This window comes from Labeo rohita, chromosome 5 (genome assembly GCF_022985175.1).
Source record: "Labeo rohita strain BAU-BD-2019 chromosome 5, IGBB_LRoh.1.0, whole genome shotgun sequence".
Taxonomy (NCBI): Eukaryota; Metazoa; Chordata; class Actinopteri; order Cypriniformes; family Cyprinidae; genus Labeo; species Labeo rohita.
The window spans coordinates 12,852,779-13,074,618 of NC_066873.1; the positions used below are offsets into that span (position 1 = coordinate 12,852,779).

General features: G+C 36.9%; 8 protein-coding genes across 12 annotated transcripts; 2 read left to right on the forward strand and 6 right to left on the reverse strand.

The window, feature by feature from the left end:
* Positions 1-1,471: 1,471 nt before the first annotated feature.
* Positions 1,472-25,120, reverse strand: tecta (tectorin alpha). 2 transcript variants are annotated; one of them, XM_051109768.1, is made up of 26 exons: positions 25,004-25,120; positions 22,889-22,961; positions 22,457-22,596; positions 22,072-22,359; positions 21,835-21,972; positions 21,510-21,675; positions 21,182-21,414; positions 20,505-20,684; positions 19,764-20,334; positions 18,985-19,598; positions 18,182-18,752; positions 17,450-18,099; positions 16,661-16,765; positions 16,012-16,552; positions 14,857-15,056; positions 12,930-13,310; positions 11,958-12,244; positions 11,583-11,863; positions 11,109-11,219; positions 9,888-10,090; positions 7,643-7,806; positions 7,148-7,396; positions 6,867-7,029; positions 6,544-6,628; positions 6,242-6,361; positions 1,472-1,995 (listed from the first exon to the last, which is right to left on the reverse strand). In XM_051109768.1, exons 2-26 carry the CDS (start codon positions 22,950-22,952, stop codon positions 1,892-1,894), a joined length of 6,609 nt encoding a protein of 2,202 aa, XP_050965725.1. In that variant the 5' UTR covers positions 22,953-22,961; positions 25,004-25,120; the 3' UTR covers positions 1,472-1,891. The 2 variants fall into 2 exon arrangements, with proteins under 2 accessions (XP_050965725.1, XP_050965726.1); XM_051109769.1 differs by lacking the exon at positions 25,004-25,120 and having other exon boundaries at positions 22,889-22,972.
* A 4,098-nt stretch (positions 25,121-29,218) lies between these two features.
* On the reverse strand, positions 29,219-56,177 carry tbcelb (tubulin folding cofactor E-like b). 2 transcript variants are annotated; one of them, XM_051109772.1, is made up of 9 exons: positions 56,054-56,177; positions 51,884-52,040; positions 51,295-51,464; positions 49,385-49,524; positions 47,690-47,871; positions 46,785-47,041; positions 44,813-44,939; positions 44,538-44,654; positions 29,219-32,115 (listed from the first exon to the last, which is right to left on the reverse strand). In XM_051109772.1, exons 3-9 carry the CDS (start codon positions 51,431-51,433, stop codon positions 31,791-31,793), a joined length of 1,287 nt encoding a protein of 428 aa, XP_050965729.1. In that variant the 5' UTR covers positions 51,434-51,464; positions 51,884-52,040; positions 56,054-56,177; the 3' UTR covers positions 29,219-31,790. The 2 variants fall into 2 exon arrangements, with proteins under 2 accessions (XP_050965729.1, XP_050965728.1); XM_051109771.1 differs by having other exon boundaries at positions 51,884-52,036; positions 56,054-56,165.
* Positions 56,178-57,889: 1,712 nt separating this feature from the next.
* On the forward strand, positions 57,890-65,334 carry LOC127164941 (transcription termination factor 1). Its single transcript, XM_051109126.1, has 10 exons — positions 57,890-58,013; positions 58,239-58,879; positions 59,022-59,207; positions 61,106-61,184; positions 61,287-61,417; positions 61,515-61,722; positions 61,818-61,901; positions 61,995-62,060; positions 64,382-64,467; positions 65,037-65,334. Exons 2-10 carry the CDS (start codon positions 58,240-58,242, stop codon positions 65,228-65,230), a joined length of 1,674 nt encoding a protein of 557 aa, XP_050965083.1. The 5' UTR covers positions 57,890-58,013; position 58,239; the 3' UTR covers positions 65,231-65,334.
* A 262-nt stretch (positions 65,335-65,596) lies between these two features.
* Positions 65,597-72,360, reverse strand: gsnb (gelsolin b). Of its 2 annotated transcripts, XM_051109125.1 has the most exons (16): positions 72,236-72,360; positions 71,297-71,493; positions 71,055-71,209; positions 70,785-70,946; positions 70,542-70,691; positions 69,156-69,245; positions 68,941-69,073; positions 68,543-68,847; positions 68,327-68,460; positions 68,016-68,106; positions 67,575-67,745; positions 67,261-67,435; positions 66,177-66,298; positions 65,998-66,075; positions 65,844-65,904; positions 65,597-65,766 (listed from the first exon to the last, which is right to left on the reverse strand). In XM_051109125.1, exons 2-16 carry the CDS (start codon positions 71,487-71,489, stop codon positions 65,597-65,599), a joined length of 2,190 nt encoding a protein of 729 aa, XP_050965082.1. In that variant the 5' UTR covers positions 71,490-71,493; positions 72,236-72,360. The 2 variants fall into 2 exon arrangements, with proteins under 2 accessions (XP_050965082.1, XP_050965081.1); XM_051109124.1 differs by having other exon boundaries at positions 65,844-66,075.
* A 2,104-nt stretch (positions 72,361-74,464) lies between these two features.
* Positions 74,465-82,450, forward strand: rab14 (RAB14, member RAS oncogene family). The gene is made up of 8 exons (XM_051109127.1): positions 74,465-74,601; positions 75,309-75,367; positions 75,485-75,538; positions 78,039-78,216; positions 78,340-78,406; positions 78,571-78,658; positions 80,440-80,470; positions 80,574-82,450. The coding sequence occupies exons 2-8, from the start codon at positions 75,316-75,318 to the stop codon at positions 80,749-80,751; spliced, it is 648 nt and encodes a 215-aa protein (XP_050965084.1). The 5' UTR covers positions 74,465-74,601; positions 75,309-75,315; the 3' UTR covers positions 80,752-82,450.
* cntrl (centriolin) lies at positions 82,339-118,864 on the reverse strand. 2 transcript variants are annotated; one of them, XM_051109122.1, is made up of 41 exons: positions 118,267-118,864; positions 117,002-117,132; positions 116,311-116,441; positions 116,060-116,201; positions 113,004-113,190; positions 112,733-112,926; positions 110,164-110,283; positions 109,473-109,662; positions 109,144-109,253; positions 107,763-107,957; positions 103,146-103,299; positions 102,802-103,022; positions 101,769-101,945; positions 100,686-100,820; positions 100,303-100,448; positions 100,013-100,196; positions 99,730-99,885; positions 98,248-98,427; positions 98,061-98,168; positions 97,710-97,851; positions 97,460-97,602; positions 97,184-97,355; positions 96,806-97,104; positions 96,379-96,536; positions 96,121-96,280; positions 95,596-95,726; positions 94,412-94,552; positions 94,207-94,333; positions 93,685-93,849; positions 93,438-93,597; positions 92,675-92,790; positions 92,355-92,572; positions 89,691-89,848; positions 89,541-89,605; positions 89,270-89,458; positions 87,168-87,372; positions 86,903-87,066; positions 84,863-84,991; positions 84,481-84,684; positions 83,525-83,587; positions 82,339-83,433 (listed from the first exon to the last, which is right to left on the reverse strand). In XM_051109122.1, exons 1-41 carry the CDS (start codon positions 118,412-118,414, stop codon positions 83,206-83,208), a joined length of 6,546 nt encoding a protein of 2,181 aa, XP_050965079.1. In that variant the 5' UTR covers positions 118,415-118,864; the 3' UTR covers positions 82,339-83,205. The 2 variants fall into 2 exon arrangements, with proteins under 2 accessions (XP_050965079.1, XP_050965080.1); XM_051109123.1 differs by lacking the exons at positions 113,004-113,190; positions 116,060-116,201; positions 116,311-116,441; positions 117,002-117,132; positions 118,267-118,864 and adding an exon at positions 110,521-110,548 and having other exon boundaries at positions 112,733-112,806.
* A 1,151-nt stretch (positions 118,865-120,015) lies between these two features.
* Positions 120,016-157,516, reverse strand: c5 (complement component 5). Its single transcript, XM_051109573.1, has 42 exons — positions 157,261-157,516; positions 156,799-156,994; positions 156,527-156,680; positions 156,363-156,433; positions 156,180-156,274; positions 154,840-154,922; positions 154,662-154,752; positions 153,158-153,263; positions 152,931-153,069; positions 152,349-152,464; positions 149,367-149,567; positions 149,027-149,218; positions 146,786-146,992; positions 146,534-146,695; positions 146,305-146,431; positions 146,147-146,218; positions 143,805-143,907; positions 143,108-143,220; positions 142,907-142,991; positions 142,618-142,700; positions 138,504-138,640; positions 137,678-137,899; positions 137,315-137,375; positions 137,144-137,233; positions 135,177-135,389; positions 126,771-126,855; positions 126,479-126,638; positions 126,303-126,401; positions 126,040-126,211; positions 125,737-125,942; positions 125,497-125,649; positions 125,349-125,411; positions 123,467-123,560; positions 123,353-123,392; positions 123,146-123,248; positions 122,987-123,061; positions 122,794-122,899; positions 122,622-122,705; positions 122,371-122,460; positions 122,191-122,274; positions 121,929-122,070; positions 120,016-120,292 (listed from the first exon to the last, which is right to left on the reverse strand). Exons 1-42 carry the CDS (start codon positions 157,326-157,328, stop codon positions 120,154-120,156), a joined length of 5,082 nt encoding a protein of 1,693 aa, XP_050965530.1. The 5' UTR covers positions 157,329-157,516; the 3' UTR covers positions 120,016-120,153.
* Positions 157,517-158,047: 531 nt separating this feature from the next.
* prdm12b (PR domain containing 12b) lies at positions 158,048-162,676 on the reverse strand. The gene is made up of 5 exons (XM_051110590.1): positions 162,304-162,676; positions 160,499-160,689; positions 160,244-160,399; positions 159,312-159,426; positions 158,048-159,175 (listed from the first exon to the last, which is right to left on the reverse strand). Exons 1-5 carry the CDS (start codon positions 162,521-162,523, stop codon positions 158,751-158,753), a joined length of 1,107 nt encoding a protein of 368 aa, XP_050966547.1. The 5' UTR covers positions 162,524-162,676; the 3' UTR covers positions 158,048-158,750.
* Between the last annotated feature and the right edge of the window lie 59,164 nt (positions 162,677-221,840).

A 221,840-nucleotide genomic window follows, 5' to 3' on the forward strand; every position in this document is an offset into this window, starting at 1 on the left:
GGAATATGATGATGATGATGATGACAACGATGACGATGATGCACAGAGAGAGTGTTTGTAGTGATGTAAATTTCACGAGAGAGCTGACTGAATCAAAAGGAATGGAGGAATGCGCATTGGCTAAAGCCTGAGTAATTAAGTAATGCACTGCTACCTATTAAAGCAGTGGAGGCAATCTGAGCATGAGTCAAACAGAGACTGTTACTGTAGGATACAGCAGTTACTATAAACACTGCATTTGCTGCCCACTCATTAACGCTGACTGTGGAAAACTGCCATTGAAAACGGCTGGTGGTCTCATTAAATTGCATGAACGCTATAATAGACAAGATTGGCAATAGTAAGCTTAGCTGATGTGGGTAAGTTATGTCACATGTTTAATCCTGCGCAAGAGCCTCCCCCATATAACCCTTAAGATGCTTACCAGCGGAATTCCAGTTCATCCTCCCGAGTCACCAGCGAAATATTCCCGTATTTCCCTAAATACCACACGCCACTTTAAGATTCAGCAGAAGATCGTACAACAGTGGCTCGGCATTACGCACTTGATCAGTCGGTTGGAGTGACAGCAGCATACCAGCACAGAGTCCTGCTCGGATATTTGCGCTTTTCTCAAGTCGGGATTTAAGGAACCGCCTCCCAAGCGGTCGCCATAGCAACGCGGATCGTTCTCTCTCTCTCTCTCTCTCTCTCTCTGCGCGCGTGCGCGCGCGCTCTCTATCTTTGGCTTGCTGCAGAAGCCATGACTAATGCACTATGAATAGAAGCAGAATCAATGTGAATTGCTCACTTTATTCTCAAATAAATCATATCGGATTAAAAACAAAACAAAAAAACAACCCCTAGAATAAGAAAACATTGTTGCAGTATGGACATCAAGGGTTTGGTCACCAATCAGCTGACTACATACCTTACCATGGTGTTGTGGCAGTCCCAAACCTACAGGAAATGCAGTATAGTTCAGTTCCGTGCTGTCAAGTGATTAGAAACAGTCCTTGAATCTTTCCTTAATATCATCTTAATCATCAAGTATGGGTGATGTTGCCAGACTAAATTGCAAATGGAGTTGATGACTCTAAAAATTCACTTTACGTCAGTGATTCATACAGTACATTGAGTATTTATAGTACAGGGAAAAATGTTCACATCCATCAAACATGGCCTACTATATACAGCTTAAATAAGTGATGCATTAAAAGTTGGCTAGTCAAGAACATTTGTGTTGTGTACTGAACACTATTCACTCATTTGTATCCACGGGAATACAAAGAATACAAATGTTGATTGGCATTTTGATCTCAGCAATACTTCAGTATGGCAATAAAAGGGGTTTAAATACGAAACAAAATGGCATATTGAGAATTAGAGCAGGAGAGGGTATGCATTTCATCAAATCAACTAAATAAAACACATTACAACAACATAACTGGTGTTGAGAATTATCATCCATTCTTGCAACACGTGCTCTCACGTTTCAGGAAAACTCATTATCTAATAAGTAACGCTTGCTAATCTGTCATTAGTGGCTGTGAAATATTCAGCAGTTGTCTTTCTATTACTACGTTTCAAAGTTTGCTTTTTTGGTGTTTTGCCGTTTAGATGTTGTGCCAAAGAAAAGATTTGCAATTTTTTTTTTTTAGGATCAGGTTATGATATTGGACCGAGGCACGTTGTTTAGGTCTGAGATGTCCAGCTGGTGAAGGATCACTTGGTTGCATTTGATCACAGTTTTCAGTTCGATGAAGGGAACTGCTCAGAGGTGGTCCTCACTGCAGGACTGCTGATGCATCACATGCATATTCCCTCACTGGCTCCGTTTTGCTTTTCTTTTCTCCTCTCCTCCCTTTTGTCTGTATACGCCTCTCTCTCCTTTGACCTTGCTTGGTGGGTGTTAAGAGAAGAAAACTGAGGTGTGTGTTTGCAGTAAGATGTTGACGCTTGCAACGACAGCTGCCAGAAGAAGCAGGGGTTGAAGGTCAGTACTCATACTGGTGACTGTTAAGAGAGAGAAAAAGAGAAGAGGTTCATGAGAAAGGAGGGTCAGCGAGTTTACAGTTTGAGTCGTGTGTAACGGGACATCGTAGTGAAGTCATGAAGAATGCACAAGACTCACTTTGGTTTAGAGTTACCGAGAAACCGGACGTCAATGGATAATGCTGCTGACATTTAATATGCAGAGCATATATTTATGTGAGTGTAGTGTACAAGAGTGTGTGATGACGGCATTGACATTTATTATAAATGGAAAATGTGAAAACAAATTAATAAATGGACATGCAGCAGTGTAATGACAAAAACATGGTACAAAAACATGAAAAAGTTTTAATTCTACAAGTTACATCTAGAACTTAAAGTTATATAAAGTATTTAGTTTTTAATATATGAAATGTTTCTATGGCAAAATTATTATTGCTTTCAATTCTTATAATATATAGAATAAAACCAATGAAAGTTAAAAAAGAGCAGTAGAGTACAACGGGGCTAAAGGCACACTCTAAGTAAAAATTTGCTTTTCACTGCAGCCAAAGTGTATACGTTTGTATCGAGCATTTATGCAGCAACAGATTTTGCATGAAAATAAATTATACAAGTCATTTTTTAAAAAATCTTCTAAATGAATGAGGTGGCAAGGGGGGTAAAAGGCTCACAGTATTGATACAAATACTTTAGCTAAAATATTTTTTTCTTTTTAGAATGTCTAAGTTAATATTTGTTCAAAACAACCACTTTAGCAAAGTTAGTGCTATTTTCTGCTTATTTTGATACATACAAGAACTAATTTTTGTTCAATAAATATACTGTGATTGAAATATGTTAATATAAAACATATTTTAAAATACAGAAACAAAAACATTTTAAAATGTAAAGATTCTGAAAGCATTAAAGGAAATCCCATAGTCATTGAATATATATTTACAGTAGTAACAACAAATTATATTTTATTTTATTATATGATATAATTAATAGCATGTTCATTTTAAACATGGTGATTATATCTAAGATGGACACCCAACATAATGTATAATATTTACCATCTGAATCTAACAATGTCATGTCAACAAATGGAAAAGTCAGCCTTCTATTAATTATCATGTTAACTGCTGTTTTAATTGTCTTAAAGAAAGTCATTAAGGGGACCTTTGTATAAAGATATATTCAAGAATTTTAGCGATTCTCATTCTACAACATTTTAAAAAACATCAAATATTAGATCAAGTAAGCACAGAATCAACTTTGCACTGCTGCCCATGATTGCATCAAGGATCAGCCAAATTTGCACGTTCATCTTGAAAAGTGAAGTGCTACGCTATGTTTTTCTGCCATCTAGTGGTTTAGAGGAAAATAATATCTAAGGCGCCTTTTACACCGTTACGCCTTTAGCCCCGTTGTACCCTACTATTGACTACATCAGTGGCTGTGTCTAAAATCACCCTCTTGTACCCTTACACAGTACACTATCTGTTTGAACAGCCATTTGCAGTAGTGCCTGAAACCATAGTGCACATAATCAAATGCAAAGGCAAGACCGAGTTTGGGCACCTCTGGTATAGCCAAAGAACAATGAATGCGCTAGAGAATACACATGTACAGCGAGCGTCACATTGAATGAATTCCTGTGTCTCACCAGTAGATGGCATTCGCAGAATTTAGGGTGCATTCAGTGTCCAAATTTGCTCACTTGTTTTTATTAACTTATTTACAGGGCTACATTAGTGTAGAAATGTAGGTAACAGTGTATTTTAGATATAGCCAGTGATTCCCAGGGGAGGGGCTCTGATAACATTCCAAGTTCCCTGTTTTTTGTATTGTGTGTAACTTATTGTAGTAGGTGTAACTCTTAATACTGCGGCCAAAGTCGGATATACTTGGGCCCGCAGTGGGTGCTGAATTAAGCTCTTTTGCATGTTTTTGTGCTTGCATTTTTAAAGGGATCATATGATGCGATTTCATGTTTTCCTTTGTCTTTGGAGTGTTACAAGCTGTTTGTGCATATGTAAGATCAGCAAAGAGATTAAAGTCTCAAACCTAAAGAGATATTCTTTCTAAAAGTTAAGACTCATCCACGCCTTCCTAAAACGGCTCATTCAAACACGCCCCCACAAATCTACATCACTGTGTGGGAAGATTTGCATAACACCACCCAAATGTATATGCAAAGAAACAAGGCGTAACTTTTATTCTCACTGTAGTCTTGTTGTAGCTGTCGCCATGTAGTGGAGACACTGTGTGTCTTGTTGCGGAAACAAAACTCTTTAGTTTAGCCTTCCAAATGAGTACACAACTAGAAATCAGTGGTTAAGTTGTATTTACAACACTGTTCCAGAACAGTACAACGCAAATATTCGAGTGTGCGCCATTTTTCGGAGGACTGTTTCCTGAACCTAGGAGAGCAGCCTACAATGCTGGCTGTGCACCAAAGCTGTTTCTATAAAGTGGGGCAATTCCAAATTTGCATGGACAGTCTGACGCTTCTGACTCACAGCCTGTAAATACGTTTTATATATATTTTAAAGAATTGTTACTGACTATTCAAATGCGAGTTTTGAGCAGCGTAGAGTAGCTCTTGTTGTTTCTATGAACACAAATGCAGACATGGTGTTATGATAACGTGGCGCAACGCAAGGCAATGCGTAAAAAGATAGTATAAGTCACTATAATCAGTAATTATGTCCACACCGCATGCAACAAATGCCTCATTTATAATAGATTTCTTGTCTCATCGTGACACGGCATCAAAATATGGTAAGGGGCGTAACATTTCCGTCACACGCTTGAGGTATTCGGCCAATCACAACGCACTGGATAGCTAGCCAATTAGAGCGCACTGATGAGCTTTGTAAAAATCGATGCGTTTCAAAAAGGCGAGGCAGGTAGGAGCAACAATAATGTACAGTATGTGAAAAATAATGCGTTTTTTGAACCTTAAAATGCGTAAACACATTGCATTACACCAAAAACACAAAGTAATGTTCTTTTTAGCAACATCATATGACCCCTTTAAACTGCCGACTGTCTAGTTTTGTCTGCCACCCGGCTTTCTATGTGCGCACCAAACACAGTCCACGAAAAAACTCAGTTGAGTTCTTTAGTGTCTTGTGCTTGAATGCTTTAAAATCTCAAATTTAAATTCGTAAGTCTTGAAAACATGTGCAAATGATAAGCTTAGCGTAGCAATGACCCGTCAACTGTCTTGAGCGTCTTTTATGCTGGCCTCGGGCAATCGGTTGAAAATGCTGGGTCACCCGCAGCCGTGTAATCTTCACCCCACTTTCACCCTAAACCCTTGCGTTTTTTTTGCGAGTCCATTTTTTCGTGACGTAGTCCCGTAATGTCTGCTTTGTGCATCGAGGGCACATAGTGGCCGCAAGGGGGGTGCTCAAGAGGACCGTTCTGAAAGCTAAAATGACAAATGGGACACGATATGGTCTCATGGACTTAACATATATATGCACATGGTGGTCATTGTAAGTCTGCAAGAATGCAAGTGCACATGAAGTTTGCCATTTAGGACAGGGCCTTGGTTATAGAGTGTTTTTTTTTTAACTTCTATCTTATAAAATACAGCAGTAATATCCACTTGTGATTTTTAAAAGCTTTTTCTTGTTTTGAAAAGGGCAGTTGCTGACAAGTTGCTAAACGGGACTACAGAGGTTATTAGAGACCTTAAATGTCATCACGCAGAACAGGTGAACTCATCTACTCACTAGTTCGCTTTCACAGCCTTGTTGTGTTTTTAGTCATGATCTTACAAGCTATTCTAACCCAGACTGTCAGCGAAAAATGTTTTTTAGATAAAGACTGAATAAGTTGTTGGAAGAACAGTGATGGTGACAGTGAAATGTAACCGTGACGTAACCGTGTGGTTTGTTTATAGCCTCTTGAGGTTTTTACTTATGGAGGTGGTATTTAGGTTTTGTGAAGATTATCATAATGAACAAGAAGTGTCAGAGAGCTGCTTTTCTGCAATAATCCAAAAGCCAATGAATAATACATAGAATAAGCACTGCACTATTCTGGTATGATTTATTTGGAACTATTTTGTTTAGCAGAGCAAAATACATAAAGTAACTGCCAATATTGTGTCTAAAATGTAAGTTTAGTTTAACTGTTGCATAAGTGTTGCATGCTATGTTCCAAGAGTGTTAATAATTAGTATTACAGCACTAGGAGGTTTTACTGCATGTAGCAATGTCCACCTATTAAAAGTTTAAAACAGCACATGTGTGTATTTGCATTTTACCTCGGCAGCTCTTCCCATCTCTTTGCAGCATTCCTGTCACACAGCTGCACACAGCGCCTGTTACTTGACTAGTGCAGATCTGCTCACAGCCACCATTGTCCTCTTCACACCAGTCTGAATCTAAAACACACAGACACAAACACATACACTGTTATAGTTGTAATCACCTTGCTAATATGCACATACACAAAACACCCAATTATACACCCACATCCTATTGTCTCCACTATTAAACTACACACATATTCCTCACACACACTCAGAACATGCATTCATGCACAAATCTGAAATATACTCCGTACCTCTTTTTCTGATTGGCCCCACTGACAGGATCTGTTCTTTATGCTGACTGTAATCGGTATAACTTCGTTTGTTATGAGGGCAATTCTGTAAAAGCAAAAAAGCCATTCTAAATCCAAAAGAATCAGTTTTTCAAGATGACTGATGGAGAGAGAAACAAAATCATCAAAACATCACCATATCTACACTAAAACATGTTTGCATTTGTCAGTCCTAACCATGTTTTAGTGGCACATCATATACCAACCCCCTATTTCTATTGTTCTAAATGGCAAAAAATAAAACAAAAAGGTGTTTGTCAATGTGTGTGTGTAGAAGCTCTCACCACTTTGCAGGCGTTGGTCTCTGAGTCACACAGAGAGACGTCACAGTGCAAATGTACCTCATCGTAATCACCAATGAACTTAAAGACAGTGACGTGGAAGCGGCAGGTGAGGGACACGCCATTCTCAGCCATGCCTATAGTGTTATCCTTGATGTTAGGACACCTGGAATTATAGTTATGCTATGTGAAAGCTGTAAACTCATTGGTATGTATTAGGGTGTGTTTTCTGAACTTCGTGCAGTATATGTTAAATATGCATTGCAATATGTCTATTTGCTTACCCTCTTTCTATGATAATATAACGAAGGCGATCGCTGCTGTAACGAGATGGTGTAGCCCAGCACATGTTAACAATGAGAATAAGCTGTTTATCATCTGCTCCTTCCACAAACACCCCCACAAACAGAACGTCCCTGGTGCTCAGCACCACTTCTCCCTCGCGGTATGGATGCCGGTACGAGGCGTTCTTATAAAGGGCCATTTTTGTGATGAAGTTGCCCTCTTGGGTCGGCAGTGTAAGGTTTATTACACTGTGGACAGCAGAAAAGAGAGAGGGAATTATTACGTTTATCATTCGCCAAACAGCTGGTGCATCCAACAATACATTGTGCATGTAATAGGATATTATGTTATTTGCTGTGTGTATTTACTATAATAAAAGTGATGCATGAAACCGATATGAAAATACCATGGTAATGTATATATAACCATGGTATATTATGATTATTTATATATATAGTAGTTTTTTTGTAAGGGGTGAATGTCTGACAGCTGACCTGAGCATTGGCTTCAATACGGTCTCCAGGGAGATCTTGATGTCCAGTTCATACGCACAAGAAAACTCTACGTTGATGGTCTTATCACGTGTGACTACATTCCCTGTGTTGTTCACGCTCTCGATCCACACCGTGTTCTTGTACATAATGTGTGTTCCATTCGACTGGACTCACAAATACACACACAAAAACACACATAAAGTTACTGTGAATTTAATTACCTTTCCACAGAACATAACATATTCAGCCAAGCAGACAGCACATTAAGTACGCACACGATGTAAATTAGATTATGAAAAGCAAAAACATTGAGAAGAATATCTTCTGCTGTAAATAAGTCAAGTCATGAATAGATGCAAAAGATCTGGAAAGCAGTTTCAACATTAAGTAATTTAGAGTCATTTAAAACTAAATCAGCAAACATTTAATAATCTTATACAGTGGACCACTGAGCACCAATGAGACTATTTTGTCCTCAAAATCAAAGCATAAGACTAACTCAGTCGCATTAGTATTTGAATTATGGATTATGGGAAAAAAACATTTTATTTTGAGTGTTTAACTAAAAAAAAAAGTACTTAAAGGAGAAGTCCACTTCCAAAACAAACATTCACATATAATGTACTCACCCCTTTGTCATCCAAGATGTTCATGTCTTTCTTTCTTCAGTCGTAAAGAAATTATGTTTTTTAATCAAAACATTTCAGGATTTTTCTCAGTATAATGGACTGATATGGTGCCCCAAGTTTGAACTTCCAAAATGCAGTATAAATGCAGCTTCAAACGATCCCAAATGCGGTTGTAAACAATTCCACCCAAGGAAGAAAGGTCTTATCTAGCGAAATGATCGGTTATTTTCATAAAAATAATACAATTTGTATACTTTTTAATGTCAAATGCTAGTCTTGTCTTGCTCTCCCTGAACTCTGTGTATTCTGGTTCATGACAGTTAGGGTATGTTGAAAAACTCCCATCTCATGTTCTCCCTCAAATTCAAAAACGTCCTATACCTTTTTTGTTAAGGGTGTTTGATCTTCTTTGCATGTTTACTTTGCAAAGACTGGGTCGGTACTTCTGCAGCGATGTAGGATGATTTAGAAATGATTTTTGAAGTTGAGGGAGAAAATACGATCGTTTTTTGACATACCCTAACTGTCTTGAGCCAGAATACACAGAGTTCAGGGAGAGCAAGACAAGACGAGACAAGATGTTTTGCTAGATAAGACCCTTCTTCCTCAGCTGGGATCGTTTACAACTGCATTTGGAATCGTTTCGGAAGTTCAAACCTGGGGCACCATATCAGTCTATTATATGGAGAAAAATGCAGAAATGTTTTCCTCAAAAACATAATTTCTTTACTACTGAAGAAAGAAAGACATGAACATCTTGGATGACAAGGGGGTGAGTACATTATCTGTGAATTGTTATTCTATGTGGAAGTAACCCTATGGTTGAGATTTCCGGTTCATAACGAGAAGAACAACGTGCAGTAAATGGTAAAACTGTTTGCACTAGTGTTAATAATTAAGATAATACATTAAAATGACATGGTGAAAAAACACCAATTTCAAAATAAATAGCTGGACGCATACCCATAAAATAAGCGTAATAAGGTAATAAGGTGGGGATGTAATGTTGTTTAAACTGTTTAAACTGACGATTTAATGATCGAATAAACATACAGCAAACTGATAAACAATGCACTAAAAATAACACGTAACTATTTCCATTACACTCAAAAAATAAAATTCTTAATGTTATTTTCATTGGTTCCGTCCGCCATATTGGGCGGAAGCTCTTTGAACTCATCGCAAGACAGCGAAAGGATCTTCATGAAAATGCCTCAGTTTTCAGTGGAAAAGATGTTTCTTGGAAGGTAAAATTACTCCCTAAGTAGAATGTGCATTATGAATGTGTATATGATGCCAAAAAAACATCTTAGGATGGCAGCTGACTAGATTTTGAGGAACAGAAAATACTGAAAAAAATACATATCTGCTTAAGCTGGTTTGCCGATCCTAGCTGGTCTAAGCTATTGCTCAAGTGTCAAGTGTGTTATACTTGCACCAAACCTGAACTGTGCTTGTATCTGCGTATGAACATGGATGTGAATGGAACTGTACATTTTATTTAGCAGGACTAGTACTTTACACTCTCTCTCTCAAGAGGCAGAGCTCATACTGTCTAAACTAAAACAGTCTGATCTTAAACAATTGTTAATGAGGGAAAAGAGAGATTTGTTCACCTGTACAATAGAGCCACAATGTCCCTTGGTATTGTTGATATGGAATGAGATGAAATCTTCTCCCTCGATACCAGCACAGTGCTGATCGTTAATTCGTACGTCCTCCCTCTCAAAGCCCAACTGGAACAGGCGGCACTTAGAGATTGAAACCTCCATCTGAGCGTGTTTACAGGTCACCTCTGCCTGGATGATGTCATCCTCACCTACACCACAAGAACAAGATGTTCTGTATTGTCTTTTCTCAGTATTTCATACTAATTCTTAATGTGAATTTTTAATAACAATTAACCTGCTACTATAACTTAAAGGGAATCCTGGGTATTAAGACTTGTATGGCTTAATATAACGTAAATGATGTCTCTAAATGAAATATGTAGTAGAAAACCAAAGAAAGATTTACGTTATGTAAAAAATCCACATTGTTTCATACATATTTTTGACTATGATGGGCTATTTTCACTGCAACACAGCTCATTAAATCAAATACTGATATGATGGCTCATTGTGCGGCTTTTGTTCGTAATTTTCAGTCGAAGGGCAACAAGAGAAGCAATCTAAGTCTTCATTGCTTTCCTAGCGATAAGAAGAGGAGCAAAGAATGGGAAGATGCCTGTTAACAAATAAAACTTTCTAAAGACCTGCGTCTTTGTTCTCTCCATGTTAGCCTTGATGCCTTTGAGGTTTTAGAAGACCACAGATGCTAAAAGAGCTTACAAACAGCAGAGACAAGAAACGCTAGATGCCATCCTGGCAGGATGTAAAAATGCAGATGCTTGTTATGACGCCGCAGCCACTGAAGGAGTTTCTCAGCGTGGATTTCACTCAAAATCCATAGGCGTTTAGTCTCCTTGTGGGGAAAAGAGATGCTATGGCATTTGGTTTAAGCCTACGCTTATGTACATGGTCATCTCTAAACACTTTTAGTAGCTGTGGTCATCGTATCAGTATTTTATTTTCCGAATTGTGTATTCAGAGTTGTGTTGTGGTAAAAATAGCAACAGGTAGTGCCAGTAGCTTACCGAGTGCAACCATTTCATGTCATAATGGTGCCCTCCGTAGTCTAAAATGTGTATAAAACGATGTGGATGTTTAAATAACGTAAGTTATTTGGTTGAATACTTAGGGTAAGGGGTTTAAGTACGAGCAATAATGATAACTTCAAAGAGACCCTAAAAAGGATAAACATTTATTTCTGCCACAGTATAGACTTGTTTTACTCACTAATGTCAGTGCTGGGTAGCTCAGGGCAGCCACACAGATCTCCTCCATTCTCCTGCTCACATGTGTTGTTAGAGCAGATCTCTCCTGCACAGGGGTCATAGATCCATTCTGCTAAAGACAGGTCCAGTTACAAAGTTAGCACAGAAAGTTTCTAATAAAATGTCTTTTTTGTCAAAATTGTGAGAAATTACTTGTGAAGCATAAACAAATAAATAAATAAACCATGCATCTACTGCATCACAGCTTTCATAGTGTCTTTGATAGTGTTTCACAATAGTTGTACAGCTGTTAGTCAAGTAAATAATAATAAAAAAAATGCTCATATATATAACTTGTAATATAACTTTTTTTTTTTTTTTGAGCGAAAATGATGCATTTATTTTCTAGATGCATATAAAATGTACTATTAAACTGCACTGCCTTTCACTTTCTACACTTCTCTATCTTATCCTGTAGGTGGCAGCGTCCCCTTACAGCAGTTCTCCTGGGTGATCCACTTGGTGGTAAGTGTGCCGAAAGAGCGGCAGGCCTCAGCGTAGGCTGCCATGGAGCCGCACACCTGGGCCTTACGGTGGTTGTAGCAGCCGTCCATGTAGCAGGACTGGTAGAAGGGGTGAGGGTCCAGCAGGCCGTGGCAGGGCTGGAAGAAACCTTTCAAATCTGTGAGCTTCAGACAGTTGTCTTCTCCCTGGAGCTCTGATACTGCTGTATTATCACAGGATTGAGCCAGGGCCACATACTGTGTCTCATCGCAACTACAGGCGAGAGTCAGGCAAAGGAGAATAGAAAATGAGTGGCAACGAAATTAGGGTGAAACTAATGAGATAAGGCACACTTTTACTTGCTAACCTGTTCTGCATGCCATTGGTTTTCCAGCTTTGAGCGAGCTCAAGTGCACTGACGGCAGGTTTTCCACGAGAGGTGATATAATCATCAGTGGGGTCCCCGTTGAAGTTCCCACACAGTCCACACACCTTATTCTGCAGCCGTGGGCCCATTGTAATGCTGAGGGTGTTGAATCTGTTATAACGCACCTGGATGTCCTGGGGAGTGTCAATCACCAGGAATCCCTCGGATGTGGATACTCGTGTCATTAGACCTGTGACAAAAGGTACGGACACGGGCGTACCATTTACCTGAGGTAAAAGAGGAAAACACTTAGCATTTAGCTAGGAGACATTTAATGTCTTTATCATTATATAATTTCATAGTCACATGCATTCTCAAAATCCATCTAAGGGCTCCAAGCTTCACTTTCCTGTCGAGTGTGGCTCCAACCCTGATCAAACTCAACCGCTTATCACATTTTAGTTAGATAGTTCACCCAAAAAGGAACATTCTGTCATCAATTACTCACCCTCATGATGTTCCAAACCCCTAAGACCATCATTTATCTTTGCAACAAAAATTAAGGTATTTTTAATGAAATCTGAGAGCTTTTAGACCCTTTGTATGTTGACAAATTTGGTATTTTTGTTTTATTTGCACACAAAAAGTATTCTTGTAGCTTCAAACTATTACGGTTGAACCACTGACATGGACTATTTTAATAATTTCCTTACTACCTTTCTGGGTCTTGAACATGTCAGTTGCCTTGCTATGCAGAAAGTCTTGTATTTCATCAAAAATACTTAATTTTTGTTCTGAAGATGAACGAATGACAGAATCTTCATTTTTGGGTGAACTATCCCTTAAAGGCTAGAACTCAACACTGCAGAACAGTGGACCTAAAGGGGCTTGAGAAGTTGAGAAATACCAGTTTCTCCTTTAAATTCTCCTAGGAAATTCAAGACGATGTCCAGTCCCATACGGTGTTCCTACCTTGACTGTGTTTCCAGAGATGAGAATGTTCTCCTCGTTGATGTAGAGGTAAGCATGGGAGATTGTGGTTAGGTTCGGTGTACTCCACTTGTCAAAATTGGCAATGAGTTGAAAAGATAACTCGGGCAGCTTGTGACAGATCGTTGAAAGAACGAAGGAGCATGAGGCAGGTAAACGAAGAGAGGCACCATCAAATGTACGGAAGACGCCACCGCCTGATGCCACACAGTGCTGATTACGTCGGGCAAAGCATCCCCGTACACCATGACGTAGAACACACTCCTCCTCTGCTTTACATCGCCGTGGGTCACACTGAATTAGATTCCGTCCAATACACTGACAGCGTTTAGTGCAGTCACTGTTCCAGAACAGCTGCTTAGGCTGAGAGACAGAGAAAATAGAGTGAAAACAACAACAAAATTGCATTTCAAGGAAATTCACTTCTAGTGTGTTCAGGGTGGTTGGTAATTGACCATACTAAATTCAGTGTCTTTAACTTTTTAGGGGTTCAAAACCCAATCGTAATTGTTAGAATGGCCAAGGATCAGCAATCTACACGTTACAGTAAGTGGTAGAGACTTGAAACTTGGAGGGATGGTAGTACTCACACCGCCTACAACATGACCAAGGCTTGTCCCAATTGGTCTGACAGGGCGCTAAAGTGATCAAAAGTATGAAATCGCTCGTAACTCCTAAACAAACTCAAGTGTTTTATGTAGTTGGAATCCTTAGATTACGCCGGACAAAAACACCTCAGATTCAACCATGCACCTGGCAAAATTTTCAGGTATTTTGGATTTTTTGAAAAACCTACCTTTGCAAACCTGATCGGAACCAAACCAGTGCAGAAAGATTCTCTGAAGAGTGAATATCACTAATTATCAAAAAAAGTCAAACTGTCGCAAAGGGACACCAAAACGTTCTAAAGGCGCAGGGCCACTTATAGTAAAATGCCTATAACTCCTAAGCAGAATGAGATATCTCAGCCAAATTTAGAACACTTAAGCAAGAGCTCAATCTGATGTAACAGGACAAAAATTCCAGAGCTCAGCCACTTGGTGGCGCAATAAGAGGGAAAAAACATAAAAATGGCTATACCTACAAAAACATTTGTCCTATCAACATGAAAATCGCTGTGCACGGTCTTGGTCCAAAGTGTCACAAGTGTCTATAAGGACATTTGTGTAACTAAAAAAAAAACATGGCCGCCATTGCCTGATGAAGTTTGATCACCCGTTAGACAAGATTAACAGAGGTCAATCGGAATGAAACTCAGTGGGCCTCGCTCAATCTGGAAAAAAACACTGCAGTACAATTCTCTGGACTCCCTAGGTCAATAATTATCAAAAAAAAAAAAAAAAAGTTGAAATTTACCCTTTGGGAATCTATAACAGGTTGTTTAGAAAAGGGGCCTGGAAATTTACCCAAATCCTACAAAGCCCAAAGGGTAACTCAAAACTTCACAAAACCTGGTGAGCACATGTGACAGGTGGTGTAAAGTTTTAAGGAGACTGGACCACAATTGGTCATAAATGTTAAAAACATCTAGTTTGCCAAAAATGCTTTTTTAAATCATTGATTTGGTGGTTACAGGCTTGCTAAAAATGTCTTTTTTCATATGTGCTGAAATGCCTTAAAGCCTTGAACCCTGGAAATCACTGCTTGTAGCTATATTATTACTCTTACAACTTTTGTAAAAACAATTAACATTTAATTATATTTTATTATTTCTTAATATATTCACAAGAACATGTCTTTTAAAATGTTTTATAGGTAAACAGATTAGATACAGAGACTTATTAAGAAAAGTGTGGCAATGAAATATATTTTTTTTAATGCCAGTAATCATATTATATACTGCATACTTTTAAGAGGTGTTTATTGTATTGGCATTGACTTTGTCTAGATTTGTGACATGCTGTCTTACCTCATAGTATTTACCATCCGTGTAACATCCACAGTTCTGACTGAGGATGCAGCTCTTGCCGTTGAGCACATAGCCTTGGTCACACTGGCACCCTTCAACGCAGTACTGGTTACAGTCTCTCTGTCCACGTGCAGGGGCACATTGCGGCTGGCACACCATCATACAGCTGGAATAGTGGCTGTTCACGGGGCACGACAGGACTGGGCACACACAGAGTGCATTGGACGGGTGAGTTTCTCCAGAAGGAAAGGGGAGGATGTATTGTATTTCACTGTAAAGGGCTTATATAAATGTGTGGCATTCACAGGGCTTTGACTGTGATAAAGTGTCTTGTAGTTTTTATGTTGGCAAAACAAAACATTTGTAAATTGAGCTATGGTTTGTGGTTAGCCAGCGGAACTCCAAGCATTAAGAGGTTTTGGAAAAACATTTTCATGTTAGCCCTTAGAAGTACAAACAATATCTGCATCTAAATGCATAAAAATGACAATACTTTTCATAGCAGCCTCATAAATCTTACTATAATTCTTACTAAAGAAAATTTGAAAAAAGAAAATATGCATAGTGCTTGCCTAAAATTGCTAGGGCATTTTACTGCTCCAAGTTAAAAGATCCCACCCTTAAGTCTCTGTGACATTCTAGTTTTTAGAAATGAGTCCATTTCCTCCTTCATTGTTCCTCCTTTGAGGGGTTAATAAAGGGTTTCTGAAGCAAATCGATGTGCTTGTGTAAGAAAAATATCCATATTTAAAACTTTATAAACCATTATCTGTAGGTTTTACAAACTGTTGTACTCATGTTTAAAAGAGAGTGGCACAGCACAAGTATTGCTTCATATTGATTTGCTTCAGAAGGCCTTTATTAACTCCCTTTTTATGATGGATGCACTTTGTTTTGCTTCAAAACCTTGACAGTCATTCACTGCAGTTATAAAGCTTGGAAGAGCCAGGGCATGTTTAATATAACTCTGAATGTATTTGTTTTTGGGTGAACTATCCCTTTGATAAGCCATGCGATTTACTTTAGAACAAACCCTTAACCTCAAGTTTGAGAAATAATAATTATGATGCTTGCCTTAGAAAGCACCATTAATTTTTATGCATAACAAGATTATGACATACGACTAAATAAACATTAATGAACATGTTATCTCACCACAGGGTGTGGAACTTCTCCAGCCAATGACAGACACTCCTTGTGTCTGACAGGTACTGGCATAAATCTGTAGCCAATTACAGATGGTCTCTCTCGCACCTTGATCCACACATGTATCCTGCAGACAGCTCTGGTAGAAGTATGCTGGTGCCACTTTGCTGTGACAGCGTGCAAACACACCTCCGCGGTCTATTATAAGTCCACATAATCTCACCGCCTCTGGTTCGACATACACATACAACCCTTCAGCAAGGTGGAAACGGTTCCCTGGGTTACCGTTATCTATGTCAATGTTACCAACAGCATCTGTTACTTGGGCGGGGACCTCAGCAGCTAGGCCCCTCTCAGCCAATCCACATCGGGGGCAAGAGTCCCCACAACCCACTTGGCAGAAAGTGTCACGTTCTGCCCATGCCATGCCCCATTCTGTGACACTTAGAGTGGGACCAGTAATTGGCATTCCTTGGCAGAGCCCACAGGTGGCGTTAAAGAGACTGCGAGGAAGAGTCAGAAGCAGTAGAGTATTCCAGTCAAAAGCTACCTGTAGAAGTAATAACTGTGCGTTAGTTTACACAGTGGGTAGTGTTGTACAGTATGTGTTTTACAAGCAAAAAGTGGTTTGCAATATGTTATTTGAGTCATACTCCACCTTCAAACCAAAGTCTGTTTCCATAAGTAACTGCAGACCAAGGGTGTAGATGTTAACTTTCCCTGGACCAAGTTTTATAGGCAGATACAAGCGCTCTTTATTCACCTAAAAAAAAGATAAAACATTAACAGTCGTTACATGTCTCATCTCCTGGCTTTGCTTCTTATATTTTATCCATTTGTTGTTCATCGTCTGTCTATATCTAACAGAGTTTAAAAGCCAGTTTCATGATGATTTGCTGTCTCTCATTTTCTAACTTAGTTTTCTTTTCGCCTCAATCTTTATTTGATCTAAAGTTCCTCAGATCTTCCAGTGGCGTTGTGAACTCATTCCAGACGTCACTCAGTTATAAGCTTCCCTCTGTATCTGCTCCAGTATGTTAACAGATGCTGGCTGAAATATTATACCCCTCACCTGAAAAAATTTACTTCTTTGTTTAGCTCTTCTGTCTGACTGATTAAAATAACTTTGTGTCATAAAAATGAGGAGTTTGACCTTCAAAAGGTGGTGTTCTAGAATTACAGACGAATTCTTGTGATTATAAAATGTCTGCCACTCATGCAAATGGCCAAAAAGTGTATCAGTAGCTGTCTGTTTCAGGTGCAGGTGTAGAATTTTGTACTGATCCAAATCAGCTTTGGCTGCAGGATCACATCGGTATACACAAATATGAACATGCTATTTGTGTCACTCAAATTGAAAACTTTATGCAAATTACTACACTTGGATGTGGTAAAAGCATTAGATTCATTATTTGTTATCTCAACATACAGCTCAGGACAATCTTACCGTAACTGTGTGTTTGAAACTTCGTGACACCTCAATTTCATATCCATAGACCTCCAGAACAAATCCCCGCACCCATATAGCCTGGCCTGTGTCTCTTTCTTCATTCCGAACAGAAAACTGGAACCTGGGAAGTCCTCCCAGATCTGTCTCTGCACTGTCTAGTCCCCCAAGACCATTCTCGTCCCCTTCTCCACACTCAGTAGTAGCCAGACGAAGAGTACAGCTGCTCTGGAGGTCAAATGGTACACCTCCAAATGGCAAAAAGTGGCCATAACCAGCAACAACACACATGGCCTCAGTCCTTGGCTGACAGAAAAACAGGCCTTCACTTTCCTGGCAGTACTCCTCTGGGTGACAAGGTGAGAAGGTGCAGTAGACACTGTTGTCTGTGCCGTTACAGTAGCAGCGCTCCTGGCACTCCCAGTCAGTCCAGAAGGTCTCATTCGTGGCTAGCTGGCGGCCCAGATAGAAGCAGCCGCAGTCGCTTCGTGCCACACAAATGCCATCGCGTAGGGCAAAGCCCTCTTCACACTGGCAGCCCTCTGAACAGGGTACAGGGCATGGCTCCTCAAGCTCATCTAGGTTAGAGCAAGTGAGAGGGCATGCAGATGTACACTCATCGAAATGACTGTTTTCCGGGCAAGGTAGAGCTAAAGAAAAAAAAAAAGCAAATTATCTGACAGGGATACAAGCTACTGGAAATGGTAAAAGAGAATCAATCAAGACTCTTACGACAATTGGTAGCACTCCTCCAGGCTCCCAGGTTGATCTGAGCATCCTGGCAAGCTGAAGCGTATGCCTGGAGGGAGTTACAAAGGGCAGAACGGTTTCCCTCTCGCACACACATGTTGTAGAGGCAGTTCCTGAAGAAAGGAGAGGGATTAACAGCCACGTGGCATGCCAGGAACGAGCTGTTTCCCGGGTCATTGATGTTTCCGCACAGCCAAGGGCTCTGGTATAGCCTTAAATCTGTACACATACGATACAAGTCCTCACAGTCGCCATTGCATGTCAGATCATCCGCAATGGCTCTCCAGCCTTCAATAAACTGGTCGGTTGTATCGGCCTGTCTTCCGCTAGGTAGACGGAGGTCATCAATTGGATCCCCGTTGAAGAAACCACAAAGACCACAGGTGGTGTTGTAAAAGAGAGTGGAGAGAGTGATGTTTAGCAGGCCCTGGCGTGAATATCGGGTGCGGACTAAACCGCTCCACTCAATCACCGTCGCATTACCAGAAGACCGGTATACCATTAAAGGCTCCACTGGATGGACATAAGGAAGAAGCGCTGGTTCACCGTTGACCTGGGTTAGAGAGGAGAGTTACGACATCAGCAGCATGTCATACAGTCTTGGTCTGAACAATATGTGAGAATATACGGAGGAACAATTAAAGCTACTGTAAGTAATGATATTGCTAGAATGAGGTGTCCCAAGTAGGCATCTTTCTAAAAGCATCTTTTAGTTTCACATACTTGGGAACTGACACTTTTTTTTTTTTTTTTGGAAATTAGAGGATGTGAAAGTCACCACAAACCTTGATCAAGTCAAAATCCGAGCCACCTATCTGTGCTTCCAAATGTCCCACTCTAACAACCACTGGGCGTAGCCATGTAGGACCCTTATTCACCAGCTTCCTGCCAATCTTTACCTCCACTGATGTAACATTTGCAGGTAAGCGTCCCAAAGTCTTCACGAGGTAGAATGAGCTCTCATCAGGGAACGGTATTGTGGACCCATCAAATGTAGCCAGTATATGAGTCTGAGACAGTGAACAGACTGCTTCGCGACGAGGGTAACATCCCAACAAGCCAACTTCTGCTACACACACTTCGCCTTCACCACAAGAGTCATTGAAGCATGTTACTTCACCCGCCGGGCCACACACACAACGCTGGGAGCATTCTTCACCCACCTCACCCCCTTCCCCTGCCCAGAAGGTCTCATTTAGGGCATAGTACAGGCCGTCACGTTCACATCCACACTCAGAGCGCCGGACGCAATGGCTACCACTCAGCACATAGCCCTGGTCACACTGGCATCCCTCGGTGCATGGATGGGTACAGTAGAGGTGAGATGTCAGGTCGGAGCAGGAGGCAGGACAAGCACTCGTGCAGACTTGGTAGTTGCTGTTCTCAGGGCATGTCAATGCTAAGAGCCAATGGCAAATAGAAAAATGCAAAGTCAGTGGAACATAGAACAAGGAACATTTAATGATGTACTGCATACTTGATTTAACCTCTAAAAGAACTCTCTACAATCTCTGGACATTATTGACATAGAATTAACCTTAAGGTCACACCTGGTATCACTCACCACAGAATGAGCGTGATCTCCAGGGTCGTATAGTGACTCCTAAGGCCTGGCATGCAAGTGCATATGCCTGTATAGCTTGGCACAGGGTGGTAATGTTATCACGATTGCTGCACATATCATAAACACAGCTGTACACAAATGCTGTGGGGTCTACCACAGCTCTGCAGTCTCTGAAAGGCCCATCAGTCTTATTGATCAGCCCGCAGTAGTCTGGGCGAAAGTAGAATGCTTCGAGTGCCGGTTCACACATGCTACAGTTCTGGGCACAGCCATCTGTACAACGAAAATCTGTGTCCTCAGCTCGCCAGCTACCACCCAGTTCCACTACACTCTCTGCCAAAGAGCCATCTGGCAACACAGGGTCATCGGCGGGGTCATCGTTGTAGTTACCACATAGACCGCAAGTGTTGTTGAAATAAGAGCTGGGGAGGGAGATGGAGGCGTAGTGCAATCCGTCATAGGTCACCAGAAGACCAAAGTCTGTTTCCAAAGCGACACCAACGCCAGATTGGTATACCTTGACTGCGCCTAGCTGAAGTTGAACAGGGAGAGTCTTTATCAGGCCATCCACCTGTAACAACAGAAACACAAAATGAAAGACATTGAGAAAGGTTATATTGTCTGTGTCCCGCAAGAACAATTTAATCTACTAAACTGCTATTCATACTGATTGCACAGTTGGTCAATTTAGTAGGAGTAACCGTTTCAAATTTAAAGGAGTGAAACATGAAGAAAGCTGACCCGCACAGTTCCCAGAGTCCCTTTGGGTAGTGTGACACGGTGGTTGTACACCTCTACGGTCACATCCCGTAGCCAGGACACAGTGGTCACACCACGGTTCTCATTCTTGGCCTCCACACTGAAGAAGGGCAAACCAGGCATTTCCCAGCATGGACGAGCCAACAGGTATGAGCAAGTACCCTGGATGAGAGATCAAGAAAATCACATAGTTTTAGCAAGTGATCAACATGATATTTAGCTTTGTAACAGGATAAACTTCTAAAGATCTTTTGCTTCCAGCGTAAACTATGATAATTGATATCTTATAAACTATACTCAGGATTTGCATCCAGGTCCCTTTGTGTGCATTCATAAAATTTCCTAGGGCAGGGATCTCCAAACTCGGTCCTGGAAGGCCGGTGTCCTGTAGAGTTTAGCTCCAATCCTAATTAAACACACCTGAACCAGCTAATCATGGTCTTACTAGGCATGCTAGAAACTTCCAGGCAGGTATGTTGAGGCAAGTAGTAGCTAAACTCTGCAGGACATCGGCCCTTCAGTATGGAGTTCGGAGACCCCTGTCCTAGGGCATAAAGTGAGCCTGGACTGTCCTAGGGCATAAAGTGAGACCAGTAGTGCTCCCTTAAAAGTGTTCTATAACCATTTTATGGAAATGGGATTTTAACCCTATACTGCACCTGGAAGTGATATAGAAATCCATCGAAAGTGTGGTAATGGGGGTCCCCAAACACCACACAGGTGCTGGTACGGGTAGGCTGGCAGTAGTAGGCCCCCTCCACCTGTTCACAAGTCTCTAACTGACCACATGGGGTTTCTTGGCAGATGACCTCATTATTCAGATCTAGACACCTACATCGCTGAGTGCATTGGTCTGATAACCAGAAAACCTCCCCACGCCGGTAAAACCGCCCTGAAAAAAAGAGACACAGCAGAGGAAGTAAGATAGGACATGAGTGGAACATGTTAAATGAAAAGTTTAAATGGCAAATAAGGTTTTTGTTGTACCAGTGTGGCTGCAGCCGTTTGCTGGGTCTATCTGATCGGCATCGATGCGGAAGAACCACCGTCCAGGCACGTTAACATTAGTGGTCTGTTCAATGTTGACTACTTCATTCGAACGTGATCCGGGAAGGTTGAAGAAATGGCTGACATCTCCACCATTGAAACCTGCCTAAGAGAGCAATCATAGCAGAGAATGATAAAGAGATCGAAGAGATTGTGAAAACATTTCCCAGGGAACTACCTGATGCAAAGAACCAAAAGAATATGATCTGTAATACACAACCTCTGTATCAGGTGTTATATCACAGATGAGATTTTTTGAGATTACCTGTGCTGTGGTTCCTCCCAGGCCAGTAAGAGGGTCTCCTCCACTAGCCGTCCCTGTGCTCCAGCTGATCTCTCCATAGTTAAACATAGCAAAATAAGCTTGGCCATCTGAGATCAAAACTGCCTGAAATGTATTTACCTTAATAGAAAAAAAGGTGGTGGTGATTATTATGGTGACCACAGAGTACATGCTGCTCATTATCACAGTTTTATGCAAATAAAACTCTTTTTGCCTCACCGGTGTTGTCTGGCTGCCTCCATAAAACGTGACCTGACTCCAGGTAGCAATGAAGACCCAGGTGGCACTGAAGGACACCATATTCTTGAAATACTTTCTGACATCCTGAGTGGCCCTCTCCAGGATCTCGGGATCTGATGTCTCACGGTAGTACACATCCCCACGGATCCCATTATGCACGTCAGCCCATAAAGGGGCAATGAAGGAACGGCTGTCACTTAGGGGAAAAGCCTCTGGAGTGAATTGACTCACCTGAATGTTGAAGGAGATCACTCCATTGTTGTTGACCTATTGGGAAATATAAGATGGTGTGCTGTTACACAGTTCATGGCTGAAATTTTGGGTGATTTTTCTTACAGTTCTCGTCCATATTTTGAACACTTACATAAAGGGACCTATAAGGCACACTGAAGAATATGAATGGAATTAGTAGTGGAATCTCTGGAGAACTGCCATCATCCATCTTAGGGGTTTCCAAATCCCTGTGAGCTGTTCCAAAGGGGTAAAGGGTATCCTGAGAAAAAGCTAAGCAGAGGAAAAGGAAATGTTGACCAAATAATTGTCTATAAAGAACAAAATACATTGAAGAGTTAGCCCTGTGAGGGTGTTTGGATGAAAAGTGAAGAATATGTAAATTCAGTGATGATTCTTTCAGTGAGGTTTTGTGTTCTTACATCAAAATACTTTACACCTTGATTGACTATTCATTCAATGCCTTGGCTCTTTTTGTCCATCAATCACTGTTACATCTAATACTTATGAGTGGCTGTGGAGTCAGGAGAGGGTTTATAGGCAGTGCTGAGAGGACATCACTTACCTCCTCTGGAAGCAAGGGTGCTGAAGAGCTGGAGAAGAGAGACTAAAGTGCCTGTTCTGACCATCCTAAACACCTGAGAAACATTGAAATGTATGTCATGAAACATAAGCAGTGTTCTTGTGCCACCAGCTTTCCAAACATCCGTTATTTTAAGATGTAAAAAGAATAGTTTGATAATAAACCTATTTAGAGAAATAAACAACTAGGCCAAGACACATTTGTCTCCAATCTTCCCTGGTTTAAAGAGCAGTCTCCCAGGTCTCCCATGGGGGCATCCTGCCCCTTTCTCCCTCTCCATGGTGGGCCTGTTCGCCCTGAGCTGAAAAGGTTCTATTATGTGATGGGGAACAATGTGTTGGGATCACATTCTCCAGCTCTACCGTGTGAGTGGGCTATGGTCGTGCAGTTCCAGGCATCCACAGTGCCAATGAGCCTGCGGCTGGGAGAGCTTGCCTTGCTCCTCTCCATCGTCTGAAGAGTCCATTACCAAGTGTTTATGTGCTATGACTTGTTGGCATCAGAGAAAGGGCTGTGAACAGTGAGGCTAATGGGTTTAATTTAGCAGGCTTGAGTTGCCGGGGTCTTTACGGCAACCCTGAGGGGCTGAAGTTTGGGTTTCACTCCCTTTGGATTCACCCAGCCTTAGCGTGCCAAAATAAATGGACAACCTCTCAAATATCAGGTGATGGAAATGATAAGAATATAAAATTATTCTGGTAAAACTGTCAATTGGGGAATGTTTTAGGTAGACTTATATTTTAATAAGAAGGACCAAATGCCTTTTAGAAAGTGCAGTAACTCTTATTTAAATGGAAGCATCCAGTTTAAATCAGATATAAGGGTGATTCCATAAAAAACTACCTAATACTCAAATGCAAACCCAAAAGAAAAATACTGCTGAAAGTCTAGCTTGTAAATAATTAGTATTTAACTCATATGTAATGTGAATGGCATGAAAATATATAATGTTATATAATTAAGTTGCATTACACAGTTATGTTGCCCGGCCTTGTGTGAATTATGTAAGCTCTTCATAGTATCGATATCCAGAATTATGTTGTCAGATGTCACTCATCACACCAAACCAAAGCTCACAATGTCTATATAGCTCAATTAATCAAGACATTGGATCAAATGTAAGTCTAATTAAATTTCTTGTATTTCGTACAGTGTTGGAATCTTAGAACAGGAATCGGATGATCTGTGCCTTTACCTTTAGTAAGATAATTATCCAGCGGAAGCAAATTAAATTTAGCAGTGAGCTATCGCATAAAACCATCATACAGTAAAGTTTCATAACTTATATAAAAAAACAGTCTTAAAATAAAAGAAATAAATCTAAAGATGCAGGAAATTAACAAGAAAAAAAGTTACTACTAGATTGTTTCTAGAAATAAGAGGAAATATGTAATAAAAAAAAACATTTCAATATTTCAGTGCAAACAATATCAGGATGTCATTAATTAAAGCATTCCAAAATTGGCATGGAAACAACTGTAAATTTAAATTCAAGATGTTTGAATTAGGAATGGATTCTTAAGTCATAGTCTTAAGTGTACCGTTTCTTCTTATTGCCAAATGAGAAAGAACATCCACCTTCCAACATAAGTGAAATCCAGTCTCCCGAAGAGAGCCTATGTGTTCGGACAATGTCCTGTATAACATCTTCCATCATGAAACCACTGCACAGACAAAACTGGCATTTGATGGGATTCCCAAGTGAACCATGAGATACTGTGTAAGATGCCAACAGGCAAATCCATTGCTCTCCACATCACATTACATAGACTGGCAAAGTTCATTTGGCTAACCTCTCAGAAACCGATCTCAAACAAGCTGCTTGTCTGACGACTGGCATTAATACAAATGATAGATGTTATCAAAATTACTTAGTTACCGATTGGAAGTTAAAACCTATCATTTACATTTTCACGCACAAAGTGTGTTTCCAAAACAAAGAAAGAGAGAAGGGAGGTGTAAAAGAGGTAGAGAGCACCTGAACATCACTTGTGAGAAACTGACGAGGAGTGAAAGAAAGTGAATTTGTCATAAGAAAACAAGAACAAAACACAAGAGCTCTGGTTCCGAGACCACAACTAAGAATTCGGCACTCACCTGCCTTCACAGGACGGAAGTTCAGCACGTCACCTGTGCATCAGCCTCTAAGTCACATCCAAGTGGGTACCATCAACGCAGTCTCAAGAGCGGAGGGGCTCTGCTCTTGGATGCAGAAAAGGGAGGGGGAGACTGCCCAGAAAAACCCTCCTAAATCCTTCGCTCACACAGAGCGCTGTGCTGGTCCAATTCCACCGGACAACCGCCAAGGACAAGAATGGCAAACACGGCCCAATCCGTGCCTCAGGGTACGCTTGATTTCAAAGAGCAAAAGTTTGGAGAAAGTGATCCCGGAATGAGAGGACAGAGGAGGAGTGAGTGTGTGGGTTCCCTGTACAGCTCTACTGGAGGGAGACGCATCAGAGGCAGGCGCTACCTTTTGCACCAGGGATAGTGTTAAAGTTAATCTGAGATCAGTTTTTGGGGAAGGGGGAGGATAGGAGAGGGAAAGAGAGAGGGGTGGGGATGGAGAGAGGGGTTGAGACTTTCGAAAGAGGGAAAGACAGAGAGAGTGGATGAGAGAAGGGGGGTAGAGCTGTGGACCAGTGAAGGGTGGCGTTTGGTAAGTAACTGAAGGGAAATATTGAAACTAGAGACGTAAGCACAAAGAGGATTTCTGAAGAAAATGTCAGGCCTTTGGACTGAACCCCAATTCCCTAGATAGCAGCCCTCTCCGTAGCTAGCGCACAGTCCACTGCATCTCTTAAGGGGCTCTTCGGCCCACCCTAGGGGCATTTATTTACAAAAGGAAACACAGCAGAAAAACATTGCTTTATTTGACTGAAAAAAGGGAGACGAGCTTGGGTTACCGCATTAACATGAATCAACTTGGTCACTCTATGTGTGTGCGTGTGTGGAGTGAATCAGTGCTCCCCCTCCTGTCTTACTGGGCTCCCTGCACCAATTAAGGACAGCCTCATTTGCAACAGCTCACTCAACCCTGGGTTGGTCTCCAAATAGGGCTCATTTCCATAGATGCGGTGGCGAGATAACGGCAGAATGGGGGGAAATCATTGGTGCATCCACGGCGATAGGGTCTGGGAAGGAGATGGGAGTGAGATCTGAGTCAGACTCAGCATTGTTTATCGGAGGACAGTGGACGTAACTAGATACCAGAGGGGGGCAGGATGTGTGAAAGCCGACTGGACGGACGCAGACCCCAGATTCCCTGTGACCAATGTGGGGGTCCCAACGGAGGGTTCCTTTACACCTTGTTGCTTTGTTGTGCAAATGCAGCCCATACTCTTAACTAAACTAGTGCACAACAAGGACGGAGAATTTGACAAAGAGCGCAATGTGGTCCCAGGCTGACTGTTGGACAGTTGAATCATCTTGTGCTGGAATGACCAGATACAGAAAAAAAAAAGAGTGAGTAAGGACAAGAAGGAGACAGTAATCCCTATCTTCTCACCATCGTCTCTGCCGTTGTAATGAGCTCACTAATAGGGTTTATCAATCTGTGTCTTGTCTTTATCCCTCATTCTTTTTCATGTTGACCCACAAACAGAAATGCTGCGGCTGTGGAATAGGTCAACTAAGCTGAGATAATCCTGCGTCTTTACAACTAGTTTCAGTCCCACCAAGAACAAGAGATGGCTATGAGTTTGGCGATAAGCGTTAACTCCACTGTCTGGGCACTGGAGTCAAGTGTCTGATAAAATGTAATCGCAAACTGTCAGCCCAGTCAACCACCTGCCAACCAAACCTGGCAGATCCGAATCAGGGCGACCGAATTACCATAATGTCATCGGGTACAACGAAGACCTTTGGAGTCATCGAACCATTTCCGTGGGAAAGGACTCAACGGTAGTTGAACGCACTAACGCTGTAGTTGCTTGCTGGTGGGTCCACCAGGCCTAACCCTGGAAGCTGGAAAAGGTCCTGGACAAGAACCTGGCTGGGTCATCCAATATCTTAATTTTCATCCAAACCCCTTTGATGCATCCAACGCCAAGCAGTTGCTTAGCCCTCATTTTCTTTCCTTTCCTCGACAATGTCAAGCCCCCTTAAGGTAACTCAAACCTTCTCAGAAAACATCTCCCCCTCCTGGCCACACAATGAGCCTCCTTCAGCCTTCCTTGCTCATGATGCACAGGGTAGATCAGGCTACCAGCTGCCCAGCCAGTTCTTTTTGCTCTAGCTACAGAGTGAGGCGATACAAAAAAAACTTTCTTAAAACCCCCACCTATCCAAAACGCACCAAATCCCTCAGCAGCTCCCGGTGTGACCTTGTCTTTGTAGCCCACCCCTGCTTTCATGCCTTGGTAACCCCTTGTCCCTCTTCCCTCAGATTGGCACAACTCTCTGTGTTGCCGATCCACCAGTGAACTCTGGCTACTGCTGCACTCTGGGAGGTTAGGCTGCCCAATAGTAAGGCCGCTAAGGAGATGGAAGATGGAAGTGAGTCTGCGAGTGTGACAGCGGTGCCAGATTTGGCACGTGTAGCTTTCACCTGTAGGCGTGACAGGGATAGGCCAGCACTTCCCAAAGTGGTGAAACCAATAAGGCATGATGCTTTTTATCAGCCAAACTGTTGCAGTGATCCAGGTGGCAGTCTAGCATGTGGCCGTCTGGCTGGATAGGCTCCAGTTGGATGCTAGCATTTGCCTAAGCTTTCGGTGAGGTCTCCGCAGTGGCTTGTCCCTAGTGTGAGTTGGGTAAAATACACAACTACAACTACGACAACAAAAGAGCAACAGTTACAAGAAAGCACAGCAAAGGCAACAGGCAAAGATAAACCTGGTGAAACAAATGGTTAGCTTTATCAGACAGATCGTGCTGGTTGTCATGCTGTACCACTCAAGTTTTGCAGGTTCAACAGCTGGGCCAGTTAAGACAGCATGGAAATTAATGCAGGTGTATGATGGACTTTGGATTAAAACAAAATGACGACATACAGTTGAGGTCAAAAGTTTATTTACACCTTGCAGAATCTGCAAAATATTAATTATTTGACCAAAATAAGAGGGATCATACAGAATGCATGTTATTTTTTTATTTAGTACTGACCTGAATAAGATATTTAACATAAAAGAGGTTTACATATAGTCCACAAAAATAATAGTTGAATTTATAAAAATGATCTCATTCAAAAGTTTACACACACTGTGTTTTTTGTTTTTTTTTCTTTTTCTTTAGTGAACATCTCATGAGTCCCTTGTTTGTCCTGAACAGTTAAACTGCCCACTGTTTTTCAGAAAAGTCTTTCAGGTCCCACAAATTTTTGTTTTTTAGTATTTTTGTGTATTTGACCCTTTCCAACAATGACTGTAGGATTGTAGGACTAAGTACTAACTGGACTAACTGAGGGACTCATGTGCAACTATTACAGAAGGTTCAAATGCTCAACGATGCTTCATAAGGAAACACAATGCATTAAGAGCCAAGGGGTGAAAACTTTTTGAATTTCAAGGTTAGTGTAAATTAAACTTTTGTCTTATGTGAAACGTGTATCTTCTGTAGCTTCTGAAGGGCAGTACTAAATGTGGGAAAAAAAAAAAAAAAAAGATATTTAGGCAAAATAAGAAATATGTACATATCTTCATTCTGTTCAAAAGTTTTCACCCCCGGCTCTTAATGCATTGTGTTTACTTCTGGAGAATCAGTGAACTATTGAACCTTCTGTAATAGTTGCTCACAGTCCCTCAGTGTGAAAAGATGATCTCAAAATCATACAGTCATTGTTGAAAAGGGTTCAAATACACAAAAATGCTAAAAAAAAATTTTCTGAAGAACAGCAGGCAGTTTAGCTGTTCAGGACAAACAAGGGACTCATAAACAACTACCATTAAACAAACAAACAAAAAAAAAAAAACACAGTTGTGGATCATTCAGGTAACAACACAGTATTAGAAATCAAGTGTATGGAAACCTTTGAACAGGGTCATTTTTATAAATTCAACTATTTTCTCTTATGGACTATATGTAAACTTCTTTTATGTGAAATATCTTATTCAGGTCAGTACTAAATGAAAAATAACATGCATTTTGTATGATCCCTCTTATTTTGGTAAAATAATTAACATTTTGCAGATTCTGCAAGGTGTATGTCAACTATTGACCTCAGCTGTAATACAAGTGACTCCCTGCTGTTAACATCAATATACCTCTGATCATGTAAGATGAACCATGTAAAGTTACGTCCACTAAAAATAAAACAAATGTCATTAAAATAGAAACTTCATTACTGCTTGGGGGACATCAAAACTCAGTCAATTTCATGCAAAGCCTTGGATGCTATTTATTCTCAACATTTTTCAGTATGGCATTCAACAAAACTTCACATAATATATAAAACACCATTATTCATACTAACAGAAATCACACACCTTTACAACAACATTCCATGCCAGTGTTCATATAATCATTAACACTGAAATGGTATCCATGGCGCAAGCCAATGGCCCTCTTTGCACTCTGAAAAATACCATTATACAGACCCAGCAAGAAGTAAATATGTCAGCACCCGCTCTGTTAACAACTTTTTGGCGTTAGAGGCCAGATGTCCTTTGGGAGCAGAACAGAGAAGATCAAGTGTCATCACCACAACCAGAACACAATAAGAACAAAATATGAGCAATGAGAAACTTGTAGAGACACAGGCACCGCTGAAAGACGGCAGGAGAGAGAGAGGGTGGGGGGTGCTGGAAGCGGACACACTATGGTTCGCAGATGAGAATGAAAGCAAACATGCAGTTCTAGAGAGTTGTTGGCATAGTGCAGGGTTATAATCCAAAAGTGGACATTAGTAAGCATTATGGGGATTTACAATTATCAGTAAAGAGTAAAATTACACAGGGAGTGAGTAAATAAATGTGGCAACAATATAGTATAATTATAGGATTTGGGCAAAAATATGACAATCAAGCTCAATTTCCAGTGATAGGACACAATTGAAACAGTGATGGGACTTTTAAGTGTAACAGAGTGATTAGAGAGCAAACAGAAGCTGGACAGATCATCAATGTGACATATGCGTTATACTGAAACGAAGCTGTCTAAATATCTGACAACAACATCCATTGCAGGGTGTTCTCCCATCAATAGCACTAATATATATAACCCCTTTAGCTAGTCTGAACCCCTAATGGATTCTGAGCTCCCTGTTAACACCCTCCGCTGGGATAGGGTTGCATAGGGACAGCTTGGTAACTAGAGAGGGAGTCTATACTATATAAGTCACTCCAACATTAGAGCCATTCTGCTCTGGTATGGGAAATGGTATGGGAATGAACAGAACAAGTTCTGGTAATCCAATTCCTGAATGTATAGACTGGTATGTGCTGACTGTGGTTAAACAACAAGCCCACAAAGACTGAATAATAAAATTAGTCAACATTTGCAACATTTGTAACTGTAATTTAGTTCGATATTGAGAAAAGGTATGGTTTAAGCTGAACAACAATTCTCTTTGGTAAGGGAACAGGTACTTACACTGACAGTCATTTACAAGATATAAAACAGAAACAATGAGGTTATTTGTGTATAGCTTCCCTTAATGTTTCATGCTCAACAAATGTCAACAGAAGTAGCTTAAACTTCTTTTAAACCTATAATATGTTACGATTTAAGACAAAACAGTTCAAAATAAAAGTCCAAGTCAAAATTAAATATATCAGTGTTCCACATTTAAAATAAGCCCACAAAAAACTACTCAACATAAATTAAATATGACTTAATTCTCATTATTATTGGTCCCCTTGGCTTTTCTTTCTCTGTAACATGGGTAAATGTAACATGATAATAATCAAATGTTTAGGTTTAATTATAACCCAACAGCACATGATCTGTCTTAAACATTAATGAGAGTATGGCACCTATTTAATCCAAGGACTCTACACCTGTGAGAGAGCTGACTAAGGGATTGCAGTCAGTCTGTGGTCATAATAGGGGGAGATCCGATTGTGAATGTAAAGTGTGTAAACTTTAGAGGGCTTCAGGGTTGTAGGTGACCCTGTTGTAATTCATGCAGAAAAGAAGTGGCTGGTGTTACAGCTGAAGGATAGGGTTCACTTTCTATATACCACCCCCACCCGAACACCCGCCAGACCACCAACCCATTTCATGGCCTTAACTCTATGTAAAGGGCACAGACAGCCATATACTGAGTATAAGTATCTTGGTATTGTTATAGCAAGATTCTTAAAGCTGAAGTACATTTTTTGGTTAAAAATCACCTTAATCAATTCACAATGTTAAGTTTATAATAATTTATCATGATATGAGCTTTCCAATTTTGCCGGAAATGTCACTTTCACATAATTAGTTTTTGCATGACTATGTCTATTTTATAGACTACTTTAACAATTTCCTTACTACCTTCCTGGCCTTGAACATGGTAGTTGCGTTGTTGTCCATGCAGGGTCAGAAAGCTCTTGGATTTCATCAAAAATATCTTCATTTGCGTTCTGAAGATGAACAAAGGTCTTATGGGTTTTGGGCATTTCGACTGCTAGGGGACCAAATATTCCATACAGCACCTTTAATAAATGGTAAAATGCTCTTTAGAGTAGAGGCATGTATGCGATTGTGGGTAATTCCTGAGAAGCAGTCTCACAAACACACAACAACAAAAATGATTACGTCCACACATTTTTTTCTTGTATACATACATCCACAGAACAGTGGAAGTTAAAAAGCGTTTTTAATCAAATGTCTCTTTTTAGAGACTATTTTTAAATAGAATTTACATTGCCCGTATTGGACGATGGTATTCCAAAAATTCTGGAAACATCTCAACCAGTCATTTTTTCCCCCAAAGAGTGCTCAGTTGTTGCTCTCTTTTCTGTCACTGTGTCTTGGGCACCACCAAGATTTCATCTCCATCTCGTATACTGTAGGAATGAAGTGCTCGTGCTCCATATTTCATCTCCTGAGGCTCTAGTGCGTAGCCAAGCTGCCGGTCGATATAGTACACACGTATCTTGTTTGGCGGTAGCTGGACCATGGCTCTCAACTGCTTCTTTAGGTCTGCCACTGTCTGATCCAGTCTGAGGTCTAGGGTCTCTGTCTGGTCTCCAAAACGCAGCTCTACCTGGACATGGGAGGGAGGGCGCAAATCCACCTCTGCAAGTGGGGCTAGGCGGCCATAGCGTGCTACCAAAGTGTGGTACCTGAAAAGAGTGGACAGCAGTGAGTAAAGGAGAACCATGTAAATTTAGCCCGTGTATATGCTTTTTTCACTACTATACCCAGTGTACAAGTTATGATAAAACATGGAGAGAATATACAATAGCTCTGTTCCTTTCTAGGTGAATTATCTAGTAAGCATTTTAAATCAAAGGCATACCGACACAAAGGCTATTATTCCAGATAGTATACAGCAACATTTTGCTTCCAAGATAACTTGTAACTGTACCTAATACTGATAAAAACTGTACTGATTAAAAATGATTATGCTCTTGAACTTGGGGCTAGTTTACTAACAGTTTGTGCCAGCACAAACCGTCTTTTGCCGTCAAAATAGTACTGTCAGGATTTACTAAAGATGCACAGTGATGAATTAACACTGAAAAGCTGTGGACATAGTTATTTTTGTGCCTGACCTTATTGAATATGCATTTATAGAGTTTCCCTTTTAGACACAAAATTTATTACAAAACAAAAAAAGCACGTCTTCAAGCAGGCGCTAATGCGTCTGTGTTCTTTGATGTGCGCATTATCAGTAAATCGCATGCAGATTTTCCCCTCCCATCTACACTTTTACGCCCTGTTTAGTAAATCTGGCCCTTAAAGGAATAATTCACCCAAAAATGAAAATTTGATGTTTATCTGCTTACCCCCCAGGGCATCCAAGATGTAGGTGAGTTAACTTAACTCAAACCGCTGCAGTCATATAATTGCAGTCAATGGGACCCATGGCTTTGAGAGTCAAAAAAACGTACACAGACAATATCAAATTAAACCCTGCGGCTTGTGACAATACATTAAGGTGTTAAGACATGAAACAGTCAGTCTGTGCAAGAAACTGAACAGTATTTATATAAATTTTTACCTCTGATCCACCGCAATGTCCAACTGTCCTGAGAGCATTCACAACAGCCGGTGCATATAGTAGACGCATGCGCGGAAGCAACCTATCGCTCATATACATCACTCATTGTTTACATTTTGAGTAGCTGTTGTACCCACAGTCTCTGCACTGTGTAAACAATGAGTGATGTATACACGTGACAGAGTGCTTCCACGCATGCATCTATTATGCCAGAGTATAGTAGAGTATGTTGACGCGTCACACGCCGGCTGTTGTGAATGCGCTCAGGACAGTTGGACATTGTGGTGGATCAGAGGTAAAAATTGATATAAATACTGTTCAGTTTCTTGCACAGACTGTTTCGTGTCTTAACACCTTCATGTATTGTCACGAGCCGCAGGGTTTAATTTGGTTTTGTCTGTGTATGTTTTTTACTCTCAAAGCCGTAGGTCCCATTGACTTCAATTATATGACTGACAGACTGCAGCAGTTTGAGTTAAAAATCTTTGTTTGTGTTCTATTGAAGAAACAAAGTCACCTACATTTTTGGATGCCCTGGGGGTAAGCAGATAAACATCAAATTTTCATTTTAGGTTGAACTATCCCTTTAATTTTTTAAGCGACGATGGAAGTGTAAGTTATAGGGCTGCCCTCTAATAGTTGACTAACCATTAGTCGACGAGAAGAGGCTTGGTTGACAAAAATTGTATTAGTCACTTAGTCGCAGAAAAAAAAAAAATTAACAGGAAGTAGCTAAGCCATGCAGTCCAAGACAGACAGATCATAAACGGCTGGTCAATGTGGTAATATAGTACATTGGGCAGGACATCCAAACGCTCACCTATCATTCATCGACCTCAAATATGGCTTTTCATCTGAAATATGTAAGTAGTAGCAACTTTACATGGCCGCTCAATCTAATGTTAATCTAGAAAAATGTGTGCTATTCAAGTGTCTATGCGGAGTGTGGAAGCTGCATGACAGATGTAAATGCCAGTGCAATCATTAGCTCTTAAAATACTCCATCATTTTTGGTCATACAGATAAAAGTATTACACCTTTCAACTCTGTTTATTTGTGCACACTCACAATAACAACAGAATGTTGCACTTTTGTAAAATAAAGAAAACAGGATGCTCTGTGAACTTGAGCACGAAACTTCAAAACTCTGTGTATACTTGCCATACAGATATGAAAAATATATCTAACGTTATAGAGAGTGAAACCAATTCAAATAGAAAGCAAAACATTCTCAGATTACGTAATCCGTATGACATGCATACAGGCACATCACTACCGCGGAGATGACGAGTGAGTGTCACCAACATCTCTTAAGCCAAAAACAAAGAAAGCACTAGTTTATCAATTAATTATTAAAACGTTTTGGAGTCTTCTTGCTGTTTTTCCCTGACACATTCATAATTATTATATCTGCCGGTGCACTATGGCAAGCTTTTTTTGCATGCGCTTGACCGCTTATTAGGCTATGTAGGTGATTAAAGGGTCATTATTACGATTTACATGGTTTATTAATAAACGTGCGATTAATGTTCGACTAATGCTTAAAATGAACAACTACTACTCAACCAGAAAAATCTTCAGTCGAAGGCAGCCCTAGTAAGTTAAAAAATGCTAACTTGTTCCTGGGTTTTAGGAGTCATTTCTGCAGCACTCTACAGTTAGCTTAGCAATATGCTAAACCCACTGGAATCTATTCTGGATCATACTTTACATCTGGCAAACTTTGTGCAGATTTCCTGCTTATGTGGATTGCTCCAATCATTCCAGTTCTGTCAAAAGTGAGGTTTCATGTCTTAGAAGTCAACTGCTTATGTAGGCACTGGACTAGCAAGTCAATTAGGATTGAGAACAGAGCTTATGATCTACAAAAGCACAGGTAAAGCACACTTCCACTTGATATATGCTTGCAAAACATGGTATGTAGATATATGCAGACGTCTCAAGTCTCCCAGAGAGGTACGGGAGTCTCCCGCATATTGATAGCGGCTCCCTGATGTCCACAAATTAGTATATATACAACAGCTTGTTTACTCCTGGTATTAAAATTTGTTTTGGTGAAAGGGTCAGTCACGTAGTCAGGGGGTATTGTGCCCAGAAATTAGTTTTTGCAGAGTGGGACGTCTGCATATGTCTGTTTTCATCAAAAATGTCAATCACCCTCAAATGTTTAAAAGAAGACAACTCCTCTAAACAATATAAATATCAATCCACCATGGAAGTGACCATAGAGCTGTGTGTGTTTGTGAGAAAACGCAGTTGTGTATTTGTGTACCTTTTTGTGAAGCACACCGAGTTTTTAAACCGTGAGAAAGTTCTCACCAGCACCCCGTTTACCCTCCCTTCTTTCCCGTCCTGCTGAAGGATTGTGGGAAAGATAAGAGGAGATCGGCAGGAACAATTAAATAAAATCTCCACAAAAAAGTCTTTTAGCTTTAGAGGGCTACAGTAACCGACACAGCCAATCAAAGTAATTTCCCCAGCCTGTCCAGAAAAGTCTCCCCACAAAGCAGAGCCTGAGCCTGGGTAGGTGCCTGTGGCTCCCTGCCTTCGCCCTGGGAATACTGCCCCCTCTATACAAAGTGCCACTCTGTCTGAGAGAAAGAACAGTCTCACTCAAGGGTCTCATTTAGTGTGGCTAAGCTCCTTAAATGAAGGCGAATGGGTGTTCGCTGTGATAACATAGCTGCCTTGGATTCCTTGAACAGTGCTTAGATCAGTCTCGGAGATGGGACCGGACAGTCGTCGCCGTGCAGTGCACCAGGTTCATAGAAGAGCCATACAGTGAGTCTACTGTAGATACTGCAGTTGTTGATGGCCTCAAAAACAACACGATCCGTTTTCAGGTAGATAACATGCGCACAATCACAGTTAGCTCAAAATTTGGATATCTACAACTTAACATGATAAACAATCCCCTTGAGATGCATATAAACTCACTTGTGATTCACCAGTCAGCAATTTGGCTTTTTACCCAAAGCAGCTTTAGTACACATATTACAGTCACCCTGGATGAACTTGGGGTGGGGAATCTGTCTGTTTGAAAGGTACAGCGTAGATACAGAATCTTAGGCTTTGTTCACAATCCACACAACTGTCATTTGCGCTTTCCAAACTTGAACTGACAGTCATTTTGCATCAGTTGAAATCGGATCTGTTTCTTGACACAGTGTAGGCAATAACTAGTATATCTACAAGGGTTGCTATAGTAATAATGTAGGCGGTTACCTGAAACCAAGAGCATTGTTTTCTTTTCCAACAGCTGAGAGTCACACAAGACAAAATAACAAACAACAAAAGTGATAATTCTGCATTTTATGCATACGTTAGGGTCTAAAATATTAACTGTATATTTTATAGATGGGACCCAATGAGTTAGCCTTATTCTTGAGGACATTAGTAGGCCCAAGACAATGTTGCTGGTTGTTCCCCTTGACAACAGCCCTAATGTACTATGGAAAAATGTAATTAAAATGAATGCAGGGGTGTTTCCTCCGAGGAGGAAAGGGAGGCAGAGTCTCCTTAAAATATTGGATGAGAAAAAAATCATAGTACAACGCGAATATTGCAAAATATGTATGTATAAATCACTTGTTTTTCTAAAGAAACATTGTCCAACACCAGCAGGTAAAGTTACAGTGAAAGTCGTGTAGTGCGTTTCTCTCGCATCCCCTGAACCCATTGAGATTTAACAAACCCCCTAAAGCAGTGGTCGGCAACAGGCCAAAACTGGCCTGCCAGCAATAATATCTAGCCGCCTGCAGCCAGATTATTTTGATAGCAGCTGGTTCTTAAATAGATGTGTCATGACAGCAACAGTTACTCACAATTTTTTTAAATCACCTTTGAATATCGTTTGCTGTTCACTTTCGATTTCACGATCACGCTCACTCTGTGTAAAGGGAGCACATCTTACGATACAACACCGCGTCCTACTACGCAACGCCGCGACATGCAATAAAAGGAGTTTTTGTCCTAACTAGCTGCGACGGCGACACAGAAAATTTCTACTTTAGAAATGGTTTCTATTTCTGCGACATTGCGGCTGGAACAACAACACAAACTATGACACTTATAATCTCAGGTTCTGAGTATGTGCTTTATTCAATGTTAAAGGAAGAGTAAACTTCCAAAACAAAGATTCACATATAATGTACCCACCCCCTTGTCATGTCTTTCTTTCTTCAGTCGTAAAGAAATTATGTTTTTTGAGGAAAACGTTCCTGCATTTTTCTCCATATAATGGACTGATATGGTGCCCCGATTTTGAACTTTCAAAATGCAGTTTAAATGCGGCTTCAAATGATCCCAAATGCGGTTGTAAACGATCCCAGCTGAGAAAGAAGGGTCTTATCTAGCGAAACGATCGGTTATTATAATTTCAAAATCATCCTACATCGCTGCAGACGTACTGACCCAGTCTTTGCAACGTGAACATGCAAAGAAGATCAAACACCCTTAACAAAAAAGGTTAAACAGTGATATAGGACGATTTCAAAGTTGAGGGAGAACATGAGATGGGAGTTTTTCGACATACCCTAACTGTCATGAACCAGAAAAAAAAGAGTCCAAGCAGAGTAAGACAAGACAAGCGTTTGCCATTAAAAAGTATATAAATTGTATTCTTTTTGTTAAAATAACCAATTGTTACGCTACATAAGACCCTTCTTTCTTGGCTGGAATCATTTACAACTGCATTTGGGATCGTTTGAAGCCGCATTTAAACTGCATTTTGGAAGTTCAAAATCGGGCACCATATCAGTCCATTATACTGAGAAAAATCCTGAAATGTTTTCCTCAGAAAACATAACTTCTTTACGACTGAATAAAGAAAGACATAAACATCTTGGATGACAAGGGGGTGAGTAAATTATTTGTAAATTGTTGTTCTGGAAGTGGAGTTCTTCTTAAAAAGTGTCTAATGTGAGTTTTAATATCATTTTGCGTGACATTTATAGCCAAACATATGTTAAAACTGCAAACCAACAAGTGTTTTCAATGACAAAGATGGTATTAGTCAATCAATTATTAATTCTCTTGTGCTTTGTTCCCACCCTTCTGACCTTCTGTTATGTTGCAAAAAGTTTTTGGCCCGATGTAAAACTTACTTGCGACCACTGCCCTAAAGCGTGCAGTGAGTTTGGTGGGGGGTAATTGAGAATGAATGGGAGAAAGTCACGTGAGAGGAGGTAATGCCTCCATTGCGATATGATTGGATATGACTGGTTATCTTTGGCTGTGATTGGTTCATGCGATAAATCCTGGCTCTTGTCTTGTCAAAATCAGTCTGATTGAACAATATAATGGCATTAATGGGAAGACCCATTTAAATAAGTAAACAACTCACACAATTAAATATAAACACTTTGTTATGTCAAAATGAGACTTAAAATGGCATGAAAACATGATCATTGGGAGTTTTTAGTGAGTAAGCAGCTTGGTAAAATTGAAAAGTAAGTCTTTGTGTCTGTGACCAATATTTTCAGAGCTTTGATGAGTGATGTTTAAAAAAATGTAAAAATAGTTAAAAGTTATCTATTAAAAAGAATAGCTGAACACAAGTTCACAAATAAACTACATTGTTTAAATTGCTACTGCCTTGAGTTATTATTTTAGAAAAATGTAAACTGCTTAAAAACACTAACTTGATGAGATTCATACATAAAAAAAAAAAAATTATTTTCTGAAAGTGTAAGTAATGTTTAATCACGAAAATGTGACTGGGATGCGAGTTTACATTTTGATTTAAAAACAAACAAACAAAAAAAAAAACTGGAGGACTTTGCCTTCTTATTTCAGAGCACCACCACAGACCATGTCCAATATTTCATACATTTTTAGTCTTGTTTAGACTACAAAAAAATATCTGAATTAAATCAATTTGCTGCCTGTTTGAAGAAAATATTATTAACCCAGGTCCTGCACCTCAAGCTATTACAACCTCAACATGGTCACCGCTACACCCTTCAATTAATTAAAACTGCAGTAAATTCAGTAAATTCTTTAATGGGAACTTGTCTACATATTGTCTATCAATGCTTTTATCTTGACATCTTTAGCATCGACATCCACTATGATGGATGCTAAAGAGCCTGGTTACACAACCCACTTATCTTCTTAAATTTCTCATTGTCCGTAAAGAGTGACGCACTTAGATTTTCCCTATACGTTGGCCTTCTTACATCCTCGTTCTCCTGTAGACTCTCATGTTGTCTTTCAATGTCAAAATGTCAACAAGGTCCCAGGCTATGGTTACTCAAAGACAGTAAGACCAATAGTCCCTTTCATTTATTTCACACTCTCCTTCTGTCATCCCTGTCTTTGCATCCCTCCCCTCTGCTATCATTCCTGTGTTTTCCATTTCTCCAAGGGAGGATCATCGTGCCCATGGCCACAGCTCAGGTTTTAGTTACTCAAAGGCTGTTAAATACATAAGGCTCTTTTACCTATTTAACGGTCTCCCTCGTACCTACATACACTGTGTAACAGCTGAATGGTGACTAGGACCAATTTGTACTGCAATATTTCACACTGTTTGTTAACAGGACAGTACAAAAGCTATTTTACTGCACATGAAGCAGTTTTAGAAGGATATACGCTAAACAATGTATATAGGCCTGACTTAAGAAATTGTGAGCAGTCAAGCAGTGAAAGGTTTGAGTTACACTAGCCAGCGCTCAAATCTCTACATCTTCTCAGCGTTATAAAGATAACATCCCATGCCTACTTATACCTAAAGTTTATGCCTAAGCAACCGTAAATGCGACTAAGGTTACTGTGGAGTCACTTTGAAAGTCTCTCAAATGGTTCTAACCATTACTTCATGCCACCGAAGTTTGAGTCTCATAAATTAGCCTGAATGGGTCTCTGCACCATTTACGTCTCATGCATTCAAAGAGGGCCCAATCCAAAGGTGTGTTGGAGGTCAGGGAGGCATAATTTCTTTCTGTCCATCTCTTTCTCGGTTTCTCAGATCTTTCTCAGTCAGTAACATAGCCTAAGCTCTGATCTGCACCCAAAGGGTGGGGGAAAGAGCAGGCTGGGTTCAAAAAGGGGGCAACCTTAACCCATATCTAGAGTTTACCATCTACTTCTACACCTGCCCTTTCACCCTCCAGTGCCAACTCTCATCTCAACCTCATCCCTCTGGGAAAATGGTGTTCCCTCGAGAGAAACAGACAGAATGGGACAGAGAGAAAGAAACAGGGGATGTGGATGGAGTGAGGAGGTCAGAAATGAGGGTCAGACTCAGTGTACGCTGGTTTTAGTTTACACAGGTGTTGAAAAGAAAGTCTGTGAAGAAGTGGTCTCGGTGGAAACAAGAAGAAATAAATGAAAAAGCGACTTGTTAAGAAATGGTTTACCCAATCATGAAAATCTCATGACTTTTTAAACCTTTTTTTTCTTTCTTCTTTCAAACAATGAAAGTGAATAGTATCCACAGCTGCTGATCAATATTTTATTCAGATTTTGATGTGTTCCTTACCATTGCATGGCTTTAAAAGACTTGGAATATGGACAACTTTTATAACTTTTATGAAGTTTGTACATTGTTTGACACCCCTTGGCCACCATCCACTTTCATTTCTTTTTTTAGGTTTTTTGGAAAGAGAGCAGCTCAGACATTCTGCTAAACTTCTTATTGATGTTCCACAGAAAAAAATTCATATGGGTTTGGAAAAATGAGACGGTGAATAAATAATGACAGAACTTTTTTAGGTAAACTATTCCTTTAGTATGGAGCCTTGCACATCATGTGGCAAGACTGCATACTAAAGAGAAAAGAAGAGGAAAAATGAAAACTTGACCAGCAACACGACCAGCAAAAACCAGCAAAGGACCAGCTTAAACCAGCATCAAAACCTACCTAACCAGCATCCCAGCATCAAAACATACCTACCAGCATATGCTGTTTTTTTCACCAGGGCAGTTATATTTTTATTTTTATTTTTTAAATAACCGATCATTTCACTAGATAAGACCTTATTCCTCAGCTGGGATTGTGTAGAGCCCTTTGAAGCTGTGTTGAAACTGCAGTTTGGACCTTCAACACATTGAAGCCCACTATATTGAGAAAAATCCTGGAATGTTTTCCTCAAAAAAGCATATGCTGTTTTTTTCACCAGGGTGATAGCTTGTCTTGCTCGTTTCACTAGAAAAGACCCTTATTCCTTGGCTGGGATTGTGTAGAGTCCTTTAAAGCTACACTAAAACTGCAGTTTGGACCTTCAACCTGTTGGCCACCATTGAAGTACATATGGATAAAAATCCTGGAATGTTTTCCTTGAAAACCTTAATTTCTTTGCGAATAATGACAGAAAGATATGAACATCTTGGATGACATGGGGGTGAGTAAATTATCAGAAAATTTTCATTCTGTAAGTGAACTAATCCTTTAACTTGTGTTTTTTTCTGTATTTATGCTGTGGTGTTTAGTTTTTGGTTTTCCTCATGTCATGTGTGGGGCTCTGTATTTTAGTTGTATAAAATTTCAAGTGAAATGAATGTCAATGCTATCATGAGCACATCTATTTGAGAGGGTTATTTTTAAAGGTTGTAAAAAACTCACTTTAGTATCTGATACTTTAGACAAATGATAAAAGGCCACTATTTCTGAGAAAGGCCCATTTCCACCTCATCTCTAGTTTCCGACCTTCTATAGCTAGAGCGGGAACTGTGTCATAACTGTTTAGACGACTTAATCAATTCACTAGCTCTGAGAGCCATTCCAGAACAAAGGCAACAGCATCTCCATCGCTCAACGGAAAAAACAGGAGAGACTGAGTCAGGGACGTCATTCCATCCCCTTTTGAAAAAATCCTCCAGCTAACTCAATCCCCCCCAAAAGCAAATGAAAAGGGGCAGGAGAGAAGAACAGGGAGGGAGCGAGGGGGATGTAAGGAGGGGAAGAACGAATAAAGCTGCCACCTTGTGTATCGATTTTCTGATTGGAGTATTCCCGTACAAAGGCGTCTTTGAGGAGGGAGAGAGTGAACACATTGTCTCCCAAAGGTTAGAATCCCCTGCTGGAAGCTGGGGCTTGCCGCAGCCACTGAAAAAGTCCTCCGTACACTCTCCCAGGTTAAGTGGAATGGGGTGTGCTAAGAATGCGGGTGATCCGTTTTCCGTGTCTTTGACCTGCAAAGACCCTACAAAATATCCCCTGAAAGTCACCCAAAAAACAGAAGCAAAAGGAAAGGCTGGAAGACATGAGGGATGGGAGAGTTAAACATCACCTGAATAACTGGAGACGCCAAACTAAAGACAAAGACGTGAAAGGAAAATAGGTTGGAATGTAGTGGATGGCCACCAAGATACTTAAAACATGGCCAACGAGAGAGAGAGAGGCTTTTTGTGCTAAACCGGAAAGAGGTGGCTGGGTTTACCCAATGTTAAGATTTTATTACATGAGCAAATGTTTTTACAACTAAAGTGACAATGTTCTATAGAAAGCTACTGAGAAACAAGCAATTTTGACAAATAAAAACTGTAAGGACTAAACATTTAAAGGGTTAGTTCACCCAAAAATGAAAATTAGCCCATTATTTACTTACCCTCCATGGCATCCTATGTGTATATGGCTTCCTTCTTCCATACAAATCCAATCGGATTTATATTAAAAATTATTCTGGCACTTCAAAGCTTTAGAATGGCATAGATGGGTGTTTATCTTCATCAGTCCAAAACAAATCCAATAAAGTGCATCCATCCATAACAAAAAGTGCCTCACATGGCTTTAGGGGGTGAATAAAGGCCTCCTGTAGCAATTCAGTGCATTTTTGTAAGAAAAATATCCATATTTAAAATGTAAAAATCACTTTAATTTAGCTTGCACCAACTGGTTGTACACAGAAGGCTTTCCGGGTAGATGACATAATACGTAGGCATTGCACATTGCACGCTCGGAAAGCGGACGTGCCGTGAAGAAACCAAACCAAAACAACGGTCATGAATTAGAAGTTCAAAACGAGGATTTGCAAATAAAAATGTTGGAGGATTTTGATATAAACCAAGAGGAGACTGGTTTTCCTTTGCTAAAGTAAGGAAACCTTACTTAATTTGCTCCTGTAAACAAATGTTGGTTTTCACAATACTCATATTACGTCATCCGCCTGGAAAGGCTTCCATGTACGAGCAGTTGGTGCAAGCTAGATTGAAGTGATTCTGACATTTTAGATATGAATATTTTTCTTACAAAAATGCATCGATTCGCTACAGGAGGCCTTTATTTATTTCCCGGAGCCGTGTGAAGCACTTTTTAGTATGGATGGATGCACTTTAATGGACTTGTTTTAGACTGATGAAGAGAAACACCCACCTATGCCATTCTAAAGCTTGGAAGTGGCAGAATAATTTTTAATATATCTCAGATTGGATCCATCTAAAAAGAAGGAAGTCATATACACCTAGGATGCCTGGAGGTTGAGTAAATAATGGGCTAATTTTCATTTTTGGGTGAACTAACCCTTTAATGTCTGTGGAACAACAGTAGCTGTGTTTCTATTACCCTTCAAGTTGCGCAAATTGAAATTGTGAATTGAAAATACTCCTAATGGACAATTTTGCAAAAACTCTCATATAGTGCAAAAACGTTTTTATGCTCACATGAGGTGGTCGCATTTACAAGTCACCTTGCGTACGTAAAAGTCACGTGATCATTCTTTAATGTACTATAACTTCAAAAAAATACTTTGTGCAGCCGCTTACACAAGCATTGACTACACAAAGCTTGAATAAGGGGCTTTCCTTGCCATTAAAGCTTGGATAACCCCTTATTTTCACTGCACAAGTCTGCAGAGCTAATCAAGGCCACTCTAGTAAATGCTTGTGTTTAAACCAGGCACGCCGCAGCTCGTTTCAGTTTCAGAATCATCCCAGAAGCGGCTCTCCACACTGCTTCTGTAAAAATAGATGCGTACGTCTTCTACGATTAAAATTAATGGCTAGTGCGGTGGCTGCGACATGCATAAACCTATGCGTAAATGCCAACATTTATAAAATATCACAAAAGTTTTGCCCAAAAATGTCATGTAAACGCACCAAGTAGGAAAATGTAATACTTATTTAGTGCATTATTTAGAATTTAATAGACTGTGTTTAATTGTATATGAACAAGAAACTAGTGCTCATTAAAGCCGCAATGAAATTAAAATTCATCTCTGTTTTCTGAATGCATATTATTGATCTTATTTCTTAAACCTTATTCTAATTTGTGCATGTTAATGTTTTTTTAAACAACAGAATTCTGTCTGCTGACATATAATTAACTCTAATATAAATTATTCAGTCCGTTTACATTTTTGATAGTATGTTGTCCTCAATGTATTTCACAACACAGAAGAAAAGATTTGCCTCTACTGCTTTACTGGGAATTTCAAACCCTTGGTCAAAGGTCCTTCTGGATGTTTCCATTTAGATTTTTATATTATGGATATCAAAACTGGTTTGCATCTGTTTGAGGGTACTACTTGAGAATGACTAGAACTGCAGAGAGAAGATTCAGAGAGTTGGAGTGTGGTGGTGGAAAGGGTGCAGGTGGGTCACCTCTGGGGTAGCTCATCCTCAGGGCAGTCCAGGTGGTAGCGGATGAAAAAGCGTTCTGCATCCTCTCTTTCTCCATCGGTGACAACACTGCCGTTTAACACAGTCACATGAGGCAACCTTACAAATCACAGGAGAAGGACAAGTGTGTATGAGGCAGGAAAAACAGAAGAGACAAGGAATGCATACATGTGTACAATTCCATATTGGTGGCTACAGTAATTTGTGTTATCATTTTTCACAATTCTTAATAATTGGAAATTATTAAGTTTACTCACTGTGCTACCATAAGACAGCGTCTCTCCTGATCGGTGTAGGGCTGAAGTAAAGGAATACCCATCACTCTGACCTCTTGAAGCTTTGGAAAGAAATTCAGTTTCTCAATATCCTCCCACCGACTTAGACCTAAATAACACAACACCTACAGGTCAGCAAATAATCCATTAAAGGGATAGTTCATCTAAAAATAAAAATTCGGATTAATTTTTAATTACTCACACACATATAGGGATATGCGATATATATCGTCCATGATAATATTGTAATTGTTGTGTAAACTACAGGGGTTGGACAGTGAAACTGAAACACCTGGGTTTAGACCACAATTAGTATGCCGTTTGGCCTCCTTTTGCAGCCAATACAGCATTATTTCATCTTGGGAATGACAAATACAAGTCCTGCACAGTAGCCAGAAGGATTTTGAGCCATTCCTTTCGCAGAACAGTGGCCAGGTCACTATGTGATGTTGGTGTATGACAACATTTCCTGACTCGCTCCTCCAAAACACCCCCAAGTGGCTCAATAATATTCAGATCTGGTGACTGTGCAGGCCATGGGAGATGTTTAACTTTACTTTCATGTTCATCAAATCACTCTTGTCACCAGTCTTGCTGTGTGTATTGGTGCATTATCATCCTAATACACGGCACCACCTTCAGGGTACAATGTTTGAGCTATTGGGTGCACAAAGTCAACCTTCACACTCTGCTCTTATTGGTGGAATGTGCGATCAGTAAAGACTGGCCACCAGGCTGCATAAATATAGCCATGAAACCTCCAACACTATATTGGCCAGTGTTTCAGTTTCATTGTCCAACCCCTGTATATAGGATTTAAAGGAGAAGTCCATCTCCACAACAAAAATGTATAGATAATGTACTCACCCCCTAGTCATCTAAGATGTTCATGTCTTTCTTTCTTCAGTCATAAAGAAATTATGTTTTTTGAGGAAAATAACGATCGGTTATTTTCATTTAAGAAAATACAATTTAAATACTTTTTAATCTCAAACGCTCGTCTTGTCTTGCTCTCCCTGAACTCTGTGTATTCTGGCTCAAGACAGTTAGGGTATGTCGTATTTTCTCCCTCAACTTAAAAAATCATTTCAAAATCATCCTACATCGCTGCAGAAGTACCGACCCAGTCTGTGCAAAGTGAACATGCAGAAAGAGATCAAACACCCTTAACAAAAAAGGTAAAACAGCGATTTAAAGAGATTTTGAAGTTGAGGGAGAACATGAGATTCAGACCGAGCATTTGACATTAAAAAGTATATAAATTGTATTATTTTTAAGAAAATAATCGGTCGTTACGCTAGATAAGACCCCTCTTTCTTGGCTGGGATCGTTTGAAGCTGCATTTAAACTGCATTTTGAAAGTTCAAACTCGGGGCACCATAGAAGTCCATTATATGGAGAAAAATGCTGAAATGTTTTCCTCAAAAAACATAATTTCTTTACGACTAAAGAAAGAAAGACATGAACATCTTGGATGACAAGGAGGTTATCTGTAAATCTTTGTTCTGGAAATGGATTTCTCCTTTAACATCATTGAGTATATTGCAACAACCAAACACTGTTTTGCATCTCTGAGCAACACGACAGTATTTCGTTACAGAATCAATCAGCTGTTTGAAAGAATCGGTTGAATGAATGACTTAATGATTCACTCAAACAGTGATTTGCTGCTACCTGCTGGCGATTTTAGGTTTATATTAAAGTATATTTTCTCTTTTTTCCCCCCAAATCATTCCAAATATCAGTACTCAGCGTTTACCCATTTGCAATTTTTTGTCCAGCTTTACTGTCTACGCAGGGTCCGAAAGCTCTCAGATTTCATTAAAATATCTTAATTTGTGTTCTGAAGATGAATGAAGGTCTTACGGGTCTCAAGGGTGAGTAATTAATGACAAAATTTTCATTTTTGGGCTGATATTCTGTCTACAGAGATGATGTTCATGCAGCCCAGCACCTGAGTTGTGTAGGTTGATGCTGCGCAGGTTGGAGAAGAGTCTCTGTAGTGAGTCCTCAGGCTCGTGGATAGACGAGAGGGAGTTGTTTGCCAGGATAAGAGACACCAGGCCTGGATACATGAGGCCCAGCTTACGCACCTCCGCCCAATCCTGCAGCTGGTTATCTGTGATATGAAGCAGGCGCAGGGACGGGCACGACGTAGATGACACACTCACGCTCTCATACTCGTTCAGACACAAAAACAATTCCTCCAGCCTACATATGCAACCACAAGAAAATAAAGAGAAGTTTTAGTGCATGACAGAATTAGCCATTTTGGCAGCTAGTGCGATGCTACAGTCACACAATGCTAAAATAATATCTCTATTTTTTTTTTTTAAGTGCATCTAAAATACACTAAAAATGTTAGTTTGGCATAATCTTTGATGTCTTTATATGAAAAATATTTTAACAATAACAATAAAATAATCGTAACTTGCTTGGTACGACTTAAAAAGTTTTTGTTTAAAATCACTGATGTTTTGTTTAAAATCAATGATGCATTTTAGAGAGCCCCTTAAAACAAATCAGTCATTGGCAAAACATCAACTCTATTTATATTTTCATTGCAAAAATGTCATTAAATATAGCTACTTTTTCTTGCCTCAAGGCTTGTATAGTGACATAATCTACAAGCTAAACTCATTTGGTCCAACATAGTGACTTGAGGCTGAACGATGGTGTAAATTTAGGGTGGTACAACCTGTTTGTCCGAACAGTGAATGCTTGGAAACAATTATAACTTTTGCAATGCAGAGAATCTGCACACTTAAATCATAAATAATATATAAAAACACATTCACAAACACAGAAGACAGTTCAGAGCAGTGCTAGTTAAATGTTATAAAACACACACACACTTACTCTGGGATCTCTCGTGTAAGTGCGTGCACCATGTCCCAGGTGACTTGCGTGTTATTGAGCACAAGACGGCGGAGGCCTGAGAACGCTTCAGCAGCTCCAGGCTCTAGACTCGACCCTCTCAGTGGATTCATACTCAGATTGAGAAAGTCTAGGTTAGGGATGTTAGACAGGATCTTGCTTATCTACAAAGAGGAGAAGAAGGGAGAGAAAATAATAAAAAGCTGACCAAACCCAACCAGTTTGTTAAGCAATGTCTTGTTCATTCATCTTGATCATGTCTTGTATATGTTACAGTCTAACATATGCGTAAAAATACACAAAAGTATGGTCACGTTAACCAAAATAGCCTATGTATATACACTTCCAAATTAAACAGCATTCTGTTTGTCAACAGTAATTTGTGTGAAAAACAGATTCCTATGGAAGTGACTGGATTTCGCCTTGTGAAATTTTGTCAGAAAACAGTATATGTGACTCCACATATGTGACTGGAAGTGGACTTCTCCTTTAACCTTGGTTAATTTCAATTTCCAAACAAACTAACATTTTTCAAATTTTAAGTTGCATAAATTAACATTAAAAGTGTTGTTCATTGTTAGTTTATAATACCTACCTAGTGCATTAATCACTGTTATACTATGGAGCTGTTAAATGCTTGAATCTGACTGGACGATGAATGTTCTAAGGTGTGCAGTTTTTTTTCAGGGAAATGCACGGCTAAAGTAGTTCCAGGCAGGTCTTGACCCCATTAACATAATTTCACCATATCACTTCACCAAACGATTTCAGTTATTTCAAAGGTCTTTACAGCTAACAACAGCAAAAGAACCAAAACCCACAACTACACTGACCAAGCAAATAAATATAGTAAACAACAAGATAAAAATGGCAAATTATTTCTCTGTTTTTGCCACAAAACTACATTTTATTATGTACAGAAAGCACATACTCTCTTTCTCCTGCTCTCTTTCGCTTCCACACTCACACTTGCACACACAGAAACATACACATGCACAGACACATGTTGTCAGTACCACTCAGATGATTTTATCTGTAATATAGTTTAGGAACTTAAAAGCTACATGACATTTCTTACAAGCAAGGTAATAAGGGCACTGTTCTTGAAGAAGATGATCACTACTTGCAGAGACACTGCTGCCAACCTCTGCTGAAAGACGCACAGACTTACAGAGGTAATTCATACACATACATATTCTCTCTGTCGCTCTCTCTCTCTCTTTCTTTCTCTAATAACTGCATTAGTCTGCTATCTGTTAATATGTCTAAAATGACATTTTGGAATCAGCAATGAAGGCGTGGGATGAGATGCCTAAGACATTTGTCCAAAACACGGAGCATTTTAAGCAGAAAAACCTTGTCTTGAAATATCATTTTAACAAAATTTGAGGTGTGGTAACTATAGTATAAGGCGATTAATTGACTTCGGTGCATTAAATTATTAGAAAATAATGCACACCCGAGGTATAACCGCCACTCCACTTTGTGTCATGGCCACATCACCACCTCGGTGTGCATCGTTTTCTAACCATTCAACGGACCGGAGTCAATTATTTCTTACTTAATAAACTGAATATTATTCAATCCTATAGTAAGTGTTACCTAAATCTTACTGACATTCTTTGTGCTATATACACAAATGTAAATACACCTGTAACTCAAATACATTTTTCTTACCTCTCCCCATTCTTTTAACTGGTTGTGAGAGAGGTCTAGCTCAACTACGTGAGCACAAAAAGTGGCCACCTCCTCCTCATCTCCAGCCTCGGTGATTCCACAACCATCCAGAACCAGAATGCTGGGCAGATTCAGACGATCTAATACACACACAGTGAGACATAAACTGCCTTTAAAAAACCAAAGAATGTAATTAACTGATGAAAATCCATTACAATTTGAAGTTACAAATGCCAGTAGTTTTTTTTTTTTTATTTTGAAAGTTCATTTTCAGAATAAAAATTTCCTGATGATTTACTCACCACCATGTCATCCAAGATGTTCATGTATTTCAGTTGAAAAAAACATTTCAGGATTTTTCTCCATATGGTGCACTTCAATGGTGGCCAAGGTCCAAACTGCATTTTCAATGCAGCTTCAAAGGACTCTATACATATACTATACTCTATATCTGAATAAATTCTTCAGTCATGAAAAAATTATTATTTTTGAGGAAAACATTTAAGCATTTTTCTCCATATAATGGACTGATATGGTGCCCCGAGTTTCAACTTCCAAAATGTTTAAATTGTTCCTTTTTAAAGACGAGCGGTTGACATTAAAAAGTATACACATTTCATTATTTTTATGAAAATAACTGATCGTTCCGCTAGATAAGACCCTTCTTACTCAGCTGGGATCGTTTACAGCTGCATTTGGGATCATTTGAAGCTGCTTTTAAACTGCATTTTGGAAGTTCAAAATCGGGGAACCATAGAAGTCCACTATATGAAGAAAAGTGCTGAAATGTTTTCCTCAAAAAACATAATTCTTAATGACTGAAGAAAGAAAGACATGAACATCTTGGATGACAAGGGGGTGAGTACATTATCTGTAAAATTTTGTTCTGGAAGTGAATTTCTCCTTTAATCCCGTGCGGGGCTTAAGTGATATATAATGCTATGTTGTATAATAAATGATAAGACACTTGTTCTTGGCTTTGTTTTATTTTAAATAAGAAGGTGTAACAATAAAATATAATAAAATGCACATAAACACACAAAAAACTCAAGTACATACAGAGGGAGGGGTTCTAGCAGACCAATCACAGCGCTTGCGGTCCGCATAGAATTGTCGCGCTGTAAGAATTTTGATGAGGTGCACGTCAGGCTATGCAGTAGGCTACGTGGACTATGCGCAGCCTATGGTGTAGCTACGGCATAGGTTCGATGGAAAAGTATAAATTGGGCTTAAGTCGTGGATGCGCATTGCAGAGCTAGTGGGAGATGAGCATTTGTGGTTAAAAGTATATACTTTTTTTTTTTTTTTGGAAAATAATCAATTGTTTCACTAGATAAGACCCTTATTCCTCAGCTGGGATCATGTAGAGCCCTTCGAAACATTGAAACTGCAATTTGGACCGTCAACCCATTGGCACCCATAGAAGTCCACTATACAGAGAAAAATCCTGAAATGTTTTCCTTAAGAACCTTAATTTCTTTGCGACTGAAGACAGAAAGACATAAACGTCTTGGATGACAAGGGGGTGAGTAAATTATCTGTACATTTTTGTTCTGGAAGTGAACTTCTCCTTTAATCCCGTGCGAATAGGGATTAAGTGATATATAATGCTATGATAAAACACTTACAAAAATGTAAAAATAATTATTTTATTTTAAATGCAGAGAAAAATCCTCAAATGTTTTCCTCAAGAACCTTAATTTCTTTGCGACTGAGGACAGAAAGTTATGAACATCTTGGATGACATGGGGCTGAGTAAATTATCAGGAAATTTTTATGTAACATATTTAACGTGTTCATCATCACACATAGCAAAACAATGTTAAATGGCAACAACCAATGTGTCAGGATCTACACCCTCTTTAACTAGCAGGATCAGCATTTCACCTAAGGCCAAAAATAAAACTGACCTTTGACAGGTGAACCCTGGGGACTCGTCCGGATCACCACTCCAACTCCTGGCCCACGGCAGTATGGAAAGTTTTCCGGGTTGTACTTCTCACTGATCACCTGCACCAAAGTGCGTCCTTCTGTCTCATCTGACTCCATCTCACCTCTCCTCCCACTCTCACACCTTCAGCTGAGCAAACACATAGAGCAGTGTGAGTTAAGATAAATGTAGCATCAGTTGCAGTGAAACAAACAGGTTTATCAGTTATGTGGACTGAGTGGACAGGCATGTGCTTGAAAGAAATGATTCGCTAACATTAGAAGAGGGCTGTCTGGAATGTTTGGCCAGGGCAAAGGTTAGTACAACAAGTTTCAAAGAGCTGACATTTGGGTCAATAACATTTAAGAGTATCCGAGATAAAAGAACAAATCGTTAAAAAAATCTAGTCTAAAGATTACGCAAAGCTACTTGCATTTTAATATTTTTAAATAATTTTAAAGGACCAAAAAATGAGTGTCCGAACACAGACCCTTTATACTCTATCTTTTTCTATATTAAAAAACAATGTTACATGGTTAAAGCCAAAAGAGTGAAATCTGTTGACTCACAATTGATCTGGAGGTCAAATCGGAGCACATTGATGGTGGGCCTCCTGTCGGGTTTTGATCCTAGTCCCCCGACGGCTATGGACGTACAGCATCCAGGAATGGATCTCTTAACCTGCGGCCTTGTGGGTCAGGGCCGGGGATGTCCCACAGCCCCTGACTCAAAAATAGCAAGAGTGGAAGAATAGACAGAAATGGACAAATGAGAGGATGCACATGTGTCACGTGGAAAGCTTGTGATCACAGAACAATCATCCTTCTATCTCTTTATGATGCTTAGACAAATGAGGTAACATTAGCACTGGTATGGAAAGGTCCGTCCTTGAAATCGGATCTAGTGACGCTTTGTCCGACTCCCATATGCTGCTGTTTTACACTGAAGCACAATGGGAATACTCCAGTGGTGCAAATGGATGTAGCGCTCTGAGCAAATGTATGAGTCTCTTTTGTCCAGACAGATGAATCTGTAAGCGTAAAGAGATCTTTATTGCTAAAAGATTGGCCTGCTGATATTTTCTGTCTGTGGGTTTCTGTCCATGAGCAGAAGAGTGATCTAAATCTAATCCTCAGAACGAAACCAGCACAGACAGATATCTGTCGCAACCTTCTGTGAAGTCCACTCAAAGTACATCTCACAAACTACACTTCAAAGCAAGATTCATCTTGCTCCAAAACCTTGTCTGTCCAGACCAGACAAAGTTTTTTTTTTTTCTTTTGAGAGAGAGAGAGAGAAAAAAAAACATAGTGGGTGGATAGGACTGCATTAGTATTAGTAACCTCTGAACTTTAACTTTTTTTAACAACAAAAAAGTGTAACATTATACACTGGAGTCTCTTATGCTCATCAAGGCTGTATTTATTTAATCAAAAATCCAGAAAAAATAGTAATATTGTGAAATATTACTGGAATTTCTAATATTGGTTTCCTATTTTAATATATGTCAAAATATAATTTATTTCTGTGACACACCACTGAATTTTCATCAGCCATTACTCCAGTTTTCAGTGTCACATGACCCCTCAGAAATCACTCTAATATGCTGATTTATAATCAATGTTGAAACGGTTGTGCTGATTTTTTTTTTTGGAACCTGTGATACGTTTTTCTTTGATTCTTTGATGCATAAAAATGTTTAAAAAACTGCATTTATTCAAAATGGAAATCTTTTCTAACAATATAAGTCTTTATTATAACGTTTTTTCCATTTAACACATCCTTGCTGAATAAAAGTATTGTTTTATTAAACAAAAAAAAAGTAACTGTATATTGTAACACAAAATTTCTATTTTGAATAAACACTGTTCTTTTTAACTTTGTATTTATCGAAGAATCCTGAAAATAGTATCACAGGGCCCAAAAAATATTAAGCAGCACAACTGTTTCCAACACTGATTATAAATCAGCATATTAGAATGATTTCTGAAGGATCACGTGACACTAAAGACTGGAGCAATAATGCTAAAAAATTCAGCTTTGCATAACAGGAATAAATTATATTTTAAAGTATATTAAAATAGAAAAGTGTTATTTTAAATTGCAATAATATTTCAGAAAATTGCATTTTTTTTCTGTATTTTTGATCACAAATAGATGCAGCCTTGATGAGCATTAGAAACTACTTTAAAAAACATTAAAATTCATACTGATCCCAAACTTTTAAACGGCAGTGTACATTATGTGTACAAAAATGCATTAAATAACATAAATACTGAGAAATAATTTGTATTTCTTGTTTTTGTTTTTGTTAAAAAAATTAAACTATTCATTGCTGATTAACATTAGGTCCATTTATTAATATCACAAGATATGACTTTTGATTTAATTCATGATAACTAAAGTCGTTGACTAATGTTAACAAATGGAACATTACTGTAAAGTAAGTTGACACTTCTGGACTCCACAAAATATTCAAGCCGGTGTTGTGCCCATTTTCGACCCCCTGCCAAATTATTACCCCCTCTCATTGAAATTGCTACCTGATTGCCTAATCCTAACCCCACCCCTAATCCTAACCCCTCCCCCACACCTAATCCTAAACCTACCAATACAGTAATCTGGCAGGGGTTGGAATTCGGCACAACACCGGCATGAAATGGAATGAATTTGCAATGGCTTTACTTTCCTATTGTGACAAATAACCGAGTGAAACCACTTCTCGAATTAGAAAAAGCGTAGGCTATTGAACTTGATTATGTCTTTCAGGAACTGATTGGATCGTTGTTGTTTGCTAACTGTTGTAAAATATTTCTTTGCAACATTTGAAATCAGAAATAAAATCAAATCTGACAAAGAAATAGATGTTTGGCTCTTTAAAATGAAAGGCGGGGCCTCCATTTCTACAGGCGATTGGCTCTTTTAACTATAAAGCTCCTTGCACATACTAAATCCATCATTTTTGTATCTGTCAAATTTCATATTCGGCAAAATTTGTCATGTACAGAATATCATGGTGGCTCAAAATTGTCAAACACCTCTCAAAATGCTTGCTATGGATGCAAAAAACTCAGAAAATTGAATCCGATCCTAATTTTTTTTATGACGGACGAAAGCTTCGGAGACAGTGTATAAATGTGACTGACTCAACATGAGGTCGTGTTTATTTTTTAATGTGCAAAAATTTCAGACGAGAATTTCGGACTCAAGGTCACTGCACACTGAGTCCAAAAATTTTGTATGCGTTTTTTCGTATTCGTCATCCTTTCCTATCAAAATGCTTGCTATGGATGTGACAATGCAGAAAAGCTCATTTTTTTATGACAGACTAAAGTTTTGGAGGCAGTGTGTAAACGTGTTTGACACAACGTGAGGTCGTATTAATTGTTTTACGTCCAAAAAATTTTCCAAAACTCAGTGTGCAAAGACCTTTAGTGTGCAAGGAAATGTATGTTTGTTGCATTAAAGTCTGCGTGAACTCGAAACTGCGACTGAATTAACTTCACTATTGTTACACATTTCAGAGTAAAACAATATATTTCATTCATTGTCCAACCTGCTTGTCCTCTGTAGAGCCAAACGGTATTTTAAATGTCAAAAAAGAGGGTGGGGCTTGATTTTAACACACCTCCTCGCCATCTCTAGCTCACAGCTGATTGGCGGTTGGAGGGGCGGGGCTAAAGGATGTCCTGCCCAAGTCATCAAGCTGATGTCATCAGAATACCTTTAACAAATTTGTCAGTTTTGAGTAAAGACAAACTATTTCCCCCTGTGGATTAACTGGATAGCTCACAATTAAACTTGATCAAGATTAATTGTTCTTTAAGACCCTTAAGACTGTCAGTGTTTGCTAACAAAGTAAATTAGGCAAATTTTGATATAAAATAAGCAAAAAGCTACTTTTCCATAATTGCTAAACCTAATATTTGAGAAACCAGCTGACAGAAAAGTGTGAATATCAAAATGAATACCTCTAATGAAATCGAAGACTGCATCTCCCAAAACAACAGATGTTTCACATAAAATGTTTCAAGATAAAATTGTCGATTTGCTGCCACGAAAGCAGTTAACGTGACTCGACTTGTCCCAAAATAAGCCTCGGGTCAGGAGTCAACTGTTCAGTGAACGCAGTCAACAGCTGCGCGTTGCACATTGACAAGTTGTTGAATTTCAAACGCACGGCTGCCATAACAACGCGTTTGTTTTGGATTTGCGCTGCTCGACCAGATTGTGCAGCTCCGCAATAGAAACTTTTCCAGTATTTACACTCTCAACGTTTTTGTTTCAGAGTTTCACGAGTTTTAGTGTTTTTGAACAATAACGGATAATACCGTACGTGTTTTTTTAAACTCGCTGTGTGACTTCCGATCTGCTAAATATAGAGTCAAACAGGCGTAATGTAGTGAAGTACAGGCGTACACAAAGGTGACGACAGCAGCCAATAAACGCGTGGATTTTATTTATTCATTTATCCATCACAAAAACAAAACACTAGCCTGCAGCGAAACGTAGTTCAGCGTTTTAAATGAAACAAAACATGTTTGTAAATGCAACCTGCAAAAAAAGGCAAATGTCACACGATGACAAAAGGAGAGAATGTTTACGAAAAAAATAAAAGTAAACACTGTAATCGAATGACTTCGTTTATAATGCATCGCCCGCCTTGTCATCTACAGGCACGATAAATAAAAGGCGAAATACATGCGTGGCATTTTGCTTGAGTAGTTTGGTATGCTTACCAATGACAAGGTTCAGCAAATCGCTCTGCTTGTTTTTGTTGTTGATCCGTTGACAGTATTTTGAACACGAAGCTCTACCGTAGTTACTTCCTATTGGCGAAACAGGGTTGTTTTGCTGCCTGCTGCTCCAGTACAGAGGGTGGCAGCATTTCATAACAGACACCAATCACGTCTTGTAAAATGACATGAAAACATTTAGTATTCACGAAATTAGTCTTGTTTTTAAACACATGACACTCACAGGGGATATATACAACAGAGATATTGTTTAAAAGAACAATATGTGTGAAATATGTGACTTGGGTTGACACAAAGTAATAAAATATATACACAACCAGAATACAAACAACAAATAAATAAATAAACAACTAAATAAATAAATATAAGCATTGGTATAGCGTTGTTTTAGTTGATATGTGATGTGTTTGTTTGCAAAAGCAAAACCTCTTATCAATGTACTGAGAAAAACATTGTAGTGTATAAAGAACACATACACTGTTCTGTTCATTATATATATTATCATTATATATATGAAAAGTTCAGATGCAAAAGCCTCTGTCAAAAATTTTCTTCTAAAATTAGCATTTTTATCAGGCTATATATATATATATATATATATATATATATATACTTTTTTGATCCACTCCAAATGTTGACTAATATATATATAAATGTTCCCCCCATTGTGCAATATAATGTGCAATAACTTTTTATTTATTAGTTACCACCCCATCCTAGCACATCCCTGCATCTCTACCTCTTTCTATTCTATTCTACTCTATTCTATTCTATTCTATTCTATTCTATTCTATTCTATTCTGTCATCTATAGCACAACTGTACATACCACTTATTTATTTATTTAACAATTTATATTCCTAATATTTGTCTATTTATATTTACATATGTGTATTTTATTCTCATCTTATGTTTGATGTCTGTATGTTGTTGCTGTCTCTGTGTACTGGAAGCTATTGACACTAAAACAAATTCCTAGTATGCGCAAGCATACTTGGGAATAAAAGCTCTTTCTTTCTTTCTTTTTCTATACACAAACACACACACACACACACACACACACACACTAACCCTAGCCCTAAACCTAACCCTTACAGAAAACTTTCTGCATTTTTACTTTCTCAAAAAAACTCATTCTGTATGATTTATAATCTTTTGTACCCATGGGGACCTCAAGCCAGTCCCCACAATGTCAAAAATTTCAGGTTTTACTATCCTTGTGGGGACAACTACTCTGTAAAATTAACTGCTGTCTAAAATACTAAACCCAAAGTGTTGCTAAAGTTACAGCAGTCAGTAGTTATAGGTTAATTGCATTTTTTAGTTAGTTTAAAATAAAGTAACTACGAATAAATTAGCTAAAATTACATCACAACTCTGACAACTAATAAAATCTAGAAGAACTTATTAGCCTATGGCAAGTTAATTTATCTTACTGGACAATAATAGGTTGTACTACAATTATAAAAACAAAGTTTGCGTGTATGTTTTAATATAATGTCAGAACTATTTTGTAGTGAATGGGGGAAACATGTTGAAAACGAAATGTTTATAACAATTGTTTTATTAGCATCCAGTGCTTGTTTTTAATTTTGTTTTTGTATCTGTACATATGTGTTATAAATTACTGATTACATTTTTATAGTGGTATCATCTTAAAACCTAAAGCTAAAAGCAGGTACTGACTGAAGTTTGAATAACATTGTATCATGATCTTAATTTGCTCTCGTATTTTTAAATGACAGAGACAGTAAGAATAGTATTAAATTGTGCAATTTCGAATTCAGCGTATGTGTGGTATTATATTTGTAATGTGTAATGACCCTCCTGTCTGACAGGTGGCAGTATGGTTGTTGTGTAACAGAAAGTGCAGTTTGTTATGGGTGATGAAGAAGTCGAACAGCACTAGCCCGCGTGGAAAACATTGCGGAAAGGTTTGCCAGGTATAGAAAACTTATATGTGTGTATATATATTTCGAAACATAATTTTAATTTCTTCCCGTCTTAATGCTTTTAATGTGATTCAGAAATCGCAGTATGTGCGGATGACGTGATATTCTAACGCCACACGCGCAAGACTGTAAAGAGTCAAGTTGGATTTTGTGTTTGTTGGTGAAAAACACATTGTGCTATGTTTTCTGAGCCGTTATGATTTTTGCCTTTTAAAGGATGTCGGAGGAAATACAGTCAGACTCGCATAATAAACACGTTAATGAAGAAAAGGTAAAGAAGAAGAAAAAGAAAAGTAAAACTCCAGACCAGCATGAACCCACTGAAAGTCCAGAGGTACAGACTAAAAAGCACCATAAAAAAAAGAAGCATAAGAAGAACAAAGAACTGGAGAATGTAAGTCTGCAAACACCTAAAGACAAACATAAGAAAAGAAAGCTGAATGAAGAAGTGGAGGATGTCACAAGCGTGCAGAAAGTAAAAGACAAAAAAGCACCTTCAGCTGAGTCAGAAGAGCTGCAGGATTCAGGGGCACAGGAGTCTGCTAAGAAAAAGAAAAAGAGAGCAAATGTGACCCAGGAAGACTGTGAAGATACGGCACAAGGAGAACAGCCTGTCACGACTACAGAACATGAAGAAGTCCAACACATGGATGATCAGGAAAGTGATTCACCTGCTGTACAAATTGGTACTAGAAAGCGCAAAAGAAAGGGAACACAGTTGGATGAACCAGAAGTTGATCCCAAGCTCTTGAATGAACTGAAAGAATTTCGTCCTAAAATAGAGTCCAGGAGCTCACATGAAATCAATAAAATGATCATGTATGATCTACCAAGGTTCAAGGAATTCAGAAAGCAGGGTAGGCTGTTTATAACCAGTATATAAAATATTTGACTAATGTTTTTGCAGATCAGCATATGCAGTTTATTTATACTCAAAGATTAAGTGTATAGTGTCCATCAACAAGTATTTTTTGTCTTTTAACTTTTACACTTTTATAGGCATCACATTGAGACATGGAAGATACTCTGATGCAGAAAATGAGAGGTTAAGACAGAACGTTTCAGATTTTATTGCTCTCACGGGAGTGAAAGATGCTACCATGCTCTTTCACCCAAAACGTTTCCCAGATGAGAGACAGGAATTGACAAAGCTGAAAAAGGTCCACAAGTTTTTTGAAAGGATAGGTGAGTCTCAACAGTCACATTGGTTTTACTCACTTCTCTGTCGTCTTGATGTTGATTTTGTTTTTGAAAGGTCTATCCTTCTGCATTTTTTTTTTTGGTAGAAAGAGACTATACAAGACATGCTAGTCTTGCATCCTAGATATGCTGTTACACATGCAAATTGTAGGCATAGTCCACACAAAAATGAAAATTCTGATCATTTACTCACCCTCATGTTGTTTTCTTATATGGGCCATTCTACAGAATTGGTGCAAACTGCCACAACCAAAAAACACAATTAAAAAGCAGTTAAATATTCCATCTTAGATGTTTAAGATTCTAAGATCCTAAGACCCTTCTATTATCTATTGAAAGCCACAATAATATTTAAAATATCTGTAAGCTTAATATATAAAAACATCATTTAGTGGGTACTTTCAATGGGGAGGTCCTGAACCCTAACCCCTAAATTTCAGCTTATAAAATTATTGAAATAATTTTTGCATTTTATTCCATTGTTGTTTTTAAAAATATATTTTCGTTTTTTTAAATGCTCCGCATTTAACCCATCCAAGTGCGCAAACACAGTAGTAAGTAGTGAACAAACACACGCACACACACCGTGAACTATCGCTACGGCGCCCGGGAAGCAGTTGGGGGATCGATTGGTGCCTTGCTCAAGGGACTCACCTCAGTCGTGTTATTGAGGGTGGAGAGAGCGCTGGTTATTCACTCCCTCCACCTTCAATCCCTGCCGGACCTGGGACTCGAACCCACAACCTTTTGATTACAAGCCCTACTCCCTAACCATTAGGCCACGGCTGCCCCCGTTTGTGAACATGTCACAAAACTGAGATTGATTTTAACTACACTGTTTTGGTTCATGTTATCATTGTTTCAGAAGTGACAAAAGGGAACACACAGGCCTCTTATTAGGGGAAAATAAACAAAATTTTAGTACAGTTATGCAAATGTTTAATATTTTGGTATGTTTTAGTAGTGTTTTACAATGTGGGTTAAAATTCTGTAATGTGTCAGCGCCAATAGCCTTATGGTTAGTGTGCCGACATATAGCGCAACTGTGCTCACAGATCTGCAGATGCTGCTCTCCTCTTTGCCCAGTACTTTCCTGTCATCCCTCTACCCTCCTGTCCATTAAAGGTATGAAAAAAATTCTGTAATGTGATGTGGTCGCTACCAAAACCAAAACAACTGTCACTACTAAAAATGTGTTGTGACAACCGAAATGGGATGTTTTGTCAAAAATAAAGTATACTGAATTATCAGCTAAGATGTTATGATAGTGTTTGGTTCAGTGTATATTCAAACTAATGAATCCTTAACTTGGAAATCAGTGTGATCAACTTTTTTGCCTTTTACAAAGAAAAATTAGATTCAAAATACAATTTACAAACTACAACACACACAAAAACAAAATATATATATATATATATATATATATATATATATAATATATATATATATATATATGTTATATATTTTTTTAAAATCTTAATAGGTCAGTATAATTCTTAAATTATATATTACTGTGTTTCGCTAGTGACAAATTTGGGGCGAAGACAACTATTCCAAAACTTTCTGAAAGTACAATATGAGAATTAACTGCAAAAATTACTAGAAATGTGTACCTTGGATATTATGGAATTTGCATACATACAAAAGATTTTTTCCAACTCTGACTTTGAACCAGTTCTGTACAGTGGCCCATATACATCTGGGATTGCATGACAGTGAGTAAACGATGAGAGAATTTTCATTTTTGGTATTTCTTTGAGTATGAAGACTTGTCATGTTTAAAAACATATTAAACATTGTAATAGGTTGTACTGAAAATGTACAGTTTTTGTTGTTTAATCTGTTTGTCATCTTTTTTTTTTTTTCAAATCAAACTTAAACAGCTGAAGGAATTCCCAGGCCTTGCCATGATGTTTTTAACCGTGGAAGGAAAGTTTTTGATGGTAGAAACTATAAGGGAAGGTAAATTAAATTGCAGTTTTATAAGGTATTTGATCTTAGAAAATTGATCTGCTCTTTGGTTGTTGTTGTGTAATAAACCTCAGTGCTTCCTTTTCTTAAAAGGTTTACAGAAGACGAAGTCAAGTTATTGCGCAAGTATCATTCTCTACATGGCAGTAACTGGCAAAAGATTTCTGAGCTGACTGGTCGAAGTGCTTACTCTCTCGAGAAACGCTTTACCCAGCTTAATAGTGGTAAGTCTAATTCAACAAGCTGCTTTTCAAAATTTCCATCATTGTAAATTCCATGTTTAGTAATGGTTGGTTATTCCCGTCAATTTGCATCGCACAGCCAGAAAAACTGGGCCGTGGTCTGCAAAAGAGGAGCAGAGACTTTTGAGGGCTGTGCGAGACCATGTTGTAACGGTGCTGAAATCAAAGTCCCCTAATAAAAAACCCCCCAAAAAAGTCAGTAGAGAAATACTGTACCAAAAATTGCCTTGGTTCAACATCTCCCTGAAAGTTAAAACTCGATGTTGGAGCAAATGCAGAGAGAAATGGTGAGTCATTAGAAAATCTTTATCTTTAATAAATGTTAAGTGGTTCTCTATTTGTATAATCAACGTTGTCACTGAATTTTCTCCTTCACCCCAAGGATGTCCATCCTCACGGTACGGATGTCTTCAGGGACTTGTAGTGGAAGGCAGACTCAGGAGGGCAAAATCAGACTCATCAAAGCGTAAGAGATCTTGTTTTTGCATGCTAACTTAGCTTTTGTTTTCCTGTTATCATGTTTTTCTTTATCAGCCTTCTATGTCATGTATTCACACAGAATGTATCAATTGCAAGTGGAAGATGTTTCGGATGTCAACTGGGATGATCTCACAGCTGTTTTCGGGTGAGGATTATATGCAGTTTCGATTGGGTTATGTGGCAAATAATATACATCTATTTATGACAAGATCCCAATCTTATCATGGTTCTTTTGTTTATAATGCTTCTTTTGATTATTTTGTTTTTTAAGACTTTTTTTTTTTAATAAGTTACTGAGCAGTACAGCCAAACTTATTTCTCCATTTGGGAAAAAAAGCCATACAAGCTTTATAGTTTGAATAGTTGACTCCAAAATGAAACTTCTGTCATCATTTACTTACCCTCAAGTTGGTCCAGACCTGTATGAGTTTCTTTTTTCTCTTGAGCACAAAACAATATATTTTGAAAAATGTTAGTAATCGAACAGTTGACGGTAACCACTGACTTCCATAACATGGAAAAAAGTAACATGAAAGTCCATGGCTACCATTAGCTGTCTCTTTAAAGGGTTAGTTCACTCAAAATGAACATTCTGGCGTAAATTACCCACCCTCATGTTGTTCCAAACCGTAAGACTTTCGTTCATCTTCGGAACACAAATTAAGATATTTTTGATGAAAACCGAGAAGTCTCTGACCCTCCCATAGACTTCAAGGGTACTACCACGTTCAAGGCTCAGAATAGTATCAAGATGGTCGGCAAAGTATTCCATGTGACATCAATGGTTTAACTGTAATTTCATGAAGCTACAAGAATACTTTTTGTGCACAAAGAAAACAATAATAATGGCTTTATTCCACATTTTCGTCTCTACTGCGTCACTACCCTATCATTTTGCACTATGTGCTGCTTCCCTCAAAATCTCTCTTCTGCTCAATTTAATGCACAAAATATCTCTTTTGCACAATTTCATGTACAGATGTCTCTTCTGTAAAACGTCATGTACAGTACTTGTGTATATGTATGTTTTGTATGTGTAGTCAACTATTTATTATAGTTATAGTATTTATAGTATATGTATAGTCAGATGGTTAACTGTTGTATAAGTCTATAATTGCTTTTCTTATTCATGTACTGTTGTATGTTTATATTATGCTTAACTAGTATGTATCACCATCATCCTGTGAGACACGACATCTCGTTCCACTATATGTCCACACATGTAGCGGAATGACAATAAAGCTCGGCTTGACTTGACTTGTGGATGCACATTCAAGAGAGTATTCCGAAGCATGCGTGTGGCGGCACTGCGTCTTTCTTTGCATGTAAACAAGGCATGGTGCATGTGTTCAACGTCATAACGCCAGATCTGGGTCAGTGCCGCCATATACATGCGTCGTGGTAACATACTCTTGTGAACGCGTGTCCACAAGGGAAGCGGTACAGATAAAAAATGTGGAATAAAGTCATTAATTTTGTTCTCTTTGTGCACAAAAAGTATTCTCGTAGCTTCATAAAATTACAATTGAACCACTGATGTCACATGAACTACTTTGCCGATCATCTTGATACTTTTCTGAGCCTTGAATGTGGTAGTACCCTTGGAGTCTATGGGAGGGTCAGAGACCTCTTGGATTTCATCAAAAATATCTTAAATTGTGTTCCAAAGATGAACGAAGGACTTAGGGGTTTGGAACAGCATGAGGGTTAATGTAGGGAGTAATTAATGACAGAATTTTTTCATTTTTGAGTGAACTAACCCTTTAAAGGAGTACCATCAGCTGTCTCTTTAAGGAAGTTCACTTCCAGAACAAAAACTTACAGATAATTTACTCACCCCCTTGTCATCCAAGACGTTCATGTCTTTCTTTCTTCAGTCATAAAGAGATAATGTTTTTTTGGGGCAAATATTTCAGGATTTTTTTCTGTTTATAGTGGACTTCTATGGCGCCCGCTAGTTTGAACTTCAAAATGCATTTTAAATGCATCTTCAAAGGGCTCCAGCCAAGGAAAAATGGTCTTATCTAGCAAAACAATTGGCTAATTTCTAAAAAAAAAAAAAAAAAAAAAATTTACAATTATTTCTGTAGTTTACTGGTAAATAATGTATTGGTAAATAATGTCTTAGCAACATTCAGCTTGTCTTATTGTATATGTAAGTAACTACAATATGATCCATGGTGTTGTTGAAAGTGTATGGTTGAACGTTGGAATCTTTTCCAATGATATGAGAATTTCATCATCTCTGGAGATTACCCATGGTGATATTACTAGATCCGGAATAAAGAATATCCTCTAAGGAGCTAATTAAGTAGTGTGAATGGCATCTGAGTGCAATTACACGGGTTGCATTATTCAGTTTCCCAGCAAGTAACTAGACTAATGCACATGCTTATTCAGGCATGATAATGCTGCTGCTGATGTAAACAAGCTTGGTGTCACGTGTTTTTCGTCTTTGCCTCACAGGGATGTTCCTCCAGCATATGTGCAAGCCAAGTGGCACAAGCTTAAAATTTGCCATGTGCCTGATTGGAAGAGCAAGTGTTTTGGAGGTTAGTGTGTTCATTAATTTCACATTATCATTGAATTTGGCTTTATACCTTACAGATTGTCGTTGTAGATCCAGCATTGTGTTTTTCGTTTTCCATAGTGTATTCCAGAGATGGAAACTTAAGTTGCAAAAAATGGTTTCTTGAGCTTTGTAAACAATTGACTTGAAGTCTAAAAGGACTTCAGGGACTTGACATGTTTGGTGTACATTAAAATAATTGGTCCCACTTAACTACTATGTACTTACTTTTTAATTAATCATTTGATACAATGCACTTGCACCCATTTGTACATACATGTTTTTGTGCTTTTTACATTATTGTTGACCCATCCCTTACGCCTTAACCCACCCTTAAACCTAACCATACCACCAAACCTATGCCTAACCTCACCCCCATATCCCACCTCAATAGCTGCAGTGCTTTGCAATGCCATATGAACACAATAAGTAGTTTTTGATGCCACCTAATGTAAAGTGGGACCAAATAAATATTTGATGTAGAAACCTAACACATCTAGTAGTGCATTTAATGACTAATGTGTTGTATGGTTATTTTGTTGTTTCTTCTAGACATTGTTGACTTCCTCTATGAGAGAGTCTTGCCAGACATGATGAAAGACTGTGAAGACTTTGATGACGATGAGCTGAAGGTTGACCAGAAGCAGAGCTTTCTTCTATCTGACATTTTTAGGGACATTAATGAGGATCACTGCAGTGACAGTGATGAGGAGAGTGGCCCAAAAGAGAACGACAACTCCTCTTGAACTATGATCGCTTGTGCAGGTCAATCAGACTATAACAATGACTTATGTAAAAATATTACACTGAATACTAAAGAGAAAAATACATGTAAAAGATATATGACACTTTCCTTTTATTCTTGTTATTCCATTAATTTTTTATTCAGAATTGAATAAACAGGATTTGTTTTATGATTTTTAAAGGTCTTGTAAACAAGGACAATTTTCTCCTTCCCATATGAAGGTAAAACATGAATGAGAGAGGTAAACAATGGTTGGTAAGTCAGGTGAGAAATGTTAGGCAATATTGTAAGTGTTTGAGGTCATTTTGAAACATTCAATCAAACAAACACAAACAACTGTTTCACCTCAGCCCTACGAGTCATCAGATTACACTTTCAAACCAGCCATGGCCCGTTCCAGTGGATTAGAGCTCCAGAAGTCATGGTCCCAACCCAGGAACCACCCTGAGAAGGTGGGGGGTTCAAAGCCCTGCTTCACTGTAACAATGGGAGTTCTCTTGTCCCTGTTGGCAGGATCTGACTCGATATATTTGGCAGCTAAATTAGGAAAGAGAAATGGTTAGCTAATGAAGACATTAGCAAAATACTGCAGTTGAAAATGGGAAACTTCTCACCTGAAGTCACAGCTTCTCCTTTTTCCTCTTCATTAGCTTCATTCCCGATCCAAACAAAGACCTTGGAGACGATGATTTCAAGCATGTACAGTGTTAGATTTTCTTTTCTTGAGTGCATTCTTTTGCAAGTGTCACAAATACACCATAAGTTTACCTGATCCCAAGTGTCCAAGACCATGACATCATCTGGAGCTAAGTCTTCTTGGGTCATCTCGCCTGGCACCTCTTCAATCTATATTGGCACAAAGCAAACATTGTTAGATTCTTTTCTGATTTCAATGTTTATGTTTGGTGGACTGTAATTAAGTTTAATCATTCATCATGGAAACTCACAAGGAATTGTCCTGTCTTGTTGGAGCATGCAAAAAGCCTAGGAGGATGGGAGTCCATTTTGGTCTTGAGCCTTTCGGAGGTGCGATACTGTGCTTTTCCTCCAAGAGCACTCCAGAAGTCAGCTACATAGACATTTGAGTAAGAAGAGTTATTGAATAACACTTACAGTTGAGACCAAAAGTTTACATAGAACTTGCAGAATCCGTAAAATGTTAATTGTTTTACCAAAATAGGCCAGATTATAACAAATGCATATTGTTTTTTATTTAGTACTGACCTGAATAAGAAATTTCACATAATAAATGTTTACATATAGTACACAAGAGGAAATAATGGTTTAATTTATAAAAATGACCATGTTCATAAGTTTACATACACTTGATTCATCATACTGTGTTGTTACCTGAATGATCCACAGCTCTTTTTTTGTTTAGTGATAGTTGTTGATAAGTCCCTTGTTTGTCCTAAACAGTTAAACTGCCCACGGTTCCCACAAATTATTTGTTTTTTCAACATTTTTGTGTATTTGAACCCTTTTTAACAATGACTATGATTTTGAGATCCATCTTTTCACAATGAGGACAACTGAGTGACTCATATGCAAATATTACAGAAGGTTTAAACATTAACTGATGCTTTAGAAGGAAAACCGATGCATTAAGAGCCAAGGGTGTAAACTTTTGAACAGAACGAAGATGTGTACATATAAGTATAATATTTTTTTTTATTTAGTACTGCCCTTCAGAAGATGTTCCCCAGCAGACAAAATCAGTTAAATTTACCCTGATCTATTAAAAATCAATCTTATTTAAACTTTTGAACAGGGTTATTTTTATAAATTCAACTATTATTTTCTCTTGTGGACTATATGTAAGTGTCTTTTATGTGAAATATCTTATTCAGGTCAGTACTAAATAAACAATAACATGCATTTTGTATGATCCCTATTATTTTGTTAAAATAGTTAACATTTTGCAGATTCTGCAAGGTGTATGTAAACTTTTGACCTCAACTGTATATTCTGAATGCAACTTTTAAAAAAGGGCAGTAAAACACTCCTCTACAGTGACAGAAGTATACCTACCTCCCTCTGCTCCTTCTGATATCTCTGAAAGATTTACTCCTAAAATGCTTCCAAGCTTTTTGGCTCCATTCTTTTCTGCAGTACTTGTACCATGACCCAGCCACAGCTTAGAGCCTGAAGCGGTCACCAAAACAAAGGCATCATTGGAGTTGAGGTTGGAGGCCACAGGATCGACCTGTTCCCGGCAAAGTGAACAACAACTGTCAGAGGAGAACCAATTTTGCATATATTTTCAAATGAAGAACAGTTGATAAAAATGAAACCGCATCATACAATGGTACATTGAAAGCATACTTCCATTTATTTCGACTCACCTCAACAGCTCGTGTGTGCCCGGCCGGATTGGCACGCACTTGGAAAAGCCGGGTTGCAGAAGCCTTCGATTGGCCACCCTCTCGTGAAGTCCCACCCTTGTGCACCACCATTGGTTGCCCGCCAAAGATACTCATGAGATGAGGAGGTTCTTTGCCTTCCATTACTCGCACCTTAATAAACATTCACATTTAAGATGGCGTTACCAATTTGCTTTGTTGGTATTTGTCAAAGGTGTTCAGTTGGGTGTACAGCAGAGCTCCAATACTGATAAACACCCAAACCTGCTAATCAAGGTCTTCAGGATGACTAGAAACCTTAAAACAAGTGTGTTGGGGCAGGTTGGGGTTAAACTCCGCAGAACATTTGCCCTCAAGGAGCAGGATTGGACACCCCTGGTCTGTATTTTAGTAGTAGGTGTATGTGCACCAAGCAAATGTCACCTGCACAGGACTCCCGCCGAGCTCTGTATCAAGCTGGGCAGCCAGAATGGCAGAAGCTCCTTTCTCATCTTGACTGGACTCTTCTCCTTGCCTGTGGACATAACAAGCAACTCCATTTAATAGACCTTTGCAGTGATGACTCATCTCATTGACTAAGAGAACCCTAGCCTGGTGGGGCTAAGAGATAATAAAAGACTGTTCTGTTACCCAAGTGTTTTTGCGTAACATGAGAAGACAAAGCCTTTGGCTTACGACCAGGTTCAGTCATTCATAAAGAATTGAAAGGATTCCAGTAATTCTGTAGCTTTTACCATATATATATAATCTGCCCCTGACGTCCTCCATGCTTGTAGCTGTACAGGATGATGTAACTGTCTCCTCCAAAGAACTGCCCATGAATGGATGGGTCAACTGGAACCTTGTCTGATCCCTCAATGCGCCAGATCTTTTCAAAGCAACAAAATTGCCCTTTATTTTGGCTACTTAAAACCACTTGATAGTTGTACAACAATACAGAACAAATGTACCTTTTTCTCCCCCTTTCCGTCATCTACCATGCCATGCTGGGCAGCCATTGCTTCTGATTTGTGCAAAGATGATGCATCAAAGGGCACCTTCTTGATTTTCGCAATTTTGTTGGGCACATAGGCTTGTCCCATACCCTTGGTCTGGTCTGTATCACGCCAGAACTTGAAGAACTGTTTGAAGAGAGGAGTCTCTCCATTCTCAGGGATGATCTGGACCTCAGTGTGTTTGGGATAGCCCATCTTACTGATGAAGTCCTCGGCGGCTTTCATACCTGCACTCCGCTCTTCTTTATTAGCATCTTTACCTGTGATATCAAAGAAATGAAAAGTCAAGATTTACATTCAGGCGTGTCCCAAATGCAAATATTGAACTCATTTGAATGGGGTGCTGAGCTGACCTTTCCAGACAAATATCTTGCCGTTGGAACCGTGATCCAAGATAAAGCAGTCGGTGGACTCCAGTGCACTCTGAGAGAAGGGGTTTTCATCAGCCACCAAAGTGACAGACATACTCCCACTGGCATCTGAGACCTAGGCAATAATGACCACCATATTAACCCATTTTGTTAAGTTTTCAATATAAAAAAAAGGGAAAACCTACAGCTTGCTGTACCTTGTACAGTCTTGCAGACTTCCTGTTGGATGCATCAGTCTTGGTGTCTTCAGCCTGAGCATCAGGAAGATCAGGCTTTGGTCCAAGAATCTGACAAAATATAGGAAAGCATTCGCCTTAAGAAAATAATACTGAATACTAATAGCTAGAATACACTAAACAACGTTTGCCCAGATTTTTGATTAATTGCAGTCTGGAAAAGCAACACTTGTTGAGGTTGTCACAGCCAGTTCAGTTCAGTCAAACATTAAACATGTTAGATATTTTACAAACATTTACTCCTAGCAATGAGACACATGTCTCTACGTGAGTATATTGTGTCCGTAATGACTTGATGGTCTGGTAGTATGTGATCTTCAGTTGTAAAATATTTAATGTGCAGGTCTTCTCTGTAACATTTACAAAAGTCAGAAGTTTACACACACCTTGCAGAATCTGCAAAATGTTAATTTACCAAAATAAGCAAACCTCATAATACAAAATGCATTTTTTTAAATTTAGTACTGACCAAAAAATATATATTCACATAAAAGTTTACATACGCTTGATTCTTAATACTGTGTTGTTACCTGAAGGATCCACAGCTGTTTTTTTGTTTAGTGATAGTTGTCCATTGTTTGTCCTGAACAGGACTGCCCAGAAAAATCCTTCAAGTCCCACAAATTCTTTGTTTTTTTTTTGTTTTTTAGCATTTTTTTGTATTTGAACCCTTTCCAAAATGTCTGCATGATTTTGAGCTCCATCTTTTCACACTGAGGACAACTGAGGGACTAATATGCAACTATTACACAAGGTTCAAATGCTCACTGATGCTCCAGAAGGAAAATCAATGCATTAAGAGCCAAGGGTGAAAACTTCTGAACATAATGAAGATGTATACATTGTTCTTATTTTGCCTAAATATCATATTTTGTTATATTTAGTACTGCCCTTCAGAAGCTACAGAAGATACTTACATGTTTCCTAGAAAACAAGATAATTTACATTTACCCTGAACTTTAAATTCAAAAAGTTTTCACCCCCCGGCTATTAATGCATCATGTTTCCTTCTGACGAATTTGTGGGACTTTTTTCTGAAGAACAGCAGGCAGTTTAACTGTTCAGAACAATCAAGAGACTCATAAACAACTATCACTAAACAAACAAACAAAAAACAGCTGTGGATCATTCAGGTAACAACACAGCATTTAAAATCAAGTGTATGTCAACTTTCGAATGGGGTAATTTTTATAAATTCAACTATCTTACAATATCTTATTGAAGTCAGTACTAAATAAAAAATAACATGCATTTTGTATGATCCCTCTTATTTTGTATTTGTAACTTTTGACTTCAACTGTATATCAAACAGGAATCAATGAAACGTCTTTCTTTTATTATACTCACCGCTAGTATCTTCTCATTCTCTGATCCTTCTTCGCATACAGTAAGTTTAGCTCTCCCGCAACGTTCGTTATCACGAATGTCTTTGGAAACGCTGGTGGCCTTCAGTCTCTCAAACTGGTTACACTTGGAGCCACACCACTGGTATACCTCCTAATGCAAGAATAAGAGAAACAGCATGAATACATGGTATCCCTTATGATAAAATGCAAAAAAGCAAAAGATTCATTCATCATCATCTTTTACCTCTCCAAGGTCTAGGATGAAGCAATCACCCGTGTTGAAGCTGTCCCAACTCACAGGTACCTCAATGGCCCGGACTACACGTCTGCCGCTCACATGGAGAACTCGCTTCACATTCACTTTACCGGTAGCTACGTGTTTGAATCCAGAGGCTACTCCACCTTGCTAAAGAAAAGAAAAGCAGTTTAATACGAAAAATTATTTATTGTTCTGCTATTATGAACTGACCAATATGCATTTTATATGCATGGTACATGTATTAACTCTACCCACCATGTATTTAAGACCTGATTTGAAGTAGCCTACAAAGGTTTTTGACTCATGTCCCTGGACTTCTCTGTACTGGATGGGTTTTCCTCCAAGGAAATCATCCATTTGGACAGTGAAGATAGCAGCTGCCCCACTCTCATCCATTGAGCATGCATCACCTAAAGATGGCAATGTTGATAAACAGGTTTTCAGTGAACACGCAAATCATTTACTTAATGCGGAGGACTTTACATGTACAATCTCACCTATCCAGAAGTGAAGGTCATATTGTAGATTGCCAGAGTTTTGCTTTATGGTATTGAGGATTAGGTAGGTGTCGCCTGTGTAGAAGCCACCGTAAAGATTCTTCGGGACAGGCACCAAATCCATGTTTTCAATCCTCCACACCTGCAGGCCTGCCTGCTTCCCTGCCTTCTCAAATTCAGGGTGGTTCACCATGGTGCTGTTTGAAAACAACAACTATTGTAACAGCCATACACAATAGCCATATTCTGCATGCTCTTGTGCTCCACATAGTCTATTGTTGAGAATAAGATTAAATAGAGGAAGGGTGTTGTACTTTGGTCCTCATTTCCTATTAAGTGCATTCATCAAACAAAGGCAGTTTCTGTCTCTCGGGTTTAGAAGATTTGTTCTACATCTTTAAAATTGTTCTAATGCTTCCGCATTAAACTGCTCTCCTGGTATGAAGTGGGTGATGAGGTGGATAAGTCTGGTCATGCCCTAGGGCAAAGATCTCCACCCCCAGTGAATGGAAAATGGAGGAGTCACAAAGGGCGGGTCTGCCTTACTTACTGCAGAGGTGCAACAGCACAACAATACACCTACTTTAACACTTACCTGTTCTCAAGCACTGCCTGTCATTCAAGATTAGACAACACAAAAGGTAAAAGTTAACCTGCTTATATAATGTTTCATAAAATGCAGTTTATTGGTGACTATAGTTATAATATAATTTGCAGTGTTTATGGAAAAAAGTAGTATTTTTTTAAATACCACTGGTCTGTAGCAGATCAGACAGAATAATGCATTAATAAATACAATAAGTAATAATACTTTACCTACCCTAAATGAGTGATGCATGAGAAAAGTAAATAATTAACAACAACATCACCTGGTGAATATGCAACAGGAAACAAACGAATGCTTCTCTATACTAAAGAATGCTTTTGAAATAGACCTACCTGCTGGGTAGAGCTTTCTTTTAAGGTATTGTCAGCAGATGAATCTTGTACGACAGCTGTAGTTTGAGCACTGAGCTTCCGAATGTACTGGGAGTAAGATTTTCAACAGGTTTGTCTCATTTGCATATGAAACCCCTCCTCTTATTAGTCGGCTGTACGAGGATGCATTTTCTTCCGGAAAACACACAAACGCTTATGTTTACTTAGCTTATCTAAATAGGGACATTACATAGACTATTATTGTTTTTATATACAGATAGTTATACATTTTCAAACCTAAACCTACCCCTCACAAAAAACCTTATGCATTTTTACAATTTAAACTTTGTTTACTTTATTTTTATACCAGTTTTACAAATGAGAACGTCCCCAAAGGGAGGTTTTTGGCGATTTTGTTAGGTTTTACACACACAAACAAAGAGTTTGCGGTGTAATATTATATTTTATATTATTAGGTTTAAATGTACAGTAAATGTTAACACTGATTCTTTTTAGTCATAGTAAAGGAGACACCGTGCTGTGTGCAATATTATGTATATAAAAGTTTTGCTTTAAAAGAATGTGCAGAATACGACGTGTGTATATTATTCTGTCCATTCATATAACAATAAATGTAAAAAACCGGGGCAAAACATTGAATGAAACGGATAAATTGCTTTATGTACGAAAATGTAAAACCATTGCCTTGGCCAACAAATATTGCAAGTAAAATTATAAATATTTGTTTATTTAAAACGTGTGGCAGCTTGCCTTGACCTGACATTTATGAAAAATACACTTTGTGGCTTTTTTAAGCTTTTCCCTTGGTTTCGGTGTTGAACTGCCACTTTAGAAAAAAGCAGGTGGTTATTTATCATTTGATCTCATATTTTCTATTTGGTTTGCTTTTTGTCTGACGTGACGATTATTTTCTCATCCATTTTTTGATGAAGCACTGTTGGTCTGTCTGGTAGAGGTGTGTGTATGGCAGGGTTGCCAGGTTTTCACAACAAAACCCGCCCAATTGATACTTAAAGCTAGCCTAAAACTTTATCGGGGTCTCCCGGTAAAAATCCCATTTGGAGGGTAAAATATACATTTTTTGGCGGGGTTCCCCTGGTAGAATTTGCATTCCAGGGACTAAATATCATGTTATATGAGGTTGCGTTAACCCAAGGACATAGGCGGAGGTTTGGCCATGCGGACTTGGGGCAAAAAATACCAATAAAATTGGACAAAAATGCTTCTGCGCAAACAAATGAAATCTATTATGTCTGTTGCCAACAACGTAAAAATGATTAGAAAGTGTCAATTGCAGCTTTAAATTAGGATCTGCTCATGTTGTAATTCTTTTATGCTTTTTTACAGTGTTGCGCATTATAACCAATCCCAAACGATTCTGTTGAGCTTAGGAATGCAATGGCCAATCAGAGACGTTCAGATGAGTCATGGCTGAAAGTCATCAGTTATGTATTCTCTCATCACAAACAGTGTTGCCAAGTCTACGGTTTTCCCACAGAATTGGGCTACTTTAACACTGTTGTTTTTGATGTCCGTAGATTGACTCGACCCCAATAACATCATATTTAGCCCCTGAAATGCTAATTTACCAGGGTAAAATGTGTATTTTATCTCCCAGAATGTGAACAGGGGACCCCCCTCAAAATGCAATTGGGCTAGTTTTGGGCTAGTTTTTGTAGCAACTAGGCGGGTTTTGTTGTGAAAACCTCGTAACCCTGATCATAAACAACAAAGCGCAGATGTACCTACAGTTAAAAGGTTCATTTCACAGACAGCTTTAGTGATCATAACGATAAATTAGTTTTTTTATATATAGAGTGCTTAAACTCGCGATTGATTAAAGTTAGTGATAATGTTGCTTTATGTATAGAATTGGTTCTATAAAGTATGAATAACTGTGGAAACTAAAATTTAGAATTAGCAATTTCTAATACTTTTAATAAACTGTAATCACGTTAAATACAAATTCAGTCCCATTAAAAATATTTTATTAGCCTATATGGCACCCATGTCTGGTTCTGTCCTAAAAAGACGAGTTTTTTTATGATTTGTCTGCTTTTAGCTTTACCCTGCAGTTGGTTCACCCTCGCCTTATGCCCATGGACATTAAAAAGCTCCCGCAGAGAGTAGCCCAATTCAGCGGGAAAAGCGCGGACTTGGCAACACTGGTGTATGGTGCAGTATGCTTTGTCTCCAGTAGAGGTGGGTGTAGTGAGGTGTAGTGCAGTGTGCTGTTGCTCCAGTAGAGGTCGCTGCTCTCACTGTTTTCATCACAGCAGCACTTTTAGAGGAAGAAAGCGGCCGGACGGCTTACACACGCCGAGACCAACCCAAACCTCCAAAAACCACTTGAATTTATATTTTAGGTAAAGGATACACACATGACAAGATGCATTATACAATGTTGCGTTTCAAAATGGTTGGATAATAACGGGCGACGTTGTTTTCAACGCTTTACGAGTCTCATTTTGGGAGTAGCTGTTAGCTTTAGCATCTCTGGGTTTGGTTCAGCTCGAGGTCAGCTAACGCTAACTAGCCCTTTAATTCTCAACATTTAGACATTTACCGTCTGAAATGCGATACGGAAATGCAGGTGCCGCTGGGTTTCGCGTTAATGTATTACTTGGAAGATATTTTTATTAGGTGTGGTCTCTAGCATATAGCTGTGAAACCTTTGACAGGAGTGTGTGATTAGCTGATTAGTCAGTCATGGCGCTGGCCGATTGTAGTGCTGCAGTCAGTGTTTATGCTGCTTTAGCTCAGTGTCACGTTACTCTGTTCCTGTATACATTTCAATTAACATAACTATCGTATTTGCTTGTAATTTGTACGTCGTTATTATCTTGAATTTGTCTTGAACGCTCACTGCCGAGGTTAGGCGAACTTAGGGAGGAAAAGGGAAATGTGTCTTTACAGACAATAGTAGGACAGCTGGTCAGCTGAGCGCTGCTGGATTGCTGTCACTGTGGTTTCATTTTGTTGCTGGAAATGCCGTTTATTAGGTTAGGTTTTGACTGTTTATTGGTTTATTGTGTAATGTAAGCTTGTAATCGTTTTTCTTTCTGCCTTCCAGAGCAAAAATGACGACTGCACCATATAACTATTCCTATATTTTCAAATATATCATTATTGGTAAGTGAGCTGTCTGTTTTCCACTACGTGTACACTGTTGTATATAAAACATACATTGTGTTTTATGAATGTTTCTCAATGTGTAATGTTATATTTTGTCATGTGTATGATTTATAGGTGACATGGGGGTTGGAAAGTCATGTTTACTCCACCAGTTCACAGAAAAGAAATGTAAGTGCTAAGAATGGTATTGCACTAAAACAAATCAACAGTGCTTTTTGAGGTACAGGCTCACCTACTAGTTGTATCACAATACTGGAATTAATCATTTTGATTCACTAACTTGAAAAACACAAATTTTCGATCCAATACCATTCCACAGGGAAAAATTGCCACAACATTAAGGGCATAAATCAGTATGTAATTTAATTTACTTCTGACTGTAATCATAAAAAATGTATTTTCCTTGTAACTTATTTTCTTATGAACTGTTGTCTGAGGCTTTTCAGGCCCAATTGCAATTTATTTAATAGCAATACTGATATATTATTAATAATTCATTAGTATTATTGTTTCCATGATAGAGGTGTATTGTAATATTACTGCACTGTAAAACAAATCACAATTTTATTAGAAATTATTACTTCACAATAATTATTGTACTTTATACTTTAGTGGTAAACATATAACACCTTTTTATGTCTTGAAAGAGTTAAAACCCTAAGCTTTTATTTTTGTGGGAAACTGCAGAGAAAACTTTTGATTTTCATTGACAGCACAAAACTGTCAAATATTTACATATTGTAAGTCTTGTATGAAGCTGTTATGATCTTTCCACAGATATGGAGATTATGGAATGTAAAAACAAATCGTTGATACTGTGAATCGAGCTAAAATGACCAGATCATGAGGGTCATTCCAGCTGGAATCATCAAATGGTCCCCACCTGACCCCCTCAGATTTGTCTGAAAAAAAAATCTATGTGATGGGTAATATGCCCAATAGATCATATACAAAATTTCAGATCTCTACTGTGCATACTTTTTTTTTTTACAAAAAATCTGTAAAAAAAAGTTTGTTTTTCACCCCATTCTAATTTTTTAATAAAAAAAAAACCATCCTATTTTTTTTTATATTTTATCAATAACAATATGCTCTTTCAAAAAAACAAGTTTTATGTTCACACCTAGTGTCATTCATGGGAAATATTGCTCTGAACATTGGTGTAAATGAGTTTTTTTCCATTTTTGGACCTTAATATCTCAACATCCATCAGACTCTATTGTCTGATGTCAAAGGATGTGAAAGACATGGTACATATCAGACCATTTACCAAGTTTGATGCTTATACATTGAAAATTGAGGTTTCTATGGACATCTGAAAACCCTTAAACTAATAGTTTCAAAAAAAGTAGAGGGCCAGCATTCAGGTGTAAATTCAGTAACAATGCTGTGAGTTGTAATTCATGCAGTTCTGGACTAGGACTCTTAGCCCAGAAAATTTCATGGACCTGGCACAACTAGTTCTGGAGATATTTCAGTCTGAATATGGTCACTCAGACTGTGATACCAAAACGGGGTAAAAAACAAACTTTTTTTACAGATTTTTTGTGAAAAAAGTACGCACAGTAGAGATCTGAAATTTTGTGTATGATCTATTGGGCATATTACCCATCACACAGATTTTTTTTCAGACAAATCTGAGGAGGTCAGGTGGGGAACTTTTCCAAAATTTGATGATTCCAGCTTGAATGACCCATGAGTTACTGTGGAAGAAGAGTACTGAAACATTTTCAAGTACATTACCAGTCAAAAATTTTTGAACAGTAAGATTTTTCATGTTTTTTTTTTTTAAAGAATTCTCTTCTGCCCACCAAGCCTGCATTTATTTGATCCAAAATAAATCCAGCATAAGCAGTAATATTGTAAAATATATTTACTATTTTAAATAACTGCTTTCTATCTGAATATATTTTAAAATGTAATTTATTGCTGTGATCAAAGCTACATTTTCAGCATCATTCCTCCAGTCACATGATCCTTCAGAAATCATTCTAATATTCTGATTTGCTGTTTAAGAAAAATGTATTATTATTATTATTATTATTATAATTCTCAATATTTAAAACGGTTGAGTCAATTACTTTTCAGGATTCTCTTATGAATTGAAAGATCCAAAGATCCGAAATAAAAAGCTTTTGTAACATTATACAGTATGGCTTTCAAAAGCTCAGTAAGTGATGATAAAGACATTTATAATGTTACAAAAGATTTCTGTTTCAGATAAATGCTGTTCTTCTGAACTTTCTATTCATCAAAGAAATCTGAAAAAAATCTACTCAACATTATTATAATAAATGTTTTTAGAGCAGCAAATCAGAATATTACAATGATTTCTGAAGGATCATGTGACTGGAGTAATGATGCTAAAAATTCAGCTTTGAAATCACAGGAATAAATGACATTTTAAAATATATTCAAATAGGTAAGTTATGTTATTAACTGTAAAAATATTTCAAAATTTTACTGTTTATACTTTTGATTAAGTGAATACAGGCTTGGTGAGCAGAAGAGACGTCTTTAAAAAACATCACAACTGACTGGTAGTGTATATAAATATCTGTGTATCATATTTTTGCCAACACTACCATATATATGCTAACCTTATTATCCTTATTGTAAATAAAATCTCTTTATTTAGTCTAATATGCATAACTTTGTCTCTTTGTAGTTATGGCTGACTGTCCTCACACAATCGGCGTGGAGTTTGGCACACGGATAATTGAAGTGAGCGGGCAGAAGGTGAAGCTTCAGATTTGGGACACTGCAGGGCAGGAGAGGTTCCGCGCCGTCACACGTAGCTACTACAGAGGAGCCGCCGGGGCCCTCATGGTGTATGACATCACCAGGTAGACCAATATTGTGCTCAGATTGCATTGAGGTTACATGTTTGCTGCTACCTTTTGATTTGCACTTGTTATATTATTTAAAAAAATGTGGCAAGGAACATATGTGATTCATGTTGTTTCCAGGCGAAGCACGTACAACCACCTCAGCAGCTGGTTGACTGATGCTAGGAATCTCACCAACCCCAATACTGTAAGTTCATTATTAGCTTCAGCAGCAGTCCAAACTTTGTAAATGATGCCTTTACATGTCCATTCTAGTAAATGGTGTTGGAGCTTCATACATATTTTAACTGCAGATGTAGTTTGCACAGACCAAACTTGAGCCTGTGTAAGACAATCTGAATCTTTCCTCAGGTGATCATCCTAATTGGTAACAAAGCAGACCTGGAAGCTCAACGTGATGTCACGTATGAAGAGGCCAAGCAGTTTGCTGAAGAAAACGGTAAGGTTGTTGGTTAAAACGAAAATGCAAGTTTGTAAGTCATAATTACAGCAGAAAATATTGGTAATAGTGTTTATGGAAGGGAAGCCCTTAATTTAAAAAGGTTGAGAACCACTGATCTAGTCCAAATGTTTTTGTTAAAGGTATAGTTCACCCAAAACTGAAAATTGTCGTTAATTACTTACCCTCATGTTGTTCCAATCCCGTAAGACCTTCGTTCATCTTCGGAACACAAATGAAGATGTTTTTGATGAAATCTGAGAGGTCTCTGATTCTCCCATAGACAGCAAGGGTACTACCATGTTCAAGGCTCAGAAAAGTACCAAGATGATCGACAAAGTAGTACATGTGACATCAGTGGTTCTACTGTAATTTTACGAAGCTACGAGAATGCTTTTTGTGCGCAAAGTAAACAAAAATAACGACTTCATTTCACATTTTCGCCTCTACCGTCAGTTGAGGACGTGCTTTCACGAGAGTACCCTGACAATAGCTTTCATACAGCGTGTGTCTTTCTCCGAATGTAAACAAGCCACAACGCATGTGTTCAACATCATTATGCCGGATCTGGGTCATTATGCCAGATCTGCGCTGCCACACGAATGTGTGTCACGGTAACATACTCTCATGAACGCGCATCCACAACTGACACAGTAGAGATGAAAATGTGGAGTAAAATCATTATTTTTAATCTTTATTTATTCTCGTAACTTTGTAAAATTACAGTTGAACCACTGATGGCGCATGTACTACTTTGTCGATCATCTTGGTACTTTTCTGAGCCTTAAATGTGGTAGTACCCCTCTGTTTATGGGAAACCTCTCGGATTTTATCAAAAATATCTTAATTTGTGTTCTGAAGATGAACAAAGGTCTTATGGCTTTGGAACAACACAAGGGTGAGTAATTAATGACAGAATTTTCATGTTCGGGTGATCTAATCCTTTAAAGAAATAGTTTACTCAGAAATAAAAATATACTCACCCTTAGGCTATCTAAGATGTGAATGAGGTAGTGTCATCAGAACAGATTTGGAGAATTTTAGCATTATACCACTTGCTCACCATTGGATCCTCTGTAGTGAATGGGTGCCGTCAGAATGAGAGTACAAACAGCTGATTAAAAACATCACAATAATACACAAGTAATCCACACCACTCCAGTCCATCAGTTAACATTTTGTGAAGTTAAAAGCTGTGTGTTTGTGAGAAAAATCCTTCTTTAAAGCGTTTTAACTTTAAAGTGCTACTTCTGACCAAAATACTTGTATTACGTATTCCATAATAATGCTTTCTCCAGTGTTACTCCTCTCACATCAAAATCCACCTATATATAGATGCTAATTATAGATGGAGGACTCAGATTTAAACAGGAAGCAACAGTTTAAAGTTAAAATGCCTTTTGGTGGGTTATATTTATTACAAACACTTAGCTTTTCGCTTCACAAGACATTATTTGATGGGCTAGAGTCATTACTTGTGGATTATTGTGATGTTTTTACCAGCTTTCATTCTGACGGCACCCATTCACTGCACAGGATCCAATGGTAAGCAAGTGATGTAATGCTAAATCTGTTCCAACAAAGAAACAAACTCATTTACATCTTGAATGGCCTGGGTGCATATGTTTCCATCAAATTTTCATTTTTGGGTGAAATACTTCTTTTGACCAAACTGCTTTTAGATCAAAATGATAAAACGATTAACTGTGGACTTGACTGCAGGGCTGATACATTGTAGAACACTCCACACTCACTTTCACATCTTCAATCTTTTGAAACAGGTTTGTTATTCCTTGAGGCAAGCGCAAAAACGTAAGTGGCCTTCAGACCGTCTGCTGGCACAGCATACACTCTTTGTCTGTAAAACTTCATATTTCAGTCCTCTTTAGCATCTCTGCATATGTCCATCCAACAGAGGCGAGAACGTGGAGGATGCATTCCTTGAAGCCGCAAAGAAGATCTACCAGAACATTCAGGACGGCAGCCTGGACCTGAACGCGGCCGAGTCGGGGGTCCAGCACAAGCCTACGGCTCCCCAGGGTGGGCGGCTCAACAGCGACGCACAGCCCCAGAAGGAGGGCTGCAGCTGTTAATGACCATGAAGACTTCACGTTCTCTCTTTCTCTGTTCCTTCCTGTCCCACATCCCACCTCTGCCTCCCTCTGTATCTAAAAGCCTCTCCCCTCTTCCGGTATGATTGCTCATGGAGTCTGGGGCCAGATGGCTCTGCGTGATGATGGAGGTGTAACATAATTCATTCCCTCCTTACTGCTCTCTTCTTCTCCTCCTCCCCTTCTCCTCTGTCTTCCCTCACTTGTTTTGCTTGTTTCTCATACGCACACATCCCAGTGCTCCCAGCAAGCACTCGAGGGAGGACGGCTCCTCCGCTGAACACTAATCCCGAAGAGAGAAGATGATTGTCGATAAACTGAAGACATGCTGGGTTTATCCTTTACAGACGTGATGTGCATAACTATAAACTAAACATCTCATGTACAGGAGCTGTCCGAATACTAGCGTAATGTAAATGAAACGGAAATATTGGCAAACGTTATTCGTGTTGACATGATGTCAAGTGATCAGGAGGATATGCATCGACATTGTATGTAACATTGTTTTGTTAAAAAAAAAAAACTCAAATATTGTATTCTGTTTTAAATTAGAGTTTTTGCAGTTTTCACATTCGATCACCAAATATTTATCCCTGTTTGTACCTATTCAGGAAATAATATACATGTACTATACAAGATTAGTATTGTTTTGAGAACGGAAGGTCCATTGTAAAAAAAAAAAAAAAAAAAATCAGTTGATTCAGACAGTTATTTTAACTTAGTAACTGTTATAGTAATATATTGAAGAGGACGGGACGCATTTTAGGTCCTAAAGAATGTTTTCCGCACTTTGCAGTTTTGATTTGGTTTTCCGAGGGCCTGGAGCTTGTGTTACTGAAGTCTAAAATCTGGCATACTGTGAGGTTTCAGATCCCCTTCGGTCTGTTCTTGAGCATTCGTAATTATTTCAACAAAACAGACTGACAGGAGAATCACGTACTGAACGTTCAGGCCCTGCAAACCCTCGTCATATCAAGATATTCATATTGTTTTTACATTGATAATTTCAGTTGCCTTATGATATGCTTTTGTTCACTCTGATGTGCTGCCCGTTTTATTCATAATCCTCGTATAGCTTTTATCGAAAGAATTCCAGCGGTTCACTTGTAATAGAGATTTGCCTTTTCAAAAGCATTCCATTAAATTGATTTCCAAACACTGATCGTGTTTTTGCGCTGAGCTGAGTTTCTTAAAGGTTTCTTAAGCATGATGCATGATACAGCTGCTTTTAAAGATGTCATGGTTTCCCCCAATTCTAATGGAGAAAATAATTTCTTGAAAATGATGAATATGTAACAAATAGCCCACCACAGCATGAGAAACATCATTGTGGGGAAACTCAGCCCAGATCTGATTCGGAAAAAACAACTTAAAATGGGCTGATGCGACAACCAGCAGTTGTTTCTTATTCCATAGATGCACATTTGCAACAAATGGCTAAAAAGGCAAAAACAAGCACTCCAAATATGATTTTGTTTTTTTTATTAAATTTGTGTATTATGGTAGATTTTAGATGTGTTGTTTTGTAAACTGAAAATCCATTTTTAATTTGCTCCTACTCTGTCTTGCTTTTTCTCATCTTAATGACATCTGCAAAAATTAATCTTCTGCTCAATCTTCTGTCTTCTGTAAGTGACTTTTGTTTGTAATTATGTTAATAAAAACAATACTGTAGACTGTGTTTTTGTCCACATACACGATTGATCGCACTGTATATGAGCAATAACGATGAGACGAGATGATCTGGAGGCGTGAAAATTAAAGAAAGAGACTATTAATTGTATTGCACACTTAATTTAAGTTGTATTTGATTTGAGACAAACTGTATATAAAGACAAGTGCTGTAATAAATCCTCTGCATATCTTGGCTTTGAATACAAGGTCATTTTTGACAACAGTCATGTAAAATGAACTCATTCATTCCAGACTGTTTTTCTTTTTTTTTTGCAACACATGAGACATCAGTGATGTCACATGATGAAACATGAGACCTTCCTTCCTGCATCTGTTTCACATGTAAACACTAAACACAAAGCATTGTCTACTTTAACATGAGCAAACATTTAGAAGGCACGTATCAGTTAAAAATGGTAAAAATACTTCATATTTCAGAGGTAGAGAATAAACTTTCACCATCTTTTTACCTCAAGTTTCAGTTTCCTTATTTGCTTATGGAAAGTGCTGATGCCAGGCTATTTTTTTTGCCATAACGAAGGCTGAACTGAAGCAGGAAGTAACCAAAACAATCTTGTGGGTTTGGCTCAATGGTCTCTGTGTGCTCTTTTCTGGTAGACGCGGGTTTAATCAAACTGCTCCTCTGATAACATCTGTGCTTCTCTGTATCCACCTGCTTTCATAAGCTGACAGAAATCATGGAAATTAGTTCCTTCTTTCTTTATGCTTCTCGGACACTTTTCTGCATATGCAAATGTCTGCTCACGTCAAAACAAAAGGCTCAGTGGAACGTTGTTTCTGATCAATTACATTGGCATGTTTTGGAAGCGCTTCTTGGTCGCTTAAATAATAGGAGTCTTTGGAAGAGTTGCCGAGGAGCTGGTCCAGTTTGTCGACGTGTCTGCGCAGACCCTGGATGCTGCCTTCAGTCTGCAGTCTGCGCTGACTCAGAGCTTCCTGCTGGGAGAACATCCGTCTGCGCAGTTGAACCTGAACATTGTGAACAGACAAATCTTAGACAAAATCTAAATCAATTTCTTTAAGTTTGTTACCTTATCAAATGATGAAGATTTGACTTTACCTTCAAATGGTCCTCCTGCTGCCTCAGTCTCTCCCTCAGGGCTTCGCCTCGCCACTGTTCATCCTGTTTGTAGCAAATGCTCAACATTAGCGGTGTTGAGTGAATCTTAACTTCTTGTATGGCTTAATATAACATAAATGATGACTCTTACTAAAATACGTAGTAGAAAACCCATGAAAGATTTACGTTTTATACACATTTTGGACTTTGGGGAGTGCCATTATAGTGAAGCTACTTAAGGTGTTTCACAGTGAGGATTTTATTTGATATCTGGGGGCGTTTAGACTCCTTGTAGGGTAAAATCGATGGTACGGCATTTGGTTTATACCTACGCTCATTCATCGCTACGCGTAAGCTTCTTCAGCAGCAGTGGTCATCGTATTTTCTTTTCTGAATTGTGTATTCTAAGTGCTGCAGTAAGGAACGGTCAGGAATTAGAAGTACAAAACAAAGATTTGTAAAAAAAAAAAAAAAAAAAAAAAAAAAAAAATGTCAGAGGATTTTGATATAAACCAAGAGAAGGCTGGTTCTCCATTGCTAAAGAAAGGTAACTTTGCTTCCTTTGCTCCTGTAAACAAAGTTGGTTTTCACAAGACTCACAGGTGCATGCGCAACGCAGACGTCCAACGTCATCCGCCCAGAGCTAGATTAAAGTGATTATTACATGGTAAATATGGATATTTTTTTCATAAAAACGCATCGATTCGCTACAGAAAGCCTTTATTCAGCCCCCAGAGCCATGTGAGTTTTATTGTGGATGGATGCACTTTACTGGACTTGTTTTGGACTGATTCTAAAGCAGTGAAAACTCCAGTGTAGACGAGGACCGTTTTCATTTTAAAATGCCGTTCCGAAACTAAAACGCACTAATGTAAACAGGGCCTTAGAGTATTCTGTGTATTTTTACCCACATCTCCTATACTAAAACATTTAAAGGTGCATATGAAAATGCTCACCTTAGTGTTGTATGCTGGGTTCCCTACGGATAGTGTAACCCCGGGATAGTTCTCTTTCAGGCTGTCTGTGTCTGAGGAGACACTAGAGGGCGACTCCAGGTCCCTTACCCCACTGTCAAGCTCCGCTTTCACCTGTGACCTCACAGAACGCACGCCGTCCTTGAATTCACATAGCCGACGGTTGCCCTCTTCTTGGCTCTGCAGCTGAGAGAGCCATGTGAAAGTTATTCATCTTCCTCATATTCACTGATAAACACCATATGTGCTTCAGAAATGATTTTAGCCCAAACAAGTAGAACTAGTAGAACAAATATGTTCATCTGCCAGGGATCTATTACAGCAAACAGATGTGGTGTGTTACAGTGCTATTTCCTGTTTGTACCTTGTCTTTGAGGCAGAGCAGCTCTTGGGAAATGGTTCTGAGCTGTTCCTGCAGGATTCTGGCTTGTTTATGGCTTTCTTCAGCAGCTTTTTCCACAGTCAGCAAGTCCCTTTGGAGCCGCACACGTTCCTGAAACAAGCTCAAGTTAGGCTGCTGGCTATGAACAATCAAACGACCAAAGACTTTGACTGTGTAAATAAAGGAAGGTTGAAATAATAAAGTCAGCACATTATACAGATCCATGACGGTATCACACTTGCAATCTAATTCTGTTGGATTACTGCTTTATAAAAGTCTTATTTCTCCTGGTCTTTCAAACACTTGTTTTAATTGACAAAACAAGCCAATGCTGATAATCTCAAAATTGCCAAATATCAGATGAATAAATTTGACAATGTTATTATAAAGTAAAACTATATAGTTAAAATAGCTAAAATAAAATAAAATAAAATATGAGAAATCTGAAATAAAATCATGTTGAAGTATTAAAATTAAATTAAAATGTAAAAAAGGTTAATCATTTAAATATATTAAAACTGAAATAAAAATAGAAATGAATTATAAAATAAAAATATTATATGAAAAGAAACAATTAAAACTAAGGTTTGTGATTAAAACTAATACAAATAAAAAAAGCACATAACAGAATTACTATAATATTTACAATGATGTACTAAAATTACATTCAAAATCAAAATGTAATTACACTTATTAAAATTAAATAAATAAAAGCTAAACAGAAATATAAAAAAATGTATTTAATTTACTAAAATTTGATTTGAAAAGAAAACCAAAAATAAGGCTAATTCAAAATATTAATATTATAATAGTGTACAAATAATACCAAAGTAACACTGAAATTAAATATAAGTATTTAAATATTGTTTTAATATTTAAATATTGAAATAAATTAAAACTGAAATAAAATAATTTTGCTGAAATAAAGCTAAATAGAAATGAAATATAAAATGAAAATATATAAACAATTAAATGTTACGATTAAAACTATTACAAATGAGTACATAACAGAATTACTCAAATATTTACAATGAAGTACTAAAACTCCATTAAATTCAAAATGTGTTTAAATTTATTTTAAAATTAAACAAATAAAAACTAAACAGAAATATAAAAAAATATACATATTGTAAAAAAGAACAACATTATCACAAAACAATTTTACTAAAACTTAAATTGAAAGGAAAACTGAAAATATTAATATTAATAAACATAAATAAAAATATTAATAAACATTATAATAGTGTATACATAATACTAAAGAAACACTGAAATAAAGCTAAACAGAAATTAAATTATGTAAATATTAAAATACATTAAAACTTAAAGAAAATAACTTATCTGAAATAAAGCTAAATAGAAATAAAATATAAAATGAAAATATACTAAATGAAACAATTAAATATATAACTAATATAAACTAATACAAATGACAAAAGCACGTAACAGAATTACTAAAATATTTACAATTAGGTACAATAACATAAAAAAATCTAAATTGAATTAAAATTAAATAAATAAAAGCGAATCAAAAAAGCTACACAAATTATAAAAAAAGAACATAAAATTATCACATAAATTCACTAAAACCTGAATTTTCAAATATTCAAAATATTAATAAATACTATAATAGTATATGAATAACAATAAAGTAACACTGAATTAAACAGTATGAACATATATCAGAAGATATTCTGCGGAATGTTTTTGTGCATATCATAAAATTCTTTAATATTTCTTTTTATGTTGCAAAGAAGAAAATAAGTTGGAACAACATTTAATTTCAGCATTAACTATCCTTTTAATACCGTTAATCCCTCTAATGCTGTAGCACCTATGCAACAGCTCCACGATCCGTTAAATATAGTGCCGTTGCACTTTGGGTGTGGACCTTACCTGATCGCTTCCCACTTTTCTCTCTCTCTCCCACTTCAATTCCTGTCTATATACTCTTCTAAAATTCCCCAAAAAATCTTTTAAAAAAATGCCAGTGTACTACTCATGTATCAGCGTGCCAATCACCTTTTCCATTCCCTGCAGTTTTTGCCTGTTTGTATGGCTGTGGTTCCTCTGGGCCTCCTGACGTCCCTCAGCGCTGGTCCTGTCAGACAGCAGAGCCTCCTGCAGGCGATGGGTCTCCTCAACAGCATGCTGTAGTCTGGAGTCCCGCTCGCTCACCTCATGCTCTGAACACACACTCACACTTCAGTACGACAAAGGCAAGCCAATCGGGATTTATCAGGCTAAATGTAAGGAAACACGTGGTAATGTTGCTCATGCAGCTCACCTAGTTTATCCACCTGCTCTTGTAGCGCAATGCACTGTTTGCGCTCCCTCTGCAGGTCCATTTTTGTGGCTGCGACCTGCTCTATCTGGTCCAGCCTGAGGGCCAGCGCGCTCTCTACTGCCTGCAGCTGGGACTGCAGCTTCTGCTGCTTCAGCCTGTGCTGCTGCTCCAGATCAGTGCTCTGCTGCTGCTGCACCCTGATCAGCTACACAAAAAAAACACAAATATGATGATCTTATTACTCTAAGACACCCAAAAAATGACTTGAGTTTGAGTCACTCACATCATACCTGAAACCTAATGATTTTGAAAAGGTTTTTAGGTTTTAAAGGTTATAGTTCACCCAAAAATAAAAAAAAATTGTCATCATTTGTGACCATGGACCACAAAACCAGTCATAACACAGGTATATTTGTAGCAATAGCTAACAAAAAATAGTATGGGTCAAAAATAGTGTTTTTTTTTTAAAAAAAATCATTTTAAATCATTAGGATATAAAGTAAAGATCATGTTCCATGAAGATATTTTGTAAATTTCCTATTGTAAATATATCAAAACTTTACTTTTGATAAGTAATATGCATTACTAAGAACTTCATTTGAACAACTTTAAAGGTGATTTTCTCAATGTTTTTTTTTTTTTTGCATCCTCAGATATCAGATTTCAAATAGTTTTATCTCGGCCAAATATCGTCCTATCCTAACAAACCATACATCGATGGAAAGCTTATTTATAGTATTTCTTGTATAAATCCCAACTGAAAAAAAACTTACCCTCATGACTGGTTTTGTTGTGCAGGTTTATCATTTGTCATTCAAAATCCATAAAACTGACTACCATTTACCATGACAATTTTTCATTGGCAAAACATATTTTATATTTATTTTGGTCACACTTTAGTTTAGGGAACAATTCACACTACTAACTAACTATTAACTACTACTTTTGCCTCCTAATTTGCTGCATATTAATGGTTAGTAAGGTAGTTGTTAAGTTTATGTATGGGGTGGATTATAGGAACTAAAATATGGTCATGCAGACTGAAACATTTATTTGTGCTTTATAAATATGAATAAACAGCCAATATGTTAGTAATTTGCATGCTAATAAGCTACTAGTTAATATTGAGAATTGGTCCCTAAAGTGTGACCTTCATGTATTATTTTTTTTACTTCTTATTTATTGCTTAGCAACTTTAATAATGTTCTCCATTTTTATTTGTTATTATATTTAAAAGTACATAAATATATGTATTGTTATATCATGTATACAGTTGAGCTCAGAAGTTTACATACACCTTGTAGAATCTGCAAAATGTTAATTATTTTACCAAAATAAAAGGGATTATATAACCTGACCTGAATAAGATATTTCACATGAAATATGTTTCCATATAGTCCACAAGAAAAAAATAATAGTCGAATTTATAAAAATTACCCTGTTCAAAAGTTTACATACACTTGATTTTTAATAGTTTTGTTACCTGAATAATTCACAGCTGTTTTTTGTAGGTGTATGTAAAGTTTTGACCAACTGTATTTCTTTTTTTTTGTCATTACTTGTTTTGTGTATAATGTAGCAATATTGTATGTAAACACAATCATTCCAATACCTTAAAGGAGAAGTCCACTTCCAGAACAAAAATTTACAAATAATGTACTCACCCCCTTGTCATCTAAGATGTTCATGTCTTTCTGTCTTCAGTTGTGAAGACATTATGGTTTTTGAGGAAAGCATTTCAGGATTTTTCGCTAGATAAGACCCTTCTTCCTCAGCTGGGATCGTTTAGAGCCCTTTGAAGCTGCATTTAAACTGTACTTTGGAAGCTCAAATTTGGGTTACCAATGAAGTCCATTATATGGAGTAAAATCCTGAAATGTTTTCCTCAAAAAACATAACTTCTTCATGACTAAAGACAGAAAGACATGAACATCTTGAATGACAAGAGGGTGAGTAAATTATTTGCAAATTTTTGTTCTGGAAGTGAACTTCTCCTTTAAGAATGAAGTGTGAGTAAATTATGACTGTTGCTTTAAGATCACTCAACATCTATAACAGTAGAAGATATGAAAAACGTGTGTCAGATGACAGTGTCACTTCACCTTTTCATGTTCTTCAAGCTGTGTCTGTTTCATAACTACTTCTGCCTTCAGCTCCTGCACTTGTTGATCCAGTCTGTCCAGCCTCTGTTGTCTCCTCCTGATCTTCTCCTCTTTCTCCTGCAGTTCGGCCTTTTGCTCTTTCTGTTGCTTCACAAGCTCTTCACGCTGCCTTCTGGCAGCCTTCACCTCCTAAACCCGAACAAGAGAAACACTTTTCATGCTATGGGACAGTAACTCCCACTAGATATGCAGTGTTTTGCTGTAAACTCACCTCTCTAATCTCGTCTAACTGAGTTTGAGATTCCACCAGCTGCTTCTTCAATCTGCTTAACTCCTCTGTGGGTAAAAACAAGCATGTCAGTGTGTTTATTAAAATAAACAAATTAGAGCTGATGTTACAGTAAGGCTGTTGAGTGGATACCCTCATGCTGTTGCTGCAAGGCTGCTGTGTCTCTGCTGATCTCCTGATGTCTGTCGTGTGTATGTTTCTGCTCCTGTTGTAGTTTGTCCAGCTCAGTCTGTAGTCTAAGCAGTTCTGTTTCTGCAGCCCTCGCCCTTTTCTCTGTTGCTTCCAAACACCTGAAACAACAGCATTACGATCCAGTAAAGCTTTACTATAAACATAAAACCCATCAAGTCTAGATCATTTAACAAGTGCATTTTTTTAACTAAAGTACAGTTGGACTGAAGTAGTGCTATGAAGAGGTTGTATAAGAAATCATTCCATATAGTGCATCCGGAAAGTATTCACAACACTTCACTTTTTCCACATTTTATGATACAGCCTTATTCCAAAATGGATAAAATTCATTATTTTCCTCAAAATTCTACAAACAATGCCACCAATGTGAAAGAAGTTTGTAACTAATACCAGAAACCAATACCATCCCTACAGTGAAGCATGGTGGTGGCAGCATCACGCTGTGGGGATTTGAGAGACTAGTCAAAATCGAGGGAAAGATGAATGCAGCAATGTACAGAGACACCCTTGATGAAAACCTGCTCCAGAGCGCTCTGGACCTCAGACTGGGACAACGGTTCATTTTTCAACAGGACAAGGATCCTACACACATAGCCAAGATAACAAAGGAGTGGCTACAGGACAACTCTGTAAATGTCCTTGAGTGGCCCAGCCAGAGCCCAGACTCACATCTCTGGAGAGATCTGGAAATGGCTATGCCCTGACCCTCCCATCCAACCTGATGGAGCCTGAGAGGTACTCCAAAGAAGAATGGGATAAACTGCCCAAAAATAGGTGTGATAAGCTTGTAGCACCAAAGGTGTGTCAACAAAGCATTAAACAAAGGCTGAGAATACTTATGTATATGTGTTTTTTTTTTTTTTTTTTAAATAAATTTGCAAAGATTTCAAACTAACTTCTTTCACATTGTCATTATGGGGTATTGGTTGTAGAATTTTGAGGAAAATAATGAATGTAATCCATTTTGGCATAAAGCTCTAACATAACAAATGCAGAAAAAGTGAAGTGCTATGAATACTTTCCGGATGCACTGTATACCCTCTTCACTACTCCCTACATCAGTCCACTATTATAGTGCACTTAAAGCACTGAATGAAAATGAGTGAGCAAATTCAGATACACAGCACACCAGAAAGGCTGCCCCTTTTGCGTATATTGTGTTTGCTAGCTACACTAGTAACATAACCATCTATGATGAAATCTAATCTAATAAACCTTAATTATACAATTTAATAACTATGACCCAGGAATTAATTTTGCATGACCCTCGCAGTGTATTATGGGTATTCTCTAACAATTTAGGCCCTGTTTACTCTAGTGCATTTTAATTTTGAAACGGCATTTTAAAATGAAAATGATCCTTGTTTACACTGCTGTTTTCACTGCGTTTCAGAAACAATCTCTGTCTACACTACACAACCGAAAATGCATGTCACATGGCCATTCAGGCTGCATACGTCATCAAGGATGTTTTAATTTAAGAGAAGTAATTATAATAAAACTGACTGTTATTCCCTGAGGTGTAAAAATACTGTAATTTCTTTTTTTTACGTTGCAAATTAATGGTTACTTTTCTTAAATGAGCCTAAATAAGCATGAGGTTATTGTTTACACGGTCGCCAATAATATGCAAAGCAAATGTAGGCAGTCATGCCATTGTTTTCAAAAGTCTCTGTTTTGGTCCGTTTACACTGAAATGCAACCCCAGAGTTTTCAAACTAAAACAGATCTGCAGCATTTTCGAAAGTCTCTAGGGTCAAAAATGCCGGAGTAGTGTAAACGACAGGCGTAACCGTAGCAAAAGTTAGGTGTTTTAAAACGAAAACGCACTAGTGTACATGTAGCCTAAGTGTACATTGGTCATACACTCAATGGCTACTTTGGTTTTGGACACTGCTACAGAATAGTTGACAAAATGTGCACTATATAAGAGTATTTTACATGATGTCTAATCAAGATTAACCAGATTTCCATCTGTATTTTTATGCATATTTATTTAAAAAAAAAAAAAAAAAAAAAAAAACTTTCGTCAGAAGTGTCAATTTTGTTCTTTTGATGCCAAATTTTGCTCATCCAGTATGTTCCTCTCTCCTAGGCCAAGACTTGGACAAGAAGGACTTGTAAAGTACTGATATACATTTAAATCATTTAAATACATTTATTTTACGGGTCATATCCACCTTATTCTTCAATGCAGAAGCAAGCCTATGGGCAAGACATCCGGTTTTTTTAAGTCGCTATAGGGAAATAACAGGGAGAATCACAATGTGCAGTAAACGGTAAAACTGATTGCACAACAAATCAGTGTGTGTTCACAATTAAGATAATACATTAAAATACTATGGTAAAGCATATCATTTTGCAAAATCAAGCAGCAAATCCAGCTGTTTTGTACAGCTAAAAATAGCTGGACGTGGGTGAGACTGGAAGCCAGACCCATAAAATGTACAAAGGAAAAATAAGGTGGATAGGAGCAGATAAAACTGTTGTAATAATAATAACAGAACCACCATCAAAAAAGTGGCAGCTCTATTAAATACTGATGCAGCAGTCTTTCCAATATGACTCAAAAGTCTTGAAAGATTGAAACTTTCCACACGTTACCTCTGAGCATGTGTCCGTCTGGCCTCCAGGTTTCTGCACTGTTCCTGCAGGCTGCTCCTCTCTTGGACTGCTGTGTCTGTTTGCTGCTGCAGCTCGAGGCTGTTCTGTTGGAGGGTGTGTAGCTCTGCTCTCTCTTTCTCCAGCAGGTTCATCTGTCTCTCAGCCTCCCCACGCTGCTCCTGCAGCTCCTGCTGCACACGCTGCAGTTCTACACGCACCTGAGTAGCGAACACTCGAACGTTAACTCCACATCTTAGTCCAGTCTTACATTAATCATCAGCACAGACATTACAGGTGAAGGTAAAATGTTTAGAACTGACCTGTAACAAAGTTTCCTGGCTCTTCTCTAGCTGGTCCAGTTTCTGGTTATGTTGAAGCTTCACGCCCTCTAATTCCCCAGTCTCCATCTGGATCATTTCCAACACATGCTTCAGCTCTAAACACAAATACCACACATCTGAATATTAATTAGGTGAGCCACAATATTTCCCAAACTGATGCTATTTGCAGATTTTTCCACTCTGACAATTTACAAAAATATGTTTAAACAGTCTTCTCCACCACAAGCAGCACCTGTTTTGCAATCTTCTCTGCAGTAGCTTTTCATTTTTACCTTCTCTTTTTACTTTTAAATTACATTTTCACTAGACCCACCAAGACATACAAACACTTTTGCTGGCGGTAAACAATGGCTTATGATGCAAAAAATTACTTGATTTAGTTTTTAACACATATGATCCTTTAAAACCATAAAAAAATCTGGATTTCTGTTATACACCTAGATAACTAGGTTTCTTTATTACTGTCTTTATTGTGTCTGCTTACATTGTCACTAATGTAGAATATACCACAGAAAACCACACCAAAATAAGCAACTAATGGATGTACAAGATCAAAAAAATAGTGGTTCTGTCAACCAGTCAGAAACCTTCTCAATGCTAAATGCTAAGTACTGGAATGGAAGTAAAACAGTAACGAGGATTCCAAAACACCCCTTCTTTCTTTACACCTTCCATCTTCCACTCACACCACTGGTTGGGCCAGATGTTGATATGTCAAACTGACCATTCTATTGTAACAGACCTGCTTTATGTTTTTTGATGGCTGATTGGAGGTTCTGCAGGGTTTCCTCCACTTTCTGCTGCTCTTTCTTATACTGTGCCAGTCTGGTTTTCCTCTCGGACAACTGAGAGTCTAGCTCCCCCTTCTGCACGGCCAGAGACTGCACATCCACACGGAGTTCCTACACATATCCAAACAGTTCATAAATGTTAATCAAAAGTACTTCCTACATATTTAAATGTTGCACTGTTTTGTGCATATAAAAAACCTGAATGCGCTGGTGTAAGAGTTGGGCATCCTCCTCTCCCTGTTTGAGCACATCCAGCAGGCCCTGCCTGTGTTTCTCCACACTAAGTCTCAACACTTCCTCTTCCTTTTTCCATTGCTCCAGCTTCCTGTCCAGCAGCAACAGCTCCTCCTGCTGCAACACCACCTGTAGCCCACACAAGAAACCCACAAAGTCTTTATAGCACACTATCCTGTTGTTTTCTATGTTCTATTTCTGTATGTTTTAAAATGTAATTTATTCCTGTGATGTCAAAACTGATTTTCAGCATCATTACTCCAGTCTTTAGTGTCACATGATCCTTCAGAAATCATTTGAATATGCTGATTTGGGGCTCAATAAACGTTTAGTATTATGTTGTAAACAGTTGTGCTACTGAATATTTTTGTGGAATTTTTTAAAAAGATTTTTTCCATCAAAAGTAATTTGTGGCATTATAAATGTACTTATAATCTATGTAATCGGTCTTTTTCTGAATAAAAGTGTCAGTTTATTAACTGTTACCTGAGTGTTGACTTCGTCAAGTTCTGTTTTGCGTTGTGTTAGACAGTCTTCTGTTTCTCTGCAGCTCTGCAAGAGTTTGACCTCCAGGCTCTGGGTTTCTCTGAGCTCTTTCTCAGCAGTTTCCAGACTATATAGAAGAGACAGACAGTTCAGTGGACAGAAATTTCCTGCTTTCAGTGATTTACGGAAATAATAGTTGTCACACCTGTCAGTCACTTTCTCCAACTTTCTGTTGACTTCTTGAAACTTTGCATCTTGACATGTGAGGACCTCCTGTACTTTGTGTAGAGTGTGTTCTTGGTCCTGTTTTCTTTTCTGCAGCTCCTTAACCTCCTCTTGAAGATTCCTGCAGCAGCACATTTATAAGTCTTAATTTTCATAATTTAGCAAGTTCTCCAGCTCAAACAAAACTTGATGCAGACTCACAGAACAGCCTAAAAAGCTGCTGTCATGCTTCATTTAAAAGTAGACCATTTGTATGTTGATTTCCCCATAAAGTGGTGCCTTCAATAAAGCACTACCTTTCTGAATAACGGCAGACAGCAAAATTGTTTGGTAGACCTTTTTGAAACTGCCATTATTTTTGCAATTCTGTTTGGTGCCAATAGCGGCATATACAGTTGAAGTCAAAAGTTTACATATAACTTACAGAATCTGCAAAATGTTAATTATTTTACCAAAAAAAGGGGCATTATATAAAATGCATGTTATTTTTTATTTAGTACTGACCTCAATAAGATATTTCACATGAAAGATGTTTACATATAGTCCGCAAGAGAAAATAATAGTTGAATTTTTAAAAATGACCCTGTTCAAGTTTACATACGCTTGATTCTTAATACTGTGTTGTTACCTGAATTATCCACAGCTGTGTTTTTTTTGTTTAGTGAAAGCTATTCATGAGTTTCTCAGATAAATCCTTCAGGTCCCACAAATTCTTTGGTTTTTCAGCATTTTTTTTGTGTATTTGAACCCTTTCCTTTGAAAACTTTTGAACAGAATGAAGATGCGTACATTTTTCTTATTTTGCCTATATATCATATTTTTTTTATTTAGTACTGCCCTTCAGAAGCTGCTTACATGTTTCCCAGAGGACAAAATAAGTTACATTTACCCCGATCTTCAAAAAGTTTTCACCCCCAGAAACTTAATGGATCATGTTTCCTTCTGGTGCATCCGTGAGTGCTTGAACCTTCTGTAATAGTTGCATACGAGTCCCTCAGTTGTCCTCAGTGTGAAAAGATGGCTCAGAATCATACAGTATTAAGAATTAAGTGTATTTTGTATAAAATAATTAACATTTTGCAGATTCTGTAAACTTTTGACTTCGACTGTGAACTACACACAGCAGCTTTAAGGATTCAGATTGAGTATTGTCATCATGTTTACCTGAGCTGTTGATTGGTTTGCACCAGCTGTGTGGCGGTGTCTTGAGCTCTCTGTTCCATCTCCACCAGCTCTCGTTCTGTCTCTTCAACTCGCCTCCTGGCCTCATTGTAGCGCTGCACGCTCACTTTAGTCTGCAAACACACATGCATTACATCATTAGTAATTTCTTTAGAATTATTTAGAAGATCAGTTTTGGGAAAGCTACTAAAATTGTGTTTAACAGTAGTCATGCTACTCTTTTAATAAGCAGCTGTCTACACTTCAAGCTATTAACAAAGAGTAGATAATTACAATGAAGATATATACGTTTGAAATGATCAAATTATTTAATTAACTTCAGATAAGTATTTATCTGGCACAAAAACATTTAAGGCTCAGTTAGAACAAAAGCGCAAAACCTATAAAAACACGAAAACTTACGCTCACCAAGGCTACATTTATTTGATCAAAAGTAGAGTAAAACTGTAACATTGTGAAATATTATTACAATTTAAAATGTTTTTCTATCTCTAATTTGAGTCAGACCTTGGCTCGAGTGTCTTTGAGCTCTGTCTCAGCCTCTAGCAGCAGTCTGTCAGCCTCTCTGAGCTCTGCTCTGCGTTTCAGCAGGGTTTTCTCCACACACTCCACCTCTCCCAGCACACACTTCTCCTCCTCATGTGATAAGGAGCTTTCCAGCCCACTCCTGATAAACCAAAAACAGAAAGGCACATACTTTAATGCACATGCAGTGTACATTTCAGAGGCATAGTGTGTTATATTAAGTCTATATTGCTGACTGACGTGTGGCGCTGCAGTGTGTGGACAGTCCTGCGTAGACGTTTGATTTCCTGCTGTAGGTCTGATGTTTCGTCCTGAAGTGCTTGTTGTTCTTTCTCACTGTGAGCTCTATCAACACTCTCCTCTTTCAGCCTACGCTCTGCCTTTTTCAGATCTCGCTCCTGAAACACAAATCAAAACTTGTCTTGAAAATAATGGAAATTTACATGCACACTACTATTCAAAAGTCTGAGGTCATATTGTATGCTCACGAAGTTTGCATTTATAAAAAATGACTGATCTCAGACTTTTGAGGTATAGTGCACATAATCGGAATATGACCAAAATCTGATTAATATCAGAATATCTTTTGTAACATTTATAATATATTGTAGCAAAACTGGACAGGAAATAACATGCTTAATTAAGCTGAAATCTACATATCTCATACCAAGTCCTGATGTCCAGGCACATTACAGTGCAGCGTCCCATTAGGCACCAGAGGAATAGTAAGATTGCTGGGAGGAGGTCCGTACACCAGCCTGGCTCCATCAGGGGGCGGTCCATAGAGGACTGTACTTGAGCCAATGGGAAACCCAGGCACAGGTTGATTGTAGATAAATGAACCAGGAGGAAAAGCAGCACCCTCAGGTAGAGTAAATCCTGCAGAGCCTGATGGAGGCGTGAAGCGTGTCCCAGACACCCCCTCTACATCGCTCTCTCTTCCACTGTCTCTGAACATCTGCGCATCTGAGACATGAGGACAGATATTACAGCACTGACATGATATTCACCATGATGACGTTAGAAAGAAAGACTCTGAACTTGCCTCTCTTTCCATGAGCATGTGGTTGGGGCGAATAGACCCAATATCCTCCATTAACAGGAGGTCTTCTCTCCCTGTGTGCTCTGTGGCCGGGTCGCCGGCCCCTCTCAGGGGATTGTGGGTGCACAGAACCCAGTCCTGAGTCTTGTGTGCCCTGAGATCCAAAACTAGGGGCCTGAGGAAAAATAACATGCTGATTACAATAACTGGTACTTACATTTACAAGTGTATTTCTTTTTCTCAAGCTAAAATAACATGTCTCAAAATATGATTTCTTACATTTTGATTTGACGGTACATAGTACCAACATCCTGTGTTTGGCAGGGGATCTGCTAAACTGGACAGGAAGTTATTCTGCTGTAGAAGAGTCTCCCTCAGTGCTCCAATCTCTTCCAGCAGCTCTTCTAGATTTACGTTGTTAGCTAAACAAACCATAATATATAAAAAGTCCCATTTTTGCCTTGAAGGTAATGTCCTAAATGTTGCTACGGTGTATGAGGGGTTATTATTATAAAGGTTGTAAACAAACCTTCTTTGGCTTGGGCTAGTTGATCTCTGAGACGTTTGGTTTGGGCCTGTTGTCTTTTCAAGGTTTGGTTTAATCTGTCCAATTCTTGCTGTTGAATACTAGAATTTGGGACACTGTGGAAATTCCCATCTGTTTCATGAACCTACAGAAACAAGAAACCATGCACCAACATAGAGATGGGAACAGTACATTAGTAAACTAAAGCCACCTTTTCACTATATCCAACACTATCTCTTATCGGCTTCACAGCCAATCTGAAAGTTCAGAGTGACCTCCTCTAGAGACAACCATACTCAGAATGTGGAAATGCAGATAAGACTGAAGTCTGAAGATTCTGAGCAGACATATTACCCTATCTCTCAAAAGCTTCTGAAGAACCTCGATTTCTGCTTCGGCATTAGCCAAGTCCTGAATGGCCTGGGCAGCCTGAATCTTGGTGCTTTGTAACTCCTCTGCATTCTACATACATATAAACAGATCATCAGTGAACTTCTCTCACATTGATTTTGGTCCCGAAAGATCTCATTTAGTGTCTTACCGCTGCTCTCTCCTGATGTATTTTCTCTATAGTGCTATGAAGAGAGTGAAGTTTGTCCTTTGCTGCAGTTAGTTGTTGGGCAGCCATTCTGTCAGCAGAGGAAAATGATCTCCTGAGTGCCTGCAACTCCAGACTGAGAGACTCTAGCTGCTCCTGAGTCTGGCTCTCCTCAGCTTTTACCTAGAAAGACAACAAACTATTAAATACATAGCTGCTTAAAACAATATCCAAAGTAAAATATAAGTTAAACTGTATTGTGGAAAAAGATGGCATCTATATCGCATTGGTAACTGCACTACCAGTCAAAAGTTTTTAGATTTTTTATGTTTTTTTAAAGAATTCTCTTCTGCTCACTAAGTCTGCATTTATTTGATCCAAAGTACAGCAAAAACAATAAAATTTTGAAATAGTTTTACTACTCAAAATAACTGTTTTGTATTTGAACATATTTTAAAATGTAATTTATTCCTGTGATTTCAAAGCTAAATGTTTAGCATCAATAATCCAGTCACATGATCCTTCAGAAATCATTCTAATATTCTGTTTCGCTGCTTAAAAAACATTTATTATTATTATTATTATTATTGCTATTATTATTATGTTACAAAAAAAGGTTCAGGTTTCTTTGATGAATAGAAAGTTCAGATGAACAGCATTTACCTAAAAAAATAGAAATCTTTTGTAACATTATAAATGTCTTCATCATCACTTTTTATTAATTTAATGCATCCTTGCTAAATAAAAGTATTAATTTCTATCATTTCTTTCCAAAAAATAAAAAATAAAATTATACTGACTCCAAGCTTTAGAATGGTATAGTGTATAATATTACAAAAGCTTTGTATTTCAGATAAATGCTGATATTTGGATCTTTCCATTTATCAAAGAATCCTGAAAAAATGTTTATTAAACAGCAAATCAGCATATTAGAATGATTTCTGAAGGATCATGTGACACTGAAGACTGGAGTAATGATGCTGAAAACTGAACTTTGATCACAGGAATAAATTACATTTTAAAATATATTCAAAGTCATTTTAAACAGTAAAAATATTTAAAAATGTTACTGTTTTTGCTGTACTTTGTATCAAATAAATGCAGGCTTGGTCAGCAGAGGAGACTTCTGTAAAAAAATCATTAAAAATCTTACTGCTCAAAAACTTTTGACTGGTAGTGTATAAACTGTAACGCAGTGTTCACAGGGTCCAAGGGTAAAAAAAAAAATGTTTTTTTTCAGATTAGGATGTACGCTCTTGCTTTAAAGTAAAGCAGAGACAACCCCGCAGCAGATCTAGACAGGTGGTGCTAGGGAGGAGGAGGGCTAAAGAAAATTCTCATGGTGTGCAGTACAGAGCTGGAGCAGGTTGGAACAAAAATAAATAAGGTTGTGTAGACAGGAGATAGAGACTGATTTCAAACACTGAAATTCAAGGAGGTAACAAAAAATATACTGATAATAAAAAATGACTCTCATTCTTGCACCTGTTTATCTTGTTCTTCTAATTCAGCAAGAAGACGGCCCCTGTCCATTTCTGTCTCCTCTAAACGCTGAAGCATCAAGTACTGCTGCTCATGAGCATCTTCCAGCTCCTTCCTCAATCTATGAAGCTCCGCCTCCTCAGCCCGTCTCTCTGCTGCCTGCGTGAATCAAACACAGGGAGATCAGAATCACTTCATCATAGTAAGCATCTGAGCTTTAGAAATAGAAATGTCCTTAAATTAAATCTGTAATGATGATTACTTGAATGCTACAACAGCAGCGCACCTGAGTTTGGTATCTTTCTTGGTACTTCCTGAGTCTCTCTCTGAGTGAACTCATCTCTCCAGCAAGTCTTTCCTGACAGCGCTGAGCCTCATCTCTGTCTCTCTGAGCAGCAGATACTACATGATGCACTTCCTGTTGTAGCTCCATGAATTTCTTGTTTACTGGTTCCCCAAGGTCCTCAAAGCTGCAAAAGGACATGATAAAAAAAAAAAAAAACATATCACAGACTGAAAGACACATTTGTAGCCACACAGTCTAGTGCTAAAATATCCAATAAGAATCTATAATACCTTAGTATCTCTTGTCCTGTAGCTATGCCTCTTCTCAGCTCCCCTAAATGTTTAGCCACACTCTCCGGGCAAAGCAGCTCCTCCCTAACCTGTTCCAAATCACCCTGAAGAGCATCCACCTTCTTCATAAGACTGTCTCTTTCCTCCTGTGAAAGACATTTTCAACCAGGGATTCAAAGTCTGAATAATTCTCATACATCAACAAGCAGCAGAATGTACAGCACATTTTTTAACAGGCTGTAAGAAGGGTTTGAATGAGTGAGGGGTGCCTTCATTTCAACGGTGCATTCTTAGGTCTTTCCAAGAATCCTCTCTTTCCAAAAGAGGAAAAGTCTTAGTGAGTTTTATTATTCTGGTATGAAGTCTGATGTACAGTAACACACCTGGAGAGTGTTGACCTGTTGCAGAAGCTCTGTGTTCTCAAGCTCTTTGTCAGCAGCCATCTGCATCTGTGCTAAAGCATTCTCTTTTGCCTGTCTTTCTTTCTGCAGCTCCGCCTGCAGTGCAGAATGCTCCATCTGTAGGTGTAAAAGCCAAAAAAAGTGCTAGTATATTATCTCCCTAGTCGTCTAATGTCATATGTGGGAGGAACAGACTAAAACTTTATTTATTCACTGAAAATCTTGTTCACTTGTCCACATATTCAAATCAGTAAACTACAGTACATTTTTTTAAATAAATTAATATTTTATTCAGCCAGGATGCATTAAATTGGTCAAAGGTGATTTTAAATTGACCTTGAATGTGGTAGGACCCTTGCTGTCTATGGAGGGTCAGAGAACTCTCAGATTTCATCAAAATATTAATTTGTTATTTTATCTACTTGTTAGAAGATATAATTCTTTAGTGAAATAAAGTATCGCAAAGACGATATTTATTTAAAGAGAGAGAGAGAGAGTGAATCCTGTGAATAAGTAAAGCTTGTTGGTTTAATTACAAAAATTGCTAAGTTATCTCATTGCTGAGAAATGTAATGCAACTGTTAGTAGTGAAGCTGTTGTATTTATAAAATTCACAGGGCAGGGGTTGAAAACCAGCTCCTGAATGTGCAATTTCTTACCTATATAAAGTTTCCATCTCAGTAAAATGTGACGCATACAGCACACCAGCATTAAAACTCTATCTTTATGGGCACATGTGTCGCCCTCGCATTGTGAGTTCTGAGGAGAATCGGACATGTGTGTTTAGACGTAGGTCGGATGTCCAGATATCGTATGTGTATCCGATTAAAATCTACATTCGGAAGTGGCCAAGCTCAGTGTAAATGCAGTCTTTATTGTAAGAGTCGCTGCGTTTTGGAGCTTGACGGGCACTAGTCACAGTCTAACTTATTTTTATGGAGAAGGGCAACATGAATATTCACAATAATTTTGTGAAATGAAAAAAAAAATTAGGTAAAGTATCCCATTACAAAAATAATATTATATCATGCATGAATATGAAAAACCTGTGAAGACATATCCTACTTGACTTAGCCGACGTAGTCTGCCCAGCTCCTCCTTCAGTTTTGTGGCCTCGGTGTCTCTGTCCTTCAGTTGGGTCTCCAGCTCTGCCTCATATTCACTGACCTGCCCCTGAGCCTGCTTCAGCTCTTCATTCTCCTTCCTCAGATCCTCCAACTCCTGCTGCTGATGCTGAAGCTCCTGGAGCACAACAAACAATATGATAATGTTGATTTGACTTATTACAGAGTGGTGAATTAAAGGAGAAGTTCACTTCCAGAACAAAAATTAACAGATAATTTACTGACTCCCTTGTCATCCAAGATGTTCATTTCTTTCTTTCTTCAGTCGTAAAGAAATTGTTTTTTGAGAAAATTATGTTTTTTGAGTTTGAATTTCCAAAATGCAGTTTAAATGCAGCTTTAAAGGGCTCCACACAAGCCCTCTGCGTGAACTCTGTGTGTTCCGGTTCAAGACAGTTAGGGTATGTCAAAAAACTCCCATCTCATTTTCATCTCACTTCAAAACTTAGTCCTACATCACTGTGGAAGTACTGGCCCAGCGTTTATAAAGTGAACATGCAAAGAAGACCAAACGGCCTTTACAAAAAAGTTAAAACAGTGATGTAGGAAGATTTTGAAATTGAAGAAAATGAGATGGGAGTTTTTCGACATACCCTAACTGTCTTGAACCGGAATACACCGAGTTCATGCAGAGCTAGACAAAATGAGCATTTGAGGTTAAAAAGCATATAAATTGTAAATTTTTCTTTAGAAAATAACCAATGGTTTCGCTAGATAAAACCCTTTTTAATTGGCTGGGATCATTTAGAGCCCTTGGAAGCTGCATTTTGGAAGTTCAAACTCACGGTCACCATAGAAGTCCACCATATGGAGAGAAATCCAGAAATGTTTTCCTGAAAAAACATAATTTCTTTACAACTAAAGAAAGGAAGACATGAAGATCTTGGATGACAAGGGGGTGAGTAAATTATCTGTAAATTTTTACAGTTCTCCTTTAAAACCGCTGCACTGTTAAGTCAGTAACAGGCTCCAACCTCCTGTGCGCTTTCAGCACTCAGAGCTTCTTTCTCCAGCTGGGTGCATTGCAGCTCCTTCTCACATAGGAGGTGTTGCAGAGCCTCTTTCTCCCTCCGCAGACGTTTGCAGTCTAACTGGGCTCTTCGTGCTTGGTCCTTCACCCCATGCAGATACTCCTGGAGACCTGAGATGATGCCCTCCAAGTCACGCTTGAGAGCTTCATTAGCAGCGATCTGACCTGAAAGAGTGGAGATTGTCTCTTTTAGCTGATTTTAAAATATTGCATTCATCCATAAATTTATAACGGAAATGCTATTTTTATCTACTTAAGGTTAACACAACATTTAAAAAAAAAATTCACCATCAGTAAGTTGTTGCTCTAGTTCTTTGATCTCCTGTGCCTCCTTGTGGATGCGTGTGATCATGTCATCCAGCCTACTCTCCAGTTCCTGGTGCTTTCTGCTCATGATGGCCAGCAACTGTGATTTCTTGGACAACTGAGCCTTCACATGGGCCTGCAGGAGTGACAGCAGAGAGAGTTGAGTGCTATTACATGATCAGGTCTGCTGGTTTTTGAAAAATAAACACTTTTCAAAGAAGTTTAATATTGTCTTTTATTATTGTTGTTGTATTATTTATTATTGTTTAATATTATTATCTTTAATTTTTAGTTGGTTTTTATTTTTATTAAGATTATGTTATTATAACTACACTGCTGTTTAAAAGTTTGGGAGCAGTAAGATTTTTAATGTTTTTTTTAATAAGTCTCTTATGCTCATCAAAATTCTCAAAAATACAGAAAAAAAGTACAATTATTAAATATTATTGCAATTTAAAGTAACAGTTTTCTAGTTTAATACACCACAAAATGTAATTTGTTTCTGTGACACAAAGCTGAATTTCCCATCAACCATTACTCCTGTCTTTATTGTCATATGATCCTTCAGAAATCATTCTAATATGGTGATTTATTATAAATGTTGGAAACAGATGTGCTGCTTTTTTTCCGGGACCTGGGATACTTTTTTCAGGATTCTTTGATGAATAAAAAGTTAAAATTAACAGAATTTATTTAAAATATAAATCTTTTCTAACAATACGGCCCGGTTTCACAGACAGAGCTTAGACTAAGCCAGGATTAGGCCACAGTTCAGTTAGGACATTTAAGTAGTTTTTATAAATGTGCCTTAGGAAAAAACATTACTGGTGTGCAAAAGACAAAACAAAGGCACTGATATATTTTAAGATCAGTCAGTGCAAGTTTCTTTCAGCTGAAACAGCCCAGACTGTTAGTTTGTAAACCGGGAGTATATGTCTTTACTATCACTATTTATCAATTTAACACATCCTGAATAAAAGTATTAATTTATTTCACAACAGTGTATATTGTTACTAAAGATTTCTATTTTAAATAAATGCTGTTCTTTTTAATGTTTTATTTATCAAAGAATCCTGAAAAAAGTATCACAGATTCCAAACAAAATATTAAGCAGCACAACAAGTTTCCAACATTGATAATAAATCAGCATATTAGAATGATTTCTGAAGGATCATATGAAACTGAAGACTGGGGTAATGATGCTGAAAATTCAGCTTTGCATCACAGGAATAAATTCTATTTTAACGTACACTGCCCTCCAAAAGTTTGGAAACGCCTTAGAAAAGTGGGGTTTTGGACAATATTGACATGAATCCTTTTTAACTTGTGATAATTTGCACTGATAAGGGACAACACAAACTACGAAAACATATTTTATTACATAAACAGTTTATACATAGAAAAAACCTACATTTTCGATTCATCAAAATATCCAGCATTAGCAGCTATTACAGCTCTGCATAATCTGGGCCTAAATTCATTGTATTCTAAACTTAATTGGCAATCAATTGTTGAAGCTATTAAAGTGTGCTGACCCAAAATTTTTTAAAAACCTGGGCCAAGTTTAAACCAGTAACCAGACATCACAGCTGGCAAAGGGGCACATCTGACTTTGACATGTATGTATTAGCATTATTATGTAATCAAAATGAAAATGATTATTGCTGGTCTTCAATGATAATGTCAAGTTACTTTAATGTATTTGCACCAAAAAATGATAAGGATTTATGCTGATATCGTCCAAAACCACACTTTGCCAGGGGTGTTTCCAAACCTTTAAATTGCAATATTTCACAGTATTATTGTTTTTTCTATATTTTTAATTAAATAAATGCAGCCTTGATGAGCAGAAAAGACTTTTTAAAAAAATAAACATTAAAAATCGTACCGATTCCAAATTTTTTTACGGCAGACTTATTGCAGCCCACCTGAAAGTTTTCTGAGGCAATCTGAAAAAATGCTAGTAAATTTTACAATTAATTACAAAGAAACTGCAAGTAACATACTGAATTTAAAGTGAAAATTTTAAATGGAAAGACATTTGGATATTATTTACTTGTACAACAATCTCTTTTTGTTTTTTTACTTACAACTTTATAAAATATTTTTTTACAGTGTACTATCCGCCCAAAACAGTAATCAAAACAGAATGCAAACTGGATGTGAACAGGAACACAGGGACAGTCTTGGACTTCTGCATTTGTTACTTCTCAACCCATTTGCTTCCTCTTCCCTCCAAACACATATTATCTCAAATGAAAAGTGAAAATGAACACTTTCTTTAAACATTATTTTAAACAATGCCTTGTTCACAGTCAAGTTTGCTTTAAAGGTTTTAAACCAACATTATTTATAAACAAAGATTACGAAGGCACTTAGATTAATCTAGCGGTTTACTCATTTAGTACCGTGCATCGTTTTTATCTACAGCTCTCATAAAATATGCAAGCCAGCAAACTCTGATGACATAATGTCTTTGCAATTTCCTGTTATAAACACTGAAATAAACAACATTCATGAAACACCATACACTGTAATGATCAACTTTAAAAATGAAATAATGTTGAGTGATGTTCGATACCAATAATCACGTCTACAAACAACATTACAAGCCCCAAATTGCAACAGTATGACAGCAGCCTCCCATGAGCCCCTCCTAGACCCCAGTGGTGTACTTACTACAGCAGTGTGCCTGCCATCTCTTCACTTTCTGTCTTTATATATCCATTTTTTGCGTGTTGCTGCCCCACGACAGGGTAACAGGGGCTCCTTGTGCAGAAAGACAACATTTCCTGTCTCTTCCTGTTACTCTAAACTTCAGAGCTTTTTTCCATGGACTCCAACTATCACTAAAAGTAGCCCCCTCCTCTAGACTTCATTCTCCCCCTCCTCCTCAGTCCCTGCACTCTTTTCCACCCTCCTCTCAACACTCTTTGAATCAACACAGGAAACTTTCGGAGGCCTCAGCCAATCAGTGTCTGTGTCTGTGGACGGGTGGGAGTAAAGAACCACTTAGGCTCCACCCACAGCATCAACAGATTTCCCAGGACAGAAGTGCTCTCTTCTTTCTTAAAGAGACAAGAGCCTCATTTTATATCCCTGCTACTTGTTGCTGAGCATCACGGGTTAGTGATGATTAATTCCATTGAGAACCTAATCTTATTTTACACCTTTGTTGTTAGGGAGGTTCCACAACATATCAGTTATTTTGAACTCATTTTGTACTACACTGTTTGCATGCCAAACAAAGAAAACAGAAAAACATGCACTTTTTATAAAACCTAAATTAACTAAGCATCTCTAATCTTAAAAAAATATATTCAGAGACATATGGTAAAACACAAAACATACATAGGCAATAAAACACTTTACAATCATGAAAACTATTCTGTGGCATGAACCTATAAGAGTGATCGCACATGGGTGTAAAGAGTAACACACTGTAAAAATCTGTTTCTGAAACTGTTATTCCTGCAGGAAACTAATTCTTCCCTATAACTATTGACGTTTAGATTAAAAAAAACATTAAGTGTACAATGCAATATTTTTCTAACCATATTTGTCAGTACGATAACGTTTCATCCATGGTGAAATAGCAAATATAGACAGACCTGTAATTGTACATTAGTTGAATTCTATTTTAATTCTATTTAAACAGTCTACATTTGAAAAAATATTAGAAATTAGAACATAAAGTGTGTTAAAATGCTACAGTAAAACCTGCTAAATGTTAATGGATTAGTTCACTTCCAGAATAAAAAAAAAATCCTGATAATTTTTCTCAACCCGTATGTCATCCAAGATGTTCTTTCTTTCTTTCTTCAGTCAAAAAAATTTTGTTTTGAGAAAAACATTCCAGGATTGTTTCCCATATTTCGTACTTCGGTGGGGACCAACGGGTTGAAGGTCCAAAATGCAGTTTCAATGCAGCTTCAAAGGGTACTACGCGATCACAGCCAAGGAATAAGGGGCTTATCTAGCAAAACGATCTGTAATTAAAATACTTTTTAACCACAAATGCTTATCTTGGACTAGCTCGACTTCACACATTACATAGTCATGTTGGAAAGTTCAAGCATGACATAGGTGGAAGTACTGACCCAGTGTTTACAAAGTGAACATGCAACAAAAGTCAAAGGCCCTTTACAAAAAAAGATAAAACAACAATGTCAGACGATTTTGAAGTTGGAGGAGAAAATGAGATATAGTTTTTCACCCTCCCCTACCTGTTTGAACCGGAGTACACAGACAAAGAACTAACTGCGCATGACCTTTTCAGCGTAATTACGTAATGCATGAAGCCTGGGCTGAGATCGTGTAGAGCCCTTTGAAGCTGCATTGAAACAATCTGGACCTTCAACCCGTTGGCCACCACTGAAGTCAACTGGAGAATTGTTTTCCTCAAAAACCTCAGTTTCTTTTTGACTAAAGAAAGAAAGTCATGAACATTTTGAATGATATGGATATTATATAAAGTCTTTACACTACCGTTCAAAAATTTGTATATTTTTTGTCACTATGTTATGCAAACAATAAGCCTCAGGATGTTGTGCATTACAGTACTTTTGATAAGGTTGTTCAGGCATGAGTGTTACTGACATGTCTGGGGTCACTGGGTTCCAGGCTGTGCAGTAGATTCTGCAGCTGGTCCATTTCCTCCTGGGCTCGGTTCCTCTCAACATTCAGTCTGTCCAGCTGCCTCTCCATCGACTCCATCTCTCCTTTCATCTCTCCCAGCCTCTGTATTCTCCTCTGAAGCTCCTGCCTGAGCTGCTCCTTCTCAGCCTCACAGATCTACATGCAAATCAACATAGACAATTTAAATAATTAAAAAAATGAATCTGCCTCTGCCATCATGTTTTACAGACAAAGAAAAGCTGCTAGTGGCGTTTTAAAAAAATAAGGCCATTCACAGAATATGTTTAAAGAGCAGGTCATATGGGTTTTTTCGAAAAATATATTTTTTGCAGTTTGTAACGTACCTATACATCAATGTAAACAGTCTGCAAAGTTGTTAATCAAAAAAGTGATATTGTCTCTCAAAAGAAAGAGTCAACTCTGGACCCCCTTAATGAGTCATATTTTCGTATCTTCTGCCTGTTACCTATATAAGTCACTCGGTAACACATTAGCAAAATCCCTGCCTGCTCACGAAAACAAACACTCTGACCTGCCCACAAACACTTCCGCTACTCATTGTGTTTACATTGTGTCGAGAAGACGCTGTGTTCAAATATACCACAGCAATTTTTGAACCTTTTGTTGTGTGCTCATCATTTCACCACGTATTGCTTCTCTTATCTTGGCGAGTTCAATGTGGGACGCGCTAAACGCTTGTCCATGAAGGATAAGTCTGTACGTTCTTTATTTGAACCACCAAGTGTCTCCAAACCACAACGTGTAAGTATGATCAATACATTATGTGTGTATTTTCAATTGAGTGCTCAAAATATCAAGTTTTTTTTGCTAATATGTGATGTTTTCCTAGTGCAGCTTTAGGTTACTGAAATAGTTCTGAAAATTCGCTGTGAACCCACTGTTTCCTAAGAATGTGTCGATTAACCTAGACTGTTGTGTTCTAATTACTTTGTTTAGTAATAAAGAATGTAGACATATTTTGGTTTACAAACTGTACTGTTTCTTCAGTTAGTCACGTTAGCACTCGGCTAACATATCCACCATTGTTGTTTTATGAAGTGTTTTGTTTCTGACACACATTATATGGAAAGACCATTCACAACAGACTTGGCCAGTTAACCAATCAGAGCAGAGTAGGCTTATGGAGGGAGGGGTCTACAGACCTTAAACTCAGAACTGCTTCGAAATAATCTTTTCGAAATCACTACAAAATGATCATAATATTAAATGTATATTCTGGGAAAACTACAATGTTTTCTGACCTTAGATGCATTTACACCAACACAATATTAGCACACTTTAAAATACCATATGACCTGCTCTTTAAAGGGGAACATCTCACCCGTCTCTGGGAAACTGTGTCCTCTAGCTGCCGGAGCTCTTCACTGGCTATAAGGATCTGCTGTTCTCTTGCCTCAATTTCTTTATGTAACTGCTTTAATCGCTCCTCAGCTAAAACCAAAACACAAAAAGTAAAAGATGTTTTGCATTACAATGGCCTCATAAAAAAGGGAAAATGTCCTGCATCATTTGTTGGTAGTCCTGGAAATAAGAACAAAGAACTAAAGACTGTACCAAGTAAAGGGAGTAAAAAAGGAATAGTATGTGTAATATACAAATGTTATTTTATGTAACTATTTAGAGGCTCAAGGTGCCCTTGAACCTTTGTACCTCTGAGCTGAGCATGTCGGGACATGTCATGTTCTCCTGGGCCATCTGTCTCAGTCAGGTCTGCTGAGGAGGGCTTGTGCTGATCTTGTGCACCCATGCTATCCGTCTCCAATGGGAACGTGATGTTCCTTTTCTGACGAGACTTTCCTATGTATGGACTCTCGCTAGAAAGGTTCTCTACCTCCACCTCCTGAACAACACAGAGAATGATCTCTGTAAAAGCCAATCTAATCCTACTATACACAAATCACCATTGTATAGTTATAATTACAGTTACTGTTCTTAAATTTCTCAGAGAAATGTCTATACAGAAATCTAATAATATATCAAATATATTGTTGTTATCACAACCGAAGTCATTTGGAGCCTTTGTATTGCAGAATTCATCAAAATCATAATCATCAAAGGCCAAATATGAAATGTCACCTATGACGAATCAGAATTTAACACCCTGTTAATGACCAATAATCGTAGTTGGCGGAGACTGACACAGAAGAGTGACAGAAATTGTTGAATAAAGTCGTTTTTGTTTTGTTTCAGAAAGCTCTTGGATTCCATCAAAAATATTTTAATTTGTGTTCTGAAGATGAACGAAATCTTACGAGTTTGGTATGACATGAGCGTGAGTAATTAATGACAGAATATTCATTTTTGGGTGAACTAACCTTTATAAACCAAAGCAAATACTTACAGGATCTGGATAAAATGGAAGAGGTTCAAACTTGGCATCTATTTTGTGGAAAGCCAACTCCTGCTCAAGCTCATAATGTTTCTGACAGGCCCGGGTCAACTCCACTGTTTTCTGCTTCAGCTGTGTAATGAGAAACAGCTCATTTAAACACAACACACACCATCATTAAACACATCAGCCACACTTCAGAACAAACCTCTCAGCTCAGATTGAGATTGCATTTTAAGGATATGCGTAAAACTGTTACACTCATAGAAATACACAGAGCAATAAATGATACTGTAAAATTTCCATTAACAAACAACGTGTACATGCAAAAACCTCAGAAACATGCTAAAGAACATAGCAATACCATACCATCAACATCGCTCGCTAAAGCGAACACCTGAGAGGACAAGAGAACATAATGTTGACATCATACAGTGATTGGTGGAGCACATGTGAATACCTGACAGAGAGGATCCAGCAGAGAATGATGTGCAAAATGAGACTAAAGCAGGAATGAAGAGAATAGACAGTAGAACGCATGCAAACAGTTTATGTAAAAGCACAGGAGTGAAAGATACATAAAATCAACAGGGACAAGAAAAATTTGAAGGATAGAAAATTTAGTTCTGCCACCATACATACATACATACATAAAAATACTGTGCAGTGCTGTGAAGCAATTAGCATAAATTTGCTGTTCTAATAGTTTTTTTCCAAATGCAGACTATCAGAAATGTTCTGTTTAATTAAACACATACACACAGACAAACAATTTTCAACACCGTTCACAAAGTACCTTTAGAGCAGGTGACAAAAGCATGGAGTAAGAAGAAAGATCTGAACAGGAAATTGTCTAGAAAAGACAGGAAAAGGAAATTTTGGAAACTGAATCTCTGGGCTCACTGTGAGTTTGCAAGCACAGAGATTTGGAAATTACTTTGAAAGCAGACATAAGAAAGGTAGATTGAAGTCAACATGTCATTATATGCACTACCATTATTTCTGTCGTAAGTCAAGCTGTTCAAGATATGGAGCAAGTTATTAAATTCTGAGCAAGAATTATATGCTGTATAACAGCATCAGGACAATATGAGGCAAGACACCACAAAATACATTAATAAGTATTTTTAAAATATTTTAACGAATAGATATTACCATGCTTCTCCAGTTAATTAATTACAGTACGTTAAAACAATAATCTTTTATTACATTTATTATATTCTGGTATGTTATGTGAATAATACATCAATCTGCATACATTTCTAGAACAGAAACCTAACTCCTGATTCCTGTTTTTAATTTTGTTGAAATTTGACAGTTAAAGGTTTCACAGAGGAGGTTTTGGACACCTCTTCTCACTTTTTATCATAAATAAGAAAATACTGTAACAGCCAGAAAAAGGGGTAAAATAGTATTTTGTACTTGTAACTGTAATTTTTCTTTCCACTAGTCTGAAAAAACTCATTTTATGGAGGCAAAATAGGCCAGAATCTCAAAACTGACCAGTATACACCAGTCAAAAGTTTTTGGACAGTAAGATTTTTAATGTTTTTTAAATAAGCCTTTTCTGCTCACCAAGCCTGCATTTATTTGATCCGAAGTACAGCAAAAACAGTACAATTTCGAATTATTTTTCTATTTTAATATATTTTAAAATGTAATTTACTCCTGTGATTTCAAAGCTGAATTTATAGCATCATTACTCCAGTCACATGATCCTTCAGAAATCATTCTAATATTCTGATTTGCTGTTCAAAAAACATTTATTATTATTATTATTATTATTATTGTGTTGCAAACAGCTGAGTAGATTTTTTTCAGGTTTCTTTGATAAATAGAAAGTTCAAAAGAACAGCACGTATCTGAAATAGAAATATTTTGTAAAAATTATTTGTGAAAATTATAAATGTTTTTATCATAGTTTAAAGCATCCTTGAAAATAAAAGTATTCATTTCTATAATTTCTTTCCTAAAAAAAATGCTGATCTTTGGCTCTTTCTATTTATCAAAGAATCCTGAAAAAAATGTACTCAACCATTTTAAATATTGATGATAACAATAATAATAAAAATGTTTCTTGAACATCAATTCAGAATATTAGAATGATTTCTGAAGGATCATGTGACACTGAAGACTGGGGTAATGATGCTGAAAATTTAGCTTTGATCACAGAAGTAAATTACATTTTTAAATATATTCAAAGAGAAAGCAGTTATTTTAAGTAGTAAAATATTTCACAGTATTATTGTGAAAGTATTACTGTATCAAAATTCATGCAGATGAATGTAAATGTGTTCAAATAAAAGCAGAAGAGACTTCTTTAAAAAACATTACAAATCTAACTGTCCAAAAACTTTTGACTGGTAGTGTATGTAAAAAGCGATGGTTCCCCTGTAGTATCTTGCCTTAGGAAAACATATAATTTAAAAAAAACAAAAGTACAATATTTAATTTTGAGGTTTTGTGTTTTTAAGGAAATTAAAAATTTAAATATTGTTTATATATTAAAGTTGTGTGTACAGACAAAATGGTCAACCCTATTCACACTAGCATTGATGACAGTAAAGACTCCATCACCCACCAATTCAGATTTGCTCTCCAGTTCTCTCTGGAGTTCTTCATGGCTCCGCTGTTGCTCCAGATGCTGTTGCCTCAGGTTTTGGTTGTTCGTTTCCTGCCGCTCTAGCTCTTCCAGTGCTGTGGTCCGCTCTCTCTGAAGCTGTGCAATCTCTTCAGCTCTCAACTCCAGCTCTTGCTCCAAACGTTCAACTTCCACTGTAAGCCCAGCAGAAAAGGGTTTAGATAAAAGCACATATGAAGATAAAATAAATGTAGAAGATGTGATGGTGTACCTATGTGAAAGCGTTGATGTGCTTGCTCTCTTTCCTGTGGACTGACTGGTTGTCCATCTAATATTTCCAGTGACCTCAGATGGAAGATTAGGAAGAGGTGATAATGGGGCAGACTGGAGATGGGGTTTTCTGCTAATGTCAGACTCGTCAGGTTCTTCAGGGGCTTCAGTTTAGTTACCTCATGAAGCTAGGTCACAAAGGTAGAGAATATTGCTAACATAAATGTGTGTATGAACAAATACTGAATATCAGTGATTTACTTCTAATGTGAAATATATGACATTAAAGGAACAGTTCACCCAAAATTCTGTCATTCATTTACTCACTTCCAAACCTGTTTGACTTTATTTCTTCTGCTGAACACAAAATAATATATTCTTAAGAATGTTGGTAACCAAACAGTTTTGGATCCCTTCCAGTACTACTGACAAAAATATCTTCTTTTGTTACACAAAAGAAAGCAAGTTACACAGGTTTGCAGTGAAATGATGGTGAGAAAAACAGTTATTTTTATTCATTTTGGTGTGAACGATTTGTTTAAAGGAGAAGTCCACTTCCAAAACAAGGATTCACATATAATGTACTCACCCCCTTGTGATCCAAGATGTTCATGTGTTTCTTTCTTCAGTCGTAAAGAAATTGTTTTTTGAGGGAAAAATTTCAGCATTTTTTTTCCATATACACTGTGTGCAGAATTATTAGGCATGTTGATATTCTGGTCATATTTTTTTTCCAAACACATTTTACCAATTCCAAACCACATCAGTCTTAATAACTACTGTTAATTTTGTGTTTAATCATTTATATGTGATATATAATTGTCCGTGAAGGCTGGAAGTGAAAAACTCCTTATATTCAGGTGTGCAGGATTATTAGGCATGTTTTCGTTTACAGCTAAAATGAGCCAAAAAAGATATTTAACCCAGACTGAAAAGTCCAAATTATTAAATGCCCATGAGAAGAATGCAATACTAATGCATTACAAGAATTTGCAAAGTTAAGGCTTGACCATTGGACAGAGAAATGCTTGTTGAGTCTGCATGGTCAGAAAAAACAGGTGGAGAAGAAAAGATGCATGTTAACTGCAAAAGAATTAGGAATTAAGGTGAAGAATTAGGTGTGACACCATCAGGAACCGTTTAGTCTCCAGCGCCACCATTTTCCAGAACTGCAACCTACCTGGAGTCTTCAGAAGTGCAATGTGTCAGGTTCTCAGAGACTTTGCTTGGTAAAAAATCTAAAAAATGCCCCTTACTTAATAAGAATAACAAGCTGACGTGTTGTGAAATACATGAAGACAGTTTTTTATATGCTTTAGAGACAGATAAGTTGAGAGTGACTCTTGAAGGACAAGCATCACATCCTCTTGTGCCTCTGATTCAAGAATTTATCTTCCAAAATCTGGCAGTAAGTTTTGGGAGTTCATGTTTAGTCTCTTATCCTGAAAAGTCTGACTTGCAGAGATGGACTAAAATGAACTCCCAAAACTTACTGCCAGATTTTAGAAGATAAATTCTTGAATCAGAGGTACAAGAGGATGTGATGCTTGTCCTTCAAGAGTCACTCTCAACTTATCTGTCTCTAAAGCATATAAAAAAACTGTCTTCATGTATTTCACAAGACGTCAGCTTGTTATTCTTATTAAGTCAGGGGCATTTTTTTAGGATTTTTTACCAAGCAAAGTCTCTGAGAACCTGAAAATGGTGGCGCTGGAGAACTGGAAACGGTTCCTGATGGTGTCACACCTAATTCTTCACCTTAATTCCTAATTCTTTTGCAGTTAACATGCATCTTTTCTTCTCCACCTGTTTTTTCTGACCATGCAGACTCAACAAGCATTTCACTGTCCAATGGTCAAGCCTTAACTTTGCAAATTCTTGTAATGCATTAGTATTGCATTCTTCTCATGGGCATTTAATAATTTGGACTTTTCAGTCTGGGTTAAATATCTTTTTTGGCTCATTTTAGCTGTAAACGAAAACATGCCTAATAATCCTGCACACCTGAATATAAGGAGTTTTTCACTTCCAGCCTTCACGGACAATTATATATCACATATAAATGATTAAACACAAAATTAACAGTAGTTATTAAGACTGATGTGGTTTGGAATTGGTAAAATGTGTTTGGAAAAAAAATATGACCAGAATATCAACATGCCTAATAATTCTGCACACAGTGTAATGGACTGATATTGTGCCCCGATTTTGAGAATGCAGTTTAAATGCGGCTTCAAATGATCCCAAATGCGGTTGTAAAAGATCCCAGCCGAGAAAGAAAGGTCTTATCTAGCGAAACAATTGGCTATTTTTATAAAAATAATACAATTTATATACTTTTTGATGTCAAACGCTCATCTTGTCTTACTCTGCCTGGACTGCTGTTTTCCGGTTCATGACAGTTTGGTGTGTTGAAAAACTCCCATCTCATGTTCTCCCTCAACTTCAGAATCGTCCTATATCGCTGTTTTACCTTTGTTGTTAAAAGTGTTTGATCTTCTTTGCATGTTCACTTTGCAAAGACTGGGTCGGTACTTCTGCAGCGATGTAGGATGATTTTGAAATGATTTTTGAAGTTGAGGGAGAAAATACAATTGGAGTTTTTCGACATACCCTAACTGTCTTGAGTCAGAATACAGAATTCAGGGAGAGAAAGGCAAGACGAGCGTTTGAGATTAAAAAGTATTTAAATTATATATTTTTTAATAAAAATAACTGATCGTTTCGCTAGATAAAATCCTTCTTCATCATTTACATCCGCATTTGGGATCGTTTGAAGCCGCATTTAAACTGCCCCTTGGAAGTTCAAAATCGGGGCACCATATCAGTCCATTATATGAAGAAAAATGCTGAAATGTTTTCCTCAAAAAACATAATTTCTTTATGACTGAAGAAGGAAAGACACAAACATCTTGGATGACACGGAGGTGAGTACATTATCTGTAAATCTTTGTTTTGAAAGTGGACTTCTCCTTTAAGGACTTTTTTGTCGATTGGCTGTGTTAAACACGATTAACAAAAATAAGCAAATGCTGAGACAGAAAAACTTGTACCCACTGAGAATATCTTGTTGCTCTGTAGATTTATAGTATGAAGAGATCTGAGCTTCTTTGCCATCCAAACTGAAAGATGTTCAATGTTGTTGAAGGCCAAATTCAGAACCTGAAGATTTGTCATGTGCTCTAGACCTTCAATTTTTCTGCAGATAAATGAAATATAAATATCTCAAAACTTGTTTATACATTATTTTATAATTTTTTTATTTTGTAAGGTTTTTTTTTGTTACGCAGACAATTTCACTTTCTTACTGTATTCTGTTGCTGGAAAGGTGGAGTTCCCGTAAATGACATAGTTTCTCTAGTTTCTCTATCTTCTCGATCCTGTTGTTACTGAGGTTGAGAACCTGTAAGCGCTCACACTTATCCAAATTTTCAATATACTACAAAAAAAAAAAAAAGAGAAAAAAGAATGGACAGAAGTCAATACAATTGAATGCAAAAATAAATGCAGTTATATGGGCCTACTGCATCCCACAACAAAAAAAATAAACATATTTAAAAAGCATTTAAGTATTCAAATAATAGATGTTTGCTGAGATCCTTATCAGTAAGCTTAATATATATAAAATCATCATTTAGTGGGTACTTTCAATTGGGAGGTGGCTGTCCCGAACCCTAACCCCTGTTATCCCATAAAATTTTCACTACTAGTGGAAATAAACAACATCTTAGTACAGTTATGGATTTTTTTTTTTTTTTGTATTTTACTATGTTTTAGGACAAATATTCCAAAACTTTGTGAAAACACAATATGAGAATTAGCTGCACAATTACTAGAAATGTGTACCTTGGATATCATACAATTTTCATACAAAATTTGTGAAAAAAGACATTTCTTTCAAGACATTTTCAACTCTGACTTTGAACCAATTCTATAGGATGGTCCATATATATGTTACCTCTCACACTGAGCATTAACCAGACAATGTCTAAATCTTACCCTAAATTGTTTGTCACTTCCCGTAGACATAGACAAATCCAGAGTCCGCACAAGGACTAAATTTTCACATTTAGTCAATTTCCTGATCAGGTCTTCTGTGATGTATCTTGTCCCCTTATATTGTCTTTTATCTATGAGGAGATGTTTGTGTAAATTAATGACACAATACAAACAATATATGTGTTTAATAGCATTCTTAATGAACTCCTTTGCTTTGCCAAGGCAAATAGCCGAATCACAAAAATAAATATAAATTAACACTTCCATTTTACTGGGAAAAATTTTTTTGTTCACAAACAGTATTTAACTACATTTTTCTTTGTTTCACACATCACATGCTTTATAATTGATCTTAAAGTTTTTACAGACACTGTTGTCTCACTGGCAAACAAATCATTTTGATATTTATTTTGTGAAAACATCCTCTTTTTGTTAAATTATTGTGATTTTCTTCATAACAAACCCGCTTTGGCACATTTTGGTCATTACTCCAGTCTTCAGCGTCACATGATTCTTCAAAAATCATTCTATTATGCTGATTTATTATTATTTTTGATAACAGTTGTGCTGCTTAATTTTTTTTTTTTTTTTGGAACCTGTGAAACTGTTTTTAAGTTTCTTTTATGAAGAAACATTAAATAGAACAGCATTTATTTAAAATTACATTGTAAATACATTGATGCCTATTTAAAATAAAGCCTGTAGTTTTAAACTTTGTATTCATCAAAGAATCCTGAAAAAAAAAGTATCACAGGTTCCAAAACAAATGAAACAGCACAAACGTTTCCAACACTGATAAAAAATCAGAATATTAGAGTGATTTCTGAAGGAAATACAAGTACTGAAACTTTACAAGGACTAAAAATCACAGTAAGTGAACGAAATATTTTCACACAATAAATATTGAAATGATTTATGACTAGTTTACTCTTTTTTTTTTTTTTTTTTTTTTTTTTTTAAAAAAAGAAATAATTAACAGTTTATTGATGGAGCTATATAGTTGAAGATTAAAAGTATGGGTCTGAGACAAAAGTAAAACAAGAAAATCTATATATAAAAGTATCCTGAAAAGTACCAGAAATAATGAAAGCAAAGTGAAATCGGTATGTTTTCATAAAAATCAACCGCTGGGATACAAAAGTACCCAAAACTGAACAAACCTTTATCTGCTGAATAACTTTAATACTTCTAAAGGACCTAAAAAGATCAGATCAGAGTGGCTCCTGTATTGTACGACACATCTAAGCAGTAAGAGACTGATTTACCATCCTCACTGGGATCATCTCGAAGACCTCCATCGTCAGTCTCCAAGCATGAGATGGCGTTGGGGGACACAGTTTTGCTCTTGAGGTTTTTGGAACACTTGGATCCCGCTGTTGGTGATCGTTTGCGCATCTGATCTCCTCTTTTCATTTTATTCTCACGTGATATTAATATTATCTGATGGCAGCGAATACGACGCTTAAACCATATCGACTGTTAAAACGTAACGTTAACTGCTAGTAGTAAATTTTATTTTATGATAAAAATGACACAATAGGTCATCTAATAACTAAGATGTTGTAATATATATTAAAAAGCAGTTTAACATTTAACTACATGCTCATTCGTAGTTTCACAAAGACTTGACAAGTTTTGTTAGCCCAGTTTCTATAGCAACCGATTAGGATACCCAGCGACCGTCACATTAATATGATTCTTTCTTAGAGAAAATGTCAAAGTGCATACAAGCCTGTTATGTTTATCTCGTGTCCCAGGTCTCATTATTTAGCTCATGCGTTTCTAAAGATTTAAACTGGGCTTTCTTTCTCCATTCTCTTGCTGTCTAATTCTCCAGCATGAACTCAAAGGATTCGCGGTGATGTTTGCATCATGTGACGCAGCTACAGTTATTTCAAAATAAGAGTCCTGTGCCTTCGCGCAGACTTCACGTAAGAACAACCAAAATATGTCCTTACAGGGTTCAGCAAAATAATACATTAACTGCATGTACATACATCACCAGTCAAAAGTTTTTGAACAGTAAGATTTTTAATGTTTGTTAAAGAATTATCTTCTTCTATTTGATCCAAAATACAGCAAAAACAGTAATATTGTGAAATATTGTAAATTGTTAAAATGTTTTTTATTTGAATGTATTTTAAAATATAATCTATTCCCGTGATCAAAGCTAAATTTTCAGCATCATTACTCCGGTCTTAAGTGTAATATTCTAATATGCTGATTTGCTGTTCAGGAAACATTTATAATAATTATTGTTATTATTACTATTTAAAAAAAATTTCAGGATTCACTTGATTAACAGAAAGATCCAAAGATCAGCATTTAATTGAAATAAAAAAAATTTGTAACATACACCTATGCCATTCAAAAGCTTGGAGTATAATTATAGTATACAAGTATATTTTTTGTTTTGGAAATTATTACTTTCATTTTGCAAGGATGCTTTAAAATGATCAAAAGTGGTGATAAAGACATTTATAGTGTTACAAAAGATTTCTATATCAGATAAATGCGGTTCTTCTGAACTTTCTATTCATCAAAGAAACCTGAAAAAACTCTACTCAGCTGTTTTCAACATAATAATAATAATAATAATACCATATTTTCAAGTCAGAATATTAGAATGATTTCTGAAGGATCATGTGACTGGAGAAATAATGGTAAAAATTCAGCATTTAAATCACACGAATAAATTACATTTTAAAATATATTCAAATAAACACAGTTATTTTAAATAGTAAAAATATTTCAAAATTTGACTGTTTTTGCTGTACTTTGGATCAGTAAATGCAGACTTCTTTAAAAAACATTAAAAATCTTACTTTTCAAAAACATTTGGCTGGTAGTGTACATAACAACACTTTCCTAAATGGCTGTTTGCCATTAAACAACGCAAAATATTTGTTTGATATGACAATCATTTTTGAGGTAAACTGAATGTAATGCTTTTTTGTTTAATGTTGTATATGTATGTGGAAAAGAATGCCAAAAATGATTACATCTTTTTTAGGTACTTTTAAAAAAATGTTTTTATTTAAACATTTGGTTTATTCCCAAAATCTCAGTTCCTTTTTTTCCCAGATTATGTTTTAATAGAATAGAAGAACAGGCACACAAATTAGTTCTTCTACTGACATGCAATTTATCACTTAATCACAGCCGTTTAATGCGAAATCAAATGCAAAATCCTCCAAATCAATGGCGTATTGTCTGCAGGCAGCGTCTGTGCAGTCCATGTCAAGTGGCCACCAGTCCACAGAAGCTTGTGAGTCTAAAGGAAACTTATACCTAAAACATCATAAAAAGAAAATCAGTTTTGAGGCTTCTGTACATAATATATCAAATGCGAAACTCTTTCACTTTATCCACTTTTTGCTTTAACACAGAAGTAAGCCTACACTGTAAAAAAACAATTTGTTGAGTCAACTTAAAATAATTTGTAACCTGGCTGCCTTAAAATTTTAAATTCAGTCAAATTAAAAAAAAGTTTATGCAACTTGAAATGTTAAATTATACTAAGTGACAACTTAGATATCTGAGTTGAATCAACTTAAAATTTTAAGGCAGCTGGGTTACTTACCCATCTGTTAAGTTTAGCAAACACAAATATCTAAGTTGTTACTTAGTACAACTTAACATTTCAAGTTGAATAAACTTATTTTAGCTGACTGAACTTAAAATTTTAAGGCAGCAGGGTAAACGTTAAAACTGTTTGCACTATAAACCAGTGTGTTCATAATTAAGATAATACACTGGCCTCCAAAAGTTTGGAAAAGCCCTAGAAAAGTGGGTTTTTGGACAATATTGGCATGAATCCTTTTTAATTTGTCATAATTTGCACTGATAAGCGACAACACAAACTACGAAAACATATTTTATTACATGTACACTACCGTTCAAAAGTTTGGGGTCAGTACATTTTTATTGTTTCTTTTTTTTTTTTTTTTTTAAGAAATTAATACTTTTATTCATCAAGGATGTATTAAGTTAATAATTAAAAGTTTATTAAAAGTTAATAATAAATAATTTACATTGTTATAAAATATTTATATTTTGAATAAACACTGTACTTTTTAAACTTGTTATTCATGAAAGAATCCTGAAAAAAAAAAAAAAAAAAAAAATCACAGGTTCCAAAAAATATTTGGCAGCACAACTGTTGATATTATCCAACATTGATCATTCTAATAATAAATCCGCATATTAGAATGATTTCTGAAGGATCATGTGACACTTAATAAAAATTCAGCTTTTCATCACAGGAATAAATTCTACTTTAAAGTATGTTAAAATAAAAAACATTATTTTATATTGTAAAAACATTTTGCAATATTACTGTTTTTTTTCTATATTTTTAATCAAATAAATGCAGCCTTGATGAGCATAAGAGACTTCTTTAAAGACTATTACAAGTCTTACTGACCCCAAACTTTTGAACGGTAGTGTATATATTGCCATTATTATGTAATCAAAATGAAAATTATTATTGCTGGTCTTTAATGATAATGTCAAGTTACTTTAATGTATTTGCACCAAAAAATGATAAGGATTTATGCTGATATTGTCCAAAACCACACTTTCCCAGGGGTGTTTCCAAACTTTTGGATATTAAAATAATATGGTAAGAAACACCAATTTGCAATATCAAGCAGCAAAACAAGCTGTTTTGTATAGCTAACAATAGCTGGATGCGAATAAGACCGGAAGCCAGACCCATAAAATTTACACCTTTACGGGAAGAAAAAGGTGGATAATCCGTCATACAAACTCACTCTACAATGCAACCAATTAAGGAATATTTGATTAATAAAAAAAAAAATATGATGTCTGTTTCTGTTGGACAAACAGGTAATCTCGACTCAAAACTTAAACCTTAGATACTACATGATGTGGCTTTTAAAAAACAAAACAAACAAGGACTTACTTATAGCCATGATTCATTTTTATCTTAATACTCTCAGCAGTCATGATCAGATAATGCTTGCCAAGTTCGAAACTTGTTGAACTGCAAGTTGCCTTCTTCACAAATTCTATCTCTGAGTGTGCTTTTATGTCGTCTGTTTGTTCTGCAGAAGAGAAATTATGAACGCTGTTAAGAAACTTGTTTATTCAAGTCTTTTTGCTTTAAACCATTCAAATAATAGGCAATTTAACTTGCTAACAAATCATATTTAATATACTCTTGCCTTTTTTGAGCAGGTCTTTAACTGTTGCTTTGTAGGTCACAAAATCTCCTCTTGTCTCAGATGATTCAATTAGCACTTTAAATGCTAAAAAAAAAAAAAAAAATACACGGTGACTGACATATACCAATGTGCACACATGATGACTGATGTTTTATGAGCACCATGAAGATCGGTATTTACCATATTTCACGCTTTCTTTGCACATATCATTTTTACGCTGTTCAGTAGTGATTGTGGGATCAATGGTGGATTTAAAGTTGCAGCATTCCGCTAATTTGGAAAAGGACATGAAAATACTGAAATTATACTAACACAGACATATTAAATTCACATTATCTAAATGATAACTAAAAGAGCAGCAGTGGTATAAATGCCATGTTAGACTGTTACAGGACAGGGTTTTTTTTGTCAGCTGTTTTTATTTGGCTTACCTGCCATACACTGACATTGGTCTCCCTCACAGAGTCGTAACAGCCTGCGGCTTTGTTTGTGGTAGAGTTTCACACACTTATTTTCTATTAGAAATCAGAGGAGAAAGCTTGTTTTATGTAGCTAAAATACGTTCAGCCAGACATAAAACAACCATTTGCAAAAACGCTATACCTGGATTACTAAATTCATAAACTTGGAATACCGAGGCTCTGGTCATGCCAGTTTCGAATTCCTCTTGAATACGGAAACCCACACAGTATAACTCTTCTGATGGTATCTGCATAATAAGTATTACATGGTAGAAATATTCTACAATACACACCATATTTTAAGCCAAAAGTTTGTTTTGCCCAGCGATGCTCACCGAATCTATCTGAAGGGTGACTTGGTCACCTGTGATTCCATAGTCGGAAATCCGAGACTCGAGTCCATTCTGGTACTGCAAAATATAGAAACAAAATGTCACTAATATTTTCTGAAACAGTGGATGGTTTTAATAAAATGTATTTGCTTTTAGACTCACCATATCTAGATCTTCCTGGACTACGCTCACACCGGTCGGCAAATCAATTTCCATCACAACGATTCCTGACTCTGTTTCAAATTCATTTTCAGGTGGCTTGTATCTGTACATACAATGGCATTATCATTTTAATGCATTTTACAAATCAGAACTTTACAGAGACACTTAAAACCTGGAGCTTCTTATCAGGAGTTTCTACAAACTTACTTTGCACAGGCCACAATCCGTGGAGACAAAAGCATAGGGTCTGCTCACAAAGAAATCAAAGTTTATTTTAAAAAGAATATCAAGTGTAAAAGTAGACAACAGTGCTGAACTTACCATCTGAATTTGGGACACTTTCATGAATGTCAATTGACATATCAAAATGGCAATTTTCATTGCTTTCTGTCATCTCATAGTACACTGTTCTCAGCTGTAAAAAAAGTTATGTTAATCAATCAATGAATATGGTTTCATGCATAGAAGTTCACTTCCAGAACATAAATTTACAGATAATGTACTCACCCCGTTGCCATCCAAGATGTTCATGTCTTTTTTTCTTCAGTCATAAAGAAATTGTTTTTTGAGGAAAACATTTAAGGAATTACCTCCATACAGTATAAAACCGTCCTACATCACTGCGGAAGTACTGACCCAGTGTTTACAAAGTGAACATGCAAAGAAGGTCAAACGCCCTATACAAAAAGGTAAAACAGTGATGTAGGAGAAAATGAGATGGGAGTTTTTCGACATACCCTAACTGTATTGACCCGGATTACACAGAGTGCGCACGCGCATTGCAGAGCTAGACAAGATGAGGTTGAGGCACTTGAGGTTAAAAAGTATATAATTTTTTTTTTTTTTAAAAAATGACTGATCGTTTTACTAGATAAGACCCTTCTTCCTCTGCTGAGATCGTTTAGAGCCCTTTGAAGTTGCACTGAAACTGCATTTTGGAAACTTGCGGGCACCACTGAAGTCCACTATATGGAGGTCATTCCTCAAAAAGCACAATTTCTTTACGACTGAAAAAAGAAAGACACGAACATCTTGGGTGACAACGGGGTGAGAACATTATCTGTAAATTGTTGTTCTGGAAGTGAACTTCTCCTTTAAAAACGATGTCACAAGCGTGGTATGATCAAAAATGAAAAAAACATTAAAAATAAAATCAATACTTAAAAATTATATGAGCAAAATTGGGCATCATAACATTATAAAGGTAAGTATGAAAATTTTCAATTTTAGATCAGAAATTAACTGAGAACTACAAAGTGGCAAAAGTAGTCTAAATGTAAATATAGATGTAAATGAGTGTGCATAAATATACAGTGCCTTGCGAAAGCATTCATACCCCTTCATTGTTTTCACATTGAATTACTTTTTTCCACATCAATCTACACTCCATACACCATAATGACAAAGCACAAAAGGGGTTTGTAACAACTTTGCAAATTTATTAGAAATAAAAAACAGAAATGATTCAACTGTGTAAGTATTCGTTCTGGGACACCTGAACTTTAGCTCAGGAACATTCATATTGCTTGTAGATATTACTACACTTCGAGTGGTGTTAACCTGTGATCAGTGGCAGGAACTGAGGGACTTGTCAGAGTAGAAGTCTCAACACAGCAAAATACAAAGATTGCCTTTCAACAGGACAATGACCCTAAGCACACAGAAAGAGTGGCTTATAGACAAGTGTGAATGTGGCCCAGGCAGAGCCTGGCGTTAAACCCAATCAAACATTTCTGGAGAAACCTGAAAATGTCTGCCAGTCCCATCCAAACTGACAGAGCTTGAGAGGTTAAGAGGTAAGGAGAAGAACGGCAGATAACTGCCAGATGCAGATGTGCAAAACTTGTTGGATCATACCCAAAAAGACTTGAGGCTGTAAAGGTGTTTTAACTAAGTACTGAGTTGAGGGTATGAATACGTATGCAATGTACTTATTTCAGTGTTTTATTTTGAATAAATTTGCAAAGTTGTTACAAATCTGTTTTGTGCATTATGGTGTATGAAGTGTAGATTAATCTGGAAAAAAGCAATTTAAAGCAGTTTAACTTAAGGCGGCAACATAACAAAACATGAAAAAATTGAAGGGGTATGAATACTTTCGCAAGGCATTGCATATCCAGTATCTGTCAATATATATAGAAATATCAACCAGCATCATACCAATATATTGTATATTCTTATGTTAAATAAAAAGCTCACTTACACTGGCAAATGACACACCAGAGCTCATTGCAGTTTTGATGATTACATCGTCATTTTTGGTCACCTTTTAAAAAGAAATATAATTTATAAATAATTAAAAATTCCTCTCTTAATTATTCAGTTAAAATTGTAAAAATGGGACATCTTACCTCTATTGGTTTATGCACAGGCTTCTCTTGAGTTAGTCTGATTCTGCTGATGTCACCTTTAGTCTTGTATTCAATGTCAACCACCATATCTAAGGTGGCTTGACTGACTAAGATGCTGTACTTGGTAAGCGCCTCCAAAGTGAGAATGCTGTCCTGAAAATGTGTGGAAAAACCGGTCAGATCTGATAAATACAAAATTAAAATCTTACAAAAATATATACATGACTTGCATTGGAGTACCTGTGTTGAATGGACTCCCCCGCCGTATCTCTGGTCTTGTGTTAACCAGTTCAGGATGGGTTTTGCATAGTTGGAATTACCTCTGACTAAAGTGTTAAGCAGGACATAAACAGTTGTTTCCACGGTCTTTGCTGTCACATCACTGGGTTTTAATAAATCCTTGTCTGATTTGGACTCGTGCCAGAAACGAACTGTGGCAGGGTTCCCTGAAAAAGTGTGATGTGGGTCATACAGTGTTAAGGGGTCGAAACTGAGCAGATTTTTTGGTCAAAAGTGTGTGGAATAGCCCAAATAAGATTTTACCCTTAACTTGAGCCTGCTTTTTGATTTTTTCATAAAGATCGACTGCAGGCATACTGTAGATGTCTGCAAGTGTCAGAGCATAAGATGCAATTGCTCTAACATATAAACTTTCTATCTTCTTTGAGTTAGAGGATATGTACTGCGCAGCACGATCTATAGCCATTTTAAAGGACTGGAGAGACAAGACAAACAAGTCTGAATGAGTGGCCTGAAGAATCTGACATTTAAGTTTGTGATTGCTTAGTTTTTTCTGGCAGTCGTACCTGTAAGTTGGCGGTTGGGACCTTCATAGCGTTTTTAATTCCAATCATGACAAAAGATGTGAGGAAAACGGTCTTTTCTGTGACACGGGCTCCGGCACCCTTAGTGAAACAAGACGATCTTCATCAAAACACTGCAAAATACAGTATTATATCATAAACGCACATTTTTCAAGTACCATGAGTTTAACTGGGTTGGTTTTCGATTTCTCAGAGAAGGAGCCATCAATGTTTTGACAATTTTTAATCAGCCAGTGGATGGTGTTGATCAGCACTTGAGAATCCAAATCAACGTATTCATCCATGTCAGCAAGAGTCTTGACTATGAGAGCCGTCACCCTAAAAAGGTTTAGCATGTGAATTGTACTGAATCACCGTGTGCACTATTATCTCTGTAGTATGTAAAAAAAAAAAGGCATGCTTCATTTCAGCTACCAGGGAGGAAAATTAAGGCACTGAGCAGTTGTTTACCAGGTGCTGGGTGATGTTTCCTTGTTCGACCACATGCTAAAAGCATGTTCATACTTCATCTTAAATGACATGATGCTGGTGATGCCTACAAAGGAACAGTGAGACATTTATTTTTGTCCTGATTTTCAGAACCAAGATACATATATTTAAGAACCAAAGTGATGTTTGGTATTAGACCGTTTTTCTAAAAAAAAATAAATAAATAAAAAAAAAATAATAATTTTTTAAATGAGTTTAAGATCAAAACAAAAACAAATATCTGCCTATCAGGCTTACAAAACCTGCTTTAAATTAAAAAAAGGATAAACAAGTTTTTATCAACCACACTGGTAGGTATTTTTCAAGCAGAAACTCACTTTATTTTGATGCATTTATTATAAAACAAAGACTTGATATCAAAGACTTAAGTCATTTTGCTTCTTAAGTAAATTTACCTTGATTTAAGAAAGTTTAGACATTTGTACTGTAAGACAAAATTACACAGCAAGAACATAATTTTTTGCAGTGTGGAAAATTAATTATTTTTAAGTATACTGATGATTAAATTCATAAGACAAGCAATTATGAAATGTAATTATTATTGGATAAATAATATTAAATTATTTTACTGTATACTGAGTATACAGAAAATGTTGATATAAAATAAATAATGAAATAAATGATTTTAAAAAACCTGATATACAGTAAATGTAAGAAAAAGGGTAACTGGTTACAATGGTTACAATAAGGTTCATTAGCTATCTTTAGTTAACATGAACTAAGAATATACAATATTTCTACAGCATTGATTAATCTTGGTGAATGTTAATTTTAATATTTACTAATGCATTATTAAAATCTAAAGTTGTGTTTTATAACATTTTGTTCATGTTAATTAATACATTAACTTCAATACAAACAAATGCTGGGTTAAATGTTTAACCCAACCCTCTGGGTAGTTTTATTTAACTGAACTATTGTTTAAAAATTTACGGAGCCCCTTAAGGGACATGGTGGTGGAAAAGAGTGAGTGAAAAAAAAAAAATCAAGGTGGGAGGAAAAAATTGTTCAGATTCTTTGCGTTCTCTCTCGCAAAACGTTGTGTTCCTCAAAAACTTTGCGTTCCCTCGCAAAACTTTTTGTGTTCCTCGCAAAACTTTGCGTTCCCTCGCAAAACCTTTGCGTTCTCTCGCAAAACCTTTGCGTTCCCTCGCAAAACTTTGCGTTCTCTCGCGAAACTTTGCGTTCTCGCAAAAACTTTGCGTTCTCTCGCAAAACCTTTGTGTTCCTCGCAAAACTTTTGCGTTCTCTCGCAAAACTTTGCGTTCCCTCGCAAAACTTTGCGTTCCCTCGCAAAACCTTTGCGTTCCCTCGCAAAACTTTGCGTTCCCTCGCAAAAACTTTGTGTTCTCTCGCAAAACTTTGTGTTCCCTCGCAAAACTTTGCGTTCCCTCGCAAAACTTTTGTGTTCTCTCGCAAAAACTTTGCGTTCCCTCGCAAAACCTTTGCGTTCTCTCGCAAAACTTTGTGTTCCCTCGCAAAACCTTTGCGTTCCCTCGCAAAACTTTGCGTTCTCTCGCAAAACTTTTTGTTCTCGCAAAACTTTCAAAAACTTTGCGTTCCTCGCAAAAACTTTGCGTTCCTCTCAAAAACTTTGCGTTCTCTCGCAAAATTTTTGCGTTCTCTCGCAAAAACTTTGCGTTCCCTCCAAAAAACTTTGCGTTCCCTCAAAAACTTTGCGTTCCCTCGCAAAAACCTTTGCGTTCTCTCTCGCAAAAACTTTGTGTTCCCTCGCAAAAACTTTGCGTTCTCTCAAAAAACTTTGCGTTCTCTCGCAAAACTTTGCGTTTCTCTCGCAAAAACTTTGCGTTCCCTCGCAAAACTTTGCGTTCTCTCAAGAAACTTTGCGTTCCCTCGCAAAACCTTTGCGTTCCCTCGCAAAACATTTGCGTTCTCGCAAAAACTTTGCGTTCAAAAAGAAACTTTGCGTTTCCTCGCAAAACTTTGCGTTCTCTCAAAAACTTTTTGTTCCCTCGCAAAACTTTTGCGTTCTCTCAAAAAACTTTGCGTTCTCTCGCAAAACTTTGCGTTCTCTCGCAAAAACTTTGCGTTCCTCGCAAAACTTTGCGTTTCTCGCAAAACATTTCCCTCTCTCAAAACTTTTTGCGTTCTCTCTCAAAACTTTGCGTTCCTCGCAAAAACTTTGCGTTCTCTCGCAAAACTTTTGTTCCCTCGCAAAACTTTGCGTTCCCTCGCAAAACTTTGCGTTTCTCTCGCAAAACTTTGCGTTCTCTCGCAAAACTTTGCGTTCCCTCGCAAAACTTTTTTTGCGTTTCCTCAAAACTTTTTGCGTTTCTCAAAAAAACTTTTGCGTTCCCTCGAGAAACTTTGCGTTCTCTCGCAAAACTTTGCGTTCTCTCGCAAAACTTTGCGTTCCCTCGCAAAAACTTTGCGTTCTCTCGCAAAACCTTTGCGTTCTCTCGCAAAACTTTGCGTTCTCTCGCAAAAACTTTGCGTTCTCTCGCAAAACTTTGCGTTCTCTCGCGAAACTTTTGCGTTCTCTCAAAAAACTTTGCGTTCTCTCGCAAAACCTTTGCGTTCCCTCGCAAAACCTTTGCGTTCTCTCGCGAAACTTTGCGTTCCCTCGCAAAACTTTGCGTTTCCTCGCAAAACTTTTTTGCGTTCCCTCAAGAAACTTTGCGTTCCCTCAAGAAACTTTGCGTTCTCTCAAGAAACTTTTGCGTTCCCTCGAGAAACTTTGCGTTCTCTCGCAAAAACTTTGCGTTTCCTCGCAAAACGTTCTCTCGCAAAAACTTTGCGTTCCTCGCAAAAACTTTGCGTTCTCTCGCAAAACTTTTTTGCGTTCGCAAAACCCTCGCAAAACTTTGCGTTCCTCAAAGCAAAACGTTTTGCGTTCGTTCTCTCAAAACTTTGCGTTCCCTCGCAAAACTTTGCGTTCCCTCGCAAAACTTTGCGTTCTCGCAAAAACTTTGCGTTTCTCTCAAAAACTTTGCGTTCTCTCAAAAACTTTGCGTTTCTCTCAAAAACTTTGCGTTCCCTCAAAAACTTTGCGTTTTCTCTCAAAAACTTTGCGTTCTCTCAAAACTTTGCGTTCTCTCAAAAACTTTGCGTTCTCTCGCAAAACTTTGCGTTCCTCAAAAAACTTTGCGTTCCTCTCGCAAAATTTTGCGTTCTCCTCAAGCAAAACTTTGCGTTCCCTCGCAAAAACTTTGCGTTCCCTCGCAAAAACTTTGCGTTTCCTCGCAAAAACTTTGCGTTCCTCAAAAAACTTTTGCGTTCTCTCAAGAAACTTTTGCGTTCTCAAAACTTTGCGTTCTCTCGCAAAAAACTTTGCGTTCCCTCCGTTTTCGTTCCTCTCTCAAAACTTTGCGTTCTCTCTCAAAAAACTTTGCGTTCCCTCGCAAAAACTTTGCGTTTCCTCAAAAAACTTTGCGTTCCTCGCAAAACTTTGCGTTCTCTCAAGAAACTTTGCGTTCCCTCGCAAAACCTTTGCGTTCCCTCAAAAAACTTTGCGTTTCGCAAAACTCGTTCTCTCAAAAAAACCTCGCAAAACGTTCTCTCGCAAAACTTTGCGTTCCCTCGCAAAAACTTTGCGTTCCTCGCAAAAACTTGCGTTTCCTCGCAAAACTTTTTGCGTTCTCAAAAAACTTTTGCGTTCCCTCGCAAAAACTTTGCGTTCCCTCGCAAAACTTTGCGTTCCCTCGCAAAAAACTTTGCGTTGCGTTTCTCTCAAAAAACTTTGCGTTCCCTCGCAAAACTTTGCGTTCTCTCGCAAAAACTTTGCGTTCTCTCGCAAAAAACTTTGCGTTCCCTCAAAAAACTTTGCGTTCCCTCGCAAAAACTTTGCGTTCTCTCAAAACTTTGCGTTCCCTCAAAAACTTTGCGTTCCCTCGCAAAACTTTGCGTTCTCTCTCAAAAACTTTGCGTTTCTCGCAAAAACTTTGCGTTCTCTCGCAAAACTTTTGCGTTCTCTCGCAAAACTTTCGTTCTCGCAAAACTTTGCGTTCTCTCTCAAAACTTTGCGTTCCCTCGCAAAACCTTTGCGTTTCCAAAAAACTTTGCGTTCTCTCGCAAAAACTTTTGCGTTCTCTCTCAAAAACTTTGCGTTCTCTCGCAAAACTTTGCGTTCCCTCAAGAAACTTTGCGTTCCCTCCCAAAACCTTTGCGTTCTCTCAAGAAACTTTGCGTTCCCTCGCAAAACATTTGCGTTTCTCTCAAAAACTTTGCGTTCTCTCGCAAAACAATTGCGTTCTCTCAAGAAACTTTGCGTTCCCTCCTAAAACATTTGCGTTCCCTCAAAAACGTTTTGCGTTCTCTCGCAAAACTTTGCGTTTCTCTCAAAAAACTTTGCGTTCCCTCGCAAAAACTTTGCGTTCTCTCGCAAAACTTTGCGTTCCCTCGCAAAACACTTTGCGTTCCCTCAAAAAACTTTGCGTTCTCTCGCAAAAACTTTGCGTTCCCTCGCAAAAACTTTGCGTTTCTCTCAAAAAACTTTGCGTTTCTCTCCAAAACTTTTTGCGTTCTCTCAAAAAACTTTTTGCGTTCCCTCAAAAACTTTGCGTTCCTCTCTAAAAACTTTTGTTCCCTCGCAAAACTTTTGCGTTCTCGCAAAACTTTGCGTTCTCTCGCAAAACTTTTGCGTTCTCTCGCAAAAACTTTGCGTTCTCTCGCAAAACCTTTGTGTTCTCTCGAAAAACTTTGCGTTCTCTCAAGAAACTTTGCGTTCCCTCGCAAAAACTTTGCGTTCTCTCAAGAAACTTTGCGTTCCCTCGCAAAACTTTGCGTTCCCTCGCAAAACTTTGCGTTCCCTCGCAAAACTTTTGCGTTCTCTCTCGCAAAAACTTTTTTTGCGTTCCCTCGCAAAAACTTTGCGTTTTCTCTCAAAAACTTTTTGCGTTCTCTCAAAAACTTTGCGTCCCTCGCAAAAACTTTGCGTTCTCTCGAGAAACTTTGCGTTCTCTCGCAAAACCTTTGCGTTCTCTCGCAAAAACTTTGCGTTCTCTCGCAAAACCTTTGTGTTCTCTCGAGAAACTTTGCGTTCCCTCGAGAAACTTTGCGTTCTCTCGCAAAAACTTTGCGTTCTCTCGCAAAACCTTTGCGTTCTCTCTCAAAAAACTTTGCGTTCTCTCGCAAAAACTTTTGTTCGTTCGTTCCCTCGCAAAAACTTTTGCGTTCTCTCGCAAAACTTTGCGTTCCCTCGCAAAACTTTTTTCTCTTAAAAATTTTTCGTTCTCGCAAAACTTTGCGTTCCCTCGCAAAAACTTTGCGTTCCCTCCTAAAACTTTGCGTTCCCTCGCAAAACTTTGCGTTCTCTCGCAAAAACTTTTGTTTCCTCGCAAAAGAAACTTTGCGTTCCTCGCAAAACCTTTGCGTTCTCTCTTTGCGTTCTCAGCAAAACTTTTGCGTTCTCTCGCAAAATTTTTGCGTTCCTCAAAATTTGCGTTTGCGTTCTCTCGCAAAACTTTGCGTTCTCTCGCAAAAACTTTGCGTTCCCTCAAAACCTTTGCGTTCCCAAAAACTTTGCGTTCTCTGCAAAACGTTTGCGTTCCTCGCAAAACCTTTGCGTTCTCTCGCAAAACCTTTGCGTTCCCTCGCGAAACTTTGCGTTCTCTCGCAAAAGATTTTAAAAAGATTTTGTTCCCTCGCAAAAAAACTTTGCGTTCTCTCGCAAAACTTTGTGTTCCCTCGCAAAACCTTTTGCGTTCCTCTTGCAAAACTTTTTCGTTCTCTCGCAAAATTTTGCGTTCTCTCGCAAAACCAGTTGAGTTCGGACAAACACTTTCTGTTAACTCGCAACAGCTTGTAGCAGTGATATAAAAAGCCAACATTTTATATTTTATTAAAAATAGGCAATTAATGATGTAATCCATTAAGCCAGTGGTTCTCAAACGTTCTACAGGGGCGTACGCCCTACAGCATTTAACATTCTTCTGAGTACCCCCATCGCAGTCACCTTTTCCGCTACAATATTTGCCCCCTTAAATTGATTTACATGTGCATTTTTTACTGTTAGAGAGGTTAGAAGTTTTTCTAGCCTTATGAACTGTATGTCATGCATATCATATTCTTAACATTTCATTAAGTATATAATAAATAAAGCAATAAATAATGGAAAAACGAAGAGATACTTGTAGATTCAAACTAAATCGCCAGTAGGTGGCGGCATGTCACTGTCTTAGTGAGCAAGGAGTCGCGTCATTCATTCATTCATTCATTCAATAACTAAGCAAATGACGGACTCTCCGAATGGTTCAAAGCTGCAGATTAATTCAGCAACGAAACACCGCTGTTGCCTGGAGACACGCCAGTTCTGTTGCGGATTTCGCTGGAACTATTATTATTTCGTTAAATATAACAAACATCATGTGTTTAAAATGTAGGCTACATTTAAAATGTCACTTAATATTACCCTTTTTGTTGAACTGCTATATAAAATTAATGTTGCATTTGCAGTCGTTTGGATATTGTATTTTCGTATTTTAAACATGAAAAACAATAACTCGCACAGGGTATTTTTCTGTATGAAGAGAGTTTTTATAGTTCAGCTATTTGATCTCGCCGGCGCCTCGCAGCCTGTTCATTATTAAAATAATACACAGAATCACCCAAACAGATACAAAGTTACACTAGTCAATTTAAATAGTCTGTATTAGTCTGTGCCCTGGTGAAAAAACAGCATATGCTGGTAGGTACGTTTTGATGCTGGGATGCTGGTTAGGTAGATTTTGATGCTGGTTTAAGCTGGTCCTTTGTTGGTTTATGCTGGTCCTTAGCTGGTTTATGCTGGTCCTTTGCTGGTTCATGCTGGTCCTTGACCAGCAACATGACCAGCAAAAACCAGCATCAAAACATACCTACCAGCATATGCTGGTTTTTTCACCAGGGTGCCGTACAGCGTGAGCACCGGTCCAATCCACTGCGGCACATTTTTGTTCACTATGATTTTTTCATGTCGATATTGGAACGTACAAAGCCCGGTTAATTTAATGGTTTAGCTGCAAATACATTGCGAATATGGAAACATTTGGATTTGTGCTGAAGGAGAGCGATACGTGAGCCCATACTTTCAGTTTCGCTTTAAATTATTTCTTTTACTTTATTTATAGCTAAATAAGCTTATACCTATTATTATATACTACATTATATTATATTTATTCATTAAAAATGAATAAGTTATAGTTTTTTGGTTTTGGTTTTTGGTCTGTTCTGAATACGGTTAAATTTAAAGGATTTGCTGTGGAGTGCGGGGAACTAAAATAGCCTAGGCTATGTGTGTTTATAATGCTGGTAATATAACACGCTGTAGGCCTGCTGGTAGTATTATTTCTGAATAAAATGGGACTAATAGGCTACGTGACTTATTTGTTTTATTTTTCCTTTCAAAAACTTAATTTTATTTATTTTTTTAAACAAGCAGCAAACAAATTAACCATGCTACTATACTTAAACCATTGTAACTACAAATACCATCTTAATTCGTCCATTAGCTTCCCTTAAGCGTTTTCTGTATCCTAAAGGTTTTCTGTGGGGAGAAAAGACATTAGCAAGTTGCATTTATGACTGCTTTATTGAGAGTAATGCTAAGGGTATTAATATTAAAATTTTTATTAGTATGAATAGCATTTATTAATACCGAATTGGGCCTCCGCTGTCACTGTTTTAGTACATTAATCCACATTAAGCGTTTTAGAATGTTCCAAAATCGTGCCTTAAACTATAAGCAATTAAAGGACTGTATTTCTATAATAGGCCAGTATAAAACTCTTATGAACCGCTCCGTTGTGAACACACTGAGCTGAGTAAACAGGAAGTGTTTGTCCAAACTTAGCCGGTTTTGCGAGAGAACGCAAAGTTTCTCGAGGGAACGCGAATGTTTTGCGAGAGAACGCAAAAAAATATGAAAAATATTTTTCCTCCCACCCTGAATTTTTTTTCACCACCATGCCCCTTAAGGGGCTCCGTAAAAAATTACTAAATGAACCCAAAATAGGCTGTAAATTAAAAATTCAAACACATAATTACTAGAGGCATCAGCACTGAATCAAAAGGTGAACAATTATTAATAAGCAATTAAAAAAAGTCTATTATTTAATTATTATTTATTCAAATTATTAATAAATTATAATTTATTGAACGTTAATAAATGTTAATTTCCAACCTTTTGGATTTATTTTAAGAAACAAATACAGTCATTTTTAAGCAATAATTGAGTTAAATAAAACTACTCAAAAGGTTGGGTTAAACATTTAACCTAACCGCTGGGTTTGTCCATATTTCACCCTGAGCTGGGTTGTTTTTAACCCAGCATTTTTTAGAGTGTAACATTAACTAATGGAACCTATTGTAAAGTGTTACCAAAAAATCTTCAATGATTCTATAATTCAATTCTTCTAACAAATATCTCACCAGCTTGCATCTTCCTCTTTAATTCTCTTTCACTCGCAGCAGCCTCTTTCCCCAGAATGTTCCATTTCTCTGCTTTGTCTAGGTAGTGGTAGACATAGTAGACTGGCAGAAGACCCATGAGCTCCACCTCTGCACTTCCCCGTGGCAGGTTAGTCAGCTGTTTTAAACCTTCTGGGTTATTTAATATTGACAAAAGCTCTCCCAGTACTTCACCTAAACATGAAGAAGAGGTTACAGGGCTTTTGGAACTTCCACTACAGTCATTTTAAATCTACACTGTTTATAAAAGTAACGTTATTGCACAATATCTGATATACAGTGCCTTGCGAAAGTATTCACACCCCTATATTGTATTTCACGTTTTGTTGTGTTGCAGCCAAATGTTAAACTTTAAATTACTTTTTTCCACATCAGTCTATACTCCATACACTATAATGACAAAACACAATACAGGTTTGTAACATCTTTGCAAATTTATTAGAAATAAAAAACTGAAATGATTCTATTGCATAAGTATTCATTCCCTTTTCTGGGACATCTAAAATTTAGCTCAGGAGCACTCATATCACTTGTAGATGTTACACACCTCTCAGAAAAGGTCTAACAGCTGAAAACGCATATCAGAGAAAAAAAACAAGTCTTGAGGTCAAAATAACTGCATGTAGAGCTAAGAGACAGGCTTGCATCAAAGCACAGATCTGGGGAAGAGTTCAGAAAAAAAATCTGCATTGAAGGTGCACAGAAGCATGTAACCTCTGTTATCCATAATGGAAAACGCTTGGAACAACTAGAACTTTTCCTAGAGCTGGCCTCTTGGCCAAATTGAGCAACTAATGGAGAAGGGCCTTGGTTATACTGGTGACCTAAGAAGCTAATGGACACTCTAGTTGAGCTCCATGATCATATATGCAGATTGAAGAAACTTACGGAAGGACAAACATCACTGGAACGCTCCACAAATCCGGTCTTTATGTGGCCAAACTCAATTCTCTCCTCAGCGAAGACACATGAAACCAACTTGGAATTTGCAAAAAAAGCACGTAAAGGACCCTCAGACTATGAGAAACGAGATTCTCTGGTCTGATGAACCTCAGTTCCAAGCATCATGTTTGAAGGAAACCAGGCACTGCTCATCACCTCCAGAGTGAAGTGTGCTGGTAACAGCCTCATGCGGCAGGGACTGAGGGACTCGTCAGAATAGAAGGAAAGCTCAGTGCATCAAAATACAGGGATAGCCTTAATGAAAACCCAGTCCAGAGCATTCAGAACCTCAGACTGGACGGAAGGTTCACCTTTCAACAGGACAATGACCCTAAGCACACAGCAAGAGTGACTTATAGACAACTTTGTGAATGTCCTTGACTGGCTCAGCCAGAGCAACCAAATATTTCTGGAGAAACCTGAAATGTCTGCCAACCCCTGTCCAAGCTGAAAGACTTTGAGAGGTGAAGAGGTAAGGTGAAGAATGGCAGAAAATTGCCAAATGCAGATGTGCAAAGCTTGTTGCATCATACTCAAAAACACTTGAGGCTGCAACTAAATACTGAGTTAAGGGTATGAATACTTATGCAATGTACTTATTTCAGTGTTTTTTTTTATTTTTAATAAGTTTGCAAAGTTGTCACAAATCTCTTTTTTTGCTTTGTCATTATAGTGTATGGAATGTAGATTAATCTGGAAAAATTTAAAGCAGTTTAACTTAAGGTGGTAACATAACAAAAGATGAAAAAATTGAAGGGGTATGAATACTTTTGCAAGGCATTGCATATCCAGTATAGATTGATGTGGGGAAAAAAGTAATTTAAAGCAGTTTAACATAAGGCTGCAACATAACAAAACGTGAAAAAAATGAGGGGGTATGAATAATTTCGCAAGAATCATTTCGCAAGGCACTGTACAAGTGTATATCATCTAAAAGTGTAATTTAGCATCTGCACAAATATGCTCAAGCTTCACAGGATTCATACCATTGACTGTCAGAATACGATCCACAGGTGACTTGGGCACAATGTTTGTGGGAATTACATTTTTAAACTCAAGCTTCCGCATGGATGTGCCTAAGAAAGGGGAAAAAAATGGTGTGAAACTCCATCAGGATATGACCAGAGAGCATGCTGTTAGTTTTCAGTTGTCCTTACCAAAGACTCCATTTGGATCTATTCTTCCACCACTTTGTATTTCCTTTCTAATTCCCTCCGGCTGTGAATATCAGAACATTAGGCAGTCAGATTATAGTCTCAGGAATTCTAAACTGATGAGTGGTTTGGGTTACAATAAACATCATTTTAAAACAGAAGTATCATGACAAATCATATACTGTACTCCTCTGAAACAACAAGCTTGAATTCAGCTTGAATTCAAGACTCTGAACTCAAAACCTATTCCTACATTAGTTTTCAGAGTGAGAAATTTTGTTTGTGTATGATCAGTTCAAAGGTTTGTTATAAAAAAACACTTATAAAACTAAAGTCCTCTAGCACTGATTGTGTATTGCCTCTTACCACCACTTTCAATTTCTTGACCACACTCTCAGTGCCCCATTTAGTTGTTAAAGTGAAAGTGAGCGTATGAGTGCCCGCTTCCAAGGCCATGATGTAGAACTTGACCAAGGCCACTGAACGACCTTTAATATCCCCCTTGTTTTCATGTGGCTTTCCATGTTTCCCCTGTTGAGCTCCACGAAACACACACACTCCCTCTGTTGCCATCAGGGTCACACTGAACTATGTGTGAGATGAAGGAGTATGCAGAGAGAATGATAACTGTCACTAGATCATGTGGTAGTCACATAAATAAACAGATACATATATTGCATACTTTGCAGGTCAGTATAATTTGTATTGTTTTTAAAGGAAGCTATTTCTATTATGCTCACCAAGCCTGCATTTATTTGATCAAAATTAGAATAAAAACAGTAATATTGCAAAATATGACTGCAGCTTAAAATAACTGTTTTCTGTTTTAATATCTTTTCAAATGTAATTTATTCCTGTGAAGGCAAAGCTGAATTTTCAGCATCATCACTCCAGACTTTTACATGATCGTTCAGAAATCATTCTAATATGCTAATTTGCTGCTCAAGAAACAATGCTGAAAATAGTAGTGCTGCTTAATATTTTTGTGGAAACTGAGATACATTGTTTCAGGATCTTTGATACATAGAAAGTTCAAAAGAACAGCATTTATTTGAAATAGTAAAAGTTTTGTAACAATGTAAGAGTCTTTATTGTCCCCAATTTAATGCATCCTTTTTAAATAAATTATAGATTTTTTACTGACCCCAAACTTTGAATGGTCCTCCTAAATAATAAGAACTGGACGTCTTACCTTACTGCTTGAAAAATACTGATTGTAGACTGAACCGCTGAGCTCAATCTGCTCTCCACGAACCATAGAATAAGGCAAGGGCACGTTCACACTAACGTCCTGGGACACCTGAATCTCTTCCTCTGACACACAGATCCCTGACCAAAGGAACAGAAGAATCTGTCATTTTAATCCAAAACACCTTAAACAAAGGTCTGCGTGCACAATACATTACATATTTTTTTTTAAAAGCGTTGTAATTAATGCTGTCTTTGTGAAGCTTATAAAGTGCCCTCCACTAATATTGGCACCCTTGGTAAATATGAGCAAAGGTGGCTGTGAAAATAAATCTGCATTGTTTATCCTTTTAATCTTTCATTAAAATTCACAAAATTTTAACCTATCATTGAAGTAAAACAACGGAAAGCAGGGGGAAAATCTCATTATAAAATAAATGTTTTTCTCTAGTTCATGTTGACCACAATTACTGGCACCAAATTACTGCAACGTCTTTTATTCAAGATAACAGATCTGAGTTTTCTCTTTTAATGCCTGAAGAGTTTGGAGAACACCTGACAAGAGATCAGAAACCCTTCCTTCATACAGAAACTCTTGAGATCCTTCAGTTTCTCAGCTCCATGCTGGTGCTTCTTCTCTTCAGTTCACCTCACGCATTTTCTATAGGGTTCAGGTCAGGCAACTGGGACGGCCATGGCAGAAGCTTCATTTTATGCTCAGTGACACATTTTGTGTTGATTTGATGTTTGATTTGGATCACTGTCCTGATGGAAGATCCAACCACAGCTCATTATAGAACTTCTAACAGATGCAGTCAGATTTAGATTTTTTATCTGTTGGTATTTGCTAGAATACATGATGCCATGTATCTGAACAAGATGTCCAGGACCTCTGATAGGAAAATAAGCCCACGACATTAAAGATCCAGCAGTATATTTAACCGTGGGCATGGGGTACTTTTTGTATCCAACCCATCTGGTGGGTTTGCTGCCAGAAAGCTCTTTTTTTTAGTTTCATCTGACCACAGAAGGCAGTCCCGTTTGAAATTCCAGTCGTGTTTGACAACTGAATATGCTGGAGTTTGTTTTTGGATGAGCAAGGAGGATTTTTCTTAAAACCCTCCTGAACAACATGTGGTGATGTAGAGGTTGTTTGAATTTATTTTTTCAGTCTTTTGACCCCAAGACTCAATTAATCTCTGCAATTCTCCTGCTGTGATACTTGGAGAGTCTTTGGACACTTAAACTCACGATGCATTAGGACGATATAGACACACTTCCTTTTCCAGGCAGATTTGTAACATCTTTAGTTGATTGAAATTCTTAATTATTGTCCTAATGATGGAAATTGGGATTTTCAATGCTTTAGCTCTTTTCTTACAGCCACTTTATATTTTGTGAAGCTCAACAATCTTGTTCTGCACATCAGAACTATATTATTTGGTTTTATTCCTTGTGATGGATATTTAAGGGAATTTGGCCTTTGTGCTCCTCATGTTTATAATCCTGTGAAACAGGAAGTCATGGCTGGACAATATCATACTCCTAGTCATTCTAGTGTGCTAAATAAATGCAAATATGAATGGGAATATACTTCAGAGATATTTTACTCATTATAATTTCTAAGGATGTCAATAATTGTGGCCACCATGCATTGGACAAAAAAACAAAGTTTTACTTCAATGAAAGGTTAGCATTTTGTGAATTTTTTGAATGTAAGATCAAAAAGATAAACAAAGCAGATTTATTTTCATAGCCGTCTTTGCTCATATTTACCAAGGGTGCCAATATTAGTGGAGGGCACTGTACATATGGTTGGAATTTTACATTTAAACACTATTTTGTTTAAACTACCAGTACTAAATTACTATTAGTATAACTAAACTCTTATTTTGTCTACAGTTGCAATCAAAAATATTCAACCCCCTTGACCTGCAAGACATTTTGATCCAGAGAACAAAATTTTGTGAAAACAATTCAACAAAGGCATTGGTACACTATTGGAGAAAGTTTAGTAATACACATTTAAGTAAAATCAACCAAATTGTAAAAACAAACAAATTGGCCCTAAACTTATTAATTCAAAATTATTCAAGCCCCAAAATTTGGTGCAGAATATTTTATTCTTTAAAATCAGCGATAAACGCTGCTTGGAAGTGCTTAGAAGCTTCTGTCATCTCTCTACTGCATTCTTGGCCCATTCCTCGCCTGAAAAAGCTTTCAGATCACTGATAATCTTTGGTTTTCACTTTGCCACTGTTTTCTTCAGATTCAACCAAATATTTTCACCGAGAACTGAATCTGGAGACTAAACAGGCCACTGAAGAACATTCTATGACTGATCCCTGAACCAAGCGTAAGTAGATTTTGATGTATACTTTGGGATGATTGTCCTGCAGGAAAGTCCATTGATCATTAGCTTCAGTCTTTGCACAAAAGGCATCACAAATGTGCTAAAATTGCCGATACTTCCAAGAATCCATGATGTCCACTTCTTGGAACAGTAAAACACCCTCATAACAGGACTGGTCCACCTCAATGTTTGATGATGGTGTTCTTCTGCTCAAAAGTTTAACCTTTTTTTGCATCAGACGCACAGCTGTTCCATGGGTCCAAAAAGTTCCAGATTGGTCACAGCACGCAATAAAGCAAGTTAATTTTTAAAAGTAACGCATTACAATATTGCATTACACCCTAAAAAAGTAACTAATTACGTTTATTAGTTACTTTGTATGGAAAGTAATGCGTTACGTTACTTTTGCGTTACTTTTTCTCATCTGGCCTCTGTAGTTACTTCCGATTTCTCTCAGCATGGGGACAGGAGACTTGTCAGTCAATAAATGTGAAAGAAAGTAACTGCCGTTGCTTAATCGGAAAAGTAACTCAGATATTTTCTTGTAAATTAAAAAGTAATGTGTTACTTTACAAATTACTTGAAAAAAGTAATCTGATTACGTAACTCATGCTACTTGTAATGTGTTACCCCCAACACTGGATACAACACATTTTAAGATAAGAAATAAGGCTGCCAGCTGTGTTTCTAGGAACTTTTGATGTCTTGGAAATCATCATATAGCCTTAGACTTTCTAAAGTAATAAAATTATCGCTTCTTTATAACTTTTGTGAGAGCTCCGTTGACTTTGTCATATTAGCTACTCTAACTTCAGCACATGCATGGGCTAAATGTATGTATGTGTAACAGCTCAAGCTAATTCTGTTTTCTAATAGAGTATCTAAAGGTTTGATTGTGTTTTAAGACAATTTTGTTCTCACCATACAAATAAGTGACTAAAAAACAGCATTGTTGAATAGGGGTTTAATAATTATGACATAGCTGTGTTTTTAAAAAATGCTAGAACTCAAAAATATTACATTATGTATTGACATTATCAGTTTTAATATCTGCCAGTAATCAGTTATAGATGCAAAGTCCTGGATCTTCAGAAAAGCTTGTATTTGTAAAGTACTGCAGTCTCTGGGGGGGTTGAATAATTTCAGTTGCAACTGTACTTATGTGGCATGTGAGCTGCATCCTGTTATCAATTTTGTTTAAAGGATCTTAACTTTTGTCAATCCAGTTGAATAATGAGAGTTAAACAAAAAAAAAAAAAAAAAAAAAAAAATTAATTTAATTTAATTTAATTTAATTGTAATTACTTTCGGTTTTCTAATCACACATTAAATTCTGGCATACTGTACTATAAAGATACTGACTATATAGCCTTAAGGGACAGTAAATAAAAATTCTATCATCGTTTATGCACTCTCACGTCATTCCAAACCTGAAGACTTTCTTTCTTCAGTAGAACACAAAAGAAGCTATTTTGAAGAATGTTGATAACCAGAACTAAATAGTTTTGGTTCTGTTTAACTCATATTAAAATAAGAAATTTCTTCTTTTATGCTCCACTGAACTATCCCTTTAGATGGACTATCCCTTTGCAGGTTAAATGTGCTGCTGTAATTTGTATTTAATTAATAGATAATTCACATAATAAGTACATCAGTCACATATTAACATTCACCCTATCTGATAGCAATTTAGATGCATATAATTCCTTTTTCAGCCACCAGGTGATGCTGAAACAAATACTTTTGATCCAGCTTGGTCACTTACCCTCACTGAATACCCCAACTGCTTTCAGTTCCCATGTGGTCAGTGAGTCTGGAAGAGTTTTGGTAATTCTTACTGACCCAGCCCTTAAACAGATTAAAATGAAAGGTATAATTGTATAATTTAACAAAAACAGTCTTCAGAGAGTCATTTTATGTTATTGTTTCTGTAAATTTTTTAAATCTGTGAAATAAGGCAATAAATTGTGTATTTTGTAAAGAATGTTTTTTTCATAATTCTCTAAAGGTTATCAGTTAAACAAAAGGGATTATGGTTCAGAAAGTTTTCTTACATGCTGGGGTGTTCCTCCCATAACCAGCTCTCAGGGAAGTAGCTCCTAATCTGAGATGGCATCCCATCCAGCAGAAAGTCAATTGCTGCATTGGAAGCATATAATGGAGAACTTTAGATGCAGCCTTTATATGAGTTTAGTCATCTAAGTTACTTAGAAGTTCATTACGATAATGGATGAATATGTAAGAAACACCCATACCTGCGCGACTTAGAATGATTTTATCCACATTCTTTTTACGGAGATTCATAGCAAAGACACAGCATTCATGGAAAGCAGTCTTACACCGTCTCTTCTGCTCCGCAGTTAACCCTCTACAGGTGGTTTTTCAGAAAGATGATATGTCTTTTAAAATGATACGTGATTTGTTATACATGAAATGAATTACAGTAGCAGTAGTATCTAATTATAGGCTCCAAAACAAAGTTGCATAGTAAGATATATATCTATATCTATATATGAGTTTATTTGCAAAACCAGATTAAAATAAAATAGATAATAGATAAATAGATAAAAAAAAATTAAAAATCATGTTTTTTTTTACTGTTATCATGTCTTTATTGTGTTTTATTTTGTTAGTTAGCTGTATTTTTTTAGTGTTTTTTTTAGTTTAATCAAAGTAACCCAACTGCAGTTTGAGTGTAGTTATATATAGTTATATAACCGTAGTTATGTATATATATAAAATAATGATGTTTATTACCTTATAACGTTAATTCTATTTATTATGAGCAATATGTATTGTGTGTTTACGTAACTACAAAACAAACAGCAGTAATGCCTACAATGAAAATCTTTTAGAAATATATAATATTCAACAACAACCAAAAAAAAGATTTCAAAAAAAATATTTCATGTACAGTACAAGTAAAATTAAGAGGACTTAGTAATTCTTTACGCAGGAAGAGGCAATCTCTCTGAACGATGTGCACAGGTTTCAAGAATCGGGCTACTCGCTGTCCCAGATAAGCAGCAATTCTTGAATGCCCTATAAGTTCTGGCTGTAGAACAAACATATGGGCATAAAAATATTCTGATGATGTTGCTATAATAAAAAAAAGGTTATTACAACATACTGTGACTGTTTTCTATTGAAGCTCATTTCTGCCACTGAATATTAAAAAAAGGTAATTGTGACTTCTTCTTTCACAATTATGACTTCTTTTTGTGGAATTGCGAGTTATAAACCTGCAATTCTGAAAGATGAAGTCTGAATTGTGAGATATAAACTCATTTTTTTTCATAACTGTGAGTTTATATCTCGCAATTGTGACTTTATAACATGCAGTTTTGAGTTATCAAGTCAGAATTGTGCTGTCTTGCATTTCTGACTTTTAACATTTTATACATATTTCCCCTCAAAATTGAACTTTATAACTCACAATTGCAAGTTTCTATCATACAATTCTGACTTTTCTGAATTTTTTCTGCCAGTTCTGACATTTTTAAAATTGTGAGATATAAACTCACAATTGCAAGTTATAAAGTTCAGTTTTGAGGGGAAATATGTATAAAATGTTAAAACATTAAAAAATATTATGATATTTATCTCACAATTCGGACTATTTTCCTCAGAATTGCATAATACAAACTCGCAATTCTGAGAAAAAAAGTCCAAATATCAGTCTTTTCTCCACCTCAAAATTGGACTTTATAACTCGCAATTGCGAGTTTATACCTCAGAGCTCTAAAAAAGTCAGAATTGCGAGAAAAAAGGTCAGATTTATGAGATATAAACTCAACTGTGAGAAAAAGTCTGAATTGCATGATACAAATCTTGCATTTGCAAGAAAAAATGTATTTATTTCTTGCAACTGTGTTCATATCACGCAATTCTGAGAGAAAAAGTTGGAATTGTGACTGTCTCGCAATTCTGACTATAACTCGCAATTCTAAATTTTTTTCACAATTGTTATAAAGTTATAAAGTCCAATTTGGAGGGGAAAAATTTATAAAATGTTAAAAAAACAGAAAAATGTTATTGTGACTTTTTATTTCACAGTTTATATCTCACAATTGTGACTTTATAACACACAATTTATCAAGTTATTAAGGCAGAATTGTGATAATGTTTTGTATTTCTGATTTTTGCATATCATTTTTCTGACAATTGCAAGTTTATATCACGTAGTTCTGACATTTTTTTTTTTTTTTTTGCCAATTCTGACATTTTTAGAATTGTGAGATATAAGCTCGTAATTACAAGTTATAAAGTTCAATTTTGAGGGGAAAAATGTGATAAAATTCAAATATAAAACATTTTATGATTTTTTATCTCACAAATCAGACTTTTTTCCTCAGAATTGCATGATATAAACACAATTTTGAGAACATATCAGTCTTTTTTTCTACCTCAAAACCGGACTTTATAACTCGCAGTTGTGAGTTTATACCTCAGAATTCTAAAAAAAAAAAGTCAGAATTGTGAGAAAAAAAGTCAGGTTTATGAGATATAAGCTCACAACTGTCAGAAAAAAGTCTGAATTGCATGATACAAATCTTGCATTTGCAAGGAAAAATGCATTTATTTCTTGCAACTGTGTTTATATCACGTAATTCTGAGAAAAAAAGTCGGAAAAGTCTTGCAATTCTGACTATAACTCGCAATTCTGCATTTTTTTCACAACTGTGAGATACAAACTCACAATTGTGAGTTATAAAGTCCAGTTTTGAGGGGAAAAATGTATTACACAAAAAAAATGTTATTATGACTTTTTATTTCACAATCCTGACTTTTTTCCTCATAATTGTGTTCATATCTCGCAATTGTGACTTTATAACATCCAATTTATCAAGTTATCAAGTCAGAATTGTGATAATGTCTTGCATTTCTGACTTTCGCAAGTCATTTTTCTGACAGTTGACTTTTTTTGCCAGTTCTGACATTTTTAGAATTGTGAGATATAAACTCATAACTGCGAGTTATATAGTCCAGTTTTGAGGTGGAAAAAAGACTGATATTCTCTCAGAATTGACCTTTTATCTCATAATTCTGACTTTTTCCTCAGAATTGCATGATATAAACATGCAGTTTTGAGAAAAAAAAGTCAGAAATGTGAAAAAAAGTCAATTCTGAGAGCATATCAGTCTTTTTTTCACCTCAAAACTGGACTTTATAACTCGCAGTTGTGAGTTTATATCTCAGAATTCTGAAAAAAGTCAGAATTGCGAGATATAAACTTGAAACTGCAAGAAACAGGCTTCCGTATTTTTGCAGACATGAAATGCTTGCAAACAAACCCCTTTGTTCAAACTGTTGTTTCAAATTGTCAGTTGAACGCTTCGGCCTAACCAAGTCAGTGCAAGTCCCTCCTACAAAAAAAAAGAGCATATTTTTGCCACTGTTTCAGAAAATCTAGTGAGATGTTTTAATGTTACAAATCACTCTGAGCATGTACCTGCACTAGAGAATCTGGCATTTGCATTGGTGATGAACATAAGGCCGACACGGTCAAACACATCAGCATTATTTTTGCCTCCTCCTCTTCCACAACCCAAGTCACTTCGCTCAACATGTTGCAGCACCTGTGACAATGAGAAATCCACATGATGTTATTGTAATTTCCCCAAAATACATATAATGTTGGACTTTATACAACTACTTTTTGAACAAATCCTCTATTTTACCTTTTTGAGAGGGTCCTTGTCGTTAGATTTTAGGTTGTACAGGGCAGTATCTACAACAGAAAAAGCCACCAGTGACTCTTCTCTGCTTGAAGTTGACACTCTTAATTCGAGTTTGTCTTTGGGTTTGTAGACTTTCTGTGAGTTGGGAGTTGATATCGCCACCTGAAATATATTTATATGAGTCATGATTTCACAATGCATCAATAACATGATACACATAACAATTACTGACGGCAGAGAAAAAGCCATTACATTTAAATTGTTAAGACATTTGGCCTTCACATCAATCCATGTGGAGTCTGCCACCAGCTCTGCTTTTTCCTCCCCATGCAGGACGTAGTACACCACTAGCCGAGCAGATGGCACCATGTCAGGGGTGATCTTAATGTTGAGGTTCTGATTCTTCCCACCGCCCCACTTAACTGTTTTGAACTGCACAACTTTTCCTCTGGAAATGATCTGAGAAAAAAAAGGTCATAATAGATGATTCACTGGAACAAATAAAGATGAATTCAGTGCAGCCCAATTAAACATATAGGGCATTCAGATGGACAGTGTTATAGCAGATGTGGATTCAAATGTTTGGAATTAATACAATTTTTATTATTATTATTTTAAATAAATTATTACTTATATTAGAAGTCCACTTCCAGAATAAAAATTTACAGATAATTTACTCACCCCCTTGTCATCCAAAATGTTTGTGTCTTTCTTTCTTCAGTCGATAAAAAAAGTTGTGTTTCTCGAGGAAAAAAAATTTAGGAATTATCTCCATATAATAGACTTCAGTGGTGCCCCCAAGTTTAAATGCAGCTTCAAATGGCTCTAAACGATCCCAGCTGAGGAAGAAGGGTCTTACGTAGCAAAATGATCAGTCATTTTCTGAACAAATTGACAATTTATATACTTTTTAACCTTTAACGCTCATCTTGTCTAAGTCTGCATGAACTCTGTTTTTTTTCTGGTTCAATACGTTCAAGACAATTACGGTTTGTTAAAAAACTCCTGTCTCGTTTTCTTCCCCAACTTCAAAATTGTCCCACATTGCTGCAGAAGTACCAACCCAGTGTTTACAAAGTGAACATACAAAGAAGATCAAAAGCCCTTTACAATAAATGGTAAAACAGCGATGTAAGATGATTTTGACGTTGAAGAAGAAAACGAGATGGGAGTTTTCCAGCATACAAACTGTATTGACCTGGATTGCACAGACTACGCATGCGCATCACAGAGAATAGACAAGACGAGCATTTGAGGTTAAAAAGTATCTAAATTGTCAATTTGTTTAGAAAATGACAGACCGTTTCGCTAGATAAGACCCTTCTTCCTCGGCTGGGATCATTTAGAGCCATTTGAAGCTGCATTTAAACTACATTTTGGAAATTCAAACTTGGGGGCACCATTGAACCACTATATGGAGAAAATAATGTTTTCCTCAAGAAATAGTCAATTTCTTATTGACTAAAGAAAGACATGAACATCTTGGATGACAATGGGGTGAGTAAATTATCTGTAAATTTTTGTTCCGGAAGTGGACTTCTCCTGTAAACTGATAAAAAGTAACAGTAAAAACATTTATAATGTTAGAGAAAATTTAAATAAATGCTGTTCTTTTAAACTTTCCACTCATTGAAGATTCCTGAAAAAATGTATCATGGCTTCCACAAAAGTTTTAAGCAGCACAACTGTTTTTATCATTGATAATAATAAAAAATATTTCTGGAGCAGCAAATTAGCATATTACAATGATTAAAAAATCCTACCAACCCTAAACTTTTAAAGAGTAGTGGGTTTGAAAAACATTACCACTTTAAAGACAAATGACAATCATGACAAAAAATCTGTTTAAAAATCTTTTGTTTTAGAGAAATATATAATGCGAGCCTCAAAATGATAGCTAAAATATGTTGTCACTTAAAGGAGAAGTTCACTTCCAGAACAAAAATTTACAGATAATTTAGTCACCCCCTTGTCATCCAAGATGTTCATGTCTTTCTTTCTTCAGTCGATAAGAAATTATGTTTCTTGAGGAAAAAAATTCTGGAATAATCTTCACATAATGGACTTCAATGGTGCCCCCAAGTTTGAACTTCCAAAATGCAGATTAAATGCAGATTCAAAGGGACTGGGATCGTTTAAAGCCATTTGAAGCTACACTGAAACTGCATTTTGGAAGTTCAAATTTGGAGGCACCATTGAAGTCAAGTTGACTATACGGAGAACATTCCTGAAATGCTTTCCTCAAGAAACATAATTTCTTATCGACTGAAAAAAGAAAGACATGAACATCTTGGATGACAAGGGGGTAAGTAAATTATCTGTAAATTTTTGTTCTGGAAGTGAACTTCTCCTTTAAGAGCTTAATAACTAAAAAGCTAAACTAAATAACTCAAAATCTGTACTAACTATATAATATCATTCTGATGGTTCCTCTTTTGTAAGCCGATTTGGATGAAAGCCTCTGCAAAATGCATACATGTAAACATATTTTACCTGGTAGCTGAAGGTCTTCAGAGAAAGATAGTCACGAAAATCAAAGTAAACGTTGATGTAAATGTACTGTCCAACTTCAAATGCTGAGGATTCAGGTAAATCAAGGTACAGGTAGCGATGGTTGACAGACACATATGATTCAGCTTTTAGTTTGAGTGGAGCCTGACTCCAAAAAGGATCTTCTGTCTCAAACTGAAATGAGTACAATATAAATGATCAGTTAGCATACATATCATATTATTTTGCTTGATAAAAAAATAACCTGATTAAATTATTATCTCTATATTTTTACCTACTCTTGTTTACCATTAGAAAAAAAATAGGCTTCAGTTTTACTCACAGTAAATTCAGCTTTTTTTACATTCGCAGGTATATTACAGGTGAAGTAAGCAATTCCATCCTTCCGACTTGTCGATGTCAATGTATCCTGGTGCCCTAGGAATTTAAGAGTGTCTTGTCCATTGTCAGTTGTGGTTACTGTTGCACTCGTCTTGACTGAAACACGTGGAGCTGGTTTACCCAAAGGATCCTTCACCATGACCTGTGTCCAAAATGTCACCAAAATGTTTGAATGGATGAAACATTTACGTATAAGGGCCCTTCTACAGAATTGGTGCAAACTACTGTCCCACAACCAAAAAAACACATTTAAAAAGCATTTAAGTACTCAAATCTTAGATGTTTACTAAGATCCTTTTATTATCTATTGAAACCCACAACAATATTTAAAATACCAGTAGGCTTAATATATACAGTCATGTGAAAAAGTTAGGACACCCTATTGAATTCCATGGTTTTCCGTATCAGGACATCATTAAAATCAGGACATCATATCTCCTCGTTAGTATAGTGTAGTATAGTATATTTTTCCTAAAAAAAAGGGTCCTTGGCTGGTCTTAAAATTTCAAAAATAAAACCTCAGATGAACAACAACACATGAAAAATTGTACCGTCTCATTATTTACTGAACATAATAAAGCCAAAAATTGAAAAGCCATGTGTGACAAAGTTAGGACACCCTTACTGTTAACACTGGAATTAAGAGGGTACATAACAGTCAAGCACTGCTAATCAAATGCCTTTGATTAACTGATCATCAGCAAGTCTGAACGTCTCTATAAAAGCATAAGCTTTGGCAGTTTGCTGGTCTGGAGCCTTTAGGTGTGTGTTAACACAATGCCAAGGAGGTAAGACATCAGTAATCATCTTAGAGCAGCAATTGTTGCTGCCAACAATCTGAGAAGAATAAAACAGCCACTTCCAAACAATTTGAAGTTTATTCACAAGTGGAAGACATTTAAAACAGACACCTCTCCTTCCAGGAGTGGACGTCCCAGAAAATTCACCCCAAGTTCAAACCGTGTAAAGCGGAATGGCAGACAACCCAAGAACTACACCACAATGATCCCAAGCACACCAGCAAATCTACAACAGAATGGCTGAAAAGAATCAAGGTGTTGCAATAGCCCAGTCCAATCCAGAGCTCATCCTGACTCAAATGCTGTGGTGAGAGCTGTGCTTAAGCAAATGCCCACAAACTTCAATAAACTGGAGCAACATTGAAAAAAAGAGTGGTCCAAATTCTTCCAGAACAATGTGAGAGACTGATAAAGTCACACAGAAAATGAATGCTTCTAGTTATTGCTGCTAAAAGTGGATCTACATGTAACTGACTCATAGGGTGTCCTAACTTTGTCACACATGGCTCTTGGTTGTATTTTTGCTAAATAAATAATGACGCTGTGTGATATGTCATGTGATGATGTTTATCTGAGGATTTATCTATCAAATTTTAGGACCTGCCAAGGACCAGATAAATTTTTGTTATGTCTTGATACAGAAAACCATGAAATTCAATAGGGTGCCTTTTCACATGACTGTATATATAATCATCGTTTAGTGGGTACTTTCAGTTGTAAGGTGGCTGTCCCAAACCCTAACCCCTAAATTTCAACTTATGAAAATTAAGTTGAAATAATTTTTGTATTTTATTCCATTGTTGTTTTTAAAAATATCTTTTTAATTTTTTAAAGTTCAGTAAAGTTCAAAAAATATTTATTATATATTCTCTTTGTAAATGATGAAACTTGAAACATGTAAAAGCAATGTGTCACACATTTTTCATGTCACTACTGAAACAGTGTATGTTTTAGTCCATTGGCTGAGACTGATTTTAACTACACCCTACATTTATGATCAGGAAATATTTATGTGTGACTCTCTCATACCTACATGCTGAGTAGATAGGCCCCATCATTTTGAAATAAATGTGTTCAAAAGAGTGAAAAATATGTGTGAAAAAACGTCACTACCGAACACCATTTTTCTATAAGTGAACACACGTTTTTGGGAGTTATTCCTTAACATTTAGTTTTTATATGTGTTCAACTGTTCAGATTAGCACAGATCATATGCTAATTAGAATCTTTGAGCAAGATTCAAAAGTATCTAAAATTGTCACTACCGAAACAGTCACGACCAAAACATCTGGTGAAGTTTCGGCAGTGACATCTTTGGTTTTTTTGGGTGTTATCCCATAAGATTGTCACTACTGTAACAGTCACGACCGAAACATATCATCATTGTTTCGCTAGTGACAAAACGGAACGCATAATCCTTTATTTGGGGGAAATGGTTATGCAAATTTGTTTAATATTTTAGTATATTTTAGTAGTGTTTTAGTATGTGGGTTTAAATTCTGTAATGTGATTGTCGCTACCAAAACATTACTGTCACTACCGAAAATGTGCTGTCACGACCGAAACATAGGATACTGAAACATAAAGTATACTGAAGAATTATCAACTGAAATGTTATGATAGTGTTTGGTTCAAACTAATGAATCCTTAAGTTTGAAATCAGTATGATCAACTTTTTGCCTTTTACAAAGAAAAACTTGATTTAAATACAACACATCTCATAAATCACACTTGATATACTGTTAAAATTGTAATTGTTATTGATTTACCTCTGAAAACACTTCAGTAAAATTATATTTACAAGGAAGATGTAAGTAAAATCTTAATAGGTCAATATAACCCTTCTTATTAAAATATATATTATTGTGTTTCAGTAGTGACAAATTTGGGGAGAGGACAAATATTCCAAAACTTTCTAAAACTACAATATGATAATTAACTGCACAATTACTAGAACTGTGTACATTGGATATTATACAGTTTTCATACACACAAAATTTGTGGAAAAGACACTTTTTTTTTTTCAAAATGTTTCCGAATCTGACTTTGAACCAGTTCTGTAGAATGGCCCATATATGTTTGTTCAAATATAATACAACTACTTGAGAAAACAGGTTTCTTACTCTTATAGCGTATGGTAGACCCGGTTTGATGAAAGGAGGGGTTGCAATCAGACTCAGTGTATATGGACTTTCTGCAAATTTCACATTTGAGAGCACTGCCTCCTGGGAGATTCCACCTGACAATGAAAAGGGGTTTTCAACATTGTCAAATGTGACCCTGGATCACAAAACCAGTCATAAAGGTCAATTTTTCAAAATTGGGATTTATACATCATCTGAAAGCTGAATAAATAAATTCTGTTTGTTAGGATAGAACAATATTTGGTAGAGATACAACTATTTGAAAATCTGGAATCTGAGGGTGCAAAAAAAATCAAAATATTGAGAAAATCGCCTTTAAAGTTGTCCAAATAAATTTCTTAACAATTTATATTACTAATCAAAAATTAAGCTTTGATATATTTACAGTAGGAATTTTACAAATTTTACAAAAATAGTATTTTTTTCTATTGCTACAAATATACCCCAGCGACTTAAGACTGGTTTTGTGGTCCAGGGTCACATATGGTTGTCACATTTATTTGCTTGATGGTATAAATCAGGATAACACACTGCTGTGCCTGTGGAACTGACTGGACCTACCAGTTGACTCTTGCAGCAAAACTCTCACTCGAAGAAAGGTGTTTTCTTTCATGTCACTCAGACTTTGAGGCCCATTCGGCATGGATAACAAAGCAGACTTGATTCTTAAGGTAATTTCTTCACTCTTTCCATTTTCCAGCTAAAACAAAAACCAAAAGTTTTGCAGTTAAAACAAATGTATTCCCTGAGCTCAAACATTAAAATTGTTTTGTTGACTGCACACTGACCCTACGTATTGCAAATGTTGATGGTATCATGACAGTTTCTTCTGGAGAACTGTATCCGAACGTCAACAAAATGCTTGCTGAATTAACTGGTGTTCCATCAGCATACCTGTCAGCACGCATATACACAAACAATTTGCAACACTGACAACTGAAATTAATATACTCCAGTGCTCAAGCTGGGGTTAAGAGAATTTTTTCAGTGTTTTTGAAAGATACAAACAGTTCAAACAGTAATATAAATATTGTAAAATACTGTATAAATCATTATAAAATAAAGTGGTTTTCTAACTTAAAACCTTCTCATTTCTAATTTAACACTGTTTTCTAACAGTTTAACATATTTGTGATGCAAAGCTGAATTTTCAGCAGTCATTACTCCAGTCTTCAGTGTCACATGATGCTTCAGAAATTATTCTAATATGCTGATTTGATGCTTAAGAAACATCTCTTATTATCAGTGTCAATACTATTCTTTGATGAACAGAAAGTTCAAAAGAATAGCATTTATTTTTAACAATAATTTTTTTCAACATAATGCAAAGTTTTTACAGTCACTTTTGATCAATTAAATGCTTCCTTGCTAAATAAGAGTATTAAAGGGGTTATCGAATGCCCATTTTCCACAAGTCGATATGATTCTTTAGGGTCTTAATGAAAAGTCTATAATATAGTTTGGTTAAAAATTCTCAATGGTTGTGTAAAACAACACCCTTTTTACCTTGCCAAAATCAGCTCTGCAAAAATCATCCTGTTCTGGTCGAGGCTGCTTTAAATGCAAATGAGCTCTGCTCGCCCCGCCCCTCTCTTCTCTCTGTGGACTGACGAGCCTGTTTACTTTAGCCGCATTTAGCCGCTAAACTTCCTAACTAGCACATTATTGGGAAAGGCGATCGCAAAGATTCATAAAAAAAACCTTTATACTCACTTCTGCTGTAAGTGAAGCTGGATCACGAATGATTCGTGTGAACATAGACGGATATATGTAGATCGGGAGGCGCATTCCCTTCACAAACAAACGTAATCCTGCATGTTCAACGGCTCAGACGTCGGGAGTGAATGACGACCACTATGTTCATTATTACATCCAGCAACACAACACCTCAATCGCTCAATTCTTGTCTAACTTACATCCCTGCTCCGGCATCAAAACATGGAGGTTGGACTCTGACAGCTGATCTGAGGTAAGACGCTCATGTCAATCAACTATCGTGGGAGCGGCCTCTGTCGGTGTGACGCCACAACGACAGGCATCTGAGAATGGCTCGATTTGAATTATTTTTACTAGATTAATTTAGATTAATTAAAACCCACTGCATGGATTTTTATCATTATAGGGTAGATTTGTACATACACTGCCAACACACATTAATGTTCAAACAACATGTAAAAGTGAATTTAGCATCCGATGACCCCTTTAAATTCTTTCACTTAGAGAATAAATAAAACTGGCCACAAATCTTTGAACGGTACTGTATTTATGTGAAATAAAACAGGAAAACCCTACTTGGCTGAAATCGTCAACTGGAAAGCTTCAAAGTTCTTCTCACTGATGTAGTTGGCTTCAGGCTCAAAGTGGATTAAAATACTGGGCAGCACTGAGAAACATAGCTTGTTTTCAGATATAATAGACTGAATATCTACATAACAGATTTAAAAAAAGTAATAAAAGACAAGGGTCTTACCGTATTCTTTGACTTCAAACTCAGCAGTGGCACTTGTTTCAAAAGTGTCTGCATAGGTCGCCACAATCTTCCAGATTCCATAACTGATGAGATTTACATTGTGAATAAAATGATGCAGAGACAAAAAAAGTAATAACTATGGAAAACACTATCTGGTTTAATAAACCGCCATTTGCCAGGCTTCTTAAATGTGACCCTGGACCACAAAACCAGTCTTAAGTCGCTGGGGTTCATTTGTAGCAATAGCCAAAAATACATTGTATGGGTCAAAATGATTGATTTTTCTTTTATGGCAAAAATCATTAGGAAATTAAGTAAAGATCATGTTCCATGAAGATATTTTGTAAAATTCTTACTGTAAATATATGAAAACTTAATTTTTGATTAGTAATATACATTGTTAGCAATTTTTTTTGCACCCTCAGATTACAGGTTTTCAAATAGTTGTATCTCGACCAAACATTGTTCTCTTCCAACAAACCATACATCAATGGAAGGCTTATTTATTCAGATTTCAGATGATGTATAAATCTTTTTGAAAAATTGACCTTATGACTGGTTTTGTGATCCATGGTCACAAATGGATAGTTCACTCAAAAATTTAAATTCTGTCATGAATTACTCTCATGTCGTTCCAAACCTGCGAAATCTTTGTCCATCTTCAGAACACAAATTAAGGTATTTTTAATGAAATCCAAGAGCATTCCCAGCAGGCACACAACGTCATAAGACGCTGATATTTGGTTAAATTTCGGTTGCGACATCGGCTGACCAAAATTCAATGTAAATTCAACGTTTAATGTCAACGTTAAATTGATGTCCAATATCAATGTCAGCTGACGTTGATATTTTGTTGTTTTTAGGTTGTGTAACCAAAATCCAACATTAAGTCAGCGTCAAATTGACGTCAAATACTGACGTCAACGCGATTTTCATTCTCAACCAAAATGCAACGTCTGTCCGACACCATGTCCAACATCAACCTGACGTTATATAGACGTCCAGTGCCTGCTGGGTTCTGACCCTGCATAGACAACAATGCAACCACCACGTTCCAGGCCCAAAAACTTAGTCAGGACATTGTTAAAATAGTCCATGTGACATCAGTGGTTCAACCTTAATTTTATGAAGCTTCGAGAAAACTTTTTGTGTGCAAATAGAGCAAAAATAACACATCGAATCGGAATTGAAATCGAGTTATGAAGGTCAGAATTTTCATTTTTGGGTGAACTATCCCTTTAATTAGCTTCTCCAGCTTGACTTTAAGTTCTTAGGAAACTTCACCTGGTTGACAAGGACTTACCAGTAACACCAAATATATTTATAATAGACTGTCTTACGTTGGTTTTAAAGGTATTTGGAATGGTGGAAGAAGTGGTTTTGCTCCATTGATGTCTGCCATTTCAATAATCTCTACTTTGATACCATTAGGGTCCTAAAAGGAAGTTGAAACATTAACAAGGTTCACACACAGAAATCATAATTCATGTAAAAGTATGAGGCTGTGAAGAGAGACGCTTCACCAGGAATGTAAGAGAGACAGTTCGTGTAGATTTCCTCAGCTCCTCGTTGAGGGAGTAAACACGCACTTGTACTAAGAAAACAGATTCAAAGGATTGTTTTAAAGTGATTCTTTCCTTTTGTCACTCCATCTTTCTCACACATCATAGATTCTTATCATACTAACCCTCTTGTTCGGGTGTGTACAGCGACTTGTCAGTCTGGATAAAGAGAAAACCGTTGACAGTAGTGACTGGGATTTTTTCATGTGCAGTGAAAGCAGGGGAAATCGCCTGAAGGTAGACATATCTGTCCTCTTTGGGGAAATCTTTAGCCATTATCTGGGAAACAGAACATAATATTCACGAATAACATCAAATCTGTACAAATCTGTAAGCAGCACATTTAAGCCACAAAAATACAGAAATATCCTCTGGCATCTTAAATGTGCAATCCTACCCGTAAAGTAGCCGAAGCTTGATAGTCGTTCGCGGCGTTGAGCTTCACGGACTGAGATGCATATTCTTTAGAACCTGCTGCTAGTGTGTTCTTCAGGTGAAGAAATACCGTAATTTCCTGATCATAACCAAACAACTGCACCACCACTTTTTCCGAAGCATCGAGTCGCAGGAGTTTAGGTGCAGTGATTAAATATCTGTAAAAATAAAAATAAAAAATCTGTGTAGTGTGTGTATGCGAGTTCGTTTCAGAGGCAGACTTGTAAAACAAAACAGTTTAGGCTATATAAAACATAAATGCCTATTTTAAGCCAAACATGAAGGATTACAGTTGTTTTTCACGAGTGTACAGACGTTTAGGCTTCGTTTAGTTATTTTTTTTTATTTTGCAGTTCTGCTTTTTTGATAACAACACAGTATTCTGTTCAGTAGAAATGTTTAAGTGATGTAAATTGCAACTTACACACTTTCCTGGACAGTAATGCAGACGAAGAGATGAAGTATGCAGAGCAAAAATAAACGTGCCATCATAGACTGTTTGCTCCTTAAAAAAACAGGTCTGGCATTTGTTCAGATTTTGTCAGCCAAATCAATATCTGCTCTGCTTGCTTAAAGTTACTTATTAGCTCAACTGTCTTGAAAAAGATCCTAAAAATGTTTTTGAGGTTTAGTTATAGTTAGTCTATAGTTATAGAACAGCTAGTCTAAATATGATGACTACGAAATAACATTAGTCATAATGATTAGTGTAACTGTTCGGGTGTAAAAGTTTAACGTTGATTATGAAATGCTTGTATCATCACTGTAAAGTTTGCTCAATCATTGTGCAACTCACAAAAAACTCACTAAAGCATACGCCTAGTCCTATTTACAACTAAAAGGGGATTTCACAGAGATGTTTTCTTTTCATGGGTTGTTTTATTATTGTGCAATTCCAGTAACTTTTGGACATCAATCTGACTCTTGACTTTTGTAATTGATTTACTGAATTTGAGTTAATTGTACACATTTAAACAGAAACCCACTAATATGGGTAACTGTGGGTTCTCAGAGATAAACGGTGAAAAGAGAGACATCGTAGATTATTCACTGTACAAAATATGAATAATAAGTGATATGTTTTCTCAAAGTGAGTTTAAATGACTTGTACAGCCAATATTATAGTTTCTAAGTTGGACTAGGTGGATATTTTTTACACCCATTTACATTGTTATGTATTATCATGGCAAAATGAAAAAAGTGACAAAATATGAGATTTGTTAATTATTTATTGAGCATACAAGTGAATACCCAAATAATTTTATATAAGCAAACATAGTATACATAATATAATAGAACCAAGTTTTGTAATAATACTTTAAGCTTTACATACATACACAGATAAAGTGACTATTCCATGTTTTTGGAAGTAAATCTTCAACTCCTATGTACATTCCTTTACATACTTCATTTGTTCATTCACAATAAAACATGCTTCAAGACCCACTGCTCTGATTGGGCTGCAGTGACACAAATCAGTCACTAAGTGGTGCTTGATCCCACTGGATCCTTCATAGTGGCTAAAGCGAATGGGGTGATGTGGCTTTATCCATACTGGAATGGGACAAAACAATACTTTTGCATGCAAATATGAATAAAAGATACACTGACTACTGATCAACTTAAATGATAGTGTTATAATGCGGCAGATCCGCATCCATCAGTGCGTGTACAGTAGTTCTGGAAATGAATTCAACATGAACATACAAAACAGCCCTTCCATGGCCAGTGCTGTCATAACTGAGTTCTGCAGGCGTCGTTCATCCTATCTGACCACTTCTACACCTTTAAGGAACTGCAAAGTATCCGTTAAAAGTGAGAGTACTCAGGCATAGCCGGATTCCTATACCTGAGCTGGCAGCACTTGGAGAACAGCCTGTGAGATTGCAAACATCTAAGACGCTTTATGTCTTCTCATAGCACCATAGTGGGTATGTGATGCACCAGTGAGGCCGGGTGAGGAACCTGTGCCAGCTGAGGAGGTGGAGGAGGTGGCGAATGGGCCTGCAGACCTACTACAGCCCCTGTGCTGGCCGGCCGGTGCCTGGCGCTCTTCTGGTGCGCTCGCAGCCCTGCCAACTGGGAGTACGCGCTCTGGCAGACGTGGCACTTGTAGGGGCGCTCGCCCGTGTGGAGGCGCACGTGGTTACGGAGGGTGGAGGACTGGCTGAAGCGGCGGTTGCAGAAACGGCAGACGAAGGGCTTGTCCAGAGTGTGTATGCGCATGTGGGATCGCAGGTTGCTGCGGGAGTTGAAGCCACGGTGGCAGATGACGCAGCGCATGCGGCTGGCGGTAGAGAGCGAGGCAGTGGAGGAGGTGTCGCACAGGTGGAATTCATCTGTGGGGAGAGAAGAGACAGAAGGGTCAGGGACTTCAATCAGATGCTAATGGAGTTTTAACCAAGGCTATTGTAGCGCTGTGATAAAGATCAGCCTGAAACCCACCCAAAGCCCCGAAGTGACTGAATTACTCACCAGTTTTTTTATTCTTCTGCTGTTCATCCTCTATGCCAGGGACTCCTGGGATACCCAGGAAGGTGTTGTGGGAATTTCCATACCACACAAGCAGTTCTTGATCTGGAGGTATTGTCTGTTAATAAAACAAATATATATATATATAAATGCATATATAAAATACTTTGAAAAACTTTTTAGTGCTGGGCAATGATTAATCGTGATTAATCGCATCCAAAATAAAAGTTTTTGTTTACATATTTGTGTGCACTGTGCATATTTATTATATATATATAAAGACACACAAATACAGTATATATTTTGAAAATACTTACATAGATTTATATTCATATATTTGTATTTATGAATATATATTCATATAATTTATATTATATATATATAAATATATTTAATATATAAACATAACATATTTTTCTTAAATATATTCATGCATGTGTGTGTATTTATATATACATAATAAATATACATAGTACACATTCATATATTATGTACACAAAAACTTTTATTTTGGATGCAATTAATCGCTGCCAAGCATTAAACTGTTATATTTGAAACTAAAATCAAAGTTTAATTAATGAGTAAATAGATTATAAATAAACAACAGATATTTAATAGAAATAATAGATAAATTAACAACTTAAATTATAAATGTCTGTCTATCTATCTATATCTATCTATATTTTGGTATTTCAGCTTACTTTAATGCTGTCTAAAATTTGAACCAAAATCAAAAAGTTTAATTACTTGAGAAAATCTAGTCGAAACTCATCAAATCAAATAGAAACAATAGAAATTTCATTTTATTTAAATGAATGGAAACTAAGATGTTAAATAGCAATAGGCCTAATATTTTATAGTGCATCGAAAATTCAAAATATAAAAATGATCTAAATATAAAATTATGAAAACTTTTAAAGTTATATAAAACGAACCTCTACTGCTTTGTAAAATATGCTGCTTCCGATTTGCACGACCTCCAGGTTCTGTTCTTGCTCGTTGCGGGCGCATTTGATGTAAGTCATCCAGCTGCGATGATCCTCTTGGCTGGCATCGATGAAATAGCGCACCGTGCCATCTTCATTGAAAACCTAAGAAGAACACAAACGCTTGCCATGAATCTCTAACTTGGCGTAATAGTTTACGAGGATAAACGAGGATGCATGCGACACCTGTTGAACGTCGCTTACCTCCCACATTAGATTGTTGTTCTTGAAGAGATCCACATGCTCGGGTGAAATGACCCTGCCTGTGAAGGGACCCATCTCGGTGCCAGCTTTTATCCAGGTCTTGGAGAAGATGCCAAGTCCTTCTCCAGGGATTGAGCTCTGCGCAATGATGACTTCACTTGGCAGCACTAAACTGGAGAGTTTCTGGACCTCTGGAGATAAAAAGCGGCAAATAAAATCTAAAGTTAATTTGGAACATTTAGTTTATATATCTAATAAAAACCAGGGAACGAATACAATAAAACGAAATAAAATGGAACTGCGCGCTTGCAGGCGCACTTAAAGCAAGAATTAAAAGAAATGAAATCGAAAGAAAGTATTTATAGTGTTAATTTCTAACAAATCTTTCATACTGTAAAACTATTTTATTATTCTAAGCCAATATAAAGGAATGCGCAATGTGTCCGTCAGTAAGACTTCAATTGCCGCTTTCAGGCGAGACACAAATAAATGTCAAACCCGTCTTTACGTTTAAGAATTCAGCAATTTTCTACGCTTTAAATGTGACGAGGCTATATATTCATAGGCAAGAAATAGCTTATTCCGTATTCATTATCCTTTCAGAAACTTTGTAGCACTAAATGTGCGCTGAAAGAAACGAGAAGTTTCTTTAAACGGCCCTGGAATTTCTGACAAAACGCAGAAAAGGAGATTAGCTGCTTGACATGGTGTGAATAGCGGTAGAATCAGCTTTCACGGCATATTAACAGCGGGACGGAAAACTTTAAATGCGCCTGAGAGGAGAGAAAAGTGTCAAAGCGGGGGTGTGGAGACTGTCCCGGGCTGATGAATGACGGGCTTTTCTCTGTCTAACGTCCTGGCTTCACTGGCAACTTTCTCAGGTCAAGCACAACGTTGCCCTGATGATTTTAATAGCCCTATTTAAATAAGTTTCACTTTGCAAGTAGGCTTTACAACGCATAAATCTTGATTTTATAATATGCATTTAGAACATATGTTAATTTTGCATATATTCAGCTGCCAACCATGTGCAAATCATTTAATGCCTTTTAAAGGGTTTAATTTTTTGAAGGAATTTCTGCTACTAATGTTTTTGTTGAAGCCCATCTTGCCAAACCCAGTTGTCTTTTGACCAAACATTAAGCCGTCCTACAGACATTTTAAACAAAACAGCGAAATCATTCTTAGCTTACAAAATGTAAATAATTTATAGGAAAGTCAATTTATGTTTTGTCTTATGTCTTGTCAATATACATTCCCAGAACTTGCGCAACTGTTGCCATCTCAGGTGAAAGCTCAAGCGGCTAACGCAGTCTGACTTGTATCTAACTTTTGTGGTTATTAAATGTTTAAAAATGCCACTGAAATGTATACTGTAAATAGAATAAATTCTTTTAAGATTCCCAATTTGCATCCTTGAAATAATACATTTTTTTTAACCTGCACAGTCTCTGAATAAGCACTGTACTGATTGTGCCGTATTATTTGAATTCTTTTCCCCCCATTTTTAATAGGCATAAGCCACTAAATTAATACAATTTATTTTTTACATTATTTTAAAATAGACTTTTACATATATTTTAGGCTACTGTTTCTCTTTAATACCTATTTTAAACACTTTTATCATTAATTGTATTTAAAACATGCCTAACACTTGTTCTACAGTAAGCAATTTAACATCAGATCTAATTTGCAATTAAGAATAAATTGAGAAAACGGCTTTACACTAAAATACTACAGCAAATATACAAATTCAAAACTTTCCAAACAACCCCTAATCAAGGGAAATCTTGTGGCGGACTCACCTCCGGAGAAGGACTGCGCCAGGACCTCGGCGGTGAAGGCAGTTTTGGGGCTGACAGTGCTGGTCTTCTCCTCGAACAGGTGTTCGCCCAGGACGTTCCTCCAGCGGCCGTACAGGAAACTGTGCAGGATGTCTGATGTGATGATGTCGGACAGGGCCAGAGTCTGCTGCTTAAATCCAGCCTTCAGTACCAGAGCATCTGCAGGCAACACTGAACCCATGATGAAACCCTTAACTATTATCCCTGCGATAAACCCGACAGTATCGCCCCTTGCTGTTAAATTTAGACCGAATATCTACGTTGTAAAAGGCGAATGTAATCGATGAATCAGTCTGAGGCCAATGCAATGTCAACGTGCTCTCTTCTTGCTAAGTGTCGAGAGAATGTTTCGCCTTTCCAAGGTCCCGGTGGGCTTTATATGCGTCAGGTCTGACCCACGGTAATTAGTTATTAATGACCCTCCCCTTGTGTTCTTTAGACTTGTTCAACCAGAGGAAAAAAAACGCCACACTCTTTATTGAGTGGCTACTCCTGAGGGGGTGGGGGAAGAAGGGGGAGCGATGTGTGTGTGTTGATGTTCAGGATCCAACAACCGCGTTTTGGCTAAAATAACAAGCCCCGTCTCCTCACCGTGAGCTCCGCTCCAGCTGTTTGCTCCTGAGAGACGAACAGGAGCACTTCTGGCACGGAAAACCCAAACGCAAACTCGACTCTCAGTGTGAAAACTAGTAAAGGACCCAGGGTAAAATCTGTTAGCTGATTTATCTCGTTTGTCTGAGAGAAACTGACAATATCGAGTTATATCAGTGTTTTTGTAAGTGCGACTTACAATCTGAAACAAGAAAACAAGAATAAGGCATGCTGAAAAGCAGCTTTTGTGACCGATATATTTTCTTCCTGTGAGGAAGGAGTTAAAAAATGTGTTTTCTTCATTTTGATCCATAGCATTTATCAGACCAATATATTGTATTAATTCACTATTTATTTATTAAAAATATTGTACAGTTAATTGTATGAAATTATTGCGTAGTTTCCCAACATGTGTCCCAACTAATACAAGCACAAACATTACGTTTCTGTTCTTTTCGATTAATAAATGTACAGGACCCCGCAATCATATCGAAATTAAATTCGCATAAACAATCTGAATAGGTTTTAATGATGTGCTTTGGAGTAGGAAAATATGCAAAGCCGTCTGGGTCAAGTATATCTTTTATTCAATCTTTTTCAGGCCGAAGTAATTTAATATTCATGGATGTTAATTTAAAGTCTTTTAGCATTGTGTGAGGTGTATATGGGCTTTTTTCTGAATAGCCCCTTGCCTTTCCCCCTCTTTCTCCAGGGTTGATGGACTGAGACAAAATGGGCAGTTTCCCCCCTTTCCAACAGGGAGGACATCTTTATTCCTTCCCCGGCTTGCGGGTTTCCTATTCAGCTCTCTTCAAAATAATGCCGGCTGAATGAAAAGTGCTGCAAATCAATCTTTCATGGTGTTTTTGAGGGCAATTTGACATCCATGCACTCTTCTTTTCTTTGAGATAAGTACAAGGGGATGGCCCGAGAAAAAATCTGGACAAGGATGGGGTCTGGCGAGTGGGGAACTTCCAAAAGGAGATGCGAGGAGAGCGCTGAGGAGAATATAGGTGAGTGATAGGGCAAGAAAAAAGATTAGGACTCAACAGCTGCTTTTGGGGGCTAAAGCCCCCCTCCTGGCTTTTCTTTTTCTTCAGGGGTTTCAGCCTCCCTGCTGAATTGGATTTGCACAAGTACAGATTGATCTGTTTTTATTGCACTATTATTGGTTTCATAAATAAGGGCAAACTTAGCCTGCATGGGGTGAGAGATGCAGTCGCGTTTTTCTCATTACAGAAAGACTGTGGGCTTTTGCAATTAATATCGTGATGGAACTGACAGATCCTATCTCAAGCGATTTTTTAATTAAACAATATTATCATTTGAAAAAATATAAGTTTGGTATAACGTGCAATGACATTGCGATTTGAACTTTCTTTTGCATTTATTGATTATTGATTTGGAGGACCTGACTGTGGTGATCAACATGCATCCCTAGCTGTCGATAAGGACAGTTTCCCTTAAGTGATTTTAAACTTATAAAGGAAATAAAAAAAAGAAAACTCGAATATATTCGAAAAGAAAATCTTATGTAACTAATGTAAAAGCTGCGCATCAAGTGGCGACGTCGCTTGTACAGCATGCGATGATAATTAACAGACGGCAAATCAATATTGTATGAACTAATCAGATGCAAAGGACGGCGTGGAAATAATTGCGAGTTCAATAACAGGGTGATAAAGAAACTTGCTGCTGCGCGTAATGCCTTTTGCATTCATGGCCTTCGTCTGTCCCGCGCGTCTCGGTTGCACAAAGCTGCAAGCTGTTCCGCGGTGCTTTTATCACAACAGAAAGGAGACAAAAATCCCACAATAATGGAGATTTGCAAATGTTTTTCTATTGATTTGACTCAATGAACAGTGGATTTTTAGGACAAGGAATAAGAGAGGACTTGGGCTGGAAAGCTGAATTGGGAGCGTGGAGGAGAGAAATGGTTTTTATATGGCTGGATAAAATTTAATTAGCGTAGTACAGCCCTTGAAGGACAATAGAGGACTCAATATGTACCCAATCTGAATCTCATTGGGGATCCAGACCGCAGAAAGTCAAAAGAATTGGAGAGAGAAAAGCAAGCTTTGAGAAAGGGAAGGAGCGAGGCAGACGGCAGGTGACTGGCACGCGTAAAAACAAGAGGGACACTTTTGGCACACGGCTGATTATTTGAAAGAGAGAGAAGACAAAACAAAAATAGAGGTTTCTTCAGGTTTGGCCCACTTAGACCAGCTGAGACTAGGGAGTGAATAGAGCGCAGAGACCAGAGGGGGACTGCAAAGCAAACAGAAAACGCGAACACGCCGAGTCACATCACACACAAGTGCTTATGGGAATGTGCCCAAATGGTGGACGAAAACCGTGGCCAAGAGCAGATATCACGCGAGTATTATGTATATTCATCCTCTGTGTTCGTACAGTGCAAATCAAAGCTCGCATTGAGCGATGGATATTGCAGGAGCACGTGCGCAATTTCCATGGAGAGATTTAAGGGACCAAAGCATCTGGCTCGCTGCCGCTAATGTGGATTGACACTTGGATGAAGAGGAAAATGTTTGCGTTTTATCAAAGACATCATTAAACGCCTGTTTTGAGCCAAGGACTGTGGCGTGCTAATTACGCCGCAGGCCTTTTTGGTCATCGAAATGGCTTAATATTTCGAATATCATGATTTCGTTTGTTACTAAATCTAGAACGAAAAAGCACTACCTGTTACATAGTCCCACAAATAAAGTATCGACAAATGTCTGTGCGATTGCACAAGCACTGGCAAGCAAAGAAAAAGTGTTTTAATGCGTTTCTCTTCAAAATGCATTTAGGAATTGAGAGAGCGCGCTGCCAGTTGACATTATGTTATAGACTAGTGTGAAACTTATTATTATTACTCAAATCTTTGATGTTTAAATAATTTGGAATTAACTAGACACACAAGACTCAGACGTAAACATCAACACAATTCGAAGACGTAACATATATTAAATTAATAGACAGTAAAAAAAATAAACGTTAATACAGTTTTTGTTTTTCAGATAGTAAATGCATATAAACTGGGAGAGAGGAAGTGAATTCATGCTGGGTAACAGAGTTCCACAGGTGACAGACAGATGGCAGAAATGCTAGTTTATTATTACTATTATTATTAACTATATTATTATTAATTATTACAATGCATTGTCAGGTGAGCCCAAGAAACCTGAAGCTCTTTTTTGTGTTTTAAGATTTTCTGATCTAAACTTTATAGTTGCAAGCACATGATGTGTATATATATATACTTTTATTCTATAAACTCTATAAATTCTTTTACAGACAGATCCAGGTGAAATAAATTCTTTCATTTTTCACAGAAACAGTACATTCCATTTGAAAACCACTAAGTCTGATTTAATGGCTTTTCACTAATTAATACAGAAAGCCTAGACACCTTCCAAAAATCTCCTTGGTATTTTTTATTCATGATACAGTGTGCATGTATAGCTCCATTGATCAGCCACAGAGCATGCTCTGAATGCTCACAGACAGTGATTTGCTGTTAATGACTGCAGTTTCTTTCAGCTTTAGTAATTGTATTATTTGTCGACTCATCTCTATGAGTTCAATACAGATTGATTATTCTATAAAGTGTCTGTGAACTGCAGAATGAAGTGTTGTATGGGGGCATTTTCCCTTGGTATTATCTTTTCTCTAAAGTAGATTACAAAACATAAACAATCAATGAAGTGTGGATTCTTCCGAGTAGATTTTAAAAGCTTATCGGTAATGGGAATAAAGAACGGGATGATCTGAAAAAGAGCAGAATTTGAAAACAGCTGCTGACAGAGTCAGTGGGAGATAGAGACAGGTCTCCCGGTGGGTGGAGACCACAATATGCACCAACAGCGGATTTGGCAAATCAGTGTGACACAGTTTAGTGAGAAACATCCCAGCAGCAACCAGCAAAGCCGTTTTTCGGTAATGAAAATGCCAGAAGATTTGTTGACAGTCAGCTCAATGTTTGATATTATACCATTAAGTATGATTTTAATAGTGATTCTCCATCATTTAATTAATTACATATGTAGCTCTGATGTTTTTAAGGTCTGAATAATAAGGTATTTTTAAGACTCAAGAACAAATTTTGTTTTGGATATATTGGAAGTTATTGGAGATTATTAATTCAGTTGTAGGTCAGAAGCTTACATACACCTTGCAGAATCTGCAAAATGTTAATTATTTGACCAAAATAAGAAAGATCATACAAAATGCATGTTATTTCTTTTATTTAGTACTGACCTGAATAAGATATTTCACATAAAAGACGTTTACATATAGTCCACAAGAGAAAATAATAGTTTAATTTATAAAAATGACCCTGTTCAAAAGTTTGCATACACTTGATTCTTAATACTGTGTTGTTACCTGAATGATCCACAGCTGTGTTTTTTTTTTTTTTTTTGGCTTAGTGATAGTTCATGACTCCCTTGTTTGTCCTGAACAGTTAAACTGCCTGCTGTTCTTACAGGTCCCACAAATTCTTTGGTTTTTCAGCATGTTTGTGTATTTGAACCCTTTCCAACAACGACTGTATGATTTTGAGGTCCATCTTTTTGCACTGAGGACAACTGAGGGACACATATGCAACCATTACAGAAGGTTCAAATGCTCACTGATACTTCAGAAGGAAACACAATGCATTAAGAGCCAGGGGGTGAAAACTTTTGGAATTTGAAGATCAGGGTAAATTTAACTTATTTTGTCTTCTGGAAAACATGTTAGTGTCTATAGCTTCTAAAGGGCAGTACTAAATGTAAAACAATATGATGTTTAGGCAAAATAAAAAAATGTACACATCTTCATACTATTCAAAAGTTTACACCCCTGGCTCTTAATGCAGCATGTGTCCTTCTGAAGCATCAGTGAGTATATCTTATTCAGGTCAGTACTAAATAAAAGTTTAACATATATTTTGTATGATCCCTCTTATTCTGGTAAAACAGTTAACATTTTGTAGATTCTGCAAGGTGTATGTAAATTTTTGACCTCAACTGTAATTCTGTAAAACTCACAGAAGATGTTTTGTGGCTTTACAGAAGAAAGAAAATCATAACAGTACGAAATGACAAAATGATGGCAGAATTTTCATTCCTGGGTGAACTATCCCTCTAGGAAATATTCACATACATCAAAATTGTATAGCGGGTAAGAAAGGGGTCCCAAACATTATTAATAGACATAAAGCCCCTGATTACTGTTCTCGATTCAGAGAGCCCCATTTGATACAATGTACAGCAACCTGTTACACTTACAAAACTCAAGGTGAGAGTACAAGGATAAGCAGCAGTAAAGACCGACCACATCCGAAACGTGGAGATGTGATGGCAATAAAACACGACCCACATCATTCTTGCAGATAAGTGATGGCAACAGCAGGCAATTTCCTTTGAGAGATAAGTGCATTAAAAGAAAAGGTAAATGCTTGTAAAAAGTAAATATGGCTTTAACTGATGCCTGCATTTACATAATTCACCTATCATTTTGCAAAAAGGGAGAAAAAGGCATACCCCACTTGGGCATTGTAGTCATTAGAGTGATCTTGACATTTCGCTGGGAAAAATGTCGCTGCATCAAATGATCTCAAAACAAAAGACCTCTTAGTCCACACAATAGTCCACTTACGGCTTGTCCTAAAGTTTTTTTTCCTCTCCCCGCACACGTCAATTTCGTGACTAATGCATTTAAGAATTAAGACTGAATGTGGTGGATAGAGGTCTATTATGGCCAGAAAAAAAAGCAGAAAGTAAAAGCAAAAACCTCTTCTCCCACTAGAGCCTAAATTTTTAATCAGTGGTTATCTATCTAAAGGTCAGAGAAATAAATGCAGGCTCATCAGTATTTACCCTTCCACTTAAGAAGATATTTCCTGAAATAATCCATCTGCTTTTATTACAGTGTGGCACCACTCTCCCTACTTTCACTATTCAATTAAGGGACACCTTCTGGGTCATTACCCAATAATTACTCATTTGCTACTGATGCCAAATGTGCTTTTGGCAATGGGCTCTGTGTGTCTATTACTGCAGAGCGCGTACAGTACAGCTGCCCCGGCAATTCCCATGCTGACACCCTCATAACACGGCCTTTCTCTCGGCTTCCTGTCTCAAACTTTTCAAATGGCCACTTAGCGCTCATGCACAGGACATCAATTTTAAGTTGTTGTCATCTGACGTGTAATTACTGGTAAAGACTTGATGGCTGACATCATCGGCAGTCTGACCGCAGATGTGGGAGAAGGAGATGCATCGCACACAATGGGCTAGGCACTAAGATAGGTTTGATAGGATACATGCTTGCTTATATCTCTACAATCTTAAAGATAATGTTGTAAAAGCTGGGTATCAAGGCGATACTGTAAGAACCATTCAGGGTTACCCCATGGAACCTTTCAGTCAGCAGTTCTTAGGAGGCATTTTTTATTAGTCTGATTTAATCTGATTTAAAATTATGGTTCTTTATTGACATCCATGATTCAAAAGGTACTTGATGCTGGAAGAAGATTCAAATATTCTTCACACTGAGAAAAAAATGGTTCTTTTAAGAACTGTTCAGGTTTATTGGGAGCCCAGAATGGTTCTTCAGTGGCACAAACCTCTTTTTTGAGCCAATTTTGAGTGTACAAACAAACTTTTGTGTAATGGAAGAATTTTGTGTGAATAAATGCTTTGATTTTAAAACTTTTATGAGTACTGAATGATTTCCTAAAACCATACACTTTTTGGTTTGATTTCACTTCATTTTTACATATTGAAACATCTTAGATCATAATCAGAGCTGATTACGTGTAATCCCGATTACATAATCAGATTCCAAAAAATAAGTACTTGTAATTCAATTAAATTACATTTTAAAAGACTCATAATCAGACTACAGTTACTTTTTTATAGATTACATGATCACATATTTTTTACACTAATTCCTCTTTTTCATCTTTTAAATATTCCTTTCTAAAATAGACACAGTATTTGACCAGTGGATTTACAACAATCGTTTTGTAATATTAATCGGTTATTTCTTTGGAAGGTGTTTGTCTTTCAAACACATTAAGATGCACAAATTCACCAACTTTTTCATTATCGATCCTCTATCACCTTATTTGAAGTACCCCTGACATATTAAAATAAATATTTTAATAATGAAGTATCACATTTGCATATTCATTGTTCTCTGACGTTGGTTATGGTCACATGACATGCAGGTAAACAAATAAAATATTTTATTTTTCCATAAAGTGTTTTATTTTGTTTTATTTTATCATTTTTATGATTTAATTAATTATTATATTTTCATTAAACTCATAAACCCCCTGCAGCTCCTCAACAAACCCAGTTTGGTAAACCTTGACGTAATGTTTAATGTACTTCATGTTCTTGATAACAACAAATGGAATATATTTTCTTACTCTTTATAATTTTACATCAATATGGTACAAGATTATCCTATTTAAATCAATGTGAAACTCGTCAAAAGTAATCTAAAAGTAATCTAAAAGTAGTCTGATTATACTCGCTAAAATGTGTAATGTAATGGATTACGTTACTACTACTTCAGTTTTCGTCATGTAATTTGGAATCAGTAACGGATTACAATTTGTAAGTATGAAGAGACAACTATAACTGATTCAAAGTTGAATTTCCTTTAAAGTTAATTTGGGATTCAGACCAGTGGTGCATTTTACAAAAGCATCATTACCAACATAGTTTTATGATCTAATGTTTCCTGAAACAATAGTTCAATAAACATTTGCAAACAGCATCACAAAGACGCACAGTTGTAACTACAGCCAGTTACAGAAATATAATATAATATAATATAATATAATATAATATAAAATTCCATCACTAATGCAGAGTATAATAAATCATACACAAAACATATTGCTCCAAAAGTAAACCTGGACTTAAAATGTCTATATGGTTGATGGACAGATTGTTAACGGTAATATAGTATGTTGGGCAGAACATACAAACACCCACCTACCATTCATCGGCCTCAAATATGGTTTTTCATCTGAAAAATGTATGTAGTACACACTTTACATGATACATGTTGTACATGGCAGCTCAATCTAATGTAAACCTAGAAAAATGTGCACTGTTGTAGTGTCTGTGCGGAGTGTGGAAGCTGAATAGTAGCGTGCTCCCTGCATGACAGATGGAGGCGCGGGTGTGTTCACTTGCTCTTAAAATACTCTGTCATTTTTGGTCATACAGATAAAATACATCTTTAAAATCTGTATTTGTGTGCACTCACAAAACAACGAAACATTGTGCTTTTGTAAAATAATTAAAGCAATCAGGATGTGCTTTCTGCTGTCTCGGTTTCTGTGAACTTCTTGAAACTCTGAAACTCTGTGTATACTTGCCTTACAGACATGAAAAATATATCTATAGAGAGTGAAATATCTACTTTCAAATGAACCAATTAAAATAGAAAACATTCTCAGATTATGTAATCCGTATGAAACATGCATACAGATGCATCCACTACTGTGGAGATGACAAGTAAGTGTCGCCGACTTCATCTCTTAAGCCAAAAACAAAGAAAGCAGTAGTTTATCAATAAATTAAAAAATTATTAAAATGTTCATGCAGTCTCCTTGCTGTTTTTCCCTGACATATTCATAATTATCTGATGGTGCTCTGTGGCAAGCTTTTTTTTTGCATGCGCTTGAGTGCTTATTAGGCTATGTATGCAATTAAATTAAATATTTTGATTTATATGGTTTATTAATAAATGTCATACTAATAGTCGACCAGAAAAATCTTTAGTCGAGGGCAGCCCTAGTTATTTTAAGTATAGTATTGGTATTTTTAAAAAAACTATTTGACATAAATGTGAGGTATATTTATATATATTAAAGACATTTGTTGATAGCACTTTATTTTACAGTCCTGTTCTGCATGTACTGTATTATAGCAATTACAATAACTGAGTAATAACTATAGGTCCTAACCCTGAACCTACACCTAAACATAACCTTAACCCATGTAGTTACCTTATACTACAGTACTTAGTGCAGGTACACGTGCTGTAACCAGTTTGCATAACCAATCTGTCTTTAAAAAATTATGGTAAATATACCATATAGTCCATTCTATAAATTTAATTTTTAACACAGTCAGTCACTTCCGCATTATTACTGACAAAATTGTTGTTTGGAGAAATAGACATGACTAGCAAGTTAGTTTTGCCGAACATTGTGCAATAGTGTTTAAGAAGTGAATTACTTATTTTTTCATTTGTTTGAAAAATGACACTTCTTTTGTCCAAATGTTTTATAAAAATGGCAAAATCCAAATTAGTTTATAACACAACTTATTTAGCTATGTTCATTTTAAAAAGAGTCACTAGGGCGTCCTCTTGGCATTCATTGGCATGTATTGCTTCATCCTACAAATTGCTGCCAGTTGTTATGCAAAGGTGAATATAAAAAGAGCGTTGAGTGCTCCTGTTCCAACACGGCCTGATAAAAGGCCTGTGACTCCTCTCGACATTTTCCACTAACATCCATGAAAATCAGAGACAAAAACAGACAGTGGTCCCAGCCTGGAGGAGAAAGAGCATTTCAGGAACACCAGCGGCGTATACCACCCCCATCACGACCTATGTGCGGGGGTTGCATTTCAACAACAAGCAAAACAGAACCGATTCAGCAGGGGTTATAAAGGGAAAAAATCCAGGAGCGCCCCCCACACACACCCCTTTTTCAGCTCGGCAGATTGTGCGTATTCAAGAATCGGTTTCCCCTTTCTGTGAAAAGTCCCTCAAAGACCAGACAGCACCCTCTTCAACGGGCCAGGCTCGAAAAGAGTCGGCCAGAGATGTCCGAACATCAATTACATGTTTGTTCACTTTCGGGTGACACACAGTTGACCCGGGGTGAACTTACACTGAAAGGGCTGTAAAAAAAGCCTCCTCCTCCTGTTGGCCTTCTCCCAGTGCCAATAGACTACCCTCGGGCCATTAACCCATTGTCAACCAAATGCAACTTCTGCATTAATGAAGCCATTATGAGGTCTACAGTCAGAGAATGAGAGAAATAAAGACACCGACTATTCAATTCATAGAGTGGGCCTTGGCAAGAGGACATAATAAGAGACTCTCAATGAAGCAGGTTAGGGGTGCCACAAGAGAAGGGAGGCTGGGCGGACAGCTGCGTGAAGGAATGTCAAATGGCTAAGTCGCAAAATCGGCCCGTTCACGAGGATTCGGCTCTGTGCGAAAGCGATCCGATTCGAGGATTTGGCTTTATGCAAAAGTGCATTTTAGCAGTTCCGTGGGAATCGAACCTATGACCATGGCGTAGGAGCAACCGGAGCAAAAGCGTTGTAGGTTTGCATTATCATGACTACAGGAACCCAAGTGCTGCAAATGAAATATTCTTGACTACAATTCGAGGAGTTCCATGCGAAACCAGAGCGCCCAGCGGGCATGGCAGCTCCAGCACGGCGCTGGCTGCGTGCGGTATCGTAAAGACATTAATCACCTCGACGAAAAGATCCGCTGACAGCACCCAGACCGGCTGACTTCCAGCCATATTGGCCTGTTTCTTATGTTAATGCAAGGATGGGGCCCTCTAAAACCAGGTCTATTTGTCCCATTCACTTCCACACAGAAGGCACTTGACATTTCTATTGCTTGCCTTTTTTTCTTAACTATCATAGTTGGAGCTGCTGCCCATCCATCCATCCCTGCCCTCCAACACAAACACGGCCAGCACCGCTCATTGCACACTCACTGCGACCAACGGCCCGTCCCTAAATGGTCAATGACTTTTAAATAGCAGGCAATAGAGTGTACGTGAATGGCAAATCAGCTAATTTGACTCTGTCATTCACTCATTCGAGTCCATCGCCTTGAAAACGGCTTTCATTTAAAGCCTGAAGCAATCTTCCAGATGATTGAGGGCTGTTATTATCAGCCTCAAACAATTAATGTCACATTACTTTACATGCATTATCCCCTTCATTAAGCACTTTACGTAGGGAGCAAATGGTACTTTTAAAAGCCATATATACATGAGCGGAGAGAAAGAGAATGAAAGTCTGAGAGAGAGAGAGAAAGAGACAAAGATACACACACACACACACACACATATTGGCCACCCAGGTGTACAGTCCTCATTATAAAACTTAAAATGAATTCCTTTCCAAGAAATGAACTGGGAAAATATTGAAACTCTACAGGAAGAATTAACATCATAAAACCTTTTCAGTACTCTCAAGCTTTATGGTATAAAGGTCAATTTATTAAAAAAGTAAGGTCCTGACCTTATAGTATAAAGCAACAATACGCAGTACAACACATATGTGACACTGGACCGCAAAACCAGTCTTAAGTAGCATGGGTATATTTGTAGCAATAGCCAAAAATATGCCAAATCATTGGAATATTAACCCATTTAATCCCACCAGTCACAACAGTGACTATAAAAAAGGTTTTTATTTATGAAGCTCTAAAAAACTTAGTGACTGATGTTTTAGTGCACTTCCTGTAAATATGGAAAAAATAAAGGGTATCAATTCAATATGTGCAGTTTCACATGGTTAGTGCAAACTGTCACATGACCAGGGGTGCGTTTCTGAATAGCATCGTTAGCCAACTATGGTCGCAAGTTCCGTCGTTACCAACATAGTTCAACGATTCAGTGTTTCCCAAAACCATAGTTCAAACGAACATTCGCAAATAGCGTCACAAACTTACGTGGTTGGAACTACAGCTCTCGACCTGTGGTTAGAAGCATAGTTCCTTGTTAGTAAGACATATGGGCTCAATAAATTATGCTCTTGGACACAATAAGCAAGCTAGCATGCAGTACAATCTATATCTTTCACTCGATCTAAATATAAATGCATTTTAATCTATGTATTTTTAAGCTTCCTCTGCAAGCGACGTTTTTGCATAGTGCGCATGCACATAAATGCCTACGGGAACCCCAGAGTATGATGTAAGAGGGAACCCACGATGAATCAAACATCAAATAAAGCGAAATGACAGGGAACAAAAAATGGTAAATTAGTCACCAGGTGCCATGTTTAATATAGCTGCATTTTAGAGATCTCTAATAAGTTAAATAGCATAAATTATTACTTGGTGACGTCATTAACAACAGCCCTACATTGCTGAACTAATGTGGTTCAAACGACGGAGATGCGACCTTGTTTGAGAAACACTCGTGACTAGCCAGTTCGTTTCCACAACAATGCATCGTACTATGGAGGTTAATCAGCGAGTTACATCGTTGTATGGGAAACGCACCCCTGAGCAATTTATTTCCTGTTTGCTCGTAGAGATAATGATGGCTGTATCAAAGCTCAAAAATGAAAGGCTAGTAAAGTATGTTAACATAAAGATATGACAAAGATTTTTGGTCCACATTATCTTTAGGATGTCTAGTATTAATATACAAATTCACATTTATTCAGTTTTGTTGAGTGTTGTCATAGAAAGAGTAAACATTTTTATGGTCACAATAGTGACTGGTGGGTTAACAGTGAACTTAGGTATACAATATAAATCCCATTACATTTGTTAGTGAAAATTGCACTAAATTGTTGCAATGACAGAATAATGCATTAAGTGAAAAGTTCAGTATTGATGTTGTACTACTGGTAGCACTAATTTAAAAATTTTATGATATGTGTTACAAAAAGTAACAATTTTGAAATATGTTGATGGTTTTATTTTTCTGTCTTTTGTCTAAGTATTCCTATCAATGTTGGGTTTTTATGCATATAGTAACCCTAGAATGTGATCAAACTGTTTAAAATAGTTAGGCTAAGATATATAATAATTTTTCTGAATGCAGAAATAAATTAACTTGGTACACACATTATCCCATCGGTCACAATTGTGACCAGCCATAAAACACAATCCCAAAAAATGGAATTAAACAGGATAAGTAAAGATCATGTTCCGTGAAGATATTTTGTATATTTCCTACCGTAAATATATTAAAACTTAATTTTTGATTAGTAATATGCATTGCTAAAAACCTCATTTTTTTTCAATATTTTGATTTTTTTTTGCCTTCTCAGATTCCAGATTTTCAAATAGTTGTATCTCAGACAGATACTGTCTTATACTAACAAACCATACATCAATGGAAACAGACCCATATGACTGATTTTGTGGTCCAGGGTCACATATGAGCCCGTTTAGAGAGTAATCTAGTCAGAATCGTTTAGCCACCGTGTTTTGAAAGGTTGAACAGAGAGATTCTCCAGTTTGTGTTTTGACGAGTGATAGAAATTCATAAGATGACTCTATCGATATCAGCTTGTCAATACATTGGGTAAATTAAGTAGGTTTCGCATGTACTGTCTAGTCAAGCTGGTTACCCACTGTGAGAGCAAAATGAGAGAAAAAGATGAAAGAGAACAATCGAGAAAATGTTAATCTAACTTTTCATCTCTCTTAAAAAACTTAATACAAAAACAAATTCTGTAGCTGTCGGGCCAGAACATCAAATTGCAAGTGTAATGATCCAGGACAGATCTGATGAAAATGGAATGAAATGGCTATGTCAATATTTTCTATAACAGACTCTCAGTAGGGCGCTCGGTGCAACAATGGGTTCAGAATACAAGATAGACCCTCCAACACCTTAAAGGGATAGTTCACCCAAAAATAAAAATTCTGTCATTAATAACTCACCCTCATGTCGTTCCAAACCTGTAAGAACTATGTTTATCTTTGTAACACGAATGAAGATATCTTTGATGAAATCCGAGAGCTTTCTGACCCTCTAAACACAGCCCAGAAAGTTGTAAGAACATCTTCTTGCAGCTTCATAACATTACGGTTGAACAGTGTCAGAAAGCTCTTGGATTTCATCAAAAATATCTCAACTTGTGTTCTGAAGATGAACAAAGGTCTTACAGGTTTGGAAGACATGAGGGTGAGTAATTAATGACAGAATTGTCATTTTTGGGTGAACTATTCCTTGAAGACTCACAGACTGAAGAGCTAGCTGATAATATCTTAGCCCTGCTCATCTTTCACTTTCAGCAGTGGGTAATGAATCCCTTGTGCCTATTAAAATTAACAACACAACAATAAACGAATGAACGTGCCAAAGATGCAATGTGCCAAAACATTAACAAAATTCTTCAGCCTAAAAATGAATTCAAACGCTTCCAGGTGTCGGCAAAACAATCATAGTTATCCCATGAAGGAATTGGCACAGCATCTCTGAGTAGCGTAAAAAAAATCCAAGCTTGTTTTTGAACCTCAAAACACAGTTAATTGAATTATAAAACATGTTAAAAGAATGTGTCAAAAAGAATGTGTGGCTGATTATCTCTGAAATTAATCACAAAGGTGCTGATAAAAAAACTTTCAGGAGAAGTCTATGATGCCATATCACGTTCATTGTAAGCGAACTGTTCACTTTTTCATTATTTTCGGCATTAATCTGCAGATAATAGAGCAGATTTAACCCAGATTCTCATCAGCTCATTTTACAATTTTGCTTATGTGAGAGAATATATCTGAATGCTTTGAAGAAATATGTAAATAAGACTTTAGGAGAGCTTTAAGCAAAGACGCTTGCTGTTCAGGAATGCCTACAGTAGACTTTCCGAAAGGCTTTCGGCCGCGTGTATAATCTCGCCTTTGAAGCCCGCCGTGTTTCCCTCGTCACGTCTTGAACATTTTTGTCCTCAAAACTGAGCTCAGTCTTAAGTTAATCCAGTGGATACTTCACTGAACCTTCACAGACATTATGGCACGGTTCCTCGTTTCCCTCCGTCCCATGGAGTCTATTTACTTACAATGGGAAATAATGCATGGCCTGGGGATCATAGATGAAAAGATCAGTGCCAGTGGACAGTGCCATCATATCGCACAATAGTGTATGTCACTCACGGCTAACTTAAAGCCTCTTTCCATTTCTCTCTGGATGGTTAAGATCTCTTTCTCTGTTTCTCTCAACAGGAGAAGTGGTGCGAGAGTTGGCAAACTCCTGTATTAGCCAGACGCTCCATTCTCCAACTGTTTGCCATTTCAAGGTCCTTTTTGCATTTGGGCTGAAAGGACTCCAGCGTGGCTGGGACTTAATGGATGGCCTGACAAATAAAAATCTCTGCATACCACTGTCACTTTTTATTTTTTTCTGTTTGTCTTTGAGTGCGGTGCGCACATTGTGTAAAATGTTTTTATGAGAGGATTTGAATAAATTTAAAACACTGGTAAGTCAAAAATACCAGGGATTTAAAAGTATTCCAGCGAAGGGCTTTTTTATGCCGGCATACTTCCATTTTACGCTTTACTCAATGTGCATGCAGATCAACTGAGGCAAGGCACAAGCTGTATGAATTTGCAGGAATTTCACAAATGAAATGAATGACTTTAATAAATAAGTGGATAATTTTAAATCATTCAAAAATGTCAAAACCTACAAATACCTGTATCCATTGTCGACAAGCTGTATATTGTCATGCCTAATGAGTTACATTCAAAGAAAGTATAATTCTCTGACATCCCTGAGCAGTTGAAAACACTGCTTTCCACCTGTCCATATCAATGTTGAACAGGTTTAATTAGCCAGAGAATGCCAGCATTCAAACCCTCCAGGTGAGTCATTACTCTAGCTAACGTAGCAGTCCTTTCCTTTTCAAATGCTCTGCTTCTACAATTAAGGCTTGTGACATTTCTCTCAACATATACGACTAGAAAAAGAGACCTCTATAGGTTCATCTGAATGTTACATCCATTTTAAACGTATTACTGTCAATAGCTAAAAATGTCAGCTATTATATGGATAAAAGACTCATTGCATTTTCTCAATAATTGCACAAGAAAATATCTACTCATACTCTACCAGTCAAAAGTTCTTGAACAGTAAGACTTATTTTTTTCAAAGAATTCTCTTCTGCTCACCAAGCCTGCATTTATGTGATCCAAAGAACAGCAAAAACTGTCAAATTTTGAAATATTTTTATTATTTAAAACAACACTTTTTTAATTTGAATATATTTTAAAATGTAATTTCTGTGATTTCAAAGCTGAAATTTTAGCATCATTACTCCAGTCACACGATTCTGATTTGCTGCTCATAAAACACTTATTTTTATTATGTCGAAAACAGCTAAGCAGAGTTTTTTCAGCTTTCTTTGATCAATAGAAAGTTCAGAAGAACAACAATAGAAATCTTTTGTAACATAATAAATGTCTTTATCATCACTTGTGACCAATTTAAAGCATCCTTGCTAAATAAAAGTATTAATTCATATAATTTCTTTCTGAAAAAAAATAAAAAAATCTATATATATATATACTGACTCTTTGAATGGTATAGTGTATAATGTTATAAAAGCTTTTTTATTTCAGATTAATGCTGAACTTTGGATTTTTCTATTCATCAAAAAATCGATGATTTCTGAAGGATCATGTGACAATGAAGACTGGAGTTATGATGCTGAAAATGTAGCTTTGATCACAGGAATAAATTACATTTTAAAAATATATTCATATAGACAACAGTTATTTTAAAAAGTAAAAATATTTCACAATTTTGGATCAAATAAATGCAGAATTAAATCTTGGTGAGCAAAAGAGACTTATTTAAAAACATTAAAATTTTACTGTTCAAAAACTTTTGACTGGTAGTGTATCTGTCAAAAGAAATCCAGCAGTATGTGGTTCTCAACTAGGGGGCATCAATAAGACTTAAAATGTTTTAAAATAAGATGAAACAATCTGTAAAATAAGCTTGAACAACTGAAAATCAATATTATTTATTGTAATTCAGCAACAGCATTCTTGCAGTCTTGAAATACTTGGATATAAGAGGAAGCCAAATTTTAAGTGTAATTTCTGGTTACACTTTGTTTTAAGGTGTCCTTGTTACAGTGTAATTATACATTTAAGAAGTGAGTAATATTAATTAACTACATGGTTAGGGTTAGGATTAGGGTTTGACTTAGGGTTTACTTGCATGTAATTATGCATAATTAATTGTTATTATAATAGTAAGTGTACGAGAACACCTTAAAATAAAAAGTTACCTTATTTCTAGACCTGGAAAAGTCAAGTTAATTATTAAAATTGCATAACGCAATGGGCATTTTTTAAAATGTTTCATTTTTGTAGTTACGCCACTCTTTAAAATATCTTTTAATTATTTTTACAATTTTTTAATATTTTAGCTATCTGACTGTTAAAAAAGTCCTTATTGGGTAAATAAAATATTTTAAAAATAATATTTAAAATGTTTATAAAGTATATGTATAATCCTTGTACATACATAATGTATGTATGTATGTATGTATAAACATTTGTGGGTCGGTGGGGATCTTGGAGCCAAAAAGGTTGAGAACACTGTCGAAGCAGGTATATTTCATATCTCAAATGATACATCAGAAATGACATCTCAAATATACATCTGAAAATCCAACTTAGTGTTAACCGAATGAATCCTGAAATGTAATACCCAATTAAGAACACACAGCAACAAGTAAGTCATTACGTTATGATTTCTGTTTCTGGAGGAGGGAATTCACTTTCACCTACACAATGGCCTTCTCAGCCCGTCTGACAGGTGATCCTCAAGGAGGAAGCCTGACTTGCACCTTAACGGCCCGAAATCCAACCCCAGAACTCAAGTGAATGAGCTCAATGCATCTCCTCCTCTGACCCCTCAGAGTGACAGAGGTGACCCAAGACCTGCCCTGGTCACACACCTGGCCTGTAGGTCCAGATGGCACTGATTGGAACGATAAGACAGATAAGAGACGCATTCTTACTGTAGTGGCATGTGTGTGTGTGCGAATGTGAGGGTGAGGGGAATATCGCATTACCTGCTCTCGCATGGTGACGACTTATCTACATAGTGAGAGTGAGATGTACTAGTTAACTGAATATGTGACTGTTAGGGTGGACCAGTGCTCAGTGATGGGAAAAACAATTTAACAGATCCATTTCTGGTTCCTTAATGGCTGTATGTACTTTGAAATACTACTAATAATAATGCTATTGCCAAATAATAGTCATATATAAATATATATATATATTTTCTGGCAAAACACGTACATGTAAAATTGTCTTTTTCACATTCTCTTTAAAGGATTAGTTCACTTCCAGAATAAAGATTTCCTGATAATTTACTCACCCCCATGTCAATCAAGATCTTCTTCAGTCACAAAGAAATGAAGATTTTTAAGGAAAACATTCCAGGTTTTTTCTTCAAAGAGTGAACTTGAATGGAAGCCAATGGACTGAAGGTCCAAAATGCAGTTTCAGTGCAGCTTCAAAGGGCTCTACACGATTGCAGCCAAAGAATAAGGGTCTTATCTAGCAAAAATGATGTGTCATTTTCTAAAAAATGAAAATGTATATACTTTTTAACCACAAATGCTTGTCTTGCACTAGTTTGACTTCATGCATTACGTAGACGTGTTGAAAAGGTCACGCGTGATGCAGGCGGACCCAGTGTTTACAAAGTGAACGTGCAAAGAAAGTCAAACACGCTTTACAAAAAAAGGTAAAACAACAGTTTTAAACGATTTTAAAGTTGGTGGAGAAAAGGAGATTTTGAGTTTTTCAATCAAAGTACACAGACAAGGAACTAACCACACGTGACTTTTCCAACGTGACTACGTAATGCGCAGTGTTAATTTCGTCAACGAAAATGACGAAAAATATTCGTTAACGAACATTTTTACTGTGATGAAGGAGCGTTGACGAGCTAAAAGTATTATCCGATGATAAAAAGTATGACGAAAGCTATGCCGCGTCTTTGTTAACAAGACGAGATGGGACGAGAATGTTATCTGAGGACTACCGGACATTCAAAAAAATATTCTACAGGCTAACTGTCCTCTTTCAAAATATGGGTTAGGCAGCCGCAATGGCTACCAAAACGCGGACCCGCGATCTGAAAGAATGGCCTTAGCAGCCAAAGGGTTAGGGATAAGGTCACCAGACGTCCTGTTTTTCCCGTAGTTTCAATACATTGTAGATTAACTTAAAGTTAGTGAAGACAGGATAGGCGAAATCGCGCAAACAGACACAGCAGAAGTGCTCTCTTGCACGCGCACGCCCCATCAATTCTCAGACAGCGCGTGATCAGTTCTCAGTGCTCAAATACACACACAGTAGTCCAAATGTCTATCATGTTGAGTATCTCACGTAAATACAGTTGGTTATGGCTTAAGTGACATAAACAGGTGGGTGAAAACTGAGAATGTGTCAGTATTACATGCATGCCTTCTGTCTTAAAGGGACAGCATTCCTAATTAAATACCTATCTGTGTCATTAATGTTAACCAACAAAAGATGTCAAATAAATGTACAGCCTACATTTTAAATAAACCTCCTGTATCTGAAAAATTAGTTTAATTTGTATCGTATTTGTCTTATTGTGCTTCTTTTTCAAAAATGATAAATTATATGCATAGGCATATATATAAATTAACAACTATCATTTTATAAGCTGCTCCTTTTTCGCTATAAATTCACCCAAAAATGAAAATTGTCAAAATTTATTCAAGTTTTCCCAAATTCAATCCTCGATTCAAATTTATCATAAGTTTAATTGGGCTGGTCTAAAGAGAGAGGAATTAATGATTATTTTTGTTTGAAGACTAAAGTAGCTACCAAAATAAATGTTAATTGCAGTTTGACTAAAAGTAATGACCTAAAGTTGACAAAAATGCAATGACTTTTCGTCGACTAAAACTAGACTAAAACTATGAAAGACTCAAATGACTAAAATGTGACTAAGACTATTAAGCATTTTAGTCTCAAGATAAAGACTAAGACTAAATAAAAAATGCCTGTCAAAATTAACACTGGTAATGCGTGAAGTCATGGATGCACTGTATAGAGAAAACCTGGAATGTTTTCCTCAAAAACCTTAATTTGTTTCGACTAAAGAAAGAAAGACATGAACATCTTGGATGACATTGGGTGAGTAAATCATCAGGTTTTTTTTTTTATTCCGGAAGTGAACTAATCCTTTAAGGAAAACATTAGGTCCAGTTTAACTAAACAGGGCAAATTAGCACAAGAGCACAATTTCAAAACATCGCAGATGGCAATGAAATCTGCGGGTGATTTACTAACAACGTGCAAATGAAAGAACACAGACACATCTCATTAACCTATCGACCAATGCAATAAATCAAGTGCAGCGCATATTAGCATAGTCACAAATAAGGAATAAAGAAATAAAAAAGCTGCAGTATGTTGAAAAGAACCAGAGGTCAAAAAATAAAGGGTTGCAAGAAGTTTTGCTAGACCTGGTATTGCGTGACTCCTAGTTGAGGGTTCCGAGTTGTCTTTTATTTCCTGAAGCAAATTAAAAATAACATGGCTTGGTGAACAATATGTTCTTCTGGCATTCCGAATAAATTAATATGTGTGGAAAACAATCCTTTCACTTCTACTTCACGCTCTCTGTTCTCTGCGGTGCATCCTACTAGCAACAACAATTGCAGCCATATCAAGCGCAAAATAGTTTAAGACATGCTTTTTCTGGGCATTAAATAATGGCGCAAATACCAGTAATTTGATGAGTGCAAACGTTAGTAAATCACATTGTGTGATTTATTTGAATACCCTCCTCGCATAAATTTTACGTCTGAAAGAGAAACTCCTACAAATGCATATTCAATAAGGTCAGGGTTAAAAATAACCGTGTCCACGCCTTTTCAGCACTAATTCTTCACCGCGCATCTTTAGTAAATCTTGACAGTACTATTTTAACACCAAAAGACGTTTGCATTGGCGCAAGCTATTAGTAAGTTAGTTTACTGGCTCTAAAAGAACAGTCACCCTTAAATTAATTTACTCACTAAACAGTTGCTGGTAGCCATTGATTTCCATAGTATTTTTTTCCATACTATAGAAGTCAATGGCTACTGTTAACTGTTTGATTACCAACATTCTTCAAAATATCTTTTATGTGTTCCACGGAAGAAACTCATACAGGTTCAGAACAACATGACACATGATGACAGAATTTTAATTCTTGGGTGAACTATCTCTTTAATTACACAGAAAACAAACAAGTGTTATCACATATTATCACGTGATATAGAGTATGAGAAAAGAAAAACAAAATCAGGCATTCCCTGCCTCCACCCTCTGATGTCACAGTTGCCCAGGAGCACCTTCAGCTCCTGAATGTTTTCACGGTTGGTCTGTTCAGCTAATTACAACGTCAGACAGTACTTTAGGTAAATCATATCATTATCAGGCTCATGGCTAAAATTCACAAGCCCCAGGATAAAATTTTTATGGGTGGGCCTCATCTCCCCTGGGCGCAATGACTAGGCTACATCATAAAAGATGCTTCCAGTTTTCCTTCCTGATAATGGCCCTGAATATTATATTGTTGATACTATATCATAATGTTATTACGTTTATTTTAATGTCATTACAATGTATGTAATACATCGTAATATTTTACATAATAAAGTGCTGCAGCTATGACAGTTTTGTAGGCAGTTTTTTTGTTTTGTTAAATGCCTGAAATATGGTCAAGATAGTTTTAGTTTATTTGTACTCTCAAGAATGAGTGTTGAACACTGATATGGAAGAGAAAAAATTGTTGAATATAAACAAAACAGGCAAGCAACTTCAGCAACACCTTCATACTGCAAGCCTAAAGTGGCAACACTAACCACCCTGTGAACCCTTTTAACAACAGGATTCTTGGATAACTTGCATTGCTTTACACTAGAATTAGAAGTGAGTTTTGTAAACCTCAGAATCAGAGAGAGCCAAATAGACGCTAGACATTAAAATCAAGAAGCACCATTCAAAAACGAGCTCGACAATGGCGATGCTGCGCTACAGAGTCATTTGGTAAATTATCAAATCTTCCTGAGGAAAGAAACGTCCCAAAAGCGATATTTCCTTTCAGAACAAAAACCCACATCTCACTTGCATTCACTAAGTGAAATCTGTCTTCAAAAGGCAAGAGGCCATCGCAGACAAATTGCCTTCATTCTTACTAAAGGAAAGCATTACAAAAGGAGCCAAATGAAAACAAAATTACTTGAGGTAGGTATCTGGCTGAAATGACAACACATAAAAGCTCTGCGGAAGAAAAGAAAGAAAACAGTTTCCGTTCTTGTAAGAAATCGTCAATTGGATCTCCGGAGGGTACTCTTCTGTCTTATTACCTTCCCCCTTAGCTTTTATTCATCTATGTATCTGTATTTTAAATGACTCAATTACCCAGGACCCTGTGGTGAAAATTACATATGTTTCCCCCATGTTTCCTTTTTGGGGCTGGGGCACAGGAGACCTCGGTGTGCCCGAACCCCTCCCCCGCTCACTCTTTCTGGATCGCCTTTCTTCATCGTTCTATTCTCTTCCTCCATCTGTTGCAAAATGCACAAATATCGTGCACTGTGAAGAACAAGCACCTGGAAAGATATCTGCCAGCTTTTCGAGTATGAAAATACTAACAGACGTAGCACGATAATACTTCCTATCCCATTAAACCGCTCTTAAACTTTCTGAAAATAAGTGCGTGACGTGTTTGAGACTCGCTTTGTTTGTTTCCATATTTGCCAATTAAACCAAAGTGGACGGAAATCCTTTTACTTTCTTAAATGCTTTAGATCTGTATCTCTTATTCCGAACGCTCAACCAATCCCAGACGATTAGCATCCTTAGTTTTCCCATCTGTCTCTATTAATGGAAGGCTTTTCATCCTTGAACTGAAGCAGTTTTACAAGAGTCAGTCCATTTTGAGAGAAATGGCTTTTTAGTGGAGTCATTATGCGTTCCTGCGTTACATCTTAGCATCGGGAGTTTGTTTGCCGTAATTGGCTTACCATTGTCTCGTTGAAATCCCCAATATTTACACACATTTGACTTTGTCAGACACCATCAACAGACCGCAGTCGACCGTCCTCTGCCGAGTCCCATCTGGAAATGCCTGAATCCTTAAGAGCCTTTAGCCATTAAGGACACACTTGCATTTCTCATTGGTTATGATTGTTTTATCCCACTGCGAGGAGGGAAAAGAGGTTATGCGGAAGCACTGTTAGTGGGCTGATGTCACATGTGACCTGCATGGTGCTCTAAGGCACTCTTAGGGTTGTGTTTTGTCTGCTTTTGTGTGAAGAGCTCTTGAGCGGCCATGATTTTCCACTTGGTGAGGCCTCTTTACACAGCCCAACACAATCAGGAGCCGAGCGGAGGCTGTGTTGATTGAGTCAACACCCCATCCCGCACACAAATATGTCACGCTGGAGCATTCACACGCTTAGATAAACAATTGAAGTGAACAACAGCATGCGCGCATACACGCCAAACACCCGCACAACTCACAACAGATCGCTGTGCAATGAACTGAATATTTACTACACTGCAAAACACAAACATGCTTGTACAAAAGGTTTGCATGACTTGAGTTGAATTCTTTGTTTTTTTGTTTTTTTTTTTACATTTCTACGTAAATGTTTCCACTGAACTGTGAATGCCAATTTGCTGTTAAAATCTGGCATCACTGTGACAATTACCTTCTTGGATTAAGCAAATCTAAGAATACAGTTAAGATCAAAATTTTACATACACCTCTGAAAAATGTGAATTATTTTACCAAAAAAGAGGAATCATACAAAATGCATGTTAATTTTTTTTTATTTAGTACTGACCTGAATAAGATATTCTGCATAAAGGATGTTTACACAGTCCACAAGAGAAAATAATAATTTAATTTATGAAAAAACACCCCGTTCAAAAGTGTACATACACTTTGTTGTTACCTGTTTTTTTTTAGTGATAGTTCTCACAATTTTTGGGGTTTTTCAGCATTTTTGTGTATTTGACCCCTTTCCAAAAATGACTGTATGATTTTGAGATCTATCTTTTCACACTGAGGACAACTGAGTGACTCATATGCAACTATTACAGAAGGTTCAAACACTCACTGATGCCTCAGAAGGAAACACAATGCATTGATAGTCAGGGGGTGAAAACTTTTCACCAAATTTGAGGACCAGGGTAATTTTTTATTATTTTTCTTCTGGGAAACATGTAAGTATCTTCTGTAGTTTCTGAAGGGCAGTACTAAATGAAGAAAATATATATATTTAGAATAATATTCAGGCAAAATAAGAAAAATGTACACATCTTCATTCTGTTCAAAAGTTTTTAGCCCCCGCTGCTTAATGCATCGTGTTTCCTTCTGGAGCATCAGTGAGAATTCTACCTTGTGTAAAAGTTGCATATGAGTCTCTCAGTTGTGTGAAAAGATGGATCTCAAAATCATACAGTCATTGTTGGAAAGGGTTTGAATACACAAAAATACTGAAAAACCAAAGAATTTTTGGGACCTGAAGGATTTTTCTAAGAACTTCTTCAGAACAAAACAAGGGACTCATGAATAACTATCACTAAACAAAAACACAGCTGTGGATCATTCAGGTAACAACACAGTATCAAAAATCAAGCATAAGTAAACATTTGAACGTGGTAATTTTTATAAACTGAACTATTATTTTTTCTTGTGGACTATATGTAAATGTCTTTTATGTGAAATATTTTATTTAGGTCAGTCCTAAATATAAAATAACATGCAATTTGTATGATCCCTTTTATTTTAGTAAAATAATTAACATTTTGCAGATTCTGCAAGGTGTATACTTTTGACCTCTTAAATATCAGATTTAAAATAGCTCCGCTCAGAATTTTTGCCTTTATTTACATGGTTGTTAATATATTATGTCCATCATCCCAGAAATGTACGTCGCTGCGTGAGCAAATTACCTGTCTTAACTCTCATAATGCTTTAAAACTGCAGAATGTTTTTTGCATTCTGTCAGTAAACTCATAAAACTGAATATTTTTGAGTAAACTAACATTTATAACATCTTTTATTAATTAAAAATGAAATTCTTTGAAGTTTCAAATTATACATGCAATTATACATAGAATTTAAATACATTTTATTATTATTAATGAGATAATTCATTTGAATATTTGAATATTTGAAATTTATACAAGTTTATCATTTATAAAATGATGAAACAAAATACTGTTACTAAACGTGACAAAACAAATCAACAACAACAATGAAAATAAAACCAGCAAAGGGTCAAACAATACAATCATATGAATTATTCATGCCCCAGTGCATGCTGGGAGGAGGGTGAATGGCAGTAACCCACAAAACCTTCTTATCAATTTAAAAAATGCATTAATCCAAGTCACCTGCTCTACTTGTTGGTTCAACTTGAAAAATCAAAGTATATCAATGTAGAAAACAATGCATTACTTGTATTCCAGGTATCACTTTACAATAATATTGCTTGTGTTATTGTTAGTTAACACAATAGTTGACAAAAATTAAATGTATACTATTCATCAGAATGCATTCTTAAAACACACTTTCTACAATTTTAGCATAAAAAGACATATGTTAACTTTAATGCATCACAAACAATCAACAATAGCATGTTTATAAATGAACTTTTAAATGCTGTAAAAAAAATTAGTTAATCATACATAAGAAAAAGCTGTAAGTGTGAAATAGTAAGCTATCCAAAAATCTTTTTTCAGATTTATTTACTTGATCAATTTTTATAATGTTCACCACAGAAGTCAAACAGTTCAATACATAACCATATGAGAGCACAGTTTTGTTTTGCAAATGTTTTCCCAGCAACCCCCGAGGAAAAGAAAAAACATCAAAAACAGATCAAACATGCTCATAATTGTGCTTGCAAACAGACGACTGCACTCTGGGGACTCGGCAGTAAAGCCCCCAAAAGTGAGATGAAGATATTGATTGGGATAAGCTGGTGTTGCATTATTGCTACCCCGGGGTGTTACGGAGACCAAACCGATTGAACAGCCAAGCAGCTGGTGAGAGGTTAGACACCCCTCACGCACTCACCTCTATTCACAGTCTAGTCAATACTTGACACTAGACTTACACTCTGCTGTTCATAAGGGGACTCTGGGACTGCGTCTAGGCTGAGATTAAGTCTCAGCAGGAGGGAGAGTGAAGACTAAAGCTGTAACATCTCCCACATGATTGATAAGAATATCATTACTGTGGAATCTGAGCGAGGCAGACACAGAGCTGCAGCTCTGAATGGACAGACTAAGATCAAGTGTGACATTAATCAACTGTTAAAGAACTTGCTTTGGAGATGGGTCACTGATTCACTGATTTAAGACAACATTTACAACATTTAGGAAAAAGAAAAGCACTTTTTAAATTTCTTACATTTTCTTGAAGACAAGGTAGTGTAGTCAACAATATTTTAAGACCTGAAAGTGCTATTAAAGAGATCATCCAAAAATGAAAATTAGGTTTATAATGATTTATAATGGCAATGAGCGGGTGTTTCTTTTCAACAGTCCAAAACAAGTCCAATAAAGCACACCCATCCCCAATAAAAAGTGCCTCACATGGCTCCGGGAGGTGAATAAAGGCCTCCTGTAGCGAACTGATGCATTTTTGCAAGAAAAATATATTTAATACATATTTAAATCGTAATAATCTCGTTAATCTAGCTTGCGCTAACTGTTGTACACAGAAACCACGCCACGGACGTCGGCGTTTCACATGCGTCACTCAGAAGTGAGGAAAGCAGTTGCGCAGCGGAAAGTTAAACAAAACAATGGTCATGAATTAAAAGTACAAAACTAGGTTTTGTAAAGAAAAATTTCAATATATAAGCTAAGAGGAGACTGGTTTTCCTTTGCTAAAGCAAGAAATCTTTGCTTCCTTTGCTCCTGTAAACAAATGTTAATTTTCACAATACTCACAGGCGCATGTGCAATGCATACGCCCTACATCATGCGTCCTGAGTGGCTTCTATGTACAACAGTGAGCGCAAGCTAGATTAAAGTGATTATTATGTTTTAAATATGGATATTTTTCTTATAAAAAAAATCATCGATTCACTACAGAAGGCTTTTATTCATTTATTCCCCGGGGCTATGTGAGGCACTTTTTATTATGGATGGATCCGCTTTATTGGACTTGTTTTGGACTGTTGAAGAGAAACATCCATTATGAAGCTTGGAGAAGCCAGAACAATTTTTAGTATAACTCCGATTGCATTCGTCTGAAAAAAGAAAGTCATATACACCTCGCATGCCTTGAGGATGAGTAAATAATGGGCTAACTTTTAGGTGTTTTGGGTGAACTAACCCAAAGTGTGTATCATATTAAATCACGGTACTGCAGTTCTTTTTGCAAGAAAGGCCTGAAACTGTAAATAAACATTCTGCTGCTAAAGTACTCACCCTTATGTCATCCAAGATGTATGGTATTTTTGTTTTTTGTTCAGAATAGATTTGAAGAAATTTCCTCTGCAGTTAATGGGTACCATCATAGTGACAGTCCAAACTGATAAACAGCTGATAAAAACATCACAATAAACCACAATTAATCCACACCACTCCAGTCCATCAATAACATCTTGGGAAGCAAAATAAACAAATATAATATGCTAAAATAAATCAGTCAAGGCTTTAAACTGACTTTAAACCACTGTTTCTGTCCAAAACACTAATCTATAATCCATAATAATGCTTCCTCCAATAAAAAAGTCCATCCAATGTTGTCCTCTCACATCAAACCCCACTAAAGTATTTGTTTAGAACTGTTTTGAAACTTTTTTCCCTTATAAACAGTCCTTGCTCATTTCCCTGCAGATTCAGATGACTCATATTTTAGCCAGAAGCAAAGGTTTGAAGTTAAAAACATCCAAGTGATGGATTTGTATCTTACAGACATGCAGATTTTCACTACTAAAGATGTCAGCTGATGGGCTGGAGTGGTATGGGTTACTTGTGTATTATTGTTTTCATCAGCTGTTTGGAGTCTCATTCTGACGGCACCCATTCACTGCAGAGGATCCACTGGTGAGCAAGTGACGTAATGCTACTCCAAATCTATTCTGATGAAGAAACAAACTCATTTTGGATGGGCTGGGGGTCAGAAGATTTTCAGCAAATTTAAATTTTTGGCTGATCTATTCCTAAGCTCAAAAAAGTGAATTTTTTTTTCTAAAATTAAACAGATTTAGGTTAAAAAAGTGATGGACAATCACAATGTCTCAACAAGGACAGACTGCCTTTCATCAGCTTCACCAATTCCAATATTTGCTGCTAAAGAGCAAGAGCAGAGCTGATCTCGGATCAGTTTCCATCAGCAAAGACCTCAGACCACCAGGAGTGTGTGGTGGTCCTCCAATCAGAGCACTGACACTGATTCCCTTACATAACCAAACACAATTCACCACTCTGTTTAGAAACAGCTAGACACATGTATTCAGCATGACAAGAATACAGAACATTCACTAACAGTTTATGGGCAAGATTATACAACACACATTGATGAAACAACATCTTGCAAAAAAAAAAAAAAAAAAAAAACAAAAAAAAGTTTTATGCTCTGTGCAGTATAATAAGTAAATTAATTAATTAATTACAAAAATAAATAAATCTTACCTAAAACACTGTTGATTATTATTTTATAAGTATAAAATAAATCTATTTTATTTGAACAGTAAAGACTCCTTTCTCTATGAAAAAAACCTACTCAGTTACCGTATAACAAAGACTAAAATCTATAATAAGCCTTGTCGTAGTATTTCCCCTGTTTTGTAACCCCAGCTTTGGTTCCACAAGAGCAGAGAGTGTGACTAATGTCTGAACTCTGTGTCACAGTCATCTCCTGCTCTTTAACAGGATGAACAACACAGGTCCAGGTCTTAGGTTACACTAGCCAAACATTTTACTGCCCTCATTTAGTAATTGAGCGCCTGCACGTATTGTTCTGCAGGTTTCGTGGAATCTGCTTCACAGCGGCCAGGTCATCAGACCAGGACCTGGATACCTGAGTGTCAGAGATTGAATGACCCTCAGATATGCAGATCTAGATGATGGAGGCAAGTGAAAGGAGAGAAAGAGGAAGAGATCGAAAAATAACAGAAGAGAATGACATTGATAAGAGCGAAATTTGACAATAATTAAACAGTCAGTCAGCAGTTTGTTAAAGGACTTGCACTATACAGTTTAAAAGTTTGGGGTAATTTTTTTTTTTTTTAAGTAATATTTTTTATTCAGATTGGATGCATTTAAGTTATTAAAAGTGACAGGACAGGTATTTATAATATTATAAATGAGTTATATTTTAATTAAATGCTGTTCTTTTGAACTTCATCAAAGTAAACTGGAAAATATAAATCACAATTTCTACAAAAATGCTAAGCAGCACAACATTGCTTCCAACACTGATATTAAAAATAATTTATGAGCAGCAAATCAGCGTATTAGAATGATTTCTGAAAGATCATGTGACACTGAAGACTGGAGTAATGATGCTGAAAATTCAGCTTTGTATCAGAGGGATAAATAACATTTTAAATGTATTAAAATTAAAACAATATAAAGTGTAATAATATTTCTCAATATTGTATTTCTCATATTTCACAACACAATATTTTAATTAAAAAAAAAATGCATAAAACTTTGTTCAAAGACATAAAAAAATCTTCCTTAACCCCAAAGTTACAACAGATAGACTTACAAGATTCTGATGATACAGAAATATCATTTAGAAGTGAAGAAAATATGATATGCTGCAAAAAACCCAGCCATAATAGGAAGCAGCCTGCAGAAAGCAATCATGTCTTGTGGCTTATCGTGCAGCGAGAGCAAGGTTTTCTTTATAAATTAGATGTGGTAGGTATATCACCTTAAACGTACTCACCCCTGAAATAATAGCTAATATCTTAATGAGTGTCTAAAGGCTCCCGCAGGAGGCCGAGAGGGTCTTGTACTGTTATTAATGGGATATAATGGACGCAAGTCAAGCATCATTAATTTGACCTCCCACCACTGACAGGTACCTCTTACAGCCCCTGGCATTTCAGGAACATGAAACCTGCGAGTGGAAGTCAACTGAAGCTCATACTGAAACTCAGGGCCAGAGTCAGAGTCATCATTTTAACAGAATGATACATTTATTAACTTTTAGCACAAGTAAATTGAAAACCACTGGATGTTTTTAATGCAAACATGCATTTTAACTTTTCACATAGCCGAACAACTATGCTGATTAATAAACTGACTTCATTTTAAGATCATTTTCTTAATTAGTAATCACGGCAGAGTAATTGAGAGGGCTGTGGCTTAACTGATTTTTGATGACAACATACTACTAATATAACTGAGAGATTGGTTAAACGGAGGGATACGCTTTAAAAGTGATTGAAGAAGACAGCTAATTATAGCTTAATTAGCCAGATGGGGGACCTCAGGGGATGAAAGCTTTGCCTCTGCGTTACTGAGCTGACTTTAGCAAATAACTGGCCACTTCAGGAAAAATTTATGGCAGGTCATTCGTTTTCATACGACAACATTGACTGATTTTTTTTTTTTTAATCACATTATTTGCAATTTCAGTATATTTATATAATGCATTTATATGAAACAAATGTGTACCACAGTTCAAAAGTTTGAGGTTAGTAAGTTTTCTAAAGAAATTCATACTTTTCTATAGTAAGGACATATTAAATTCATTAAAATTTACAGTAAAGAAGCCATAAAAGACTTCTGTTTCAACTAAATGATGTTCTTTTGAACTTTATCAAAGAATCCTGACAAAACATGTATCACAGTTTTCACAAAAAAATTAAGCAACACAACTGCTTTCAACACTGATAATAAATAAGCAGGAAAGCAGCATATTAGAATGATTTCTGAAAGATCATGTGACATTGAAGACTGGAGTAATGATGCTGAAAATTCAGCTTTGCATCACAGAAATATATTACATTTTAGTATATATTAAAATAATACCACTGTATTTTTGATCAAATAAATACAGTCATGGTGAGAATACAAAAAATACTTTTCAAACTTGTCAATTAAACAATGATTTCAGTGCTTCTGCTTCAAAATGTAATGTTAAAAAAAAACATACAAATTGAGGAAAAATAAGAGAAAATTGTTCCCACACCATATTTTTTTCATCATAAGAGACTTTTTAAAAACATTAGAAAAACTTGCCAACCTCAAACTTTTAGACAGTAGTGTATATACAAAGCTTAACACTTTTTGATGGTGCAGGAGGGAATATTTAGCATGTATACTACCAGTCAAAAGTTTTTGAACAGTAAGAATTCTCTTCTGCTCACCAAGTCTGTTTATTTTATCCAAAGTACAGCAAAAACAGTAAAATTGTGAAATATTTTTACCATTTAAAATAACTGCTTTTTTATTTGAATATATTTTAATATGTAATTTATTCCTGTGATCAAAGCTACATTTACAGCATCATTACTTCAGTCTTCAGTGTCACATGATCCTTCAGAAATCACACTAATATGCTGATTTGCTGTTCAAGAAACATTTATTATTAATATCATCAATATTTAAAACAGTTATGTATTTTTTTTTCAAAGAACAGCATTTATCTGAATTAAAAAGCTTTTGTAACATTATACACTATACCATTCATAAGCTTGGAGTCAGTATAATTATTATTCTTTTAATTTAATTTTTTGGGGGAAAGAAATTATAGAAATTAATACTTTTAATGATCAAGAATGCTTTAAATTGATCAAACTGTTTAAATTGTGATGATAAAGACATTTATAATGTTACAAAAGATTCCTATTTCTGATAAATGCTTCCTATTCATCAAAGAAACCTGAAAAAAATTCTACTTGGCTGTTTTCAACATAATAATAATAATAATAATACATTTTTGAGCAGCAAATCAGAATATTAGAATGATTTCTGACGGACTGGAGTAATGATGCTAAAAATTCAGCTTTGAAATCACAGGAATAAGTTACATTTTAAAATATATTCAAATAGAAAAAAGTTATTTTAAATAGTAAAAATATTTCATTTTTGCTGTACTTTGGATCAAATAAATGCAGGCTTGGTGAGCAGAAGAGACTTCTTTAAAAAACATTAAAAATCTTACTGTTCAAAAACTTTTGACTGGCAATGTAGAATAGAAATGCTAATTCATAAATAAAGATAAACGAAATACTGTATATGATCCCGAACATAAGAACAGACAATAAATGACTGTACAAAAGAAAACTCATCCATCTGAGCAGAAAATGTCAGTCATGTTACAATACAATTCAACAATAGTCCATGTCATACAAGAGTTCCCAGTCTTAAACACTATGTGAGAGCTTGTCAAAAAAACTGACACGCCATCTAGACCTTGTCCTGCCCCCGTAGCCTCCGTCTGAACGCTCATGTCCACACAGGTCTCACGACCAGCTGACCAGCACACCTGCTGGGTCCAAACCCATCTGCAACAGATTAGCCTTTCCTTCCACTACAACAGAGCCATTCCAGCCTCAAATAGTCCCATCACTTCCGCTAGAGCTGAGAGATTGCCTATCGACCAGACTTGACCTCACATCTTTATACATAAAGATATATGCAACACGATTCTTTTTCCTGCCCACTATCGCACCTGCCTGCCCTCGAGAGAGACGAGAGCCGGTCTCTCTGCTGTGAATGACTAAAGTGAGACGGTTATTATTTACGGCTGAAAGCAAAATTTCAATAATTGCGCGAGGAAAAAGTAGCGGGTTTCAAAGCACTTAATTTTTATGTGAGGTGGACCTTAGTCTTGACTCGAGTGGTAATTGACGATATTTTAAACATGACCTGGACCTGTGCGAAATGGAAAGATAAAATACCGCCCAGAGATCACAATACAGCGCAGAATGTCGTGACAAAAGCGCAGCCTCGATGAAATGTCATCATTTCATCGTTTTGACCCAAGACGCTACTGGATTCACAGGCTTTAACAAAAGCACAACACTAACAAAAGGTGTAAAATTCTGATTGAGGTGGTAAGATTTTTATATTTTATTACCTGTTAAAAGTAGCCTGAGTGCTCTGTTAATTACAACCATCTTATATTAAAAGGTCAGAACAGCAAGTACTTTACTTTCAAAAGAAAAAAGAAGCTTTCAAAGCCACAGAAGCAGATGATAAAACTTGTAAATTCAGTAGTGTCCTTCACTTCAACTTCTCAAGTCTTCGGTAGAAAAAGAGGCTTTTAAAGCTAGTAATGACAACCACCGCCGTCCTGAGTTGGAGTGTTTTTATGTCCATTTAAAGGAAATCTTTCTTTTGTAGCAGCAATCCACTCAATTTTCTAAATCAATACTGTGAAGATTTTAGTGTTTGGACATTTATGCAGCCTTCGGTTTAGTAACGTGATGTTGATATACAGTAAGAAGCGGACATTCAATATTGAGATATAATAGACAGTGAATTCACGACTGCTCATCCAGGTTCAGTCATTCAAAGCTCAGAGGTTACATAAGGAGGTTTCATTTATACTGCCTGAAAGTCACACATCACGACCAGTTACATTATTGATCAGCCACTTTAATAGACATTAACACACAGCTACATGTTTCTGCTTATTTTGACCACGCTGTTATCTAATACTGTACAAAATAGTGTGTGTGTGTGTAGTGTATTTTTATTTTTTTTTTTAGAAAAGTCTCTTCTGCTCACCAAGCCTGCATTTAAAGCACAGCAGTAACAGTAAAATTTTGAAACATTTTTTACTATTTAAAACAACTGTTTTCTATTAGAATATATTTTAAAATGTAATTTATTCCTGTGATTTCTAAGCTGAATTTTTAGCATCATTACTCCAGTCACATCATCCTTAAGAAATCATTCTAATATTCTGATGTGCTGCTCAAAAACATTTATTATTATTATTATTATTATTATTATTATTATGTTGAAAACAGTTAAGTAGAATGTTTTCAGGTCTCTTTGATGAATAGAAAGTTCAGACGAACAGAATTTATATGAAATAGAAATCTTTTGTAACATTATAAATGTCTTTATCATCACTTTTGATCAATTGAAAGCATCCTTGATAAATAAAAGTGGTAACACTTCATTTTACGGTCTCTTGACTTGCTTATTAGCATGCATATTATTAGAATATTAGCCATTTATTAGTACTAATTAAGCACATATTAATGTCTTATACTACATCACCTTATTCTACATCCCTAATCCTTCCCAATACCTAAACTTAACAACTATCTTACTTACTATTAATAAGTAGCAAATTAGGAATTTATTGATAAAAAAATTGGAGTAATTAGTGAATAAGTGTTCCCTATTCTAAAGTGTTACCATAAAAGTATTCATTTCTATCATTTCTTTCTTCAAGCTTTTGAATGGTATAGTGCAGGGGTGGCGAACGTCGGTCCTGGAGAGCCGCAGCCCTGCGTAGTTTTGCTTCAACCCTAATCAAACACACCTGAACAAGCTAATCAAGGTTACTGTGTTTTCAGCCTCTGCCACCTCAATATATGAGTATATGAACACATAAACATAATTCTCTAGAACTGCTCTGAGTCACTTCATGAGCATTTCACCATTTCTTTTGAGAAAAACTATCCTCATATCATATACAAACAGAAACTAAAGGTCTTCACAGCAACCTGTCAAAATAAAAGTTCGGTTAAACTTGAAGAAATTGTGACAAAAATATTATTACTTAATTCAATGACAGTACTATTATATTTTGGTTCATTACAGAAACATTATATTTTAAGGAATATTTACCAAAAAAAAATCCAGAATTTATTTACCAAAAAATGTAAATACACAGCAAAGTATTTCTAAAAAAAAAAAAATAATAATAATAATTATAAATTAATCCTTTACAAAATCAATTAATTAGACATGCTTTTAATTATTATAATTTAATAAAACCATTAAAACTGAATCTAGAAAATAATAGAAAACACAGTATTTGGTCAAAATAAAACTGAATTTGAGAAAAAAATTTAATTTAAATTAAATGTATTTCATTAGACCTTAAAAATGTACTTTTTGTTAAACTTTTAATAAATAGCAAGTTTCATCATTTCAATTAATTAGACATGCTTTTTGATTAATATATATTTTAATTTAACCATTAAAACTTTTTTAAGCAGTAAAACTATTATTTAACTTAAATGGAAAATTTGGAAATAAATAAAATGGAAAAAACAGAATGGATTTCATAGGGCCCTATAATACTTCAAAAGATTTCTAAATGCTGTTCTTTTGAACTTTTCAGGAATCCTGAAAAAAGTGTTACATATTCCACAAAAACAGCACAAAATGAGCATATTATAATGATTTCTGAAGGATCATGTGACACTGAAGACTGGAATAAAAATGCTGAAAAATTAGCTTTGCCATCACAGGAATAAATTACATATTACAATGTACTGAAACAGAAAATGGTTGTTTTAAACTGTAAAAATATTTCAAAATATTACTGTTTTTAATGTATTTTTGAATAAATAAATGCAGCCTTGGTGAGCATAAGATACTTTGTAACATGTTTAAATTAAGGAAACTGGTGGAAAATGAGCTCAAATGTGCCATGAATTTGAACTGTACACTACAGCATATCTCAGACAAGTTTTGATTTTTGACAAAAACAAGTAAAGACTTAACTCGCATCTAACAGCTCAGATAATCTGACTCTATGTCCCAATGAATCTTTGATCTTCAGAAGTTATAAGCTGCAAGCAAAGGCAGCCTATGCAGAAAATACAGCAGGTTTTGACCTACAAATCAAAAACAGGTCAAAAGACTCAAGTGAAATTTAAAGCACAGGTGCAGGATGAAGAATAAATGTTAAAAAACCTTTACTGTTGATTAATGCCACTAGTGTCAGTGCTGCTGTTTTTATTAAAGGACTAGAAACAGGAGTGAAATATTCAGCTACAAAAAGTAAGGTATTCAAATCTGAAGTGAAACGCATCAACACACGCACGTCCGCACGCATCCTAGACAACACAGTCCATACAAAGAGTTGCATGCATCCACCAAAAACAGACAATTCTCGTTCGGTTTAAGCTCTTTCCTCCCATTACAAACCCCTACTTTCCTCTCTCTCCACTTATTTCCCCTTTTTCTTTTCTTTCAGCATGAAAACACACTTGCTTTTATTTTTGCGCTTTTCTTTTTTAATGTGAGCTGCGTGTTCGGCCTCTTTTTCTCCTCCTCAGTGTGTCTGTGCTCTATAATTACGGTAGTTTCTACCTACTGCGCCAAAGAGCGCCCACCCCTCTTCCTCCCCTCCCCGAGCGTCCGTGTCTCCCCATGCTTAATGTGACACCGTCAGTCAAAGCCTTTGGAGAGCAGCCGAGCAGAAATCAAAAGACAGGGATGAAGTGTGAGGGACAAAGAAGACAGTGGATGTGATAAACACATAGAGAACCTGCGCTTTACCTGACAAGGGCCCTCTGCGCACCCAACCTGGTTCCTGCTGCTTTTCAAGGTGTAGGGAGTGTTTGCATCTCCGTATTCATCCGAGAGTGATTTCACTCAATGAACTGAAGGAAAGCAATCCGTGTGACTCCTGCCTTAGTCCAACCTGTTATTTTGTGTCATCAAGTAAAAGACTGAAGAGATAGAAGTTACTTTGAGAAAGAAAAACACACACTTTGATACAGTTAGTAATTTCAGTTTACTCATGCATGCTAAATGGAGGTTTTTTAAATGTGAAACTTTTCAACTAAAGTTTAGCTAGAGCGGTGTTTCCTCATCTTTTTGTCTTACGCATCCACACAGTCGAATCAGTAGGACTCAAGTACTAGTTTAGACTGATACTTGTCTTTTAATGAGAAGACCATCAGAGGATTTTCTGCGGCAAGAATATCTCAGTTACATATGTAACATTAAGTTCATAAAGTGTGGAGAAGTTGATGTAGGCTCAGTGGAAAATGCTTGTTCTTGTTGCAACATTTCTGCAAAATTATATTAGATTGTAATTGCGAGTTAATAAGTCTTAATAATGAGACTTCTGAGATTTTCTTTGAGCCCAAAGTTTCCGAGTTGGGGGTGTGTAAGTAAGGAGAAGTCCACTTCCAGAACAACAATTCACAAATAATTTACTTACCCCCTTGTCATCCAAGATGTTTATGTCTTTCTGTCTTCAGTCAAGAAGAAATTATGGTTTCTGAGGAAAGCATTTCAGGAGTTTTCTCCATATAATGGACTTCATTGGTGCCCTGATTTTGAACTTCCAAAAAAAACCCAGAAAAACCTCGAAAAACCTGAAGACTCGAAGAAGGTGAACTAAGTCCAGTACAGAAACTAATAGGATGTTGCACATGCGCGACTGAACGAATCATTCCCGAGATGACTCGTTCTTCCCGAGTCACATTAAAGATCCGTTAAAAATGTTCAAGAACGACCCATCACTAATTCGTAGCATCATGAATGAGCATCCCAGAGCCTGTGCTACACAAGCTTTTGTGCTTATACAGATTTTTATTTTTCGAAAAAATGACCGATCGTTTCGCTAGATAAGACACTTCTTCCTTGGCTGGGATCATTTAGAGCCCTTTGAAGCTGCATTTAAACTACATTTTGGAAGTTCAAAAATCAGGTCACCAATGAAGTCCATTACATGAAGAAAAATCCTGAAATGCTTTCCTAAAAAACCATAATTTCTTTACGACTGAAGACAAAAAGACATGAACATCTTGGATGACAAGGGGGTGAGTGAATTATTTGTAAATTGTTGCTCTGGAAGTGGAGTTCTCCTTTAATTAAAATTTAGGTTGCATGTATTAAATACTATCGTATTGTACTATTACAGTTACATATATATAACGATTCAATTTACAGTTGAACCACTGATGTCACATGGACTATTTTAACAAGGTCCTTACTCCCTTTCTGAGCCTTGAACATGATTGCTGTCTGTGCAGGGTCAGAAATCTCTTGGAATTTATCATAAATATATATTCATTTGTGCTCTGAAGATGAACAAAGGTATGGGTTTGGAACAACATGACAGTGAGTAATTAATGACAGAATTTTCATTTTTGTGTGAACTATCCCTTTAAATCAAAACATAAAAAAACCCTAATATGCATTCATTATTCAGTTTGCAAAAATTGTTGTATTTTATATAAATAAAAGTACATGTGCATCTTGCTTCAACCAAAGTGATTTAAAATCACATGATGTCATAATTACAACTTCCTAACTCTTAAATACGAACTTCCCAGGAGGACTTGAACATTATGTTAAATAAAGTAAAATAAAAAAAATGCATTTCCTGAGACAACCATAACATTTTAGCTTGCTTTGTCTTTGAGCTCTTTTATCATGACTCATATTTTATAGGACTCATCCCTGAGCACTTTCCAATGCTGTACCAGGTTTGCTATCGAGCTAGTTTACTATTTAAGAAAAGTTACACATATGGAGTTGGCTATGTGATGCTGTGATGTGATTTCAGCTGAAAATTGCAGTGAATTGTATATATAGAAATGGTTTTGGATTTTTGCACTTCAAATGCAGACAGAAGCATGTTTATCCAATGAGCAACACTGTTTTAAAACATTGTCTGTGTGTTTTAATCCAGTTTGACAAATATTGAATCTTTGTTTGTAGTTTTATAATTTAATTATAATTATTATTATTATTATTATTATTATTTTATTATAATTATAATTATAATCAAATTCTATTAGTTTACAAATCATAAGTGTTTTGAAGACATAATTTTGTGCAAGGAACTGGTTACTTGTGTTTTACTGACACTAGTGGTCATTTCAGTTAAAAACTGCAGTGAATTATGTGATTTTCCAATGACCAACATTGTGTTGCAACATTGTCTGTGTGTTTTAAAGGAGAAGTCCACTTCCAGAACAACAATTTACAGATAATGTACTCATCCCCTTGTTATTAATGTTCATGTCTTTCTTTCTTCAGTCATAAAGAAATCATGTTTTTTGAGGAAAACATTTCAGGATTTTTCTCCATATAATGGACTGATACGGTGCCCTGAGTTTAAACTTCCAAAATGCAGTTTAAATGCGGCTTCAAACGACCCCAAATGCGGTTGTAAACAATCCCAGCTGAGGAAGAAGGGTCTTATCTAGCGAAACAATCAGTTAATTTCATAAAAAAAAATACAATTTATATACTTTTTAATTTCAAACACTCGTCTTGTCTTGCTCTTCCCGACCTCGTTTTTTTCCGGTTCATGACAGTTAGGGTATGTCGAAAAAACTCCCATCTCATGTTCTCCCACAACTTCAAAATCGCCCTATATCGCTGTTTTACCTTTTTTGTTTAGGGTGTTTGACCTTCTTTGCATGTTCACTTTGTCATGGGTCGGTACTTCTGCAAGCGATGTAGGATGATTTTGTAATGATTTTTGAAGCTGAGGGAGAAAATGCCATCAGACTTTTTCGACAGAGAAAAATCCTGAAATGTTTTCCTCAAAAAACACAATTTCTTTACGACTGAAGAAAGAAAGACATGAACATCTTGGATGACAAGGGGGTGAGTACTTTATCTGTAAATTGTTGTTCTGGAGGTGGACTTTAAATCTTTGTTTGTAGTTTTATAATTTGATGTTGGTTGTTAGATGCGCTTGGACAAGAAAAAGACAAAAAGTTGCAAACCTGTGGAGAAAAAATAGAAATATGAGTGAAATGTGTAAAGAATCCAACCTCTGTCTTAAATGCATGTATATTTTGCTATTTTAACGACATAGGAACACAGTCTATTGGCAGTCCTAATATTTTTCATAAATTCTCTATATTCCCTTTCTATTTTCATCAAAAAACAAAATAAAAGCCATTCAAGAGCACATACCCCTGGTTGGGAATCACCTCCCTGTTCAAGAGATGACCATCAGATAATCCCGTGCTCTTCAAATGGCCATTGATTTCTTTAATCTGCCTATCATTTACACAGGGGCAGGTCTGCCAGCTACCAAACACTAAGTCACCTCTGTGTAAGATTAGTAATTCTGACACATATGTTACTTGTCTGCCTTTCAGATAGGTGAATCTCACCTTTCCCTCTGTCTCAGTGATCTCTGACAGCTGGGCTGGAGCCTGAGGACAGACTCTCTCAATGGAGACTTTCACTGGGCCCATCTGTCCCCTTCTGTTCTGCACCTCTCAGACACACTGCCTGAGGATAACAGAGCACAGCTCTTCACCTTCAGCACACACATCATCTGGACAACATTAAAACTTGTATAAAAGAACTGTTATTGTAATAAAATGTAATAATATTTATGATTAAAAAATACTATTCATAATATATTATTTTTTATACGTTCACAATATATTTTATATGAATTCAAGACTTCTCTGCCAGTGATAAGTTAATCATAATTTGGCTTTAGTGCATGAGAATGAACTGTGTTCATCTTCATCCATTACAGTGAGGAGACACAAGCAATAAGACACAAATGAACTCTCTCACTGCACTCACAAACTCATAAAGGCATCAAAAAAGGAGCAAATCAGGGAAAAAAGATTAAAAACGTCACATCTTGGTGACAAAAATGATCCCCCTTCACATTGACAGGCGCCCCCGCAGTTTGCCCCCCTTCTTTTTCTACCCATGCAGCCGTTAAAAGGCATCTGTCATTATGGCCCCGCTGAGGGGCAGACAAGTCCACTCTACTCTCGGGACCCGCCGTGAAAATCTCCAGCTTCCCCATGGCTGAGCCGAGCTTGACGCGAGTAAATGACAGGGTAGGGCCCCGTTCGGCCGCGCGGCATCCAGGGGCACTGCGCTCCCGTAACCCTGCAATTAAACCTCTCCTGCAGAAATGGGAGGGGGCAGTGTTAAAGGAGGGGGACAACACAAAGAGAAAGTAAATCAAATGAACATTTAAGTGCAAAAATGAAGCTAGAGTCCAAAAAGAGCCTGCATATTGCAAGGATGTGACTAACAGCAAGAGAAAAAAAGGTCTTTTTTCTCTTAACTTCTTTTTTTAATCATAAAAACCATCTGGATTTTAAAAGTAACCATTTAGGACGGACACAAACTACGTCCACCCTGAATGTTTTGGACAGCTAGTGCTCCAGACGGGGTCAAGATGTGTGTGGGCTGTGCGTTTGAAGCTAAAATACTGCTAAGTGCCGTGTTTGGTTTTAAAGGAGGTGGGGTCGTGGTGTAAGTGCTGTGTGTGTGTGCTACTGGGTGTATTGTGTTGAGTGTAAAAGGTCTGTGTCTGTGGAGTGGGGAGCAATTCACTGCTCCACACCTCCCCAAAAATGATATCCTCCATTGTGTCATACGAACAACTGAAACCAAGCTGGACACAAACAAGTTCTGCAGTAGATCGCTCCAAATGGAGGGGCTGCAAACTGTTCCACTCTCAAGGCCCTGGGGACTATGAACGAGAACAGAGACCATCATTAGATCAGAGAGATAAACGGCTGGCATGGGAAGAGAAGCCTGAGGGTCCACCTTCAGGTGTGTGTTTAAAAGTCCGGGACAAGACTGTGTGAACGGCGTCAATAAATCAGGGGTTGGACCTGCACATCAAAATTAATTAGCAAGCTCATCAGTCAGTCAATCAATTAGTAAGGTCTTGATGGTCATGAGATAAAGCAAACCAATGAGGGCCAAGTCAATCATCTCAACACCTTGGCCATCGACACTGTGCAAGTTCTCCACAAGTTCTCCAGGGACGTTCCTATGGAAATCATAATTACGATTTGATGTTTAGAAAGTTTAAAGCATGAAATTCACTGTTCATTTTCTAAATGCATCTTAATGATCTTATTGTAAATGATTTATTCATGCATGTTTCCTATTTTTTTGACCTTGTTTGATCTTTGAATCAAAAGTTGAGTCCAAACTCGATCTATCTGTGAAATAACAGACCTGTCTGGTGGGATCAGACTTCTCCAATTATTCAGTCAGATCAAACCCCACCACTCATAATCTCATAATTGAATGCAAGCTTGCATTCAGAATGGCCTCTATCCAATCAAAAACTGATGGATAGAACCACATTGTTTCACTAAATATGTCTCAGCATGGGAGAAAACACTGGTCACTACTAGTGTAGGGCATTACAAGCAATGCAAGTTACGTAATCAGATTACTATTTTCAAGTGACACATTACTTTTAAATTTTAAATTACTTTTACTTTAAAAAAAAACATAAGTTACTTTTGGGTTTTTTGTTATTAAAAATAAATAAGCAAGCTTAGTAAAGTAACGTAACAGCAACATAATGCATTACTTTCCATAAAAAGTAACTAAGTAACACAATAAATAATTACTTTTTTTTTAAATAAAGTAAAACAATATTGTAATGCATTATTTTTAAAAGTAATTTCCCCAACACTGGTTGTGGTCATACTTTATTTTAAGATCCAATTCTATTAACAAACCATTAACTATGACTTTTGCCTCAATAAACTACTAATTTGCTGCTTATTAACTTTTGGGTATTGGGTAGGATTAGGGATGTAGAATATGGTCATGCAGAATATGTGCTTTATAAGTACTAATAAATAGCCAATATGTTATGAATAGGCATGCTAATAAGCAACTAGTTAATAGTGAGAATTGTTCCCTATACTAAAGTGTTACTCTGGTTGCTACTTCTAAATTGGGATTTTAAGTTTAAATCAACAAAATAAAAAGCAATGACGCACATTGGGTGTGTAATTGATGCTTTAAAGGATTAGCTCATTTTAAGAATAACAATTTTCTAATAATGTACTCACATCCATGTCATCCAAGATATTCATGTCTTTCATTTTTCAGTTGAAAAGAAATTAAGATTTTTGAGGAAAACATTCCAGGATTTTTCTCCATATAGTGGACTTTAATGGTGGTCAACGGTTTGAAGGTCCAAACTGCAGTTTCACTGCAGCTTCAAAGGGCTCTACACGATCCCAGCTCAGGAATACTTTTTATCCACAAATGCTCATCTTCAACTTCTGACTTCACGCATCACATAGTGACGTTGGAAAGGTCACACGTGATGTAGGCCGAAGTACCAACCCAGTGTTTACAAAACAAAAGTGCAAAGAAAATCAAACACCTAAAGTTGGAGGAGAAAATGAGAAAATTACCTTTTTGACACGGAGCACACAGATAAAGAACTGTGTGTGACCTTTCCAACATGATTACATAATGTGACGTTGTGGAAGCACATCAGCACTTGTGGTTTAAAAAGTATATAACTTTTTGTTGTTGTTTACAAAATGACAGGGCGTTTCACTACATTAAACCGCTATTCCTCGGCTGGGATCACGTAGAGCCCTTTGAAGCTGCACTGAAACTGCAATTTGGAACTTTTACCTGCTGGCCCCCACTGAAGTCCAATATATGGAGAAAAATCCTGGAATGTTTTCCTAAAAAACCTTAATTTCTTTTCAACCGAAGAAAGAAAGACATAAACATCTTGGAGGACATGGGGGTAAGTAAATTATCAGGAAATTTTAATTCTGCAAGTGAACTAAGGCTGCATGTCCACCAAAGCATTTTCAGCCAGCTTAAAACGGCAGGCAATCTGCCGGAAAACGCCCAGCTGAGAGCGCTTAAGAGCACAGCGTTTTTTTCCGTTGAGACACTGTGGTTGTTATGATACAAAATATCTGCTTAAGTAATTGCAAATGCATAGTGAATTAAATGTTTCTCCAAGCATTACATTACCATAATATGGTAGTCCAGCAATTCAGCCTGTTAATGACATAAACAGTGTTGGGGGTAACGCATTAAAAGTAACATGAGTTACGTAATATTTTTACTTTTTCCAAATAACCAGAAAAGTAACACATTACTTTTTAACTGACAAGAAAATATCAGTTACTTTTTTCAAATAAATAATTGATTTATTGATTAAAAGCCCTCTTGTCCCCATGTTGAGAGAAATTGGGAGTAAAATGTTAGTTCTAGAATAAATGTGAACATGCATTAACTCATCTCACTCACAAAAAACAGATTCAGTATTCAATAACAAGTAACTAAGTGATGTAATTAGTTATTTTTTTAGGGAGTAACTCAATATTGTAATGCATTACTTATTAAAGTAACTTTTCCCAACAATGGACATAAATACTCGGAGACAAACAATATTAACAATATTAACTAGTCCCGCCCCTCCTCCACTCTGATTGGTTGGCTGACTAGAAAGTGACAATAATGAGCGCAGCGATTTAGTCAAAGTTGAACACTCTTCAACTCTCAGCGCCGAGAAAAAAACGCCCTGAACGTTCAGCGCTCAGCGTGAAAAAGACACTCAGTGGTCTGCATGCACCTGGCATTTTAAAAAAATATGCCAGCCGCGGGAAAAATTGCTTTGGGTGGACACACAGTCTAATCCTTTATCTTTGCATTTTATCATTCTTGTGATGCCACAGAGAATAATGGGAACCTGTAGTTTGTCTTCTGACAAATCACCTACAGTAAATAGTAACATCTTCCAGTAAGCACTAACATATCAGTGATATTATCGCTGATAACTAAAATGAAATCATTTAATTAAATGGACTAAAAATAAAGACAAAATTGAAAATAAACACTTTTTTATGACTTATAAGTCACTAAATTAAAATTCTGCGACAAACAATTTTGATTTCAGTTTGATCCTAAAACGTAAAACCTTTACAACCCACCTGCATTAAACCTCCAATAACAGACTGTGAGACATTTTTTTTGTCAGCATAAAACTGGAATTGACCAGTATTTATTATATTTATCTGTGTGCATCACAATTTTTTAAAAAATTCTTGTGTCTTCATTATATTTTTTGAAAAATTATTAGCATGCTCTCCCCCTAAGGTTGTTTCGATGGGCAAAAGAGTTTCAATCCCTTTCCTCCAGCAACCCAACAATCCAATTACATCACGGACAAAATTAAGTCCTGTGCAAAGCCGTTTCACTCATTTTACAATATGCAGTGTTGGGAAGGTTACTGTGGAAATGTAACAAGTTACAGATTACAAGTTACCCCATTTAAAATAATAAGTAGTGTAACAAGTTCAATTGCTTTATTAAAGTAATGTAACTAGATTTGATTACTTTAAAATTTCTAATAAATGTTTTTAACTGCTAATCATTTTAAAACATTTGAAGCAGGCTGGGATAATCTTACAGTAGTACTTAACACTGATTACCGTTAGACTTTCAAAATCCTCCACCACTTGAATTAAGATTATAATAATTACATTTTAAAGCACAGTCACCACAAAATTAGATTTTAGTGTTTTAGTACTTTGAAATCGTTTTGAGGTTAAATACTGATTTAAAATCATAAGATATAGTTTAATAGCTATTATACTGTTTTTGAAATCAAATCTTTGCAGGACAAGAAACACTGCCATCTAAAAATGAAACACATACAGTACATACACCCAAACAGAATAAATAAAACATTTATTGAATTAGCATGTGTCCTTATATTTTAAAGCAGTCAATGCACTTTGGGAATGAAATCAATTAAATCTGTGTGTATGTGTGTGAAAATATCCAGATGTAACATTTTCATAATTAACTGTAACTTAATTACAGACCTTTTCTCAGTAACTGATTAGTACAGTAACAGTAACAGATTACAGTTACATTTATTTTGTGATTAAATTATGTTACTCCCCAACACTGACAAATTAACGGCAACTGTAATTTTCATTTCATGCCAAATTTAATGATACCAGACAGTGTATTAACTTTGGCAGCCCTAAAACATTAAAACCAAAATTAAAAATGCAATTTAAAATGCACACTGAAAATAAAACGGAAGTAAAAATTCAAAACTATAATAACCCTGCAGTACACAACACGTGTGCGCATATGAATTGTGCAGTCAACATCCATAATTATTTCTTATTATCAACCCCAACTGGTTTCCGCCGCTGAACTCGGAAACTCAAAGTTTCACACAATACAGAGGGTCCTATTAGTAATTACATCTTTATGGTGCCGTTCATTCACGCTCAGCTCATAAACACAATCGTTCCAAAACAACAGCATTTGTGCTTTGTGTGATTACATAAGGCTTTTAATAAACAGACTGAACACACACCATAAAGTTGCAAACGTAGCAGACATTTTCTTTCCCTCCCTGTAACTAAGAAAGAGCAGCATGGGCTTTGAAATGAACGTTTAAAGGCAGTTATAAAGAGAGAGGGGCAAGTAAGGTAAGTGTACCTCATTTAATTGCTCTCTTGGTGGCTCGACTCACTGGGAGAGGGCTCTTTTCAGCCTCTTGTGTGACTGCACAGCAGGGGCTCCGTAATGGAACAGGTAGAAAAGGCGTTTATCAAATTTGCTTTTATTAGGAGGAGAATTTTAATAGACTGAGAAAAGGTAGACCTGCTGGGGAGAAAGCCGCCACTCTCGCAAGGCCTATCTTGGTAAATTAGAGGCTGCCAATGTCCACTGAGGGCTCTGCGGGCTTAGCAGCTGACAGTCAACCACACAATAGTGAAGATCCAGAGTCGGATGAAGACCTCTCGACACCGCCGGGGTGATTTTCAATCCGTTAGGTGCTTAAACGCTACGCTGAGGCAAATAAACCAACACTTGAGTGACACGATCAATGGAAGGACGGATTGTCTGTCAGGTCGACACGGACGGCCGGATTTAGAGAGTGACACAGCGGATGACAACAGCTGCCACGGCTCTATTCTCTCCAGCCATCATACACATGAAAACAAGGTGACAAATATGACACACTCTCCCCCTGAGCCTCTTTCCAGACCGAGATCCCACCTTCGTGCTCAATAGACTACTTGTCAGCGCGCTCGCTAGTTACCGCTAGTTATGTATTTACCGCATTTATATGAAAAGGAAGGAGCAGAAAATAACCTGATGCTGAGAAAGAGAAGGAGAGCGGCGGTAATCTTTTGAGCAATCAGCGGAAAAGTGCGCTTCACATTTTTCAATTTCTACCTGCCACTCGCAACTCAGGCTGCAGCGGATACGCTTGGCAATTTGCCAATCAGTGTGTTGTGTTGCACAGGGGGAGTCTGTCATGCTTCTGTGAGTCACACACACACCTCCAAACAACCACGTCTGATCGCACACACACCGTCTTCATTTGGAGTTGCATAGTGCCAGCTAACATAAGAAAACAGATACGTCTAGTAAACACAATGATGCGTCTTGATTTAAGTCTACATGACGGAATACGATACATTTTTGACATATAACAGAGATGTCAATCAGGTGAAGCTTATCCTCTGGAGGGGACAGACATGCATCTGCAGAAGTGCAGATATATACGCTCACTTGCGATCATGTTTATTCACAGAAGTGCACGCGTCTGAGATTCAGCCTCCTAATTGGCCCTCCTCCTGAGAGTTACAGGATCGTTTAATAAGGAAGAGGGGGGCTTTGCTAAAGAGGAGTGCAGGGTAAGATACTGATGAAGCTGTAAAGTCAGACATTTCCAGAAAGAGTAACAGCTCCCATTCTTTAAAGGGGTAGTTCACTCAAAAATAAAAATTCTGTCATTAATTACTCACCCTCACCATGCAAGACCTTCGTTCATCTTCAGGACACAAATTAAGATATTTTGGATGAAATCGGAGAGCTTTCTGACCCTGCATAGACAACTATTGAAACGTTCCCAGGCATAGAGTGACGAACGTAAGGTCTTACGGGTTTGAAACAACATGAGGGTGCATAATTAATGACAGAATTTCCGTTTTTGGGTGAACTTCCCCTTTAAGTGATAGTTCACCCAAAACTGTCATCATTTACTCACACTCATGTTGTTCCAAATCCACATGAATTTTGAAAAATATCTGCGCTTAAATGTATTGTATGTGCATTTGTAGTACTTCAAGTGTTAAAAAAAACATATTTTTTAAAAACTGTACTTGCAGATAATTAAATATTAATGAAATAAAAGACATGACTGTTTCTTAAAACACTTAAATACAATTTGTAATTGTAAGTTTTGAAATACATGTTAAATCTTTAGGTTTTAATCATCTTTTGTTGTGCTTTAAAGTAGTGATGTGTTGACTAACATACTAAAGTACTTTATTATAACATTAACTGTAATGTTATTTAATACTATAATACTAAGTAAGTTGCAACTTCATTACAAATGACAAGTGTCAGTAGAAATTACATTAAATTAGTAAATAAAAAAATTATATTTTAGTTTATCATAAATTGTCAACACATTCAGCATTACAGTTTTACCATATTTCAAGGACAACAGCAGTAATTATGAAATTACATATAAAGATATACTTAAGTCCAATTTGAGTGAGTCAAAAAGCCCTGTAAAATTTTGCTAACTATAGTTAATAAAAATGTAAACTATGAAAAAGCAATGCATTAAGACCTGGGGGGTGAAAACTTTTGAACAGAATGAAGATGTGTACTTTTCTTATTTTGCCTAAATATTCATTTTTCATTCAATATTTCATTTGGTACTGCTCTTTAGAGGCTACAGAAGATAGTTACATATTTCCCAGAAGATAAAATAATTGAAATTTACCCTGATCTTCAAATTCAAAAAGTTTTCACCCCCCCGGTACTTAATGCATTGTGTTTCCTTCTGAAGCATCAGTGACTGTTTGAACCTTCTGTAATAGTTGCATATGAGTCCCTCAGTTGTCCTCAGTGTGAAAAAATGGATCTCATACAGTCAAATATAGGGTTCAAATACACAGAAATGTTGAAAAACAAAAAAATTGTGAGACCTGAAGGATTTTTCTGATGAACAGGACAAACAAGGGGCTCATGAACAGCTATCACTAAAAAATAAATAAATAAATAAAAATACACAGCTGTGGATCAGTCAAGGTAACAATACAGTATTAAGAATCAAGCGTATGTAAACTTTTGAACAGGGTCATTTTAATAAATTCAACTATTATTTTCTCTTGTGGACTATATGTAATTGTCTTTTACATTAAATATCTTATTCAGGTCAGTGCTAAATAAAAAAAATACCATGCATTTTGCAATGTATGTACCATGCATCTTTCTTATTTTGGTAAAATAAACTTTTTGTAAACTTTTGACCTCAACTGTAAGTATATTATTTTAAAGCATAGTTTTAAAGTATCTGTAATAAGTAATTTTGTTTAAGTATATTCTAAAATGTACTTATTTTTCCATGAGGGGGTCTAATTGACCCATCCCAGAAAGTTTGACTGACAGGTGATCTGACCAGTCATAATTCTGAATCTGACACTTCTGTCCAACAAACAAGAGAGGAGAGTAGACTAACGTCTGTGTACTTGAACTTGAAAAATGGTGTGTTTTGAGTTTTTCCATGGTTAAAACAAGATACCTTCTGGTGCTCATTCATGTTTTTTTCATGCTATAACTAGTAAAAATGATCGGCTAATGGTTTGTATAGTTTAAATTTCTTGAAAAATTACAAAACTTTAAGGCTGAGACTTTGTTTCATACCTGAAATAACCTGCTCTGTCTTGTGTGTTGGTGTGTTGTCCGTTTCCTCTTTGCTCTGCAATGTATTTTTGTTTGCAAAGGGTCAATTACAGGTTTCATTCTACAGACAAAAAAAAAAAAAAACGCTCACACCAGTTCTCACCATTAATTAACTGATAACTATGACTTTTGCCTCAATAAACTCCTAATTACTTATTATTAGTTAGTAAGGTCGTTGTTAAGTTTAGGTAGGATTAAGGACGTAGGTAAAATATGGTCATGTAAAATATGTGCTTTATAAGTATAAATGAACAGCCAATATGCTAGTAATATGCATGCTAAAAAGCTTAAAAAGAAGAAAGTCATTCAGGTGTGGAATGGCACTAAAGATGAGTTAATGATAGAATTTTTATTTTTGGATAAAGCTGTTAAACTTCCACTAATCGACTCTATATTAAGGATTTGACAGACTGATGTTATCTTGATTCTTCAGGTGTTCATGAAGCAGCCTGTGTCGATGAAGGCTCTTCACCTTATGACATGTCTCTAGTTTGCTTCCGCACACATTGACATTGCCTTCTCTTTTTTTTGCCTTTTGCTGCATGCTTATTTTAATGTAAATGATTTTGATCCTTACATTTCTTCCTGCCGCATTACCCCATAATATGCTTAGACCCGTGAATTGTAAGGTAATGAAAGAGCTATACATAAAGTATTTAAAAAAGGCTTTTTTCTATCAGTCTACCCAAGGTCACCAACTCCGCCATTCAGAGCACTCCACCAGACGTGGTATGGTGTCGGACTGTATAAGGCGTATTGTGGCGCAGAATAAAGAATATGAATGTATTTGATATTGTATGGAGTCTAGCAGAGAGAACCCTACTCAGCCTTTCCCACAGAGTTGATGTTTGTAAAGCAACCGCTTCCTTTGCCACCATAATTAATCGCTCTCATTAAAATGACAATTCTTTCAAATTGCCGTCGCTTCATTTGTTAGGCACACATATGGGCCTGAAAGGAGAGACATTTCTAAGGCCAATTCATTGAACGGGCTGTGCAAGGAGGAGTGCTGGAAAAAAATCGTAATTAATGTTTTTGTTCGAGCACCGAACAATTCTCTGCTTTCTGTTACCTTGATGCGTTAATGTCTTTGTGCTTATCTAAATTCTGTTCTACTGATGGCACATTGTACCTCTTGTTTTGTTTACACCACATGCAATATGCAAACCACAAATTTTACTTTCTTTTATGATAGAGACACCGGGATGATTATTTTCTAGACAAACAGAGGGAGACAAAAAATAAAGAGGAAGATTCTTTGCATTTGTTTCAAGGTGGACAAAACAATGTGTGTCCGTATAACGATCCGCAGCTGATGGCCAAAATAAAGGCGGCCATATTAAGATGTTAATGTGCTGACTGATGAAAGCGCACGCTCTCGTTAATGCGATTGTCATGCGGTTATCAATACCAGAACAATCAGTGAAGAGCCTTGATGTGTTTGTTTATGAATAGAAAAAGAGCGGCAAACCTGAATGACAATTTTCATTTGCACCAGGAGCCCGTCTTGGGACTTTTTGTATTCTATGTATTACATTAGAAAAAGTGAAATGGAAAAGTGATATAACTACAAAAAGCTTAAAGGTACACAACAAATTTTGGTTTATGTTCTTCTTGGTGCTGTGACAGTTCTGGACATGATACTGACACCTATTGGTGTGGATGCAGTGTCATATAAAAGACTGCATTTTCAGTTACTGATGCCACTGTAATGTAATTAAATTCGCTTGAGAAAGCAAACTTACTGATCTATTCTTTAAGCTGCTGCTACTTTTTTTGAACACCTAACTTCTCCTAGAGCATTAATGCTAAAACCATCAAACTCTGGTCAGACCCTCACACTGCTCTGACTTGGTGTGCTATACCTCTTCTAACTGATCCATAAACCACTAAAAATCCCATAGACTTTCATTGAGACTTATGGTGTATTTAAGCTGTCTATTGCAATAACAAAGCTTAGCATATACTGGAAAAAAAAGCTAAAACCAGCCTAAAATGGGTGGCTGCTTTGGCTGGTCTCCCAGGCTGGTTTTAAAGTGGTTTTGGCCACTTTTTAGCTGGTCAAGCTGGGAGACCTGCTAAAAGACCAAACAAGCTTAAACCAGCCACTTTCAGCTTAAACCAGCTAAGACTAGACAGCCATCCTAAGCTGGATTTAGTTGTTTTTATAGCTAAAGGAGCTGGTTTTAGTTGTTATTTTATTTATTTTGCTAAATCAGCTGGTTTTTGGCTTTTTTTCTTTACTTAATCAACTTGTTTAACAGATTGTTCTTTTTTTTTGTTAAATCAGCTTGTTTTTTTTTTAAGCTGTTTTTGTTAAATTATTTGGGTTTAGCTGTTTTTTTTATTAAATCAGCTGGTTTGAGCTATTTTTTGTTAAATCATTTTTTTGTTAAATCTGCTGGCTTTAGCTGATTTATAACTGTTTTTTTTTCTAAATCAGCTGGTTTTAGTTGTTTTTTTTATTAAAACAGCTTATTTTAGGTGTTTTTTTTTTAGCAGTTTTTGTTAAATTATTTGGGTTTAGCTGTTTTATTAAATCAGCTGGTTTGAGCTATTTTTTGTTAAATAGCTGGCTTTAGCTGATTTATAACAGTTTTTTTCTAAATCAGCTGGTTTTAGTTTATTTTTTAAGTCAGCTTGTTTTAGGTGTTTTTTTTAGCTGTTTTTGTTAAATTATTTCAGCTGGTTTAGCTGATTTATAACAGTTTTTTTTTTCTAAATCAGCTGGTTTTATTAAATCAGCTAGTTGGAGCTATTTTTTGTTAAATCGTTTTTTTTTTGTTTTTTTTTTTTTTTTTGTTTTTTTTTTTTTTTTTTTTTGCTGGATTTTGGTTAAATCAGCTGGCTTTAGCTGATTTATAACTGTCTTTTTTCTAAATCAGCTGGTTTTAGTTGTTTTTTGGTAAATCAGCTTTTTAAAATTTTTTTATTCCTAAATCAGCTGGATTTTTTAAATTAATATTAGCAACATGTTAAATCACCTTAAAACGTGCTAGCAACATGTTAATCTGCTATCATGCTAAAACAGGTTAATCATTTTAGAAACACGCTAGCAACATACTAACAACATGCTGATCATGTTAGAAACATACTAGCAATGTGTTAAATCATGCTATAGCAATATACTATCAACATCTATCTAATCTATCTATCTAAACATTCAAAATGTAAGCTTTTACAACTGCTTCAAACTTTCAGGGTAGTCTTTCTTAAGCCAACTTCAAAGTTTGCTCTCAAACTTTACTCATCTAGTTGTAAATGAAATATTTGCATTCATGATTTATTTATTACATGAGGGAATGTTTCCAAAGAGGAAATACTGAGGAAAAAAAATAATAATCTCTGCAGTGATGAAATATATTTAAGGGCAACCTGGAAGTTTGCATCATCCTGGTTCCCTCAACAAAAACCCAACAGGACTTTGGGGCGAGGCTTGTCCATTTTTCTTTGACAGGACAGTGGAGATGAGACAGGAAGTGAGTGGGAGAGAGACAGGGGGTGGGATCGGGAAAGGTCCACGAGTCGGGAATCAAACTCGGGACACCTGAGGCGCAACTGCACCATATACCTGCGCACTGCCTACAAGGCTATTGGTGCCAACAAACACAACTCTTATGAAGAAATTCTGAAGACTAAATACAATCATCAGAAGTAAAAATTAAAAAATCTAGTAGAATTTGCTAGCTTGAGATTGTGTTAACCACACAACATATTTCAGGCGTTTAATCAAAAACCCATTCAAAAAAAACATTGACTTAAGAACGATGGAATTGCTTTCAGGTTTTGACCTACAAAAATACACCATCCCTGCAGCACACTGTAACATTTGTCTGGTCATGTGATCTCAAAACAGCCACACTATGTAAAATAAAAACATTTTTAGGGTCTGATTATAATGAAGTCTTCATCTCAGGTCAGTGTATGTGATTTTATACATATTTATCAAAAAGAATAGTTGTAACTTTTTTTATTGAGGGAAAATTACTGAGTGCACCTTTGAAGTCCTTCAAAACCAATAAACCTGTTTCCATCCACCAGTGAGCAATATGCCATATTTGGACCTCTGATCTAACATTTTACCTGCACTTACTATGCTAAGTGCACTAACATGCTCTTAATTCGTGTGGCGTAGCGGCGAGGATCAGCTCTCAGGGTCATAATGTGTAGCTTTGTCCAGCACACTTCACGTCCATTATCCACTTCATTACATGTCTCCGCTCATGCACAGTGCAGCCTTATGGCCTTTCAGAAGAACCTTAATAACCTCAGGGCCATAAAGCTAAAGCTTTAGGATAGGACGGCACATCTAAACCTTGAAGCACAAGGCTCTTCAGGTCACCTTTGACCCCACCCCAGGACCAGTCCTTCTATACAAAGACGGGAGAAGCATCAGGCCACACAGGGGCTTTGTGGAAGTCCAAACATGAAGGAAAAAGGGCAAAGAGCTGGAGAAGGAGAAAAAGGGGCTGTGTCCAAAACCTTAAGTTTGCATCACACCACCAGCATCTGTCCCATACTGTTTGTCACTAGTAGGTGTGGGGTTGCCATATGAATGTCACTACTGCCAGCATGTGATTAAGTGCCACTAAAACTTAACATTCATTAATTTTTGAATTAAATAAAGGCAGGCTTAGTGAGCTTAAGAGACTTCTTTCAAAACACAAAACAAATGAACAACCAGATAAAGAAAAACGTCACAATGACCCCACTCTTCTTCCTCTCTTATCATTATAAATAGAATTAAATATTGAAAATCTGACATAGAACGCAAAGGATTGTAGGATCTTATTGTGCATGGGAAATTTCACCAATGCTACTCTCAAAACCAAACCAGATGAAAGCATTTCAGGAAAGATGTAAACACAAACACTGCATTTGTATGTACCTCCATTAAGTGCCTGTGAACTGTGAAGGCAGCATTTTCCAGTTCTCGGACGCGAGAGAGGGAGGGTCCGAATTCCTTCACAGGTGTGTGTGTCTGAAAAAAGGTGCTCCTAATCGGAGCTGATTATCTGCAAGTTGCATCTCCCCTAATAGCACCTCGTCCGTCACATGCTCAGTCATCTGGGGTGGCTCTGACAGAGAGACCCTGTCAGAAGAGGAGGGATCGAGGAACTTGAGAGGGAAACTTAAACCAGTAATTAGGTTCAGCTCATCTGGTAGGGGAAAGGGCCCCATTTCTTCACTGTGTTAACCAAAGGGCACCCAAAACAGGTAATACAGACACCTTTATCATTTAAAAAGTGATAAAGAACAGTAAGAAAGTAATTATCTCCTAGAAGGTGCTTATTTTGAAATAATGACCAGCTGACTATGCATTATCCTATTAATATGAAATATGCATGTAAGTGTAATTATTTGAAGAAAAAAAAAAGAGAGAGACCTACAGTAAGAGTGAGATGACAGTTTAAGTTAAAAGGTGTCATGAAAATCTGACTTTTTCCATGTTTAAATGCTATAATCAGGTCCCCAGTGCATCTACCAACCCAGAAAACGTGAAAAAGGACAACCCTGTAACTTTGTTTTGATAAGCCATTTTCTGCAAGCATGTGAAAAAACTATCTGCTCAGATTTCGCTTGCCCTGTGACATAAGGGGATCTAATTATACAATTACCGCCGCTTAATCTGCACGTTTCCACCCACAAGGCCGCCATTTTTTTACCGCAAGTGACAACGGTGTACTAGTTCTAAAAATTTGAGTGAAGCATGCTAACTGTTCTGACATTGGCTGCACAGATGAGCACAGAACACTACTTAGAGTCCCAGCCTCAGAGGAGACAAGATAGCATTGGAATTATTGATTTATTTACTGTATATTACGCTGCTGCCTGTGTGTTTTAAACATAAACATGTGTGTGTTTGACAGTTTAAGAGCAATAAGACATGAGAAAGAACTTAGTTTAGTACTCACATGCTGTGTGACAGGCGCTTTCTGTGCACTTGCTTCAGATGTGTGTGCTCAGAAAACTATATCAGAAGTTTAAATTAATTTGGTTTAAAACACATGATTTTATTGTGACATACATTATAATCAAAACCAAATAGATGTTTTTTATCAGAGTATCTGAGGCACAAGCTGTAAAGGCACAGCTGTATCCTGAAAAAAGGGATGGAGAGCAGCAGCTCATTTGCATTTAAAGAGACATGCACAAAATCAGTGTGTTTCTGCTTCCACTCAAAATAGGTATTTTCAAAATGATATAATTAATGACCTGTGGGGTATTTTGACACATTCTGGGGACACCTGAGACTTAGAATATTTGACAGACCAATCAGAATATAGTAGAAAGCTGTGCAAATACAATCAAAAAGTTGAATTATCATGTATATGTTTACAATTTTGCTTGGTTTATGAATAAATCATTGAATAAATTTACAAAAGTAAAAACAAAAGAAGATATTTCAAAGAATGTTGGTAACCAAACCATTGACTTCCACAGTATAAAAAGATTAATGGCTAAAGTTAATGGCTACTGTCACCGTCCACTTAGGGCTGGGCGATAATTCGATACCGATAATTTTCACAATATAATTTTCCTCGATAAAACGATATGAAGGGTTCGATAAATGTTCAATATAATTTTTATGTGCCAAAAGCAGAACGAAATAGTGTGACTCATTTAAATCGCGCCACACGGACCGTTTATCCGCTTGGACCAAAGTTTAAACTGCCGCACTGCGCGAGCTCACTAAAGAAGATGCATTTATTATCTAGATGTGGCAATTTTTGCTACAATTTTTACAGATGTTACTGAATGATAATGAACAAAAAAAATGACCTCTGTATCCTCAAGCTACTATCAAACGTGCATTTCTAAGAGACAAAAAAGTGATATTATTATTATTATTATTATTATTATTATCATCATCATCATTATCAGACAACCCAAAACCTGTTTCTTGATTTGAAACAGGTTTTGGGTTGTCATTAGAACATGCAGAATTTAATTTTTCTATTTAGATATTTATTTTGTAAAAAAAAAAATTAATGGTCTGGTTTCTACAACTTTTACTTTGGAGCAAAAACCTGACTTTAAACTTGAAAGAAATAGAGATTTGACATTTATCGTGATAATTATCGATATCAACTGATATTAAAAAAATTATTGTGATACATTTTTTGCCCATATCGCCCAGCCCTACGTCAACTATATATAAATATATATATACACACACACACTGCCCTCCAAAAGTTTGGAAACACCTAGAAAAGTGAGGTTTTGGACAATATTGGCATGAATCCTTTTTCATTTGTAATAATTTTGCACTGATAAGGGATAACACAAACTATGAAAACATATTTTATTACATAAACAGTTTATACATAGAAAAAAACATACATTTTCTATTCATCAAAATATCCACCATTAGCAGCTATTACAGCTCTGCATAATCTGGGCCTAAATTCATTGTGTTCTAAACTTAAATGACAATCAATTGTTGAAGCTATTAAGGTGTGCTGACCCAAAAATCTTTTAAAAACCTGGGCCAAGTTTAAACCAGTAACCAGGCATCACAGCTGGCAAAGGGGCATGTCTGACTTTGACATGTATATATTGCCATTATTATGTAATCAAAATGAAAATTATTATTTCTGGTCTTCAATGATAATATCAAGTTACTTTAATGTATTTACACCAAAAAATGATAAGGATTTATGCTGACATCATCCAAAACCAAACTTTTGGAGGGCAGTGTATATATTTATTTATTTATGTATTTATTTATTCATTCATTCATTCATATATATATATATATATATATATATATAAATGAATATATATATATGTATATATATATATGTATGTATATATATATATATATTTGTCCAACAGAAGGAAGAAACTCAAATGTTTGGAACAAGTGAAGAGCGAACAAAACATTACAGAATTTTCTCTTTAAGGTACTAATGTGTACTATTTAGGGGTAAATATGGTACAAAGATGTATTTTATAAAGGTTTATGCCCCAAGACAGCTTTGTACCTTTTTTCTGAGAGTGTGGTCATAAAAATGATGCTATGGTGTGAGATACCCACAGTAATATATGCATGACGGCATTTAAGCGGGGAAGCCGGAATCTGACAGCATTGTGCTAAGTGTTGCATTTATATCGATTATGACTATTCTAATGTCCAAATCTAAACGATATTGAAAAACCATCATCTAATTGGGTTTAATTGCTATTAACGGGCAAATGTTTAATTGGCAGTTAGACATACCCCTTTTATCTCAGAGTGGTCCTTCAGTGAACAGCCCCCCTCTACACATGAATACACACACGTTTGCATCCATCACACACACAAACACGCTCACGCGCAGAACACACACAAAGGGATTAAAAGAGTCATTTGTCAGCCTCAGAGAGAAGATTAATTTTATATTGTCAATATAATGAATGAAATTTGTCAATTAATGTGACAAATGATGCGTTTTCTATAAAGTAACAACATGTATACCATCAATTGATCTGTAAATGATCTGCAGCTGTAAGGCTTTATTTTTATCTAATTAAGTAAATAATGCAGAGATTGGATGAAACATTTATTGATATGTGACGGTGGTTAAATGGAGCTAATGAGGGATGCAAAACACACTCTGCCTTCAAGTCATCAGGTAAAAGAGATTTTGAAATGAGTTGCGCTCTAAAGGCCTGATTACTTGTACAAACCCATTGACTGCAGGTCAAACAGCTCTACTGGGATAAAAACAGTAAGAGGGTCTGAAATGAGATATTTGTCATGCTTCAATCACTTGCCATGTTGCAAAGCATGTGTGTACTAAAGCTTTAATTAAGTCTGGCTCTGACTGTCCACCAGAAATGCATTTCTCATTTCAAACATTTATGAGTGGGTGAGATCATAACAGTTTTGTTTGGCTCTATTAATTCATTCAGAAACACATTAAAAATGCAATTCATACCAACCTGTATCACCTCAGTAATTGATTTATTGTCTTAAAGGGGTCATCGGATGCCCATTTTCCACAAGTTGACATGATTCTTTATGGTCTTAATGAAAGGTCTATAGTATACTTTGGTTAAAAATTCTCAATGGTAGTGTAAAACAACACCCTTTTTACCTTGCCAAAATCAGCTCTGCAAAAATCATCGCATTCTGGTCGAGGCTGCTTTAAATGCAAATGAGCTCTGCTCGCCCCGCCCCTCTCTTCTCCCTGTGGAGTGACGAGCTGTTTACTTTAGCCGCTAAACTTTTTAACTAGCACATTATTTGGAATGCGATCGCAAAGATTAATTAAAAAAACCTTATACTCACTTCTGCTGTAAGTGAAGCTGGATCATGAATGATTCGCGCAAACACAGACGGATATATGTGATCGGGAGGCGCATTCTCTTCACAAACAAACTAATCTACTGCATCTTCAGCGGCTCAGATGTCGGGAGTAAATGATGACCACTATGTTCATTATTACATCCAGCAACACAACACCTCAATCGCTCAATCAGAGATATTCTTGTCTAACTTACATCCCTGCTCCGGCATCGAAACAAAGAGGGCGGACTGTTACAGCTGATCTGAGGTAGGACGCTTATGTCAATCAACTATCGTGGGAGCGGCTTCTGTCAGTGTGACGCCACAACAAGAGGCATCTGAGAATGGCTCGATTTGAAAAAGGGGATATTATTTTTACAGATTAATTAAA

What these genes read in the sequence shown, in the direction of transcription:
- rab14 (XM_051109127.1), top strand. Translation starts at nt 75,316, where the DNA reads ATGACGACTGCACCATATAACTATTCCTATATTTTCAAATATATCATT. An exon ending in TTTCAAATATATCATTATTG is followed by an intron (nt 75,368 to 75,484) that starts GTAAGTGAGCTG and finishes TATGATTTATAG; the next exon opens with GTGACATGGGGGTTGGAAAG. An exon ending in ATGGTGTATGACATCACCAG is followed by an intron (nt 78,217 to 78,339) that starts GTAGACCAATAT and finishes TGTTGTTTCCAG; the next exon opens with GCGAAGCACGTACAACCACC.
- LOC127164941 (XM_051109126.1), top strand. Translation starts at nt 58,240, where the DNA reads ATGTCGGAGGAAATACAGTCAGACTCGCATAATAAACACGTTAATGAA. An exon ending in CTTTACCCAGCTTAATAGTG is followed by an intron (nt 61,418 to 61,514) that starts GTAAGTCTAATT and finishes TGCATCGCACAG; the next exon opens with CCAGAAAAACTGGGCCGTGG. An exon ending in GATCTCACAGCTGTTTTCGG is followed by an intron (nt 62,061 to 64,381) that starts GTGAGGATTATA and finishes TTTGCCTCACAG; the next exon opens with GGATGTTCCTCCAGCATATG.
- tbcelb (XM_051109772.1), bottom strand. Translation starts at nt 51,433, where the DNA reads ATGGAGTCAGATGAGACAGAAGGACGCACTTTGGTGCAGGTGATCAGT. An exon ending in AGTTAAAAGAATGGGGAGAG is followed by an intron (nt 47,872 to 49,384) that starts GTAAGAAAAATG and finishes TCCTCTTTGTAG; the next exon opens with ATAAGCAAGATCCTGTCTAA. An exon ending in CGCTGTCTTATGGTAGCACA is followed by an intron (nt 44,655 to 44,812) that starts GTGAGTAAACTT and finishes GTGATTTGTAAG; the next exon opens with GTTGCCTCATGTGACTGTGT.
- gsnb (XM_051109124.1), bottom strand. Translation starts at nt 71,489, where the DNA reads ATGGTGAACCACCCTGAATTTGAGAAGGCAGGGAAGCAGGCAGGCCTG. An exon ending in TCGGCGGGAGTCCTGTGCAG is followed by an intron (nt 67,746 to 68,015) that starts GTGACATTTGCT and finishes ATGTTTATTAAG; the next exon opens with GTGCGAGTAATGGAAGGCAA. An exon ending in GGCACACACGAGCTGTTGAG is followed by an intron (nt 67,436 to 67,574) that starts GTGAGTCGAAAT and finishes TGCCGGGAACAG; the next exon opens with GTCGATCCTGTGGCCTCCAA.
- c5 (XM_051109573.1), bottom strand. Translation starts at nt 157,328, where the DNA reads ATGATGGCACGTTTATTTTTGCTCTGCATACTTCATCTCTTCGTCTGC. An exon ending in CAGTTGACGATTTCAGCCAA is followed by an intron (nt 153,264 to 154,661) that starts GTAGGGTTTTCC and finishes GCGTGCTGACAG; the next exon opens with GTATGCTGATGGAACACCAG. An exon ending in CAAAGAAAGCGTGAAATATG is followed by an intron (nt 122,275 to 122,370) that starts GTAAATACCGAT and finishes TTTTTTTTTTAG; the next exon opens with CATTTAAAGTGCTAATTGAA.
- prdm12b (XM_051110590.1), bottom strand. Translation starts at nt 162,523, where the DNA reads ATGGGTTCAGTGTTGCCTGCAGATGCTCTGGTACTGAAGGCTGGATTT. An exon ending in ACAACAATCTAATGTGGGAG is followed by an intron (nt 160,400 to 160,498) that starts GTAAGCGACGTT and finishes TGTTCTTCTTAG; the next exon opens with GTTTTCAATGAAGATGGCAC. An exon ending in GCAGAAGAATAAAAAAACTG is followed by an intron (nt 159,176 to 159,311) that starts GTGAGTAATTCA and finishes CTCTCCCCACAG; the next exon opens with ATGAATTCCACCTGTGCGAC.
- tecta (XM_051109768.1), bottom strand. Translation starts at nt 22,952, where the DNA reads ATGGTCAGAACAGGCACTTTAGTCTCTCTTCTCCAGCTCTTCAGCACC. An exon ending in GGACTCTGGGAACTGTGCGG is followed by an intron (nt 20,335 to 20,504) that starts GTCAGCTTTCTT and finishes CTGTTGTTACAG; the next exon opens with GTGGATGGCCTGATAAAGAC. An exon ending in GGGGCCAATCAGAAAAAGAG is followed by an intron (nt 6,362 to 6,543) that starts GTACGGAGTATA and finishes TGTGTGTTTTAG; the next exon opens with ATTCAGACTGGTGTGAAGAG.
- cntrl (XM_051109122.1), bottom strand. Translation starts at nt 118,414, where the DNA reads ATGAAAAGAGGAGATCAGATGCGCAAACGATCACCAACAGCGGGATCC. An exon ending in TCAAAGACACTCGAGCCAAG is followed by an intron (nt 95,727 to 96,120) that starts GTCTGACTCAAA and finishes GTGTGTTTGCAG; the next exon opens with ACTAAAGTGAGCGTGCAGCG. An exon ending in AGCAGGAGGACCATTTGAAG is followed by an intron (nt 83,434 to 83,524) that starts GTAAAGTCAAAT and finishes CACAATGTTCAG; the next exon opens with GTTCAACTGCGCAGACGGAT.